Source organism: Choloepus didactylus, chromosome 21, assembly GCF_015220235.1.
Source record: "Choloepus didactylus isolate mChoDid1 chromosome 21, mChoDid1.pri, whole genome shotgun sequence".
Taxonomy (NCBI): domain Eukaryota; kingdom Metazoa; phylum Chordata; class Mammalia; order Pilosa; family Megalonychidae; genus Choloepus; species Choloepus didactylus.
In genome coordinates this window covers 17,343,302-17,573,059 of record NC_051327.1, presented here as the reverse complement: position 1 = coordinate 17,573,059, position 229,758 = coordinate 17,343,302, and the positions used below count along the sequence as shown (strand labels likewise).

The window sequence follows — 229,758 nt, the reverse complement described above, 5'->3', positions numbered from 1 at the left end:
GGGGATGGGGGACATGGTCCCAGAGCTGGGACATGCGAACTGGGCATGTGCACTTGTGCCCCATTGCCCTGGGTCTGGGGCCACAGGAAAACGGTTAAGAAGAAAGGGGAGAGGAGTCGGGCAAGATGGCGGCATAGAGAGGAGTGGAAGCTAAGTAGTCCCCCGGAACAACTACAAAAAACCAGAAACAACTAGTAAATAATCCAGAATAACTGCGGGGGGACAAACGAGACCATCCATTCATCATACACCAACCTGAATTGGGAGGAATGCCCGAGAACACAGCATAAAATCTGTAAGTAAAACCTGCGGAACCAGGTCGGGAGACCCCCTCCCCCATAGCCCGAGCTGCAGAGCCTCATGGTGCCAGAGAGAAGCTCTCCCCAGCAAGCGAATACAGCTCAGCTGAGCTCCAACTGGGGTTTTAAGTAGCGAGTGTGAACTGCTCACTACAGGTACGCAGCCCCAAGAAACAGACAGAGGCTTTGGGTGAGGACTGACCTTGGAGAGCCTTGGACTGGGTCTGAAGGGGACTATCTGATTCTTTTTCGGCTCAGTGGAGAAAGCCCCAGTCATTTTCAGTTTTCAGGGCTGTGAAGCGGAGAAGGGTGGAGACAGCACAGAGAGCGAGACCATTGAAATGTTAATGACCTCCACCTGAGGGGTCTGTCTTCTCTAGGAGGAAAGGGGTGGGGCCCTTTCGATTCACAACCAGACCCCAGAGCCTGGGGGAACTCGGCCATACCTCCTCACACCAGTCAAGAATTATAGGCTAACAGGCGTCACCTGCTGGGCAGAAAAGCACAGTGACCCGAGGCATCAAAGGGTGGAGCAATTTTCTAAGACACACCTGCAGGGAAACCAGATACTGAATATTTCTTCCCTCTGGGACCTGAGCCTGTTCTGGTCTGAGAAAACCCGATTTGGATAACCAAGGAAACCATGCCTAGACAACAGAAAATTACAACCTACACAAAGAAAAACAAAGCTATGGCCCAGTCAAAGGAACAAACGTACACTTCAACTGAGATACGGGAATTTAAACAACTAATGCTAAATCAATTCAAAAAGTTTAGAGAAGATATTGCAAAAGAGATAGAGGCTGTAAAGGAAGAACTGGACATGTATACGGCAGAAATCAAAAGTTCAAAAAACCTACTAGTAGAATCTATGGAAATGAAAGGCACAACACAAGAGATGAAAGACACAATGGAAACATACAACAGCAGATCTCAAGAGGCAGAAAAAAACACTCAGGAACTGGAGAACAAAACACCCGAAAGCCTACACGCAAAGGAGCAGATGGAGAAAAGAATGAAAGAATATGAGCAATGTCTCCGGGAACTCAAGGATGAAACAAAGTACAATAATGTACGTATCATTGGTGTCCCAGAAGGAGAAGAGAAGGGAAAGGGGGCAGAAGCAATAATAGAGGAAATAATGAAAATTTCCCATCTCTTATGAAAGACATAAAATTATAGATCCAAGAAGCGCAGCGTACCCCAAACAGAAGAGATATGAAGAGGCCTACGCCAAGACACTTAATAATCAGATTACCAAATGTCAAAGACAAAGAGAGAATCCTGAAAGCAGCAAGAGAAAAGCAATCCATTACATACAAAGGAAGCTTAATAAGACTATGTGCGGATCTCTCAGCAGAAACCATGGAGGCAAGAAGGAAGTGGTGTGATATATTTAAGATACTGAAAGAGAAAAACCACCAACCAAGAATCCTGTATCCAGCAAAGCTGTCCTTCAAATATGAGGGAGAGCCCAAAATATTTTCTGACAAACAGACAATGAGAGACTTTGTGAACAAGACACCTGCCCTACAGGAAATACTAAAGGGAGCACTACAGAGTGATAGAAGACAGGAGTCTGTGGTTTGGAACACAATTTTGGGAGATGGTAGCACAACAATGTAAGTACACTGAACAAAGGTAACTATGAATACGGTTGAGAGAGAAAGATGGGGAGCATGTGAGACACCACAAGAAAGGAGGAAAGATAACGACTGGGACTGTGTAACTTGGTGAAATCTAGAGTATTCAACAATTGTGATAAAATGTACAAATATGTTCTTTTACAAGGGAGAACAAGCAAATGTCAACCTGCAAGGTGTTAAAAATGGGGAGGCATTGGGGGAGGGATGCAATCAGCATAAACTAGAGAATGTAACTAATAGAATCATTGTATTATGCTTCCTTTAATGTAACAAAGGTGATATACCAAGGTGAATGCAGATAAGAGGGGGGGATAGGGGAGGCATGTTAGACACTTGACATTGGTGGTATTGTCTGATTCTTTATTCTACTTTGATTTAAGGTTATTTTTCCTTTTGCTGCTTCCTAGCTGTCATTTTTTTTGTTTCCTCTTTCTTTTGCCTCTCTACCTTCGACTCTCCCTCCTGCCTTGTGGAAGAAATGTAGATGCTCTTGCTTAGTATGAGCAGAATGTTCAATTAGGATGAACTTAAATGTTTGGAAATAAACAGGGGTGTTGGTAGCAAGATGTGAGAATAACTAACAGCGCCGAATGGTGTGTGAATGAGGTGGAAAGGGGAAGCTCAGAGTCATATATGTCACCAGAAGGAAGTTGGAGGTCAAAAGATGGGAATGTATAAAACTGAATCCTATGGTGGGCAATGTCCATGATCATCTGTACAAATACTAGAAATCACTTCATGAACCAGAACAAATGTATGACAATACAATTAGAAGTTAATGATAGAGGGGCATATAGGGAAGAACTATATACCTATTACAAACTATATACTACAGTTAGTAGTATTTCAACATTTTTTCATAAACAGTAACAAATGTACTAAATCAATACTAGGAGTCAACAATTGAGGGGGTTGGTTAGGGATAGGGGAGGTTTAGAGTTTCCTTTTCTTTTTTTCTTTTTTCATCTTTCACTTTATTTCTTGTCTGGAGTAATGAAAAGTTTCTAAAAATTGAATAAAAATTATGTGTGATGGATGCACAGCTGTATGAGGGTACCCAGGGGCAAGTGATTGTACACTTTGGATCTTTGGATAATTGTATGGTATCTGAACAATCTCAATAAAAATGGAAAAAAAAAACAAAAAAAAACAAAAAAAAAAAAAAAGAAGAAAGGGGAAAATTCTGCCAGGAAAACAGGAAACAGGAAAGCCCTGTCCAGCCTCCCAGCAGCTGTGTGTGTTGGGAGAGGAAGGAGGGGGTGCCGGAGGGTCCCCGCAGGCCTCCGTCTGAGGAGAGAGAGGCCAGGGGAGGATCTGTTACACCCCAAAACCAGAAGGGTGTACACCTCCCAGGGAAGGACCCCCTCCTCTTGCCACAGGAGGCAAGATTGGAGTTTCCTGTTTTGGTACAGAGCAGAGGAGCTCAGGCTGAGCCCCGAGTCTGTAGGAGGGACAGGGGACCTTGCACCCTCCCTGCCTGCCCCAGGGATCAGGTGCTCCTTCCCCTAGTAGCCAGGGAGGGAGCTGAGGATGAGGGTTTGAGGCTTTCAGGCTGGGGGTCCCTCCCTCCTTTGTCCAGGCCTGCTGCCTGCCCCTTCCGGCAAGCTGCCCAGCGGCACCTTGTTCCTTTCTCTCTGTCTCCCTCTAGTGTCTTCCTGCCGCCAACACACCTTTGCCTTTGGTCCCAGCAACTTCCTCGGGCTAGATGCAGCTCACATTCAGCTTTCTCGTTTGCTCCCTCACTTAGTCATTCAACAAACATTTCAAGGGTGCCTGTACTGGGGATGCAGAGACCAAGAAGACACGGCCTAGTCCCCAGAAGCACACAGCTCTGGGGGATATGGTGGACATGCCAACAAAGAAATCACTGGAACAGGAGTTTGGGATCCTAAAAGCAGGAACAGACCCAGGGCAGGAGGAACCCAGAGGAGGGAGTGGCCACTGCAGCTGGGGATCAGGAAGGCTGCATGGAGGAGGCTGTCTTTGAGCTCGGCCTTGAATGATGAGTGGAGGTAGAGAGGGTGCCCAGGGCAAGGGTCAGCTGGGCTGGGATATACTGGGATGTAGAGGCAGTGCCGGGAGATGAGGTTGGAGGGCCAGCAGGAGTAGGGGAAAGGGTGTCCAATTCCAAGCGGAGTCATTTGGAAGGCCTTCGGAGGCCCATGAGCGGTGGATGTGGTTACACGATGGAGGCTCCACGGGGCCAGGAGTTCTGTTTCATCAATTTAATATTGTGTCCCCAGAGCCAGGAACTGTGCCTGGCATGTGGCAGATGCTCAAGACATATTTGTGGAAAGAGTGAGCAAATAGTCAGATTTGCATTTTAGAAATAGCAAGATGGGCTGGAGAGGGCAGGCCGGGGAGGGGGCGGGGGTTGTAGGATCCTGGGGAGAGGTGGGAGGTGTGTGGGCTTTGGGGAAGGGAGGAGGTGCTCTGGGGGTGTCCTGGCTCTGGGGTATGGATGAGGAGACTGGGCAGTGAGAGAGTGGAATGGGGGAAGGAGGAGGTATGGCACCAGGGCTGACAGGCCCAGGATGGCCTTGGTGTGAGACGAGTGGATCTTTATGAAAACCTCTGGGCGTGTTGCACTTGGAGGAGGGGGCATCTTCAGAACAGGGCCAGGCTGATGCTTTCTCTGTAGCCCCAACCCCTTGCCCAAGGCCCAGAGTTGCTGAACTTGAACAAAGGGTTGAAGAGAACACCAGTGATTCTTTGAACAGCTTCCTCAGATCATAAACAGCTGTTGGCCAAGGGCCACCTTGGGTGTCCCTTCCAGTTGAGGAGGGGGTGGGAGGAACTGGGATGGCTTCAGGAACATGGCTCCCCTGCTCCCCACTGGGAGTGGGGAAAGGACCTCAGCTGTGTCAGTACCCAGCAGGGTGGCCCAGGGTTCCTAACTGTGGGTCCCTAAGAGACTCCAGAGTGCCTGTGAGAGCTGTAACTACATGCCAACTTGTGGGCATTCTTTCAGAGAAGGGCTCTCAGCCTTCATCAGCTTCTCAAAGGGCCCTCAACTCAAACAAGGTTAAAATCCATCCCCCCCACCCCACCTACCCCCACACATCCAAATCATCCCTTTCCAGTCCCAAACTAATCCTAGCCAGGGCCCAGCACACAGTGTTTTGCTTAGCGGCCACTTATTGAATATTCACTGTCAAGATAAACTTTCATTTAAACATCCCCATGTGTCACCCAGCAGGGAAGTGGGGGAACCAGGCTCCACACCCTGGTGCTGACAACCACTCTGGAACATTCCATCATCTGGCGAGGGTCTTCCACGTGTTGGGCCCTAGGCCTCCTCCCTTCTGTCCCGTTCCCCATGTGCTGCTAGAGCTCGGCTGTGTGGGGGTCGGGTGGGTGTGGGGGTGCTTGAAACCCACGGAGCTTCCAGATGGGGTCCCTGATTTCCCCACACACACCCAGATCACAGGAAGGCCCTACAGACTCATGCTTGGAGACAGTGGGGTGGACCTGCCAGGGCCTGGTTCCTGGGAGCCAGCCCATCTCTCTGGGGTTCTGAGGAGTCGGCGCCCAGGACCCCAGGCTGCCCTCTCCACACCCCCCAGGTGCCCAAGTCCAGACGCCTCGTCACCACCTGCCATCCGGGCACCAAGTGTTTTATTAGAGTCCAATTTTTATCCGCACCGCGGAGAAAGAGGGGAGGGGAACCAGAGAGCGGGGGAACCCAGCCCAGACCCAGACCCCTCTCCCGCCAGAGCCCAGGGCATCTGCCCTGTTGGGCTGAGGAAGACTTTGTGAGATCCCTGAGGGCCCCAGGAGGAGGGGGCAGGGAGCAGCAGCAGAGGACTGGGGCACTGCTTCCCCATTGGCACCCCAGGCAGAGGCCCTCAGTCCAGATCCTACCCTTCCTTCACCTCTTCCCTGGGGAGCCTTGGCTGACCACCTCCCCCCTGGACCCTGAAGAGGAGATGCTCCGGGGCAGACCCCCAGCACACCTTTTCCCTGCCAGTGACTCAGTGGCCATCTGGCCCATGCTGCCCTCCTCTCCAGCAGGAGCCGGCAGTGCTGCCTGTCTCCCTCCCCTCCCACAATCCTCACTCCCAGGCTCCTCCTCCGTCCATCCCTCCCTTCTTCCGCCTCCTGACCTGAACCCCTTTTGGCCTCAGGGTCAGATGCAGCTGGGGTTCTGTATCCCCACCCCTAGTCTCATAGAAGGTCTGGCTGGTGTGGCCTTGGCCCAGGGCAGATGGTGAGGGCTCCCTGGCCCCTCAGGCTGGAACTTAGGGGTGCACCTAGTCTGGGAACTCCTTGGCCAGGGGAGGGCTTTGGGGAGGCTATGGGGGTCTGCCCCCAGCCCTCCGCCTGGCAGGGTCCTCCTGCAGCCATCTCAGAAGGAAACAGCTCCCCAGCCTGGGTGGTGATGCACCAAATGTCAGGCCATTCTTCCCTCTGTCTAACTTAGATCTTGCTTGCTGTACCACCTCTTTGTCTGCCCAGTGATGTAGAGGAGTGAGGCCCTGGAGAGTGGGGAGGGGAGGCTCCCAGGTCTGACACCTCCAGGGGTGTCCCTGGGCACACTGAGCTGAGGTGAAGTGACACAGCAGAGCTGGGACCCCAGCTCTGACAGGTGGTGGTCCCCAGCCTGGTGAGTAGCATCAAGCAGGAAGGGGGCAGGGTGATCCCTGTGTTTGCAACGGCTCTTTGTTCCCTGGTCGCAGTGGGTGGGCAGGAGGTGGGGGTGGACACCCTCTCGAAGCAGCAGAATCCAACTCCTCCGTGTGTGTTGGGCACCCACCTTCAAGGTCTTGCCTGGTGCCACCTGCCCGTGTGCTGGCCCAGGATGCTCTTTGTAGCAGTGGGGGTGCAGCCCCCTCCCAAGGTCCAGGGGCCTGGCCTCTTGCCTCTTCCTGGGCCGGGGGCACCAAGTTGGGTCTGTCTGGGCTCAGAAGCCCCCACTCTCGGAGCTGCTCCGGCTGTGGTAGCTGGGACTGGGGGTCCGGGAGGGGCTGCGTGTGCGGCTGCGGGTCCCACGACTGCGGCTGCTGTAGCTTCCGTGGCTGGGGCTGGGGCTGGGGCTGCGGCTGGGGCTGCGGCTTGAGTAGTCGCTGCTTAAGCAGCTGGAGGAGGAGGAGGGGCTGGGCCGGTAGTAGGGGATTGGGCGCTTGCGGGCGCTGTCAGGAAGAAAAAGCAGATTACAGGCCATTCAGGGGACCCTCACACAGGCCCCGAGCCCCATTCCAGCAGTGGCCAGGGCTTTCCTGCCTCAGTTTCCCCTGTGCCCTGGATTTGGAGAGTCCCCGCCCCCCAACAGGATTCGACAGCTGTCACTTGCCAGTTCCATGGTGATCATTTTAAGTTTTTTTTCTCACCTGTCTGCGGGGAAAGGAGAACAAGTCTGTGCCTGACCCAAGCAGGTGCTCAATAAATATTCGTTGAATGAAGGAAACTATTAAATATGGACAACTCAGATCAACCAGGCAAAGCAGTGGCTCCTCTGCATGCAAGCATTTGTGGATCCAGCCCTGCTCTGCTTGAGGCTAAGGGGGAAGCTTCTTGGTTCTCCACGGGATCAAGGATTTTGTTTTTCTCAGGACACCAGAAGGGAACAAGGAGGAGACGTCTGGCCTCTGCTGCCCATGCCCAAGCCCCAGCCCAGGCCTGCTGGCCGCCACTCCTCACTCAGCTCCCTCCCGCCGCCCGGAGTTAGTCTGAAGCCAGGAGGCTGTGACCCGAGGAAAGAAAAGAGAGTGGTTAGGGGGGCAGCGGTGCCCCCATCACGTGGGGTTAATTCTGAGAAAGAAAACAGGCGTTAGTGGGAGGAGGAGGCCGCCCGGGAGAGGGGCTGAGTTGGGTGCCAGCTGGAAGGTGTGGGGGGGCTGGCCACCTTAGGACCCCCAGCCTATGGCCGTGACCTGTCTGGGGGGTATCCCAAGCCTGATGGTCTGGCCTCTAGCTCTGGGGTGGGGTTAGGGAGAAGAGGCAATGCCATCTCCTCCTTGGCGATCTGTATCACCAAGGACGAGGAAGGGCTAGTTGGAGAATCACACGATATTGCAGCTGAAAAGATGCTGTTGTACAGATGTGGCAGCTGACACCCAGAGAAGCTCCCCGGTCTCCCAAGGCTGCCTAGTAAGGCTATGGCAGAGCTGGGCTCAGAAAAGTTTGCCCGTGGCCCTCTACCCCATGCCAGGGATCTAGGGCTTCAGGGTGATTACCTTGCCTGGAGACCCAGGCCTAGACCCTCCAGGCCTGGCAGAGAAGCACTGATCATGGCTTCTGCCGCACCAGGCCTCCCTCAGCACCACCCCATTCTACTGTGTGTGTGGAGGGGGGTAGTGGGAGGAGCTGGTTCCCCTGACAGCTGCCCAGAACCCAGACTGCTGGTGCCTCCTCCTCCAGAATCCCCCGGGGGGCTAGGAGGTGAGCAGTGAGGTTAGAGAGAGAAGGAGAGGCAGACAGACAGACAGCTGAACAGAGCCCAACCAGCTCACATGGGCATCTCCCTGGCAACCTGGGGAGAGGGGTCCACCTGGCCCCCAGGCTGGCCACAGGCCACTCAGCAGGCTGGACCTTGAGCTGAAGGAGAAAAGGAGACATCATTGCTGGGAGCTGGTGTGGTGAGGGAGGGGGAAGCTCCAGAAAAGATGGCTGGAATCTTCCAGAGCTGAACTCCAGGCTGGCTGGAGCCCACGCAGACCGAAGTGCAGAGTGCCCTGCCCTCCGTGAGCCTGCAGGTCCCCAAGGTGGACCCTCCCCTGCACGAGGCCTTCTCCCCTCCATGAACCTCCACAGCTGCCATCACTAAAGGCTCCCCTCCCCTTCTCTGAGTGCCCTCCCACTTCTGATCCCCTTACCCTCCTGACGCCTCCAGCTCCGAGCCCCTGCCCTCAAAAGGCCCTCAGGTCCTCACCAGGCCCTCTTCCCTTCGCTGAACCCCCATCTGCTCTCCTCTGGCGCCCTCCCCATTCCTTTTACCGAGCCTTATCCCCACGCCAACCCTCCCAGCCCCCTCACCCCCACCCCCCGCTACAGATTCAGTCGGTTCTCCGAGGAGGATCCTGGGATCCTGGAAATCCTCACCCCTCTGAGGACCCCAGTTCGCTGTCTGGCGCTGCCTACCTGGTGATACGCCGCGGCTCCATGAAGCTGGGGGAGTCCCGGCGCCGCTTGCGGATGGGCGAGTAGCTGCGGGAGCGGCGCCGGGCTCGGGAAGCGTCGGCCTCGGCGTGCCTCGCGCGGCCCTCGCTGTCCTTGTCCCTGCGGGGCCGGGTCCGAGGTGAGCGATGTCGCCTGGCGGCAGCTCCCAGCCCTTCAGCTGGGCGGGCGGCCTGGACCCGTTCGGCGCTCGCCCCGATCACTGCCCCGCCCCCTTGGTAATTGACCCCGCCCACTAGGCCATCGCCCCGCCCACTCCCCCGCCCCTCGCCAGAGGCCCCGCCCACTAGGTCCTCGGCCACTGCCCCGCCCCGTCGGCCCGCGGCCCCGCCCGCTCGGCCGGCCACGGGGATTCCCTGCACCTGCCCGGGGGACCCCGGCCCCGCAGCTGCGCTGGTGCGCGGCGCACACTTACCGGCCGAGGGCTTTCTTGGGCGACGGCGAGCGGCTGGGGCTGCGGGCCCTCTTCTCCGGGGAGCGCGAGCGGGATTTGGAGGGCGAGCGGCTGGAGCTCCACGACCGCGGGTGGGCGCCGGGGCTGCGCGACGAGCTCTTCCCTTCCGGGCCGCCGTGCCGGCCGTGCGGCCCCGGGGACGGGGAGGTGCTGGCGGGCCGGGCGCGTGGAGGCCGCTCCTTCGCCCTGGAAGAAGAGGCCAAGAGGAGGAAGGTCAAGGCAGGGGGAAGCGCGTTCAGGGAAGGGAGGGGCACAGTGAGGAGGAGGAAACGGGGGCCCCGCTACCGTGTAAGCAAAGGGGAGCGGACAGAGTCGGGGGTGTGTGAGGGGAGAGTCAAAGGGGCTCAGTGGGGGGGGGCTCGGTGAGGAGAGGGCTCCGCGGAGGGGGAGGAGGCTCTGGCGGGGAGAGATCAGTGAGGAGAATTGACAGCAGGACGGGGAGGGGTCAGTGAGTGGGAGGGGATCAGTGAGGGGGCCCTCAATGAGTGGTGAAGGGTCTTTGGGGAGGGGAGAGATAAACAGTGAAGGGGTCTCAGTGAGTGGGGAGGGGTCCCTGGGGAGGAGGTAGAGGATCGGCGATGGGGGCCTCGGCGCGGGGGCCCGGAGGCCCGGCTCACTGGGGCTGAGGCCGCTCACCGTTTGCCGTGGCCGCCGTGGCCTCGCTCGGTGCCGGGCTCGGGCCCGGGGCCCGGGGCGCCGCCGCCCGAGTCGCTGCTGGAGCGGGCCCTGCTGAGCGAGCGCGACGAGCCCCGGGGCGGCGCGGGCCGGGCGCGCCGGCGGCCCCTACGGCGGGGCGCGGACGCCGATGACCGCGAGCGCCGCCGCCGTCGCCGCCGCCGCCGCCGCTTGGCCGGCCCGCCCGCGGCGCGGCCTCCCCGGCCCTGGGACGACGGCGCCGAGCGCGGGCCGGGGCTCTCCTTGCCCCGCGCGGGCGGCGTGGGTGCGGCGGCCTCCGGCTTGTCCCGGGCCCTGGGCGAGGGCGAGCTGGGCTTCTGACGGGGAGAGAGGCAGAGAGGGCACGGAGGGGTGGAGAGGGAGACGGAGAGAGAGACAGGGAGAGAGAGAGGACGGAGGAGACAGATGCAGAGAGAAGTGGGAAAGGCAGAAAAAATAGAGATTGAGAATCAAGAGGAGAAAGAGAGAGAGGGATAGAGACAGAGTCAAAGAGGATCCAGAGATGACCATGGGAGAGAGGAAAGAGCCGGGGTGAGAGCCAGAGAAGTTAGAGGCAGAGAAAAGAAATGGAGGTGGGAAGGAGACAGGGCGACGGAAAGGAGAGAGGAAGACAGAGGACAGGCAAGAGGGAGAGTGGGGGTGAGAGAGCGGGCGGGCGGGGGTGGGGGGAGAGAGGGAGAGGGGGCTTTCACCAGGCCCAGGACTGGGGCTGCCAGTCCCGGAGCATCGCACACACGGTCCCCCACGCCTGCCCTGCCTCTGCCTCTCCTGAGTGTCCACCTCTGGCTTCAACAGTGCAGCTCATGCAAGGTTCTCGGCATGCAAAACACAAGAGGGACGGGGTGGGGGGAAGGGCGGAGGGCGGGTGGGCGCTGGAAAGGAGGGGGCACCAGGTCGGGCACCGGGGCTGGCATTGCCCCCTGGGGGGGTGCTGACGATTCCCGGCAGAGAGAAGAGAGAGGGCAGGCGCCGGGAGGCCGGGCCAGGGCCAGCCCAGCAGGCCAGGCCCCCCAGCGCGTGGGGTGGGCGAGGGGATGGAGGGGGGCACACGGCACACAGATGGGGGTGGGGTGGGGGCAGGGCGGGACAACGGAACTCAAAACTGAACCGAAGAAAGGCAGGAAAAACAGAAATAAAAAACAAAATCCACAAATGTCATTAGATACTGAAATCAAAAACAATGTCTGATCTCCTGGGGGAACTGACATTTTTCTGTTAATATTTTTCTTTCTTTGTTTTCCGGCCCTGCAGAGAGCTGTGGAGCTGTCAGTAGCACCCAACTGTCTTTCTGTTTCTCTCTTTTCTTTTTCTTTTTCTTTTTTTTTTTTTTAAAGTTCTGATTTTTAAGTCCCTCTTGGTCAACGTCCACTTACCAATAAAGTGGCACTTCCTCCTTTAGTAGGTAAGGTGTGTAAGAGAAGGGAAAAGTGTGGTAGCATAAGTTCATCATTAGATTCACAAAAATGCAAGAGAGATAGAGAGAGAGAGAGAAAAACGCAACCACCCCATTCTAGGCCTCAGAGGAGGCCATGCCAACTCTGGAGGAAGGACTGGCAGCGCCTCAGGCCTGAGCAGCCACCAACGTGGTGACCACTAGATAGAAATGTCAAATGTTTTTCCAAAAATGGAGTTAGGACACAAGGATTGGGATACAGAAAACCAGAAAGGTCACCTGGTACCGTTCAAAGGGCCCTGGCTGGGAACCAGGGGTCTGAGCCTGCCACTACCTCACTAAGTGACCCTGGCCAAGTCACTTCCCCGTTCTGAGCCTCAGTTTCCCCATCCACAAATGAGAGTGTTGGACTTGGCTTCCTGAAGTCGAATATTCTAGGATTCTCTCCCTGCCCCTGAGCACCCTCTCCCGCCGCAGCTCCCCCCAGACCTGACCCCTGCTCCTCTCCATAGGCCTCCATCTGGTAACAGTTGATAGTGCTTGTCTCACTTTTCTGTTTATAGGCCAGCTCTTCAACCCCAACTTGACTTTCAGTACCTCCAGGTTAGATTTGTTGTTGGATTCAGCTCTGTAACCTCAGTTTCTACTGTTTCTATCACAGAACTTTCCTGTTGCTGGGAAGGGAAAAATGTCCTTCCAAGGACAAGAGCTAAGCCAGGGAGTCCTAGAAGAGGGTCTGGGTGGGTCTGACCAAGCTCTTGGAAAGCTCCTTGGATTATGGGACAAAACGAGCTGTCACCCCCTCGGGGCACCTTGCTGCCAGGTGCTTCCTGGGTGCTTCCTTCAGGGGGCAGGCTAGTGCTGACTCCACGAGCCTGGATCAAGCCTGGGCAGGAAGGTAGAGCCGGGAGCTCAGCCCCATTGGTGGAAAGGCACAGCCAGCTTGTGATTGGTGGCTGAAGCAGCCAATGAACACCAGCCCCAGCACTGAGAGCAGCTGCCCAAAGCCAATGGGACCAAGAACACCTCTCCCGGGAGAGTCTGGTTCTTCATTTGGGGCAGAGGCAGGCATAAGTGGTTGAGTGGGTATTACCTGGAATTGAGGTCCCCTAGTCCTCTCCCCCTGACTCTCCTGATCACCAGTTCACCCTTCTCCCACCCTAGGCTAGGAGAGATGGAGAGCAGGTTGTTCAGCTATGGCCCTTCTGAGATAGCAGTTCCAACAGGCATCACCAGGAAACCCTCGGTCCCCCAAAGCATGGCCCCTCCACCCTAGTAGATGGTGAGCGCTTACAACTCCCAAACTCCAGCTCTAGGTTCTGTCATTCAGTATCCTCATCCCTCCAAGGGAGGCAAATGAGAAAGAGATCTCCAGGATCCTTGAATTTCCAGTTTCTGCCTTATGCCCTGGGTTGTCAAAGGATATAGAATGAACAGACACGGTGGGGGAAGGGGAGCCTGGGGAGCCAGCACATAGCACCCTGTCACCCAAGTAGTTGCTGTACCCTTCCTTCCTTCAAGTCTTTGCTTGCTTCTTTTTTATCAGGGGAGGCAGCAAGATAAGTGGGCAGAGTGCTGAACTTGGGAGTCAGGACCCAGATGTTAATCCTGACTCCAGCCCAGAATCTGGGTCTCTTTTTCCCATTGTCTCTGGCTGGGAGTGAGATGGGAGGGTTAGGAACAAAAATGGTCTGGGAGGAGGATGCTCCCCCCATCATGTTGCTGCCCCCAACCATTCAGGTCCAAGACTCCAACATTCTGGGCTTCAGGTCTCCTGTACTGACCAGGACACTGCCTACCTGGCACATCCTGAAGTCCGAGCTCTCCCCACCCCTTCCCTCTCTCTCTTCCTTGCTTCGTCAACTGTTCCACCACAGCCCAAGGTGATAGTAAGTGGCAGTATGGAATCACTGAGCTCGGCCCTGATGCTGGTTGGCTGTGGGACCTTAGGTGACCTAACTCTGGGGGCCTCAGTTTCCCCATTGGGAAAATGGGAATAACTGGGTCTTTGAGGGTGGGCCTGTATAGGGGTTGGGAGGTTTTCATGGGTCCCCTCATAGACCAATAGGTCAGAACAGGGTCAAGTGGAGCAGGAAGGTCTGGGGTCCCATGGAGCCCCCCCCCCCACATGCTAGGATAGAAAGGATGAGAGGAAGGTGCTGCTGGGTAGGGTGGCAGATGGAGCTTTCCTTTGAAGGGGATGGGAACTTGTAGGGCCAATTTCACTTCCTTATCTCCCCATCCCTTCAGAACCCCAGAGAAAGGGTCACCATGAGCCTGCCACCAGGGAAAAGCCTTGTCCTCAGCTTGGCTGGGTGTCATTCTTCCCAGGAATCAAGGGAAGATCCAAGCCCAGAATCCATGGGATTTCATAACTGGACATGACTGTGGTGGTCAGAGACCACCAAATCTCTCCTCCAAGAAGCCCACTCTTCATAGCATGTGATCCTGCTTCTCTTGCCTGGAACATCCCCTCCCACCCCCAACTCACAGCCGGGCTAATGCCTATTATGCTCATAGCCCCACTAACCTCAGTGCAGTGGTTGCCTCCTCCAGGAAGCCTCTCCTTACTGCCAGGCTGAGTTAGGTGTGCTCTCTAGGATCCCCCAGAACCCTGTGCTCCTTCATTCAGTATGGAGCTCCCCAAGTTCTACATCTGAGATTTCCACTTCTTGTCATTGGAGTGATCTTTCTAGGTCCTCCAGCCTGGGAGATGGGGGCTGCCTCTCTCCTCGCATGGACAGGGCCTGGCACAGAGGAGGGGCTCTGCAAATGCCTGCTTAGTGAATGTGTGTGTGAATGAAGGGACCTCATCTGCCTCTGAGCCCTGCTCACAGGAGCCCCTCTGAGACTTGGTACCACTTGCTGCCTGACATTTTCCCCCTTTGCTCATGTAAAAATTGTTGAGGGTCAAGGGTAAAAGGCAACAGAAGAGAGTGGCAACGGATGGTGTGCTCACCAGCTCCTGGTACTCGTAAGGACAAGGACAAGTAACCATCTTTCTGGGATCCTTTACCCTTGCTTCCCCCCAGGGCTCAGACCACCCCCCCTCTAGTTCAGCATTCGAGGACCCTACTTCTGGCTCCTTGGTCAAATCAGATTCTCCTTAAGGGTGAGGCCTCCCCGCCTCCCATCAGTGGGACAGTCTCCCTCTGAAGAACGACCCTGGTCTGCCCTCCCAGCACCTCCCAGGGTTGAGAAGAATGTTCTGGGGGTGGGTGAGCACCCCAGGACTTGCCCCTAGGGTAACCCCTGGTGTGGGGAGGTGAGGATGAAGAGCTGAGCCTTTCCTCTGCAAAGCTGAGAACCCAGCTCCCGGAGGCCTCATGCGGGTTTGGATGACAAACTTCCATAGCCACTCCCAGACAGGGCAGGAACAGTTTCAAGGGGTAGGGACGGTGAGGTGCGGTCCCCGAGGGCCCTACCCCTGACACTGAGGGCAGTGTGGCTGGATGAGCACTGAGCTAGGGGTCCCAAGTGCCAGGACCTGAGCCTGGTCCTGCCCCAACAGCTTGGGGGACCCTAGCCCCTACTGACTGTCCCTTCTGAACCATTCTGCACCAAAGGACTATATGAAGCTGCTCAAATTCAGAAGACAGGAAGGGCACTGGGGGACTGAGGGAGCTCCTGTCTGGACTGGGTGTGGGGGGAGAGCTCAGAGCCCTAAGTCCCAGGCAGGGGGGCGGTGAGCTGAGTCCACTGCAGCCCCCAAATCACCCCACAAAGACTTTGCTGAGTAGGCTGTGTAGCATCTGATCCTGGCCAGCTCACTCCCAGAGTTAAACTACCATCATGGAGCAGTGATTTGGCCCTGGCACCAGCTGCTGCCTTAGAGCCCTGCCATGGGCTCCCTACAGCTCTGTCCTCCTGCCAGGGAAGAAAGAACCCATGAAAGCCCAGGGCTCAGCTTGTCCCAGAAGGCCCCTGGGGATGAGACAGGGGGCTCTTTTCTTGTGCCTGACCTCATCCAGAACTTTCTCCGGGCTCTTGGGCCTGGCACAGGCCTCTTCCACCACTGCCTACTGCCCAAAGGGGCCCTGTGAGGGCCAGTGGGATGACCGAAGCTGGCAGGGGCGGGGGGCAAGGGGGCTTAGCAGCTACTCCAGACAACAGAAATCAAATTGGCTCAACCGCGGCATACAGTTCAGGAAGGACACATGAAAGTTGGAACGCTAAATCACACAGAAATGCATTCAGACAACAAAATGAGAAAGAGAGGGAGAGAGGGAGGATGGGGAAGGGGTGGCGAGGAAGAAAGAGGAGCAGGGAAGTGGAAAGGAGAGAAGAACCAGAAGAGTTGTCGGGAAAGGCAAGAAAACCAAATAACAAACCAGGAAACACAGCTTTGCAGCTCATTTGGAGAAAATGCAAGTTACAAATGAGTAGTCACTAAAATAAAGAAAGAAAGGGGAAGGGGATAAAACCAACCAGAGTGAGACTGAGAGAAAGAGAGAGAAAGAAAACCACATTCAAACCAAGCAGAGTGGCAGGGCTTATCTGGAGATGGGAGCGAGCGAGCGCGCAGCTGAGCCGGGCGATACCTACCTTCTCAGTGGTCAGGGACAGGAATGCAATAATAAAAAAGAAAAGAAGGTCTCCGCATTGGGAATGCAGAATGGGGACAAGACAGTGACTCTAAACTGCACTCCCCTCGGAGCCGGCGGGTGGGCAGCCAGTGCAGCTTTCCCTGGCGTCCCAGGCATGGGAGGGGGCTCTCGCCCAGCCATTTCAGTTTGCCTTTTTTCTTCTTTTTAACCACAGGCTCCAATAGCCAACTTTCCTTAATTCTTTAAACAACAGAAAACCTTCCAAGGGCATGCAGGAAGCAGCTGATGGAAGCAGAACCACAGGGTGGGCTAACGAGGGGCTGGCAGCGAGGGGGGAGGCCCATGTCAGGGGAGGGGGATGGAGAAGGGAGAGAGAGCGCCAGAGAGACAGAAAGAAATAGTCAGGGAGAGAGGGAGAAGGAGAAACAGAAAGACAGACACAAAGGCAGGAGGAGAGAGAGAATGTAGACCCAGACAGAAAGAAGAGAGAAAAGCTGTTTAAACGAGGCCAGAGTGGACGGATGGGGTGAAAGGGGAACTGTGTATTTAAAAGGGAAGGCAACCACAGGTTCAGTTTGGAGGACTAACCCCGTCTCAACTCAACCCCGGTTCCCATTCCCACTCCCCTGGAGTCAACATCATTCTCAGCAAAATTCATCCTTCTTGTCTCCTGGCTTTGCCCTGGGAAACAAGGAAGGCATCCAGAAAGAAATGTCAAGGTGTCCCCTCTTGTTCTGACTCCCCCGCTCCTTCCCTGGGGGTGGGCAGGGGGGCAGGCCTGGGATGAGGCAGGCCAGGGGGTGCCGTGGGCATCTCTCCTGGGGCTTGCCCTGCGCTGCTTATTATGGGATAAAATTTGAGCCCAAGGCCGAGACCCGAGAAAGCCCTGGGAGCCTGGCTCTGGCACGGGCCTTTTCTGCCATTCTCACAAAATAGTGTCACCTCCGAGGGACAGTTCTGATCCTAGGGACAGCTGGGGCCAGGACAGGTGGCCTCGTGCCTCAGACTGTGACCTCTGCACATCCTTTCTGGCCAGTGTGCTGGGCCTTGGGGTGGGGGCAAGGCTAGCACCAGTCTGTGCTGCTGGGGCCTGGAGGGAGGCCAGAGGAGGCACAGAGGAGATTGGAGAGGACTGGTCACCTGACACTTCCTGTTCAGCATCCCGTTTTTCCACCCCAAACTGACCTTGATCAACTCTCCTCCCTCTCCGTGCCGCATTATTTCCCCCATAGGTTTATGATCTGTGCAGGCTGAGGTTTCTCTGAATTGCTGAATCAGCCATCGTACAGAGTGGGCTTGACAACACGGGGCCCACCCATGCCCCAGCCTTTCCGTGTGGACAGGCCCCGGCGCCACGGAGTTGTGAGAGCTGGGAGCATGCCAGAGACCTCTGGAGGGGTGCATCAGCATCCACCTCCCAAATCCTCCTGCCCCTGCTCAGGGCTCCTGGGGGATGCCTGCTGTTCACCACCCTCTCCATCTTGGGTGTGGCTGGGGGTCTTGAGGTCAGAGGGTCAGGGCCTGCTTTTGGATCTACCTCTAAATAGCTGTGTGACCTTGAGCCCTTCACTTGACCTCTCTGTGCTGCAGACCTCTCTGAGCGGCAGGACCCAGAAAGTCCTCTGGGGTTCAGTCTGGCCTGGGATGGGACAATAAAGAGATGTGTTGAAGACCATCACTCCGCTGACCTCAGTCTCAACACCAGGATGGCACCCTTCTTTTGTCTGGAGAGTCTGGCTTTGAGGCCCTCCCCTAGCTGAACCCAATCTGCTGCCTTCAACCCTCTCCACCTGGTGAGCTGGGGCTGACCTGCTGGGCAGCCTACCCCCATCCCACCCAGATGCCTGGGTCCTTCTCATCCATGTCATAGTAGGCTCCCAAGAAGTGCCCTGGGTGACGTGGGACAAGTCTCCTCCCCTCCTGGGTCTCAGCTTCTCTCCAAGGTTCATTTCAGAGGGGACTGGAAGCCCAGGTGGGCACCACTTTAGTTCATTTGAGGGCCGAGGCAGTCCCAGCATGCCCTGGGGTTGAGGAGCAGGCTGGTTGCTGCAGCTGATTTGGTGGGGGAGTCATTTCTTTTTAGAGTTACCTTCCCTTTTAAATTCTGATTATAATGGGGGGAAAAATGTATATAGAGATATGTATGTGATTAATGTTCACTTGAAATTCAAAAACCATCTCTGAATTTAGGAGGAAAGGTTCACTCCCACAGTAACACGCACAAAAGCAAAATTCTAGAACAACACAGAAGATAGAAAAAAAAAAACAAGATAGTTTGCATTTCTGTACATTACAAAAGGAAGAAAAAAATAAGAAACAGAAATACAAATAAAAACAAAATACCAGGAAAAGTTGTGTAAATTTCCCCACCCTCTTCCCTTGCTGGCTAAACAAGAAATGGAATCACAATATTACCACGTTTCAAATGGGAGGCTAAAAAACAAACAAAAACATAGACGGGGTTAAAAATTGTTGAGCTTTTCTTTTTGCGTTTGTTTCTCTCTCTTTTTTTTTTTTTTTAAAGATAGCGTCCAAGTATACCACCCCCAGGATTTTTTCCCAAAGACATTTATTGTTACTTAGACAAAGTCTTTGACACCCCCCCACCGCCCCTCTCACCTCCCTGGAGCTGAGCCAGAACTAGCCTCATTTGACAACTCAGAACGTCTTTGCAGGGGCTGGGGGGAGGCAGGGAGGCTGAAAGACTGAATGCTCTCGGGTCCCAGCTCTTCCAGGGCCCAAAGCTTGGGGTCAGGATGTGGGACCGATGCTTTGTGAAAGGAGTGACAAAGTACAGTCCCCTAGACAACTCCCCAGGGAAGTGCCGAAACGGAGTCCCACTCTGGGAGGGAGACAAGATTTGGGTGCTGCCGAGGCTTCCTTCCCAAGGCCGGAGGCTAAGGTCCCCATCCTTGCCTGCTTTCTCCTGGGGGTGTTGCCATCTGGTCTGCGCATGCCCGGGGTGCTGGGGAGGGGGTGTGGGGCTCAGCCTTCCAGGGGTGGGGGTGGGTGGAGAGCAGAAGTGGGAAGGGCCCTCCTTTGAGCCCTGGCTGGTGCTCTGTGCCTCTCAGGAGACCCCAAGAGGACAACGAAGCAGGAAGATGTGAGGGGGTGTTTGGGGTGTTGTGTTCCAAGTCTCTGGGCTCATGGGGGGGTGGAGGGGTGGGTGGGTGCTCCCTTTTGGGTTTGCCTTAGTCGGGCCATCATCTCTGGGGACAGAAGCCCGGCCCAACACCAGTCCCTGCAACTTCTGAGTGCCAGCTCCCACCCCCAAGACAGATCTGGGGCACTGGTGTGTGATCCACTCTGGGGAGCCCAGGAGCCTGGCACCCTGTCCATGTGGGGCAGCCTAGACACAAGTGATGTCCTTAAATAGAAATTAACCTTAGGACCGAGAGCCTTTTGCCAGCTGCCCTTGGCTTTCCCCTCTGGGGCCGTGAGGAAAGGTGTTTGAGAAAAGAAAGGGAGTGAAAGGAAACAGCCAAAAATCAAAATGAAACTGACCAACACGTACATGTTTGCTGCTGAGACCTCCCTGCTGAGGCTTCTGGGACAGTGTGCGGGTCTTGGGGGGAACCCACAAGCCTCCGCACCCCATGTCCCTGTGCCCCCCAAGAGTCCCCGCCAGCACTGCAGACCCCTCCCCCAACACACACACACCTAGGGCCTCATCCCTGTACTCTACCATCACAAGGAGATGTGGGCCCCCCTCGAGGCCTGGGGTGCCCCCCACCCTGGGCCGGCCCATCCAGCTGGGGAAAGGCCCAGAAGCTGTCTCCTCTGCCAGAGTCTACCATTCCCCAGGGTTGCGGGTATCCTGGAGGGATGGGTGGGGAGGGCTTTAGGGGCAGTTTGGGGGTGAAGTTTATGAAGGAGCAATGAGCTCAGGTGGGAGCAGGACCCCAAGGGGGTGCCTTAGGAGGGGTGAGCCGTGGGAAGTGGACCAAGCAGGTTTGAGATGTCTGTCCCAGTGCAAGCAGAGTCAGAGATGTCAGAGTCGGGGAAGGGCAGATTCTCCTTGGAGCCTGGGTTTAGAAATGCAGCTCTGTGGCAGCAAGGAGACTGGGACCGGGAGGAGGCAAAAAGAGGGGGAGGAGGCTCGTAAGGGGGTTGAGGCAGGGAGGAAGCTCAGAGAGGGGAGGGGTCTCAGAAGGGGGAAAGGGCTTGGTGAGGGGAGGGAGGCTCAGGGCCCAAGGGTCTCTTAAATCCTGTTCCTGACTGCACCCCTGCCAATGCCCTAGAAGCCCGCTCCCACCCAATACGCCTGGAGCGGGGGAAGGAGATCTTTGCTCCCCCCACACCCAGATCTGCTCCCAAATGGCTGAGGGCCCCGGTAGTCAACCCCTCTCCAGCCTTCAGTTTGCCAAGTTCAAGGGTGGCCCAAGCCTGCAGGCCCCCGTAGCCCTGACCCCTGTGGCACCGCGGGGCGGAGCACTCGCCGCCCCCTGCCCCTTCGGCGTCCCGACCCCTGACCCAGCACGGCGCAGCCGCCCGCGCAGCCCGGAACCCCTCCGCGACGCGAAGCGTACGTACATCGGGCGGGCTGTGCGCCGAGCCCGGGCGGCCCCCGTGCGCTCCGCTCCGCTGCCGGCTGCCGCCGTTCTGTTGGGGCGACCCCCATGCGCTGCCGCCGGACGGGGAAGGCGACCGGCTCCCGCTGGACCGCTGGCTGCCCGTCTTCCGCCCATCGTCTCGGTGCTTGGGGCTCAGCCTGGGGAGGGCAGGTACCGGGGACATAGGAGGGCCGCTTCTTCCGCAAGCGATTGCTCCCTGGCACGAGGGGACGGTACCCCCCCCCTCCGCCTTCCGCCGCACCGGGAAGCCCTTCCTTTTAGACAGAGCCAGGCCCAGAGCACCCAGGAAACAGGTGCCCAGAGGGAGCCAGCCCTCACACTACCTTGCTTGCCAGGTCAGGGCATCTGAGGCAAGTGAGGGCCCCTCCCCATTTCCTGGCCCCTTGCCCAGTTCCACGTGGGCACCAGCGCCCCCAGCCCTCGCAGGTGTTCAGTCTGCAAGCTTGCACCTGCCCGGCTCAGACTTGCCAAGCCCCCCCCCCAGTGGCCCCGGGCCTACCTGCTGGGTGATCTGGAATCACTGCAGTGGGAACAGAGCGAGGGGCTATGGGAGCTGCCACTGCTGTGGCGATGGGACCTCCGGCTGGGGGACTCAGCGTGCGGCCTGGCGCAGGGGGAGAGAAATCAGCCTGTCCCCATGTTCTGCCCACCGTGGGCCCCACTGTTGCCTGACCTCCCACGGACGTGGGGCCCAGCTGGGCCATAGGGGTCATTGGGACGCTTGGAAAAGCTGCCCTTTCCTCTACGCAGCCCCAGCCCCACGCAGGAGCTCACAGACCCCACTTGCCCTCCAGCTGGTGCTCTTGTGAAGCCACCCAAGGTGGCTCTATTTGCAGGGAGTCACATTTGTTATACAAAGGACTAAGCTGGGCTTTTCAGCCAAATGACCTTGAAAGAACCCAGGACCAGGAAGCAAGCCCTGGGTGCCACTTCTAGTTCTGCCACTGATGCACTGGGGGCTCCTGGCTTCCCCGCTGGGTCTCAACTTTTCCATCTGGGCAAGGCAGACACAATGAGCTATCTCTAAGTGTCCAGTTCTATGATCTAAAAGATCAGGTTTTTGCTGAGTGTGTTTGGGGGAAGGAAGGTGGATGGAGAGCTGGAGGTTGGGGAAGATGCTCACCTCTTCCTCTCTTTGTTCTTCTCTTTTCTTTTGCTCTTGGGGCTTCGAGATCTGCGGATAGCAGAGACCACACAGTGACCCCACGGCCCCAGCAGGGCAGAGGGGAGACGCGCGGCCCTTAGATCCTGGAGCCAGGCTGTGCCCAGGCTACAGAGCTGAGAGTTGTCCTTCTGTGGCTCCCAGCTGGCTCATTCCCATCCCAGCGCTCTGGTCCCTTTCACTCTGGCAAGCCTCATCCCTTCCTTCTCCTCTATGTCCTGACCCCTGGTCACCTCCTGCCCAGGCCCCAGCTACTGTCCTCTCTGGACACTAAGCCTTCCTAGCTCACAGAAGCCTTTCTGTCTGGCAGAAGCATCTGGGGTCTTGATGTTTCTGGCTTCCCAACCGGCACTTCCCTAGACACACCCCTTGCACACTGGACCTGCCATGTTGTCTGGAAAGTCTTGGGGTCCCCCATGTCAAGGCTGATTCGTGGGACAGGAAGGGTTTGCAAAGGATTGGTCTTCCCCTCCCCACTCCCAGTCTCCTCTGGGGAGGAGTCCTCATCTGGAGTGGGAGGATGGGGCAGGGCCCGGTCCCCCGAGCCTCTCATAGCCCCTCTCCCCCAGCACTGCTTCCTTCCAGCTTTGGTCCCCAAAGGGCAGCACTAGCCTCTGTCCACATCCTCCTTTGCCACCCCTCCGCGGGGCACTGCTCACCTGTGCCGTCTCTTCCTCCGGGACCCAGAATCCGACCTGTTGGACAATAAAGGGGTTCTCCTGAGCTCATCTGGGGTGGCCCACTCTTGCGCAGCCCTGGTCCAGGGCCCCACCGGAGTCAGAGGAAGCTCCCGGGGAAGGAGTGGAGGCGTGAGGCTACCTGTCTCGGCGGTGCTTCTTCACACTCTTCTTCTTCTTGCGCTGGGGTGAGGAGCTCCCGCAGCTGGGGACACAGAGGGGGTGGGCCCTGGTGAGGTGGGGGTGCAGGAGGGGAGGGCAGCTGGGAATGGTTCGGGAAGCCTGGGGGCCAGGGCCACTGGAGCTAGAAAGGGGATTCCAGGCCTTTCCTTCCATTGTGCGGAAGGGAAGGGAGGCCCCCCAGGGTAGGGAGGGTCCCCGAGGGGGGTGGTTGATGGAGCTGGCCAGGGTTGCCCCCCTAGTCACCCTTCCAGCCCCCTTGGCATTGGACCTGAGGACTGTTTCAAACCCCAAGGCTAGAGGCTCCAGTGGTGGGATTTCTGGCATCTGGGGGATGGACTAGGAGCCCCTCCAGTCCCCCAACAGCGCCGCCCTGGGCTGCCTTCACTACTGACCTGCACTCGGAGTCCAGTCTCCTCTTTTTGCTGAGGGTGGACATCAGGGGAGAGAGGACAGACAGACAGATGGAGGAGGTTAGTTGGGGTCCCAGAGCCTTGCCAGGTTCTCCTCTCAGGACTGGGGAGAAGGGGCTTATAGAGATGGCTGAATCACAGCCAAACCCCAGGTAACGCACAGTTGTGGGTTCAAGATTAGGTGGTGGGGTGGGGGACGAGGACACTCAGAGCAGGTGGGTGATACCACAGGGTGGGGTCAGTGTGTCCAGTCCTGGGGGCAGATAAATGCAAATAAGGGCATTCCAGGAGGGGAGTGAGCTTGGTAGCAGGAGGAGGGGCTCAGTCAAGGGGGGAGGTGCAGGGGAGGGGAGTAGTGGGGGCCTCCGAGAGGAGGGGGAGGGCCTCAAGAAGAGGAGAGGGGTTCAGGGAGGGGCGGGGCTCGCAAATGTTGCCTTGCTGTCCCCCCCCCAAGGCAGAGGATGGACAGTAGGGGTGCAGGGAGGCCCAGCGCGCCCCTCCCGCGCCCCTCGGGCCCGCGGCGCCCCTCACCGGCTCCTGCGGTGGCCGCCTTTCTTTTTCTTTTTCTTCTTGGGAGGGGGCGACGCCGAGCTGCTGGACCAGTGCTTGGTCCTGGGGCGAGAAAGGGCCAGGGCGGGGGTGAGGGGCGCCCCGACAGCGCCGCGCCCACACCCCGCACCCCGTCCGCGGCGGGCGCTGACCTGTACCCCCGGTGCCCGCGGTAGCAGGCGGCCGGGCAGTCGCAGTCCACCGGGCCGTCGTCGTCGTCGAAGGGCGCGTACTCGAGGCCCGGCTCGGCGCCCTCGGTCAGCCGCGGGGTCTCCGCCACGCTGCCGGCGACAGGGACGCTCACCACCCGCTTTCCGCGCAGCGCCCTGGGGTGCCGGGGCCTGGCCAGGCTGCAGGACGCCCGGCATCCGGGGGGAGTGGGGGGTGGGGTGGGGTTCGTCGGGGTGGGGGGAGATGGCCGCGGAGATTTGGGTAACCCAACTGGGACCCCCAGCCCCAACCGTGCAAGATTTTGCAAAAGAGAAGAGCTCCACCCCTTCTAAGTTCTCACCGTCTTACGGAAGCACCTCCTTAATGAGGCCCTCCCTCTCTGAGCCCCCCCCACTCCCTCGCAGAGCCCCTTACCCCTCTCTTAGCCCCCCCCCTTCCTGAGCCACCTTCACAGATGTCCCTCCTTCCTCGACGGCCCTGGCTGAGCCTCCCTTCCTCCAGCCCCGCTGCCATCTCTGAAATATTCCCAGCTCCTCCTCGCCCTCCCCGCGCAGCCCCCGGAGGCCCGGCTGCTCTCCTCGCGGCCGCCTGGATGTCCTCATCAATCACTGCCTGTGGCGGCGCGGGCCGCGGGGCTCTGCCCGCCTCTCCCTGCTCCCCATCCGACTCGCCGCACTCTCCCCTCCACCCAGCGGGGACCGCCGGCGGCCTGCTCCTGGCTCAGGAGCCCTAGCCATCCTCCACCACAGATGTTTGCTTCCTACCTGTGCTTCCCACAGTGAATCTTTCTTCCTAAAGGCAGCTGGGCTGGAGACAGGAGCGTGAGCCCTGAAGCCAGGCAGACACACCCTCCTCATGCCCTGTCCCCAGAGGCTCTGTGACCTGGGGCTGTCTTGCCCCCTCTCTGAGCCTCTTCTTGGAGCTGCTGGGAGAATTTGCTGGGGGAATGGGTGCTGGGCAGCTCCTTCTGACCCACCTCCCTCCCTTCCTCCCCTTCCTTTTATCTCTTTTAAATTCTTTACCTTGAAATACTTTCAAGTACAAAATAATACAAACCCATATGGAGAACTCCAACACACCTCCAGCCCTCCAGACACCAGATCCACCAACCTCAACATCTTGGCACATCCACTCATCACTCCATGCATCTATCCATCCATCCACCAATTCATTTTCCAAACACTGACGTGTAAGCTTGTATACATCCTACTCCTCGAACACCTAATAATTCCATATACATTTCCTAAGAACAAGGATATTCACTTACATAACCACCTTAAGTGCAGTTTCAAGTTCAAGAAATTTAACATTAATATAAAGCACACAGTCTATATTTCAAAGTTTTCATATGTCCCAATAATGTCCCTTTGAGTCTTTTTTCTTTCCTTGCTAGATCCTGTCCAGGATCAAATATTGCATTTAATTGCCATTGTCTCTTTAGTAGCTTTTTTTTTTTTTTAATTATGGGAACATATATATAACATAAACTTTCCCATCCCAACCATTCCCAAGCTGTCCCCATCACCACTTTCCATTACTAAAACTTTCCCATCTCCCCAAACAGAAAACCTATACCCCTTATGCAATAACTCCCTAATTCCCCTGACCCCAGGCCCCTGGCAATCTGTACCAGAATTTCTGTCTCTATGAGCTTGCATATTCTCCTATATTTTCTTTGTAGTTACCACAGGGCTTAAATTAACATCCTAATTCTGTAACAATCTCATTCGTTTTGATACCAACTTAAGCTTCTTTCTTTTTTATTGAAGAGGCCGAGAAGTGACCCTCCCAACGCCAGTTCACCAGTTCCGGGGTCATGGTTTCTGGGGGGGGGGTAGTGGGGGCTTCCCCTCCCATTTGTCATTCCCTGCTGGCTCCCGCTGTGGGCGTCCCAGATGAAGGCTCAGCCTGGCTTCAGGAGAACCACCCTTGCTCCTGTTTGCTGATCACCTGGCCCGTCCCTTCCCTGCCCAGAGCAGGGAGGCCGGGGCTCGGACGGTGCAGCATGAAGGACACGAGCTTTTGATTCACACAGACAGGTCTGAATCCAGGCATGACCCTGCTCACCGCTCCTGGAGGTCCTTATCTAGGCAGCGAGGACAAGGAGAGGATTAAGATCTCGTTTATGAAGCCCTGGACACTTGGCCTGGCCCGGGACTTCTTTCCCACAAGTGGGAGCCGTGACAGATCCCTGCTCTTCTGGGGAGAAGAGGGGCTGCAATGCAGGGAGAGACACAGGAGGGGAGGCTGACCACTGCTACAGGGGAAAGGATTTTCAGGGACAAATTTCCATCAGGGAACCTACGAATTGGATTTTTGAAGGCTGATTTTGTAAAAAAAGAGAAGAGAAGAGAAGAAAAGCTCACATATGATAAGGTTAGCTTGCCTTGAGGCCATTCAAAAAACTGTCATTTAATTCACAAACACCAACCTGGCCCTGACAGCCTTGAAATCTGAGGTGATGGAGGAGAGAGCCAAAAAACCCTACTTCCCTTCATGGAACTCCTATACTCTTCCCCCACGCTCCTCTTCTTGAAGCTGTTGGCCTCCTACCTCTTGTCCCTGTCCCAGAAATCTCCAACTCCCTCAGCCTGCCCAGCCCTCCACCCTCCCGGGGCCCATCACCCCCTACGCAGCCCTCCAGCCACCCAAAGTCCTGACGCACCAAACACAGCCTTCAACATAATGTACGGACACCTCAAATAATGTGTGGGGGAGCCAGTGGGAGAAGGAGGGAGCCGTAGTTTATCCTGACACGGGATTGATGACAATTGTTTACCAAATAAAATATCTCAGTTTGGGCATTGCCTTCTGCAGGAATCCTTTTTTAAAAGAAAAAAAAAAAAAATACTGTATTAACATAACATTTTCCATTTTAGCCACTTTCAAATATACAATTCAATGGTGTTAATCCCATGCACAAGGCTGTGCTCCCGTCACCAACACCAACGTGCAGGAACCCTTTCTTGCCTTCTAAGGTCCCAGGTGGGTGAGCCACAGAGCGCAGGCGCTGGCCGAGGCTCCTCCCCTCACTGGATTCCCCCTCACTGCTCCTCCTCCCCATACTACCTCTTCCTTATCCCGCTGACTGTCCCTCTTGTGATCTCTTTCCTTACCCCGGGGAACAGGACCCCTTACCCCACTCCTTTCTTCCTAGGGCCTCACTCCCTTTCCTATCCCTGCCTGGGATCTTATCTGCTGGGAGCACTGAAAGACGGGACAGGAGCAGCAGGCTCTGGGAGAGGTACAAGGTCTCCGAACCTTCTGGTAAAACTTGTCCTGGATGTTCCAGGGAAATAAACAGGCCCAGACTGGGGCCTCCTTTGCTAGTTTTGTGCTCCTGCTACCACTTTATCTGCCTTGTGGGCTCTGCCAGGGCCAGACCCTGCGTTCTCTGTCTCCCTTCCTGGAAGGTAATATCATGAACAATAATGTTCTCGAATGTTCAAATAGCTCTCCACAGTTTACAAAGCCCATTCATAGCCATTTCCTGGTTTGCAGAAATTGCCAACCCCCACCCCCTCCATTTTATAGACAAGAAAATCCAAACCCAGAGACTGGGACTTTTCAGCAAAGCATGTTAAAGAATTCGAGTGTCACCAGGACAGCCCTCGAATGTGCTGGCCTTCCCTGCTGTAGATGTGTGTAAAGGTAGGTCTTTGAGCTCAGCCATCCCCTCCCTACTTTAGAGGTTCAGTTTTGGGGGAGAGGGGACCGTGTGGAGTTCTAGATTTGTCTAACGTTCTATGCTCTAAGTTCACGCTTGTTATCTGGTTGACTGCTCACCGCCTGCCTGGGCAGTGGGCAGGCAGGTGGTCTTCCCCTCTGACAGACGGCCAACTGGGCCCCTCGGAGCTGAGCACGGTCTGCCCCAGAGGGTCCAACAGTGCTCCAAGGTTGAAGGCCAAGTGCCACCGGGGACAGGAGGGCTGGATGGGCAGCCATGGGCAGTGCTCTGACCTGGGTGAAGCCGTCCATCACGCACGCGTCCTCATGCCAGCAGTTTTGGCTAATTAACTGCTTCTGTTTTCCATTAGCCAAGCATAATGGCCAACTGACAGATGAATGAGCCCAGAGAGAAGAGGGAGAGGATTCCAGGCAAGAGGCTGCCCTCTTTGCTCACCCAGGCAGGCAGCCTGCGGTACCTGCTGGGGCGGGGAGCACTCGGAATGGGGGTGAATCTGGCCTGAAGCCCCTCCTCTAGCTCCTCACGATGCAGGACAAAAACGTGACACAGGTGCATGTTATACCCGCCACTAACCTGGAGCCAGGTACTGTTCTATGCACTTTACCTGTATTTATCCCAGTGAATGCTCCAGCAAGCCTCTGACCATCATGCATATTCCATTTGTATAGCTGATGTAACAAGGCATAGAGAGGTCAAGCGATTGGCCTGGGGTCATACTAGGGATAAAATTAGATGTGGAGAAAACCAAAAGACCACAAGGAGATGCACCAAATGGTTCACTGTGTTTGTGACAGGAAGTAGTTTATGAATGCCATTTTCTATAAACCCTTTCTGCCAGACGTTTTATTTTACTGCATATAAAAACAATTTTTCTTAAAGGTTGTGTATTGGACCAAAAAAAAAAAAAAAAGAACTGAGAGCAGCCATGAGAAGAAAAGAGAAAACATTGTACATGTTCCAAAGAGGAGAGCGGTTTATCCCAGGGAGCTCAGCGGCATGTTTTAGAGGCAGCCTCAAATGACGAGGCAAAGGGCTAGAGAGTTTCAGGCTGAGGACCCAGCCCGAGCAAAGGTGTGGAGGTCGGAATGTTCTGGATATAACTGGGAACAGCAAGCAGGGCAGGCTGGATGCTGTGCGTGCAGAGAGTGGGAAGACAGGCCGAATCCGGGATGTGGAGAGCCTTGACCGCCAGGCAAAGGCGTCTGGGATTTATCTCATGGGCGGTGGGGAGCCACAGAAGGTTTCTCTCCACAGCCGACCCAGTTCCAAAGACACATCCTGTCCTTCCTCAATGTCTCTGAAACCTCAGTCCTCCTCCTCCTCACTTCTCTCTCCCAGATTAGAGCAGCAGCCACCCCCACTGTGCTCCCTGCAGTTTGGCCCCTTTGAGCCACCTTCCAAAGGGAATGTCCCCAACGCCTGCTGTTCACCTTATACCTCCTTCCAGGAAACTTCACTGGATGTGGGAACTCTGCATTTGAGGAAGGTTTTATTTTGTAAACCTACAGCTTCTCTAATAAAAAATTAAAAAAACAACTTCACTGGCTCCCAGCATCTGTGGGATCAAGTCCAAACACTGCAGCAGTGGGACACTCTGTGGGGTCTACTCACCAAGCGACTATCACTCAAACCAGGTCGTTAAGGCACAAGGATGGTCCCTGGGGTACAAAAAGTTCTGGAAGTGACCCTGCCCCTTCCTGGGTGGGAGGCCGCATGGACTTTTACAGTCCATAGGGTCAGGGGGCAGGGGTTTAAAATTAATAGAACCCTCAGTCTGGGTCTGGCTTTGTCGTATCATCCTAGGAAGAGACTGAATTTCTCCTTGTCTCGAACTCCCAGTCTGTGAGTGGAAGATCCGATCAGGGTCAGGAACTGAGGCTTTGTGGGGAGAACTGGGCAAGCTGCACTGTTCTGTTCTAGGCACCAGGGGTACAGCAATAAACAAAAGCAGTCAAGATCCCTTTCCTCACACAGCCGGCAGCCTAGTGGGATTCCAGGAGCCCGCTAGGTCTTCTCTCCTATACCTGCTTCCAGAATGTCTATCAAGTTGCCAGGTCAGTTCTCCCTGTCCTGACTTCCAAAGAACCCTTCCCAACTGACAGCCCTGGTCTGTCCCAATCTCTTCCTCCAGGGAACATCCACGGGGCCTGAAGATTTAACAGTTGAGGTGGACACATTGCATCTTCTTGTCAGGAGTTGCCAGTAATTACTGGTTTCAGGTTGGAGGTCTGTCCGTCCACCTGGAGAGGAGGAATCACATCTTCCTCTCCCTACTTCCACCTCATGACACCAGCTTGGGACTGAGCACAGGCAATTTTGTTCTTCTGATGGAGATACTGCAATTTCTCCATGGCATATTTTCTAATGTGTTCTGGTTCTCAAATTCATAATTCATTCATTCAATTTCATTCATTCATTCATTCATTCATTTGAGGAAAGAGAGGATCAGGCCTAATGGAAAATATTTGGGAGTCATCCACTAGGAGGAAAGAGCCCGAGTTGGGGAATGGATGAAAGCTCCCAGGGAGAAGGGGGGCAGCAGATGTGGGGAGGAGACCTGGGGACAAGATAGAACCTTGGGGGGGGGGGAACCAATGTCTGGGAAATGGGCAGGAGAAGAGGAAACCACAGAAGCCACTAGAAGGGCAGGACACTCACAGAGAGCTGCCTCTTGGAAGTCAGGGGTAAGCAGTTTTCCAGAAGGGAGAGCACAATGGTGGCAAATGCCAGAGAGAGGCCAAGGCCCAAAGAAAACCCACGGGCTGGAGCCAGGAGGCCTCTGGTGGCCGAGTGTGACAGCCCGTGGGAGTCACGGGGGCAGAAGCCAGGCTGCGTGTGGGCTCAGGGAAGCAGAGACTGTGGATACGGCTCACGTTGTACAGAAACGCTGTTGTGAAAGGAAGGGAAAATGTGGGATGGTAGCTGGAGAGGAAAGCGGAATGGAGGGAGGGATCTTCTTTTTTAGGTCAGGAATTAGGTTAAGAGGAAGGAGCCAGGAAGAAGGAAGAAGCGAGGGCTTCAGGTGGAGGGGGGCAGCTATCACTGCAAAGGCCCAAGGAGACGGCGAGATAGGATGCAGAGAAGGCCCCGGGGCCCTCACGCTGGGGGAAAGAGGAGAGGGTGGGTAGTTTTCCAGAGGAGCTCAGAGGCTATTTGAGGGGACATGGGTAAGCAAAAGACCTCCTCGGTTTGGTAGATGGTGCAGCAGCAGCCGAGAGAACCACGTTGTCAGGAGGTTGCGGACAGAGCGTTAGGGCCAGCTCTGCTCCTGTGGGAACTGGCAGGGGCCTCAACGAGGGGACACGGTGCAGCAGGTGCCGAGGTGCTGTGAGCTCCGGGAGGCTCGAGAGGAATTGGTGGTGGGGTCACCTCACCTCGGGTCCAGAGGGGAGGAGAGCGCAGGCCCACTGACCACCCACGAGCCTCCCCCACAAGCCTGAGGCTGCCCCTGACCCTGCTTTGGCTCCTGCTCCAGGGGGTTAAGTGGGGAACGGTGGGGAGTCCTCGGTACCCCCCAACATCACAGAAGATCTGCAGAGAGGGGTCAGCTATTCCCACCTTGCTGCTTGCCCTTAAGATGACAGCAACAGGAAATCACTCAGAAGGCACGGCCATCGGTTTATTTTTGGGTAAGGAGAGGTGGACAGGAATTTAGGGCCCCAGCAAGATAATCCCCCCTAACTCCCACCCCAGCACCAAAATCCTGCCCTCAAACGCACAGGAAGTCAGCGCCCGGTGGAGAAATTTAGGTTTTGGAAGGGGATGGCCCATCAGAGTGGACTCCATGTGGCTTCCCAAGTGTACCCTCTGCCCTGAAACAATTGCAGCGTGCTCCTTTTATTGCTTGGTTGGGAGAGGTTCATAGTTCTCCTCTAACCTGAGACAAAATCTACTTCCCTATAACTTCCCCTTTGGCCCAAAGTCCACCGTAGGTCCACTGCCCACCAGTGCTCCCCATGTCCTGCTAAAGGCTGTAGGGAAGTGACCCCAGCAGAGCTCAGGCTCTCTTTACCTGCCAAGCCTTTGGCCAAGGAGTGATGGCATTTGGTGTGGTGGCTCCTACTTTGCAGAGCATGTGCCAACTCTGGAGCCCATTTCCCAGGTGCTAATAACTGGGGCACCAAGGGCTTGTCTGGGGTCACAGCCAGCCGGTGACAATGTGGGGGTCTGACATTCCCGAAGTCTCCTGATTTGCAGCCCAGCGTTTCCTGAGCTGAGCTCTGCTCTGCCTCCCCTGTGCCTCCCGCTCTGAGCCACAGATAGGACCAGGGGAAGGCAGGGGAGACCCTCGGTGATGCTCAGGTGCTCAGCTGCCCCTGCCCCGTGGGCCAGGCCAGGCCAGAGCTTCCAGTGGGCAGGGTCCATGCCCTGTCCTCCTCCTCTCCCTCACCACCCCAAGCACCCAAGCGAGGGCTGGGAAAGGCCCCTCTGGCACCCAGCTGCTGCCTGAGCCTGCACACTCCCTTCCCCCCACCCTCAGAAAGGGGAGCACTCACATGTGGCCTCCAGGTCGATCCTCCCTGGTGATGACTCCCTCCTTCTCCATCAGCATCTGCCGGAAAGTCCCAACCTTCTGCCGAATGTCCTCCTCCGAGTACCTGCCGTGGCACACAGAGGGTGAGGCCTTCTGTCCTGACTCTGATTCCCTCCCTGCCTTCCCCCATTCAATCCATCCCCAGCCCTCAGTCACAGTGGATATTCCAGCTCGCAATAACTCGGTCAAAGTCACAGAACCAAGCAAAGCTCTTGGCACTGAGGAAGCCAAGACTTAACCCATTTTGCACCAAATCAGCCAAGCAACCAACTTTTCAACCAACTGAACAACCGACCAACCGACCGACCAACCCATCAACCAACCAACCAACCAAACATACAAACAAGTAAAAGGAAGAGTTGTTCCCAGAGGAGGGGCGTCTACCCAAGGTGAAGCTGTGACCTCCCTCCTGGCCATCTCCCGTCCCCAGGAAAGGCCTCCCTCCCACATCCATTTTAGGGGAAACATGAGAATCCTGGCCTGGTCTTGACATGTGCATAGCTTTTTTTGCCTTCCTGGTCATTGACATCTGACCTTCAGCCTTGGAGGTATATAAAGCATCCCCACCTCCGCAAGATCAAGGCTTGCCCAGGGTCTCAGTGGCAGATCCATCACTTCTTTCTGTCGTTGACTTGGCTTGGTGTGGGGGTTGGATGATATCTGTGCCGGTTTGAATGTATTATGGCCCCCAAATGCCATTATCTTTGATGTAATCTTGTGTGGGCAGACCTACCAGTGTTAAATAGATTGTAATTCTTTGAGTGTTTCCATGGAATGTGCCCCACCCAGCTGTGGGTGATGGCTCTGATGAGATAATTTCCATGGAGGTGTGGCCCCACCCATTCAGGGTGGGCCTTGATCAGTGGAGCCATATAAATGGGCTGACAAACAGAAGGAACTCCAGTGCAGCTGAGAGTGACATTTTGAAGAGGAGCTACAGCCAAGAGAGACACTTTGAAGAGTACCCAGGAGCTGAGAAAGGAGCTGCAGATGAGAGACAGTTTGAAGATGGCTATTGAAAGCAGACTCTTGCTCCGGAGAAGCTAAGAGAAGACAAACACCCCAAGAGCAACTGAGAGACATTTTTGAGGAACTGCAGCCTAGAGAGGAATGTCCTGGGAGAAAGCCACTTTGAAACCAGAACTTTGGAGCAGACACCAGCCATGTGCCTTCCCACCTAACAGGGGTTTTCCAGACACCATTGACCATCCTCAAGTGATGGTACCCAATTGCTAATGTGTTACCTTGGACACTTTATGGCCTTAAGACTGTAACTGTGTAACCAAATAAACCCCCTTTATAAAAGCCAATCCATCTCTGGTGTTTTGCATCCTGGCAGCATTAGCAAACTAGAACAACATCCCAGGCTTGTTCCTGACCTCCCGACTCCCCTCTTCCTCCCTGAGCCCAGTCTCAGGCTAGGGAGCAAAGTCCTGAATTGTCACCCCTATTCCCACACCATGGGGTCTGTCCCCTCCCACTGCACCCCTGTGACAGCTGCTGCCTGGCTCTCCCAGCCCATCCCACATCTCCCCTTCCGTCCCGCCTCCCTCCTGCCCCTCCAGGGTCTGTGCTCAACCAGCCCCTTGTCCCAGCTCAGTGAAGATACCCAGGGGCCATAACTGAACGAATCTTGGGGTCTCAGACCTCCCTACTCCACTTCCTGGGCTTCAGGCCATTGTCTTTGTCAGAGACATGGTGGCATAACAGGGAAGGGAGCCCTGACTCGTCTGTGTCATCTGCTCACCATCCACGATCTGTCCCCAGAGCAGGCCCAGCCCTCCCCACCCGGCCTGTCCCTGGAAATGGTACCTTGCTTCCTCCCAGGGATCCATCACTTTCCTCCCCCTCTCCCCCCTCTCATCCTCCCTTCTTTTCAACAAGCATTCACAGATTGACCCAGCCTTTCCGGAAGGCAGTTGGCAATTCTTTTGAAAAGCCCTAGGAAAGGAACACATCCTTCATCTCGTAAATTAACTTCAAGGTTGACTCTATGGAAATAATTATGGTTAAGCACAAAGATTTGACTCACTGGATGTTTACAGCAGACTGAGTACCCCCGACCAAGTTAGGTGCCAGTGTTTGTGTTTCCATAGCAACTGGTGCCTCCTGGATCCTGACGGGGAGCTCATGCTCTAGTGATTCTGTGTTGACTCGTCTGTACCCTGCACTGGCCCGGGAGTGACCTAGGAGCAGAGGCTTTGTCTTCCTGGTTCACTGTGGCATCCCCAGCGCCGGCACAAGGCCTGCCTCACAAATTTTTGATAAATGAGTGAGTGGTGATGAGCGGCACTGAGGAATTTGAAGGTTGCACTTTCATTTTGGAACGATGGCCCTGGTGACTATGTGGCTGGAGGAGGGGGCCCTGCATTAGGCCACTTCAAAGGCTCAGGCAGGAGATGGTGGCATCAAAACCAGACAGTGGCCCTGAGGATGGAGGGGAGAAATCGACTTAAGAACAAGTCCCATCTGGGACTGGGGACCGACTGAGTATGTGTGTGGGAGATTGGATGGGGAGTGCCACCCACTCTTAAACTAGGTGTCTCCATGGCTACCTCTGACCCCAGCTAAGGTTCTGACCCACTGTGGATACCGGTTCCTGTGTAGCCCACTATGGGGAGAACTGGGTCCTGGCCCAGCAGGGAGGAGGAACCCATCTCCTCCAACCCTCCATCTCCACCACAGTGGGTGCACAGAGGAGTGACGCCCCAACTCATCTTCTCAGGAGATGGGCTTGCCATTGTCACCAGCACAGCGGGTGGGGGATGAGAGGCATTACTATTCCCATTTTGCAGATGAGAAACAGAACAGAGAGAGGAGAGCTCAAAGCCACCAGCCCAGCCAGGACCAGAGCCATGTCCTGGACACCTCGACATGTCCTCACAGAAAGGTGTGTGACAAGATGGGCAGGATGGGGGGGATGCTTAGGGCTGGAGTGGAAGCACCCCATCACACAGCTTGGGGGACCCTTCCCCTGCCCTCTGCTGTGATTACAGGGTGCCTGCAGTAGCTCCCCGGAAAGTGACTCCAAATGCGGCCTCAATCACCGTGAATTGGCTGGCCATCCATCGACATTAAGGAGAGGGATTGCTTTTTAATAGGGCCAAAAGAATGTGTGTTCCTGTGACTGGCGCGAATATCTGCCAAATGCCTAAGAACCTGGTAAAAAAACGCAAATGAACCAGTGTTCCTAGAAATGGATATTAATGACTCAATGTTGCAAGACAGCAAGGGTCCCTGGTGTTTATGGAGCACATCCTGGGGCCCGGCAGGGGGCTGGGCAGCCCTCTTCTTGTCTTAATTCTTGGAAACCGGACCCTCAGAACAACTTTTAGGCAGGGATCGCTGTGCCTGTCTTGCAGGTGAGTAAACCACAGCTTGCCCAAGGTCATGGGCTGGATTGATAGGCTTTGAAGGGGCTGTGAAGGAGACGGGGAGATGACTTTAGGGGAGGCTCAAGTCTAAGGACCACCCCAAGGGCTTGGCTGGGGGCAGGGGTCCTGGCTGATCTCCTGGTGCTTCCCAGAGTGGCAGCGGTCCTCATTGCCCAGGGTCTGACACCGAACGCCATCACTCTCAACCCGTCTGCCTTCACCGCTAATGATCCCCACTTGAGCAGTGAGGGGCTGGGGGCTCAAGGAGGGGGCTTAGTGAGAGGAGGGGCTCAGTGAAGGAGGGGTCATGGGGGTTCAGTGGAAGGATGGGGAAGTTCAGTGAAGAGGAGGGGGCTTGGTGAGGGAGAGGGGCTCAGGAAGGGGAGGACTTCAATGAGGGGGTGGGGCTCTGGGAGGGGGAGGGGCAGTCTCCAAGATTAAAGTGCAGAAGGCTGGTCCTTATCTGTCCCTGTCATCTCTCCTTCCCTAACCCCGCCCACCTGCCCCCAGGCCCCACCCTCCGGGAGTCTGCCAGCTCAGCAGGATTTGCAGGTCTAATTAAGGCCCACACTCCACGCCCCGCCTCCCACTCAACCCCGCCCCTTGGGATCTCATTTCCGCTTCCCACATCCTCGGCTCATCAAACAGGATTTCGTCGCCAGCTGGAGGCCTCCTTTCTGTCTGCAGCATCCTCCCATCTATGAACCCCTATCCTCAGGAAGCCTTCCCACTGCCACCTGGTCCTCGCTGGGAGGTGACACCAAGTATCTGTTCTCCCTTCTTCTCCCCTGTCTGAGGCCCTGGCTTCCTGCCGGCCCTCAGCAAGTGGCTGGTGGTCTCTGTCTGGGCCTCAGTGTCCTTCTGGATGGCACAGGGAGGTGGCCCATTTCTTGGCTGCCTCCTGGGTATCCCAGGAGGCCTGGATGGACAAACAAGGGTCTGGTTTCGGGGGACTGCTTTGCAGAGGAGGGGACCTGCAGGTCTGGCCGTATCTGGCCCAGATGTAGCTCCAGGCCTCAATCCCCCCACTTTGACTCCCTTGGCAGCCAGCCCCCTAATTTCATAGCACTCAGGGCAGATACCAAAGGGAGCTCCTGGGACCACCAGCTTTCCTTGGAGCTGCACAAACAGGGAACCATTTATTCTCTGTTTCTTTGCCTCCAGCTTCAGGTGTGGGGGCTGTCCTGTCTCCACTAGACTGGGTGGGGGGGACTCCCTAAACCCTCACTGACGGATGGATGAACTGATTGTTGGTGTCCTCCCACACCCTGTCCTTCCCAGCCTGACAAACTCCTACTTATCCTTCAAGGCCCATCCTAATATCTTCTCTGGGAGCCCTTCCCTGGCCCCTCTCAGAACCTCTCCTCCGAGCTCCTGAAGCACTTGGCCCTCTCCTGTCCTATGACTGGTTTTAAATCTGCCTCCTGGTGGAGTTGGTCAAGAACATGCCTGTTTCCCTTCTTAGACTGGGGAGTGTGTGTGTGTGTGTGTGTGTGTGTGTGTGTGTGTGTGTGTGGTGGCGGGGGGAGGTCTTTGAGGACAGGGAATGACAGGCACTTGCCCAGCACAGTGCCTGGCACACTTGTGTGCCCCTGAGTCGGGTTCCTAGCTAACAGGGTAAAAGCTGAGCCGGCTTCTGCGTGGCAGCCCGGATCCCTGTGCTGAAACTGCAGACAGTCTTTGCTTTACAGTCAGAGCCCACTGGCAGTTCCGGGCAGCTCCATCCACCCATTTTATAGAAAGCCAAACCGAGGCCTCGAGTTCTCACTGATCTTCACATTCCTCTCTCTCCCGCTAGACTAGGCGCTTCTGGAGGGCAGGGACAGCGTTCCTTTGGACTCTGTAAATCCGAGACCCAGATCAGAGCTTGACATAGAGCAGGCGTTCAAAGACGGCTTATTGAGTGAGTACACTAATAAATGAAAGGGGAGCTGGGCTTGCACTGGCTCCACCCCGACTGGCGCACACCCAGGCCACCTGCCCGGGACGCTGCTCCGGGCCCGAACCAGGGCCGCCACCCAGCCCTCGGCTCCGGCTCCGCCCACCCCGCCCAACGCCCGTTGGCTCCGCCCTCGCCCCGCTAGCCCCGCCCTCCGGGTACGCCCCCCCGACCCCTACCCTCCGCTCCGCCCTCGACCCGAGCCCCACCCCTCGACCCCCGCCCTGGGCCCCGGCTCGGGCCTGAGCCCCGCCTGGCCTGGGCCTGTAGCCCGTTCCCCGCCGCCGCCAGCGCCCCGCGGCCGGCTCACCCCTGCTCCTCCATCATCTCCTGCAGCTCCATGCACTTGAGCTCCACGCGCCGCTTGCGCTCGTGGTCCAGGATCTCGCGGTGCGCGCGCTTCGCCAGCGCCGGCTCCGCGGCGCGCATCTCCTCGTCCGTCCGCGGCCAGGTCCCCGAGGAGGCGCCCGGCTGCGGGAAGCCGTTGGCGGCGTCGGGCGGGGACGGCATGCCGGCCGCCCCGTTGTTCACCGTGGAGGACATGGCGGCTGGCTCCGGAGCCGCTGCCTCGGCCGCCGGCCCTGCGGGACAGAGGGGAGGCGGGATGGTCACTTCTCGGCCACCTGCTAAGCTCCTTTCTGCGCCCGGTTAATCCTGGAGATTTAAGGGTCCACTCAGAGTGCTAATCCGCTTCGCCTCATGCTGGAGAGGGGTGCAGGCGGCGGGTTTGCACGTTTGGGTCACACCTCAGGGCATGAGAAGGGATTGGACGCTGGGCTTTCTCACCTGTAAGGTGGGCGGATGCAGGCCTGGCTAGATGGCGTCTAAGGGCCCTTGGCTTGGAATCGTGGTGTCTCAAGGGACCGTAGCATCTACCTGGGGCAACCTTCTCTGCATTGCACCAGCACCCGATGTACCCCCACCCAGCCCCTGCCTGCACACCTCACCAACTCCCTGCTCAACCCAGTTGGCCTTGGGGACTCTGTTTTATCCTTGTTTTTCTTCGGGATCACCTTAAACCTCGCTCCCCTTGCCGTCCCACCCATTGTCCTGGCTCTGGCCTGTGGGATCACAGACCACCTGTGCACCCTCCTCGACCATCTGGTGCCCGGGCAGCCCTGCAGAGCTGGGAAAATGGCCCTTCTCCAGGAGCAACTCCATTCCCACCCCAGATGTCGTTTTCAGTTCCTACTTTGATCTGGCCAGCTCCTCCAGAGCCAACATTCCAGGAGGGGTCTGCCCCGGTGGAAGCCCACTGGACTGTCCCCTCCTTTGTCTTTTCCTTTGTTCTCGAAACACTGCTTCAGATGATGTGGCACTGGCTTTAGCTTCACAGGCAGCAGCTCCCCGCTGCGGGCTCTTGGTGGGGTGGGGGTCAGCATGGCTTGGGAGGTAAGACACCCCAGCTATGTGCATGCTAGGCCCCAAGCAGAGGAGCAGACAGGCACAGGCACCCCCCCCCCCAACCCGGCCAAGGATCTCCATCTTATCAGTGGGGAGGCACCTCTTGAGCTATTTCTATTTCCTTTCTCCCAGGCTCTGCTGGTTGCTAAGCAACAGGGAGGCCTCATTCCCAGGGAGTGGGACGGGAAGGAGGGAAGGGGTGGAGGGAGGCAGGGAGAGAAGAAGGAATAGGGCATATCTGGGCCTGTATGGGCCATCCCTGTAACTACCCCCCCCCCATACACATCCCCTACTGGCCTCAGAGATAGGGGTGGGGTGGGTATTCAGAGCCACAGAGATTGAAAGGCAAAGAAGGGCTATGAGAGGCACAAGAGGCTCTGAAGGGGACAGAGTGGTGGGGGTGAGAGTGGTGATAGAACATAAACTCCTTCCACATGTCCATCCCCCAGAGTCCCAAGTCCCTAGGTTGTAGGCTGGGCTCCTCCACCCCTTGCTGTGTGACCCTGAGGAAGTCAGTGGCCTTCTCTGAACCTCTGATCCCCACCTCTGACTGAGAGCATCATTTAGACTCTTCAGGAGAGGGGGTGGCAGCTCCTGGAGGTTTCCAGACAAAAGCTGCCCTTCTCACCCACCTCTCTCAGAATTTCCTTCACCCCCAAACCCTGCTGGCCCATCACCTAGTCCAGACTTGCCCCCCAGCTCCACTGGAGCTTTTCCTGGGAGGCTCCATAGCATCATTCACTCACCTTGCCCCAAACAAGCCCTTCTCCCCACCCACCTCAGCCACTGTGCCTGGCTCCTGGGTGACCCCCTCCATCTGTTGGTTACCTCAGCCAGAGGCTCATATGGAGTTTGGAGACCCCTCTTGACCCAGCCACTTACATCTCACTTGTCAAGTTTGACCCTTTGTCCCCTTCTTCTCATCTTTGCTCACCTGTCCACTTCCTCCACTCCCCTGCTATTACCTTAACCCAAGTTCCGTCCCCTCCGTTTCCCCTGCTGCAGCATCCTGCCTGGCCTCCCTGCCTTCAGAACTCTTTCCGTCCATCCTCCATCAGCAACTTTGGAGATAAGTCCAGGAGCAAATCAGGCCATGCCAGGCCCTGACTGACAGCCTCTAGTGGCTTTCCATCACCTTGCCTTAAAATGGTGACAGGGCCCTGCCTCCCAGGCTGTCCTCACCCCCCCACCACATCCCGCCTCACATGCTTTCTCCATCTCTCCTGCCTCCAGGCCTTTGCACTTGCTTCTTCCTTTCTCTGGGATCCTCTCTACCTGACTCGTGCTTGTCTTCCAAGTCTCTGTGCTTAGGCATCACTGTCTTCTGGAAGACTCGCCTCACCCCTCTGGCTGGTGCTACCCTCCCAGAGCTCTTCCTACTTATACTGTCACTGCAGGTTTGCAGATCTGGCTCCCCAGGACTGAAAGCAGTTTAGATTTCAATTCCTGGTACTGGCCACGTGCCTACCACACGCGGAGCCCAATGCATGCTGATTGAACAAATGAAGGAAGGGGGATGGAGGTCCTTAATACAGCCATTCACACTCTGCCTTATGCAATCTAACCAACTGCATCCCTTGCTACACCCCATCCTGCAATCAACGTCCAGACCCTCAGCCTTGGTCAGCATTCTCTAGACATGCCTTCCCACTCTCCTGTGCCTTTGCCCCTGCGGTTCCCCTTTGCTGGGATTGTTCCCCCTCTTCTCCACTATCCTCAGGGCCCAGCCCAAATGTCACCTTCTCTGGGAAGCCTTCCCCTCTTCAGGGGGAAGGATGAGTCATTCTCTCCTCCTGTTCCCACAGCTTTTGCCCAGTCTCTTTGCTATGCCATTCACGTGCTGGGGTTCAGTCTGTTTGCATATTTGTCTCCCCCTCTAGACTGTGAGTGCTTTGAGGGGAGGGGACCATTCCTTCATCTCTGGCTCCCCAGAGCATCTAGCAATTTGGGTAGAAAATGCCAAGGCCCCAGCAGGGGTCCCTGGAGGCACATCCTTCGAGAAGCTGCTTTGGATGTCTTCTCTCTGACCTGGGCAAGACTCTCCATCCTAGAACTCGGCTGAGCTCCTTGAGGGCAGGGGAGGGGGAGCTGGCAGGAGCAGCTCTGAATGCACTCAGATCTCCAGACCCTGAGAAACTCTCTCTAGCACTGGAAGAAAGCCTGGGAGGACTGCTAGGCTGCTGAAAGTTCTCCCTTAGAAACAACTGAGGAGGAAAGGAGAAGGGTGTGAAGATAGGAGGGGGCAGCTGCAGCCTGGATTTTCGCTAGAACAGATGGTGGATCTGAGCAACTTCACCTGGTGAGCTGGAGGGGAGCCAGGCAGGACTCTGAGTCAGGTTATTAAAAGGATGACGTCTGAGTTCCTAATAAGGAGTCATTGCACACTAACTTAACCCCCTTCCTTCCAAGTCAGGGTTGCTGGGCCAGCAGACCAGGGGGCTGCCATAGTCACGAGGTCTCTCAGTGAGGCATCTGACATTATCTTTTATGAAATCCTTATGAGATTTCATAAGAAGGAGATATTGTGCTGGTAGGTACTAATATTCTATATAGTTGCAATCGCTTGATTGACCTATGTTCAAAGGGAGCTGATTAATGAATGGGTCAATGTCATATTAGATGGAGGTATTTAGTGGAGGCTCATGATGCTCTGTCCTCAGCCATGTCCAGTCCAATATGTTTGCCATCGACTGGATGGGAACATTGACAGCCTGATGATCGGATTCACCTAGGACATGACCTGGGAGGGCTCATAAATGTAGTCAGGATCCAAATGGACTCAAAAGACTGGAAAAATGGAAGGAATTTAAGAAGGCAAAACAGGATAGAGAGTAATGCGGTATGCTGATGCTGGGTCCTAAACTAACTTTCTAAAGTTGGAATGGGGTAGACATAGTTTATTTAACAACAGCGTATTTAGAAAGGATTTAGGGATTTTAAATAGTCACAGACTCAATTTGAGTCAACATCATGATGTGGTGGCCAAAAAGTTCATGTCATCTTAGGTTGCATCAACAAAAATACAATTTCTAGAATGGGGAGGTGAAAAGAATATATAGGTGGCTAGAATTCCTTATCTTCAAATACTTGAAGGACTGTAGAGGATTTAAGCCAAACTTGGCTCAATCTGCTGGAAAGCTTTCTAAAAGTGGAGGGCTCTAGTTAGGGTTGCCAGATTTAGCATATAAAAATACAGGACACCCAGTTAAATTTGAATTTCATGGAATATTTGGGATATACTTAGAGTAAAATCCTATTGTTTTTCTGAAATTCAAATTTAGATGGTCATCCCATAGGCCATTCTGTATTTTATATGTCAAACCTACCTGGGCCCCACCCCAGACCAACTGAATCAAAATCTCGGAAGGTGAGTGTTCTAATGTTCGGGTGATTCTGGTACAGCCCATCTGTGGCTCAGCAATTGGGAGTGAGTGGTCTAGAGTGGTGGTTGCCAAATTTTATTGAGAATAAGAATCACCTGGAGGGCTTGTTAGGACACAACAGGGTCCCACCCCCAGAGTTTCTGATTCAGTAGGTTTGGAATGGGGCCTGAGAATTTTCATATCTAACAAGTTCCCAAGTGATGCTGGTGCTGCTGGTCCTTGGACCACACTTTGAGGAGCTAGGATCCAGCCAATCTGAGTGGCTCCAGGAAACAAAGCCAGGACTCCTGCAGGGAAGTCAGCTAGAGTTGATTTCAGTCTAAGAAAGAAATTTTTTTGTAAACAACCAACTTTTAAAGAGCCAAGCAGTTCATCCATGATGAGTGAGCTCCTTGTTATAGGAGCTGTTCAAACAGGAGATGGACACTGTATTTACTCATTCAAGCAATAGTCACCCAGCATCTACTCTGAGCTCCATCTTATGAAAGGCTGGGGACGTGGTGCTCACAGGCTTCTTTGGTTGACCAACACATCCAAAGCAGTGCTGGGTATTGAAAGATAACTGGAGAAACTAAGGAAATCCAGAAGTGTCTGCTGCCCTGCCTGGTTGGTCAAGACAGGCTTCCCAGTGGGGGTGGGAGGAGGGTGGAATAGGAGGTAGGGAGACCGGAACGGGTGGAGTCTAGACCAGGCTGAAAGAGATAAATGGGAAGATTTGGCAGGATTTGTGACTGATTGGATGTGGGGTGGGGAAGGTATCTTGGATGGCACTGGCTTGGGTGACCAGATGGATGGTGTGGCCATTTACTATGATGAGGAACATGGAGGGCAAAGTTCTTCATTGGGGGAGGCTTGAGGGGGAGGGGCCTGTGGGGGACAGACTGGCAAATATGGAGTGTAGAGCCATAACCCTAACCCAACCCCAACCCTAACTTGCTGTGGTCCTTGGGATAGTGACATGCAACTCTTTGGAGGTAGAGCAGCAGACAGGAAGTCTTTTGTCTACCACAGATTGACCTAAGCTGGTCCCTGCCTTCCTTTGATCCCTGGTTTCTCCACTCAACAATGAGGGAGCCCGTCTCAATGACTCCACAGGTCCTTTCCTGCTCTTGAAGTCTGACTTTAAGGCTTGAATCATGTTCCCTACAAAGACACAAGTCCTAACCTTTGGTTCTGTGGATGTGGTCTTATTTGTAAATAGGATCTTTGAAGACCTTTTTAGTTAAGGTGAGGCTAAACCAAAGCATGGCGGGCTTAATCCAGTGTGCCTGGAGTCCTCATAAGTAGAGGTTATTTGGACACAGCAGTAGGAGACAGATGGGGAGAAAGAAGGCCATGCAACACAGGGAAAGATTGAGTAATGGATTGCCAGCAAGCCACCACCAGAATGCTACAGACATCAGAGAAATCATGATCATGCTAACATCTTTATTTTGGACTTCTTGCCTTCAAAGCAGAGACAATAAATTCCAGTTGTTTAAGCAGCCACCTGGTCTGTGGTACATCAGCCCTGGAAAACTAGGATACCTGGGCAACCCTGGCTCCATGTGCTCACCACCATACCTCCAGCCCACCCTCTTCTTGCTGATGTAGCCAGGGGCCAGTGCCATACCAGGTCAGGTCCCAAGAGCAAGTACAGATGCTGGAGCCAACCAAACCCAAATGCAGACTGTCATGAAGCTCTAATTTGATGCCTGCTGATGGGAGCACCCCCTCTTCTGCCAGTCAGGAAGTGGTCAAAGGGCCAGAGCCCTGATTTCCAAGCTGCACTGCTGGGTCCCTGGGCTAGTTCCCCTCCCCCAGGCCAAAACTGGGTCCCCTGGGCAGGCCTGGATGCAGACAGGATGGAGCATAGACTGGCTGCTGGTGCCTGCCCGTCCAGCCCTGCTGGTGGAGAGTAACTGAAGGTGAAACAGCCCGTCTGTACTGTGGGGTCTAGTCTGTTTCAGAAACTCAGCTGCTGATGGGCATGGAGGCTTCTCAGCTAATGAGATAATCACTTACTAGGGGTTCAGAGGGGGAGAATGCTAAGGTCAGTGGTGGCCTAGCTGGGTCTGTATGGGAGTAGTAGGCTGTAGTAAGCAGTGGATCATATCAGGGTCTGAGGGGGAGACCCAGCCTTGCCTGGGGAGCCCTAGTATGAGGGAGAGACAGGGCTGTGCCCTTTGGTAACTCATGAGCTGAGTGGTCTTGGGCATGTAACTTAAACTCTGTCTGCCTCCTTACCTATAAAATGGAATAATAACAGCACCTTCTTTACAGGTTTGTTATAAAGAACAAATGCCTGTGAGATGCTAGCACTGAGTGCGTGGCATGCAATGAAGATCTCATAAATGGTACTGATGAACATTATTATTACTCGTCAGTAGCAACCCATCTTGTTTTGGACATGGTAAGTGTGAGGAGTCCCTAGACATAAAGGTGGAGATGATCATGGGTCTGGAGCTCAGGAGGGTGACATTGGAGCCCTTATTTGGGAGTTGTTGTGATATGGCTGGAGAAGACTGAAACCAGAGAGTGAGCAGGATGGTTGATTGTCTGGGGAGAGTGCAGGTAGAGAGGGAGAGGGCAGAGGTTGGAGCCCAGGCAGGAGATGGGGTAAGGAATGAACATCACTCAGAAGAGCTTGCTGGAATGACCCGGGCCACTTCCTCCAACGTCAGGCTTCCAGCACCACGGACAGCGCCCACGATCCCAGACCCGGGAACCACCTTTGCTCCCGGGGCTTGGAAGCCACTCTTGCCCAAGGGCAGCACCCCTTTCCCTGGGTGCTTCTTCCCCTGCCTCTGCCTGCCAGACATCCACCTCCCCAGCAAAAATGCTGGGATTCAGGTCCTCTACACCCCTCAAAGCTACAGATTCCCACAGCTTCAACTAAGTTCTCCATCTGTGGTCACACACAGTTTAGCCACCTCCTTGCACTAAGGTCTTTCTGCCATCTTCCAGTAAAGGGGGTAGTTAGTAGACAGGAGCCCTGGATTTGGAGTCAGAAGACTTGAGCTTGAATCCTGGCTCGACCATCTCTGCCTGGTGACCAGGGCAAAACTTTAAACCTCCCCGAGCCTCTATTTTCTCATCTGCAGAATGGAAACAAAATTCCATTGCCTTGGGGGGGGTTGTAATAATTCATTTTTTTGTTCATTCAGTGACCAGCTTGTCATGAAGACAGAACCTGACACACCCTGGAGATGGGGAGCAAACCAGAGACCAGGAAGTTCTACCTTTGCCTGGGATGGTCTGGGAAGGCTTCACAAAGGGAATGATGTTTGAAATGGCCTTTTGAAAGGTGAGTCTTCTCCAGCTAAGGGAGTGGGGTGTTGACAGGGGACAGCACAGGCTCCTGGCAAGGGCACATCAGGGTCCAGGAACCTTGGACTAAGAGCTACAGGATGGAAAGGGAAGCATGATGTCATAAGCTGTGATCCTGTGGAAGTGGGGGCCGGGGCCTAAGACCACACCATCTGAAGAAAAAGCCCAGTGGGGGCAGAGGGGGTGGGGAGGGGCACAGCTCCTCCCGAATTTCCTGGAGGAAAAAAATTCTTTGTAACTGTCAGAAACATGACAGAACTGACAAACACACATAAAACCAAGTGCTTAGGTTGTGAAACTAAGCCCAAATCTTTGTAAAAATGAGTGTGCAACAGTAGTGGTGTATCAAGACATTTTTATCAAGCTGGAAAAGAAAAACCATCTCTATCTTGTCCATGGAATCTAGCTGTGCCCCCACAGTGCCCTGACATGGAGGCCAGGCCACCCCCACGACACTGACGTGTTTTCTGGAGCACTAGGGAGAAGGGGGTGTTTTCCTCCTGCCAACCTCTGCCTTCTCCATGGGTACCCTTCTCTGGAACTTGGTCTGCTAGCATTTGCATGAGTGGAGAGGGCCCAAAGGTAATCAAGCAGTGGCCATAACAAACTGGAAACCCTCCCTTGTGCTTTCTGCCCAAGAGGGTGGAGCTGGGGAGTGAGGGCCACAGGCCTGGGAGATACCCTCTGAGCTCTAGGTGGGAGTGAGCCACTTGTTCATGGTGTAGCTCTTGATGAGTGGCTATTCTGGGCCCCACAAGAGGGCAAGAGAGAAAGGAAGCACAGACGGATGGTTAAAAGAAGCACAGAAGAAGATGGTTGGTTACAGAAGCATGGGTGGATGGCTATAATGCAGCAAGACATGTGCTGTGATAGGGGATGAGTGGCAGAAGCACCTAACTGAGCTGGGATGTGTGGGGAGAAGCATGGCTGGAGGCCTTCCTGGAGGAAGGATCTTGAAGCATAAGTAGGAGTTGGTGGTTCAAATATCCTGGGCAGAGAGTGTGGGGCAAGTGGAGGGAAGGAAGTGCACCAGGAAAGGAGCAGGGGCCAGGCCACAGAGGGCCTTGCAGTTCAGGCGGAGGAGCAGGGAAGGGTGTTGAGTGGGCAATAGGGAGCCAGTGAAGAGTGTTGAGCTGGAGAGGTCATGGTCAGGTTTACATTTTGGCCCCTGTGCTTTGGAGAGAGTTCCGACCCCAAAGGACAGCCCAGTCCCCGTTAAACAAGAAGGACCTGTGCTGATCTGTAAGTGGCGTAGTGCTCTACCCATCTGGGTTCAAATTTTGGGTTCAAATCTCTTACTAAGTGGCTTAATCTCTGTTCAGTTTCCTCAGCTGTAAAATGGAGTTAAGGTGAGTAGCATCCTCTCGGGGTGGTTGCGAGGAATAAACAACATGCGTACAATGCATTTCCTGGTGCTTAGTAAGTTCTATGTCTGAGTTATTATCTGATATTAGCTGAGTTATTAGTGTTATTAGCTGTTATTATCCATAACAATGTTTATCCATAAACAATGCCAACCAGTCTAAACCACAACAGGCAGGGAGCGAGACCGGTAGAAAATATAGACCAGTATAAATCAGAACAGATTGGGTAGATCAAGTACTATTCTAAATCAGTGCACACTTGTAAGACAGATGGGCCAATCAGGTTGCTTTCCACCAATACAAGCCCACATGGCCCAGTATAGACCAGTGGCCACTGCAGGAAGGATCCTGGTGGAAGGCAGGTGGGCAGGCCGGCAGGGAAAGGGTTACCAGAGTGAGCCCCTCCCCGCCTCCTTGGAGGCTCTCTCTCGGGAGATGCTGGCGCTGCTGTTTGTTACCCAACCCTGGAGAAGATGCTGCAGGGGGGAGGGAGAACCGCTGAAAGCCTTCCTTTCAATTATTCAGCAGCTGGAGCTTCCTGCTGCCCCTGTTGGAGCCTGGGGAAGGCTTTGGCCAGAGCCCCCAGGCAGGGGCTGTGTGTTGATGGTGGTGGTGGGGGGTGGTGCAGAACAGTGCTGAGCTGAGACCAGAGCCCTTATGGTCTGTCCCCTGCCTCCCCAGCCATGCCCTGACAGGGCTTGAGGCCAGTCCCTTCCCCGCAGTCCCAGTCTGTGCTGTGGAATGGGGCCAGCTGGGGCTGGGGATGTTCCCAGAGCCAAATGGGCTGTCCAGGGCAGGCCAGGCAGGGAGGGCAAGTCTGCTGCCCGCAGGAGAAAGCCCAGACAACCTGGTCCCTGACCCCACCCATCCTGTGCTCTCTGTGGCACCCAAGAACACACTGGCCCATGCTGTTCCTTGTGCCTGGAATGCCCTTCCCCCTCCATTCATCCTAGAAGACCCAGCTCGAGCATCGCCTCCTCTGTGAAGCCTTCCCTGACCTCCCCTGGGTGCCGCGCCTCTACTCTGCTCCCAGAGCCTGGCCCTCTGATTACTGCTCTCAGCCCTCAGCTCACTCAATCACCACTGAAGTCTGCAAGGGCAGCGACTGGGCTGCACCCATCTTAGTGTCCCTGGTGCCCAACACAGGGCTTGGCACCAGGCAGCCGCCTGTGATGTTTGTCGAGCTCCAGCCTGAGTTTGTGCTGACAGGGAGCTCACTACTTGTTTCGTACCACCACCACCTCCGGGGCTCCTCAGTGGGAAAGAGCCTCGATTCCTTCTCTCAGTGTGCTCAGACTATGTGTGTATGTCGGCATCTGCATGGGCCACACTGTCAAATTGTCCACACTTCGTGAACCCTGGATTCCAGCTGCCTTGAACACATGAAGAAAGGACTTGTCTGGCACCCAGGCACCCACCCATCAGCCAGGGCACCTGTTCCTGCTGATTCTGATTTGGTTCCCAGAGTGGAGTGTCTGGGTGGCAGGTTTCAGGGAAAAGGAGGCCGCAGCTACCTGCTCCCTCTAGAGGTGTGCACGGTACAGGCAAGGCAGCTCAGGTGAGATCACGGTGGACAAAGGTAGCCCAGGACAGGTCACACCGAAACTTGGAAATATACAGCCCCAGCCAAAGCATGAGTTCTGAACCCACAGACCAGTGTGGACCAGTGGCATAGACGAGCAGCACAAATCAGAACAGGCAATCGTGGTCATTCAACCCAGGAGACAGACCTGTACAGGTAACAGACAAAGCAAGTAACATCTTAATCTCCCCTGCCCTGTGCTCTAGTGGAACAAAGGAAACCTGCCCGCTCTGCTCCCCTTCAGGGTCTCCAGGGGCCTTCAGGGAGGCTGCAGCCTTCGGAGATAGGGGATAGCAGCTTCAGCTTAACCTGAGAAAGGACTTTCTCATGATGGAGCTGTCACTGATGGGACAGGCTGCCTGGGGGGTGGGATCACTTCCTGGGGTGGCTGCAAACTAGATGGCCTTCAGGAGTGTCCTGGGGATCCACCTGCGTGGCAGGACACCGTGCTCTCTGCGGACCGTCCCAGGCTGGCCTCCGGGGCTGACCCTCAGTAACACTGGCAGAGCCCTGACACTCCTTCCGGTATCAGGAAGGGCAGGATGGGCCAGCAGCTGTATGACCCGGTCCCTTTTCCTCTGTGGGCCTCAATTTCCCCACCTGGACTGGGAGTCAGGGGCCTGCATGCTGGTGGGGTCAGGAAACGATTGGGTTCTAATCCCCTGACAGTCCAAGACTGAAAGGAAACAAAGTTAGGGCAGTGATATGCATCTCCTGCAACTGTCATCAGGAAGGGTGTGTGCTGGACAGACAGACAGCCCCTTCCTCCCAATGGGGAGGGTGACGTGAAAAGCCAAACAGCTGCCTCCACTGCCTCCACAATCTCAGGATGGAAAATTCCCTTTATTGACTCAGCTCTAATCAGGCAGGCTGCCCCGGGCATTCCCCCCAGGTTTCTGCTGGGCTGGGTGAGATCAAAGAGAGAACCGGGGCTGGGGGCTGGAGCTTCGCCCGCCATTCCCACCCATCCAGAGGCGCCTCTGGTTGCTAGGCAACAGTCTCTACTCTCCCCGTCCCTCCTCCCCCAGAGGCTGCAGCACTGGGCAGGAAAGGGGGAGCGAGCGACCCCATATTCATTCTCTGCATCGCCACATCTCCCCTTACCAAGCCGTGAGCCCCTTCTTCCCCAGAAGAGCTGCCCAAGGCTGGGAGATCAATCCTCCCTCCCAAATGTATCCCTTTCCTCCCCCTACATTTGTATTCACCCCCAGAATACTCTAAATTCACACCTCCCTGCCCCAGCAAGCCCTCTCTCGGGAAAACGGGTCTGGAATTCAGCACTGAGGAAACTGAGGCTGGAGAGGGCAAGGCACCCTCAGGGAGTCCACAGAAAGGTCAAGACAAGGCTCCTGGCTCCCAGCCCGGCCCTGGGACTAAACGTAGGACTTAATCTCCAGGGAACGGCGCTGAAGACAAATTCGCACTCCCGTTTTTGAGTGGGTTGGCTTTTCTTTCTCTTTTTTTTTTGCCCCCCCAAAACGTAGGCTGCATTTCATAGTAGTTTTTTTTTTTTTTTCCAAGTGCTATAATTTCAAACTGTAAGTTGTGTTTTTAAACAGCTCTAAAAATGTACTGTGGGTTTTGGGGGCTGTAATTGACTAAATAATGCAAATCTGATCATTTTATCACAGTTTAATGGTTTGCATATTTTATCTCCCCTATCCTGCTCATCCTTCCTTGTGCTTCAGCCCAGCAGTGGTTCTGTGGTGACCTACTTAGATCACGACTTATTTAGGATTTTGAAGCCTCTCCCCCTCCGATGTCTTTCCAGCCCTTGGGGCTGGAGGAAGGAAAGTGTCTTGCTCTTCCCCCCGGGGTCTCTCTCGTTAAACTTTTTATTTTTGATACAATGAAGGGAGAGGAAGAGATGAGTTCCCTAAAGTGAGGGGAGCTGGCACTCGGGAGTTCAAGGGCCCAGGGCTGCCCCGGGGGTGGACACTGTCCCTCGGTGGCATCCTGGTGGCCACTGCCTGCCAGCCGCTCGCCCCACGCTCCACAGCACCCCACAGCACCCTGGCTCTTCTCCCAAACCCCCAGCCCACCACCACACACTTCAACTCGGAAAGGCACGACTTTTCAGGGTCCTTGACAAATGGCAACAGATTAATGTCAATTAATCTGATTATCCTAAATAGTTAATTAAGCAGTTAATTAGCAACATCATTGACAGTAACCTCCGGCTCTGGGTAGGAGGCAGCAAGGGTGAGGGTGGGGGTCCCCTCTACTCAGGGAAGGGGGATCCCCCCCTTAAGGTCAGACTGGAAGTGGGGCTGCTCCTATAGCAGTGGCCTCTCTGAGTAATGCCCCTCCCCCGGCCCTGGAACCTTTGTCAGGATCTCGGGGGACACCCGCCCCCACCCCAGCTGCTGCCCCACCTCCTGGTCCAGGTTTGAGAAGATCTGATTTCTGTGGGAGGGTCTGAAGCTCCAGGGCAGGAGGGGGAAAAGGGCCTCCTGTCTGGGGAGCTGCTCCACCCTAAAACCCAGAGAGGAGTCCCCACCTCCGTGGCACCCACCTCCGCCCCTCCACTGCCTCCAGACCAAGCACCCCACAGCCTGCACCCCGCAGCCTACTCCCCCTGCCAGAGCCAGGGGCTCCCCGGAGCTGCAGAGCAGCCCTGGTAGGGAGTCACCATCCCTAAGCCCATCCTACAGATGAGGGAACCCAGCACATCTTACATGCCAGGCCCTGAGCAGGCACTGGGGTTCTGCAACAAGGAGTATACAGAGGCCCTGCCCCCCAAGGGCTCCCGTCTGGGGCAGCACAGAAGAGTGCTGGGGCTGAACTTCCACTCTTGCTAGCTGGATGACCTTGGCAAAGGTATTCACCTCTCTGGGCTTCGGCTTCCTCAGCCGTAACTTGGCTACTTCTAGGATCCTTGGGAGGACTGAATGAGTTACCACCTAGGAAGGGCGTAGGGCCATGCCTGGTACGTGGTAAATGCCAAACAAGGCTTCACAACCAGAGAGAAGAGAGTGCAAAGGGGGCCACAGAAGAAACAGCTCCAGGCACTTGTGGGACACCAGGAGACAGCTTGGAACAAGGCCTCACAGAGATGACATTTGAGCTGAGCTCTGAAGGTCAAGGAGGAAGAAGAGGAGGGGAAAGTGTTCCCAGGCCAAGGGAACAGCTCGTGTGACGCCAACAAGGCACAGGTTCTCAACAGTCACCTGGGGGCTTTAAAACTGCAGATTCCAGGCCCCACACCCAGCTTCCAAAGCAGTCGTTTTGGGTGGGTGCTAGAGGTCTGCTTTTCATGGACTGTTCTGGAAATACTGAGGCAGGAGCTCTGCACCTTGAGACAGTGGCTGCAGTGCTTCTAGGTGGCCCACGTTGGGAGGTGCCACGCCACAGTACGACATGAAAACTCCCCGTGGGTCCCCCGTTCTCTCCATCTGTCCATAGCACGCTCGCCCTTCCAGGTGACCTTCCTGCCACGGCTCCGGCCGTGCGCTTACCTGAAGGGGATGTTTCTTGGGTTCTCTGCTGCTTACAAGAGAAAGCCAGACTCCCTTGCCTGGCACTCAAGGCCCCTGCACCCTGACTCTCCAGCCACACTATTCCCCAAGGGCCTGGTGTGTTCTCCTCCTCCGCATCTCAGCTCATGCTGTTGCCTCTGCCAGAAATGCCCTTCCCTTTTCCTCCCCTGGCAAACTTGAACTCATCCTTTACCTCCATCTGCAAAGCCTGCCCCAAAGCCAGGCAGGCAGGTGGCCCCTCCCCACTCCATGAGTGCCTTGGCCACCCTGGGGTGCTCCCCCATAACCCATCTTCCATCCAAAGACATTCACCAGCTTGCCAGCCTTGCCTCCCCCACAAGACCCAGACTGAGGGCTGCTCAGATGCAAGGACTTTCTCCCGTGCCTAGGGCAGAGCTCAGGATGACATGATAACTGAGCTTTTAAGTTCAGAGGAGCTGCTGAGCTGATGTGCAATGAATAAATGAATGAGCAAACGAGTGCCCACTTGCTGTGTTCTGAGGTCTGAGGAGCAGGGGACAGAGGAAGAGAGAATGCAAGAGGCAGAGAGGAGAGAGAGAGGTTCCGAGGAAAATAAAAGGTAGACCAAGAAGCCTGGGCCAGATGGGGCCAGACAGGGAGGACGGACAGGACTGCCCAAGTGGCCCTGCCCAGTGCCCCAGTGTCCCTTCCTCGCCACTCTGATGCCCTGTTGGGGGAAAGGGGCAGCTTGGCTTCTCAGCCATCCCTGAAGCCCCCATCCCCAACCTGGGGCTTGGGGTCTGATAACGTGGGTTGTGCCATCAGCTGGGGAAGGTGGGGGGCAGGTGTCCCCAGCTCTTGTTCTGCCTCTGCCCCAGGGGTCTTCCTTCTCCCCTGGGTGAGCCTAGACTAGAGCACACACCCCGGTCAAATCCCCCAGAGGTGCCTCTCAGGCACTTGTCCCCTCCATACCAGTGAACACGGCAGCTCCCTCCCGGTCCTGTCTGCACCTTGGTCTCTCTCTCTCCTGCCTCTCCCCGAGTGAGGGCTTCTGAAGGTGCAAATCTGACAACTTCACTACCTTGCTTTAAAGCCTTCCATGGCTCCCCTTGCTTTCCACAGAAATTCCCAGCTCTTACGATGGTTTTCAAGGTTCTTGAACAGTCACCTGGGAGCTTTCTCTTTCCCGGGCACACCCTCTGTGCTACGGCTCCTCTAGACAACTCGTGATCCCCTTAATTCATCCAGGACTCAACATACTCTGGCCTGAGCCCATGCTGCTCTCTGGAATGCCATTCCTCTGTCTTCTCTGACTGGCTCCTTCCCTGTCATTCTTCAAGATGCAACTTAAGTGTCACCTCTCCGGGATGCCTCCTCTGGCTGCCCCCATCACTGTGACATCTCTGGGTTCTAGTACAACCTTAATAGTCATCATTGTCAGTTCCCCCAACTGCTTTCCTTTCCCACCAGCCTGGGAGCTCCTCAAGGTCAGGGACAGTGTCTGGTTCACCTCTGTGTCCCTGGTGCTCATACCATGCCCAGAAAATAGTAGGCACTCAATAAATGCTGACCGTATGATCTCACACACTCAAATGGTGATGGGCACCTCTCGGGAGTGCACTGGGTTTCACCCTTGTGAAGGCACTTTTGCACCTATCATCTGAGTCACTTCTTTTTTCACACGTGGAGGCAGGTATGAATGTGCCCATTTTACAGGAGAGGAAACAGACCTGATAGACCTGAGAGTGGAGGTTGGGATATTGGAGCCCAATATCCCAAGGGCTCTTCCTCCTGAAGCCTTGTTGGACCCTGGTTCTCACCCTCCCCGGGGATGTGTGACCCTCTCCTGCCCCACTCTCAGCAGCTTTGGCCACAACCTCCCTTGGTCCCTGAGAGAAGGAGTTGCCAAGGGAGCAGGCAGACCCCAGCCTCTGGCTGACCCTGTCCTGGGCCCCAAACCATCCTCTCCATGGGAAACCCACAGTGGAGGGTGTACTGCAGGAGGGCAGGAGCGCAGGGAGGCTGTCTCCAAGCTCCCACTGGCTCCCTGGGAGGAGCTTCATCCAGGCCCAGCCTTTATATGGCCATTAAAGGTATGTTTTTTGAAGATTTTAAAGACATTAGAGAATACTCATGGTAGAGGTTGAAAAATAGAATACCATCTACCCCTAACAATGAGGACTCCTGTCGTTTAACTCTATCTATGAGTGCATGGAAAAAAGCCTGGAAGGAAATATTCCACCAGGTCAACAGTATTGTCTCAGGATGGTGGGATTATAGATGATTTTTATTTTCTCCTTGATTTCTATATTTCCCAAGTCTTGCACAATGAGGATGTGCCATTCTTAAAATCAAAACAATTTGATAAAACTTACTTTTACCTCTCTCCATTCTGGAGAGTTCTGGGGAATGAGACCAGGTTGATGGTGGGGATGGGGCTCAGTAAGGGGAGGGGTCTCACTGCCAGAGCAGGCAGGCCAAGAACTCCCTGGCCAGTGAGCCACCTGGACCCCGGGGTCCAGTTCACGGGGCCCAGGCCCCCTCAGAGCCCTCCAAGTCTCCAGCCGGATGCCGAGGGAGCCGTGGCACTGCCTGCCAGATCCAGCTGGCACAGTAGCCTCTGCAGCAGGCAGGAGGCCAGGGTGGGGGCGGCAGGAGGCTGGGGCCGAGGCCAGCCGAGTGCTGAGGAAGCAGCACCACAGACGGATGGGCTGGTGGCTTTTGGCTCCTGGGGGATCCCTGCGGGTTGGGGGCTGCTCTGGAGCCAAGGAGCACATGGTCAGTGAGGCCTTTCTCCCAGGCTGACAGTCAGCTGGGGCAGCCTGGACCTGGACCACCGGCCATGCCCCCTGGAGCCCCACACTGCATGGCAGGTTCTCCAGGACATGGGACTGACACGGCTTGGCCTCTTGGGGCCAGAAGGAGGTGAAGGAGCAGGAGCCCAGAATTGTTGACCACATGGACCTAAGCTGGTCCGACAGAGTGGTCTGGTGGGGAACACCTTGGGCCCCTGAAGCAGGTGGCTTGGGTTACACTCTGTGACCTCCCCATCTTACAGCCCTCTGTTTGGGTCTCCCACCCTCTCACTGATCTTTCTATCCCCTCCCCAAGCACCCCATCTCTCTGACCTCCTCCTCTTCATTGAACTCACTTCTCCCTTTTATCCCCTCTTCCTCACTGAATCCCCCATCTTCAAACTCTTCTCCCACTCATCGAATGCCCTCCCCTTCTCTGAGCCCCCACTACCTGAGTCCTTCCCCTTCACCGAGCCTTCCACCCCCCCCAACAAGTCCCTTTCACTGAGCCAAGTTGTTAGAATGGAGAAGGAGCCTCTCAGCCACTGCCTTCCTGGCCACCCCTCCTGCTTGGCCTGGACTAGCAGCCACCCTGACCCAGCCCTCTGCAGACCCGGCATCTTCTCTTTAGAACATCAGTTGCAAAATCTTTTCCCTTCCCAAGACTGCATGAATAAGCTTCAACCACCATGTCCCTGTTGCTTCCCTGTATACTGAACTTGTGCATGTGGGTTCTGGGTCCTCCTTGGCTTGGAGCAACTCTGGGAGGGGGCAGAGGGCATCTTCAGGCCCTGCAGCCCACCTCACTCCCTGCGCCGGGTGGACCTAATCATGGCTCACCCAAAATGTCCTGGGATCTTCACGTGAGACTCTGGGCCTCTCCAAGCTATATTTTCCCCTCTTCACTTTAGACCCCAAGTCTGTAGATGGGAGAGAGGGAAAGGTGCATTTTAAATCTCAGCTTGAATCCCTGGAGGTGGCTTCTACCTCTGCCTATGGCATCGCAAGGCAATCCAACATACAGAAATTTTAGAGGGACAGAAATGTTAAAATCTTGGGGCTAGCAAGGCCCTTAAAAGTCATCTAGTCACATCCCATCCTTTTATGGTTGAGGACACTAAGGCCCTGAGATGGGAAGGAAGCTGCCCAAGAGGTCACACAGTGAACTAGGGTCAGAGGTGGGTCCAGAGAGAAGGTCCTTGGACTCCTGTCTCAGAACACTTCCATTGCCTCCACTGTTTGTCTCCCCCCACCCTACCCCTGTCCTTGCCCACAGTGCCCTGATGGATCCCATTGCTCAGGAGGACCTGGAGAACTGAGGAGAGAGTGGTGGTGTGGCGATCCTGGGCCCCTGAGGCAGGTGGCTTGGGTTACACTCTGTGACCTTGGGAAAGTCATGTCACACTTCTGGGCCTCGTTTTGCAGCTCTGTCAAAGGGAGACTGTGGCCCCTTTGGCACAAGGTGATGCGAGGATGAGTGAGATCATGTGTGTGAAGTGACAGGCCCATGGCAGAGACTTGGGTGTGTGTGGGTGTTGAGGCAGAGGCTGGCCTCTTTTCATCTCCTCATTGGCACCCCTGACTGGCTGCTGGGACAGGAGGAGCTACGATTTTGTTCCTGGGGGCAGTAAGAAGTGGGCAGAGGAGGAGAAAAGTCTGGAGCTGAGGCTCCCCTAGCAGTTCTGGCAGCTGCTTATGACCACGGCCCCATCTCAGAGGTGGGATCTAACCACTCAGGAAAGAATATGCAGGCACCAGCTTCTTGCTGAGGTCAGCAAGAGGCTGGCAGGCAGAGGAGGTGAGAAGTGGGTGCGGCAGTGAGCAGATGGGCCAGCCAGACCCAGACTTCCCCACTGGCAGGTGTGACAGTGGCAGGGGTGGGCTGGGGTGGGACCTCGACCCCCCCAGCTGGTCAGTTCAGAGCACAGTCCACCTCCAAATATCCCAGTGACCTTGGAGAAGTCACCTCTTCACCTTGCTGCTCACCCCCACCCTTAGGCTTCAGGCTCCCCACCTGTAAAACTGGCATCATGAATCAAGAAACTGGCATTCAACTGGGCCTTGACATCAAGAAGCTGGGACAGGTGAGCAGTGCCACTCCTGTCCCAGAGAAGACAGCCAGGATGGCTTCATGACCTTGGAAAATTCACTCACGCCTCGTTTTTTTGGCTGTGAAATAAGGGCAATGATGCCTTCCCTGTGAAGATTTTGTGAGTATTAACTCACTGCAGTATTGAACCTAGCATGGAGCCCGCACGAGGCCCTCAACCAAATGTCCACCTCCTCTGAGAAGAGAAAAACGAACTTCAAACAATGCTGGGAACTTTCCTACCTTTATCCAGCTCCTCAAGAAATTCTTGCTCATGTTGTCTTTACTAACACTCACCTAGCACTTCACAGTTTAAAAGCAGTTTACCAACAATTATTGAGATTATTTCTTTCGACACCTTACGAAGGAGATATTGTTAACACTATATCTGTTTTACAGATTGGGAAACAGGCCCAGAAAGGTTAAATGGTTTACCCAAGGTCACACAGACTGGATTTGAACCCATGTCTCTCTGACTTCAGAGTCCACAACTCCTTACCCACCTGCCCCCATCTCTTAAAATCCAATCAACTCTTTACTCATTCTTCAAGAATACTTCCTCTATCCCTCACGGCAGAGTGGGGTGGGGCATAAAGTTAAAGAAACAAAAAGCTGGTATGGTGTGGGAGCAATTTCTTAGCCATCTTCATCTTATTTTTGGCTGGGGAAGAATCTGACATAGACTGGGGCCATGACCTTAAGATGGCCCCTGGACAGAGAGACTATCCAACCCATGTCCCATTCTCCATCAAAGTCCCTGCCTTGTCTCAACACAGGACAAAAGGTCCAGCCCAGCCCCATGATGCCGGTGAGGGACGTAGGTCTTAAAGGAGGGAGAAGCTCTGGCTGGGAAAGCACAGGCACTGGCGCCCCAAGTCAGACCTGGATGCCCTTCTCTTGCCCCCTCCCAAATCCATCCCCACAACGGACCTGTGACCTGCTGCCAGGAGCAGGGACTGCAGGAGGCTCCAGCACTGTCTGGGCAGGAGCCCTGGGAAGGAGGGGGAGGAGGATGCAAAGCAGAGGCTGTGTCTCTTCTCTCATCTCTCCCCTCTAGCAGGAATTCACCCTGGGGCTGGGCCCACTCTGAGCTCCAGAAACTCTCCCTGGGCATCCAGAGAGGCTACACAGGACCCCCTCCCAAAACTCCTAGTGGCTATTTTCTCTCTGTATGTTCCGTCCTTCTCCCAGTATGAAAGTGAATGCCATCCTGTGTGAGACCCAATTTTCACTGCTGGCTTCTGCTTCCCCAGGGCCATTTGGGCAGCTGTGAAAGGGGCCACAGGGTCCCCCAAGCTGGCACCCCGTGCTGGACAGAGGCCTGGCTTCAGTGGGGAACGCCTCCCCCTCTCCTAGCGACCAGCACCCCTACTGCCCTGCATTGCCTCTCCCTTCCCTGGGGAGTGGGTCTTTCTCAGTTGGGGGAGGGCAGTTGTACCGTGGTCAGCACCCCGCCTGGCCTCCTTCTGGGCCCAGCCATGGTCATTTATGCCCAATGGAATCCTGCCCCGACCCCGCAGGCTTCTCACTTTCTCCATCCCTCTCAGTGAAATGAACAACGTTCCTCACTTGTGTTCCCCGGTGCTTCGCACCCCAGAACAGACACTCCACAGTCTCCCAACGCCCTCCCTCTGCTCCGACTAGGGAGGCCCCAGGTTCAAAACCCAGCCCCAGCCCTTTTGGGAGATGCCCCCGCCCCAGCAGGGGCTCTCACCTCCCCTCTGGCCGCCGCGCTCCGCCGGGCGCTGGAGCCGGGCCCTTCGGCCCCGACTGTCCGGGCCGCCTCCTCGGCTCGGCTCGGCCGGGCAGCTCTGCGGGCGCCGCGGCCCCGCGCCCTGCGTCTCCCCGCGGGCGCCGCCGCCGATTGCTGAAATGCTGGACAGCGCACCGCCACCGAGGCGGCCTCCCGGGCGGCCCGCCGGCCAGAGCGTCCCGGTGCCCACAGCGCCCCCGCCGGCCTGGAGGGGCACCCGCAGCGGAGGCCGGACACCGCGGGGCGGCGAGGGACTCGGGTTCCGCCCTTGAGGTGGGGCTCCCGGCAAGCCCGGCCGGCGCTCCGGGCGAGGGCGGCTGCTAACGGGGAACGGAGAGTGGCACTCGGGAGGGGTGCTCGCCAGGGCGCTGTCCGCGCGGCCGGCAGCCGGCTGGAGGACGCCCCCACGACGCCCCTTTTATCTGCTTTCTGGGGGCACCTCCCGTGGGGAGAGGATTTTGCGAATGGAATCGCTGGGCTCGCGGTGCTGCTGGGTTGGGTGTCTGCAGCCCTGAGTTCAAGTCACGCCTTGGTTTCACTCTCCGGGCAACTTGGGCGGCTTCTCGGTCCTGCCGCTGTCTTCCCACTTTCCTCCACCCGACAGCGAGGGGCCGAGTGGAGGAAAATCAGGGCTGGGGGTCGCGCTCCGGAAGGGGTGTGGGGAGTCCAGAGACCTTTGCCTGGTGGAAATCAGGAACGACGAGGCCCCTGCTTCGAGCCCACCAGGGTTGTCTCATCCGCTGCAAGAAAATGCCAAACTGGCCAGGGCAGAGCGGGGGCCCGGGTGAGGCAGGAGAGGCCCCTGGGGCGCAAATTTTAAGGAGACATTTGCCTGCCACTGAAAGTCACCCCGGGCCTTGTTGTGCACGTGTGTGTCTGTGTGTACGTGTCCACTTGTATTTATGTGTACCGTGTGGGTCTTTGTGTCCTTTGGAGCCTGTGTCTGTGCCTGCCCTTCCCCCCATCTCTCCCTCCCCCCAGTTTTCCTCACCTTCCGGTGTCTTTGGAGTGGGTGTTGGGTTGGGGATGGGAGGCGGTGGCTGGGTTCCCTCCACCACAGGCCCAGCCCGATTTGCAGAACAAAGGTTGGGGGGAGGCGGGGAGGGACAGGCATGGGCTACAGCTGCTGCCACCATTACGGCCGCCCCGGAGCCCCTGGGGCAAGTCCACGGTCGGTCTTCTGCCTTCTGGCAGCATGAATATTTCATCTGCTGGGGCCTTGGGCCAGCCGAGCACCCTTCTGCTGGTTCCCCCTTCCCGGGAGGGGCTGCTCCCTCTGCCTGGCTGTACCTCCAAGGCAGAGCAGGGAGGCAGATCTGGGAGAGGGCAGCTCTCCCCTTGCTTTGGAAGCCAAGGCTGGGTGTGTGGAAGGGGGCTGGGAAGAAGGCCAGAGAAGGTGCCGCAGCTCCGAGTGAAGCCCATTCTTTTAAACGAAGATCACGTTTGCTTTATGAAACCTCACCACATTGAGGTGAGGCGTAGTCTGGGCCTCCTGCCTGGGAACTGGTGCCCCAGCTGGGTTACACCTCCTCCTGCCCTCCCCTCAGCTGTTTCTGCATCCCCACCACCTCCCCCACCCTAGCTTTCATAGTAGGAGCTGCTGCAGGGGAGAAGGGGAGCGGTTCCTGCTGAAAGCTGGCTGCCAGCAGCCTTCCCGAGCAGTCTGGGCCCCCCTCTCCCACCAGGCTCAGGATGGGGAGCCCAGGAAGCCTGGGCAGCTTCTCATTCCCACCCTTTGCACTTTCCCTGGCTCATAGGAATAGACACTTGCCTTGGTTTCCATACCCAGCTTGCTAATTTCCCAGAAAAGTCTCCTTCCCTTGTGTTATTCATTTCAGCAAATGGCATCACCATCTGTGCAGGTTTTTCTCTGTTTGTCCCTTTGGGTCCATTCTCCATCCTTCCCTACCCTGCTGTGGGCTTTGGGAGGCTGACCCCCATGGACCGATTACCTAGGTTCCCTTGCACTTGGCTAATGGTTGGCTTCATCCAGCGGGAGGCATCTCCAGGAGAATGAAGAGTGGGAAGAGAGAGGTTAAACACTTATTCCCTTGCTGAGTTACTCTGCAGCTCTGGTCTAGAGGCCCCTCTTCCAGGGCTCCAGTTCTTTTTGCCAAGCCCTGGCAACCAGTTTCCTCCCTCGGGCCCTTCAGGCCTAGGGCCTGGTAACAGCTTCTCACGCTTAACTTTGGGTGCGTCTCTGTCCTTGTTGGTCCATTCTCAGATCCCTGCCCACACCTCTGTGCAGAGTCCCTTCATCAGGCGCCCCTCAGTTTAACCTTTGGAGGGTGCCATCTACTTCTACTTCATTCCGGCTCCCTGACCCATACACGTGCCCTCCCCCAAGTCCAGTCCTTAAATCAGAGCTCTGGGAATCTTTGGGCCCTCCAGTTCTCACTTACATGTCTGGGGCCTTGCTGGGGGTGACTGCAGGGCTGGGCTCAGCTGGACATCTCTCCCTCCCAAGCAGTCTCAGGCCTCTCCATGTGGGGTAGAGGTGCCTTCTCACACGGTGCCTCAGGAATTTAAGAGCAAGTGTGCCAAGAGAGAGGAAGTAGAAGTTGTCACTCTCTTAAGGCCTAGGCTCAGAAACTGCCATTTTCCATGGATCAAAGTAATCAGTGAGCCTAACCCATTTGAAATAGTGCTTCCCCACCAATGTTCAAAGACAGGGGCTTAGTTCCTGCCTCTTGATTGGAGGAAGGTCACAGAATTGGTGGCCATCTTCAATCCAATATAGCTACTGTCTAAGTTTGCCAGGGCTGCTATGACAAATACCACTCACTGGTTGCTTAAACAACAGGAATTTGTCTCATGGTTTTGGAGGCTTGAAGTCCAACATCAAGGTCTTGGCAGGGCTGGCTTTCTCCTGAAGTCTGTAGTGTTCTGGCAATCTTGTCACGTGGTGCTCTCTCTCTCCTGTGTTTGCTCTGGTTTCTGCTGACTTCAGGCTTCTACCTCCATGTCTAAATTCCTTTGCTTCTAAGGACTTCAGCCATAAGGACTTCATTCAGTCGGGGCCACACCTTAACTAATAGTAGCATCTTCAAAGGTCCTATTTAAAAATGGGTTCACACCTACAGGGACCTGGATTAATACTTGAACAGGTCTTTTGTGGGGGCCATGATTCAATCCCCAACACACTCTTTGAGGTCATACCAGAACTGGACATGTTGAACAACCAGTTCTGTGACCCTCATCTGCCCTAGTGCCCGTCCACTCCTCACTCCCTGGGCTGTTCCTTTGCCCAGCGTCCCCATAGCCCAGCCACCATGGGCTCAGATGCTATCAACCCCATCCTCACCCCACTGGCACTCACCGGGAATCTTCCTCCACCTTCCTTCCTGAGCTGTACGCTGACATTTTAGTGGGACACATGGGTGTGCCATGAAGGATAGCAGGATTCAAGTGGGAGTGGCCAGCAGGCATTTGCTGAAAATACTGAACCCAGCACACAGTAGGTGTTTAATTATTGCTCGACCCTGTTCTTACTGGAGAGGAAAGCCAGACATGGAAGACAGAGATAGTCCCTTGAACCTCAACTACAGGGGACTTTGTTCAAGTTGAGGACATGAGATGACAGTCTGAGGCCACCTGGATGTGTTGACCCTGCAATGAGCAAAAAAACAAGGAAATACCTGGTACATTCCTGGATGGCTGTCGATCTGGGAGCATGAAGGCATTGCCATTCTCCTCCCTGGGCAGGGGAGATGGGGGATGGGCCAAGGAGTCTAAAGTGTCCTCTAAGACTGATTAGGGTGGTATACCTGGAGGGACCATCTTGAGCTGGGCCCCAAAGGTGGGGAGGATGTGGCTGACCCAGTGGGAGGAGTGGGGACCAGAGTCAGACCCAGGCCCTCTGCCCAGATTTGCTGCCTTAATGGCCGTGCAGACTTGAAAACATGATGACATCTTCGCTGAGCTTGTTCTCCTCGTCTTTGAAATGGGGCTGATGATATCTGCCTCTTAGGTTGTTACACAGCCCTGGCGGGCGCTGGTTTTCTAATCATATGAATCGTCCATGGTAACGGCCTGGTGGGAACTGGTGATGCCGGTGGTGAGAAATCAGTGAGGTCCCCATGCCTTTTATCTGGAGAAAGACAAAACCTGGGCCTCTGCGTCCCTCCCCTGTCCCGGTACGGTACCTTGACCATCCACTCTTTGCCCCTGGCCCAATCAGTCAGTATTTCCCCTGCCGTGGTCTCCCCTCCCCTCTCCCTCCCCTGTCTCCCTGCAGCCCCACAGTGCCCAGCACCTTGCCAGGTATAGAGGTGTTCAGGCATCTATGGACCACACCGCCTCCTTCTCTTTGTGCCGCTCTGCCCAACCCTCCCTGGGCCTCTCCTCTCCATATCCTCTTTCCCTCCCCTCCTCCCAGCACATCACTCTCTGCAAAGCCTGGGAAATTGAAGAGTCCCTTGTGTCAGACCAGCAAGGCTGACCTTGAAGCAGGTCTTTAATAAAAAATGAGCAGAGGTGGCAGCCTCCCCCGCTCACCCCCGGCGCGCCCTCCTCCCTCTGCCAGCATCCTCCTCTCCTCTCCTTTGCTCGTAAATGCACTGTAAGGGGCCTGCTCCGGGCGTTGCCTTCCTTAGGGTCCTTTGGAAGGGTGTAGATTGCTGGGATGTGGGAGAGTGAGGGCAGGTTGCTTTTGTGGAAATGGGGTAGAAGGGGTGGGAGCTGCACTCTGAGGCGGTGGGCCCTGCCTGCTTCTGCCCTGGAGCTCTGCATGGGCGTCCTACCTCCAGCTCTGCTGCTCCAAGTCTCAGAACTGTCCCAGTGATTCAGCCCCCACCCTGGCCGAGGCCATCCTGGCTGGCGGGGGCAGGGGAGCTGTGATGAGCACCTCAGGCCTTACCCAGGTCCCCTCTCAGACTGGGCCCAGGAGTGATGGTGACCACGCCAGCTTTGAGCCCTGCTGTTTGCTTGTGACCGGGCTTCTGCCACTTTATCTCCAACCCTCTGAGGATTGCGGAGTGTCGTGTTTGCCCACAGCCACCCAGTCGGTCAATGACTGACCCAAGGCCAAGCCTGCCCCAAACCACAGGCCTCGGAGCTGGGCACAGTCTGTGTCCCATGGGTTCCCTGAGGCTGGAACCCACCCAGGCCCCGGAAAGTGGGCCCTGTTGGGTGGACTGACCTCCCAGGGACAGTTGCTAATTTCTTGGCTCCTTAGTACACCCTCCTCTTTCTCTGGAGTTCTTGGGACCCCAGGGTCTGAAGTCCCATGAGGTGTCCTCTCAGTGGGTGTGTGACCCTGGCTGGCCCAGCTACTCTGCCTGGGTCCTTAGACCTTGAATGGGTCTTACAGGTGTCTAGGAAGTGTAGAGATATGGATGGATGTGTGTGCACAGATGAGTGGATATAGCGTATATACAAAGCCGATGGAATAACTGAGTGAATGAATAAATTAATGAACCAACCTGTAAATAAACGAATGAATGAATGAGAAGTCATGTAAATGAATAAGTAAAAGAGGCCCTGAGTTAGGGAGTTCTGCCCACTAGGCAAGCTTCTGTGTCCTCTCTGTGTGCTCCTGGCCCTTGCAGCCCACGGTGACAGAAGTGTCCACCAAACGTCCCTGCTCCCTTCTAGGGCACACAGTGGTCACTGGGACTACATCTCCCAGCATCCCTTATGTGTAGAAGGATTCATGTGACTTAATCTCACCAATAGATAGCCACTGTCCATGTGGCGCAATTGATTGGTGCATTTTGGTTGTAAACTGAAAGGTTGGTGGTTCAAGCTCGCCCAGAGACAGGTGTATTTAGATTAAATTCAAGGGATCATTTGAAAATAATCATCACCAATGGAATGTGAGCAGAGGTGACATCTTTCTGGAAGAGGCACCCAGGAAGCTAGTGAATGTGAGAAGCCACCGAAATTTTGGAGTTTATTTGTTACAGCAGCTGGTGTTACCCTAACTTACACACCCACAGAAGGCAGGTGTGTGTCCAGGCAGCGGGGCCCCATAGGCTTAAGCCGAGGGCCAGTCAGGAGCTTCCTCCTTTGCCTGTCCAGTCGGAGGCACAGACGGCCTCACCTCCCAGCCTCTCACCTCTCACGGTGAGGGAGGAGTTAATGGTGCTCCTGGGTCGGGGTAGGGATTCGGGTGTTGGGATTAAAAATGACCATCAGCAAAAAGTTGTATGTAATGGTGCCTAAGAGTCTCCCCGAGTACCTCTTTGTTGCTCAGATGTGGCCCTCTCTCTCTCTAACTGAGCCATCTCGACAGGTGAACTCGCTGCCCTCCCCCCTACGTGGGACCCAACTCCCAGGGGTGTAAATCTCCCTGGCAACGCAGAGTATGACTCCCGGGGATGAATGTGGACCCGGCATCGTGGGACTGAGAGTATCTTCTTGACCAAAAGGGGGATGCAAAATGAGACGAAATGGTTTCAGTGGCTGAGAGATTTCAAATGGAGTCGAGAGGTCACTCTGGTGGACATTCTTATGCACTATATAGATAACACCTCTTAGGTTTTAATGTATTGGAATAGCTAGAAGTAAATACCTGAAACTACCAAACTCCAACCCAGCAGTCTGGACTCCTGAAGACAATTATATAATAATGTAGATTACAAGGGGTGACGGTGTGATTGTGAAGACCTTGTGGATCACACCCCCTTTATCTAGTGTATGGATGAGTAGAAAAATGGGAATAAAAACTAAAGGACAAATGGGGTGGGATGGGGGGATGATTTGGGTGTTCTTTTTTCACTTTTATTTTTTATTCTTGTTCTGGTTCTTTCTGATGTAAGGAAAATATTCAGAGATAAATTGTGGTGATGAACGCGTAACTATGTTATCATACTGTGGACAGTGGATTGTATATCATGGATGATTGTACGATGTATGAATGTATTTCAATAAAACTGAATTAAAAAAAAATGACAATCAGCAAAACTGATCTAGGGGTTAGAGGTCAGGCTCGTGGCCACCCTTGGGCAGTTGTGACTAGAAAGGAACAAGGGGACCCGATCATGTTCTGTTCCTTGATCTGGATTTGGTTACATGCATGTCTTCGATTTGTAAAAATTAATTGTGCTGCATGTTGTGATTTGTACACTTTCCATGTATGTATTGTTCTTCAATAAATTATGTTTTCCGATGTCCAGGAGAGGAAGGTTTGGTGAGGAGAGGAAAGGGTGGGAGAGGACAGGATGGAAACAAGGAGGGGGTGGGTGGCACAGAGGACAGAGGGCAGCCCTGCATCTTCACTCATCGTGTGACCTGCGCACACCCTCTCCCACTCCACTTTCCCTGGCAGGTCACCGTGGCCATCACCCAGCTGCCCATCGTGCCTCCATCCCACACTGGACCCCTATGGAGGGACAGGACCAGGGAGCATCCAGGATGTCCCACTGGGCACCTGCCCTGCCTGGGGACCCCACCCCTGAGGAGGGTGCGGGAGCGCTCTCCTCGGAGGCCTGGAGCACCACACCTGCTCCGTGTGTGCCCACCTGGGACAGGGCCGGCGGCAGCGATGTCAGCTGAGGCCGCCTGGGAGGAGGTGACCCAGTTCCGTCTCCAGCACCCGCCTGCCAACAGAATGAATGCCAGTCTCCTGAGCTCACCTCACACAAGCACACACACACACACACACACACACACACACACACAACACACACATATCTGGTATGGGCCTCACATGCTCCACACATGCCCCCCACACACTCGGTACATATACCATATCCACCCAGCCACACACACACACGTCCCCAAACACATCCACGCCTCTGACAGCTGTGACAACCAGACCTCAACCACGTGCACATCACACAGCTTGCTACATACCCCGCACACACACACGTCCACACTCCCACTTGTGCAAACATGTACAAACACACTCCCTGGCATGTCAGGCCCTGGGTCAGAGATGGTGGGAGGCCTGCCCGTGGAAGGAGCACACCCACCAGAATCCCCCGAGGGTCCCTCCCTGGGGTTCTGGCGGGGTCCCCCATCTCCCGGGAGGCCTGCCCTGGCTGTCCAGGGGCCCAAGAAAAGCCACCTCAAGTTTCAGGGACCACTTTTCTGTGTAGGGACAGATAATGCATATCCAGGCCGTGTGTACAAAGTGTATGTAGCAGGGATCTGAGCCCCAGTGAGCTGCAGGGAGGCTGGGGGCAGGCCTGACAGGAGCCCCTGGCCAGCCCAGTGTCCAGCTGCCCGCTCTGGGCTGTGGATGGGGGACATGGAGAGCTCTGGGGTTCCTGGAACACCGGAAAGGGCCTGCATGTGTGTACATGCACACACACACACACACACACACAAACAACGTGGTGACTCCATTTAATCTCACGTTCTCAACAAATGGCAGCAGGGCCTCCCTGCCCCCTCCTCCACCCCTTTTAATTGCTCCTCCAGGGACCCCCGAGAGGCAAGCCAGAGCCTAGGGCAGCCCTGCCCTTTTGTTCCGCCTGTGGCTGCCCCCACAAACCCCTGGCTCTTTATCTCTGGTCCCCCATGTGGCGGGGTCCTGGGACTCTGCTGCCTGCTGCCACCCAGCCTGCACCCACCCCCCTGCAGCCTCTACCCACAGACCCAAAAGTCCTGGCCCAGTAACACCCTGACCACCAAGTGAGGAAAATCTCCAAGGACAGTTGGCACTTATTGAGTGCCTACTGTGTGCTCTGTACTTCATGTATTTCATCTTCTCATCTTCTCAGTCTGTGAATGGGCAATTTCTTCTCCATTTTACTGGTGAGGAAGCTGAGGTTTGAGAGGTTAAGTAGCTTGCTCAAACCTCCACAGCAAAAGGGTGGCGGAGGGTGGAGGGCTGCAGTCTGGAGTGAGGTGACCTCCTGTTGGGCCTCAGTGGCCTCATCTTCCATGATGTCCTCCTGGAGCACTCAAGACCCCTCTGATCTCTTCCTTCTGGAAGGTTCTGTTGCACTGAGAAACATGGAGTCAAATTTATAATGCACCTTGTTGTCCCTGAAACTTCAGTAACTCAAGCTCCATCTCCACATTTCTGCCTCAGGGAGGATGCCCTGGGTGGCAATTTACTTTCACCCTTTCTTTAAATCTACTCCTGTTTGTTCTTAGCCTTGTTCTAAGCAATGCTGCCTGGACGTGGAGGGCTTGACATGCTGGCTTCTAACTTTTCTGATACATGGGGTAATAAATGTGCCTAAATCATGTGGGTACCTCTTGGGGAGGCCAGGCCTGGCCCCCGGTAACCCTGGCCTTGACCTCTGCCTGGGCCCCTGGACTCTCCAGCATGCTCTCGGTGCCCCTCCCGTCCCTGGGCTTCTCCTGTGGCCTCTCCCAGAGTGGCTGGGACCGTCCCACCCCTTCAAAGGCCAGGCCTGGGCCCTGCTGCCTTCCTTGGTGGGAAGCCCCCTGGGGTGGGGCTGCCTGGGTCCCACCCACCAGCTACCTGCCTCATGACCTTGGGTCAGGGGCCACTCCCAGCCCCAGTGTGCTGCTGTTCTCCATCTCACCCATGAGCCCCTAGGCCCACTGACCCAGAGGGGCAGTCGCAGCTGACGTGGGGTACCTTGAGGGGTAGCTGTGGGATGGCCGATGTGGGAGGTTCTGGATGAGACCGAGAGGCTCTGCAAGGCAAGTGTGGGCCTTGCTAGGGCTGCTCCTGGGAGCAGCAGCCTGGGCCTTCGTGGAGGCCGAGTGGATGGCAGCAGGGCCCGAGGGTTGCCCCATCCCTCCTCTGCTTAAGCGAGATGAGACCTCCCTTCCACTGAGCCCAGCCCGTGGAGCTTCCAGTCTCTGCTGGTGGTGGCACAGTGCCCGCCCCCGACACACGCACAGAGTCAGAGTCACCCCCCAGCCAGGGAAAGAAGCATTTTCAATACCCCCACCAGGCCCCCACCAGCCCCCCCTCCCAGCCTGGAGGGGAGTTGGCCTGGCCACCTGCCTGTCCTCGGCCTGGTGCAGCTCTCCCTCCGGGTGGGAGAACATGAAAACCAGCAGAAGCCCAGGGGGGAGAGGGCTGGTGGGGGGGCCGCGAGGTGGGGTGCACCTTGGAGCCTTGACTTAGAGAGGAAAGGCTTCCAGTGGGAGAGCGGGCTCAGGGCAGGTGGATGGCACCGCCTGGGTTTGGCTTTTCCTAAGGGGGTCTGGGCCAGCTGGGGGCTCCCAGGCAGGTGGGGAGGGGGCTGGTGGGAGCAGGAAGGAGGGGTGGCTGGGGTTGCCTACCAGAGCTGAGGACAACCATTTACCTTTTCTGGCCAGGGTCATATGGGCTGGGGAGGATATGAAAAGGAATCACCAGCTCTAAAATGGGGAAAAGGCTGTGTAGTGATCTGACCCACAGAGAGACAGACAGACACACAGGGTGAGAGCAGGGAACAGGGAGGTGCTTCTCTCTCAAGTGTCCAAGTGCCAGTGGGCTGTGGGAGGGGCTGTGACTTCCTTGGTGCTCACCAGCCCCTGTTAAAAGGGATTGCCCTCTGGGGCATGGGGCGTGGGTTCCTCTGCTCACCCACCGGGCACTGATATTGGGGCTCCAGGCCCTGCTTGCAAACCTGGGAGCCGCTTTCCACCCCCCTCCCTGGATTTGCTCCCACTTCCATTATGCCTGTCTGAAGGCGGCTGCCCCCTTCCTCCTGGGTGAGCAGAGCCAGGTTCTGCTGCTCGGGTATGCCAACCCTCACTGCCTGCCCACCAGCCAGCCTGCCCTGGGCGCTGGTTTGCAGCACCAGCCTCTTGCTCCCTCTCCAGGCAATTTGCAAGAACTACAGAGGAGGCTTGGTCTGCCAGTGGGCCAAGTTCAGTCTCTCCTAATAGAAATCAAGGCCATTCTGGGTTGAGCTGTTTCATTCTCTCTGCTTTAGCCGAGAGGACTCAATACCATACTCGGCTTATAATTACCTGACTTGGCTATGGCTGCCCAGGACTTAAATGGCAGCTTCTTTGCAGGACCAAATGCTCCGCCATCTAATTACCTTCCCAGCAGTTACCCCACTGCCTGCACACCAGCCTTCCCTCTGCTTGCTAAAGACTGGGCAAAGGCCGCAGCCACCTCATTATAGTCACTGACACCACGTACTCAATCCCTGGTTTTTGATTCCTCACTAAGGGAGGCTGCAGAAGGCAGGGATGGCGGCCCAGTCTGCTGACGGTGAGGTGTATAATTGGAGCTTGAAAGCAGGGGCACAGTAGGTTTAACAAGCTGGTAACTAACTGGCTGATGACTTCTGGGTAGTGGCAATGGAGCTGGGAGAGGTGCTCTTCTCCCTCCAGGTCTCCCTCTTCCCTCCCCTCCTCTCCCACTCACGGCCACCCCATTTCCGACCCTTAGCCCTTCTACTGAGTGTCCTCTGCCTCCATGGCTTTCCCACCCTTGAGTGTGCTCTGCAGAGCTGCAACACAGGGCCTGGGAGCTGGTTAGAAAGGCAGAAGCGTGGGTCCACCCTGGGTCCTGAGTGGTAATTGGCATTTTAAGGGGACTCCACCCCCCCACCCCCCAAGAAAGTTTGAAAGGCCCTGTCTGAGGAGCATAGCACCTGCTCAGCACCCCAAATGCCACCCACAGAATGAGGTCCAAACTCTTAAGCCTGGCATTCAATTCTCCACACTGGCCTCATTCCCCTTGCCATGTGCCCGATGCAGTGAGTGGAACACTTAGCCATTCCTCAAACGTCTTGCTCCTCTCTCTCTAAGGCCAGCCTGCCCCTGCGGCCACCTGAAGTGTCCATCCCACCGTCCCTGCCGCTGCTGGCTGAAATCCTCCCCGGCCTGCAGGGACATCCAGCTTAAATGCCCAAATCTGCTCCTCCCCCCTTCTGGGCATCCTCCCTGGTCCTTGCCTCTGAGATATCCAGAAGTCACCTTGTCCTCTCCTGGGGTCCTACAGAAGGTGTCTTGCTGTTTCTCCTGTAGTCGATCTGTCTGTAAGCAGTGGATAGGAACAGGCTTCTGCAGGGAAAAGGGCTCTGGGATGGCTGTGTTTCCAACATGCTGTGGCACACCCACACTTGGTGTAACCTGGAAGGGCCTGGTACCATGTCAGGTTCTGGGCACTCCCTCTGGGACTGCTCAGTCATCTGAGGGGAGGGGCCGGGAACCTGCCTCGGGAGGTTCTTGAGTGGGAGCTGCTTGCTGCCAAGGGAGCTGAGCACTGGGCCAAGACACAGCCGAGGACTCATTTGCACTGGCTCCAGCCTGTCAGGGTGACAATTGCACCCCAAATGGAGTGAGCGTAGTGCTTTGCGCGCAGCACCATCATGAGGAAATGGCTCAAAAGTACTGTGACGTTTAGAGCCATGTAGTGAGAAACCAACCCGATTACCCAACAGTGGAGTAAATTATAGGTAGTACACTAACCCTAAGGATTATCCAGCCACTGAAAGTGACACAAGAAAAGTGAGACCTACGGTGAAAGCAGCAGATGTGGTAGCTGATCTCCAAGGCTGGCCCCCAGCACAACTCTCCAGCTGGTGTTCCCGCCTCGCGGGGTTCCTTCCCACAATGCACCTGGGCTTGCCCAGCGACCTGCTTTAACAGACGACGTGGCAGAAGCACGAATCAACCCCCAGAACAGAACAGACTGGCTACTGTTTGAAGCAACCAAGATGGGGGTGGTTTGTCACAGTAATAGTGAGAGTAGGATAGAAACAGTACACGAAGCATAATTTCAATTTATGAAATATACAAAATCAAGAGAACAAACACTCACATACAATCAGTGATTTTTTTTCCCTGCTTTATTTTTTGGCTACTTTTTAGGCTGTATACAATGAGCATGTATCAACATATATTTTGATAAAATCCATTTCAGTTTTAATGAATTCTTGAGTTAAAAAAAGGAATTGTGGGTAAAGGAGTTTCCATTCCCTGGGCATACCCCCCACCCCCACCTGCCCTTTCCCCCTACAATGGAAGGTCATCACCTGTTGCCAGAAAATTCCTTCCCACCCAGAGCTCTGTTTATACTTCAGCTTCCCCACACCTCAATCCCTGTTAGGATAAATGCAATCAGGACACAGTCCTTTCTTAGGCAACTGATGAAAATGGGAAACCACCTCCTTTTTACAAGGGTGGCCAGTGCTGTGGCTGCAGACTTGCTGCAGCAGCTGGCGCTCTGGTCAACCCCACAACACTGCCCCGTGCCCTCCTTACAACTCCTGCTACGGGTTGTCACCATCGTTGAGTGCCAGAGCTTGGTCAGACGATGACATTCAGAGGGGCACTGAGGTCGGCCAAGGAGGCACAGTGAAGGCAGTACAGTTGACTTAACCAGATAATTCAACCCAGAATTAGGGACAGAAAACGGCATTAGCCACTGAGAAATTATCACTGAGGGAGAAACGACGCTGCAGGGAATCAGGTCCCGGAGGCTTGAACTGACCGTTCTTTCAATTTACACCCTGAGGGAAGCAAGGGTGCAGAAAGGAGGGTTGACTCTCTTATCCCGTTCATTTTAATTAGACTTTTTTCTGAAGCTATTGATGAAACCATCACGCTTCTATCTAACAGAAATAATATCTAGTTCTGATTTGTAATGCAAACAGGTGACACTCTGAAGCCAGCTCTAACGGAAAAAAAAAGCACATTTTTATAGGGGAACTTGAAAAAGAAAATCAAAGTCTGCTTTTATTTGCACCAATAGTCCAGCCCACAATTTGGAAGGAATGATAATGTTAATTCAATAAACATTATCGAAGCGAATTAAAAATAACAAGGGTATGTGAAATGGCTTTCCCGTGATGTGTAATAAATAAGGAAACTGATTACTCTTCAAAGGTACTCTCATTTCATGTTCTTTACAAACTCTTCTCCTTTCTTGATTGAAGCATTCAGCTCAGGAATGGCAGAAGCAATCATCTTCTCTTCAAAAGGGCTGATTTTGCCAATGCCCAGGTTCTTCTCCATGCCTTTTTTCTGAGAGGGAAGGTGGTGAAACATTAAAATGAAGTTTCTGTGAATGACTTTGTTACAGAAAACCCAACCTGTGGCTTCATCAGCTCTGCCTAATTCTCTGCACCAGTGGGCTCTGGGCAGCCGCTGAGAGCCCCAGGCTGGGGCCCGGGCGCTATTATTTACTATCTGGGCACCTTGGACAAATTACTTAAATTTCAAGTTTGTTTTCTTTAAAATGAGTAGACTAGCCACCTCAGAGGAGTAGAAGACTCAGCACCGACACAGCACAGAAAGTACTTGATAATGAGCTACACCTGATATTATTCTCCCTGGCACAGAGCATGTTTTTGGATCCTAGTCTTTTCCACAAGTTGGTAAAGGACTCAAAAAGGAAACATTTTAATATTCACCTGAATCAAACGGAATTAAATAGGTACATGACTGCATTATAACAACAACAACAAACAACAGATGTCTCATTGCCACTTTCTTCACCTCCCCAAACTGTGAACTGTCTCTGCTGCCACAATAGCCTGACTCAGCTCGAATGCCCTGGGTCCCACCACTCTGCGCAGGACTGTGCTGAGCTAGTTACTGAATGAGATGGTTCCGGGTCTGTCTCTCCACCACAAGAGCACCCTGGGCCTGGGGCTGTGACTTATGGCTCCCTGAACATCAGGGTGTCTATGGGAAGGCCACTGAGTCGCATACTGCTTCCTTCTGGGCATGAGATAAAGGCAACCACACACTTGCCAGATTCCAACAGCTGCCCATACACAGAAAAGGAGTTTCTGTTCACTGAAGACTTGGCCATGCCAGACAGCCCAAAACAGGATGAGCCCAGCAATATAATGAGATGGGCTCAGTCCTCGATGCTGCATTTGAAAACCAGTGGGGAACCAGGAATGTCTGAACTTGAAGGTATGACAGCTGTCCAACACGTCAGGGCCTCCTTTGAAGAGGAATCAGACTTTGTAGTCCCTGAATTCAGAACAAGAACACTGGGTAAAAGCTAGTGGGAAACAGCATTCAGGTTTGAATAGGGAAACCTTGAGCTGGAAGGAGTGCCTCATCAGAACACACACTCAGGCAGACACTGACAGCCATGGTCAAATGCAGGTGAATGGGACTTGTGTGCTGGGAGGTTCAGACAGGTTGAGGTAAGAGTCTTACTTCTTTGAGGCGCTTCCATCCTTGAAAACCCAAGCACAAGCCAGGCAGTGATAGTGATATGCAGTTACTGCACAAAGGAAATCTGAATCACGGTGCAAATGGACAGGGAAAAGCTCCTGAATCTTAGATACCTTTCCCTTCCTTTGTCAAAAGAACCAATCTCCAGGATACATACCCCCAGCAGTAATGGTGTGGAGAAATAGGGACAGTCCGTTTCTTGTGACTTCACGAAGGAACATTCAACAACACCTTCCTTTCCATTCATTGCGTCCACCAGAGAAAAGACGAACCGGGCACCAGCATAGGCCATGGACAGGGTGGCAGAGCCTAGGAGGACACAGGCAAGAATTTAGGGCAGAATCCCTTATTTTTACATGTCCACAAATGGTACTGAATCAGCTCTGCCAATCAAAAAACCCACCCCCACTCCACAAAGCAAGGAGAGCTGCCTTCTTATCCAACACGTGTGAGTGAAACACAGAAAAACCCACCGGCTCCCGCTTTTGCCTTGACCACCTCTGTGCCTGCCTCCTGGATCCGCCCGATGAGTGTGGTCAGCTGGTCCTGGGGAAAGTCCACTTTGGGAGTGCACTGAAAGCCAAAGAGGACAATCATCTGAGCAGACTCTGGCTTGGCCGTGAATTTAAAGTCTCTCTGTCGCCACCCCCCATTCCAGTGTTCTCGTCACTTGTTCCCCAGTGAATCCCTCCCAGCACCACTACCCTCAAAACCAAGACCTTTGCTTATAGACAAACTAAAAAGACAAACCAACTTTGTTGGGAGGTTTACTGAATCCTCTATTCATTTTTTTTAAAATTCAGTTTTACTGAAATATATTCACATACCATACAATCATCCATGGTATACAATCAACTGTTCACAGTATGATCATATAGTTATGCATTCATCACCACAATCTATTTCTGAACATTTTCCTTACATCAGAAAGAATAAGAATAGAAAATAAAAGTAAAAAAAGAACACCCAAACCATCCCCCCATCCCACCCTATTTGTCATTTAGTTTTTGTCCCCATTTTCTACTCATCCATCCATACACTAGATAAAGGAAGTGTGAGCCACAAGCTTTTTACAATCACACTGTCACCCCTTGTAATCTACATTATTATACAGTCATCTTCAGGAGTCCAGACTACTGGTTGGAGTTTGGTAGTTTCAGGTATTTACTTCTAGCTATTCCAATACATTAAAACTTAAGAGGCATTATCTATATAGTGCATAAGAATGTCCACCAGAGTGACCTCTCAACTCCATTTAAAATCTCTCAGCCACTGAAATTATTTCGTCTCATTTTGCATCCCCCTTTGGTCAAGAAGATATTCTCAATCCCAAGATGCCGGGTCCAGATTCATCCCCAGGAGTCACATCCTGCGTTGCCAAGGAGATTTACACCCCTGGGAGTTGGGTCCACATAGGGGGGAGGGCAGCGAGTTCACCTGCTGAGGTGGCTCAGTTAGAGAGAGAGAGAGAGAGGGCCACATCTGAGCAACAAAGAGGTACTCAGGCGGAGACTCTTAGGCACAATTATATGCAAGCTTAGCCTCTCCTCTGCAGTAACAAACCTAATAAGGGCAAGTCCCACGACAGAGGGCTTGGCACATCAAACCACCAGACCCAATCTTTGTGACATCAACACCAGCCCAGGTGAGGAAGTCCAACACTTCTGCACCTTCTCCCAGCTCCTTGGGGGGGTGGGGGTGGGTTGTAAATATTTATTTTTTTCTCTGCCCAAATTACTTTGGGATGTGTCACTATTTCACTCTAACCTATACTAACCTATCGTATCTCACTTCCTATTCAAAGTTCCACGTAATTGTGGTGTTTGAACAAACCGATTGTAGAGTTATACTGTTTAGAAAATATAGATCCTGCACCAAATAAACATCTGTTCCCTTGGTCTCACATGGAAGTTGAAGTTTTAAAACACAGTTTTGACCTTTACTCTTTGGCCCGGTTTGCCCTAGTCTTAACCAGATCTGCTTCATTCATATCACTAATTGAAGTCTGGGCTCTTTTTTGGCTTTTTTTTTTAACAGTTGCTGTATGCGCTAATACTGACATTCATATCTGCTGAGCTCTAGCTTGGAGTTTCAGGTGTCTCAGAGATATGCATTGTTCCAGAGACCAATCAGGTTATACACTAAGGGATCAGCATCTCAAAGTTTAGAGATAGGCCTTACAATTCAGGAATAGAGTTGACTGCTGTAAGAGCTTACAATCTGGGGACCATGACAATAATCATTTTCACGTTAGGCTACGTTCTAAGATTCAATTCTGAGTTTACACCTCTATTCATTTTTGAAGAACCTTTTTACTTTGCAAGAATACTTGTTTTATAGACAGTCCACCAATTTTTAAGATGTTCTCATAAGAATACCACAAAAATGCTGTGGTGTCCTCTGTGCATTCTGACATGGACGTGGGGTTCTGACATGGATGTGGGGTGTCTCATTCCCAGTGACATTCACTGGTCATTCTCATCCTTCAGCACACCTGCTCTGGCCTGACCAACACCCCAGCAGCGTGTCTAGCAGTGGTTTGTGCTGGAGCTGACAGCCCTGAGCGCCTCCTGACCGTCCTCACCCCCTGGGCCGTGAACTCCTGCGATGCTGGAGCCTGACCACAACCCCATAGGCCTCAGCAAGAAATTTTCACAACAGACAGGCTGGGGTTGCACCCACCCCAGGAGGCCTTTCAAAAACCGGCGGATGGTGGATCTGTTTCCATCTGTCAGTCTCAAAGCAGAACCTATTAAAGGTGCTCAAGACCCTGAGGCCTCTGTAACGTAATGCACGTACCTGAGAGATCAGGGGGATGATGGTCTTCCCAGCATGGCCGCCAATGACAGGAACGTTGACTCGGGCTGGATCCAAACCCTGATCAAAGCAGGAAGCGTCAGTGATTTTTGGCAAGCTCTTTGGGTATAAAACATGTTATCTCCACCCAAAGCACCAAATACTGGAAAACTCCATAGTAGCTCAGAACAAAACTAAGAAAGTATAGAAGAGACCCTGTCCAACCCTGCCCAGCACAGCCCAGCCAAGGGCTCACACCAGGCTGCATCCATGTGCAGAGGACTGATTGGCTGAGCAGTGAGGCTACTACAGGGCTCTTCCCTTATGGCGAGCTGCAGACTGCCTCCTTGGAGGTTCCCCCATTGGCCCAATGCCTTCCAGAGCCGGAGGATAACCAGAGCAAGTGTCATTCCCTAGGCACAAGTTCAGACCCCAATCTCCTGTACTTGGCCACAGACCGACAGTCACAGCCCCATTCCCTGGTTTGAGAATGTGCGAACGGCTTCGGGAAACCCAGGGGTGAGAAGTCTGGCAACTCAGTGACTGGACAGAAGCAACAAAACTAGCAGGGCTTGCAGAAGAAGCCAATTCATTTATTTAAGAACCGGGGGTACAATGCTCCCAGTTATCTGTGAACCTGGTATTTCTTAAGAAACGAACAAAAAAGGAAATCTGGTGGGAATCATGGGACGGAGGTGGGCAGCTCCCCAAATGATGCAGCCTTCCCCAAACCCCATGAGTGCTGAACAGACCAGCCCAATGTTAGGAGACCAAACTTTACCTAGCAAAGGTACAACTAGCCTCAAATGGGGCAGGCAGCCAAAGAATTAAGGTATTTCAGTCCAGTCACCTTTACCAGGGCTTCTATACCAAGGCCCGTGCTGGCTACCACGGACAGGGGAATGATCCGGTACAGCCCCTGCTTTTCTTTTTTTTTTTTTCTGGTAAAACAACAGGCATTTATTAACTCATGGCTTTGAGTCCGGGAAAACGTCCAAATCAAGGTAGCATCAAGATAATGTTTTCACCCCCAAGACTGGCATTCTGGGGCTGGCTGCCAGCGATCCTGGGTCCTTAGCCTGTCACATTGCAATGCTCATGGAGGTCTTTTCTGGCCTCTCCCTTCTCTTGTAGGTTCAGTTGGATTTCAGTTTGATTGCTCTCTATGTGGCTTTCTGTCTGTCTGAATTCCACTGTTCATAAAAGACTCCAGTAATAGGATTAAGACCCATCCTGGTTGGCTACACCTTTTTAACTGAAGCCAACTCATCAAAAAGTCCTCCTTATGAGTCCATACCCACAGGAATGCACAGCCCCTGCTTCTGAGAAGCCTGTCAAGTCTTCAGCTCCTCTGGCAGGGGCTAAGATCCTCTTTCCCCACGCTTCCTACAGGAAAGCATCTAGGCCAGGACACTGCTAATAGAACTTTTCTGCAACAATACAGCAGACACACATAATTATTGAGTATCTGAGATGTGGCTAGTGTGACAGAGGGCATGGATTATGGATTTAATTTTAATTAAATAGCCACATGTGGCTAGTGGCTACTGATATGCAGCACAGGAGCAGGGCCTGGAGGGAATGTGTGCTCTGGCCACTGCCGGAGCCCCAGGAACCCCAGCTCCCAGTTTCAAGGCGATCACCCGCACTCAAAGCAAGTAAATTCATGTTCTCCTTACCTCCAGGGCCCACCACACTGTGTGCACACCTGCACTGAACTGGTTATTGAATTAAATAGTTCTGGGTCTGTCTTCCCGCTACAGCAAGCCACCAAGGATTTTTGTGACCCCAACACCTACAAGGTAGCCTGTTACAGAGGCCCGCATGTATGTGTTCTGTCTGAATGAAAGTGGGGCTCTGTCTGAAAGCAGGTCTGTCTGGCGCACAGGGGAGGGAAAAGAAGGCAACTGGGCCCATGTGCACATATCAGTAAGCCATGTGTGTGACAGTTATCTACCTAGGGATGTGGTCTGGCAGTCCAGAAAGAGAAAAAAATCAGGCAACTGGCAAGACCAGACTATCTAAGGAAAGCTATGACAGATAGAACAATTCTGGCATCCTATGATTTCTTGAGCTTTTCTAAGTTCTTTGTTGGCTAATTTGATCAGCCTTTGTCTAGTAACTAGCAGGTACCAGTTTTGGGGGACAATGAAAACAGAGATGGCTTGGGGGAGGGGAGGACAATCCAAGCCCAGACACTGAAAAACACGGGGAAAGCAAGGTGGAGCTGTGGCAGCCTGAACCCTTCATGCTACCAGGGAAAAGGACAAGGCACAGGGTAAGCAGAGCCAAAGCAGAGGCTGGCTAAAGCACATACCTACAAGGGCTAGTAGGATGGATTCCCTGAGAGAACCTCAGAGCTGCCATCCACCAAGGGCAAGCCAGAAAAACATTCACAACTACCAAGTGACAAGCAGCCTCTAAGTGTCCTTCTATGTTAAGTGTCTTCTATGTCTGTAAATAAGCAAGGCTGGGGGGGAAGGGGAGCTGAAGAAGTTCAGAAAGGTAACTCCCAGAGATACCTGATGCAGCCCTTACCTTCAGTTCTGCAACAAAAGTGTTGGCTCTGACAATGTCCAGAGTTGTCACACCAAAGATTTTATTGGGGTTGTATACTCCATGTTTCTTGTAAACTTCTGCCGTGATTGGGATGGTGGAGTTAACCTAGCAAATCCAAGAGACAGGAATAATTTGCCCTTCATTCTGAGAGCAGAGACAAGCAACAAGAAATCTTTTTGCCAGACTACTGACAAGTCCTAAGTGGCCAAATGTGGGTACTTTGCTTATAGGCAGGGCAGGAGTGGCCGCAGTGGGTGGCCTCCTTCTCCCCCGTGTAAACAAAGCAACTCTTTACTGCGGCGCGTGCTTGCCTCACAGCCTCGGAACACAGAGTTCACAGGCACCCCTGCTCCACCCGAGGCTTGCGCCTGAACGGCCATCACCGCTAACCACAGCACAGTGGTTCGAAGCTCAGATGACCTAGGGTCAAACCCCAGCTCTGTCACTCTGTGTTGTCACCTAGGACTTGGCTTCTCTAGCTTTTCAATGGGAGGTAAGTAGCTCCCGAGGCTGTTGGGAAGATTAAATGGTTTAATATTCAGAAAGTGCTTAATACAGTACCTGGTACACAGAAAGAATGTAATGAAAACAAAGCAAGGTTTATGTTGGGCACCAGTTAGTTCGCTCCCTAACAAAAGAAACGGCTGCTATCTCCTTTCATCCAGCCGCTCTGAAGAAGAGCAAACTAGTTCAGGAGAGAGGACCCTCTCCTCAGGGAAGCACCAACTCCAGGCATTTACCAGCTGCCACATCCCTCAGTCAGCATGACTGTCCCTGCCCTTTCAGGTCCTTGTACTCAGACCGGGAAAATACCAGAATCCAGATTTGACCGGGAGGAGGAACAGAGAGGGCCACTATTAAAAGCACCCAAGGCTCTGCTAAGCCAGGCCGGGGACCCGCAGCTGGCCTTGTTCAGTGAGGAGCCAGCACTTGGGGTCTGTGTTGAGTGAGCAGGGCCCGGGGAGGCTGTGTGTCTATAAGATTATGTGTGCAAATATGAGGAGAAAGGGGATGATGGGGAACTAGAAATTGCAAACCAGAAAAAGGTGTTACTAGGTTACAATGTCTTGGTAGAGAGCAGCCTCAAGAATGAATTAATTTCCAGGGAGGAAAACTAAGATACAGAGAGGGGAAATGATTTGTCATACAAAAGCACAAAGTTAGCTGGTGGAAGAACTAGGTTAAAACATTTACTTCATGCCCAAAGGAATCTATTTTATTTGTAATTGAAAAAAATTTTTTCCCGCAGAGAAAAAATGAATTTATTCAAAAAAATGAAGAAGAGGGAACACTCCTTAACACATTCTATGAGGCCAACATCACCCTCATGCCAAAGCCAGATAAAGATACCACAAGAAAAGAAAATTACAAACCAGTATCTCTTAAGAATATAGATGCAAAAGTCCTCAACAAAATATTACCAAACTGAATGTAACTGCACATTAAAAGAATTATATACCATGATCCACTACTAGGATTTATCCCAGGTATGCAAGGGTAGTTCAACAGAAGAAAATCAATTAATATAATATAGCACATTAACAGAATAAAGGGAAAAAGAAACACATGATCACCTCAACTGATACAGAAAAAAGGCACCTGACAAAATCCAGCGCTTCTTTTTTTTTAATGCAATTTTATTGAGATATATTAAGCCCAAAGGACTCTACAAAATTAACTTAAGGACCTCTTAGCTTGTCCAACTCACCCCCATTTTGCATGTTAACCTACTGCTCTTACTACCAGCACCTTAGCATACTTCTGCTGATGCGCCTTCAGCACAGCCTTGGCAGCTGACCTGCCTGTGGAGCGATAAGTGGGCCAGGCCCTGTGGCACTCACCGGATTTGCAATGATGCAGACCATGGCTTCAGGGCAATGCTGGGCACAGGCTGCGGTCAGGGTGGCCACAATTGTGGCGTTGGTGTTGAACAGGTCATCTCGCGTCATGCCTGGGAACGGTCCAATTTGAGATGTTCACACAAAACACAATGGATTTCCAAATATGTGCCAAGTGCTGTGTGTTAGGTGTTACAGGATATTCAAACATCAACAAAGACAGGGCCTCCGTTTTCAAGTAAAACAATCAAGTGTAACAAGTGCCAAAACAGAAGTTATGTGTGTGGTGGGAGGCAGTGGGGAGGCAATCAGGAAGGTGACATCTGAGGAGGATCACCAAGGATTAAGTAAGACTTCTCAAGGAGGGGATGTCTTAGGAATGATGAGCCTCGGTGGGGAAAACCCAGCAGACACATGAAGGGCTTTAAGAGCCAGGCCAACAGAGAGTTTTGAATTGTATCCCACAGACAAGGGAGAGCCTTTGAAAATTTTCTGCAGCAGGGAGATGGGATAAAATCCATTTTTAAAGGAAAACCACTCGCCTCACCTGACTGGTAGGGAGATGCTGGGACAGGCTTTCAGACACACACCTGGTTTCCTTGGGACTCCTGCCGGAATAACCACCACATCGCAGCCTTTCAAGCAGTCTGGCAGCTGTTCTGGTCCGAGGTAGCCTATGAGAAAAAGCCCATTAGAGCAATCCCCCCTTCCATGATCCAGAGATGCTACCACTTTCTTGGGGAGGAAGTCTGGGAAGACTGCCCCTATCGGGGCTTGATGCCAACCAAAGGCCTCAGGAGGGGCCAGAAGGCCCAACTGGAAAGTGGCTTCCTTTAGTTGACAACCTCTGCCCCGTGAGGCTGACAGAACACTCCCCTTTCATCTGCTTTCCTCCAACCTCTTCTTGCCCAGGCCCGTGTTAAAGAATGGATTAGTACACCCCCAGGTCCTGAACTAGATTCTGTTTTCACAAAACCAAACCAAGGTATTTGCTTTTCTTTTTCCTGCTCACAGGCACTTGCAAATCAATCACAATCTCCAATTAGGGCTGTTAATTCTACTTCACAACGACCCCAGTAAGAATTCCATCTTCAGAAGGCGCACTGAAAGCCAAGAAAAAGTCCTGTGCTGATAAACAAGGATTTTGACGTGTATTTTCAAAAACTTCAAGGAAATTTGCTCCAATGTCCAAAATCTGCTTTAATGTTTGATTTCTTCCTTCCTGCCGGAGCTCAAAAGAAAAATGAGCAAATTTAGAACTATAGGAGGTGCATAAACATACATATGACATGATAGCCAACCTCCTGAGTTGTTTAAATGAGTCTTCAACTGGCAATGAGGCCCTATGTTTCACTTATCAAACAGGGTATTATTATGCGTTGCTGGTAGAGAAAGAAATCAGTATGATCTTGCTGGACAGCAATTTGGTATGCTATTTAAAAAAGCTTTAAAATATTCATACCTACTAATTCTATTTCTAGGACTCTATTCTCAGAGACAAGATGGAAAGATGATGATGTTTATTACAACTTATATTTCTAGAAGAGCAAAACAGGAAACAGTACAATGGTCAGTAACATGGGTGTAATAAATAAGTAATAAATTATAATACAGCTTTCAAAATGATTTTACCAAGACTTTGGTGACACAGGGAAATGCTTACATAATATGAAGGTAAAACAAGCAGGGCCTATAATTATGAATGATTTCTAGGATACCTATATGTACCTAACAGCACAGACCCTACCCTTCTGTGAAAAGGAAGGTTTTCCTAGGGAGACCATGCTTTGGAGAGGCTAGCGAAAGTGACCCTGGAGGTGGAGGCTGGCACACTGTACTAAGACAGCCTGCAGGACTCCACGGGACAGCAATTCTGACTGTCCCAAAATCCCTGCAAAAGGTTCCAGGTGGTTCCCTCTTCTCCATTGTCATGACTTCTCAAATTAGAAAATATAGAACAAAAAATTGGAATGGTAGACGACCTTTATTTTTCCTGAAAAGACACTGTTAATCAGCTAAAATTTTATAGATCCAAGTCTACAAAGGTGAACTCATTTGTGAAATTTAATCCTAAAATTAACACGGAAGCCCCAAGTCTCTAAATACCTCATTTTATTTAAGCAGCCTACTCCAAAACTTGGATCCCGGCCTAGTGGAGAGAAGAGACGCAGAGCCTACACCCGTGTGCCCAGTACCTTTCACAGTTGCTCTGGTCTCGACATGGCTCAGATCGGCGGCCACTCCGGGCGTGTGAGCGATGTCGTAGAGGGTGAGGCGGCTCACCAAGGGGCTGTTCTTCAGGAGGAGAGAAAGAGGCTGCCCGATTCCTCCGGAAGCCCCCAGCACAGCTACTTTAGCATGGCTCTAAAAAGAGGCACAGAGAAAGGACTCGATATCAAAAGGTTCCATGTGGTATCATATAAAAAACACTGCCCCAAGCCTCTCTGACAGCAGTGGTATGGAAGGCAGATACGATCGTTTTCTTTCTACCAGTTCAAAGGTCTGTTTCACTCAGAAGTTTTGAGGCTGGCCTCAGGAAACGGGGGAGAGGTTGTGTCTATAGATTTTGGGATGGGCATGCAAAGAGACTACAGAGCCTCAAAAACATCTACAAGGCCAGAGCTAGAACTGGCATCAGCTTATTAGCCAAAAGACTTGACTTTTAATAACTATTTTAATAACTAAGTATGTCTACCAACTGGTCATTACCTAATCCTATTCATTATTTATTTTTAAAACAGCTTTATTAAGACATTTTACATACTATACAAGTCACCCATTTAAACTGAACAATTCATACTTTTTTAAGCATATCTAGAGTTGTGTACCCATCACAACAATCAATTTTTGAACCTTATCATTATTTCAAAAGACACCCTGCAGCCCTTAGCCATCACCCCTCTGTGTCCCCATCTCCAGGTGATCACTAACCTAGTTTCTGTCCTTAATAGAGTTGCCCATTCTGGACACAGAAATAGAATCACATACTGTGGCCTTTTGTGACTGGTTTCTTTCACTTAGCATGATGATTTCAAGGCTCATGCATGTTGTGGTGTGTATTAGAATGCCATTCCTTTTTATGGCTGAATAATATTCCATACTATGGCTGGACCACATTTTATTTATCCATTCACCTGTGGTTGGACATTTGGGTTGTTTCCACTTTGGAGCTATTCTGAATAAGGTGCTATGAACATTCATGTATGAATGTCTGTATAGATGTGTTTTTGTTGATCTTGGGTCTCTATCTAGGAGTGGAATTGCCAGATCATATGGTAACCTGTTTAACCTTTTGAGGAAGTGCCCAGGTTCTGACAGTCTCACTCATTGTCAGATCTTCATCTATCAGTTTTAGGTGACCAACTCTCAAATTCCAGGGATGCCCAAGTTCCAATTCCTCATTTCCAGTTCTGGACAAGTTTCACTGGTCTCACAAACCCAACTGTCTGAAATCACCCTCTCCACCCCTTCCCGCCCCTGTTCCCTAACAGCACCTGGGTTCTCACAAATTCAAACCTTTGGAACCATCTTCTGCCTTTTCCTTCTACCTTAACAAAGACACCCAGTCAGGACACAAAGGATCTGGCGTCTTAAACATTATTTCCAACCTGCTCCCTGCTCCCCATTCACATTTCATTACCTAGTTTAGTTCCTCAGCTCCACCTCTAAATCATCCTTCCTAAAAGTCAAAGTTTTAATCATTTCACTCCTTGCTTCCAAAGCTCCTCACGCCCACAGCACTCAGCCTGGCCTCCGAGGCCGATGGGGCAGTGGCCCCAAAGTGAGGAGCACAAGACAGTCCCACTGGGATACAGGATGAAAATGTTAATGTTTTATCTTACAATAAAGAGTTAAACTCTACCAATAAAGATGGACTCTGGTGTCCTCACTGAGGTCCTTGTGAGCATCAGTCCTGAATCATAAGATGAACACACAGGGCGGCAGGGAGATGACTTCCCCACTCACTTCTTTGCTTTTCTTTGTGTTGAGGTGATATTATTGTTTGTTGATTACAAGATGTCATCAATGTAGCTGATTTTTATAAAAACAATCCTTAAGCAGTGCAATCTATATGATGTTTTGTAATGAAATGAAAATCTGTATTACAGAGGTTAGCTCATGATCTCTTTGAGCTGTCTTCCAAACCTGTTCACCTCTTATGGGTTGTGGAATGGCTATGTGTAGCATATTGCTTAGCAACTGTTTGGAAATTGATATATTGTTTATACCACTTCCCTCATTTAGAATTTTGTTTTATAGTGTAAATATGCCAGTTTGTTTTTAAATTTCAATTTTTGTGTTATAATGTATGTCAGCACCATAATACATATAAGTAGAAATAAATATACTGGGGCTGTGTGCTCAAAACATTTTTACTGTTAAGGATTCAGGATCAAAAGTCTGGAGACCAACATACCATTTGGCTCAAGGTATCTTTCTTATTCAACTGCCTTCTGAACATCTCCACTCCTATGTCTAAACAGGCACTTTAAACCCAACACATCCAAAACTGACCTCCTGATATCCTTTCCCCAAACTACTCTCTTCCAGTAGCCTTTCCCATCTCAGCAAATGATATCTCCAAAGCCCAAAACCTTGGTGTCATCCATGACTTCTTTTTCTGTTACTCCTCATCCAATCATCCATGAGCAAGTCCTGTGCGCTTTACCACCAAAATATGTTCAGAATTCAGCTGCCTCTTACCACCTCCGAACCACAGCTATTCTGTTAAAATGGGACTAAGCTGAAGTCATTCTTCTGCTCCAAACCCTCCAATGGCTGCCCGTCTCAGAGCAAAAGCCAAAGTCCTTACAAGGCCTGCTCCTATCTTGACCCCACTGTCCTCTCTGGACTCCTTACTGTTTTCAAACATTCCAGGCAGGCACCCCACTCAAGGCTACCCAGTTGCTGCTCTCCTGCCTGGAATAACTTGGTTATGATTTGATCTCTGCTGCCTTCAAGGCTCTACTTAAATGCCACCTTCTGGATGAGGCCACCCCTGGCTGATCTAAAATGGCAACCCTCCTCCCCAACAAACCCAACTCCCCTTCCCTGCTTATTTTTATCTTTTGTGCTTATCACTATCTAAGGCACTTTGTAATGGGGGAGACAGACATTAAGAGAACTAAGTAAATCTATAGTAAATTTCACAGAGTTCTGTTTATTCTTGTATTTCCCGTGTCTAGCCCCATAAATATATTGAATAAGAAGGTGCCACGGAAATTCATCTCCGCCTACCCCAAGTTTTCTCATTTCTGGCCCAAATCAAGCACCTAGAATTGTTCTTGGCAGGCAAGGATACCAAATGTACTGACTTGTACATTTACTTTTCAAATGAATAGATTAAGCAGGAAACAGAACTGAAGGGCAGAAGCTAAATGCTAAGAGATTTGGAATTGCCTCCCTTTGGGTGCAGTACTTAAAAGGCAACACTGGTGTCTCCTGGGTTGTCAAAACTTTGGATGTATCAAAATCACTTGGGGCACTTCGAAAAACTACAAGGGCCCAAGTTCTATCCTCCTTCAAAGAGCTTGGGCCTCTGTTCTGAACACACCAAAGTTCGAGAATCACTGTCCCAGACGAAGATGGCTAAAAATAGCTTAACTTTAAGTAGTTCACGGCTACTGTCAAGCACTTTCATAACACCCGGGTCCAGGGCCCAGTTCTCCCACAGCGAGAAGCCTTCAAAGGCGCCCTTTTGCCCGTTAAGTGGAAGCAGAGTCTTCACAGAGGGAAACCTTGGTGATCCAAAACCCACTGACAGTGGTAAGGAGAGCTGAATTTTAATCCTCTGCCCAAATCATTGCATAACCTGGACGGAGTCACCTGACCTCGGTGCCTGAGTCTCTGTACTCTGGACCTAATGATACACACAGTTTCTTTTACTCGCACACAACCCATACGCACGCTGCAAGGAGAATGAGACTTGTCATGCCAAAGCACCGTGGAAAGCTGCATTAAAAACCTAAGTCTCTTCCGGCTCCAGAACCTTAGCGGCTCAACCTTGAAGGAGTGCAGCCGAAGGGCAGGCCCTCTGAACGGGATCGGCTAAGAGTCTGGCGCGGGGCCCTGGAGCTGGCCTGCCTTCCTCCGCCGCCCCTCCGCCCGGTGTCAGGGCCAGTCAAGGGCACCACAGCTTCCGGCCAGTGCCCGGCGGCCCCGGGGGCCAGGCCGGCCCGGGCGCCAGGGCTGCTCCCGAGCCAGGGGCGCACGTGGCGCCCGGGCCGGGGACCTCCGTCCCTCACCTGGGCCGAGGTGCTGAAGCCGCGGCGGAGGGCGACGCCGACAGGCCGGGCGAGGGCGGAGAGCATGGCTGCGCGGGCGGGTGCGGGCTGGCGGGAAGGCGGCAGGCAGCGGAGACTTGACTCCAACGACCTCCACACGGCACTGGGACTGCGTTCCCGCGGCGCCTGTCCTCGCGAGACCGTCCCGGCTTCCGGCCCCGCCCTGCAGCCCAGATCTCGCGATAATGGGTCAATTCTGGGGAGACTCGGAAGGCGGCTGAGAGGGGGGCTCAGGGCCACCCCCGCGAGGTGGGCGCGTGTTTCGCAGCTGGGTCTTAACGCGCGTTAGGTTCTGAGCGGCCGGTGGGGAGAGGCGGTCGGCGTGGGAGGGCGAGTTCGCATCTGAGGGGTGGAAGAGGACGGGCTTTGGGTTTGGAGAACCTTAGAGGAGCCGTTGTCCAGGTGGGGCCCCAGGCAGAGGCTCTGACCCGGAGACCGGCCAAGGTCGCGCCGCAGGTCAGGCGGAGTGGGTCGCGGACCCGAACCCCAGGCTTCAGCCAAACCCATCCCTCCCGGCCCTGAAGGCGGGAGAGGGACTCTGAGCTCCGGAAAGGAAGGGGGGTGAGGTGAGGGGAGGTCTGAGCGACCCGGGGGTAGAGTGGGGGGATGTGGGTCCACCCAAAGAGTTCACTCACGGGCACCCACTTGCTCCCACGCACACATCCAGTCCATCCGCCGGTGCCGTCTGCACGAGAACTTGCATTACAGGTTACGAAGCTTTAGGGACACTACTATGGATAATGGCTAGCACCGACTTAGCACCAGGCACGGTTCTAGGAGCTTTACAGGACAAGTCTTATGTTACAGATGGGGAAACGGGTGTAGAGATGATAACTTGTCCCACGATCGAGTCAGTACCTCAGTCTTTCCAGGGATGCGGTGAACATGCTCACATTGTTTCTGCTTTCCCGGTGAAGAAACTATGCCTGAGGTTAGCAGTGGATTTGTTCACAGTTTACCCAAATGGAAAAAAAAGATAAGGTTCCTGCTTACAGAGAGTTTATCGTTTAAACTCATAAATTAAATTCAAAGCTTCACTTTATTCCTACTGTTTTCTGGGCACACAGAGATTTCTCAGACATAGTCCTTGCCCTCAAGAAGTTCACAGTCCAGTGGGGCAGATGGATGTACCACAGGTTGTGGCTTTGGTTAGAGGAATGTACAAATCCATGGGGCTGAGGACCAGGAGGGAGATGAATGGTTCTGCCAGGGACAGTGGTTGGGAAAACAGAAGTGAAAAATAACATTTAGCCCAAGTGCTAAAGAACGTAGCAATATGGGGGAGTTCATGTCAGCTGGCTTATTCTTTCCTCCCTCTCTTCCTTCTACTTGTTTACTGAGCCATGACAGTGTGCCAGTCCAGTCTTGGTACTGGGTATTCAACTGTGAACAAGATCCACACATTTCCTGCCTTCAAGGAGCTCAGAGCCTAGTGGGGGAGACAAGGAAAATACCAAGAAGCGTGATAAGGGCAATAATAGAGAATTATCAAATGCTGTGAGAACACAGGGGAGGTGCATCTAAGCTAGAATTGGGGTGATCTGAGTGAATCATTGAAGCTGAAACACAGGAAGAGTAGGAGTTACTCAGCATGGCCATTCACTTCCAGAAGAGGCAGCGATCCTTTGCCTGGAAATGGGAGAAGAGTTTGTAAAGGAGAGGCACTAGTAGCTGGGCCTTTAACAATAAAAGGCAAGTGTTTAGAAAGGGGAACAGAGGGGAAAACCTGGAAGTAGGAAGGTATAGTCCTGTGTTCAGGGACAGTAAATAGGTCATTTCTGTTGGAGGATAAGCAGCGACCTTTATCTTATCACTATGTTTTCTGGTAATTTTTTACCCCTTTATCTTGCCACTAGAACTGAGAGCTCCTTGGGGCCATTTATTGTGTCTGATTCATCTCGGTGTCTTCTTGTGTAGTACATGACCCAGGCAAGAGTGGATCTCAGTGAATTTTGGGAGAGTCAGATGGTTTTAGATGAAGTTGGAAGAAGCAAGTTGGAAAACCAGACAGTATAGGGCCTGTGAATATTAGCTGAGAAGATTGTATTTTATTCTTTTGGATGCATGTTGCTATCAAAGGCTTTTATGACACCTCCAGAACTGTGTTTGAGGGAAGATTAGTTGGCAAGCTAAAGATTCTAGGGGGAAAAGATAGAGGGCAAAGGAGATTAAGAGACGATTATATGAGATGATAAAAGCCTGAATTATGGTGGTGGCCATAGAAATAGGATGGGGCCACTGAGGGAGCAGTCTCAAGGGAAGAATGGATAAGAGTTTGTATCCATCTGGGTTTAAGGAATGAATGAAAGGGATGCAGAAAATTAGGCAGAGAGAAGTGTGTTTGTGTGTGTGAGCATGTACAGGAAGAGGGAAGTCAGGGTTTGGGTGGAAGGAGCTGGCTGGATAAAAAATAAAGAGCTGATTAGATGGGCTGAATTGGAAGTGGTGGTGAGTTGTGCTTACAGAAATATCAGTGGACAGATGATGAATTATTCCAAGGGGAAATTTGGGACTGGGACTCAGGAGAGAGGCCAGGGCTGCAGTCATCCCTATCAAGGGGATGGTTGAGGGCATGAAGAGATAAACTAGAATCACAGACTCTCGGGCCCACTCTGGGGCTGGATCCCCTCCCACCCCTCCCACTCATTCAGTCCTGGTCAGCATTGCCACTGACAAGGAAATCACTACCTCCCAAGTCCTCTGCTCAACCTAAACAAGTAGACTGTTAGAAAAGCCTTCCTCATATTCAGCTCATATATGCTTCCCTCTAAATCCTCAGATTCTCAGTAACAGTCTTAACAGCTGCTGTGTATCAGGCACTGACTCCATACCAGGCCCTCTGCTCAGGGTTTTGCTGAACAAGCGGGGTGCAGTCATAAAACAGCTTTTATGTTTTCATCCCTACTATTCCTTTAAGTCCTTGCCTGCCCTCGAGTTACGTCTTGTCACCAGAGCAGCCTTATTTCAGTAGCCCAAATGTCCAGTTCATGCTGATATTCAAACAGGGAACTTAGTTTAAAGTTAAAGCTTCTCCCTTCCCCTACTCAGGCTTGCTTTAGGCTCCTATATTTGGGGAGGAGAGTGTGGTTGTCTTCTCTATTTTTTCCTTTTTACTTCTCCCCACCCCCACCCGCACCCCATGCTGGCTGTGACCAGACCCATCGGGTGTTGGTGGAGAGGAATTGTAACAGTAGAGATAAGGGGCAGGAAAGGTCTCACCTGACTTTGCTTTGTCACCTAGGGTTAGTATCCTTTGAGCTTGATGGGCTATCTATAGCTGACCCTCCTGGGCACTGCTTTTGTGGGCTCTTCACCCACTTTCTCTTCTCTTACTCTTTTTTTTTTTTTTTTTTTTCATTTTTATTGAGATTGTTCAGATAACATACAATTATCCAAAGATCCAAAGTGTACAATCACTTGCCCCTGGGTACCCTCATACAGCTGTGCATCCATCACACTTAATTTTTGTTCAATTTTTAGAAACTTTTCATTACTCCAGACAAGAAATAAAGTGAAAGATGAAAAAAGAAAAAAAGAAAAGGAAACTCTAATCCTCCCCTATCCCTAACCAACCCCCCTCAATTGCTGACTCGTAGTATTGATATAGTACATTTGTTACTGTTTATGAAAAAATGTTGAAATACTACTAATTGTAGTATATAGTTTGCAATAGGTATATAGTTCTTCCCTATATGCCCCTCTATTATTAACTTCTAATTGTATTGTCATACATTTGTTCTGGTTCATGGAAGCGATTTCTAGTATTTGTACAGTTGATCATGGACATTGCCCACCATAGGATTCAGTTTTATACATTCCCATCTTTTGACCTCCAACTTTCCTTCTGGTGACATATATGACTCTGAGCTTCCCCTTTCCACCTCATTCCCACACCATTCGGCGCTGTTAGTTATTCTCACGTCTTGCTACCAACACCCCTGTTCATTTCCAAACATTTAAGTTCATCCTAATTGAACATTCTGCTCATACTAAGCAACCACTCCCCATTCCTAAGCCTCGTCCTCTATCTTGGTACCTTATATTTCATGTCTATGAGTTTACATATTATGAGTTTACATATTATAATTAGTTCCTATCAGTGAGAACCTGCAATAATTGTCCTTATGTGTTTGGCTTATTTCATTCAGTATATTGCCCTCGAGGTTTTGTCATCAACCCATTTTTTTTTTTAATATGGTTTTGTTCACCATACATTCCATCCCAAGTAAATAATCATGGTTCTCTGCATGGTCATACATTTATGTGTTCACCACCTTCACCACTATCTATATAAGGGCATCTACATTTCTTCCACAAGGCAGGAGGGAGAGTCAAAGAAGGTAGAGAGGCAAAAGAAAGAGGAAAAAAAAAAATGACAGCTAGGAAGCAGCAAAAGGAAAAATAACCTTAAATCAAAGTAGAATAAAGAATCAGACAATACCATCAATGTCAAGTGTCTAACATGCCTCCCCTATCCCCACCTCTTATCTGCATTCACCTTGGTATATCACCTTTGTTACATTAAAGGAAGCATAATACAATGATTCTATTAGTTACAGTCTCTAGTTTATGCTGATTGCATCCCTCCCCCAATGCCTCCCCATTTTTAACACTTTGCAAGGTTGACATTTGCTTGTTCTCCCTCGTAAAAGAACATATTTGTACATTTTATCACAATTGTTGAATACTCTCGATTTTACCAAGTTACACAGTCCCAGTCTTTATCTTTCCTCCTTTCTTGTGGTGTCTCACATGCTCCCCACCTTCCTCTCTCAACCATATTCATAGTTACCTTTGTTCAGTGTACTTACATTGTTGTGCTACCATCTCCCAAAATTGTGTTCCAAACCACGCACTCCTGTCTTCTATCACCCTGTAGTGCTCCCTTTAGTATTTCCTGTAGGGCAGGTGTCTTGTTCACAGTGTCTCATTGTCTGTTTGTCAGAAAATATTTTGAGCTCTCCCTCATATTTGAAGGACAGCTTTGCTGGATATAGGATTCTTGGTTGGCGGTTTTTCTCTTTCAGTATCTTAAATATATCACACCACTTCCTTCTTGCCTCCATGGTTTCTGCTGAGAGATCTGCATATAGTCTTATTAAGCTTCCTTTGTATGTAATGGATCGCTTTCGACCCTCCGGCTTTCCAAGGTCAGTCGTCACCCAAAGGCTCTGTCTGTTTTTTGGGGATTCGTACCTGTAGTGAGCAGTTCACACTTGCTACTTAAAACCCCAATTGGAGCTCAGCTGAGCTACATTTGCTTGCTGGGAGAGAGCTTCCCTCTGGCACCAAGAGGCTTTGCAGCTTGGGCTATGGGGGAGGGGGTCTCATGACTTGGATCCGCAGGTTTTACTTACAGATTTTATGCTGTGATCTTGGGCATTCCTCCCAATTCAGGTTGGTGTATGATGAGTGGATGGTCTCGTTTGTCCCCCCGCAGTTATTCTGGATTATTTACTAGTTGTTTCTGTTTTTTTGTAGTTGTTCCAGGGGGACTACTCAGCTTCCACTCCTCTCTATGCCGCCATCTTGCCCCGCCTCCTAGTCTCTTCTCTTACTCTTGACCTAGGTGACTCCCCCTCAGTCTTGCTGCTTTCACCTCGCTTTTCAGCTCGTGGTTTCCAGCGTTTCCTCCCCCCAGCCAGGTGATGTCCTTTGGTCTTTTGTCTCTGTAGGTGGCAGACTCCCTATAAGATGGCTTTTAGTTGGCCCCCTTTCCTGCCTGGACCAGGAAACACTTGTGCATCCTTTGCTCCAAGAAATTCTGGGGGTGCGGGCCATTTTACATGCAGCTGCTGCTCCTTGCCCTGCCAATAGGGAGCCAGCCTCAGAGTTCCAGGCCTGGGCCCATCGCCAGGCTTTGTGCTCACACAAGCATCAGAGATCACAGGCCAAGCTCTTCCTGGGGCTTTCTCCTAGTTTCATGATTTGTTTCAAGAAAGCGGAGACCTGGGAATTTTTGAAAGAGAGAAAGATGCTGTGCCAGTTTGAATGTATTATGTCCCCCCAAATGCCATTATCTTTGATAATGCCTTGTGTGGGCAGATATATTAGTGTTGATTAGACTGTAATTCTTTGAGTGTTTCCATGGAGATGTGACCCACCCAACTGTAGATGATAACTCTGATCGGATAATTTCCATGGAGGTGTGGCCCTGCCCATTCAGTGTGGGCCTTGATTAGTTTACTAGAGCACTGTATAGGCTCAGACAGAAGGAGTGAACTTACTGCAGCCAAGAGGGACACTTTGAAGAACGCACAGGAGCTGAGAGAGGAGCTGCAACTTACAGAGACATTTTGAAGATGGCCGTTGAAAGCAGTTTTGCTGACGCTTTGGAGGTACTAGCCTACAGTTTGCCCCAAGAAGCTGCAGCCTAGAGAGGAATGTCCTGGGAGAAAGCCATTTTGAAACCAGAACTCTGGAGCAGATGCCAGCCACATGCTAACAGAGGTTTTCTGGATGCCGTTGGCCATCCTCATCCTGCTTCAGGCCTGCTCCGGGCTGAGTGGCTGAGGGGGCCGCTTCCAAAGCCCCTAGTTCAGCCACACTTCTGGCCTTTGCAGTTCGGGCCAGGCCATCTCAGGGAAGTTGGAAGAACCTTTCCTAATGGTGGGTGTCCAGAGCAGCACTGTGCAGGGACAAGGCTGTGCTGACAGAGAGAGTAAATGGCTACCCAGAGGGGTGAATTCATAGGAAGATCATCTCTCTCTCTCACCCGAGCAAGCTGGATCCCCAAAAGGTACACACTGACCACCTTTCACATCCCCTTATTTGCAAGAACTGTCGCCTTCAATGCACTGAAGCAGCTCAATGTCTTAAGAAACCCAGGCGCTATGCTGTGCTAGAAGGGTTCAAAGCAGGATGTTTTACCCCTGCAATACAACTATACTATTTTGAACAGACCAGAAAAATGAGACTTGGTAGAAATAATCAGTACAAAGAAAACTCATAGCAGCAGAAACTATACTCTGTAAAATTTGATATTTTAAATATTGAATTAAGGAATCAAATCTTTAAAATTTGTATGGAAAAGACTCGATCTTGGGAAAAATAACTTCGGCTAAACAAAATTGGAAGTGAGAAAAATGGGACTCAGTTAACTGAAATATAGAAAATCAATTAAGGGCATTAAATTGACTTAATAGAATTTGCTTTTGGCAGAAACTCATCAATGTTAGTTTATTTGTGATTTTAATGCTTTTAATGTATATGCACAATATCAAAATATTCTTAGGGACAAAATGGTGGAACCAAGAACATGTTCAGCTCCCCAGAGTTCCCAGCAGCACTGCAAGGCTTGGTTACTATTGCTCGGTCCTTGACCCACCTCGGCTGGCAGTGCTCCTGTCTCAGCTCACAGGGGCCGTGTCCTCTCTCAGAACTGTGCTCTTAGGTTCAGGGACTGCTCCCATCACTCTGTCACTTTATCTGCAGGTTAGGTGCCATTCTTGCTTGACCAGGGAGCCTGCACCTTTGGGAAGGAGGAGAGTTGGAAGGAGGAGATCCCTGCGGCTGGGTTCTTGACCCCAGGCTGTGTGAGGCAGCTTCATCAGAGAAAATCTCTTGGCTTGTCAATGAGGAGAGGGAGGTTGTAAAAGGGGAAAGCAGGTGTGAACTGAGGATGGGACAAGCCCTAAACCTGGATGGATTAGGAACCAGTTTTTAGGTTGGTTTAAAGATGTTGTAGGACTAGACACAACCCATCCTCTCTCTCTGATACTGCCTCCAAATGGCCTGGGGACAGGACTTTCAGAGGCAGAGGACCCAGGCCCTGACTGGCAGAGTGGTTGGGGCAGTGCTAGGAGGAATCTACACATAGAAAAAGTATGATAGCAGGTCAAGGTGGCCTCCATTGGTGAAGGCAGCATCGGTAACTAACATAATGTATTCATTCACCCGGTGTTTATTGAGCACTGCTTTGCATCAGGTAAATCCTGGGCTTGGGGGGAGGATACAGCAGTGAAGGAGACAGACACCTACCTGCCCCATGAGCCACACATTCCAGGGGGAGGAGTTGGACAATAAGCAAGTGAATGAATGAGCAGGATAATTTCAGATAAGGGTTAGTGCTGTGAAGACAAAGAAATAGGTGATGATGTAGTGATGGGGTTGGGGAGGGGAGCTCACCCAGAATGACTCTGGGGGCAACCATACCCAGATCTGGGAGAACAGGGTGCCAGGCAGAGGAACAAGAGCCAAGGCCTTAAAAGAGGAATGAGCTTGAAATGATCGATTTGCAGAAGGAAGATGAATGAGGCTGGACAGTAGCACATGAGGGGGGATGTAGTGCCAGATGAAAACAGGCCAGACCTCAAATGGGGATCAGACCACACTGGAGGAGTTTGGACTTTATTTTCAGTGCAGTGGGAAACCTTGAGGCCATTAAGCAGAGGATAGACATGATCATGCCTGTATTTTAAAAAGATCACCCTGGCTACCATTTGAAGATTCAACTGTAGGGAGAAAGCAGGAAGCAGGAAGTCCAGTTGGGAAGTATTGCATCTTCGGGAGAGAGATGATAGTATCTTGGCCTCAGATGGTAGCCCTGGAGATGGAGAGACACAGGTGGATTTGGAAGCTATGTAGGTGGTAGAGCTCGTAGGTTGGATATGGGGGGTGAGGGAAAGAGGAAGCAGGGATTTGGGCTTGAGTAACTAGGTAGATGATGATGTCATTTATTGAGATGGAAAAGACTAAAAGATGAACAAGGTATTGGAGGTGTGTGCACCTGTGAATTAAAAGTTCTGTTTTGGCCACTTTATAGTTGAGATGCCCACCAGACATCTAAGTAGAATTGGGAGCTCAGTGGAGAGGTCAAGATGGGATAGAATTGGGGAGTCATTGGCATATAAGTGGTGTTCAAGGGATTAGATGAATTGCATGGACTCTGGGACCTACAGTCGTGGCTCTCAACAGGGATGGGGTAGGGTAGGGTGATTTTGCCTGCTACTCACCGGGAGTCATTTGGCAATGCCTGGAGACATCTTTGGTTGTTACAGCCGGCGGAGGGAGGAGTACCCAAGGACACTGCTGAACATCCTACAATGCACAAGTCAGTCCCCAGCAACGAAGAATTACCCTGCCCCAAATGTCAGTAGTGCCAAGGCTGGGTGTTCTAGTTTGCTAATTCTCTGGAATGCAAAACACCAGACATGGATTGGCTTTTATAAAAGGGGGTTTATTTAGTTACAAAGTTACAAAGTTTAAGGCCATAAAGCATCCATCAACAAAGGGTACCTTCACTGGAGGATGGCCAATGATGTCCGGAAAATCTCTGTTAGCTGAGAAGGCACGTGGCTGGCATCTGCTCCAAAGTTCTGGTTTCAAAATGGCTTTCTCCCAGGACAGTTCCTCTCTAGGCTGCAGTTCCTCAAAAATGTCACTCTTAGTTGCTCTTGGGGTGTTTGTCCTCTCTTAGCTTCTCTGGAGCAACAGTCTGCTTTCAATGGCCATCTTCAAACTGTCTCTCATCTGCAGCTCCTGTGCTTTCTTCAAAGTGTCCCTCTTGGCTGTAGCTCCTCTTCAAAATGTCACTCACAGCTGCACTGAGTTCCCTCTGCCCGTCAGCTCATTTATATGGCTCCACTGATCAAGTCCCACCCTGAATGAGTGGGGTCACGCCTCCATGGAAATATCTCATCAGAGTTATCACCTACAGTTGGGCGGGGCACATTTCCATGCAAATCTAATCAGCACCAAAATGTCTGCCCCACAAGACTGCATCAAAGAATATGGCTTTTTCTGGGGGACATAATACATTCAAACTGGCACATTGGGAAACCCTGTCCTAGCTTGAGGGTGTAGATCGAGAAGAAATGAGAGGACTTAGCCCAGGGACATTCTTACATTAAGAGGTAGAACCTCCAGCAAAGAAAACTGGGCAGGAACAGTCTGGGAAGTGGGATAGAAACCCGGGGACTGTGGAGTCCTGGAAGTGAAAGGTGTTTGGGAAGGAGGAATGGTCGCCTGTATTGAAGGCTGCTAAGAGGCTGAAACGTTTGAGCACCAAGAGAAGTGACTATTGGATTGGGTAAGATGGATGTTGTTAAAACCCTGATAAAAACCAAAGTTTCTTGGTTTGTGGGGTTAGAAGGTCCAGGGGAGAAGGTTGCTCAATAGCCAGCACTTACTGAGCATTTCCCTCCTGTGGGCCCCTGCTTGAAATGCCTGACACGTAAATTTAATTCATCCACACACAACAGGTAGGCATTATTATCCTTGTTTTACAGAAGTGGCAATATTATTCTTGCTCCATTTTACAGATGTGGAAACTGAGGCACAGAGAAGCTAATTACTCCCCAAGGTTAGGTAGCTAATAGTAAGTGGCAGAGCTAGAGAGTTTGCCTTCAGACTCGGCATCTTTAACTGCATTATTGGAGGCGAGGAAGTGGAGGTTATGACTAAACCCAGTCCTTTTGAGAAGTTTTGCTGTAAAGGAGAACAGAGATAGGTAAAAAAGGTGTTAGTGTGCTGATAGGAATGATTCATGTAGAGGGCAAAGTTGACGATGTTGGAGGAGAGGCTGAGAACCATAGTTAGGGAGTCCCTGAGAAGGTGAGAGGGATCCAGGGCCCAAGTCAAGGGGTTGGCCTTTCCTGGGAGCAACGTACTGGTAACTCTGAACTGGAATCCACCCGTTTTGAGCAGGGTAGCCCCTGGACTCAACTTCTCCCCCACCTTCTCCCTCCAGAGGCCCTGATCTGCTGCTCCTTGTAGCCCCCCTGCTAAAAGGTGGTCTCCCTGCAGGAAGCTGCTGCACAAATGCAGCCCTTCTCCACCAGCATCAGTGTGTCCATGGGGCCTCTCAGGAGCCAAAGACCAGGCAGGCTGAGGCAGTCTTGTCAATAACCCCTGGCTGGATGGGGAAGTCTCGTCAATACCTCCATCAGTGATTCTTGACCCTTCATTGACGTTGTGATCCTTTATGCGTCTCGTAAGGGGACTTGAATCAGCCTCTCGAGTGTCTTCACTCGTCACTCTCCTTACTTCTAGCTGCAACCATGCCAGGCACCTTCTGTGGTGCATGAATTTTTTTTCTTTCTTCACTTTTCATTGTAGTTGTATATGTATATATATACAACTCACAATTTTCCATTTTAACCACTTTCAAGTGTACAATTCAGTGATATTAATTACACTCACAATATGGTGCTACCATCACCAACATCCATTACTCCAGCTTTTTCTTCACCTCAAGCAGACACTGCACCTATGAAGCAATCACTCTTCCTTCTCCTCACCTTCTGGCCCCTGGTAATCTCTAATCTACTATCTGACTCTTTGAATTTGCTTATTCTGGGTATTTCATATGATGATGATACAAAATTTGTCCTTTTGTGTGTCTGGCTTATTTCATCAACATGAAGTCTTCAAAGTTCATCCATGTTGTAGTATGTATCAGAACTTCATTCCTTTTTATGGCTGAATGATTACTCCATTGCGTGTGTATACCACATGTTTATATTCATTCATCAGTTGATGGACACTTGGGTTGCTTCCACCTTTTGGCTGCTGTGAATAATGCTACTATGAACATTAGCATACAAATATTTGTTTGAGTCCATGCTTTCAATTCTTTGGGGTATATACCAAGAAGCGAGATTGCTGGGTCATATGTTAATTCTATGTACATCTTTCTGAGGACCTCTTAAATGCTGAGCTTTTTTCTGACCTGGGCCTCTTCTGGAAAGAAAGTTCTTACCGTCTTCACCCTCTCTCCCTTCTCAGCCTAGCCTCCTGCCTCAGAATCCTCAGCCCTTCTCTGAGTTGAAGGGCTAGATGAGGACCTCCTGTTAGCTACTCCCGTGGCTAGACTCTTACTCTTTTAAAGTGCTCTTCCAACTTGTAATTTTTTGGGTCCAAAATCTGCATTCCAGGCTAGAATGGAAACTTCAAGAGGGTAGCTCTTGTTTACCATTTATTTTCAGTGCCTGGTATATAGTAGGTGCTCAGTAATTATTTGACAAATGAACAAATGGATTGGTGACTATTTTACATCTCTGTTATTTGTATGACTCAAATATGTTGTATTCAATATTTTATTCTCTTTTGCAAACATTTCATTACAAATGTTTGATCATTCAAATTATTTTCATCTTGCTTTGAAGGTATGTTAAGAGATTTTAATTCAATCTCTTACTTTGTGGCAGTTCATCTAAAATAGAAAGGAGTGTAGTAAGCTTGTGCATTCTTGATTTCTTCCCAGTAGGATGGCTGAATTGGTTTTTTGTGAACCAACAGAGCTTTACAATATCTTGAATCAAGTCTCAAAACTATCCAGATTAGCTGAACCCAACTATCTTTGTTTATTGGGTAAGTGCTTTTTTTTTTTCTTTAAGTGATGATTGTTGTGGGCAGTGTCCTTCAAGCATTATTTTGGACTAATTAACAGTCTTATTGGGGGAAATGAATGACTTTAGAAAACTGTTACATTCACTAGGCACAGTTCAAAATAACTGTAATATGACTTGGAAATCATCCCAGATTAAATCGAGAAGGAAAGTTCCTGTAAGACTTGTGTTCTGAGTCCTCTTTCTGTTTTTAGTGAAATATTTTAAATATGTAAGAATATAACAAACATATGGTAGTATTAATAAAATTAATATACTCACCATTTGGATTTAACATAGTTACACAGTTGCAACCCAGTCCTCTTTTGTACCCATTCTCGATCCCATTTTTTCCCTCTCCAAAGATAGCTGCTTCAGTATTTTTAAACTTTACTATAACCTGATTTTTTTGCTTAAAATTATTTTATCCCCATGTCTGCATGTGAAGATCTAATTTATTTATTTTAACTGCTAGGAGGAATATGTAGCCATTATTGACTAGTCCTTCAAGATTTTCTTGTCTCTATTTAGCCCCGAGCATGTCCATATCAGTTTTAGAATCAGTGTATCAATTTATACAAAAAAAAACTTTTGAAATTTTGATTGGAATTGTATTGAATCTAAATAAATAAGTTAGGGGATAACTGACATTGACATCTTTACAATATAGAGGCTTCCAATCCATGAACATAGTGTGTATTCCATTTAATATGATTTCTTTAATTTCTCTCAAAAAATGGTTTATTAATTCTCTGCCTAGAGGTCTTAGATTTATTCCTAGGTAGTTGATAGTTTTTGATGCTATTATAAATGTTATCTTTTTGTTTGTCATTAGTATATAGAAATATAATTAATTTTATATATTGACTTGTGTGTAGCAACCTTTCTAAACTCTCTTCTAATAATATTTTTGTATATTACTTTGAATTTTCTATGTACAAATCATATAATCCGTAAGTAATGGCAATTTTATTACTTTCCAATTCTTATGCTTTTTGTTTATTTTTCTTGCCTTATTGCACTGGGGAGGATCTCTAGTACATTACTGAATAGAAGCCGTGAGAGTGAACCTCTTATCTATTTCCAGATCTCAAAGGGAAAGACTGCAACATTTTATCATTAAGCAGCATGGTAATTAAAAAAAAAAGATATATAGTTTTAAAAAACTAGATACCCTTTATTAATTGGAGTAAGCAAATTCCCTTCCCTTCTATTCCTCGTTTGATTGTATATATTTATATTCATATTTATATTTGTATTCATACTTACAAATGAATGTTAAATTTTATCATTGAGGTCAACCAGATGTCTCAAATTGGGCTGCAGTCCATGCAAGGATAGGTTTACTTCTGGTTGACCCTTTATCCCAACCCAAAGCAGGGTTAGTCCCAGACTCCCCACCCTTGGAGGGTTCTGGACCTTGGCTTTTGTCCTTTTATCCCTGAAGGCTGTGAAATGTGAAGCTCTGTTTCTCAGCCACCCGTTTTGGATGAGAACTTGCCTTCAGGATGAAGGAGTGACCTTGCGTGTCTACTCCTCCTCTCTAAATTCTTGTCCTCTCCCACATCTTGTCTTGGTAATCCCTCACTATTTTGTTAGCTCCTTAAGGCATTTAAGATTTTGGAAGCATTTAATCCAACTTTCTAGTTGTCTGTAGAGGGAGGAGTGATCTGAGTCACCAGTTTCTATACTTAAGCCAATATCTTCTCCCATTCTTTGGCTTGTCTTTTAACTTTGACTATGGTAATTTGCTTTTTTATTTTTTCCATTTCAACTTTGTTGACATAAAGTTCTTTATAGTTTTATCCTATGATTTCAAAAAATTTCTACCAAATTTTATTTATGCCCTTTTTATTTATTATGTTTATTTATAATTTTTTCTTAATCAGTTTTGCCAGAGGTTTATTTCCATTAGCTTTTTATAAATTCAAAACATTGTTGATATCCTTTATTGTCTTTTTTCTCATTAATTTTTATTCTTTATTAATTTCTTCTATTTTCTTTGTGTTTATTTTTATAACTGCTTAAGATGAATACTTAGCTCATAAATATTCAATGTATCTAATATATATATTTTTCTAATGCATTTCAGGTTATACATTTTCTATAAAATGCCACTTTTGCTGCATTCTGAAAGTAGTTTTGATATGAAGAGCTTTTACTTGTATTCAGTTGTAATTACCTTTTTTTTTTTTTTTCCAATTTGGTTTCTTTTCTGAGCCAAGAATTCTTTAGAAATATGTTGTTGTTGTCATTATTATTTTGTTTTTCAAAAGCGTGGATTGTTTTTGGAGATCTTTTTATTGTAGATTTCTAATTGTATGCATTGGGGTCAGAAAATGTCTGTATGATACAGATTCTTTGGTATTTATTGAAATTTTCTTTTTGGTCCAGTTTTGCAAATTTTCCACATGTGTTTAAAAAGTTTTTTAGTTTTAATTCTGTATATGTCCATTGGCTCAAGGTTGTTTATTGTGTGGTTTAAACCTGTAGGCACAGTGGTTTTTGGCTACTTCATCTTTCACTTTATGAGAGACAGAAGTTAAAATCAATCTCTATGGTAGAATATTAGTTAATTCACTTTTGTCATTTTGTCAATTTTTACTTTGAGCCTGTGTGGTTGGGTTCATCTGATTCAGGATTTTTATACCTTTCTGACAATTTGTTACTTTTACCATTAAGTAATAGTTCTCTTTATCCTTGATAATGCTTTTTGCCTTAAAGTCTATTTTGTCTGACCTCAGTAATTTGCCACACCAACTTTATTTTTGATCAGCATTTTCTGTTATTTTTTTCCCTTCACATTCACTCCATCTGTATAATTTGTTTTAGGCATGCCCCTTGTGAACCAGATGTAGCCTGATTTCTAAAAATTAATCTAAGTATTTGTCTTTTTATAGTCAAGTTTACATCATTTACAACCATTTGATTACTGATCTATTTGGACTTACTTTCTGATTTCTACTGGATCATTTGAATTTTTGTTATTCCTTTATTCCTTTTTGTTTCCTGTACTGATTTGGAAATAGCAATTTTACTTTTATTGAATACTGTCCTCTTCCATTCTCTCTTCCTTCCTTCTGTCCTTCGTGTCTCTTGAGTTCTCATTCATATTTTCCATCTTTCTATCAGTTGGTTTGCATTCTGAATGACATCGCTTATTTCCAGTTCTTGGTAAGTGAATTCTTTGGTTTGTTGCATCTGCTAACTCTCTAGTGGGAGTTAATTTCCTTGTGTGGTTTTTAATTTTTGTTTGTGAATTCATCTCTCTACGGGAGTAGCGAAACCCCCCAGGGAGGTTTTTGTGATTGTTCCTGACAAAGCCCCCCATTTTTCAATGGTCCTGAACCAGTTTCTGCACACAAAGCAGGCCTCATTTCAGTTTCTTGTGGGTGATTTATTTTTTTAAACCCACTACCCAAGACTGGTGGGTAGAAATTTTTTAGTCCTTGTTTCTACAGGCTTTAGGTGTTAGGATTTATTCACGAGGCTCCATTCCTGTCTCACGCTCCTTCCACCTTGTGAAGGTGCAACACCACACCTTCAGTCCTCCTGTGGGCTTAGAACCTCAGCTTCCAAATTCTGGAGTCTAAGTTCGAGTGGAAAATTCCACAGGTCATTTAGTGTGAGCTCTCTCTGGCTTGAATTTCTCTCTCTTTTTTTGAACCTCAGAGAAAACCTGTGCTAAATCAAGGACACAAAATCTCACTACCCCTTAAAGGGATGTGTGATATGGGTATGGTGGGGTAGGGGGACTCGTGTCGTGGGCATTCCAGAGAAACCACACACATTGAGTTTTAAACTGACAGCAGCTAGCACCTAACTGCCAAACAAATACATGTGGCTGATGATACAAGTACTCTAAGTAGTTTGGTCACGTGCTCTGTTGCAAATGCAATTATTAAATACTTTTCCTTTTCAGATGTTCGTAACAAATGGGAGTATGATGAAAGCCATGTGATCACGGCCCGACGAGTGAAGCAGGTTTACTGGCAGAGTCAGAATCTGGGGAGGGCTGGCTCCCTTCAGGAGGGTGGGAAAGAACGGGAGATCTTATCCTGGATCCAGGAGACAGTGCCAACTTTTGGGGACTGTGGGCAGCTCCCTGTCCATCCACCATGGCAGCCTTCCATGCTGCTTCCATGCTCCCCCTAAGCTGTCCCTCCCCCACCAATCACAGTCAACAGTTTCATCCAAGAAATATTGATTTAATTCCTCTAGGTGCCAGGCACCATTCCAGGCCCTGGGGATACACAGAATACAAGATGCCTTAGTTCACCGTCCCTGCCCTCACAGAGCTTCTATTCTAGTTACAGAAAAGACAGTAAACAATAGAGATATTTACTATAACCCGAAGATGGAAGCCCTGCCCGGCCTTTCCCTTCCTTTCCCTTCTCATTTTCCTTTCCCTATTCCAACAACTGTTTAAAAAGCCAACCCTGCATGAGGTCATCACATCTCCCCTCCCCGCAGTGGGGCCCCTGTCTCCATCCCCACAGAGGCCTGGCAGCCTACACCCAGGATCCATCTCTAACCTCTGCTGTCCTGACCACATGCTCTGCCCTCGACTTCAAGGTTCTCTCTTACTTTCCTGGTTTCTTCTCCATCTCTTTGGTCCAACTTCATTCCCTCTGTCTACTGCCCAAAGGAAGCCACTGGACTGCCCATGGGCTCCTTCAAGTCTCTCAATATACTTTCTCGCTCAGAGATTTCACCTAAACTTACAGCTTCAGCCATCCACATCCAGTGAGCTGTTCTGTCAGTTTTACTCCTGAACTTTGTCTTGCAAAACTCCTCCCTCTTCCCCATTACCCACTGTGCTGATATGCACCCCATCTCTGACCCTTTTCCCACATATAACTTGGCAGGGAGCATGGGCCCTGGCTCAAGAATTTTTCCAGATTATGCTTGCCCCCTGACCCCTCCTCCCCCTTCCCCATCCATCATTAGCTACTGTTTTCTCCTTGGCTTTTCAGTTCTCTGAATCTGTACTCTAATGCCCATTTCAGGCCCTTCTCTGCTTTTTTTTTTTTTTTTTAATTTTTTTTTTTTTTTATTAAATTCAGTTTTATTGAAAGACATTCACACACCATACAATCATCCATGATATACAATCCACTGTCCACAGTATGATAACATAGTTATGCGTTCATCACCACAATCTATCTCTGAACATTTTCCTTACATCAGAAAGAACCAGAACAAGAATAAAAAATAAAAGTGAAAAAAGAACACCCAAATCACCCCCCATCCCACCCCATTTGTTCTTTAGTTTTTATCCCCATTCCTCTACTCATCCATACACTAGATAAAGGGGGTGTGATCCACAAGGTCTTCACAATCACACTGTCACCCCTTCTAATCTACATTATTATATAATTGTCTTCAGGAATCCAGACTGCTGGGTTGGAGTTTGGTAGTTTCAGGTATTTACTTCTAGCTATTCCAATACATTAAAGCCTAAGAGGTGTTATCTATATATGCATAAGAATGTCCACCAGAGTGACCTCTCGACTCCATTTGGAATCTCTCAGCCACTGAAACCATTTCGTCTCATTTTGCATCCCCCTTTTGGTCAAGAAGATACTCTCAGTCCCATGATGCCGGGTCCACATTCATCCCTGGGAGTCATACTCTGCGTTGCCAGGGAGATTTACACCCCTGGGAGTCAGGTCCCACGTAGTTGGGAGGGCAGTGAGTTCACCTGTCGAGATGGCTCAGTTAGAGAGAGAGAGGGCCACATCTGAGCAACAAAGAGGTACTCAGGGGGAGACTCTTAGGCACCATTACATACAACTTTAGACTCTCCTTTGTGGTAATGAGCTTCATAAGGGCAAGTCCCATGCTTGAGGGCTCAGCACATCAAACCGCCAGTCCCAATGTTTGTGACAACATCAACACCAGCCCAGGTGAGGATGTCCAACACATCCGCACCTTCCCCCAGATCCTTGGGGCTGGGGAGGGGGAGGCTGTAAATATATTTTTTATATCTGCCCAAATTACTCTAGGATGTGTCACTATTTCACTCCAGCCTATACTAACCTACCGTATCTCACTTCCTATTCAAAGTTCCATGCAATTGTGGTGTTTGAACAAATCGACTGTCCTTCTCTGCTTTTTGCAATCTATTCAGACCCCCTTCACAGATACGTGGGCTTCAGCCTCCAACTTAACTCTGAAATCTGTGTATCCCTTTGATTTCTGGCAGCACCCCCAGCTCTGAAGAAGCAGCATTCTCTGTGACCTGCCCAGCCCCTCAGAGCCCCTCAGCCAGATTGCCTTTGCTGCCAGCTGATTGCAGATCTTTGGGGAACCCCCAACCCTGGCAGGATACAAAGTCTCCTGGTGTTCAAGGCCTTCTCAGATCTGGTTCCACCTCCCTCTCCAGCTTCATGTCCCAGCACATTTCCACTCTCACCTGACATTTCAGCCCTGCTGAACTACCATGTTTCCTTGATGCTAGGATGCTCATAATTCCTCCCTATTTTAACCATTCTGAGACTGGAATACATCCTACAATTGATTTGCACTTTTAATGTGATAGTGTCTTTTTCCCCAAAAGCTGCTGTGGTGGGCATCTGTTTTTCTGTCCAGCACTCCCCCTTTTTTTTAATTCACTTTTATTGAGATATATTCACATACCATACAGTCATCCAAAGTGTACAATCAATTGTTCACAGTACCATCATACAGTTGTGCATTCATCACCCCAATCTATTTTTTGAACATTTTCCTTGTACCAGAAAAAGTGAAAATAAGAATAAAAAATAAGAGTAAAGAAGAACACCCAAAACACCTCCCACCCTATTTTTCATTTTGTTTTTTGTCCCCATTTTTCTACTCATCCATCCATACACTGGATAAAGGGAGTGTGATCCACAGGGTTTTCACAATCACACTGTCACCTCTTATAAGCTACATTGTTATACAATCGTCTTCAAGAGTCAAGGCTACTGGGTTGGAGTTTGGTAGTTTCAGGTATTTACTTCTAGCTATTCCAATACATTAAAACCTAAGATGTATTATCTATACAGTGGGTAAGAGTAACCTCTCAACTCCATTTGGAATCTCTCAGCCACTGAAGTTTTATTTTATTTCATTTTGTATCCCCCTTTTGGTCAAGAAGATGTTCTGAATCCCACGATGTTGGGTCCAGATTCATCCCCGGGAGTCATATCCTGCATTGCCAGGGAGACTTACACCCCTGGGAGTCAGATCCCACCTAGGAGAGAGGGCAATGAGTTCACCCACTGAGTTGGCTTAGCTAGAGAGAGAGGGCCACATCTGAGCAACAAAGAGATACTCAGGGGGAGACTCTTAGGCACAATTATCAGCAGGTTTAGCCTCTCCTTTGTAGCCAGCACCCCACTTTTTTTTGGGGGGGGACTCTTTCTCCTCCTGCTCAAACCAAGGGCTTCTAGTGGTGCTTCCTAAAATAGCACCCAGAACCCTGGTCACAGTGGTTGGCCATAGGCCTGGGACAAAGATAGTCCATCAGATATGGAATTAGGGAAGGGCGTCTCTTTCCAGTCTGGTGGTGGAGTTTGGAAGACGAGGGCTGAGCATTGCTGGTGGCAGGAGTCAAGCTTCCTGAACTGCTGGTTCAGGTTGTCCTGGGAGCCAGTTGCACCCCTGCACTGCCTGAAGTATTGTTAAAGGATAGTAAATCCTTCCTTTTTTGTACACTTCTGATTGTCACAGTTAATACTTTGGTGATGCATCTTCCAGTCGATGGTGTCTTAAAATCTCGAAAGTACGATACCTGTGGTCCCCTGAGAGTATCACTCTCTTGAGCTTCCAGACCTTTGCTCTATGAGCACAGGGATATGTCTGCTGTGCTCACCACTGTCTTCCAGATGTTTAGGGTCATCCCTAGCATCTAGAGTGTGCTCAGTACATATTTGTCAACTAAAATCAATGAATGGCAGCTGTTCCTTTGCCTGGAACACTCTCCCAACTTTTGTCCATCTGGCAAATTTCCACTCGACCATAGAGTCTCATTTCAAATGGCTCCTGCTCTGAGCAGCCTTTCTGAGTCCTCCAGGCTGACTTGGGCTTCTCTTATTTCTTTTTTGTAGTCACTGTTTTCCAAAGCTTAGTACAGTTCAGGCTCAAAGTACGTACTCAGCGAATGTTCACTGAGTAAATGAATGGGTACCCAGCCACGTCTCCCTTGCTCTCCCAGCTGCCCCCTGCCCCTATGGGCCGCCCACAGCTTGACACTTTGTCCATGTTCTTCTCCATTCCTGCATTGCCCTTTTCCTCATTATCGCCTGTCCAAATCTGCTCATCCCCCAAGTGCCCTCTAATTGGCATCTTCTTGAAGTTCCTCCTAATTCCTTGAGACAAATATGATTTCTCCCCTTTGAATCCCAGAGAACCTCCTTGGACTGTGCCTCCACAGTCCTCGCTTACTCTGCCTGGTAGTAGAAGGTTTGCCCTTGTCCTGTTGCCCTGGTGGAGCCTCCAGTAGTGCCTCTCTGTGTCAGCCAGACGAGGTTGCAGGGATGGAGGACTGTGTGGTCTGAATCGTGGGTAATGGGGGTCTAAAGGCAACATAGTGCAGAGTCTCAGCTCCCAGAGCTCTGGAACATTCTTTAGGGTCTCAGGCATGTCTAGTGCTCTCACATCTCCTCCCTTCCTTAGCAGCTGGCATCTGCTACTTCTGCCCTGGCAAACCACTATTATGGTGACTCTACCTCTCCTCAATCTCCTACTCACTAAGTCCTCTCTACCTCATGGCTTCTCCTTGCTCATTTGTTCATTTAGCCATCTGTTTCAGATGCCCACCACGTGCCAGGCACTATTCTAGAAGCTTGGGATACACCCATAAACCCAAAGGACAAAACTCCCTGCTCTCGCAGAGCTTACATTTGAGCTGGCAGTCTCCTCATTACAACTGTTGGCTCATGTCATCTATTCATCCCAGCCTTCTGCTTACTGCCCGCTTTATGGGGGGTTTTGGATTTGGCCCTCACTGCCAACCACTCTCTCCAAGAGAGAGGATGTCAATGACTCAGGTGGCCATTGTTCGTCTGACAACGCTCCCAACCTGGAGCACCCTGCAGGCTGTGGTTCAGTCAAGTGACCAGCTGGTCTATGGCCAGGCCTGCATCTCTGGTCCAGTCATCTGTGACCAGCTGTTCTCAGCAGGGGATGCAGTTGTGGAAGATACTTTGAATTTAACAGACTCTCCAGTCTACCCTCTGAGGGCTTCCCTGCCTCATGTGTCCAGTCAGGGGAAAGAGCCCGGCCCTGGCTCCAAGCTCTTCCCCTTGTTGATGGGCAGGGAACTCTTGCTGAACTGAACCTACCCACCAATGGGCCTCTCTTGTGGTTTCCTTAGAAGGGGAGCGAATATCTTATCCCAGAATCGGTGGATCTGGAGTGTGTGAAATACTGTGTCGTCTATGACAGGAACACCAGTACCCTGGGGGTGATCTTTGAAGAAGACGATGATGAGAAGTCTGACAAGGATGGACGAGGTGGGTTTTTACAATAGCAGCAAGAATAATAGCTGACAGTAATTGAACCCTTACCAGGTGCCAGGTGGCATGCCAACTGCACCCCCTGGGTCATTTCCTGCGATCTGCTGAACAACCCCATGAGGAAGGTGATGTCAAGGACTGTAAGGGTCTGAGATTTTACCCTCCTTGGAGGCTAACAAGTTACCCTTCCCGGCTCCATGGATGCTGGCAGAGCTATGAGACCCCTAGGTCAGAGACAAAGGACTTCGTTACTCAGAGCAATGAAAGTAGCCAGAGTATCAGCATTTTCCTGTACTGGTTCCCCAAGCCCCATGACGAGGGCCAGGTGGCACCTGTGCAGGCAGTGGGTTGCATTATCGGAGAACCCTGGGGCTGGGGAGCCCATGTTTTTTATAATAGGCAGAGAACCTGCCTGCCCTTGGCTCTGGAGGGAGAGACTCACTCTCTTCCAAGGCTATGTGTTATACAAATTTCCTTGAAAAGGTAGTCCGCAACCAAGGCAGTCAGTGCCTCTGCTCACAGGACATGTAGAGATGTAAGAGACCATGGAGAATTGTCTCTTAACGGTTAACATTACTCCGTTTTATAAATTGGTACTGAGAGGTGAGGTAACTCAACCAAGGTGCCACCACTAGTCAATTAGTTATCTATTGCTGTGTCACTGTTGCCCCAGAGCAGCTCAAAAGCAACACACATTTATTATCTCACAGCTTTCAGGAGCAGCTTAGCTGGTGGCTGTGGCTCAGGTCCTCCTGAGGTTGTAGCCAGGATGTCTGCCAGGGCTGCTGCCCTCTAGGGGCTGCACAGGACCTGGATGATCGGCTTCCAAGGGGCTCATTGACAGGGCTATTGTCAGGAGGCCCCCGTTGCCAGCTTTGGGCAGGAGGTCTCAGTTCCTCGCCATATAGACCTCTCCAGAGGGCTGCTTGAATAGCCTCACAGCATGGCAGCTGGCATCCTCCAGAGCACGTGGCCGAGGGGGAGAGTGAGAGGGCAAGGGGGAAGCCATCATGCCTTTTATGATCTAGTCTCGGAACATGCTGCCCCTTCTGCCACACTTGACCATCAGAAGCATGCCTACTGGGCACACTGGTTATAACATCCCAGGCCGAGTGGAGCACAGCTCTAGGGAATGAGTTGCCTAGAGGAATTAGCTTCATTCCTTGAAGGGAGGCGTTTCAAAGAATTTGTGGACACATTTTTAACCCCCCACACCCCTAAAAGTGGTGGGGTCAGGATTCAAACCCAGGTGGTTTATGCTCTGCCCTATCTCCAGAGCCCGGATGGTGATCCAGTGCAGTCACCAGCCCCAAGGCAGAAGCAGCCAACACGGTCAGTTCTATTCTGGGCTCCTGCTGGCTCTGCTGCACTCTCCACTGAGCACCTGGTTTGGGCTGACCTCCCTCGACTTGGCTAGGGGCCTCTGCTAACTGTGGCTCCTTGGCTAGTATGTGTGCGCAGAGTTTCTCAGTGGGTTCCTGAGGGTGTTCACATCTACTGCCACCAGGTGGCGCCAGGTTGCCACCTAGAATAAGATTAGTCTTCCAGGAGGTCCTTGGCTGGAAATTGTCCCTTCTGCCCTGGGCCCACCCGTCTGGCTCAGGTCTGCAATCCTAGGATTGTAGGCGGGGCCCTGAAACCCGAGAAACAGTGGGCAACAAAGATACCTTTCTAGACCTTTATTTATTTATTTTTTATTATTATTATTTTTTAATCTTCATTTTATTGAGATATATTCACATACCACGCAGTCATACAAAACAAATCGTACATTCGATTGTTCACAGTACCATTACATAGTTGTACATTCATCACCTAAATCAATCCCTGACACCTTCATTAGCACACACACAAAAATAATAAGAATAATAATTAAAGTGAAAAAGAGCAATTGAAGTAAAAAAGAACACTGGGTACCTTTGTCTGTCTGTTTGTTTGTTTCCTTCCCCTATTTTTCTACTCATCCATCCATAAACTAGACAAAGTGGAGTGTGGTCCTTATGGCTTTCCCAATCCCATTGTTACCCCTCATAAGCTACATTTTTATACAATTGTCTTTGAGATTCATGGGTTCTGGGTTGTAGTTTGATAGTTTCAGGTATCCACCACCAGCTACCCCAATTCTTCAGAACCTAAAAAGGGTTGTCTAAATTGTGCATAAGAGTGCCCACCAGAGTGACCTCTCGGCTCCTTTTGGAATCTCTCTGCTACTGAAGCTTATTTCATTTCCTTTCACATCCCCCTTTTGGTCAAGAAGATGTTCTCCGTCCCACGATGCCAGGTCTACATTCCTCCCCGGGAGTCATATTCCACGTTGCCAGGGAGATTCACTCCCCTGGGTGTCTGATCCCACGTAGGGTGGAGGGCAGTGATTTCACCTTTCAAGTTGGCTTAGCTAGAGAGAGGGCCACATCTGAGCAACAAAGAGGCAGACCTTTATTTTTATAACTGACCCCACTAATGTTATGGAGCCCCTATTCTCACTCAGTTGGAAACCACAACCACAAAAAAACTACAAACACAATGACAACAACAACACCCCCCCCCACCATACACACACAACTTGCCCACTCAAGGAGACTTACTCTTCTCATTTAAAATGGTATCTTCTGAGGAAACACAAGTTCTTTTGGATAAAAGGGCATTTCAAGGTTTCTCTCACTCCTCCCTTCTTTCCTCTGGTCCCTGCCTCCCTCTCCACCAAGGAGATCTGGGCAAAGGGCAGCGCCTTCAGCGGGGTGTTGGTATACGTCCAGCCCTTTTCTGCTGGCCTCCTGGTGAGGTGCAGCTCAGTTGGCGTTGACTTTGGTCATTGGCCTCTGTCCTTGCTGTGCCTGCAGCCAGCACACCTGTGACGAGTGTAGTTCATGAGCAGCTGTCCCCGTCCTGGCCGAGCACGGAGATTGCTCATGGGGAACTCAGCCATGGGACCCCACATGGGCTTTTGCAGGTGCTGCTGATCCCCAGGACCCTGCCTCATCTTGCCTCAGTTTCCAGCTTTAGGCTACCCTCTCCCCCACCTCTGTCATGGGCACTCAGGACTCCCAGTGGGAATGGCCGCAAGCTCTTTCTAGCCTTCCCCTTAGTGGGTGTGTTCCCGCCTCCTTAGCACCACTGAAGCAGAAATTCACAGTGATGCCTGTGCTGGGTCTCTTCTTAGGAACCCAGGAGATGTCGTCCCTTGTCTTGACTTCTGAGACTTCTCCAAGCTCCTTTTAGCACTCAAGGACATTCTCCTCCTTTCATAAAAGATGTTAAATCATCCTTCCTCACAACGATATGGATTATTGACCCCCAAACTGGGCCCTTGACATGTGAAGAGACGCTTTGGGAATCTGGGATTGACTGTTGCCTGGCAAAGGTTCCAAAATAACTTAAAGCTCCCAGCTCAGCAGTGACCCCCTGTTCCAGGTGATAACACTCCTCACCCTAAAATAGTGGGTGCCCCAATTCAAAGTGTGGGGTACTTTGACTCATATCAGTGGAGAATTTAGGATTCAGGGGATAAAAATTAAGGAGTTTAATATTTAAAAAATATTAGCCCCATTACATCCTTCCACTAGAAAACCTCTACTTCCCAGCAATGGATGGTTGTCACTAGTGATGTTTTCATCTCTTTCTGCTGGAGTCTCTAATTGTCCCCTGGACACCATCCTGCCACCAGCACTGACCCCATCATCCCTGGGTGTGACTAAACCTCCAGTGGGTCTTGTGACATCAGTGGGGAGCAGCTGTCGGGCCTAAAGGCCGCTGGAAATGTGGACTGGGCCTCGCTCCCAGTTCCCTGGGGCCTTCTCACCCACCAGTCATTACCCCGCCTCTTGCCCCAGAGGGAGACAGGGGACAAGAGGCCCAGTGGCTGGACACTCTGGCTTCTGAGCCATGCCCTTGGGGGCAGGGGTTGGGGCTTGACCCCTGTCCTGCCAACTTCCGGTTCTGTCCCAGTCTGGCTACAGACTCTAGGTTCTTCTTCCAAAACCAGTCTCTCCCTACAGGTCCCAGGCCGCTGATGTCCTCAACCATCCCTGCGGGAATTGGCCTTCTTTCCCTGAATGAAGGTTCAATATAAAAGTCAAGGCCCAGGCCCTTCTGTTTCACCCTTTAGCCAGTTTATGGCATCTGCCACATGTTTCTCTTTCTGGGTCAGATCCTGGCCTTTGGGTTTTGTGGCTTAGCCTTAATTATGCCAACTTCCTGCCACCTGTATCTAACTTGCATACAGTCAGATAGTGACTTTGCAGATCAAGTAAGGCATTTAAGATTGAATTGATGTCAAAACCACAGTGAGCTTGGGATGATCATAATAACAGGTGTTGACGAGGACATGGAGAAACGGGAGCCCTCACATGCAGCTGGTGGGAATGTGAAATGGTGCAGCCACTTTGGAAAACAGTTTGGTGTAAGGTAGTTTGGTTCGAAAGGCAGGCAACGAAGCCAAATGGCAGGCAAAAATAAAGTGTAATAAGAGAAGCCTCAGGGAGGCCCCAACCAGCAGAAAGGGTCTGCTTGGAGGGAAAACCCTGCATTGGGTGAAGGGATTTCTTTGTAGGGCTTTCTCCTAATCAGGGGGTTACACAGGGTCTTGGAAATGTAAGGTATGTGAGCTTTGGCCAATAGGGGATTATACATCATTTATCTTACAGCTTGCCAATGCCTGGTTTGTAGATTCAAGTAGGAGAGGTGGGGAAGAGGGGAGCAGGGGTGAGTCTGGAACAGGAGAAGTGATGCAAAATGGGGGGAGGGGAGGAGGCAGGGATGGGCTTGAAGAAAGGAAGCCCACCAAAACGGGGGAAGGGAGGGAGCAGTAGTGCAGTCCGGCTTCACAAAGAGAGAAATGGGGGAAGGGCCCAGGGCCCAGACCTAACATTTGGCAGTTCCTCAAAAGGCTGAATATGACCCAGCAATTCTACCCTAGGTATATGCCCAAAAGAAACTGTCCACATAAAAACTTACACGTGCATGTTCATAGCAGCATTATTTGTAATAGCCCCCAAGTGGCAACAACCCGGATGTTCAGCAACCGATGAATGGATAAACAGAATGCAGTCTCTCTGAACAATGGAAGATTATTTGGCCATAAAAAGCAATGAGGTCCTGGTATTTGCTACGACATGGATGAACCTCAAAAACATTATGATAAGTGGAGGAAGCCAGTCACAAAAGGCTACGTATTGTATGATTCCACTTATATGATACATTCAGAATAAGCAAATCCAGAGAGACAGAAAGTAGGTCAGTGGTTGTCTAGGGCTCTGGGGTGGTAGTGAGGAGTTGAGGGAAATGGGGAGCGATTGCTAATGGGTATGGGGTTTCTTTGTGGGGTGATGAAAACATTCTAAAATTGACTGTGGCAATGGTTGCCCGCCTTGTGAATAAACTGAAGAGCACCGAATTTGACAATTTAAATGGGCGAATTGAATGGCATGTGAACTATATCTCAATAAAGCTGACAGATACTCATTGTTAACACAGTGATATTTGCTTCGGTTTCTTAAATATTCATTTTTCAGACTAAGTTGGCCATCCGCTCCCAGGTTTAGACCAATGGTGAGCACAAGGGAACATTCATCTCTTTGGTCTCTACTCTTAGTGCCGGTATTTGGAGATGCCGTCGAGTGTGGCAAAGTCCTGTCTCACTTCACCCGCCACCCCGTCTACATCTTACGAGGGGGCTACGAGCGCTTCTCGACCATGTACCACTTCTTCAGGACCCAGAAGATCATCTGGATGCCCCAGGTAAGGCGGAGTGCCGAGCATCGGTGGGCTCGGGTATGAAGCCTGGGCCTGGGGACTGAGGGTTGGGGAGCAGAAGAGGAGAAGGAGACAGAGGACATGGGGAAGAGGCAGGAGATGGAGGCGGCTGAGGAGCCTAGGCTGGGGAAGTGAACTCAGGGTAGCCGGGAGGCTCAGTTCATTGTGATGAGTTCATGGTTGGCCTGTCTTCAGGCAAAGGCCAGTGTGGTTTAAAAGCTGGGGGCCCACCCAGAGGGCCTCCTTGCTGGTGGGCTGACCCCAAAGTCAGGGAGGTCATAACTCAAGGCCACCTCTCCATTCTTAGCCATCTGGTCCCACAAACCCTGGCAGGACCCAAGGGATACACAGAAGACAGGATGAGATAACAGCCCCTCCCCCCAAGGAGTTCTTTGTCTAGGAAGGGGAGCAAAGGTTGTAAAAAGAGTGTGACCAAAGGACCAGAGAAGGGGACTCAGCTCCCTGGAAGGACAAGGACAATATGCGAAGAAGAAACCTGGCCAAGGGCTTCGGAGTCCAGCACCAGGGACCGGGATTTGCAGGCTGGGGCTGGTCCCGGAGGGTACTGTGTGTGTATCTGGTTTGTTGAAGAGTCTGACCACAATGGGATATGAACCTGAAATGTTTTCATTTTTTTCCCAACAATTGCTTTCCTCTGGTCTCCCTTTTCCTGCCCTTTTGGCAACCCTTTGGGCAGATTCTTTACTTTTCTGACCACTTTTGGTCCAGTCATATTTGGACCCTGATTTAAACAAACAAATTGAAAACAAGCAAATATTTATAAGACCATCGGGGAAATGTAAACATTAACTGGATAGCTGATGATATGAAGGAATTATCGTTTTTTTTTAGGTTGTGATGACATTATTATGGTTACGGTGAAATGATATGGTGCCTGGAATTTTCTTCAGAACAGTCTGGGGTGGGCTGGGGAGTCAGTGAAATCTATTTGGCCATGAGTTGATCATGTTTGAAGCTGGATGACGGATGCAGGGGTTCATTGTACTATTTTTGAAATTTTTTATAATTTGAAAAAAGCGAGTAAAAACAATCAGTCCTGTGTAAGAAAGGCCAATTAAAAATTCCAGCCTCAAATCTGAATCAAGTCTCCTCTCTTCCCAACCCCAGAGCTGGGGAGCCTTTGGTTGTGGGGGACTTGGAGTGGGGAGGGGTGTGGGGTTGCTGCAGCCCCTGCCCACCCCACTGACTTGGCAGCTCCAGCTGGCCTCATGTGAAAAGCAGGTGCTAGTTCAAACCAGTTCATACATGTTTCCAAATCCAGGGTATACACGTCCAGCTCTCCATAGGACTTCCTCCTGCTTCCCCTGCATGTAACAGCACTAGGAGTCTGCGGCTGACAGAGGTGCAGCCAGTCTCCCCTCCAGCCAGGCATCCCACCTGGCTCCTAGGAATTTTCTAGGCACACCCCTCCCTGGCTCCACAGGGTGGGGAGGGAGTAGTTTCTTCTCTGCAAACATGCTGCTGATAATTCCCTCTTTCTGTCTCCCTTTTAAAAGCTTTAGTAAGGGTAACTGACAGGTGATGGACTGGGCATATTTAAACTGCACACTTTGGTGACTTTTGTATCCACCCGTGCCTAGCTCCCAGTCTTTCCCAAAGGACTTCCCAAGGAGTATTGATGGGGAAGGGTGGACCCTTGTCAGATCATATTGGAAAACATGAGGTTATACAGTTAATAGATTTCTTTACTCAGGACTTCTTAAAGCCCTGGCTAATGCACACTGTGAGTTTCTGAGAGAAAGGTATCACTTGTACTTGGTTCTCCAGACCCTTTTTTCACAGTGCATCATGAGAAACCAGTGTTTCTTATAACACACTTTGGCAAATGTAGAAATAATCCTCCTCTTTGTTTCTTTCATTTTCAAAGAAACCAAATTTGTGTGTTAGGAATTTGGACCTGAGTTCAGGAAGCTTCCGTTGAAGCAGGTGTCCTGATTTCTCTACCCCTCTATACATTCAAACCCTTCTTCAGAATTCATTTTCTATTAGCAAGCAAGGTCTGTGTGAATCGTTCCTTTGTTTTGTTTTTAAAAAGGTGTTTACATTCAGGTGGTGCCAAGCAGAATGAAAGGGCATCCCTCCCCAGCCTGCCCCACTACGGGCTGGACCTGCCCTGGGTTTGGGCAGTTCTGGACCACAGGGGCCTCATCTCCAGCCCCTGGGCACCCCACCAGGTACAAACGGACACCTGGAGAGATGTGGGTCCGTCCGTCACCACCAGCCCTCCATCTCCTCATGCAAATTGCCGTTTGCCAGTCTCTGAAAGCACAAATCTCAGGCTAAGTCACTGTCCTGGGACTGCCTTTCTGAGCTTGTTTGCTGAGACCCATTTCAGGAGACAAAGAAAAACTCTTCCCTGGGGAATGTTCTCACAGCAGCCTTTCTCCTTCCCCACCGCAGGAACTGGATGCTTTTCAACCATATCCTGTTGAGATAATGCCAGGCAAAATCTACTTGGGCAATTTCAACCAAGCCTGCGACCCTAAGGTCCAGAAAGATTTGAAAATCAAAGCACATGTCAATGTCTCCATGGAGACAGGACCCTTGTAAGTAAGAGAGATACTATTGGTCTGCTTTTTTAGATTAAGAATAATTTCTTTCTACAAGATTGCTGGTGACATGCATTTATATCATTAGGGGAGCTTAAAGTTGAAAGGGCTCCTAGAAGTCAGCACACCCTGCAGTATGGAGGGTCAGCTTTATGTCTTCCTGGACTGCATCGGTTTCTGGCGAGGCCTTGGCATCCTCCACCCCTGACTGAGACCTCATACTTGCCCTTTGAATCTGACCAGTAGTAATGCTTTCCGGGTATTTAACATCATGGCACAAAGGATCCCATTCTGCCCCACTTTGCCTGTCTCCAGCCCTCTGAGAAATGACCCCCCATACTGCAGATCTTCTCTGGTGAGGGGGAGACACACACACATGCATAAAAACATGCACATGCACACTCATACTCGTCAGTGTTCAGTGCATGGGAAGCCTCGCACAGCCTTGCTTGCCAACCTCTGTCTACCCAGCTGTGTCCCGTCATGATCACCAAGGCCCAGCACTGTTCAAAGCAAGGGAGAATTTATGGAAATAATGCAAGAATTTGGTAAGAGATCTAGTAGCAAAAAATGCCATAGAAAATTGAGAAATTTGATTTATTGACATAAAAAAAATCAGCTCGCAGAAGAGAAAAGATCCAATTTACAATAGCAAGGAAAAATAAGATTCCTAGGCACAACCTTATCAAGAAATAAACAGGCCTATGTAATGAAAAGTTCAAAATTTTAATAAGGGAGATAAAATAATATAAGAATAATGGGAAATATATATTTTTTCTGGATGGGAAGCCTAATATTGACATGTCAGTTCTCTATGAACTAATTTATAAGTTCAAAAATGTCTCAATCAAAGAGTGAATGGAATTTTTCATGTGTGAGGAACTAGACAATTTGATATTAAAGATCATCTAATGAAAGCAGAATGGTGGTGTGGGGAGGCGGGGAATGGGGAGTTATTGCCTAACAAGTATGAGTTTTTGTGTGAGAAATGAAATGTTCTGGAAATAGTGTCGAAAGTTACGCAATATTGTTAATGTACTCAATGTCACAAAATTGTTCACTTAAAAATGGCTAAAGTTATTTTTATGTTTTGTATATTTTACCAAAAAAATGTTTTGAAAAAATTCATCTAGAAAACTAAATAGTTTGTGATGAATGAGGACTAGGTGATTCAGACCAAACTTCTAATAAGAACAACTAGAAAAGCTGGATCAGATATAAAGATTTCTTCTGCCTTATGGCTCAGAAAGCAGACAAAACAGTGAATAATTAGTGGGCCAATATCTGGGAGAAGGAGGACACCTAGAGAGGTGACACCAGAACTTGGGGCTGTTTTTCCACTAAGGGTGTCTGCTGATATGGAAATGGCAATGAAAGGCTGAGAAACTGAGCAGAATTTTTGATAGCTTTACAGAGATACAGGGACAAAAATGGGAGGTCAAGGATTCCAGCAAATCTCCTATGTTTTAAATTGGAATACCTTAGAAGTAACAGTAGATCAGATGATCACCAGCCTTCATGGGTACTGAAACCCAGTATGGTGGTTTGGAACTGTATTACCCCAGAAAAACATATTCTTAAAGTTAACCCATTCCTGTGGTATGAACCCATAGTAAGTGGGATCTTTTGATGAGGCTATTTCAGTTAAACTGTGACCCACCTCAATCAGGATGGGTTTTATCCTACTAACGGAGTCCTTTATAAGAGAATGACATTCAGACCAAGAGGGAAAGAAAGCCACAGAAGCAAGAAGCTGACATCAACAAAACCCAGAAAAGATAGGAGAGATCAGCAGACACCACCATGTGCCTGGCCATGTGACAGAGGAACCAAGGCTTGCCAGAGGCAGTCTTTGGGAAGAAAGCATCATCTTGATGATGCCTTGATATGGACATTCTCCCAGTCTCAAAACCATGAGTGAATACATTCCCATTGTTTAACCCTACCCATTTCATGGTATTTGCTTTGAGCAGTCTAGGAAACTAAAATACCTAGACTCAAGTCATTTCAGTCCCAATTCAGGTGATCCTAAGCTGCTAATGTCTGTAGCTGTCTGCTAGACACAATCATACATCTTTTCTAAGGAAAATATCATTCTAGGACTCAAACTTTTCTAAAATTTTATATATACAATATGTGGCACTCAATAAAAAATAATCAGTCATATAAGAAGATAAGCCAACATGATCAATAATCAAGAGAAACACAGGAAATAGGAACAGATGCACAGGGGGTCCAGATAAAGGAGTTATCAGATACAGCCTTTAACTTAATATGATGGCTAGGTTCAAAGACATAAAAGTGACAACTGAGCACATTAGCAGAGAACTGGAATTTACAAAAAAAAAAAAAAAAAAAAAAAAAGAATCAAATGGAAATTGTAGAGCTGAAAAATACAATAACCAAAATTAAGAAAACAATGAATGGGCTTAATGTAAGTGATATAGTTGAAGAAAGAACTAGTGAACTATAAGTTAGGTCAGAAAAAACTATTCTGAATGCAGCATAGAGGGACAAACAATTATAAAATAAAGAGTGCAAGGAACTATAGGGAGGTGTCTATCATACATGTAGTTGGAGTCCCAGAAAGAGAGGAGAGAAAGAATGGGACAGAGGTCATATGTGAAAAGATAATGGTTGAGAATTTTTCAAAATTGATGAGGTATACTGAGCCATAGAAAGAAGAAGCATTATGAATTCCCAGCAAGATAAATCTAAAGGAACCACAAGTAAGCACACAGGAAGAAAGAACATCTTAAAAGTGGCAAAGAAGAAAGATTACTTTCAAAGGACACCAATTAGACTGGCAGCTACTCCTCAAAAGAAATCATTGAAAGTAGAAGAAAACGGAACATATCTTTGTGGTTGGTAGCCTTTAAGTTAACTCCCATCTCCTGGTATTCACGCCCTGTGTAGTCCCCTCCGACTGATGGTGAGCTGGGTTTCCTGATATGCTTCTGATGAATAGAATAAAGTGTAAGTGACGGGCTATCAGTTCGGAAATTAGATTACAAAAAGATCATGGCTTCTGTCTTGCTTGCTCTCTCTCACTCCCGTGCTCAGGAAGGCAGCTACCATGTTGTCGGCTGCCCTATGGAGAGGTTCACATGGCAGGGAACTGGGAGAGGCCTCTAGCCAACAGCTAGTGAGGAGTGAAGATCCTTAGTCAAACAGACTGCAAAGAACTGAATCCTGCCAACAACCATGTGAGTTATTCTAGAAGCAGCTCCTTTCCAACTAAGCTTTCAGATGAGACCAGGTGTTCTGGTTTGCTAATGCTGCCATTTTGCAAAATACCAGAAATGGATTGGCTTTTATAAAGGGGGTTTATTTGGTTACCAAGTTACAGTCTTAAGGCCATAAAGTGTCCAAGATAAGGCATCAACAATAGGGTACCTTCACTGAAGGATGGCCAATGGCATCTGGAAAACCTCGGAGAACTGGGAAGGCATGTGGCTGGTGTCTGCCTGCTCCCAGGTTGCATTTCAAAATGGCATTCTTCAAAATGTCCATGTCAGCTTTCAACAGCCATCTTTAAAATGTGTCCCTCCACTGCTGCTAGCAGTGAGCTCCTTCTGTCTGAGCTTTTTATAGGGCTCCAGTGAACTAATAAAGGCCCACACTGAATGGGTGGGGCCACATCTCCATGGAAACATTCAATCAGAGGTCACACCCTAACCAAAGGTGTCACTCACCCTTGGGTGGGTCACATCTCCATGGAAACAACCTAATTCCAATATCCCACAAGATTGGATTAAAAGATCATGGCTTTTTCTTGGGGGACATAATATATCCAAACCAGCACACCAGGTGAGACCTGGTGAACTGCTTGATTATAACATGAGAGATTTTGAGCCAGAGGTTCCCAGCTACCCAGATTTCTGATCCACAGAAACAGAGAAATAATGTTTGTTGTTTTAAAGTCATTTTTTTTAATATTCTGTTATGCAGCAATAAATAACTAATACAGTCTTAAAGCAATGAAAGAAAATAACTGCCAACCCATACTTTTGTACCCAGAGAATATATCCTTCAAGAATGTAAGTGAGAAGAACTTCCATTTCTGGAGTAACAGGGACTAGATTTACAATCCCACCTTAAACAACTAAAACACTGGACAAAACATCTAAACTAAGGGTTTTCAGATAATGGCTAACAGACAGCATAGGATAGTGATTCCTGAGAGAAGGAAAAAACAAAACAAAACCAAGGAGACCCCACAATTGATCTAGCGTGTTGCCTGGAGAGAGTTTACAGTCACAGCACAGGAAGGGTGACTCAAACAGATCTTGTCATTCTTCCTGCGTTGAGGATGAAAAGTTGAGAATTCAGATAAGTCACGTTGGCTAGAATTTGCAGGAGAGATCTGACCGGAGAAGAAAGAGCTGCACGTAAAGAAAGAATTCTGGACATCTGCAGAGGGTTTCCATTGTGTCTTCAGCTGAGTACTTACAAATGCATGCATGTGAGGAAATTACTCAAGGTTGAGGGAAGAACCAATACAAAGGAATGGGCAGTACAATCCCCAAAGCTTACATAAGGCTGGGATAAGTTTATGTTTAATTCAGAGCAGAAAAACTCATAACAGGATGTCAAGAAGAGTATTAAGAAGTATATTGCCTCGATTTCATAAAAGAATGTTCTTATTCATGGGAAGCGTATATGTGAATTATAGTGTTTGTTCAAGGGTGTGAGCAGCTAGCTCTCATATGTTCAGAAGACGGAGCAATAGATGATGGGTGATAGGGAGGGAGGGAAAAAATAGCAATGTGACAGCATGTTAAAGTTGGTGGATTGGGTTATCGGGGGAAGAGGGCCAGGGTATGATGGAATTCTGTGTATGGGGTTAGTATTGTTTTTGCAACTGTTCCTATAACTTTGAATTTATTTCAAAAAAAAAAAAAAAAAAAGAAGTATATTGCCTCAATAGTAAGGAAAAATTAGCCCCAGGGGCTAAAAATCTGGTCTCTTCTAATAAAGCTTAAAAGAAAATCTCAAAAAGGATCAACCTATTTCTGTGTCACTTGACTGTGCATCTCAGAACAAATATCAAGTATATACTAAAAAATATGAAAATATCTAGCAGGCAACACAGCAATAAAAAATTACCAATAAAAAACTACCAGGTAAGCTAAACATAGAGTTACCATATGACCCAGCAGTTCCTCTGCTAGATATATGCTCAAGAGAATTGAAGACATTTGTCCACACAAAAATTATACATGTAGGTTCATAGCAGCATAGCACCAAAGTGGAAGCAACCCAAATATCCATTAACTGGTGAATGAATAAACAAAATGTGGTATATGCATACAATGGAATATTATTCAGCAATAAAAAGTAACAAAGTATTGATATATGCTACAACACAGATGAACCTCAGAAACATGCAATGACAATATTCTGGTTGTGATATTATACTATAGTTTTGCAAATTGGGGAAAACTGGACAAAGTAAATACAAGGAATCTCTCTGTTATACCTTACAACTCTGTGTGAATCTTCTCAATAAAAATTTTAATTAAAAATAAGAGAAACTAGAAAGATAAGCAATTTTATACCAATAAATTTGATATTTTAGATGACAGGAACAAATTCCTTGAAAGACTCAAGCTACCAAAGCTCACTTAATAAGAAATACAGACTCTAAATAGCCCCATATCCATGAAAGAAATTGAATTTGTAGTTAAAAACTCTTCTACAAAGAAAACTTCAGGCCCATATGACTTTCCTAGTAGATTCTGCTAAACTTTTTTTTTTTTAATCTTCATTTTATTGAGATATATTCATATACCACGCAGTCATACAAAACAAATTGTACTTTCGATTGTTCACAGTACCATTACATAGTTGTACATTCATCACCCAAATCAATCCCTGACACCTTCATTAGCACACACACAAGAATAACAAGAATAATAATCAAAGTGAAAAAGAGCAATTGAAGCAAAAAAGAACACTGGGTACCTTTGTCTGCTTGTTTCCTTCCCCTATTTTTCTACTCATCCATCCATAAACTAGACAAAGGGGAGTGTGGTCCTTATGGCTTTCCCAATCCCCTTGTCACCCCTCATAAACTACATTTTTATACAACTGTCTTCGAGATTCATGGGTTCTGGGTTGTAGTTTGATAGTTTCAGGTATCCACCACCAGCTACCCCAATTCTTTAGAACCTAAAAAGGGTTGTCTAAAGTGTGTGTAAGAGTGCCCACCAGAGTGACCTCTCGGCTCCTTTTGGATTCTCTCTGCCACTGAAGCTTATTTCATTTCCTTTCACATCCCCCTTTTGGTCAAGAAGATGTTCTCCGTCCCACGATGCCAGGTCTACATTCCTCCCCCGGGAGTCATATTCCACGTTGCCAGGGAGATTCACTCCCCTGGGTGTCTGATCCCACGTAGGGGGGAGGGCAGTGATTTCACCTTTCAAGTTGGCTTAGCTAGAGAGACAGGGCCACATCTGAGCAACAGAGAGGCATTCGGGAGGAGGCTCTTAGGCACAACCATAGGGAGGCCTAGCCTCTCCTTTTCTGCTAAACTTTTTTTTTTTTTTTTTTTAAATCATGATTTTATTGAGATATATTCACATACCACGCAGTCATACAAAACAAATCGTACTTTCGATTGTTTACAGTACCATTACATAGTTGTACATTCATCACCTAAATCAATCCCTGACACCTTCATTAGCACACACACAAAAATAACAAGAATAATAATTAGAGTGAAAAAGAGCAATTGAAGTAAAAAAGAACACTGGGTACCTTTGTCTGTTTGTTTCCTTCCCCTATTTTTCTACTCATCCATCCATAAACTAGACAAAGTGGAGTGTGGTCCTTATGGCTTTCCCAATCCCATTGTCACTCCTCATAAGCTACATTTTTATACAACTGTCTTCGAGATTCATGGGTTCTGGGTTGTAGTTTGATAGTTTCAGGTATCCACCACCAGCTACCCCAATTCTTTAGAACCTAAAAAGGGTTGTCTAAAGTGTGCGTAAGAGTGCCCTCCAGAGTGACCTCTCGGCTCGTTTTGGAATCTCTCTGCCACTGAAGCTTATTTCATTTCCTTTCACATCCCCCTTTTGGTCAAGAAGATGTTCTCCGTCCCACGATGCCGGGTCTACATTCCTCCCCGGCAGTCATATTCTACGTTGCCAGGGAGATTCACTCCCCTGGGTGTCTGATCCCACGTAGGGGGGAGGGCAGTGATTTCACCTTTCAAGTTGGCTTAGCCAGAGAGACAGGGCCACATCTGAGCAACAAAGAGGCATTCGGGAGGAGGCTCTTAGGCACAACCATAGGGAGGCCTAGCCTCTCCTTTTCTGCTAAACTTTTAATTCTACACAAACTCTTCCAGAAAATAAAAGAGGAGCAAATTCTTCCCAATTCATTCTATGAGGCCAGGATTATTCTGATATCCAAAACTGAGAAAAACTTTACAAAAAAGGAAAACTACAGATCATTCTCCTCATATCACAGGTGCAAAAATTCCTAACAAAATTTTAGCAAATTATAGCCAAAAACATATAAATGACCAAATGTGTCTATTTCAGGCATGCCAGGTTGATTTAATATTAGCATATCAATCAATTGTAATCAATCAACCTTTGTAATTGACCATATTAACAGACTAAAAAGGAAAAATTTCCTCTCAGTATATGCACAAAAAAGCATTTGAAAAAATCTAACATTCATTCATGATAAAAACTCTCAGCAAACTAGATGTAGAAGGGAACTTCCTCAATCAGATAAAAGGCATCTATAAAAAACCTACAGCTAACAGCAAGCATACTTAATGGTGAAATCCTGGATGTTTTAGCCCTAAAATGAGGAAAAAGCAAATAAGTAGTTTCTCACCACTTCTGCTCAACTTTGTAGTGAGCATTCTGCCAGCATGCAGTACAGCAAGAAAAATAAATAAAAGGCATATGGATTGGAGAGGAAGAGGAGAAAATGACTTTGCTTTTTTGGTTTTGTTTTGTTTTTATGTTGCAATAGAGTGAAATAGACAGGTTAAATCCTCAGGCTTCAGTGCCTGAGGTCTGTCACTTAGCTGCCCATTGCTTGTTTTTGTTGTTGTTTATTGGGAAATATGACATACCTACAGAAAAGTGCACAGAACATGAAAGTGCAGCTTCCCAAATTAATGTAAGTGAATCCCTATGTGACCACCACCTGATCAGAAGTAAAAATGTCTTTATTCAAAGATAGCTTTACAGGTTATATATAAAATCTGAAGGACTTTATAGAAACTACTAGAACTATTAGGTGGGTTTAGCAAGGTTGCAGGATATAAGGTCAATATACAAAATTGAATTTTAAGTCTGTGTACTAGCAATGACTATTTGAAACTGAAATTTTAAAATGGCTCATAGACCTAAATGTCAGAGCTAAAATTATGAAATGTCTAGAAGAAAATAAAGGAAAACATCTTAGTGATTTTGGGTTTGGCAAAGATTTCTTAAATAGGACACAAAAGCATGAACTCTAAAGTAAAAAAAAATTAATAAATTGTACTTTATCAGAACAAAACACTTTTGCTCTTCAAAAGACAGTTATGTAATTATAATATGTAAACTCACAGACATAAAATATAGAATATAGGTTATCAGGAAATAGAATGATGCTAAAGAATGGGGAGCAGTTGCTTAATATGTGCAGAATGTTTAACTAGGTTGAACTTAAATGTTTGGAAATGGACAGAGGTGATGGTAGCACGTTACTGTGAGAATGATTAACAGTGCTGAATGCTGTGTGAATGTGGAGGAAAGGGGAAGTTTAGAGTCATGTATGTCACCAGAAGGAAAGTTGGAGGTTACAACATGGGAATATATAAATAACACAATGAATCTTGTGGTGGACAATGTCTGTGATTAACTGTACAAAATAGAAAAAAGTTCTTTCATGAACTAGAACAAATGCATGACACTATTACAAGGAGATAATAATAGAGGGGTATATGGGGAAAATGTACCTATTGCAAACTATGGACTGTAGTTAACAGTAATATTTTAATATTCTTTCAACAGTAACAAATGTACCACACCAATACTATGGGTCAATAATAGGAGGTTTGGGGGTATGGGAGGATTTGGGTTTTCTTTTTTTGTTTTTATTTCTTTTCTGGAGTAATGAAAATGTTCTAAGGTTGATAGTGGGGATGTATGCACAACTATGTGATGATACTGTGAGCCAGTGATTGTATACTTCGGGTGGTTTGTATGGTGTGTGAACATAACTCAATAAAATTGCATTAAAAAAAGACAGTTATGAAAATGATAAGGCAAGCCACAGACCAGGAAAAAATATTCCCAAGATATATAAACAATAAAGTACTTGTATCTGGAATATTTAAAGAACTCTTATAACTCAGTAATAAAGTAAGCAATGGCAAAAGATGAACAGACATGTCATCAAAGAAGATATATGGACAGCAAGTAAGCCTATGAAAAGATACTTGACATTATTAGTTGTTAGGGAAATACAAACTAAAACCACAATGAGATACTATCACATTCCCACTAGAATGGCTGACCTTAAAAATTAAAAAGCCTGACCATACCAAGTGTTGTCAAGGATTGGAACAACTGGAACTTTCATACACTGATATAATCATTTTGGAAAACAGTTTGGCAATTTCTTAAAATGCTAAACATATACTTAACATACAAGCCAGCTATCCCACTCTAGGCATTTACCAAGAGAAATGAAAGCACATGTACACACAGAGACTTGTACATGAATTTTTATAGCTGCTTTATTTATAACAGCCCCAATCTGGAAATATCCCAAATGCCCTTCCACAAGTGAAAGGATAAACAATTGTGGTATATCCACATAATGAAATAGCACTGAGCGATAAAATGGGACAGACCACTGATCCACGCATCTCAGGATGCGTCTCAGAATAATTATGCTGCGCAAAAGAAGCCAGACCAAAATATTCCATTTAAATAAAACTATAGAAAATGCAAATGGATCTATAGTGACAGAAGGCAAATCAGTGGTGGTTTGAGGACGTGGGTTGGAGAGGGAGGAATGGATTACCAAGGAAACTTTTGTGGATGATGGACATGTTGACTATCTTGATTGTGGTGTTGGTTCCCCGGAAAATGCATCAAATTGTACATTTAAACATGTTCCTGTTATTGAACATCAATGAAGGAGATATACACACATTCAAAAAACTGAAAGGACACAAAACCAGCAGATGCACGTTAAAGGAAGTGCTAAAGTGTGTCCTTCGAGGCAAAGGAAAACGATCCCAGATGAAGTGTGAGAAGAAAGAAGAGCAACTAGAAGGGTAAATATGAGGACAGATATAAATAAATTCTGACAGCTTCTTAGACTCAGCCTAATTACTTTGAGATTTATCCATGTTGTAGCATGTATCAGTAATTTGTTCCCTTTTATGGCTGAGCAGGATCCCATCACATGAATATATCATGATTAGTTTATCCATTCACCTGTGATGCATGTTGGGATTGTTTCTAGTTTTTGCTGTTACAAATATAGCTACTGTGAACATTTGTATACACGTGTTTGTGTGAACATATCTTTTATTTCTTTTGGGTAAAGGCTTAGGGATGGAAAGATGGGGTCCTATGCAGTAAATGAACTCTCTAGGGTGAAAAAAATCCCTGATTTGTATAATTTCCTGATTCCCCCGGTGTATATTCACCCCGCATAGCTGATAATGGGCTTGCAATTTTTCTGAAAATTTAAATCAGCTCTTGTGAGCCAGGACATGCTGACTCCAACACACCTCTAGTCCCCTGATAGGTATATGTTTAACTTGTCAGGACACTGCCATTCCAGAGGTGTTGTACAATTCCACATTCTCAACTGCAGTTGCTCCACATTCTCACCAACATTTGGTGTGGACCATCTTTCTAAATTTTAGCCATGCTTGTGGGTATGTAGTGCTATCTCGTTGTGACTACAACGATCAATGATGCTGAGTATCTTTTCATGTGCTGAGTTGCCGTTGGTATGTCTTTGTTTAAAAGGGGTGCACTGAGATATAGTTCACATACCATATCACTCACCCATTTAAAGTGTGCAATTCAGTGGGTTTTGGTAAATCTACAGAGTTGTACCAACCGTCTCCACAATCAACTTTAGAACATTTCATCACCCCCATTAGTGTCACTCCCCATTTCCCTTCAACCTCCCCAGTTCCTGGCAACCACTAATCTATTTTTGTCTCTATGGATTTGCCTATTTGGCACATTTCATATAAATGGAATGACATAGTATTGTGGTCATTTGTGTCTGCTTTCCTTCATTTAGCATAATGTTTTCAAGGTTCATCTTGTTGTAGCATGTATCAGAATTTCATTCCTTTTTATGGCCACATCATACTCCATTGTATGACTATAATACTTCGTTCATCCATTCATCCATTGAGGGACACTTGGGTGGTTTCCACCTTTTGGCTATTCAGGTACCAGTTTCTGTGTGGACATTTGTTTTCATTTCTCTGGGAGTGGAACAGCTGGGGCTCTGTTTAACTTTCTGAGAACTGCCAAACTGTTTTCCCGATAACTGATGAAGTAGAGGATACATGCATGGCCCTGTTTCTTCACTTCCTTTAGGCCCCTGCTCCATGTCATTTCCTCAGTAAAGCCTTCCTTGACCGCCCGATCTGAAATATCAACTCCACAACTCTCCAAAAGTCTGAATTGCTGACTCCGTGTATTATAACATGCTCATTCTCCAACATCATTAAATATTCTCTTCTATCCTTATTTTGTTATCTATACTATCTTCTAGGAAAGTACCAGGTCCTGGTTAAAAAAATGGCATATTTATTGAGCACTTACTATAGGCCAAGCGGATTGTTAGGTGCTTAACACAGATGAATTTGCTTAATCCACACAGCACACCTATGGGGTAGGTGCTTTTTTCTGAGTGCGGGTCAGTCACTTGCCCATACCTCCCGGATGCCAGCCCAGCATCCTTCTCTGGGCCTGTGGCTTTGGGTGAGGGACACCAAGATGGGGCTGTGTGTGAGCCTGCCCAACCACCTGTGCTTTCCTTCTGTTTAGTTTCCTAGGTGACGCCGACAAGCTTCTTCACATCCAGGTGGAAGATACACTAGATGCCAGTATTTCTCCCTTTTTTCGCCATCTCTGCCACTTTATTGGTAAGGAGCGTCCTCTGACAAGGCAGCATCTGGCTGGTGCCAGATGGCCAAGAGGCTGCTCCACTCGCCGGTTCCTGATCGCGTCTCCCAGTGCTCCGGGGCAAAAGGCAGGGCCCAGCGTATACCCGGCCACATGTGGACTCCGGGGCGAGCCCGGCCTCTCAAGAGCCCTCGGCCACAGGGGCAGCCCTGGTGTCAGCTTGGGAGCACAGGGCCAAGAAGGAGCACCAGTGTGGGGCGAGAGCCAAGTTCTGGCCCTGGCTGGACTGCTGTGCCCTTTTGGGCTTAGCCAAGCCCCAAGCACACTGTGCCCGTTTGTCTGTCCTGAAGCAAAGGAGTTGGCCAACCTGAGGCCTACATTCATGGTGGCCTGCTCTGAGCTGGGCTCCGGGGACCCAGCAGCAAATCCCACTGCGCCCCTGTCTTCGTGTCTGGTCAGGGGGTGGGGTTGGAAAGAAGACCCCAAAGCCCTTCCAGTTCTGACTCCTGTGATCCTAAATGTGTGCCCCAGTCCGCTTGCCGTGCGTGGGCAGTGCCTGGCAGTTCTTTAACTTATCAAAGGTGATGTTTTCTGCCATTCCCGGGCTCAGGACTACCAAGGGACAGCAAGATCCCTGGAGAGAGCAAGGCCGAGTCGGATCAGAGGCCCCACCCCATCACTGCCTGCCTGGCCTCAACGCATCCCCCAGCCTGCGCACTGCAGGGGGGCTGGAGAACGGCGTTGGGGCCCAAATGCCCAGGGTCTTATGGGCCTCACTGGCCCAAGAGGTCACACTATCACTTGACTGGTTGAAGCTTTGTAGGGCCTGAGTGTGAGACTTGTCACATGTCCCACCATGGGGTGGCAGAGCCCCATGGCACAAGAGACCCTATCTCTGGCTCCACCTGACTGCGCAGGTCTGGGCCAGTCCTTAACGGCTCTGTGCCTCAGTCTCCTGTATGCAATGAGACAAGTTGGCCTTAATCATCTGTGAGTCCTCCTCCAGCACTGATGGCCTGTGATTTTTGTGCTGGGTCGGTTTAGCTTTGGTTCTTTTGGTTACCAGAGCAGCCTGAGAATGCCAGCTTGGGTTTCCTTCCCATACCTCCCTGGGCAAGCCTCACAGCCTTGGGGGCATTACTAAGCGTGACTGCAGCTGTGTTTACGTGCCTGGCACTGGGAGGTGGGTAGGTGGACTGTTACTTCACACGAGGAAGATGGGCCTTGGAGAAACTAGCCCGACTCCCATGGGCAGTGGGTGGCAGAGCTGGGACTGGCACCCAGACCACCTGGCTGCAGGGGCTGCACTCTTACCACACACTACACTGCCTCCGACGTGTTCAGGTGCCGTTGGGGGGTGGTCCTGGGAGGCCAGCTGGCGGCAGAGCTTCCTGGGCGAGAAGTCTTCGCACGTGGATGCCAACTACTTGTGATTTTCTCGAACCGCCAGCTAGGTATGAGGACCCCCATTCACCAGACAGTGAAATGGTGTCCCAGCGCTGTCCGACGGTGCACCCAGGCACGGTGTGCTGGTTCCAAACTCGCTCTTGGCCCCTGGACCCCCAGAGGCCAGTCACCTCATGGCCAGCCTGGGCCATGGGGAAGAGGGCCACGCACGACCCACCCGCCCTTCCTTCCTTCCACAGACATTCACCTTGAGCTGGGCTCTGTCGTCCTGGTCTTCTCCAAACTGGGCATCAGTCGCAGCTGTGCCGCCCTCCTGGCCTACCTCATGCACCGGAATGGGCAGACCTTGAAGGTACGTTGTCCCAGGCCAGGCTGGGCCCACAGCCTCCCCCAGGGACCAGGAGGAGCAGGGCAGCGGCACTGCCTGGGGACCCTCGGGGGTGGGCAAGGGAGGGGTCACAGAGGGCAGCTCCAGATCTATGGCTTTACCTGCCCACCACCCCTGAGGGCTGGTCCCAACGTTCCAGGTAGGGCCTGAGGCCGTGACGCTGCCCTGCCCCGCTGGGTCTGGAGCTGGGCAGAGCTGGGCACACAGGGCAGGCCCTGAGACTGGCAAGGCTGCAGCCGGTAGCGCCGCCTGTGTGTCCCCTGCTGCTGTCAGTCCGTCCACCAGCATTTGTTCAGGGTCCTCCAAGGGAGCTGACATCTGACAGCTGCTTGGAGTCCCAGAAGTGTGCGCTGGTGGGCTCTCCGTGGGCACACACTCCAACAGTTTTTTTTTTTTTCAATAATTTACTTAAGATATTCCAAAAACTTTTTTCACATTCAGAATCTCTTGTGATTTTTCTGACTCAGAGTCATTGATGTTTGTTTTCCCACAGCATGTTGTTCTATGTTATCAACAGCTTGGTGATGAGCATTTCATTAAATCCAAGAATCGTTCACAAAGTGCGAGGAGAACAGGGCCCCGAGATGGTGGAAGCCGGGCCCTGAGCCCGTGGGGATCCAGGGCTCCTGACTGCCTGTGCAGTGCTTTCTACTGCCGCACAAGGCAATGACAGGGATACTGGAGGGATGGCAGCCTCGTCTCTTCCATAGCTGGTTCACGGTTTTGGAGGGCATGGGTAGGCCCTGGAAACCCCCCACCTTTGTTTTAGGGGAAGGGAGAGCTGAGTGTCTGGTGGTTTTGGATGCTGACGCGCACACTCTGGGCTGAGGGTCTGAGGTCAAGGGCTGGCCTGTGTGCAGGCTTGGGTGCAGGATCTGAGGGCATTGAGTCGGAGGTGCGAGGCCCAAATCCCTGTTCTCACACCCTATCCAAGTGCATTTTTGGGGGTTCTTGTGCTGAGGTCACTGCCTGCTCGAGGAGTATTTTGGTGGGTCTCGGGAGCAGGGTCGAGGCTAATAATCTTGGGAGGGGGTGCTGTGCCACGTGCCTATTGAGATGCCCGTCCAGCCTCCTCCCCAGGAATCAGCTTTGTCCTTGGAGGGGCCTCTTCACAGACCCGGTGAGCTGGTGTGTGGAGGACGTGGGAGCTGTAGAAGCTTCTTCTCAACTGGCCTTGAGCTCCCCTGGAGGACAAGTGGGCCCAGTCCAGTGACTGGCCTGGGTCTTACTGGATGACCTTTGCCAAGTCCCTGTCCTGCTGTGTCACCGGCTTCCTCTGCATTCACAGAGGTGACGAGGACACGTGGTGACGAGGCACCCATCAGAAGCAGGCGTTGGCAGTTCCCCAGCCTTACAAGCAAACTGCATCCTCTCTCTGGCCATGTCAAGAGCAGAGGTCACCGGTGACTTGCCAGAGGCATCTGGGCGAGGAGTGGCATCCCCTGGCTGCCTGCCCCCCCGGTGCCCTGACCTGTACTGACCCCTGCCGGGAGACGCACAGCTTGCCTGCTACTCAGGCTTGGGCCATCCTGGTCAATGGGTAGACAGGCTCTCCAGCTCCCAAGCTCCAGGCAGTTCTGCTTTCGGGAAGAACCCTGGCGCTCCCTTGCTGGAGCAGTACTCTTTGTCTTACCTGCAGAGATCCAGTTGCTGGGCACGCTGCCCAGAGGTGCCATCTAGGTCACTCTTGGCCATAAGAGCTGTGTAGCCCATGGGTCTGTGCGGCAGGCAGGGTGCTGCCGTCACCCTTCTGGGTCCTTTATGAGCTGAGTGAGTCTTGGGTGGCGGGGTTAGCTTTTCCTGCTCCCACTGTCACAGCTTGGCCTGGGCTCAGCTGTCAGCCAGAGAGGCATCATCTGTGAGGACATGGGGGTCGGGCTACCCCCTTGGTGCGCCTGCTATTGTCATCTCAGCTGTGACAAAGGAGCCCAAAGGACTGGCAAGGAAGGGTGTGGGCTGCTCACAGACCCAGCTCAACCTCCCAGCCTGGCTGAGTTGTAGTTCCCCCCAACCCCACCCAAGGAGGGTGAGGAGTCAAGGAGTGAGTTGGGAAAAAGCTGGAAAGCTCTGGGGTCTGCTGGCACCCAGAGCCACCCATTACCCCTGCCCTGGGCTTTCAAAACTGTGGTGCAGAAAGCTAAAAATCTGGCTCCCAGGGTTGTGGCATCGCAGAGCCAGCAAACCTTGAAGAAATTATTTCAGTGCCTTGAAGCTGCTGGGAGTCGCTTTGACCCTTAAAGAACTGCAGAGAAAAGAATACCTGTAATATCTCTCTATATGACACCTCTCATATTAGCTAAAGGTGATGGCGTGCACGCTATGTGTCAGGACACTCTTTATGCCCCAGGAGCACTGGTGCTTTTACTGTCCCTAAAATAATGAGGCCTGTGATCTGAGGCCTCATGGATGCAGAGGCAGAGCTGGGGCTTGAGGCAACCTGGCCCTGCTGAGAGTCTGGGCGTTAACGAGGTCAGGGTCCTCATTCATTCTTCTACATATGGATCTCCAGGTCTCCCAGCACCATTTATTGGAGAGACTATTCTGTCCCAGTAGAGTGGACTTGGCAGCCTTGTCAAATATCATTTGGCCATAGATGTGAGGGTCTATTTCTGAAAGCTCAATTTGATCCCAGTGGTCAGTATATCTGTCTTCATGCCAGTACCATACTGTTTTGACCACTGTAGCTTTGTAGTATGCTTTAAAGTCAGGAAGTGTGAGTCCTCCAATTTCATTTTTCTTTTTCAGGTTGTTTTTAGATATTTTGAGACCCTTACCCTTCCAAACAAATTTGATAATTGGCTTTTCCATTTCCATAAAGTAGGCTGTTGGAATTTTGATTGGGATTGAGTTGAATCTGTAAACCAATTTGGGGAGAACTGACATCTTAACAATATTTATTCTTCTAATCCAGGAACATGGAATGTCTTTCCATTTATTTAGGTCTTCTTTGATTTCTTTTAGCAATGTTTTGTAGTTTTCTGTGTATAAGTCCTTTACATCCTTGGTTACATTTGTTCTTAGATATTTGATTCTTTTTATTGCTATTGTAAATGGAATTTTTTTTCTTTATTTTCTCCTCAGATTGCTCATTACCTGGTGTATAGAAACACTACTAATTATTGCATATTGATCTAATGTGCTGTCACTTTGCCAGACTCATTTATTAGCTCTAGTACCTTTGATATAGATTTTTCAGTACTTTCTATATATAGGATCATGTTATCTGCAAATAGTGAAAGTTTTACTTCTTCCTTTCCAACTTGGATGCCCTTAATTTCTTTTTCTTGCCTAATTGCTCTAGCTAGAACTTCTAGCATAATGTTGAGTAACGGTGGTGACAGTGGGCATCCTTGTCTTGTTCCAGATCTTGGAGGGAAAACTTTCAGTCTTTCACCACTGAGTACAATGTTAGCTCTTTTTTTTCCATATATGCCTTTAATCATGTTGAGGAAGTTTCCTTTTATTCTGACTTTTGACTTGGGATGCTGGATTTTGCTTCTCTCTTGTGGCTTTCAGAATTCTCCTGTTCTTTGGCATTTGACAATTTGATTATAACATGGCACAGTGTGGGTCTATCTGAGTTTATCCTGTTTGGAGTTCATTGAGCATCTTGGATGTGTATATTCATGTCTTTCATCAAATTGGGGAAGTTTTCAGTCATTATTTCTTTGAATATTTTTCTCTGCTCCTTTCTTCTCCTTCTGGGCCTCCCATCATGCATATATTATTATGCTTGATGGTGTCCCAAGGGTTGCTCAGGTTCTGTTCACTTTTCTTCATTCTTCCCTGTTTATTCTCCTCAGACTGGACAATTTCAACTGCTTTTTCTTCAGGTTCACTGAGTCTTCAGCCAGCTGCAATCTGCTGTTGAACCTCTCTAGGGATTTTTCATTTCTGTCACTGTGGCCTTCAGCTGTTTGGTTCCTTTTCATAATTTCCATCTCTATTGATATTCTTTTTGTGTCCATCTGTTGTTTTCCTGTTTTCCTTTAGCTCTTTGAGCATATTTAGGACCATTTTTTAAAAAGTCTTTTCTGGAACATCCCATGTCTGCTTCTCCTCATGGATGGTTTCTCCTGCTCTAGTCTCCTTTGCCTGGGCCATCACTTTCTGTTTCTTTGTATGTTTTGTAATCTCTTGTTGGAAATTGGACATTTTGATATTTTAGTGTGTTATGGCCAGCATTTAGACCCTGAGGCATCTGTTCCTTAAGCTTGTATCCAGCTAGTGCTATGACAGAGCTTTCCTTGAATGCCAGGAGCCAACAAAACAAAACAGAAGGAAAAAACAAAACACCTTCCCCAGTCTTTGCAGATTGACCTGGAAAGGGTGTGTATGTGTTGGGGGCGGCAGGGGGATGTTCTGACCTGGCCAGGACTTAGCCTTACCACTGTACAACTCTGCACCCGAATCACTTTTGCTTTTCTGTTTTCTTCTGTCCTCGGTCCAGATGGAGATCAGCTGGTCACCTTCTTTTATATGATAATCCTTGCACTTTAGGATAATTGCCTGAAAAGAAGTACTCTCCAATTCTTCCTTCTTCAGAGAACTTACCCACAGTTCTCTTCCCCTTTCCATTAACTCATCCATTGACAGTGTGCTCCAGGCCTGGCCATAATGCTTTGCCACCCACAGGGAGGTTTCAAGTATATTAGTCACTGTCCCCATATGCTGAAGGACAGGTGCAGCATGGCTTGCACCAAGCAGCCAGCTCCCAGGACTCCGTGCCACATTGATTAACCCCAGGCTGCTGCTGTTTCTGCATCCAGCCCTTCAGCCAAGTTGCTGGTCCCTGGGCAAGGGCCTCCTGTCTCTTGGATCTGGGTCCCACCTACACAACTTGATGTCTGCTTTCTCTGCTTGTGTCCACAGAGGTCCTGGGTGTACCTCAAGCGGTGCAAAAACAACATGTGTCCAAATCAGGGCTTTGTGAACCAGCTGCTGCTTTGGGAGAAGATTGTCCTTGGAGACACTGTCACAGACATCTTGGATTCACTCTACTGATCTTCTCCAAGGTCCAGTGATGGATCCTGAAGACCTTCCCCACCGGGGGCTTCTTGTGGTAGTGGGCCAGGGTGTGTAACCGGGTTGGTCTGGAAGGAGAAGGCCTTTGCCGCTTGAAGCCTGTGTCAGCCTCCTGCAGTGGTTCTTTCCGGGTTCCTTGCTCACCCCACAAAGCAGGTGCATTCTGCTCAGGCTCCCCGAGAACCCTCCTCTTTGGGCATCGTGGACCACACCACGCCCTTCTGAGGCAGCCTCTGGAAGGGCATCTGGTGGCTGGAGCAGCTGCCCCATACCTCCACCCCTGCCCCATGATGTGGTCCCTTCGGAGCCCTGGCTGGGGGCTTCCCTGCCATGTGTTGGTCCACAGGGGCCCTCACCAGGAGGGTGTCACAATGCCCAGCCATGGGCGGAGACCCAGTCCCAGAGATGCCAGGCCCAGCCTTGGCCCAGCCCTGGCTCCACAGCTCCCCGAGAGGCTCCTGGCTTGAGGCACATCCTGGCCTCATCCCCAGCCCAGCACTCCTCAGTGCATCCCAGGGCACCCCACTGCCCACACCTTGATCACATGATACAGATTTCACTTCCTTGCTCCCTATCACTTCTACCTGGCTGCCAAAAGAGATTCCCACCCTTCCCATCCCCACACCCAGGTTCCTAGAAATTCCTCCAGACTTACAGGGAGTTGTGTTCCTAAAGCACTTCCCCAGCACCAGCAGCACCCACAGAGCAGCCTGGGGGTCAGGGGTGACAGCACATACACAGGGACTGGTGGGGAATTTAGATAGTCCATCCATGAGGTTCACCGAGCAAACCTACCCTGCCACCTGGGTGGGGCTGGGGGCCTAGAGATGAACGCCACTGAGCCTCCTAGGGCTCTCTCTGTAGAGGGGTAGGGGGCTGGGGGGGATGTCCTCCCAGGTCAAGGCTCCAGGGACGGGTGGGTTTTTTTGGGGGGGCGGAGGGGAAGGGGAGAGAGCTTTTCAGGCAGGGTCTGATCTGGAAAAGAGCCTGGAATGGCTGCAGAGCAAAGGCTTGTGAGGGACCCCCTGGGAGGCAGAGGAGAGCCATTGGAAAGTCATAAGGGACATGATGGGGAATACCATGAGTTTTAGGAGGGACCGTCTGGTGGCTGCCTGTGTGAAGGGACAGGAGAAGGTGGGCCTGGGGACACAGAGATCCAAGCGAGATAACAGGCCTGCAGTCCCCTCCCGCAGAGGAAGGGTTTGCAGCTCCCTGGGCCTTGCTTACCTTCCAGCGTGACGCGCCCGGCTCGGCCCGCGGAGCCCAGGCGAGGGGCAGCCGCGCGCCAGCCGCAGTCGCCGGCGGTCGCCCAGGAAGCACGTGGTCCCGCCCCACCCTCGGGCCCGCTCCTGCCCCGCCCCCAGCCCGGATTGGCGCGGGCGAGGGGCGGAGCCAGCGCCCTCAGAGCCCCTGTCCCCCTTCCCATTGGTGGTCGCGGCGGGGCGAGCCCGGAAGCGGCCGGGGGCGGTGGCTGAGGCGGCGGAGGCGGAGGCGCCTCTGGCCCGCCGGGGTTGCGGCGCCGTCCTCTGCTTCGCGCTCCTCTAGCCGGCGGCCCCGCAGCCATGCATCCCCCGCCCCCGGGCCCGCTGGGCGACTGCTTGCGGGACTGGGAGGATCTGCAGCAGGACTTCCAGGGCATCCAGGTGAGCGCTGCCGCGGGCGCCCGCTGACCTCGAGCCACTTCTCTCTGGCTCGGGGTCAGGGGTCGGGCAGACCCGGTTCAGGAATCGGGGAGCTCGGGGTCAGGGGTCGGGGGCCGTGGCGTCGCTCGCGAGGGCGGGGAGGCCCCGGGGCCCCGTGTCGGCCGTTGGACCCTCCTGACGGGGCGGCCGGGACCCCACTGAGCCGGGCCGACCTCGGTCCTCCCGGGGGCAGCCCCAGGCCCCGCCGGCCCCGGCCCTCCGCACCCGCCCGGTGCCCTCCTAAGACCGCGGCCATCTGGGTCAGGGCGGCCCGGCCCGTCCTGGGTCCTTTACTCAACTCACATGCCTCGGGCGCCTACCCGGCGCCGGTGGGAGCCGCGATCAGCGCCGTCCCGCCTTCGGGTAGCCCGGGGCCGAGGGCTGCGGAGGGGCTGCCCGGGAGCCGCCGGCCCGGCCCGGTCGGTGGCGTTTGGGTGGCGTGCCCGGCATGAATGGGGGGCGGGGCCGTGCCAGGCCGAGGGACCAGCGCCCACCGAGGCCTTTAGAAGTGGGAGGGGGCTTGACAGGCCGACGTGGCTGCAGCAAAGAGTGAGGGGAGAAGTGAGCGGGGCCAGGCGGGGACAGTGTCTCAGACCAGGGGGACCCCTGGGGGGAATGGTCAGCTCGTGCCCCTGTAGGCCACTGTGGCTGTTTTATGGGGAGGCCAGGGAAGAGGAGGTGGCCCACCCTGTCCAGACTGGAGGGAGGTCCCGGTTCAGCATGGACAGAGATGGGATGGTGGGGTCCAAGGGGAAGGAGTAGATTCCAGGCCTGAATGGGCGTGGGTGGCCCCTCCTGGGCCTGAGAAACAAGGCCCAGACAGGCCAGCTGGTGAGTTGGTTAGGCCTTTGCCCCTCCGGGATGGGTTCTAGCTCCTTCCTGTCTGCCCCCTGGCCCTGCCAAGCCTACAGCCACTAGTGCTTCCCTCCAATCCCGAGGGACCCAGGCTCCCAATCTGGCCCTCAGCCCCTGCCTAGCTGTCTTCACATTGCCCCTTGCCCAATCTCCAGGCTGCTCCTTCTCGGGGCTCACCCACCAGGGCAAAGTGCTCTGCAAAGCTTCGGGCCAAAGGTGGTGGGGGAGGTAGAGGGACTGGCCATATAGCCAGCAGGAAGTCCCGGGGCCAAAGCCTGGTGACCTTTAACCTGGGAGGACGAAGTTGGGAGTGCCTGAGCTCAAGGCATCTTGGATAAGCCCCACTCCCACTGTGCTTGCAGGCTGGGTTGGTGGGAGGGTCTGAGAGGCCAGTGGGTGGCTTCAGGCACCCTGCCTGGTCTAGGAGATGAACCTGTGGGTCCAGAATCCAGACCCCAGGTGGGACACAGAGACCCCATCCAGGGGTGGAACAGCTAGTAGGTGGACTGAGATGAGGAAAATCTTCAGGACTCAGCCCGTTGCCTGGGAGGGGTGCTGTGGGCACCTCTTGGCTTGCAGGAAGAAACCCCTATTCTGCCTGCCCTGGGTAGAGGTCCCGGTGTGGGCACAGCAGGTTCTGTCTTCTTTCCTGCTAACATCCTCCCAAGGAACCTGGGGAGTTCATACTCCTCCTGCCCGGCAGACGCTGGCTCAGTGGCCCCCAACCAGGTTGAGTCTTCCCCTGTCCTGGTCCCCAGGAGACCCACCGGCTGTACCGCCTGAAGCTGGAGGAGCTGACTAAGCTGCAGAACAACTGTACTAGCTCCATCACTCGGCAGAAGAAGCGGCTCCAGGAGCTCGCCCTTGTCCTTAAGAAGTTAGCACCCCTCTCTCCCCCCACCTCAGGCTGAGGGTTGGGTGCCTGACCTGGGGGTGGGAGAGCTGGAGCTGACTCCTGGAGGGCCCTGGGCTTGGCTTCTTGCCTCTTTGGGCTTGTTTGCCCTTCTGCCCAGCAGGTGTGGGGCCACGAGGGCAGCAGAGCCAAGCCCCCCACTCTGACCCGCGTGCCCCCCACCTGCAGATGCAGACACTCCCTCCCGTCAGGGGCCGAGGAGGCCGCGCAGGAGCTTGAGAACCAGATCAAAGAGCGCCAGGGCCTCTTCTTTGACATGGAGGCCTATTTGCCCAAGAAGAATGGGTGAGTCCCCCTGCCACCCCCCCAGCTCAGTTTACTGTAGGAGAAAGGCCTGAAGCCAGGCAGTCACACATGTTCTCTGGACCCACTCTGGACTGAGCGATCAGGTGCAGGCCTGACCTTGGGCGGACAGCCTGAGTGACAGCGACAGTTGACGGTGATGGGTGACTTGTGGGGAAAGCACTGGCCATGGCGGGAGTACAGCAAGGGGCATCTCACTCAGCTTGGGAGGTTGGAGAAAGCTTCCCGGGGCAGGTGATGCCTGAGTTGAACCCTAGAGGATAAAGAGGAGTTAGCCAGGCACATACAGGAAGGAAGGGGACAGCAGGTTCCCTCAAAGGCAGGGAGCAAAAAGCCTTAAGAGCTCCAAGTGGCCAGAGCCCAGGGTGGGCACTGAGACCGAGGGGAGCCAGGCTGCAGAGCTCCTGTTTGACTCGGTAGGTGGGGGGAGTGACAAGGTCAGATGTGCATGTAGAAAGCTCAGCTGCCCTCCCCAAGGAGGACAGCTGAGCAAACCCATCAAGCAGTGGCAGCTGGGAGAGACGTGTCCCCGAAGGCAGGGGCAGGAATGGTCGCAGTCTCCGATCAGGTGGCCCAGGGAGTTAAAGGTGACAAGTAAGGGGAAGTGCTTCCCAGGAGTCAGGGGTGGCCTTGGAGGGAAGCATTCCGTGGAATGGTGCTGGCGGAGGTTGGTATCGAGGAGGAACAGTGAGCTGAGGGGCCATACTGAGGCAGCTCCCTTCAGAAACTTGGCTGGGAACCGAGGGTGGGGAATCAGCAACTGGAGGGGCCTGAGGACCAAGGGGCAGCTCTTGGTGCATGTGGTCCTTTATTTTGAGCTGGGAAAGACTTGGCCACATCTCCCTGCTGAGAGGGAAGGGCCAGCAGAGGGGGCAATGAGGGTTGGTGGGAATCCCCCAGAGAGGCAGGAAGGGGGCATTCAGAGGACAAGGCCAGTGCTGGGCATGGGCACTTCTCTGGGTGGTGGGAGGTGGTGTCAAGGCGAGGGTGAAGGCTGGGGAGGCAGGCGGAGGGAAGTGCCAGTGGCCAGGCTGTGTGGTGAGAGGATGAGAGAGATTTGCAGGTTTGAAGGGAATGGGCTCGGGAGGCAGGGGCAGGGATGCGAGGCAGCCTGTCGGGCAGTGGCGGCTGGAGGCTGGGCCCTGTGCCGCTTGGGGCGGGAGGCGGGGAGCCCAGGCCTTGGCACCTCTCTGGTCTGCGTTTGCATCCCAGCCCTGCTCCACGGTCTCTTTGCAGCCTTGGACAAGCTCCTTAACCCCTCTGAGCCTCAGCATCCGGTGGCTTGAGTGTGGGCAAGTGCCCGGGTGCTGGGTGATAAGTGCAGCTGCTTAGTGAGTGACCGTGGCTGTCCTCTCACCTCTTGGGGTTCCTCTGGCAGAGAAGGGCAAGGCAAGCTTAGCTGGGGGTGGGGTGGGGGTGGGGTGGTGATGCACGGGGCCTGGAAGTGAAGGGAATTGGCAGGACCAGGGCTGGAGTGAAAGAGGGCTTGGGGGCTCTGCTGGCCTGGGAGACCAGGGTCCACAAAAGGGAAGGGTCTGCGAGGGGGTCCACATGGTGGGAGAAGGTGGGGCGTTCGGCGTCAGAGCTTCGAGGGGCGGCTTTGAGGGGCGGCTGTTCTGAGTAGGGACGAGGCCTGGCGTGTGGCCGTGGGTGTGGCTCGCCAGAGTGGACTCAGGGCCGAAGACTCGTGGAGTCGAGGTAGCCAGGACCTGCGTGTGGGGGAGATGTGTCCACTGCCTGGGCCCGCAGGGGCGATGCAGGATAGGCAACAGCTTCTGGTGGGTGTGAGAGCCAGGCTTCCTTTAAGGCCCTGAGGTGGGAGAGCTTCGGGGAAGATGGAGAGAGCGAGGGGAGGTTGGTTCCCCCGGGTCAGGATTCGAGGTGGGCAGGGAGAAAGGCTGGGCATCAAGTTTCCCTGGGGAGTTGGCCCACCAAGGTCACAGGAGGAGACAGAGGAGGTGGGGGTGGTGACCCAGAGCCCGGCCAGCACACTGGGGGCTTCTCTGTCAAATCCAGGCCCCCTGCCACCAGGTCTCCTTCTCCCCTAGGTTGTACCTGAGCCTAGTTCTGGGTAACGTCAACGTGACACTCCTGAGCAAGCAGGCTAAGTAATTTGTCGTGGGCTGGGTGTCAACCTTCTCTTCCCCCTCCTGGGCCCTTCACCTGCTGCCCTAGCTGCTCCCGGGGGCCCTGCCTTGGGGTTCGGGGACTGCCCCCCCTCTGCTTTGGGCCCTCAACCTCCCCGCCTGTCCCCTCAGGTTCGCCTACAAAGACGAGTACGAGAAGTTCAAGCTCTACCTCACCATCATCCTCATCCTCATCTCCTTCACCTGCCGCTTCCTCCTCAATTCCAGGTGGGTGCCTGCTGCCGGGGCCGGACTGGCCCCCTCCAGGCTCACTCTGGCACCAACCCTCTGTCCCCGCCTCCCCAGGGTGACAGACGCTGCCTTCAACTTCCTGCTGGTCTGGTATTACTGCACCCTGACCATCCGGGAGAGCATCCTCATCAGCAACGGCTCTCGGTGAGCGGGATGGCAGGGCCTGGCCCTCACCTGGCTCCTGTGTGGGCTGGGGTGTGTGGGTGGGGGTGCTGGAGCCCCTTTAGGAAGTGGGGGCCCTCTGTGAAGCTGGGGTGCTGCTTTCTTCCCCCTCCGGCCCCTCTCCCCGCCCCGGGGATGAGGGGACAGGAGGAGTGACACGGCCTCCCGATCCAGGATCAAAGGCTGGTGGGTTTTCCATCACTATGTGTCCACCTTCTTGTCAGGCGTGATGCTGACCTGGTGAGTGGCCTGGGCCTTGGCTGGCGGGGGCCGGGCCGGGGCGGGAGATGGCCTCCCTGAGCTCCCCGCACCTCACTCTGCTTTCTCCCTTAGGCCTGATGGCCTCATGTACCAGAAGTTCCGGAACCAGTTCCTGTCCTTCTCCATGTACCAAAGTGAGTGCCTCTGAGGTCTCTTCTTGGCTCTGGGCTCACCCATGGGTAGGGGCAGGGCAAGGATGCCAGGCCAGGCCTGTTGCTAAGGCCCCCTCGTCCCCCCAGGCTTCGTGCAGTTCCTCCAGTACTACTACCAGAGCGGCTGTCTGTACCGCCTGCGGGCCCTGGGGGAGAGGCACACCATGGACCTCACCGTGGGTGAGTCGGGCTTGGCGCCCCCACCCTGGACCCTGCCAGGGGAGCTGGGAAGGCAGGCACTCCCCTTCCCTGCCTGCCTGTGTCTGGGTGCTGGCATCCATCTCGGTCCCAGTTATTCTGTGCCCTGACCCTCTCTCCCGCAGAGGGCTTCCAGTCCTGGATGTGGCGTGGCCTCACCTTCCTGCTGCCCTTCCTTTTCTTTGGACAAGTAAGTTGTATCCATGTGTCCCCAGCTAGCTGTTTGTCCATCCCTTGCTCTGGCTTTGGGTGAAGGTCGCGCCTCCCTCCCTCCCCCCTAGTTCTGGCAGCTCTACAACGCGCTGACGCTGTTTAGCCTGGCCCAGGACCCGCAGTGTAAGGAGTGGCAGGTGAGTGGGGGTTGGCAGGGGTTGAGAGGCAGCTGGGCAGCCCCAGCCCTAGCCTCAGCCCTGGACCTAACCCCGATCCCCCTCTCCCTCCAGGTGCTTATGTGTGGCCTCCCCTTCCTCCTCCTCTTCCTCGGCAATTTCTTCACCACCCTGCGGGTTGTACACCAGAAGTTCCACAGTCAGTGGCATGGGAGCAAGAAGGAATGAGGCTGGGGCAGCCCCCCACAGCAACTCCCAGCCCCAAGGGGGCTTCCTTAAATCCCAAGTGTGGTTGGAGGGGGTCGGAGGCGTCCCTCATGTGGGAGGGTCTCTTCTGCTCTCCCCTGGGTGTTGTGGGCTCTGTGGGCCCTGAAGGCTGTGCTGGAGAGGAAGATGGGGGCCTGTGGGCCAGCCCCCGCAGGGAGCCAGGGGCAGCGGACCTCAATAAAGAAGAGAGGCACCCAGTGGCTTGAGCTGTGTGTTCTCCTGAGAGTGAGGCAGGGCCTTGGCCTGCTCTGTGCCCCCAGAGACTGCACAGGTGCCCTGGGCTCCCCCGGGGGGCCAAAGAAACCTCCACTGCTGGTCTCACTGGGCTGAGCTAAGTAGATCCAGGAGGAAGCCCCAGAGCTGCTCAAACAATCTCAGGCAAATACAGAAAACAGAATTTTATTCCAAGGGCCAGAGGTTATTTAAAATTATTTACACTCATTGAAAATCATGTGGAGGGGCCCCTCCATGGCAACCACCGGGGCCTGAGGCGTCCAGAGAGTGCAGGCCCCGCGGCCCTGGGCCATGTGCCCTGGGGCTGGGCTGCCTGAGGATGGCCGAGCTGGCCCGGCTGTGTGGACTGAGAAGGGCACATCTCGGCCTGGAGGAGTCTGAACTGGGCCTCCTGTGGCAAGGCCCGGCCGAAGCCCCCCAGGAGCCTGGAAGAGAGGAAAGTGATTACACGGGCAGGGAGCCTGTAGGGGGCGAGGGGCAGGTAGGCCAGCAGCTCCTAGCTCCACACGTCCAGGGAGTAGCGGCCCTTGGTCATCAGCTTCTTGATGTAGTCCACGGCCTGGGCGTGCTCCATGGCCCCCAGCTCAGCCACGATGTCGCAGAAGGTGTTCTGCACGTCTCGGGCCATGTTCCGAGCATCCCTGGGGGCAGGAAGAAGGTGGCACTGGGGGCTGGGGAAGGGGCCACCCCCACGAAGCGGCCGGGCCTGGCTCCCGCCCCTCTCGCTAGCCCCCCACTCACCCACACACGTAGATGTGGGCGCCTCCCTCGTGGATCAGTTTCCACAGGTGCTCCTTGTCTCTCTTCAGTAAATGCTGCACGTAAACCTGCGCGGGAGGGCGACGGGAGACGGAGGGCCAAGTCGCCGGGGCTCCGCCCTGCCCATCACCCAGCCCCGCCTCCTGTCCATCCACCGACGCCCGCCCCCGCTCATCAGCCTGGCCCCGCCCCCGCCCATCACCGAGGCCCGCCCCCGCCTATCAGCCTGGCCCCGCCTCCTGCCCGCCCACCGAGGCCCCGCCTCCTGTCCATCCCCAGAGGCCCGCCCCGGCCCTGGCCCACCTTGTGAGGCTGCTCGCGGGAGAAGGCCACGTTGAGCTGGGTGAGGGCGCCGTCCTTGTGGAACCCGGCCAGCTCCTCGCGGTACAGGTAGTCCTCGTCGGACCGGCGGCAGCCGTAGTACAGCAGCGTCTCCGCCACCTCCTTGCCTGGGGCAGTAGCGGGCCGGGTGAGTGCGGGTCGCGGGCCGTCGCCGCCCGCGCCCCCCACCTGCCGGGGCCCGGCGCTCACCTTGCTTCTGCAACCAGGCCCGCTCCTGGATGAAACCGATAAAGGGGGCCACCCCAGTGCCGGGGCCCACCATGATGACAGGCGTGGTGGGCTTGAAGGGTAGGCGGAACTGGGACTTGCGCACGAACATTGGCACCAGGGCCCGGCGGCCGTTCTCCCCCGCCGGCTCCTTTGCCCGCAGCCAGCTGGTGGCCACGCCCTTGTTGATGCGGCCGGATTTGGTCTCATACTCCACGGCCACGGCACAGATGTGCACGGCGTTGGGGTGCACCTGGTGGGGGGCAGCAGTGAGCAGAGCAGCGTGCCCCTTCCTGAGCAAGCCGAGGCCACTTTCCTCTCCCAGGTGGCCCAGCCTGCCACCCCAAGCCGAGTGGGTGCCTGCTTCGTGCTGCCCAAACCCCTTCAAAGGCCCCCTCCCAGCAACTGTCCGGGCTGGCTCTCTGCTGGAGAAAAGTTAGCATCTTACTCCAGGCCAGCCCTGCTGATGCCCCGGGCCCGGCACCAGGGGGGCAGCACTGGGGCCTGCAGCACTCCCACCTTGGAGGATGAGGCAATGGAGTAGTAGCGGGCCTGCAGCCGAGGCAGCAGCTCACACAGGTGGTCGATGGGGGGCCGCAGGGACGGGTAGTCCTGCAGGATGGCCAGGATGTGCCTCCGGGCCTCCACCACCCAGCTCAGGTACAGCTCCTGGGGGAAGAGGCCCAGAACACGTGGGGTGAGGGGACTGGAGAAGGGCCCGGGGGAGGCCTCGGGTTGCTTCCCAGAGCTGCAGCACAGGGCCAAGGTGGTACCCCCGGGTGCTGGCAGGGCCGCAGGCCTACCTTGCCCTCGCCCGAGGATGAGGCCATCTTGCGCAGGTGCTCCTGCTCGGTGGGCTCTGAGGCATACTGGGCCAGCTCGTAGAGCACGTTGGTGCGGGGTGGGTTGGTGATGTCCAGGTAGTAGGTGAGTGCCGTGCGGTAGGTGGTGGGGCAGGGGAACGGGTGCTTCTTGTTGGACTCCTCTGCAGTGGGGGAAGGCAGGAACTGGGGTGAGGGGCCACCGCCGAAGGGGTGGGGACTGAGCCTCAGGTCCGCTCTCCAGAAAGCAGTGGCTACAGGTGCTTCCTTGGTCCTGGGCCAAGCCTCAGGCCAGACCTCGTCTGAGTCCTGCCTGCCCGTGTACTGGGCCTGTCCCCGTGTGGGCACCAGGCTCACGGTTGGGCAATGCCCATATTGGTGCTTCTGCCTGGCCCAGGAGGACCCAGTGCTGGGCTCAGGGCCAAGAACCAGCTCTACCATATAGGTGGGTGACCAGGGACAAGCCACTCCCTGAGCCTCTTTGTCCCTGTGCTCAGAGGAACCATCGAAGGACTGCTAGAGGGCTGCCAGGGACCCTGGAGAGGGCCTGGGCCAGGCCAGGGGCTCTGTGTTTAGGCTGGGGCCTATTTGTTGGAGGACTTTGACCTTTTAATTGAAGTGTAATATACACAGAATGTACTAGTCATATATGTGTAGCTTGAGGAGTTTTTGCAAACTCCACATCTCTGTGTGCACAGCAGCCTGGAGCCCTCCTGGGCCAGGCCCAGAAATCAGCACTCTGGCCTCTCAAAACCTCACACTGCGGGTGTGAGTGTGTCCTTTGTAAAGCCACACGTCTGCTGGGGGGTTATCTGGGCCTCTGCTGCCCTCTCTCTGAGCAGCTTGCAGGTTCTCCTGGGGGTGGTGGTGAGTGAGCACCACGCCCCCCCCCCCCCAAGTCCTGCCTCTGACTGCACACAGGACATGCCCCCTACAGAGCGGGACATGCCCGCACACCCACTGGCTTCAGTGGCTGGCCGGCAGTTTTTGGTATGAAGTAGCCCTTTTTGTGCTGTTCCTTCCTCTCAAGGGCTGATTCTGGAACTGTTGAGAAGGAACAGTGGAGGCTCACTAAGGACGAGGGCAAACGGGCAGGTGAGGGTGGACCTGGGCTGGAGCTAGGTGCTCAGCGGGTGGTGGGTGCTGGAGCTGGGCCGCAAGTCGGTGGATAATTAGGGAGTGGGGGTGGGTCCTAGCGAGTAGCTCAGGCTGGGCAGCCCCGCAGGCCCTGGGCAAGGCCAGCATGTGTTTAGTGCTTCTTGGCCCTCTCAGCATCCTTGAGTGGACCGGGAAGGGCCGTCAGGAGTGCTGAACCCAACCCCCACATTCTACAGGGGAGGAAATGGAGGCCCTGAAAGCAGGGGAGACCAGCCAGGACCCACAGCACTCAGTCCCTGGGGAGCCAGATTGGAAACCAGGGCTCTGGCCTCTCTGTCCACTCTTGCCCAGTAGGAGACGGAGGCTGGTGGGCAGCTGGGGCTGGCTCTGACTGGGCATTGGGCAATCTCTGATGAGCACTCCTCCCTCCGTGAAGGGTAACCCCAAGAAGAGGGCCAGATCCTCCAGCCTCTTGCATCTCATCTGAGTTTGCTCCAGAACCTGAGAGAGAGCCTCCCAAGGGCTTCAGGCCACAGTAGGAGCTCTGTCTTCGGGCCTCGCCAAGACAGGGGAGAGGAGGGTGGCCTGGATTCCGAGACTCACCATCGAGATTTTTCAGGGACATGATGATGTCCAGGTCAGCACCCAGGATCTCCCCGAGCTGGTTGACGAGGGTAGAGTCATTGGCTGGGTAAACAGCAACGTGGTCCCCAGATTCATACCTGGAGGAAGCAGCGAGGCACAGCAAGGCTCAGCAGGTGGAACGGAAGGCCAGGGGCAGCGGAGGGTGTGGGGGCAGCCAGTACCTGATTTTGGAATCTGAGATGTCTAATTCCAGGTGCATGAGGTGCCGCTCAGTCCCCTGGTTCAGTTTCCGGTTGGTGGTAACTTCAGCCAAGAATGGATTTTTGGCATCAAAGGGGCTGGGTGGGGGGAGAGAAGCTCAGTGATTGGCTAGGTCTTGGATCTGAATCTCCCCACCCACAAGGGACCCTTTTGAAGTCAAAATCTGGGAAACCTGAGTGTTGTTCTGGGGCTCCCTGGGCTTCCAAGGCCCAAGAGGAAACCTCACCAAGGGCTCTCCCAGGCTGAGCAAAACCAGGGCTCTCAGCAACCCTACTGAGTGGGCAGATATGGAAACTGAGGCTGGCCTCTGAAACACCTGTGCGATCCTCCCCACTCTCCCTCCCTGGTGGGATGAGTACAAGTGGAGAAGGCCTCAGAAGACGGACCCACAGGGTGGAGGGTGCCTGGGTCCCTCGGCAACGGTGGGGAGTTGGACGGGTGTTGGACTGTACCATGACCAAGACAGATTTTTACTCTGTAGAGTCACTGAAATGTTGGGGTGCCTTGTTACAGCAGGGCTTCAGCAGGGCTGCCCAGAGCAGGGCGGCCGGCCTTGGATCTCAGTGGTTCCGGAAGGACTATCCTGGGCCGGCTCCTGCAGCCAGCGGTGGGCAGGTCGGGGCCCAAGAGAGGAACAAACACTGAGGGAGGTTTTAAGGGAATGAGCTCTTTGGCCAAAGACCAACTTAGACCCAGAGCCTACCTCGCTGCGTCCGTCTAGGGGCCGGTGAGCATGCCTCCCCTGCCCGAGAACATTTACAAAGCCAATTAAGGACAAACTGAGCCGGTGCTGGTCTCTCGAAGGCTGAGCCCCGGGCCAGAGAGCACCACCTGGGCTCAGGGTGGGGTCCTGAGGGACTGGGCACGGGCCGCCGTCCTGTTCTCTTGGGTAGTTCCCTCCGTCTCTGAGTTCATGCCTGCCTTCTGGGCACTGGAGATGAAAATGGGGGTGTGGCCAACTCTGCACCCCTCCTGGACAAGGGGCGAGGGGAGGAAGTCCCACACTGTGGAGGCTGTGCATGAAGCCCTGTGGGGGTAGGCAGGGGGCTGCCAGCTGTCTGCCATCCCCAGCTGCCTGAGCCGCTGCCTCTACTCACGGCTTCTGGTTCTCGTAGCTCTTCAGGCGGCCTATCTCGCCCGTGTACAGTTTGGCCACGTCCATGTCTTTGTGGAGCACGAGCTCGTACTGGCGAATGCTGGAAGGGGGAGAGTGGGGGTGAGGCCGGGCGCAGGGAGGCCGCGGGGGTCAGTGCCGAGAGAGGAGGGAGGTCAAAGGACAAAGGAGAGACTGTGGGCTGGGGCCGGCCAGGGGCTGAGGGGTCCAGGTGGGATGTGAGCAGAGGCGAGGAGAGAGGGGGAGGCAGGAGAGGGCAGGGAGAGGGAGCTCATGCAGAGCTGCCTGCAGTTAGGGTTGGGGGGAGCTGGGGCAGGGCTGGGCGGGCCTGGGGCTCCAGGCTGGGAAGCGAACTTCAAGGTGATTCCGTGAGAAGTTACCTGTCACTGTCAGGTTAACACCCAAGGTCCTCTGTGTGGGACCAAAGCTTGGGTGGCCTCTCTCCTCATTGCACCCCCACTGCTGCCCCCCCCAGGCCAGGTCTCTCCTTAGGGGTGCCTCCCCTCAGGCCTCACCCCAATCCACAGGGACATGCTCACCTGGACTCCTCTCCAGTGGCTTCCACTCCAAAGTGCTCGCACACTGCTGGCCAGAACTGCTCTCTCCACGTGATGAAATCCTCCTCCAAGCTAGGGGGAGGGCAGAGAGGGGCCAGCCCTCAGGTGAGCCAGATCCCGGCAGCTGGCCCAGGTGACAGTCTGGCCCCAGACATCACGGGCTCAGGCCCCAGGAGGGGTGCCAGGCAGCCTCCCCTCCCTACCCCCGCCACCCAGAGCTGCAGGGCTCCTTTCACTCTGGTCCACCCAGTGATACAGTAGACGACGGCATCAGGGATGATCTAAAGGAGGGTCTGTGCTTATCATGGAAGGAATGTGCTCTCTGAGCTGGACGCTGGGAGAGGCAGGAAAGCCAAGACGGTCCATGGGGCAGGACTGTGGTGGGGGGAGCTCCTTGTCACTTTATTCCAGAGAGTACCTGGCCATGGCTTTGCTGCCCCCTCTCATCCCACAGCCAGCTCCCTAAACCGTGGCTCCCTAAACCGAAGTGTGGAGGCTCCAGGGAGGGGGCTGAGTGTGCAGACTGGGCCTGGGGCACTCACTTCGCGTCGTCGTCTCCCATTCCCAGCTCGAAGATCCGCTGGGCACCCAGTTGCTCCAGCCGCTTGTCCACGTACTTGCCCATGGCATTGAAGTGCTCGTAGGTCTTGTTCCCGAGGCCAAACACCTGTGTGGATGGAGGGGCTGTCTCAGGCCTGGGGATGGGTGGGTTTCCCCCCAGCGCTCAGCCTCGTGTGGCCAAGTCTTGGACAACCTGTCACACGCCCTGGTCTTTAGTCTCCAACCACCAGTACCCCTGGAGCAAACCGGGGCTGGGGAAACCGGAGGCAAAGCACTTAGTCACTGGGGTCCCAGGGCAGCTTCCCCCAGGGCTCCCCACCCACGAGCTCCTTGCTAGGCTAGCTGGGAGCCTCCCTGTCTCCACACCTCTGCCTGCCCTGGCTGATCAGAACAAGGCAGTGAGCTGCAGGAATTCTTTTGGGACATGAGGGTCTGGAGGCCTAGGAGAGGCACCGCAGGCCACCAAGAGCCTACAGGAAGCCACTGGGGAAAGCCGGGTGACTCACCGCATACTTGACCCCAGAGAGGTCCACATCTGTCTCCTGGAGCCAGTCATAGAAGTCCTGGGCGTTGTCGGTGGGGTCGCCCTCACCGTAGGTTGCCATGCAGAAAATTGCCAGGGAGTTGTCTATCTCTGGCAGGCTATTCAGGTCAGCCTGGAGACAAGGGCAGGGACCGCGTGCTGAGCGGCTTCAGGTCAGGTCTGCACCAGGCAGGGGGTGAGGACTACTGAGGGCTGGCCCTGCCCTCTGGCGGCTCATAGCCAGGTTTGCTCAGGGAACTGTGGGATGAGAGTGAGGGGCCACTCCCTGTGCCCGGAAGGTGCCACGAGGGGGCAGGAGGGCTTCAAGGCAGGCCAGTGGGAAGGACACAGGGTGGCCTTGGCTGTCACTAAAACACGAACCAATTGTTCGTCCAACTTGAAAGCCCATGGCTGGAGATGGATGAGTGGGGAGCCTGTCACCAAGACCCCGAAGGTGGGGATGATGGGCTTGGTTTGGGACATGGAGTGGTGGCAGCTGGTGACTCAGGAGGGAGCTGGTTGTGAGGGACGGGACTTGCCACACCTTGGTGGAGTGGAGGGAGTGGCTTCCCTGAAGTTAGCCCAGTTAGCCCAGTGATAGCCTCTACTGGGGGGAAGTGGAAAGGCAGATCCCTGGGGAACTCTCCCCCAGACCCCTTGCCCCTGCCTCCCTCCCCTGACCCCCTTTCACCACTGCCCCCACCTGGAGCCGGTGGCCTGACTGTTACACCCCTGGCCCCTGACCCAGAAGCAGCAAGTGGGCTGTCGGAGTTTCCTGCACTTTGGAGGGCCCTGGCCATGTGAGGGAGGGACAGGGGCACCCAGACCCGGTGGAGAAGGAACATGGCCAGCCTGGGGGCAGGAGGGAGCAAGCCTGACCCCCACGGCCCTCAGAGGCAAGGCTGAGGGGCTGGCTGGGGCCAGGTTGCAGCAGGGACCAGGACATCAGGACTCAGTCGGGCAGCGGCCCTGGGTGGGAAGGAGCTGGCCGAGAAGAGCTGACAGGAGAAGCAGAGGAGGGGAGGACTCCGGCAGCTCCCAGCTGAGGTCCTTCCCTGGGTTCTCAGGCTCTCCGGGCCTCGCCATGCTGCATGTGGCCTCTGCCCACCCTCTTTGGCCGGACACATCAGTGAGAGCCTCCTTCCCGACAGGAGGGTTCTCGGAGCCCATCCAGCCCACTGCCCTCCCTGGCAGACGGGAAAGGCCCCGACCCCAGGTTTCTGCCCTGCAACCTGGTGCTCTTGCACTGCATTCTGGGGCAGGGGAGAGGGCCCAGAGCTCCCCACCTGATCTTCTGAGACCCTGTACTTCTTTGGGCCCCACCTGACCCATTCAGGGCCCGAGGCAGCCCCTGTGAGACCCTGCAGCCTGGAGCACCCAGCGCTGAGTGTGGGATCCCCGGGAGCAGACACCCAGGTGCACCCCTCGGGTCCCGCTGGGCCTGGCCCAGGGGTTCTCAGGGTCCTTAGCCTGGGCACTGCCTGCCTGCTGGAACCAGTGAGAAGAGAACCCATCCCCGTGACCCCTATGGCTATGTCAGCCCTTCAGGCCTCTCCCATGGGCCAGAGGCGAGTCCCTGCAGGGGCAAGCTGGGAGGGAGGCACGGGCTGGTGCTCACCAGGTCGTACTCCTCGGGGTCGGCTGCCATGCCCCGCATCCCATAGCGGTGTGCGTCCTTGGACAAGCGGTTGGCAAATTCCTCAGCGGTGCCCGTCTGGGAGCCATAGAACACAACGATGTTCCTCCCCTAGAAGGCCGGACACGGGGTTTAGCGTGGGGCCTGCGCCCCAGCCGGCCTCCAGGGACCAGCGTCTCAGCACCGCGGCCGGGCCACCGCGGCCACCGGGACTTGCACATGTGAGGCTGCTCAGGAGCACGCTTTGGACATGTTTTAATGACACAGGAAATCCCAACTGGAAAATGGGCTGATGATTTAAATAAAAAATTTACAAAAAAAGAGAGAAGGAAATGCCACTTCAGTATATAAAAATCTGCTTAAGTGCATTCATAAGAAAAATGCAAATTAAGATGACAATGAGATAACGGTTTCTTTCTTTTACACAGAAAACTGGCAACAATCCAAGTGTTTGATAACCCACCGCTGGTAAGGCCGTGGGAAACAAGGTTTTGTCTACACTGCCACTGAGAGTGTGCCCCGGCCTAGCCCCTAGGAGGGCAATTTGGCAGCATCCTTCACAATTACAAACGCATAAACTTTTTGATCTGACAATTCCACTTTGGGGATTTTATTGTGTAGACAGATCAGCAAATGTGCAAATGGATCTCCATATCCACACAGCAGTGCTTTTGAGAGCAAAAGAGGAGAAATATCCCAAGTGCCCAGCAGCAGGGCAGTGTTGAACTTATTTAAAAACACAAAACAAAAACCAAATTATGGTACATCAGATAGTCATATAATGGAAAAACCATGCAGCTACAGTAAAGAATGAGGAAGGTATCTCTGCACTGTGTGGAAAGATCGCCAAGACGTATTCGGTTAAAAAACAAAACAATATCTTTATCAGCATATGTAATCTGCCAAAATTTGTGTTTTAAAAAAGTGTGACATAATATAACACAATATATTTGTTTGTATTTGCAAGTGCGTAAGGAAGCTCTGGAAGGCCAGAGAGAGGATTAGGGGTGCTGGTTGTACATGGGAACTGGGAATGGGTGATGGGTGGGGGTGTTTTTTACTGAATGATTTACATTTTGGATTTTAACTCTGTGACTATAGTACCTGTTGATAAAATTAAGTACTTAAGTAAACACAAACGAACAGAGATTAAAATAGTAGCTGTGCCGTGAACATGGTGAGATGTGCAGCTGCCGTGGACGGAGCCTGCGATGGAAGGGAGAAGAATGGGTGACATTCTGAGTTAGAGGGAGTGTCCATTTTTATAATTTGGTTTGTTCAAGAAATAAACATTCAAAAAGCAAGGGAAAACATCAGTGCAGGGCTTTGGTTAGACCAGAATGCCACCTAAGGGGGCCGGGCCTGGGTTCTGGCTCTCACTCACCCACCCGCCCTCTCCTGGCCAGGGGACTCCTCGTGTCCCTGAAGCTGGCCTCTGCGGGACGCCCCTGCATGCTCACCAGGGCCAAGACTCACTGCGAAGCGCCCAGAGACAAAACTCACCGTCTTCTTCATCTTTTCCACGAAGCTGCTCTCTTTGACAGAGGAGGTCCTGGAAGACAGAAGTGCCCCGTGGGTATGGGTGCAGGGGCTCTAGCGGGATGTCCAGGGGACACTCCAGCTCTGCCCCCGGCCACTCACCAGTGGCTCAGCCAGCAGCTGGCCCCTGGTCCAGGAGGAGGGCTGCAGGAGGCAGGATTGGAGCACCCAGGGCTCTGGGCTCCTGGGCCGGCTCAGATTCGCCATTTGACCTACAATCAACCCAAACTCTCTCACAATGCCAACACCTTGCAAAGACAACACCTCCTACTCCCGGATAGATGCAAACCCTGAAGCAAAGAAGAGCCAAGGTCTTCTGTCTCCTTCCCTCATCGGCCTTTTCTCACTTCGATCTTCCTCCTCCTGCAACTTCTGCCTCACACAGTCCCCAGGAGTCTCTTAAATACAATTCTGACCCTGCTCCACTCAATCCCACCACGCCGTTCCACAAACCCCAGGGACTGCTGATTGACACCCCATCCACCCAGACCATTCTCACTCCACCTTCCACCCTGACAAAGACCACCTCCCCTTTCCCTGCACTGGGGCCTAATCTAAGCAGCCCCTTCTCCGTGGTCCCCGGCACTTGCTCCCACTCTGAGCTGGTCCAGCCAGTGACACTGCCCAGCAGAACACGGTCCTCTGAGGCCTGGCGCTGACCTGGTCGTCTGGCCACTCTCCACTCCCAGCTGCCAGCCTCTCCCTCGCCATTTCCTGTCCCTTTTCCTCTCTCTTGCCCTTGCCCCCGGCCTGCAGTGCCATCTAAGGAACCACCAGGGATTCTCAGGGTGAATGAGGTAACCCTGGTCTAAGACAGTCAGGTGGGAAAATGTACCTTCCTCGGGATGGTAGATCCTAGGATGTGTGACACACAGACAGTCTGCATCAAGTGCCAAGTCTGAACACTAAAATACCTTTGATCCCAACTAAAACTCCATCATTAAGGGAATGAAAAACAAGCCACAGCAAGAGAGAAATTTGCAATGTACACATATCTGACAAAGGACTTGTACTGAGAATATAAGAAATTCTCATGAATCAATCAGAAAAAGATAATTCAACAGAAAAAAAAAATAGTCAAAAGCCTTGAACAGGCACTTTATTAAATAAAGTACCTAAATAACCAAAAAAAAAAAAAAAAAAAGAAAAAAAGAAAGAAAGAAAAGAAAAAAATCATCTGAAAAGGTGCTTGATGTTATTAGTTACCAGAGAAATACAAATTAAAAACATGAGATATACGTACATCCATGCAAGTAGCTAAAATGAACGACTGACAATATCATGCACAGGTGAAGACGTGCAGAATTCCCACTGCTGCCAGTGGAAGAGGAATAGGGCTCAACTGCTTTTTGGCAGTATCTTCTAGAAATGAACTGACAGCTGGCCTTCTCTACATGCCCACCATTTGCTTCCTCAGCAAATTGTTTTCACAGAGTGGATAAAGTTATCCCAATTTCCAATTTAGACCAGGCCAGGCCAGAGGCTGCATCTTTAAAGAAACGAGACTAGGCCATGCAAGGAGTCAGAGCTGGGCAGAGGGAAGGGGCCTGGAGGGGGCTGTGTCTGGGGTGGGCAGGGAATGGAAGGGGGATGGTGGGCACAGGGAGGGCACAGAGGCTTGACTATTCTCCCCCATCAGGGCTCTCTTGGGGCCTCCGGAGCTCCCCATCCTCCCTTCTGCCTCCAGCTGCAGCAGGGAGTCCAGGTGCTTAGTGTCAGGGCCCATGACCTCACCACCAGCCAGACAGCCTCACCCGGCTCCCACTGTTGGGGTGCGCCCGCTGGCGGAGACGACCAGGGCACTGCGGACTCTGGGGGGAGGGACTGGGGTCGCAGGGAAACTACATGAGATCACAGACGTGAAAGCCCCTGCACAAGTCAGGCCCACCCTGAGGGTGTGACTCTGGGTACCCACTCATAGGTGTGTCACCTGAGGCCTGATTACACCGCCCATCACGGTGACATGGCTGGAGACACGGCCAGTGAGTGGGCAGCAAGGATGTAGCCTGGGTCTGAACCCAAGGTTTTTGCTCTTGCCACCATACCCTACAGCCTCCTATGCACAGAAAAGTGTAGTAAAATAAAGGAATTAAAAAGTGGAGCACCAAGATAAAAACACATTCATGACAATGATGCAAAAGTGACGTCTCTTGAGGCTGAAGGCCTGGAGTTGCTGCAAAAGTTTACAGAACGTGAAGGTTTCTTTCAAGGATGCTTCTGCAAAGCTGTTTGAACATCTAATTTTATAAACATAAACATAAATATATCAGAAGCTTCATATTTAGGTACATGCTAGTTTTTTCCACTAGTGCCAAGGCCATTAGTAGCTCCATGGCCAAAGCTATTTTCAGGGACTCGGTATTAAATGATGTTGCACAAAGAGTCCCCACGGGATGCAGGGCCTGTGCCCGACTTGGCCACTGCGGCTTCTTCTCCCCTGGCCCCAGGGGGCCCGAGGGCTTCCAGCTAGACAGGACAGCGGCTCCACCAAGGTCAGGAGGAGGCAGTTAGGAGCCAGCTGCTCGGACGTCCCCACCTAGCGATGTCCTGGCTGCCCAGGAACGCAGAGCAGACCCTCCACCCCAGACACCCCATCACCCAGCATTCCCCAGGCAGCTGCCCACCCACCCCAACATGAGCAGGACCAGGCCTGCCGCCCTTCTCTGTCCACTCTCGGCAACAAGCTGCACTGAAATGGGTCTTGGTCTGGGACCTGGCAGCCCACACGGCCAAGTTCAGTCCCCGCCCACCCACAAAGAGCTGCGACTTTGCTCCCCCTTGGCCTAGAGGCTTTGCACGCTGGAGGCACAGACCCAGGGGCAGCCACGGACCTCGGGAACACAAGCCAGGGAAGAGGCCTGCAGAGGCCCTGGAAGCTGGCACTGGGCCGTGGGGGCAGGGAGGCCTGGGGCTCTGGTTCCCGGACCATGGTCTAGAAATGGGAGAGGCGTGCTCCGAGTCTGTTTGTCCCCTTGGGCATTGGGCGCCCACTCCATGAAGAGAGCACACCAGATGGCCAGGACAGGACCCACCAAAATGCAGGCCCCAAGTGCCCGGATGCTGGGTCTTGGGTGCTACTGCCCAGGATTGCAGGCCTGAAACCTCAGCCTCTCTGCACTCTTGCTCCCAGGTCTCCCCCTTCTCTCTTGCTTTCTGTTCTCACCTGCACCATGTGCTGCACCACCACATTCCTACGTGAGCTTAACTGATCTTCACTGATCTTCCTCCAAAATGCCCTGCCTGCTGCCACCAAATCCACATTCCCAAATCACGTTTCCCCATCCCTTCCCTATTCAAAACCTGCTATGGCAGGAAAGACACCAAAATGCTCACTGTGTATACTGGGTGTTGGGATTATGCATGGGGCATTTCCCAAATTTTTTTTATAGTGGGCTTCTGTCACTTCTGCAGTCAGGGGAAAAACATGTAAGTATGTGTATTGATATATGTGTGTGTGCATGTGTGTGTCTCTCCACACACACACACCCCTTCTCTGTCTCCTCTGTTCCTGGCAACCAAAACCTAGCCATGCTTTCTTGCTCCACCCTCAGCTTCCGCCCTGGCAAGGCCTCTGCCCCAGAAGAGGGCTCCTCCTTACTGCAGTGCCACCAAGCCCGGCTCCACTTGTCACCACCCTGTACAAACCCTTTTTCCTTCAAAGCCCTGGCCAGTTACCTGCTTTGCCAGCTGAGGTGGCCCCTCCCCTAAAAATCCCCAGTCCCCCCAGTGTTTTCTTATTTGAAGGCCCCCACTCAAGACCCTGGTCTCCAGATGACAAGGACAAGGTCTCTGATTTCTAATTCCCAGTATCCATTTTCTCTGAACATCAAAGTAACCGTCTCCAGACTTCTGGGAACACTCCGACCCTCCACGCTGTCTCAGGGACACCCAGTGGGGACCCCTGGTTCCATCTGCAGGGCTCCCCGGCTTCCTGGCAGGAAACTCTTGGAACCAAAGTGCCCACGGCCCACAGAGCAGTCTGGCACCCTCCAAGCCTTTACTGGGACTTTATTTTTTCACTTTCTTTTTTCAGTGCAGATGGGACAGGTGTACAGGGAGGGCCTAACTCACTTCATGGAATACTCTGCCACCATTACGGCGATGGCTACGTATGCTTTCACCACAGACTACAACGCGAAGCATCTGTTGAAACACTAGCAGGAGCCGCCCTCCAAGATGAACCATTACACGAAAAACCAAGGTGCACGACGAAGTGTTCTACCATTGTGTGCCTTTTGAATTTTGATCCTTGAGAATATATTACCTTCTAAACATAAATCAAATCTAAATTTAAACTTACGGCTATGAAAACGATCAGCAACCTAGGCAAATGTTTCTGATGGAATGTTACGAGAAAAAGCAGGTACAAAACAAAATGCAATTTCTACATTTTTACGAAATGTTCAGAATAGGCAAATCCACAGAGACAGAGAGTAGATTAGTGGGCGCCAGGGGCTGGGGGGAGGGGAGGCTGGGGGGAGGGGAGGCTGGGGAGTAGCTGCGAACGTGTACGGGGTTACTTTTTAGGAGGATGAAAATGTTTTGGAATCAGATAGCGTCAAAGTCTGCACAACATGATGAATGTACTAAAAGCCAATGAATTGTACACTTTAAATGGTGAAAACGGTGAATTTTATGTTGTATGAATTTTATCTCAACAAAACAAAACAAAACAAAAAAACAACCCAAATTAAGTGCATTTGGTTGACATTTAAAGGGCCAGGTTTTAGTTTTTGGAAAATTCACTTATGCAGAACTCTTCTTTCTCAATTTCTCAACCGTGGCCAATTCATTGTGTATAGCTTGCCCACAGCAGAAACCATGGTCAAAATGGAAAATGGCAACGCAAAGCCAGGCACAAAACAAGCTAGTTGTGCCATCGAGGTGATAAACACATCTTCCCTCACACTCAGACTCTTTCAGGGTATAATGCACAACTGACAGGAGGGAAAAATGAACAAGTGTCCCTAAAAACTGAATGCACATGGCAATTATTCATAGAAAAACGGCCTGAAGGGAAACACTAGCATTTTGAGAGGACACTGAAGGATTAAGATAATGTGAGATGGTTTCCATCATTTTCCAACTTTTTATGTTTTCACATGATTTTTATACTTCAAAATATATTTTATAATTAAAAAAAATGGTGAGGCAACAATGCAAACATCCAAAAATAGGGGATCGGGTTACTCAGGTTACAAATACAGCCATGCGATGCACACTGTTCGTCTGTTAAACAGAAGGTAGATAATGATCTACTGATGTGGAAAGATGTTCTAATATATTGTTAAGCGGGCAAAGCAGGTTACAACCTGGAACGGATGACGTGATTCCACTCTATTTAAAAGGAAGAGTCCAGAAGGATATACAAGAAGATGCTAAGACTTGTTCCCTCCTGATCTGGGGGATTATGAGTCTTTTTTGTTTTCTTCTCTTTTTGGCTAATTTCAATTTCCCAACCCCCACCCCCAAATCCCTTTTTTTCCTACGAGCGTGTAATGCTTTTGTAATAAGAAAATAAAAAGAATTACTTTTATTTTAAGAAATACCATGTGTGAATAGAGAGAAATTGAGATTATTTTGATTTTGAAGGCTCTGGTAAGGACAATTAGAACAGCTAAGCCCTGAGTTACAAGACCCATGTCAGAAGAGACATTATAAAGAAGAGCAAGGAGGCCCGGCCCGGAACCTGCCTTGCACACAGGCCCAGCCGAGAACCTGCCTCGCACACAGGCCCTGCCCAGCTTCCCAACCTCGCACACAGGCCTGGCCCTCAACCCACCTCACACACAGGCCCGGCCCGGCTCCCCCACCTCACACACAGGCCCGGCCCGGCTCCCCCATCTCACACATAGGCTGGGCCTGTCTCCCCCACCTTGCACACAGGCCTGTCTCCCCTGCCTCGCACACAGGCCCTGCCCAGCTTCCCAACCTCACACACAGGCCCGGCCCTCAACCCACCTCACACACAGGCCCGGCCCGGCTCCCCCATCTCACACATAGGCCGGGCCTGTCTCCCCTGTCTCGCACCCAGGCCTGTCTCCCCTGCCTCGCACCCAGGCCTGGCCCAGAACCTGCCTGACACACAGGCCCGGCCCGGCTCCCCCACCTCACACACAGGCCCGGCCCAAACCGCCTGGCACACAGGCCCAGCTCCGCCTTCCCAGCTCTCTTGGCCTCATGCACCCTTGCCCTCTCCCTCTGGCCTGTGAACACACTATTTTTCCTCTAACCCTTGCCCAGGAACTTCATATGTCCCCTCAGAGCACCTTGCGTGGTGCAAAGGTCAGCTGTCACCATCTTCAAGGTGACACACACATCCCTTGAGGCACTTTCCTCCCTGTGTTCTAATTGCTTAATTTGCGCTTGACTTTAATCACTGGTGGGGGGGGGCATCAGTGGATTTCTTAGTAATTAACCCCATGCCTGACACTCATCACGTGGCCTCTTACCCACGTCTCGGGCAGCTGGTCCTGAGTCCTCTGCCTGGCACGGCCTTTGGGCTCCTCTGCCCACCTTTGAGAGGGCCTGACACCAGCTGGAGGGCCAACTCCTGTCTCTTTTCAAAGGACAGACATTTCCATAGAAGCTTCTTTGCCAAGAAGGTGGGTTTGGAGCCTTACTGAACGCAGGGACAGGCAAACCCCACTGCCCAGCGAGTGCCAGGCTGCTCTGCCCACGTGCCCAGGCAACAGGTGCCGGGCAGCGGGCAACCAGAGCGAGGAGCCGCTGCCTTCAAAGGGCCTCTCCCAGGTCGGGAACAACAGGCCGCGGGGAGAATCACAGCAGGTTGGAGGAGCCACATGGCAGGAGAGACGCAGGTTCAAAGCCTGGTTCTGCCACCAAACAGGCCCGGGACTGGGCAAGCCATGGCCCTCACTGGGCTACAGGTTCCTCTGACTTCAGACCCACCACCTTGACTGCCGCAGCCTCTCTTGGTGCCTTGCACAGTCCCCAGAACTCGGTGAACACCCAGGGAGAAAAGCGTGTCTGTCGGGACTGCTCTGTGACTTCAGGCACCCAGCTGCCAAGGTGGCGCCTGCTAAGACCACATGGGTGCATCAGACAGCTTGGGCCACAGGGAGTCCACTGGAGGCTGGAGAAACCCAGAAGGGCTTCTTGGAAGACCTGGGCTCTATTCTCAGAGACAGAGAAGGGGTCCCAGGAGGGAAAGCCACAGACACCAGGCTGCCAGGAGCCTGGGGAGAAAGGCCATGCAGCCAGTGGTGAGGTCCGTGCTGGCAGCCCAGGGGAGCAGTGGAGAGGAGGGTCTGCCTCAGTCTGGCCTCCAGCCCTGTTTGCACAAAGCGGGTGCGCTGTAGGCTGCTGGATCTGGGGGAGCGGAGGAGAGCCCTCCAGGCAGGTCTGGTGGAACCTAAGTGGATGGGCAAGGTGTGCCGGGCCCTCCCTCCACCCTGGGCCAGGGATGCTCTCTGGGACTGACCTTCTCAGGGTGGGCTCCTCCCGCAGAGATGAGTACGTGCACCCCATGGTTGTCACTCCCAACTCCAGTACTTAGGCAAGAAGGAAGGTTACAGCTCTCTCCAGTGAACCGGCAGGGAGCCAGCTGACGATGGAAGGTCCGGCTCTGTCCATCCTTTACTCAGTGCTAGCAGGGCCATGGTGGACCAGGCCTCTGAACTCAGAAAGTGCTACTGGACCACACGAAGTCCTCTCGGCATCCCCTCCAAGCCCGTGCCTGCATCTGTCCCCACTCGCCTGAGAGCACAGCAACATCTGGCAGCTCCAGCCGGGAGGAATCAGGACTTAAGACTGGAACCTCCCATGATGCCCTGCGGTCCCCCCCCCCCCCCCCCCCCCCCCGTATGGACCGAGGGAAGGAGGAAACCTCTCCAACCCCACTCGGGTCTCCTTGGTAACTGTTTATATCAGAGCCCTTTCTCCACACACCCTCCCCCTTCCCCATGCTTTAGAGAAAGGAGGACGGCATGCGGGCTGAGCGCAGCTCTTCTGTCACCAGAGAGCAGTTGTGCAGGTTGCTGTGTGGGGCTGTTTCTCCACGGAGAAAGCCCGTGTTGATCTGGCTGCCAGGGTGCCCCGGGAGCACGTAAAATTAGATCTGGTCCCACACAAAACAGAGCCCAAGACACCAGGGCAATGCTACAGCCCCTTCTAGCCCAGGACACCGGGGAGCACACGTCTTGCCACAAAATAAACACATCTTAACCTCCCATCACACGCCGGCGAGGAACCTTTGCTTTACAGAGCGTCCCTTCACAGGCACCCAAGAATAAAAAGTCCACCAAAGAGCCTGAGCCTCCAGGCCTCCAGAACACATCCCAGAAGGTTCCAATTAGGGCCCTATGCTCCTAATTGGGAGCAGGAGCCTCTCTGGTTCTGGCTTCAGAAGTCAACTGCAGTCCACCATGTGGGGAAAACTAAAGGGAGGGTGCATGAAAGAACTGAGTCACTTGGACACAGATGAAGCAAAGTGTCCCGGGGGTGATTCACTTTGTTTCCAGTCCCAAGCAACACTGAGAAGGATTTCTGAAAACTGCAACTCAAATTTAATTTGCTGCACAGTGGAAATGATTTCTTCTGGGGCTTTCCCTCGCCCTCAGCCTCAGATGGGGAAGTGGCTGGGAACGGCTAGAGCCCAGCGCCTGGCAACCAAGTTCTCCGGGCTCCAGGACAATAGGCCCCCAAGGTCAGAGAGGAGGGTAAGAGCCGAGACACGGTTCCGTGGTGGGGACCGGCTGGTTGGGACGGGAGGGCATGCCTGCTTCGGAAGCGTGCCCTCAAAGGGAGATGGCTTCTCACATGCTGGGACCCCAGATTCCTCTCCCATGGGCAAAGCAGTCACACAGCCTGTGGCAGAAGGCTAGTGGCACGAAAGACCTGCCTTTGATGAAAACAATGTGGTTTGCAGGAGCCTGAATAAACAAACAGCTCCGTTTTGGATTGAATCGTGTCCCCCACAAAGACGTGTTCAAGTCCTAACTCCCAGGCCCGTGCGTGTGAACCCATTTATGAAGAGGGTTATTGAAGGTTCTATTAAGATGAGGCCAAAGGAAATCAGGGTGGGCCTTCACCCCAAACGACAGGAGTCCTTAGAAGGAGAAGCTATCTGGACAGTCAGGAGGAGACAGACGGGGAGACAGGGAGACAGATTGCCATGGGAGGAGTGAAGACTGGAGAGCCCCCACCAGGACGCTGCAGACATCACAGAAAGTGGAGTTCTGCCGACACCTCAATTTTGGACTTCTAGCCTCCAAAACTGAGAGACAAGAAAATCCTGTTGTTTTAGCCAGTTAGTCTGGGGGTTTTGTTGCAGGAGCCCTGGCAGACGGAGACAGCTCTCTGCCACCGCAGGGCCCCTCTGGGGCCAAGAACCTCCTGAGAATGCAGGTGGTGTGGGGGCAGCTGCACTCTAAGAGGCTGGCCTTTGGCAGGTGAGGGACTGGAGCGTGTGAGAGGTCACAGGTCAAAGACAAAAAAGGGAGAGGGAGCTATTTACTGAGGGCCTGTTGTAAGCCAGCGACCAGTCAAGGAGCCTGATTTTCTTTCGTTTCACCCTGACCGCCTGTGCAGTAGATAGGCCTTTCTGTCCCCACTCTCCAGATAAGGCGAGTGAGACTCTGAGGGTGAAGGGACTGGCTCAGGAAAGGCCTGAGTGGTAATTCAACGCCAGGCCTGGGGTGTCCCAAGCCCAGGGTTTCGTGCTGGCTCCCACCCTGCACACCCATCTTCCCACCCCGGGTGGGTCAGGGAAGTCCCCAGGACCCTGTGGTGTGTCCCTGGGCAGGGCAGAGGGTACTGACCTGTTCAGAGAGCCCTTCCCAAGCTTCCTAGATCCCTGACATTTAGGGTGCTCTAAGGCTTCGCTCCTGGCCCCCACCCATACATCCTCCCGCACATACTGACAAACATGCCGCCTGGGACCACATGGGTGAGTCCACGCAGGCCAGACAGGCCGCCCTTGGCCAGGGGTCGGCCATGTCAGCTCAGCCCGGGCAGATCTCTGGCCTCTCTTCTGAGACTTAAAGATCACTTAGCAGGGACTCAGCCAGTTGGGAGCTGGCTAAAGTTACCACTGTTTTCCAGGTGAGAGAAAAGAGACTGAGGTCAAAGGAATTACTCCGAGGTCATTCAGCCCATCAGCAACCGGGAGTAAAAGCAACATCCTCTGACACGAAGATGACGTGACTCTTGCCGACGACGTGACCTGAGTGTGATCCAAGGAAAGAAGGAAGAGACAGGTGGGAGAGGAGAGCGACAGGAGTGAGAGCGAAGGTGTGGGAAAAGGACAGGGGCTGCAGGATTCCATTTGCCGAAAGAACTGGAACATGCAGGAGATGGAAAGTGGCGTGGAGCTCACCGGGGCGGGGGCGAGGGGGAATGGGGAGATTTTGCATAATGGCGCAGGGTCTCTGTTTAGGGGGATGGAAAAGTTTCGGTGATGAATGGCGGTGAGGGTAGCATAAGGTTGTGAATGTGATCATTGCCACTGAACTGTAAGCTTGCAAGTGGTTGAGATGGGAAAGTTTCTGTCATATATAGGTTACCACAATTAATAGCAAAATGAGAGACTGCAGAGACAAACATGCAACACATGATACAGGACTGGATCTAATAATGGAGGAGAAAAGGCCCAAAAGGACATTATTGGGATCTATGAAAAAAATCAGAATATAGATAGAACACTTTATATTAAATTATATTTATATAATTTATTATATATCATGTATATTTATATTAAATTTCTTAAACTTGTGTTACACAAGTAAATATCCTTGTTCTTAAGGAAATAGAAGTATTAAGAAGTATTAAGTGGTAAAGGAACATGATGTACTCTCAAATGTTTAGAAAACAGATGATGGATGGATGGATGGAAGGAAAGGAAGAAAGGAAGGAAGGGAGGAAAAATGTGGCAAAATGTTGTAAGTTGATAACTCTGGGTATCGGGTAGGGGGTATATTGGAGTTCTCTTTATTATTTTTGTATTATATTTCCAACTTTTCTGTAAATTTGAAATTATTTCAAAATAAAAAGATTTTTAAAAAGAAAGAGTAAAGGTGTGGGAAAGCGAACCCCTGAATTGAAATCCCAGCTCTAACTCTAATTAACCATGTGACCTTGAGCAAGTTATTCGACCTCTCCTTGAGTCAGCTTTGCCATTTATACAATGAATAAGAACAACCCCTTCACTGGGCTGTGAGGATCAGAGAATTATGTAAATCAAGTGTGGCACCAAATTCTTGGCGTGAGCGTTTGAAAACCCTCTGACCCGTGCCCGTCTCGCCCTCCTCCCATCTTCCCACCGTCACTTGCGCTCTCATCAATCCCTTCGGGTCAGCCATCAGTTCCCGTCCATCAAATCTGCTCTTCAAGGAGCCACCCTCAGGCCCCTGCCCTCCCACAAAGTCTTGCCCTACTTCCCTGCTAGTTTTAGATAAAATGCACACCCCACAGAAGGCCCCCCAAGGCAGCCCCCCGAGGCCCCCTGAGTCCCATCTCCCAGCCCCTCTCTCCTGCCTCAACTCCTACCTTGACCCCTGACTGCCCCTGGTGACCTCCACCTGGGGTCTCCCAAGAGGCACCCTTCTCAGGGCAGGCCCCGCTTTTCCTTGCCTCTGAGCGTTTGCACAGGCAGCTCCTTCCTTCTGGAAGCCCTTCCCAGCTTCCTGCTCATCTCCTGGACTCAGTGCCGGGGCAGCTCGTCTCCGACCTCACCCCTTGTCTGTTCCCCCCGCACTCAGCCCAGGGACCCCGCTCATCTCCCCCAGCAGCACTCGAGCCCCTCGAGGACCTTCTGCTTTATTCTCTCTGTGCTCCTGGTGCCTGGAAATGGATCCACCGGCACCAAGTCCCCAGAGACGCCGAGTGAGCTCACGAGGGTGACTGGTGTTCAGCCCTTCTCTGCTTTTCCCACATGGGCCACACTCAGTTTCAGGCACTAGCCAGAACAGCAAGAACAACCCCAAGCTTATTAGGGGACAGGAGGGGAAGCAAAGGCAGGTGAGATTCCTCTCAGGGGGCAGCAGCAGAAAACCCAGTCCTATGCTTGCAGAGGTGACATCAATATCCTCAGCCGATTTTCTAGCCATTTCCACTGATAGCGGCTTCGGGCACTGTCCATTCTTTACGTCCACAGAGGCTTTCTTTTACGTGTTTTCCGCTTTGCAAAAGTCATTTGTGTTTCTATTTTCACATTCAGCAGAGCCACGGACCTTTCTATAGAAAAAGTGACCCTGAACTGGAAGCAGCAAGAGCCGTAGCTCACTTTCCATCTGCCAGCACTCAAAAGATAGAACTGACATAAATGATGACCTGTGGCCTTGACTCCTGGCTTTCCTGTGTGCTGTCACAAGCAAGCCCCAAAATAAAAGCCACTTCGGAAAATGAGCTCTTTTGTGGCTTTTCAAAAGCAATCCTCAGTGGGACACAATCAGCAAAATCCAGACTGTGGGAAACACCATGGGACAAATGATCTGGTTTCTTTAACAAAAATACTACAAGGGAAAAACTGGGATGGAAGGAAAACTTATGAATTAAAAGAGACATAACCTTATGTGAAGTAAAAGAAACCAGCTCCATTTGCATGACATTTTGAAAAGACAGCTATAGGCACAGAGTAAGATCAGTGGTTGCCAGGGGCTGGGGTATAGGGAGAAAAATGACAGCAAAGGGACATGGGGGAACTTTCCGGAGTGATGGAAATGTTCTGTATCTTGATTATGATATGATTACACAACTGTATACACCTATCAAGACTTGTCACACTTTTCACCAAAAAAAGGTGACTTTCACTGCACGTAAATTATACCTTAATATACCCGACCCCCCAAAAGAAAGACGAGACTTAGAAGATATATGAATCGATTGCAATGTGTGGGTCTTCTTTGGATCCTGAATTACAAACAAAACCAAAACAAACAAAAACAATTGTTATAGAAACCAACTCATTTATCCATCAGAGAACTATGAATAAATGATGACTAGAAATCTTAATGATACCAAAAAAATTACAGTTGACATTCAGGAGTGTGAGGATGGTATTGTGGTTATGATTTAAGGGGCGTCCTTGAATCTTAGAGGCCAGGAGAGAAGCAGAGGGGCGTGTGTGTGTCAGGGGTGGGGGCGTCCACAGCGACATGATGCAGTGGAGGAGGAAGCGGTGGTGGTCAGGGCTGGCTGGGTGGCAGACGGGCAACCCTGCGGCCTCGGCGGGTTGTGTGGCATGGTGAACGGAGCCCGTCCCATCCGAAAGGGAGGCTGCCGCTCAGAGCAGCCCTTGTGGGCAGGCACCAGTGTGGGCCCGCTATGGCAGATGCTCTGATTTTTTTCAAAAGAAGCCATACCTCTGGGTTTTCATGTGAAACTGCCAGACTTTTTAATGTTCTAATTAAAAAGAAATAAACAGCAGGCCACAGTTTGCCCTACAGGCAGCCAGACAGACAGACTGAGCCTGCATTAATTACCCAGTCATTTTCTGAGTATCTTCACTGTGACAAGCCCTGAGCCAAGCTGGGATCTGGACAGGATGGGGCCACCAACTCCGCCCCACGGGAGGCAGAAGTATAAACAAATTCCAATCCAAGAAGAGGAGCAGCCCCTGTAGAGCGTTGTAACACACGCACGAGCAGAGAGCTACAGGGTACAGGGGGACCCCCCAGGGGCCTTGGAGTCGTGGCGCAACCATGATTCCGGTGGGCTCCCTTAGATCAGGAGCTGCCCTAGCCTGGAGGGCTCAGTCTGGAGCCCAGTGAATGTGGCTGAGTTAGTGGGACAGGATCCGAATGAGCCACTTCTTTTTTAAGAGAACTTGCTGCTTGTAACTGCTCCTCTTTAACAAGTCTTTAATTGCTTTTAAAAACAGTTCAAAAGTCTGCACCTGGGGAGTCGGGCAAGATGGCGGCATAGAGAGGAGTGGAAGCTAAGTAGTCCCCCTGGAACAACTACAAAAAACCAGAAACAACTAGTAAATAATCCAGAATAACTGCGGGGGGACAAACGAGACCATCCACTCATCATACACCAACCTGAATTGGGAGGAATGCCTGAGAACACAGCATAAAATCTGTAAGTAAAACCTGGGGAACCAGGTTGGGGGACCCCCTCCCCCATAGCCTGAGCTGCAGAGCTGCGTGGTACCAGAGAGAAGCTCTCTCCCAGCAAGCGAATACAGCTCAGCTGAGCTCCAACTGGGGTTTTAAGTAGCGAGTGTGAACTGCTCACTACAGGTACGCAGCCCCAAAAACAGACAGACGCTTTGGGTGATGACTGACCTGGGAGAGCCTGAGGGTCGCCTTGGACTCGGTCTGAAGGGGACTATCTGTTTCTTTTTTGGCTCAGTGGAGAAAGCCCCAGTCATTTTCAGTTTCCAGGGCTGTGACTCGGGGAAGGGCGGAGACAGCACAAGCAGAGAGCAAGACCATTGAAATGCTAATGACCTCCGCCTGGGGGGTCTGTCTTCTCTAGGAGGAAAGGGGTGGGGCCCTTTCCATTCAGAACCAGACCCCAGAGCCTGGGGGAACACGGCCATACCTCCTCACACCAGTCAAGAATTATAGGCTAACAGGCCTCACCTGCTGGGCAGAAAAGCACAGTGACCTGAGGCATCAAAGGGTGGAGCAATTTTCTAAGACACACCTGCAGGGAAACCAGATACTGAATATTTCTTCCCTCTGGGACCTGAGCCTGTTCTGGTCTGAGAAAACCCGATTTGGATAACCAAGGAAACCATGCCTAGACAACAGAAAATTACAACCTACACTAAGAAAAACAAAGTTATGGCCCAGTCAAAGGAACAAACGTACACTTCAACTGAGATACAGGAATTTAAACAACTAATGCTAAATCAAATCAAAAAGTTTAGAGAAGATATTGCAAAAGAGATAGAGGCTGTAAAGGAAGCACTGGGCATGTATACGGCAGAAATCAAAAGTTCAAAAAACCTACTAGTAGAATCTATGGACATGAAAGACACAACACAAGAGATGAAAGACACAATGGAAACATAACAACAGCAGATCTCAAGAGGCAGAAGAAAACACTCAGGAACTGGAGAACAAAACACCTGAAAGCCTACACGCAAAGGAGCAGATGGAGAAAAGAATGAAAAAATATGAGCAACGTCTCCGGGAACTCAAGGACGAAACAAAGTACAATAATGTACGTATCATTGGTGTCCCAGAAGGAGAAGAGAAGGGAAAGGAGGCAGAAGCAATAATAGAGAAAATAATTAATGAAAACTTCCCATCTCTTATGAAAGACATAAAATTACAGATCCAAGAAGCGCAGCATACTCCAAACAGAAGAGATATGAATAGGCCTATGCCAAGACACTTAATAATCAGATTATCAAATGTCAAAGACAAAGAGAGAATCCTGAAAGCAGCAAGAGAAAAGCTATCCATTACATACAAAGGAAGCTTAATAAGACTATGTGCGGATCTCTCAGCAGAAACCATGGAGGCAAGAAGGAAGTGGTGTGATATATTTAAGATACTGAAAGAGAAAAACCACCAACCAAGAATCCTGTATCCAGCAAAGCTGTCCTTCAAATATGAGGGAGAGCTCAAAATATTTTCTGACAAACAGACAATGGGAGACTTTGTGAACAAGATACCTGCCCTACAGGAAATACTAAAGGGAGCACTACAGGGTGATAGAAGACAGGAGTGTGTGGTTTGGAACACAATTTGGGGAGATGGTAGCACAACAATGTAAGTACACTGAACAAAGGTAACTATGAATATGGTTGAGAGAGAAAGATGGGGAGCATGTGAGACACCACAAGAAAGGAGGAAAGATAACGACTGGGACTGTGTAACTTGGTGAAATCTAGAGTATTCAACAATTGTGATAAAATGTACAAATATATTCTTTTATGAGGGAGAACAAGCAAATGTCAACCTTGCAAGGTGTTAAAAATGGGGAGGCATTGGGGGAGGGATGCAATCAGCATGAACTAGAGACTGTAACTAATAGAATCATTGTATTATGCTTCCTTTAATGTAACAAAGGTGATACACCAAGGTGAATGCAGATAGGGGGGGGATAGGGGAGGCATGTTAGACACTTGACATTGGTGGTATTGTCTGATTCTTTATTCTACTTTGATTTAAGGTTATTTTTTCCTTTTGCTGCTTCCTAGCTGTCATTTTTTTGTTTCCTCTTTCTTTTGCCTCTCTACCTTCTTTGACTCTCCCTCCTGCCTTGTGGAAGGAATGTAGATGCTCTTGCTTAGTATGAGCAGAATGTTCAATTAGGATGAACTTAAATGTTTGGAAATGAACAGGGGTGTTGGTAGCAAGATGCGAGAATAACTAACAGCGCCGAATGGTGTGTGAATGAGGTGGAAAGGGGAAGCTCAGAGTCATATATGTCACCAGAAGGAAAGCTGGAGGTCAAAAGATGGAAATGTATAAAACTGAATCCTATGGTGGGCAATGTCCATGATCAACTGTACAAATACTAGAAATCACTTCATGAACCAGAACAAATGTATGACAATACAATTAGAAGTTAATAATAGCGGGGCATATAGGGAAGAACTATATACCTATTACAAACTATATACTACAGTTAGTAGTATTTCAACATTTTTTCATAAACAGTAACAAACGTACTATATCAATACTAGGAGTCAACAATTGAGGGGGGTTGGTTAGGGATAGGGGAGGTTTAGAGTTTCCTTTTCTTTTTTCATCTTTCACTTTATTTCCTGTCTGGAGTAATGAAAAGTTTCTAAAAATTGAACAAAAATTAAGTGTGATGGATGCACAGCTGTATGAGGGTACCCAGGGGCAAGTGATTGTACACTTTGGATCTTTGGATAATTGTATGGTATCTGAACAATCTCAATAAAAATGGAAAAATAAATAAATAAAAAAATAAATTCTCTAATAAAAGTATGATTAAATAGAAAGAAAAAAAAAAAAAAGTCTGCACCTGGCGGTGGGGGGGCGGATAAAATCACACTCATGGATTGAAAGGCTCCTTATTGTAAAGATATTAACTTTCCCCCAGATTATTTCATAGGTTCAGTCCAATTCCAACTAAAATCCCAACAAATTTTTGTTTGTGGGCTGTGTTTTTTTTTCTTTGTTGGTGGGGGGGGGGAGTTGTTTTAGTGGCAATTGACAAGCTGATTCTAAAATTCAGATGGAAATGTCAAGGTCCAAAATACCCCAAGGCAATCTTAAAAGAGATGAACAAAGCTGAAGGACTAGGCTATCAGATGTCAAGAGAAACAGGACAACATAGGTAACTTATCTTGTTTCAGAAAGCGGTGCTGTCTCAACTGGATACCCATAAGGAAAAAAAAAAGGAATCTTGAACCCTATTCTCACAAAATGCACCAAAATCAATTGCAGGTAAACTGCAGCTCTAAATATTAAAGTTAAAACAATAAAGCTTTTAGAATAAAACAAAAGAACATCGTTCTGATCTTGGGATAAATAAAGCATTAATCATGAAGAAAAAGGTTGATAAATTGGACTAAATTTAACTCAGGAACTTCTGATCATCAAAAGACACCATTAAGAGAAGAAAAAGGCAAGCTGCAGAGGGGAGAAGATATTTGCAATACACTTATCTAAAAAGGACTCATATCGAGAATATAAAGAACTCTGATAAATCAATAAGAAGGCAGATAACCCAATAGGAAAACGGGCAAAAGACTTGCACAGGAGCTTCACCTCTTCCCTATCCCACCTCCCCTCCCCGCAGGCCGCGTCATCTCTCACTGACCACTTCCTGTACCCCTGCCCCCTGACTCCCCTCCAGCCCACCCTCCATACCTGGCCATTTTAAAACTGGGTCTGATCACATCACTTCTCTACAGAACACGACCCACACTCCCAAGGGTGCACGTGGGGCCCTTTCCAACCTCATTTTCCACATCCTCTGATCCACCCACCCTAAACACATGCCCTCACGCCCACCAGGCTGGGCCCTGCCACTCAACACAGCCCTTCTCACCTCTCTGCCGAAATACACCGTCTCAGCCATCAAAATCCTACTCGCCTCAAATGTCACCTCCTCTCAAGCCTACCCCAACCCCAAGTCAGAATCCACCACTTTTTCCTGAGCTTCCCTGATTCTTTTCACACGTTTATATGTCAGCTCCGCACATTCCAGATCAATCTATTCATGTGAGTGCCCTTCCCGTGAGACCTGAAGGTGGAGGGTAGGGGGGTAGTGGAGGGCTCCCTTTTATTGATCATTTCGTCACAAGGGCCTGGCACAAAGTCCCTAAACTTGTAAGTGCAGTGGCTTTGGGCAAACTCCTCAATCACTGGAGCCTCAGTTTCTTCATCTGCACAATGGAGTAACAATGCCTGCCTTGAAGGACTCTTGTGAGATTGGAAACGATGTTAATAATAAAGAGAAAATAATAATACATAACATCTGAGGGCTCCTCATGCACCAGGAACTGGGCAAACTGCTCTCCAATGGATTACCCCATTGAATTTTCACGTTATCACGTCCAATTTACAGCTGAGGACACCGCCTTAGAAAGATGAAGTACCTTGGCCAATGTCACATGGCTAAGACAAGACAGACAGGATTCAACCCTTAGTCCCTCAACTTTAGGGCTCAGAACTTAACCACTGCACTATAAATCCTTCCCCCGGCTAGAGAGCAGGCATTCATGTGATATAAAGAGGGATGAGGAAAGGGTTTTTCAATTACAATATTATGATTTTGAGGTGGAAAACAGTTTCAACATCCTGGCAAAGAAAAACCATTTGAAAAAAGTGCTTCAGGGCTGAACAGCTCTCCCAGCCCAGGAGTTTTTAATTCAAGCTCATCTTGCAAAGCCAGCGAGGTGGCAGGGAATAAATGAGTCATGATAAGAGTGCCACCTCCCTCCTCCATGCCCTCATTCAGGGCCACAGATGAGGACCTGGGGGGCTGGGTCTGCTAGTCCACTGGTGCTAGTGACCAATGGACGCTGGTCTCCTCGACTTGAGACCACACTTTTTCACCAAGACCCACTGCCCCACAACAGGAGTGCCCCCTGTGTCAGCCCCGGCCGGGACAGGCTGAGTGCCAGCCCGCCTGCCCTCCCTACCTCTGCCCTCTGCTCGCCAAGTCCTCTCAGCTTGGAGGCCGTGGCTCCACCGTCAAGGACCTGCTCGACACCACCTCACACTGGAACCCTTCCTGATCCCCCCCTCCAGAGGGAATTCCTTCTTTCTTAGAGCCCCTGGGGCCCACGTCTCCTGACCTGGCCCTGCACAGTGGCCCAGCTCCCACATCGCATGGTCTCCCTGGGCTGAGAGGGATAAGACCACCACCCCGCCTTACCCACAATCCCACAGCAAAGAGGCCCCGTCTAGACGATGCTCATTAGAGCATTCCATAAACTATTTCTCAAAGTACCTTGCAAGGCCCTCACTTCTCAGCTTCTCAAGGAGCCTTTCTGGGGCTCAGCCCAGTGCTTGCACAAAATATATTCTGCCACAAACACTAAACCAGGCTCCATGCTAGACGAGTTCACGAACATTACCTCATTGAATCCACATGGGGTCCCTGGGAAATTGGGATTATGATGAAGAAACTGAGGCGGAGCGAGGGTGAGGGCCTTGCCCAGGGTTTGCACTGCACTAGAGTATAAGCTTCAGGAGGACAAGGACTTCTCTTCTACTCACTGCCGTAGCCATGAACCTTAGCAAAGAGCCTGGGACAGGGCAGGGCCTTGGTGAATATTTGCTGTATGAATGATGATGAAGGTAAGGTTGAACTCAGGGTTTTAAAAATTTAAACTTGCTGCCTTGTCCCTGGTAGCAGACTTGTATTCTGTGAATATCTGCCTCAATGTTTGAAGATTGCAACTTTTTTAGGAGAAGATATTGTGAGACCCAAACTGGAGTAGGGAATGAAACGATTTGATGGAAACCTGAATGCTCTGTCCTGCCCAGCCAGGGAGCTGTGGATTGGCACCCCTCCTTCCCCCAGTCTGCACCCCAAGGCAGGGCTCTGCCCCTGGAATGCTCACAGAACAGGACCTGGCCTGGCACATCCCCATTCCAACCTGACTACAAGCTTCTGGAATCTGATCCTGGAGTGAAACACAGCCAGGAGTAAATGCAAGAAAATTACTCTGGCTGCAGGACTCTAAAGTTTTGAAAATGGTTTTCCCATGTGGTGCATGCAAACCAATCCTGGGGAGACAGTGGTGTGGTCACTTAGACACAGCTTCACTGTCATTTCTTTATACCCACATACCATCTGTACTATTATTCCCGGAGTATTTTTCTTTAATTTACTTTTCTACTTAAACCTATTCTTAAAAGAAAGCTTAAAAAATTCAATAAAATTAAAACAAAACAATGTAAGTGAAGTCAAGCTTGACACTGTCACTCCCCCAGGCTTGGAGCTTAAGGTTGCGTCTTCATTTCAAAAGGGAAATGAGCAAGTGTTAGGTTTTCAAAGACATCTCACCACTACCTGAGACTGTCCTTGTCAGCAACCTGAGAGTAACTTACACTGGAAAAGGGGTAACTGCCTTGCTATGTGATTCTATGCAGAAAGAATTGCTATGATCCCATCGGTTTATGAGATGGAAAGATCACTGGGCTTGGGGTCAAATAAAAATGGGGTTCCCGCTCTAGCTCTGACATCGGGGGTCTGCTGACCTTGGGCAGCTCCTATAACATCTCCGAGCCTTGGGTCCTTAATTGTAAAGTGGTGTTGTCTATGTTGAATGGTTCCTGTGACGTTCAAATAAGAAAAGAGGTATAAAAGGACCTCAAGAACTCTAAAATGCTGTGTAAACATAAGGGATTATTATGGTAGATTTGAAGCACAGTCCACCAAGAAGGCAAAACCCAAGACTCGACCCCAAACGTGGCAGGGCTCCTTGCCTCTCCCCGCTGGCTCGCCTCTGTGAGCTAAGGGGCCCGGTGCAGGAGCACCGCTTGGAACTGTGGGAGAGGAAGGCCCAGGAGGAGACGCAGCAGCACTTACGTGACTTGAATTTTGGTGAACTCAGGGATTTCTTCTTTTTTCTTTCTAAAGAGGAACCAATAGGTTAGGAGACCCACGATGAGTGAAAACAGAACTACGTCCATCATGCTGAAAAGAGACACTTCTTCAGCCACTGCCTCAGATGTGGTGGCGCCGGTATCTGCGCTGGAGTCCGCCATGTTGATCATGAAACTGTCGGGAGGGAGAAAGAACAGACATGGTCAGGGTACAACAGGTGGCAACTCGTCAGCCCCTGAGGCCGGCAACCCACCCGCAAGCTTCTGCCTGGACTTCATGTCCAGATGCTACAGAAAACAGGCAAAACCATGGACAGGAGGTGCTAGCTCAGCAAGAACCACCTGCAGCCTTGATCCAGAACTAACACGGCCAACAGGCCCAACGGCATCAGCAGCAGCCCAGGGTACAGCCTGGGTACGGGCTAAGGCTGCAGCCAGGATGGGGATCACTGCAGACTGAGTGAAAGGATGCCTGGACAGACACCCTGGACCGTACAGCATCCTCCAGCCCCACAAGGACAGAGCAGAAGGGTTGGTGTCACACGAGAGAGGGGGACGCTTCACAGCAAGCTCTTTTCCCAACTGTTCAGGCAAGGGTTAACTCGGTAGGCTGCTGTGCTGGTTTGGATGTATTATGTCTCCCCAAATGCCATGTTCTTTAATGAAATCTTGTGGGGGCAGATGTATTAGTGTTGATTAGGTTGGAACCTATTGATTGAGTGCTTCTGTGGAGATGTGGGTGAGACCTCTGATTAGATAATTTCCATGGAGGTGATACCCCACCCATTCAGGGTGGGTCTTAGTTAAATCACTGGAGTCCTATCAAAAGAGTTCACAGACAGAAGGAGCTCAGAGCAGCTGCAGCCAAGAGAGACATTTTGGAGACAGCCTTTGTAAGCAGACTTTTGCTGGCACTTTGCCCTGGAGAAGCTAAGAGAGGACAAAACACTCCAACAGCACAGGAGCTGAGAGAGGAGCTGGAGCACAACCCAGATCAGCAGACGCCAGCCACGTGCCGTCCCAGCTAACAGAGGTTTTCCAGACACCATTGGCCTTCCTTTGATGAAGGTATACTTGTGTTGATGCCTTAATTTAGACATTTTCATGGCCTTCAGACTGTAAATTTGTAACCAAATAAACCCCCTTTTTAAAAGCCAATCCATTTCTGGTATTTTGCATAACGGCAGCATCAGCAAACTGGAACACCGGGGTTGCCCGAAACACCGCACATTCCCAAAGTCTTCTGGATTGGCCCTTGACCAGCTTCTGGGAGATAACCTCTGAGCCCTTGGAATATCCTGCTGATACGAGTGTCACTGTTTACCTGAGGACTTGGGTCACACTAAGTAGTTTATGCTAATAAAGTGATTTACAGTGAACACCCAGTTTTTGTATATCTAGGGCTTTGGACCATGCGCATCTGTTTGACTCTGGGGTGCTCCATGCCCCGGGGACTGACCTCCCACACGACCTGGGCACCAAGGCTGAGGTGCGCGTCCCTGGTTGGCAACACCTAGTATGTGTTGTCACGCATCACTGCTGGGAGAATTAGGCACTGTCCATGCAATCCCACTAGGAGAGGACAACTGGAAGCTCACGCCTGGTTTCTCCTGGACTCCCTTTGCTGATTTTAATTTGTATCTTTTTGCTGTAATAAACTATAACCGTAAGTCTAACACCTTTTCTGAGTTCTGTGAGTCTTTCTGGTGAGGACCCCTGACACACCAACCTAGTTCTGTGGAAAGATGATCATTCCACCTTTGAACCTGGCACGTAGGAAGATGTGCTGTGAACCAACAAAGGCCAGGGTGAGAATACCCGAAACCTCCGCAGCACACTGCCGCCACTTAACCACAGGCTGGGCTCAGCTCGGGAGTCTGAATCATTCCATTTTGCAATCAGTGCTGTTGCCAAGTGGGTTGCATTCACCACAGTCATGACTCCAATACTCAGTAAGGAATGCCTTAGTCATATCTCAGCAACTTGGGCAACGTGAGGTTCCTTCAGATCTGACTTCCCACTGCCTCTGGGAACCACAGGCCTGGCCCTGGGCGTCCAGGGCACTCTAGCGCCTGAGGATGTCTAAGGACCCTTGGGTCTCAGTCCTGCCATTCTGCAGCCTTCTGGGAATGGGCCATTCCAGCCTGCATCTAGGACTCGCTTTCTTACTAATCTGAGGTGCTTTTCTAATGGCTGAGTTTCTGAGTGTGGCAGATTGAATTATGTACCCCAGGGAGAAAAATGTTCTTAAATTAATCCCATTCCTGTGGGTGTGAACCATTGTAAATAGGACTTTTGAAGATGTTATTTTTTAGTAAAGTTGTGGCCAACTGAATCAAGATGGGTTTTAATCCTATATCTGGAAGACTTATAAAGAAAAAAGCCACGGGGAAGAGTGCAAAGCCGGAATTCAACAGAATGTGGAGGAGAAAGGAAAGGGCACTGCCATGTGACGGGAAAGCCAAGGAACCCAAGGATTGCCAGCCAGCCAGAACGCTGACCATGGGAGGAAACCAGCCTGCCAGCCTCCGAAGCTGTGGGCCAATAAATTCCTGTTGTTTAAGCCAACCCGTTGTGCAGTATTTGTCACAGTAGCCAGGAAACTAAGACACTGAGATAATCTCAATATATCCTTTCTAATATCCAACATTAAAGGCAAATTTTATTCCAGTGCTCATAGAGAAAGCTATTTATATTTAAGAATTAGCATATAAACACATTTAATATTTATTCCGTGTCGGTCATGCCTTTCTGTCCAACTCTGTCAGTGTTGTTTGTCAAGCCCACAAGCCTTCTGTCATGCTCTCACAAAACCACACAGAGGGACGCTTTCAGGACCTGCTTTCATGGATTCTGGAAGGACGTGTCCAACAGATCATGATGCAACAGACATTCAGAGGCTGACTGGCCCTTCCTCCCTTCTACCTCACCTCCCTTCTCTCTTACTTCTTATTTTACAGAGGGGGAAACTGATGCCCATGAAGCTAAATGACTATTTCTTAACACATATCCAAGTTGGCTGCACAACTCAGAAGAGAAGGCTCATTCCCTGCAGGTGTTTTCTACAGTGATGGGGTGGTGGAGCCAAGGAAATTGGGCACGCCTTCCACATTCATACACACACCTTCTTTCTAATAACATTTGGTTCGAGCCTCCCAGACCACTGCAATAGACCCCTGACTGACCATTCTCCACACAGCAGCCAGAGGGATCCTCTTAAAAACAAAGTTAGAGCATGTCACTCCCTACCCAAGACCCTCGAATGGCTTCACATCATCCTTAGTACAAAATCTGAAGTCCTTCCTTACATGGTCTACAAAGCCCTATGTCCTGGACATGGCTCCCACCCATATAAGTAGGAAGAGTTAGTTGTACACGCGTGTTTCTCCCCAGCTTGACGTGGGCTCCTTGAGGGAAAGAACTGTATCCCAGGAACCTCTGTATCTGGCACATGGTAGGAAAGGAAGGACTGGCAGACTGGCAAAAAGGGAGTCCACCTTGGGGGAAAGACCTTAACCCTGTGCTTCTCACACTGGGATTGACAGCAGCTCTCCTGGGGCGGAAGCCATGAACAGACTGAAGTTCCTGAAACCATTATTTCCAGAGGGCAGGCAACATAAATACCCACTGATCTCTCCAGCCTCACTCTTAGCTACACCCTGCTCTGCATATCAAGATTCCTCCTCCAGAGCCTTTCCATGTGCCTGGAATGTCCTCCTCTATTTACTTCCTACTCATTCTTCAGACCTCAGCGCAACTCTCTCCTCCGTGGGTTACATTTCCCAGTCCAGTGCTTGGCACTTAATCCTGTGCTTATTAACTATTCTGGAATGAATGAATGTAATAATGAATATATGATGACACACAGAATATAAAATCTGCATGAATCGATAAGGTGAAGCGTGCAGGTTTAAAAGAAACTTTGTGCTTATACTACGTTTATTTGGCCATCCTTCAGGACGGAGGTTCCTGCACTTTCTCAGTCCGTGGAGTTCTTGGTATCTCAGTAATTTTTTCACGGCCTCCCTAGGCCAAAAGAAATACTGAATAATCCCATTTGTAAAATAGTTAAGTCCAACAACCACTGAAAACCCAGCTTTGTAAAGATACAAAGTCACAAAAAGGAATGTCACAAAAAGGAATGTAGCACGATCTGATGTTGAAACCGTGAACCACTTCAAGCCAGGACTTCACAAGGAATTTCAAAGATGTCCACTTTCCTTTGAAAATGAGGCACCTCCGCGAGTTTGCTGTGGTACCACGAGGCACCAAGAGCCTATGATACGAAACCAATCTCTTCTGACGTTTGAAGTATTTTGATGGAAAAATTGTTGACATGCTGCCTGACCAGAAGTTCTTCTCCTCTCCTCTGGGTGACGGCAAGAGCATCCGGTGTCGGTCTGAGGTCCCTGCATGGCACTCCAACGAGACTTTGGGAGGCCCGAGTGATCTTTCTGCCCTGGAAGGGTCTTGATCCTGAGTCATTTATTCTTTCCATTTTCAGGGGAGAGGAGGAACACATGACAATGCAGAGCTCATGGGGCCAAATGCAACATTTACCAACAACAGGAAAAAAAAAAAAAAAGGAAATGACAAAACAGACAAGGGCAGCCTCTTGCCACATCCCTGCCACCAGAGGCTTGGGCAAAGCCTGACCATTAGAAGGCCCTGATCTCCTCATCTATAAAATTAGGCATAGAAAAAGGGTCAAGCCGAAGACCAGCCAAGAAGGCTGGTCTGCCCACCACTTCCCTCCACCCCAAATAGAGAAGATCTGATTTGATCTTTAATTGCCAGTTAGGTCTCTACATAAAAGTTTCCATTTTTATTATAAAATACAACATAAATATTAAAAAGGGCAGAACTATATATACGTATAGTTCGATGAAAATTCCTCCTAAATTTAAACAGCTGGCCAGTTCCCACTGATGTTGTGGGATGTAAGGAGGCAGCTCTGGTCCAGATGTCCAAGTCAGAAGGGAGCCAGCACAGCTGCTGAGCAGGGTGGACAAATCACTGGCCACTCAGAGCCTGGGGGCACTGATTGGAGCTTGGAAATGAGGCCAGAACATAAGGGCCTTTCTTCCATCCGACGGTTTACAACACTGGAACATCAAGTCCTCCTCCAGGAAGTATTTGTGGTTGCCTTTACCATATGCATTTCTAATCAATTCCAGCACTGACACCAGAGTGATGTCAGTCACTCGCAACAGCAACAAGGAAGGAAGGATGGAGAAAGCAAGCAATTTAGCCGACCGCTTCAGCTTGCAAATCACCCCGCAACAGTCACTGTCAACTCGCAGCAGCTGAGACAAGGATCTGGCATCTATCCCCCAAGCTGCAGGGGGAACAGGGTCAGCTGAGGTTCACAAACCTCTGTTGAGGCCTAATGGCTTCAAGAAGAGGGAAAATCCTCCAGGAAACAAGCCCTACTCTTTCCCAATAGCTCAACCTACAGAGGCTGAGCAGTGCCCAGAACAGCAACTTGAACAGATTCCTCTATAGCTACAGTGTCCATAAAATTTATCACCCAAGCCATGACATTTTTGGTGTGGATTTCTTTGGGTTTATCCTGTTTGGGATTCATTCAGCTTTTTGTATCTGCAGGTTTACAGCTTTTGTCAAATTTGGGAAATTTTCAGCCATTATTTCTTTGAAAAATTTTTCAACTCCACCCTCTTTCTCCTCTCCTCCAAGGACTCCTATGACACGAATGTTAGATCTTTTATTAGTTCCACAAGTCCCCGAGTCTCTGTTCATTTTTTTCCGATCTATTTCCTCTCTGTTGTTCTATCTTCAAGTTCACTGATTCTTTCCTCTGTCCTCTCCATTCTGCTGTGGAGCCCATCCATTGAGTTTTTATTTTGGCTACTGTATTTTTCAGTTCCAAAATTTAGTTCTTCTTTAGATCTTACATATCTTGTATAATCCCAACATCTATATCATCTTGATGTTGGCATCTATTGACTGTCTTCTCTCACTCAAGTTGATATCTTCCGGATTCTTGGAATGATGATTTTTTTTTTTTTATTAAATTCAGTTTTATTGAAATACATTCACACACCATACAATCATCCATGGTATACAATCCACTGTCCACAGTATGATAACATAGTTATGCGTTCATCACCACAATCTATCTCTGAACCTTTTCCTTACATCAGAAAGAACCAGAACAAGAATAAAAAATAAAAGTGAAAAAAGAACACCCAAATCATCCCCCCATCCCACCCCATTTGTCCTTTAGTTTTATCCCCATTTTTCTACTCATCCATACACTAGATAAAGGGGGTGTGATCCACAAGGTCTTCACAATCACACTGTCACCCCTTGTAATCTACATTATTATATAATTGTCTTCAGGGGTCCAGACTGCTGGGTTGGAGTTTGGTAGTTTCAGGTATTTACTTCTAGCTATTCCAGGCATGATGATATTTTACTGTATCCTGGACACTGTAGGCATTACATTACAAGACTCTGGATGTAATTTAAATCTCCTGAATTAGCAGGTCTCCTCTGTCACCTTACTTTTGGGGCGGGTGGTGCTAACTCACTGCTGCCAAGTGGTAGTAGAAGCTCAGGTTCCTCGTTCGGCCTCTGCTGTTACCCCAAAGTGGGGGTGCCTCATTACTGCTGCTCCCTACCAGGTCTCAGTCAACACACTCTGTCTGGGACAGGATGGATGTCTCTCTACCTCTCCCTCCATGGCTCCCACCAACACCTTAGGGTGGTAGTGACAAAAGTCCAGGCTCTCCCAGTGGTCTCCAGTGATACCACAAGGAGGAAGGAGCTTGTTACCACTGGGTGGGGGTGAAAGTCCAAGCTCCCCACTCAGCCTTCTCTGTCACTACCCTGGTGGTGGTGTTGTGTGTGTGTGTGTGTGGGGGGGGGGGGGTTCAGTTATTCCAAGATATTTGGCTGGAATGGGAATAAGGCAATTATCATCTGAAAGTTTTTCGTCTTGCTAGGTTGCTGTTTTCCTGGCCTTGTTGTTAGGGAGAGCAGGCTTTTTTTTTCCCGTCTGCATGCTGGCATTTCCAGGTTAGTGACTTCTCTAGCACCTGGTCCAGGATATATGAGACAAAAAGATAACCTAAGGAACTCACCACCATGTGAGAAGGGCCAGGAGCCCTGTATGCAGTCTAAGGTCTTTGGACTGGGCAGCTAATGATGACCAAGTGAAGGTGTGGTGTGATTAGGAATGTGCCTTATGGAGGTGACCCTGGCAAGCAGAAGGAGACCCAAGTACAATGGCACCTGTACCCACAATATCAACAGTCAAGGATCCTTGACGAAGGAATCCTGGAGAATATTCTCAGAGCCAACACACCACAAAAGATGCCAGATATCCCCCAGGCTAACTGCCTTTCCCCCATATAACAGGGCTACCAGGTGTGATGTGGAGACACATGAGTTGCATCATGTCTGCTGTAATGATGGAAAAGAGGAAAGGCAGCCACTAAAGCAGGAAGCTGGTCTGTGAAAGCATGACTCGGCGAGAAGCAGGCAGAAGATGAGCTAGCATCACTCAGCACAAATGCAGCTGACAAAGCCCCAAAGGGGCTGACACGAGAACTGCAGCTGGTTTCATGGAGAGCCATGCACACTTGTTTCTATCAGCATCTCTGGGGCCTTGGCCACCCTGTCCAAACTCCTAGTAGAGTAAACCCATAGCTCCCCTAAACCCTTTGCAACATGCCCCAGGACATTCTGTGGATATAATTTAGTAATACTATTACATTAAAAGTTAGCACAGTGCAATTTATGGGTACAAAATACTTCACAAGAGTTCCTACTGGCTCATCCTCCTGACCACCCCTTTTGCCTTGACTCATCTTGAATAAAAAATACAGAAAAGAGAAACACAGAAAGGCCAGAGGATTGCCTTAGTTTATTCAAATTTGGAGCACACCGGTTTTGAAGTCTGCTTCTGCCTCTAATGAATCTGCAAGAATAAGGGGTGTCTGGTAAAGACACACAGAGGCAACCAGAACAACCCCCCCCCCCCAATGCCAGGCCTGTTACAGTTCACATGGCACTTTCAGGGCATTTACCTGTCACTGCACACCTGCAGCACAGAACGTGCTACTCTCCTTTTACAGAAATGGGAATGGGATGGGCTGAAGCCAATACAGCCTCTCAAATGCTGATGTGCACTAAGAGGTCATTAGGAGATTTACAACTGGGCTCTACACTTAGCATCAAAGACAGGCTGGAACATAATCAGAAAGACTACCCAGGATGGAGGGGTCCCCAAACACACCACATGAGAAACAGTAAAGGAACTGGAGAGGTTTACCCTAAAGAAAAGAAGATTCAGGGGCAGCCAATCCCTTCTTTGGGTAATCAGAAAACTGAAAGAAGAGAGGCCCCAGAGAGCAGAAGTAGGGCCTGGTAATGGGGGACAGATTTATGCATTTTCAGATGTGCCTGAAAATAGAATGAGCTGACGTGAGCTGTGGGTCCCCATCCCAGGAGATGTGTCAACAGCCACTTGACCACTGGCAGCAAAATAGAAGGGGTTTGAGCCGTGGCCGGGTAATCTGGGCTTGAGGACAGAGAAAGTGCCTGCCACCCCAGGGGCCTGGGACACAGAGTGACCAAATTAAAGTTCATTAAACTGAGTTGGCTAATCAGTGGCAATGACAGGGGAAAAATCCAGGACCCCGACCTGAGTTAATACTGATTCCGGATCTTCTCCCACCCTTCGAAACACACACACACACACACACACACACACACACCAGAGTTCTAGTTACACAAGAACTCTTGTTCGTGTTATACAAGAGCTACAAAAAGAGAAGGCAGACAATGGACACAGAGAAACATGATCGATGGCTTATTCCAAGAACTCAAGAAAGACGTGGAGAAACAGGAACTTCTGAGAAAGGCAGGAGGGGATAAGTATGCTTTCAGTTAAAAAACAGGTCCCAAGAACAGTCTGCTTAACAGAGCTGGGTTTTTAGCTTTTACAAGGAGATTTTTTTTTTTTTTAATTTTTATTAGAACAGTTGTAGGTTTACAGAAACATCATGCAGAAGTAGTGTTCCCATATACCCCTTCTCACATGCAGTTTTCCCTATTATCAACATTTTGCATTAGTGTGGTACCTTTGTTCCAATTCATGAAACAATATTATTATAATTATGCTCTTAATTTTAGTGCACAGTTTCTTTTTCATCATGTTGTACAGTTCCATGGGTTTGTGTGTGTGTGTGCGTATGCATGTGTGGTGACTTACACAACCTAAAAATTCCCCTTTTTTTCCTTTTTGAATATACAGTTCAGTGGTGCTAATTACATACACAAAGTTGTGCCTCCATCCCCATCAAGCACAGCCAAAACTTTTCCATCACTCCCATCAGAATCTCCACACCAATTAAACATTAACATCCCATTCCTCTCCCCCATTTGGCCCCTGGTGAGCTGTATTCTGACTTCATGCATAAGCTTATTCTGCGTATTTCACGTAAGTGAGATCATACAGTATTTGTCCCTTTGTGTCTGGCTTATTTCACTCAGCATAATGCCCTCAAGGCTCATCCATGTTGTCGCATGGATCAGAACTCCATTCCTTTTTACAGCTGCATAATATTCCATTGTGTGTCTCTTTGTTTAACCATTCATCTCTTGGTGGACCTAGGGGTTGCTTCCACCACTTGGCTATTGTGAATAATGCTGTTAGGAACACTGGTGTGCAAATGTCTGTTCCAGTCCCCGCTTTCAATTCTTTTGGGTACATACTTAGAAGTGGGATTGCCACGTCAATGTTTTCCACAGTGGGTGTATCATTTTACATTCCCAACAACAATGGACAAGGGTGCCTATTTCTCCACATCCTCTCCAGCCCTTGCTATTTTCTATTCTTTTAATAGTAGCCATTCTAGTTGAGTGGGAGCTGGTATTCAAATGGCCTTTTTGAAAAATGTCAAGATCATGAAAGACAAAGACTAAGTAACTGTCCCAGATCAAAGGAAAGTTAAGAGTGGTTACCATGAAATGCAACGTGTGATCTTGGACCAAGAAAAAAGAAAAAGTATTTTCTTTTACTATAAAAGCCATTAGTGGCAAAATCTGAATAAACTCTAGGACTAGACAATTTGGTATATCAATGTTAATTTCCTGGTGTTGATCGTTATACTACGGTTATATACGAAAATGCCCTTGTGTTTAGAAAACACACACTGAAGTACTTAGGGGTAAAGGAGCATCATATCTGCAACTTATTCTCAAGCAGTTCAGGAAAAATAATATTTAAACATGTAGATATACATACATAGAGAATGATAGAGCGAATGTGGGAACATACTAACATTTGGAGAAAATGGGTGAAGGGGATTCAAAAATTCTTTGAACTGTTAGTCCAGCCTATGAATACTAAGCCATTAACTGGATATTTTCACTATTAAATAATACCATAAAAACATAAAGATTAACATCTTTGCAACATTAATCTTTGTGCACCTCTGATTATTTCTTTAGGATACAGTTTCTGAATCTATCTTAGAAAAAAAACTTTAAAATTATTTATTGGAGAAGTTGTAGGTTTACAGAAAAATCATGCAGAAAACAGAATTCTCTCCTCTATTATTAATACCTGTGCCAGTTTGAATGTATTATGTCCCCCAAATGCCATTATCTTTGATGCAATCTTGTGGAGCAGACATTTTAGTGCTGATTAGATTGGAATTCTTTGAGAGTTTCCATGGAATGTGCCCCACCCAACTGTAGGTGATAACTCTGATGAGATATTTCCATGGAGGTGTGGCCCACCCTGAATGGGTGAGCCATATAAATGAGCTGAGGGGCAGAGGGAACGCAGTGCAGCTGTGAGTGACGTTTTGAAGCGCTTGCTACAGCCAAGAGGGAAACTTTGAAGAAAGCATCAAGTGCAACTAAGAGTGACCTTTTTGAGGAAGTGCAGCCTAGAGAGGAATGTCCTGGGAGAAAGCCATTTTGAAACCAGAACTTTGGAGCAGACGCCAGCCACGTGCCTTCCCAGCTAACAGAGGTTTTCCGGACACCATTGGCCATCCTCCAGTGAAGGTACCCGACTGCTGATGTGTTACATTGGACACTTTATGGCCTTAAGACTGTAACTGTGTGACCAAATAAACCCCCTTTATAAAAGCCAATCCATTTCTGGTGTTTTGCATTCTGGCAGCATTAGCAAACTAGAACAATACCTTACGTTTGGTACATTGATGAAAGACTAGTATTATAACGTACTATTAATAGTCCATGGTTTACATTAGGGTTCGCTGTTTAAGTTAATTTTTTTTTTTAATTTTTATTCTTGTAATATACATACAACCTAAAATTTCTCCTTTTAATGACATTCAAATATATAATTCAGTGCTGTTAATTACTTTCACAATGTTGTGCTTTGAATCAAACGGATTCGCTATTTTTAACTTGACTTTCTGTCAAATTATTTTTCAAAAGGCAATTTGTTTTCCACATTTCTCTACAGTTCTCCCTCTGCAAGACACACTGCTGCCCTGGAGAGGGGAGCGGGCCCCACAGGGCACTAAGCTCACAGAGGCCTGTGTGGGAAAATGGAGTAAAACTAAACGCCGGAAGCAGTAAGGACTCGACGGCGGCCATGACACCTGCAGGCAAGAAGGAAGCACAAAGAGAGGAAACCAGAGGGACAGAAGTGCAGGCCAGACAGGCCCTCTCGGTGACGGGGACATTTCCCAGTACAAGACATTCTTTCTGACAAGTGGGAAAGGTGTGCGGTGGGAGGTGCTGACCCCAGGTCATAAACACGCCAGCGTGAGGACACACGCCTTCCCCCTAGGCCCCACCTCCAGCTGCCAGGAGGGACCTGCTCTAAGTGCCCTCGAGCCCTCCTCCCCGTGAGGGCTGGAGTGGAGAGTCTGAAGGCAGGTCACATGGAAAGTAAGAATCCAAGTCCTGGGAAAGCACATTTCAATAACCATTTACGCACGGCTTGTGTTTGCCAGCAACAGATCACATGTTTAAACTGCTTGAGTCAACACAACATTTACACATACGCAACCCTGAATCTTAATTGCTGAGCCTCAGTTTCTTCATCTATAAAATGGGGATACTACTACTTTCCTCAAGGGATTATTACCTGATAAGTGACAGCTGCTTCAAGAAAGTCTTGTTAACTGTTACTTTGGTTTGTGTCTTATCCGACGGGTGCTCGAGCTAGGAGAACGCAGAGAAATGGCAGAATACTTCAGCTCAGCTCCCTAGAGGCCAATCTAGGGGACCCCATCCTCCTCCAAAGTTCCTGCATTGCCTTAAGAGTTTAGAGAAATAGTTGCCTTGTAAAGCTCTGGCAAAAGCCAGCCTGTTCTGAGGTGAAAGTAAGGATCTGCAGTGTGAGGGCCGGAGCCCTCGAAGTCTGTGCAGTCCTGCCTTTCAGGCAACTGAACTACCAGGTTTTGCACAGATTTGCCCCAGGCTGAGCTGGAACTAGAGGGTCCATCGCCCCTCCCTCAACCACGGACCCCCTGGCTAACAGGAAGCATGGGAAGCTAGATCTATGTCTATCATAGATCTAGCCTCAATCTATGTCTCAGTCAGGTCACTTCAGAGCTGATGCCATACGAACCCCCCACCCCTCACCCCCCAAACTTCTGTTAGGGCTAAAGAACAATGCATGGAGAAGGGCAGAGAAGAGGTGCTCAGGCAGTGTGAGATGACTCTAAAAGTCACAACAGCCCTTCTAGTCCTTCAGAACACATAGGTGAAGACTTTGAACTCCTGCCAAATCCCACAAGCACTCTGCCCCAATTTTTTGACCATCAGTAGACAATGTTTGCCCAGTCTTGCAAACTTTCACCTAGCTAGAGTGGAAAAATGATGGCACCTTTATCCAAACTCAACTGTTTGGTCTGGAAAAAGTAGCCTGCACTTGTTCCAAACCATTCTGGTAGGAAAACAAAACAAAGCAAGCAAGCAAACAAAAACCTCCCTATCCTCTATTTATTCCTTCACAAGGACAGTATTATGCCAAAATTTTCACATATGCCCAATTTAGTGTCCTCTAAAGAAAGGGAGTAACTGCTTTTCTATCATCTGTTTACTCTGGAATGCCTGCATTTCAGCTATATCAAAGGAAACCAAGGTTACTTTCCAAAAAATACTATTTGAAATCCTACTAAAATCATGATTTTCCTAGCTAGAAACGGTTTCACAGAGGAGGACCCATGCATCAAGGGGAACAAAATCAGCCCATCCCTCTTTGTTTCTGGGTAGCCCATTTGATTACAAAGCAGTGTAAGTACAAAAACTGAGGCAGAGGGTCACGGTGAAACTCCTGGGACTCAGGGGAGCGTTCAAAGAACCAGCTTTGGGTATTGGTTTTACCACTACCTTCTTGCCAAGCCTTAATCAACAGGAAGGGCTATTAATCCTTGTTTGCCTTTTGCACAAGCGATGCTTACAGAAATATTCTGCAAAGTATTGAAGGAATATTGATGGTGATGTTGAAGTTGACTGTCTAAAGTAAAAGTGCCTCAAGAAGGAACGCTCCATTCACATCAAGAGCAGCCGTCTTCTACATCCTTGGTGTATGCCATGGGCCCAGCACCGCAACCAGCTAGGTGAGGGGGGTAGACAAACTAAGTCCCACGGAATGTCCTCTGCCCTTCTGGGAGAAAGAGGCCAGGCAAACATTTACTTCCGTTCCAAAATGATCAGTACAGATGGAGAGTACTAGCCCAGAGTTGGGTGAGTCTTCCATGAGCCAAAGTGGCTGGAAAGGGCTTCCTGATAGATGGGGCCATGGAATGGCAGTTGACAGGGAGATGGGAGAACTGAACATACAAATTCATATCAAATTGCAAGGGACCCCAAAGAGCCAAAACAATCTTGAAAAAGAAGAACAAAGTTGAAGGACTTATACTTTCTAATCTCAAAACTTATTACAAAGCTACTGTAATCAAAACAGTGTGGTCTTGGCATAAGGGTAGAAGCGTAGATTAATGGAATAGAATTGAAAGTCCAGAAATAAACCCACAGCATTAAAAAGAAAAACTAGTTCAAATTTTGCTCTGCCACTTATAGTTGAGTAACTTTGGGTGAATCTCAACCTCCCTCAGCCACTTTCCTGTCTAAAATGGAGAATCATCATCATCAATAAGCTATACCTTTTTGTATATATGTTATATTTCACAATAAGGAAATAACTGAAACTATGGTACTATAACTCAAAGCAACTTTGGAATTCCTATATAGCCACTTGTTAAATCATACTTTGAAAGATATTACCTTTTTGTATATATATTATATTTCATAATAACGAAATCACTGAAACTGTGGAACTGTAACCTATAATATTCTTGGAAACTTGCTCTCTATGTATTAAATTGCACTTGGAAAGTTATCACTTCTATGCATATATCATATATTTGACTATATATATATAAAAGCAGTGTTACCTAGCACACAGATCTTTCTCCAATAAAAGAAACCAGGGCTCCTTGGAGAAATGGTTGAGTTTCCAGGGTTGGGGGCACGGAAACTGAAAAGATGAGCCTGGAAAATCTTGTGGTGCTGCAAATTAAGGAAATGCTCAGAAAGATGGAATTGTTGAAAGAAAACAGGTGCCAATTTGAAGGCGTTCCTCATGGCTAAAGCTAGAAAAATTCAAGTAACTAAACAAAAAACGATAATATTGGATTGGAGGGGATATTTTGTCTCCGAGGTTATTTTTTGATTGTGGTAAAATACACATAACATAAAATTTACCATTTTAACCAGCTAATTGTTCTAACCCAAAAGTCATTAACTCTCTGAATTTCAGCAAGGCAATTAACCTGAGAAGAAGACTTATTACTGATCATTTAGTTCAATCTATCCAAGAGCTCCAATTCTATGACATACAAGCGATTTTGTAGGTGCTTTTGTCCAGACTGTAACTCTTAAATGTTTAATAGATTATGCAAACAATATATGCCTATGGCTAAAAATAAATATTTTAGCCCATCTTGGTGGGTGTATAGCAGTATCTTATTGTGGGTGGGTGGTTTGCGAAATTCACATAACATAAATTCATATAACCATTTCAAAGTATACAAAACAGTGGCATTTAGTGCATTTACAATGTTGTGCAACCACCACCTCTCTCTAGTTTCCAAACTGTATGGACACTGCAGAAGAACACCCCATACCCATAAAGTAATCACTCCCCAGTCTCCCCACCCTTCCTATTCTTTGGCAAACATTAATCTGCTTTCTGTCTCTATAGATTTGACTGTTTTCTAGACATTTCATATTAAAAGAATCATACGATGTGTAACCTTTTGTGCCTGCCTTCTTTCACTTAATGTTTTCAAGGTTCATTCATGTGGTAGCACGTATCAGAACTTCATTCCTTTTCATAGATGCATAATATTCCATTGTTTGGCTATACCACATTTTGTTAATTTATTAGTTGATGGACATCTGCGTTGTTTCCACTTTTGGGCTATTAAGAATAATGCTGCTGTGAACATTCTTTACCTTTTGTTTGAAAGCCTCTTTTTAACTCTTTTGGGTATGTACCTAAGAGTGGATTTGTCAGGTCATATGGTGTGCTGGTTTGGATGTATTGTGTCTCCCAAAACGCCATTATATTTGATGCAGTCTTGTGTGGGCAGGAAATGTATTGGTGATGATTGGGTTGGAGACTTTTGAGTGGATGTTTCTGTGGAGATGTGATCACTCATCCATGGGCAAGATCTTTCACTGGATAATTTCCATTGAACTGTGGCCCCGCCCACTCAGCATGAGCCTTGATTAGTTTACTAGAGCACTATGTAAGCTCAGGCAGAAGGAGCGAGCTTGCTACAGGTAAGAGGGACAGTTTGAAGAATGCACAGGAGCTGAGAGAGGAGCTGCAGATGAGAGACAGTTTGAAGACAGGTATTGAAAGCAGGCTCTTGCTCCGGAGAAGCCAAGAGAGGACAAATGCCCCAAGAGCAACGGAGAGTCTCATTTTGAGGAGGAGCTGTGGCCTAGCGAGGAATGTCCTGGGAGAAAGCCAATTTGAAACCAGAACTTGGAGCCACGTGCCTTCCCAACTAACAGAGGTTTTCCGGTTGCCATTGGCCATCCTCCAGTGAAGGTACCTGATTGTTGATGACTTACCTTGGACATTTTATGGCCTTAAGACTGTAACTGTGTAACCAAATAAACCTCTTTTATAAAAGCTAATCCATTTCTGGTGTTTTGCAAAAGGGCAGCATTAGCAAACTAGAACCTATGGTAATTGTATGTTTACCTTTTTGAGGAACAGCCAAATTATTTCCCACAGTGGTTGTACCATTTTACAGTTCCACCAGCAATGCACAAGGCTTCCAATTTCTCCACATCCTCACCAAAACTTATTTCCATTTTTCTTATAAAGGCCATCCTACTGCAGGTGAAGTGGCATCTCATTTTGGTTTTGATTTGCATTTCCCTAGTGGGTAATAATGCTGAATATCTTTTCATGTGTCTGTTGTCTCTGTTTGTATATTTTCTTTGGAGAAATGTCTATTCAAGTCCCTTGCCCATTTAAGAAATCTTTTTGTTGCTGAGGTGTAAGAGTTCTTTATACATTCTGGATGTTAGACTCTTATCACATACATGATTTGAAAATATTTTCCCCAAGTCTGTGGGTTATCTTTTCACTCTCTTCTTAGTGTGCTTTGATGCCCAAGGGTTGTTAATTTTGATGAAGTCCAATATATCTATTTTTCTTTGGTGGCTTGTGCTTTTGGTGTCACATCTAAAAACCTATTGTCAAATGAAGATTTATTCCTATGTTATCTTCTCAAAGTTCCATAGTTTTAGCTCTTACATGTATGTCTTTGATCCACTTCAAGTTAACTTTTGTATATAATGTGAGGTAGGGATACAAAGTCATTCTTTTGCATGAGAATAGCCAGTTGTCCAGGCAGCATTTGTTTTGAAAGACTATTCTTTTCCCATTGAATGGCCTTGGCACCCTTGTCAAAAATCAACTGACAGTAGATATATGGGTTTATTTCTGGACTCTCAATTCTATTGCATTAATCAATGCTTCTACCCTTATGCCAAGACCACACTGTTTTGATTACAGTAGCTTTGTAATAAGTTTTGAAATTAGAAAGTGTAAGTCCTCCAACTTTGTTCTTCTTTTTCAAGATTGTTTTGGCTCTTTCGAGTCCCTTGCAATCTGATATGAATTTTAGGATCAGCTTTTCCATTTCCACAAATAAGGCTGTTGGGATTTTGGTAGGGACTATGTTGAATGTACAGCTCACTTCGGGGGAGTATTGCCATCTTAACAATATTAAGTCTTCCAATCCAGGAACATAGGACGTCTTTCCATTTATTCAGGTCTTTAATTTCTTTCAACAATGTTTTGAAGTTTTCTGTGTACAAGTCTTTCATCTCTATGGTTAAATTTATTCCTACATATTTTCTTTTTTTTGATGCTATTTTAAATGGAATTGTTTTCTTAATCTCCTTTCAGGATTGTTCATTGCTAGAGAGGTATTGGATTTTAACCATAGAATAAAATAAATATCCTCCCATCCATACAGATATAAATAAATAATTGAATAAATAAATAAACAGGAGAGAGGAGCAGCTCTTTCTCACAGTGGAATTCCAATCAATAAATGTAGAAAGGAAAGAGGGAAATAGAGAACTGCCATTAGACCAATACTGCAGTAGTAACTGTTGCAAATAAGACCCACCATGCATGTGCTAAAATTAGTGGGCAAAATTCCTGGGAGAAACAGGATTCGCATAGTCTCAAGGTCTGTCCCCAGATACTTATTAACTACAGAGGGCAAAATAGTGACTTGACTGTGGAGAAACCTGGCAGACAGCAACCTAATCAAGAGATCAGGGTAAACCTCATTAGTAAAAAGACTTATTGATGACATCTGGAACCCCTGGATATGAGGCACTAAGAACACACCGTTTCTGTGGTGTTCTTGCCACAAATGCATAACCCCAGGCCAGTCACAAGGAAACGTCAGACAAATCCAAACTGAAGGACAATCTACAAAATAACTGACCAATCTTCTTCAGAAGTCTCAAGTTTATGAAAGACCAGGAAAAACGAAGGAACTGTCTGAGAAGATGTGGCAGCCAAATGCCAGGGGGGGTCCTGGGTAGGATCCTGGAACAGAAAAGGGACAGCAGTGGAAAAACTGGTGGAATCCATTTTAATTCTCTGGTATAATGTGGTAGGTTGAATTCTGTACCCCAATAAACACATGTTCTTAACCTTAATCTGCATTCCTGGGGGGGGGGGTAAACCCATCATAAACAGGACCTCTTGAAGATGCCATCTTAGAAAGTGTGGCCCAACTGAATGATGGGGTCTCAGTCTGGATTAGTGGAGGCCTTATAAGGAGAAGGCCAAGGGGAGAAGTCAGCGGGACCCTGAAAGAAAAAGGAGAGGGCATGGCCATGTGATGGGAGACAGAAATAAGAAACCCCAAAGATTGCTGGCAGCCAGGACTAGAACGCCACAGATCTCTGGGGAGAAAGCAAGCATTCCTGGGATCCTGATTTCTGACTTCCAGCCTCAAAACTGTGAGCCAATAAATTCCTGTTATTCAAGCCAATCCACTGTGTGGTATTTGACAGAGCAGCCTGGCAAACTAAGACATACAGTTAATAGTATCGTACTAAGGTTAATTTCTTGGTTTTAATAATTTTTAGATGGTTAGATAAGACGTTAGTTAAAATCAGGAGAAGGGAGTATAGGAACTCTATACTATTTTTTGCAATTCTTCTGTAATTCTAAAATTATTTCAAATTTAAAAGAAAAAAAAAAAAGAATGTGGGAACCTAAATAGGATCCTGGAAAAGAAAAAACTGGACAAGAACAGAAAAAACTAGTGAAATTCACACAAGAGATGTAGTTTGGTTCAGGCCTGCTGACCAAGCCTGTGCGGAGTTCGTAAATTAAGTTTTCCCGGAAGACAGCCAAGCTCATTCACTTACAAATTGTCTGCGGTTGTCTTCTTGCTAAAACAAAAGCACTGAGTAGTTGCAACAGACACCATAGGGGCCAAAAACCTAAAATACTTACTCTCTGGCCCTTTGCAGAAAAAGCTGTCAACCTCTGGTTTAATTAATAATCTTGTACTAATGTTGATTTCCTGTTCTTGAGAATTGTATTAGGATTTTGTAAGAGATTAACATTAGGAGAAGCAGGGTAAGAGATATAAAGAAACTCTGTACCATTTTTGCAACTTTTCTCTAAGTTTAAAATTGGTAAAAAGTAAAAAGTTAAAAAAACAAGAACCCAGCTGCATCTTTATTGTGAGCCCTTCTTACCAGCTTCCCAGACACACTTTACACCATCCTGCCTGTTTTTGCTTTACTGTTCTCCCTCCCCAAAATGTTCTTCCCCTTCTGAGCCATCAAAGCTCCACCTTCAAGGATTTTCAAGGATTAACTCGTGCCACCTCCTCCATGAAGCCTCCCCTCCTATCTCACACTCACACCCAGTTATGGCACTGGGATCAGAGTCACCTGCTTCCCTGTCTACTTCCTCACCCAATTATGAGCTGCCCAGCAGCAGACTTATGCCCTATTCATCTTTGTATCGCTAACAAGTGATGAATAAACATCTGAGGACCTGGATTTCTCAAAAATGCTAAGGAACAAGGGTTAATACCTCTGCCTCCCAAAAAACAAGCCTTCAGAATTGTAGAAGCGAGAAAGCCTGCCTGGCCAGCTACAGCGCTGGGTTTCCTGCCTGCTTAGAGAAATGTTATTTCACAGGCGCAGATTCAGAGACCTAAGGGCCAAGCACACTCTCTAAGGTCCCACTGATAGCAACTGGCGGAGGGAGACTGAAGGACCCAGCAAGACCCTCTCTGACCATGTCCTGTTGCAACCCTATCACGTGCTACACACACACACACAAGGAAGGGGGTGGCACACGCCCGGCTCATGGTGGTCCCAGGTGGTTCTCCTGTTGCGTTTCAACCAGGGCAGCGAGGACCGGGCGGCCACATCAGGGGTCTGGGCAGCAGCTGCACACACACAGCGGGTCTGGGGCAGGGCATTGCTCTGTCCAAAAAGCAGCTTCAGACCAGCTCTTGCCACAAGCTGACAGGAAGCAGTAACACTGATGGAAGATGTGCGCATCCTCTTCTTCCCTAGACAGTCCAGATTTTGTCACGGGATCAGCTCGATGGCATTGTTTGGACACCCCCCAGCTTTGCTTGCATTTCATTCCGACATTGGGTCATTGCCATACGTTTAAAGGATGGTCATCTAGGTGATCTGCGGCTGTGTATTCAGGCCATGTTTTTAAGTTCTAGAATCTGGTGAGTGCAGTTACTAAAAACTCACAACAACATAAATAAATTTGTAATAATTAGACTATCTTTGCTTCTGTCACAGAGGAATGTCTTGCGGTTTCTATAAAAGCATCCACAATTATTAAACCCTTTACAAGACTGCCCATCAGCACCAAGCCATGAGCTGAATAGAACTTTTTATTGTCCCGACCAGGTTCTCTCGTAAAACAAAATCCTTTGGTGCTGGTCTGATAATAATGCCCATTACTCGGGGTAAGGACAGGAGGTCACATCGGGTACTCAGATAATGCTCCATCTCGCAGACACTGCCCAGAGAGCTGCACGCTTGGCTGCAGCCAACTGGGACAAGCTTGGGTTACGGGAACCGCTGCTCCACTGCATCTGTTGGGGCTCCCTGTTGGAAAAGACATCTGCTGTGGCAAGGGGTGCAGCCTGCAGGAGGGGCTGGGGGGTACATTTCTCCAGGCCGCAGCACTGGGAAAAGGTGGGAAAAGGCTCTGGGTGCCTGACCCTGACCCTGTGAGGCTGATGCATAACTATGCCAAGTCCACTGCAGGGAAGGTGACTCTCCTGGGCTCCCAACCTCCCGGAGGTGACTCAGGAAGCTTTTTTCTCATGACTCCACCATCCCAATGTATGACTTCCAGATAGATGGTTGGAGGACCCAGCCCCAGCTCTTACGTGCTTCAGTCCAGAAGTCACACACATCTCTTCCTTGCACAGCCCATCAGCCGAAATGAACTTCAAGAGGGCTAAGAAATGTGGGCAGCACACAGAGTGAGCAGCAAATGTGTCTGCTGCATGTGTACAGGACTTGCTGAAGGTGAAGGACAGCCAGTGGCAGAACTGGTGGGAGTCTGGTTACTCAAGGACTCATCACCACTGTGTGACTGTGAAAACCTTGTGGCTCGCACTCCCCTTATCTAGCACATGGAGAGATGAGTAGAAAAATAGGGACTAAAATTAGATGAAGAATAGGGTGGGATGGAGGGGATGGAAAGAGTTAGGGGTTCTTTTTTGCTTTTATTTTTATTTTGGAGTAAGGAAGAGGTTGAAAAATTGATTCTGGTGATGAATGCACAACCGTATGATGGTGCTTTGAATAATTCATTGTACACTGTGGATGACTGTAGGGTGTGTGAATATATCTCAATTAAACTGTATTAAAAAAAGTAAATGAACAATGGGAGGAGGAGGGGAATGGGATTTTGGGATGTTCTTTTTTATTTTCATTTTTATTTTATTTTTTGGAGTAATGAAAATGTTCAAAGTTTGTGGTAATAAAGCACAACTATATGACGATACTGTGAAACACTGATTGTACACTTTGTATGTTATGTGGTTATATCTCAATAAAATTGCAAAAAAAAAAAAGCTCATCACCTATAAACCTGATTTTTTTATTGAGATATAACTCATGTGCCATAAAATTCCACATCTTAAAGTGTACAGTTCGGTGGTTTTTAGTATATTCATACAGTTGTGCAACCATCACCACTAATTCCAGAACATATTCATCACCCCAGAATGAAATCCCATTCCCATTGGCAGTAACTCCTCATTCCTGATTTCTTAATAGTGGACAGAGTAAATTGTCTAAGAATGTCTTCTCCTCTTTGCTCTGGACATCAGGAAACTGAACCAAATCTGCAGAGCCTCTGGCAGCTCAATACTACCCTTATCCATAGGTTCTCTCCCTCTCATTTTCTATTTGCCGTGACTCCTCATCTATTTACTTTTTCTAAATAAATACTAATTGTTATAACAATTAACGTGTATTAAGGACTCACGCTATGATATTCTAGTATTCCATTTAATCCTTATAACAACCCTGAGATAATGGCGTTGTAGTTATCACAGAGGCTAAAATCTCTTGTCCAAAGTCAGGGACCTAGCGCAATATCCCTCATAAACATAGATGCAAAAATCCTCAACGAAATACTAGCAAACTGCCTCTAATAGCACATTAAAAGAATTATCCACCATGACCAAGTGGGATTTATCCCAGGTACACAAGGGTGGGTCAGCACAAGAAAATCAATTAATGTAACCCAACACATTGACAGAATGAAGCAAAGCCAGGGAACTGACAAGTGGTAGAACCAGGATTCAAACCCAGTCTAGCTGGAACCATCCATCTGCTGGCCCTTAAAAACTTTTCTAGAACAAGGCAGTGACAGAGGCTGCTTCATTTAATGACCTGGGGTTCATTTTGCAGTTTCACATGCTGGCAGCACCATCGGGTGACAGCACTGCACAACATTCAGTACTCCCTGGGGATGGCATGGATATGGTAGAGGCTGTGTCTGGCGAGGGCTGACTTTCATCTTGGTGCCCCTTGTGTGCGTCGGGCTCAGCATGACACAGGTGCTCACTAGATGTTTGCTAAATGACTGAAGGAACAGATCTCCTAGACCAGAGCCATCTGCCCACACTTCGTGGTGCTACACTGGCCCAAATGTCTGTGGGAGCATTTGCACAGAACCAGCGCTGCTTTCTGAGAACTCCCGGCTCTGTCTCTAACAGCAGTTATTGCAAACTGCCCCAGTGTGCCAGGTCCCAACCAAGTGTTCCTAAAAACTAAAGAATATCCCGAGCTCCATCTTGCTCCTCCTGCTGTTCAGACTGTGTATGCAATTTCTCACCCAGTTTGTTTCTTCCAGATTAGAAGTCTTTCACAACAAACTTCACCTCACCAGAGGCTACACTCCTGCAGGTATTTGGCTGAAGGGCCGAACCAGCCACCGTCAATACTACAGCCAGAGACTTCCTGCTCCCATAAGTAGGGCCTGCAACCCACTGACAGCTTGAAGCAGCTACAGAAGACAGACCATCAGCCCAGATTCCCTTAAGATTAAGGGAGCTAGAAATCCCCAAGGGGGAAACTGAGGCAGGGTTAACTTAGGGCAGTGGCTGGCTGATAAGCAAAGGGCAAATTCCAAGCAGTCAGGCCATGAGAAAGACATCTCTTAGAATAGCAATAAACAGCACCTGGGGGCAACGTACCCCACCTGAGTGAGTCATCCATGACCAAGTATCAACTGAGGATGAAAAAAAGGGGAGGGAAGTAAAATAGTTAATAAAAATTACAAAAGGAACAAAAACCTATAAAAGCAGATTGCCCCCACAGTGCTGGGGCCTCTTGCCTCTCAGCTCTTGTTTCTTGTGAGTGTGCCCGCAAGTCCTCTTACATGTGTTCTTAATAAACTTTCTACCTGCTTACTCAAAAAAAAAGAAAAAAAAAAAAAAAAAAGGAAGCCGTAGTCACTCATTCATTTATTCATCCATTCAATATTTATCGAGAGCTCACCTTACGCCTGGCACTGTTCTTATGCAACAAACTTACATGTCAACAACAGAGACGTTCCCTGTTCTCACGAATTCATTCTATTCCAACCATACTGCCATCAAGGAGAAGTAGAATTAGACTTTATTATAAGTCACTTCCATATCCTTTATGGAATATTCATATCCATTAAGGAAGTCAAGAGAGAAGAAATAAAACTCAAAACAATAAGATGGTGAGAGGCATCATAATTTCTTATGTGAAGGAAGGGTGATAAAAGCAGGGCTTAAAGGGGGACGCAAAATGAGACGAAATAGTTTCAGTGGCTGAGAGATTCCAAATGGAGTCGAGAGGTCACTCTGGTGGACATTCTTATGCACTATATAGATAACACCTCTTAGGCTTTAATGTATTGGAATAGCTAGAAGTAAATACCTGAAACTACCAAACTCCAACCCAGCAGTCTGGACTCCTGAAGACAATTATATAATAATGTAGATTACAAGGGGTGACAGTGTGATTGTGAAGACCCTGTGGATCACACCCCCTTTAGCTAGTGTATGGATGAGTGGAAGAATGGGGATAAAAACTAAAGGACAAATGGGATGGGATGGGGGCATGATTTGGGTGTTCTTTCTTCACTTTTATTTTTTATTCTTGTTCTGGTTCTTTCTGATGTAAGGAAAATGTTCAGAGATAGATTGTGGTGATGAACGCATAACTATGTTATCATACTGTGGACAGTGGATTGTATACCATGGATGATTGTATGGTATGTGAATGTATTTCAATAAAACTGAATTTAAAAAAAAAAAAAAAAAAAAAAAAAGCAGGGCTTAAAGACGATCTCACCATGGTACCACGGACCGATCTTGGGGTGCGATGGGGAGTAGGGAGGAATTACCTTACCGACTCAGGGAGGCCACTTAGGGGGCTGGTGCAGCAGGAAATGACAAGGGGCTCCACTGAGAGTAGGAAGAGATTGAAAGACTAAAAACTGACAGGACGTGGTGGTAGAAAAAGACCCGGAATGAAGAAGAGGCAAAAGGCAATGGTGTCTTGTGCTTAGGAGCTTCAGGGCCAGGAGGGTGATGAGGGCACTGATCAGGCTGGAACCCTTGCTGGGGGATGCTTCAGGTAGGTGTTGCTAAATGCCCTTATGGAGTTTGCAAATTACATTACAGAACGGACTGTGTCTAACGCCCACGTATTATGGTGTGGTTTCATTAACCGCAAGGGTTCTAAAACCCTTACCCAAAAACCACTAAACGCTCTTCTCCACAAGACCACAAATCCCTGACAGAAAACTTTCCAACGACTGGAATGCATCTCAACCTACCCCACCCCTGAAAGAATCTAGGCATAATTGGCTAATACCTTCTCCTGTGTATTCAGGAACCACCATCCCAGTTTGTAGAGCTGAAAACCGACCCGGAGTGACCTATAGATATGGAGTCATCTCATCTTCATTCAGGGAAGGTCACCATGAGTTCATGTGTCCCTACACAGTCCTGCAACCTTTGTACAGACCCAACGCAATGACGAGGTACACTCGCAAGGATCAAAGTATCGCAAGATCACCACGCTCTACGGGCACTTGCATAAGCACCAAAGCAGGAGCTGATGTGGAAGGCTGAGCTCTGCAATCAGGGTAGGATGGGAAGGGCCACAGGAAAAAGTACCCAAGATAAAACCAGGGAGATAATAACAACAACAACAAAAAGACTAAACACGTTTCACAAATTTCACCTAGAAGTAAGTTACGCGAGTTCCACATTACAAGACACACCCCACAGCGTCCACCCTCCTTCTTGTTATCACAGCCAGGTGGACAAGGCCAACTTCTTCCATTCCATTGTCCTGGCACCATATAGCTCCTGAAGACTTGAGTTCTCTGAGAACAGGCTCCAGCTGACAGTGCCACAGCTTGGCCCATCTTTAAATTCTAATTTAGCCTCGAAACATGATTTTCTGGGAAGGGATGTGTGTGATTGTCTCAAAGCAGATTGGGAAGATTCGCTATTCCAGCACCCCAATTAAAGGACAATTCTTGGTTCATATCGTAGTCTACCCCGACCCAAGTCACCTCTTTAGAAGTAAAATAAGCCCTCCACATCAGTAATTTTCTCTATAAACCCCCAAAAGGAAGCACCAGGTCCTCCAAGTGCTCTATTCACAATGTAGCCAAGCATTAACGAGTTGCCACACCAACAGCATCAGGCACACTGGTGGCTAGGGAGTTTGGCTCCATTGGATCCAACCAACAGGAACCACCAGCTTGCCAAGAAACACATTTTGCCCCATGGGACACCTCCACCACCTTCTCACACACACACACACACACACACACACACGCTAATCCCAACAGGTACACAACTGATGTAAACGTCTCACGTGGGAAGGGTTAGAGAAGAAAATTACTTCTAAGATGCAGTGCTCTAAAACAGCATGGTTATAAATTTAGGTGCAGTTAAGACTCCCAAATGATTGCTAATTCACCCAGACAGAAGGACACGTGGCAGTTAGAAAGTCTGAATGCTCAATACAAGAAAACACTGTTCTGTGCTAGCCCTATTTAAAAGCCTTCCCATCACTTAGCAGGGCTCACAAGGACCTTTAGAGACCCCCACATCTGCTGCTCAGCCTCATGCACCCGGCACCCTCTACACCCCAGAGGTAATATGTCTTTGTGGGCTCCAAGAACTCCTAACCATCCTCCAAGACCCAACCCAAATGTCACCTCTTCTGTGGAGCCTGGCCTGACTATTCTCCATAAAGGCAGCCCCCTCTAGAGTGTTCACCAGCACACTATTACAGTAGCACCTGCCAGGCTGGGCAGGAATAACATGCAGCTTACATGCATTTTCTCAAGAATGAACTCAGCACCCTCTGCCTTCATTGCTTATTTTTATGTTTGCCTTCCTCACCATCAGAGTTCTCTCTCGGGTGCCTGAACCAAGACTTAAACACAGAAGCCCCCTCACCGCAGCAGAGTTCATTAATAGCAAAAAGCTGGAAATGACACAAACTGTCTTCAATGATACTGGTTACTGGAATACTCTGCAATTTTTAAAAAGAATGAGGTTTAAAAAAAAAACAATGAGGTAGATCTTCACATTGTGAAACAGAAAGCTATAAGACATCCAAGTTAAGTAACAAAAAGCAAGCTTCAGTAAGACTAGTATCATCTTAGATATGTTAAAAATCTAAATAACTGAAAATAATTATAAATAATAAATATTTAAATAGAAATGTTGTGATATGAAAAGCAAAACATCTGGATATTATACACTACACACCACTAATGGCAATTTTGTCTCAGTTTAAGGTTACGAAGGACTTTCACTGTCTATATTGCATTTTCCTTTAACAGTTTATTATAGTTTTTCTTAATATTTTTGTAAGCAGAAAAAATATTTTTACAAAAAGAAAATAGACACTTCTCCACTTCGCTTTCTTCTAATTTTAAAATTTAAATGAACATGTTAGAAGTTAAGCTTATCTTAGGTTAGTTGTCTTTTTCTTACTCCCTTGTTATGGTCTCTTTGAAATGTTCTTTTATTGTATGTTTGTTTTCTTTTTAACTTTTTTTTCATACAGTTGATTTAAAAAAGAAGGGAAAGTTAAAAAAAAAAAAAAAGAAAAACAAGGAAAAAAAAAAGATGTAGTACCCCCTTGAGGAGCCTGTGGAGAATGCAGGGGTATTCGCCTACCCCACCTCGATGGTTGCTAACATGACCACAGACATAGGGGACTGGTGGTTTGATGGGTTGAGCCCTCTACCATAAGTTTTACCCTTGGGAAGACGGTTGCTGCAAAGGAGAGGCTAGGCCTCCCTATGGTTGTGCCTAAGAGCCTCCTCCCGAATGCCTCTTTGTTGCTCAGATGTGGCCCTCTCTCTCTGGCTAAGCCAACTTGAAAGGTGAAATCACTGCCCTCCCCCCTACGTGGGATCAGACACCCAGGGGAGTGAATCTCCCTGGCAACGTGGAATATGACTCCCGGGGAGGAATGTAGACCCGGCATCGTGGGACGGAGAACATCTTCTTGACCAAAGGGGGGATGTGAAAGGAAATGAAATAAGCTTCAGTGGCAGAGAGAGTCCAAAAGGAGCCGAGAGGTCACTCTGGTGGGCACTGTTACGCACACTTTAGACAACCCTTTTTAGGTTCCAAAGAATTGGGGTAGCTGGTGGTGGATACCTGAAACTATCAAACTACAACCCAGAACCCATGAATCTCGAAGACAGCTGTATAAAAATGTAGCTTATGAGGGGTGACAATGGGATTGGGAAAGCCATAAGGACCACACTCCACTTTGTCTAGTTTATGGATGGATGAGTAGAAAAATAGGGGAAGGAAACAAACAGACAAAGGTACCCAGTGTTCTTTTTTACTTCAATTGCTCTTTTTCACTCTAATTATTATTCTTGTTATTTTTGTGTGTGTGCTAATGAAGGTGTCAAGGATTGATTTAGGTGATGAATGTACAACTATGTAATGGTACTGTAAACAATCGAAAGTACGATTTGTTTTGTATGACTGCGTGGTATGTGACTATATCTCAATAAAATGAAGATAAAAAAAACTCAGTGAAATATAATAAGAAATTTGGTTACTTTAAAAAGTTGGGTTATATGTAATTTTTACTTTTTCTCATTGAAACTTTTATATGTTTTCCAAATTTTATTCAAGGAGCATATATTTGTGTTGTAATCAGAAAATAAACAATAAACATTATTTTTACTGTTATCTCTAAAAAAAAAAATTAGTATTGTTGATATTCTACCTTTGCATCATGCTCTTAAATGGCTTGGCATGGCACCATTACCAATGTTATCTGTATTTGAAATTTTGATATTTTGTTCACCATGGACTTTGTGCATTACTTTTGATTTTTTAAAACCTTGCATTCAAATACTATTTCCTGAGTTTTTTGGTGCCCCTTAAATTTGGGGCCCAAGGCAAATGCCTCACTATCCTTCCCTGCTTTAAAACCTGAAGCACACTTTTTCACTTTAATTATTATTCTGGTTATTTTTGTGCGTGTGGTAATGAGGGTGTTGGGGATTGATTTTGGTGATGAATGTACAACTATGTAACAGTACTGTGAACAATCAAATGTATGATTTGTTTTATATGACTGTGTGGTATGTGAATATATCTCAATAAAATGAATATTAAAAAAAAAAATTTAAATGAATCTGATCTTTAACAAAGTCAAATCCCCAAGCTCTAAGCTGAGGTCTAGGGATCTGGGGTGACTTGTCAAAAGACAAAGAGTGCCAGAACCAGAGCTTGAATTCAGGGTCACTGCCTCTCAACCCAGTGCTCTGCTAGCAACCTGCTGCTGGCCTCTCTGCAATCATGGAAGGTCCTATAATTCTATAAGCTTGCATTAGAAAAAAAAACTCCTTAAAAGCCAAATTCTTATTAGCTGTCCTATAAGTTTAACAAGTAGATATGCTAGATTTCCCAAGCAGTTTTGCTTTCAAATATTCTATCTCCAAGGTATACATGGACGTATCTAACTGAGATCCTGATTTTCAAGGGGTTAAGAGAAGATCAACCCCAAGTCGGTGGCAGGAGTTTACATCTCAGGTTTTTCAGCTGACACCCCCTGTGACTGTTTGCAAACTCAGATGACCCAAGGGTGTTGGCGGCAGTAGATGCTGCTGTTTACAGGTGCCAAAGTACAGCCCTTGGGTCAGTTTTATTTCAAACCGACTGATTATTTTTTCAAGTGCTAGAGGTGAAGAATTTTGGAGAGCTGTTATGACTACTCTGAAGTTTTCAACAACACAACACAACTGAAGGCTAATATTCCATCCTCTGAAGCGCAGACCCATTCTGGACACTTTAGACAATTAAGCTGTCTGCCCAGTGAAACCATTTCCCATATATGATGGTCCAAAAGTCATGAGAGGCTCAAGAGTTGGCCAGTCTTTCAAAAGGAAAATAAGAGGGACACAAATAAAATAATGTGGATGCCTTCTGGGTTCACTGCTTTACTAACTGGGCTTTTTTGGACTGTTTTCCTACTCAACCCAAAGCCACAACCACTCAAAGGGGATTTGTGTAGGTTGAACTTAATGAGTGGTTAATGAACCGCTGCCTTTTCCAAGAACAGGAGGGAACAAAGAATTACAGCATCCTATAGTGAGGACAACGAATCTCAGAGAGGCTAGATAAGTTCTTAACTTACAGGCAGCAGCGTTACCGTTCTCAGTGTCACTCTAAAAGACCCTCTCTTTTGATCTTCAGAACCTCAGCCTTGTGGGGGCAGCAGGTAGGCTGTAGGCTGTGGTGTACAGTACCTGTGCTACTGAGGAGGAAACAGAGGGTCAAAGGAGCGAAGATTCCAACCCGGGACCACCCACTCCAGTCCAGTCTCCCTTTGTGCAAGCACAATGCCCTGGCTGGGAAGGGAGCTTTATGGGTATAAGAGTGGGGGTGGCCACTGTCACTGAAATGGACCCATATCCCTCAGTATTGACCATCAACTTGCACAATGGTGACTTGGCTTGAGAACGGAAAAGCAAAAAGCTGAAATCTGGTTCCCCCAAGCCCCGCCGCCCGGGAGACCTCGACCTCTTATCCAGCTACTCCCACATGCCAGGGGAACCACGGCGGCTGCCCAGCAGGGCCGGGCAAGGGAGCGTCGCAGCGGCCGCCCAGGCGCCTGCCCGAGGAATGCGGCCGGCTTTTTGGATCCCTGAGCCCTCGATCTGAGCCCACCTGAGCAGCAGGCTCACATTACGGTTCTATCCGCATTCATCGAGTGCCTCCTACATGATTACCTCCAGTAATTTTCTGCCCCACCAGGCGCATCGTTCAGCCGGGGAAACTGAGGCTCGGAACGGAAAAGTGGCTCAGCCGGAGGGTGGCGGCGCAGGGACTGGAGCCCGACCCCTCTGACACCGAGACCGGACCCGCGGCCCCCAAGGACCTGCCGGACGCCCTCGGCCCCGGCAGTGGAAACGATGACCCTCCTGCCGTCCCGAAGGGCCAGCGTGAGAGCAAGGGCCACCCGGAGAAGGGTCGGCTTCCGTGCTAGCCCCGAGGGAAGCGACGCGGCCCGAAAGCCCGCCTCCAGCGCTCAGGACCAGGGCGGCCGAGGCGGAGAGAGGGCGCCCGGCCCGGGAGTCCCGGTGTCCGCCCCACCCCGGCACCTCGATCTCGCCAACCCCGCGCCGGCGATCACGTTCACTCACCGCGGGCGGCCGGGGCTGCTCTCTCGGGCACCTGAGCCGGACGCAGGCCCGCACCACTGAGGCGCTACCACCGCCCGCTCCGCCCGCGGGGGTGGGAGCGTGGCCGCGCGCGCGCGCGCTCCGAGGCTGGCCTCCCTCTCTCCCCCCCTGCGAATCTCTGCTCTTGGTACGGCCCGGCCCGGCCACGCCCCTTCTGCGTCCGCGCCAGGCGCCTCGTCCCGGGCCAGTGGCGGCGGCGGGGTAAAGTGCTCCCGCCCCCGGCCATGTCTTGCCCTTGGCCGCCCACCCTCCCGCTTACCTGTTCTCGCGGCAGCTTCCCCTCGACGGCCCTGTTTTGCTACTGGTTTAAGTGCCGGCCTGCTTGAAGGGGCGGGAGGTGACCTTGCCGGGGTGAGGATCGGGCCGAAGAGGCCGGGAGGAGGAGGGGAGAGGGTGCCTCGGGCTTGAAAAGTGGCTGCCGTGGTGGGGGTAGGAATGCCACGTTATGGGTTATGAGGATTCCGTGGTATGAGCCGCGTGTGATAGCAAGTGCTCTAGAAATGTCAGCCGGTGCCATTACCTGATTATCACAGGCTCTGTTGCGAATCTTCTTTGGAACAGAGGGCAACTCACTTCTCTCAGAGGCCACCCTCCACCGGTAAAAACGGGGCCAACCAACAGGCAGCCAAATTGAAAATAGTGGAGCCCTGTATGAAGAGGGGAGCTTTACCCTGGCCCCAGCGTTAGGCTTCCTGGGTCCTGGAACCAGCCTCTCCAACAGGTCTCATGAGTGCCTGTTAAGGGACTGAACATGTAAGTCCTGTACTGAGACCTCAGGAGAACCCAGATCTCTGATACGTGGTCCCACCTTTCCCACACACTGTTGTTCAACTGACTCCTTACCACCCACTCCCCCTTCTGTGAGCCAGAACTTTGGGTTCCCTGTCTCTGCTAATAATAGCATTAGTGTGGCAGAAAACAGGTGCCTTACTTCTTTTGCTTTGTCCCATCAAGCCAGTAATTGAGTCCCGTGGATTCTATCTCCAGGACCTTCCCTCCTCACCTTTCCAGCTGCCCCTGCCCTAGTTCAGGTCCACCTGGCTTCGCCTTTCACTTGGATGATCTCAGTAGCTTCCTGTCTGTGCATGCCACCGCCAGTTTCTCCTACACCCAGTGCCCAGGGAAGGTTCTCTTCTTTCCTCGTGTGCTGCCCTTATCACTGCGTTGCCTTCCTGCCCCATTACCACCTCAAAAGCATCCTCATCCTCAGTAGCTAGCTGGGAAAAAAAACAAGGTACCTGGAGACACGCCTCACACCTAAAAGATTGAGAATTCAGCTACACAAAAAGAAAAACTTGCTGTCTGTCAACACCTTACAGGTAAAGCCAAAAGACAAATGGCAACGAGGGAACTGAGATCTGCAACTCATCATAGTCAATTTCCTTAAGAGATAAAGAGCCCCTACTAATTAATAAGGAAAAAAAAACCTAATAAGTGAACATAAATGGGCAAATTATATGAATCGTCAGTTCACACAAAAAGAAATCCAAGTGGCTCTTAACCATATGAAAACTTTCACACATAAATGCAAATTAAAACTTCACCAAGATACCATTTTTCACCTATGACAAAATAAAACAGTTTGATGACACACTGTTGGTGGAGCTGTGGGGAAATAGGCACTGTCATTCACTGTTGCTACATCATACATTGATACCATCCAGCTCTAAAAAAGAAGACAAACGAGGAAGCTCAGTGCCGGTACAGAATGATGTCTTGAGATAAATTGATAAGAGCAGAATGCAAGGTGCAAAGTGATAGGTATAGGATACAACTATTGGTGTTTTTCAAAACAAATTGGTGTGGAAGGAAGTGGGAGAAGAATGTGCATACTGTTTACACATATTTGCTTGTATATGCATGAAATATCCCTGGAATGTGTTAAAAAAAAAAAAAGTAGGAACCATCCGTTGTCTCCAGAGAGAACTGAGAGAATCAAGACCAAAGGTTAAAGGAGGCTTTACTGTATACTCTTTGTAGCTTTCAAATTTTGTAATTTCTTAATGTCTTATCTATTCTAAGTCGAGTGCCTAAATACTTTTTTAACATCTAAACAATCTTGTCACTGGCCAAAGAACCAACTCCTTTACTGGTGTCCAATATTTAAAAAATAGTGACTATTAACTTCATTTTTTAAAAAAATCAGAATTATGCATGTGCAGTGTTGCAGACAACGGTTTCCCACCAACTCCCCTCCTTTTCTCCTCACCTGCCCTACCCAGAAGGAATAACTCCTCATCCCCTTTAGCACTTTCTTCTGATCGTTATCTCCAGGCTGATAAATAAATGCTTTCAGGGGTGGCTATTGTCCTACACCTGATATTTCCAACGTTTTCTATACGAGGTAGGTCACTTAAACCACAGCCTGCCTCCCCTGCCCCCACCCTTCCAACATAATTATTTCTAGGTCGACTTTAGTGCCTCTGTTAGTAAACTTTATCATTTAATAGCCTTGGGCCTTTATTTCAGGATCCCTCAACTGTAGGCAATACCCTTGGCATTCTGAGATGAGGCTCTCAGCATCCTTGCCCTCTCTGCTTGCCCCTGACCCTGACCTCTACATCGTCTGAAACTATTATTATCCAGCCTGATAACATTTACATTCTAAACGTGTTTTCTTTCTTGGCTTTGTCTGTAGATGGGGCCTAAAAAAGTGGAGACACCCATCAGTGCTGGCATTGCCGAGACACCGGACACGGTGTACAGGCTGGACACAGTGTGCAGGCCGTACAGGGGTGTTTCTAGGCAGCTTGTCCTCTTCCTGGAGGTGCAAATCGCCTTTTTTTTTTTTCAGCTCAGTTTAAAAGAAACAGATCCTCAGTCTCTCCAAGGACCTGGTGCTTTCAAGCTTTTCCTGCTGTCAAGGATGGAGGCAGAATTTCTGTCTGGGTTTCTGTTCTCAGTCCGGGTGCACAGAGTTTGTGGACTGAGTGGATCTCCTTAGCTGGAATGCAAGGGCATTCAAATCTGCCCCCCACCTATCTTTCCAGCTTGATCTTCAGACCTCTCCTCCACAATTCTACATTCCAGCAAAACTGGACAGATCCCCAGAGCTATCAGGAATGTCGTTCTTCTGCACGTTTCTATGCCCATATCCTACCCCTGCTCCCACCTGCAGAAAGCCTCCTTGGCCCTGCAGTGATGGTACTGTCTGGCCCAATGAGGCTCAGAGTGCTTCCTCCCTTAAATCCTGTCCCAGGAGTCTTGGCAGCTCTGCTTGTCTGTAGCCCCTCCTGGGCACCTCTGTGTTAGCAGCCTCCTTTGTTTGCCTGCCACTGGAAGTCCTGGCAAACGCAGGCAATAGGAAGCATTTGCTGGATGAACCCACAGAGAATTCAGGAAGGACGGGCTGGAGTTAAAGAGCTTGGGCCTGGGTGAAAGGGAGCAGGGGTCATAGAGGCAGGGTGCCCCAGGCTGGATGGGCTGGGGTACAGGGCCTAGGCTTGTGAGAGGGAGCAATGGGGCTGAACTGCCACCAGCCCTAGTCCTTGCAGGAAAAGGACTTAGTGGCTTGTCAAAGGCCCTGCTTTTTTGAGTTTTTTGGGCTATCTCCACTGAACAGAATGGAAGGAGAGGTTTGTGCAGGTGTGGATGCATTCGCAACTCCTTGGGAAGGGCTGAAACTCTAAGGGAGAGATGGGGGTCACCGGAAGGAGGCCTTTCCCAGCTGCAGGCGGTCTGGCCCCACAGCCCCCCTCAAAGGCTGTCCTAAGAATGTGAACAACCTGAGAACTGGGACACCTACAACAGACAGAAAGCTCAGGGGCTGGAAACTGTTCCTAAGGCAAAGCATCTTCTCTCAGGAAAGAAGCTTTAAAGGATGTGGCATTCCACGAAGACAAGTACTTTCTGATCTCTATGACCTCTCAAAGCCTTTTCTTGTTCTGCCATAGAACCAAAAGTTCTGAGCACTTGCTATGGGATGGAGGGGAGGAGCTGACTATCATATATTGACCACAGACTAGATCCCAAACACCATACTAAAAATTCTACTTGTTATTGTAAATCATCTCCCAAAAGTATACATGATTATCCCCATTTGACAGATGAGTAAACTGAGGCACAGAGAGGTGAAGAGATCTGTCCAGAGGTTCCACAATTGGTAAGGAGAAAGCCAAGATTTGAACCAAGGGTCCCTGCCTTACCCCCCAAGGAGCCTCTCTTTCCAAGCAAGTAGGGAGGATCCCTTCCAACAGTAGGATAAGTAGGGGTTGGGGGAGTTATCCTCAGGGCTCCCGCCTGGAATGCTGGGGTTGGGTGGAAAGTCTAAACTGCGTGACAAGGCCTGGCCCCCATCAAGTGCTCAGTAAATGCTTGTGGAGTGCGTCCAGATCCTTCCCAGTCCACTCCCACCCTGGGGGGCACACAGCCCAGCCCTGCACACTCCCACTCATGGCAGCCCCTTGTGGCTGAGAGCACCAGCCTGGGCCCCTCAGGGGTCCCTGGGCTAGTGGCCTGACTCCTCCCTTCTCCTTCACAGGCACACAGAGGCTTCAAGAATCCCCAAGGTCGGACCGTGCAACCCTCTGTGTTGGGCAGGAACTCCCTCCAAGCATGCCCGAAGGGGGCTGTCCTGCCTCTCCTATGCAGAAAATGAGGATTCCAGATTAGCTGGGCAATCAGAGAAGTGAGTTGACATTCCCCACTGGTGCTGGAGGGCGTGGTGGATAGACTGATGTGGGCCTGTCACGCTGGCTCTCTGACACTATGGCTGCAACGCTACCACTGCCACTCCAGTCCCTTTGCTTTAAGCATTGCCCACGCCATTTCCCTTGGAGGGTTTGAGAGAGTTCAGGGTGAGCTGGAAAGACTTCCTGCCACCACAGGACTATGATGACCCTGTTTCAGGGGCAAGGCAATCACAGAAGTGCAGAGGCACAGAATCTTTATCTGGAGATCAAAGGCCAAATTCCTCTGCGCTAACCAGATGTGTGGCCTTGGGTGAGTCTCTTTATTTCCTTTCCTGGATTAAAAAAAATCAGTTTCCTTATCTCAGATTGGGGGTAAGAAGCCTGTCCCTTCTCCTTTCTTCCTTCTCGGGGCTGTTCTGAGGCCCATTATGGTCAAGGGATGGCTGTGGGAGCTCTGCTCAGGGCGTAAGGCAGGTACCCAGGTGAGGCTTTATTGTCAGAAGAGGAGAGGACGGGGGAGTCTGAAGATATCCAAGTTCCTGGCCAAACCCTGTGCCTGACTGTGAGCCTGGAAGGGTGCTGAGCTTTGTGAAGCTCTGTGATAGGCTCGTGGTCTCACTCCCTTTTATACAGATGAGGAAACCGAGGCAGGGAAATGGAGCAGCCCCATCTGACGGATGCACTCCAGAGCCTGTTCTTTCTCCACAGGTGGGATGCTTCTCTGCCAAAATTTGCAAAGGGGCCCTGACCTGACAGTTCCCTTCTGACGTCAGGTGAGCTGGCAACACCCTGTTCAAAGCCTCCTGGCTTAGGCCTCCTGGCTGCTCTTGAGCCAGATCCTGATGAAACTCACTAAGCCCGACGTGTGTGGTCCTGATGGCCTGGGGTGAGCTGGCGGCCGGCCGGGCAGGGGCAGCTGTGGATCTGCCATCTGTAGACAGTGCTGTGGGGCCTGGATAATTCCCTTTGGTTCCCAGGGACAAGCCAGGGGGCTGGCCCTGGAAGCCACTGAAACCCGGAGACTTTTCCAGCAGAGGCCTCTGATGTCCCAAAGGGCATCAGAATCACCCCAGCAGCTTGTTAAAACTGCTAAGTCCTAGGGCATCCCTGCCACTCCAGCCACTAGATCTGAATCTCCAGAGGCAAGGCAGAAATTGAAAGTTTAAATAAGCTTCACTCTTCACGCTCAAATTGGAGAAGCACAGCCTGAGCAGGTTAACTTGGCCCGAACTGGGAGTGGGGTTGGGGTGTCCAAAGTGTGACAGGGATGGATCCAAACATGCAAACAGATGAAGGGAGCGAGCTTGCTGTGAAGATGTGACCGGCCCAGCTCCCGAAGGCATTTAAAAAAAGGTCCCCAGACCTTCCTCCCTGCCTCCCTGTCACCCTCACACCCCAAAGTTCTAACCGTGTCCAGAGTTCAATTACAAAAGAGGCAGCCCTGGCACGGAGGAACAAAGGTGGCCTTTGGCAACAGCAGATCAGGTTTCCAATCCCGGCTCCACCGAGGCCCAGCCAGCCAGCTGTGTGACCTTGGATGTGTCCTGTGGGCTTTGGAAGTCCGCTAGTACCCCCAAGGTGGGGTTTGGGTGAGGACTCCACGGGTTAATGTATGGAAATTGCCCGGAACATAATGGTGCCCAGGATCGTGGATCCTTCCCTCTTTCCCAATCCCTGCAGCCCCACCCCCTGCTTCTCTTTGTTCTTCTGTTATGTAATCTAAGTTTCAACTCTGAGTGCTCGCCTGAGCCAGGGCAAGTGGCTGAGGAAATGGGAGGGTATCCAGGGGACACCGCACCCTCCCTTCCTGTGCACGTGCTGCTGTCCCAGACCTTTGCTCTCTGTCCCAGTACTGCCAGGAGTCCCGGAAGTACGGTCCCCACATCCACAGGCTGCTGCCGGCTGTTGCCATAGCAACCAGAACACAGCGACCACTCTCGGAAAGAGGCTTCCATTACCTGATGGTTTCAAGCGGCACTTACTAAGAGCACCGAGCACGAGCACGTGCCGGGCGCCGAGCAGTCACTTAGCAGGAATGAGGGTGGATGGGAACCTGTCCCTGGCCCAGAGTGGCTGGCGATCTCCTGGCCAACTCACGCTCCTGCATCTGCTAGTTCAGGGTTTTTCTAAGGGTGGTCGTCTCCGAACCAGCAGCATCAGCATCACCTGGGGATTTGTTCAAAATGCCGTAAATTTCAGGGCCTTCCTCACATCCACTGAGAAACTCTGGATGTGGAGCCCTGAGTCTGTGCTTTAACCAGCCCTCCAGGTGATGCTGATGCAGGCTGAAGTTGGAGGGCCACACGTCTGAATTAAACCTCACACAATCCCGAGAGATGGTTACTATCGTTCCCATTTTACATATGAGGAAACTGACGCTCAGAAACCTGGAAAGGATCCGCTCGAAACCCTCTCCCTACCCTGCTCCAGTGTGCAGGCTCGCCGACAGTTTACCATGGGGGTGGCCTCCCAGGCCCCTCCCAGGGCCAGATTCCACCTTTGTATCACCTGTGAAGAGGTGCCAAGCAAACACTGTTCTCCCCACACCCCCGGAGGTATCTTGCACTGCACCCAGCAGGGTCAAGGGCTGAGTGGGGACCAAAATGAGGCATCCCCAGCTCACCCTGCCCTTAGCGTAGTGATGCCTGCAGGGGTGGTAGTGATGCCTGGGAGTACAGTCGGGACCAGCATCCCCAGTGACAGCCACCTGCCTCTGCAGGCCAGTGCTGGGGGGACAGGTACGGACCAGGCCAAATGTGGGGGTGCTGAGCTGACATAATGCTCCCTGAGCCAAGGCCATCCCAGGCCTCCAGGCCCCTTTGTGTCCAAACCCCAACCCTGAGACCCGCTCTCCCATGCTCACTTGCAAGCTAGGTTGGTCTCCTTCAATGCTTCTGCCCCCGCAGACTCTCAAGGTCCCAATTTACACAACCTCTGCCTGAGCCCTCCTCCCCCAACCTGCAGTCACCTCTTCAGTATCGAATGGCTTCCAGCTTCTTTGTGCATGCATCCCGTGACTGGGAGTCTTTTCAAGCAGCCCGTTCATCTCTGAAATCTCTGAAAGCATCCCTTTGAATGAGCTGAAATACATCTCTGGGCAAGTTCCACCTTTTACAATAGGGGTTAGGCTCACTAATCCCCCTTTAATGGAGATTACGGGATTATTTTTAGAGTATGATATGAAGTAAGAATACCTATGCCATCCATTTCCCCAGAATCTGCTCACCCTCCTTTCCAGATAAACAAAACAAGTAGATCATAGCAGCTCATTTTCTCTAAGGAGAGTAGGAACAAGTCCGGGGAGGGAGTAGGGAGTGGAGGAGAGAGGGAGGTGGAGGGAAAGACTCACAGCCCCACATTGGGGCCCCGCATCCATGCCACGCACTCCCCAAGAGACCCTGGCAGGATGGAGCAGGCTTGGTGGGGCCCAACGCATTTTGGGGGCCCCTTCAAGAAAAAGGAGATAATATTACAAACATGATTCTCTAGAACTGGTTTCATTTTGCTGAATAAAGTCATGGGTAGATGGGTTTTATTGACAGAAAGTTAAAACTCATACTGTTTTCAGTTATAATGGAGCGTCTCCCTTGGAAGAGGCCCCAGCAAATGGGGATCCTGGCGCTTAAGAGGTTTAAGCCCCTATCTGGGCCTCAGTGTCCTCATCTGTAAAATGGGCATGGCCCTACCCACTTCCCAAGGTTGGCTTGAGGATTAAATGAAGGAGAAAATATCTGCCAAGACGTTCTTGTATTCTCTAAGCTTTAGGGATAAATTCTTGGGGTCTGGATATGAGAGAAGAGTAGGCCAACTGGTTGCTTTTAAGACTAGGGGCAGGAAGAGAAAGGAAGGGCTTTGCATTTTAATAGTCTGTAGGTGGAAGCCCTAAGCAAAAGCTTGGCAAGAGATCTGTGACCCCAGGGGCCAGACGACAATGAAACCACCCGTCGCCAATAGCTATTTTGAGCTTTTCAGGATTATTTTTCTCAAGACCCTCTCCAAAGCGGCCCTTGATGTGTTTCTGGAAGCCCACCTTTGGCTTCTGAGAGACTTTTCACCCCAGAAGCAGTTCTCAGGGATGAGTGAGAAACCCTCTGCTTCTGGGGAGTCTGTGTCCCATGAGGAAGGAAACCTGATCGGGCCTCTCATCCAGATTTTCAGGGACGATTACAGGATTATTTTAATTATTTTGGCAACCTTGGCTCTGCCAAGTCCACCAAGAGAAAACAATGATGCCATAGCTCGTGAAAGAAAAAACAACCCTGATCTCAAACCCCAGAACATGTTTTTCAAGAAGGATTAGTCTTTGGCATGGAAGGAAGGAGCCATATAACCCCTTCCCTGCCTTGGGGTGCCCAGTCTGCAGGTGACTGTCCACATTCTCACTCTTAAGGGGGTGTCTCCTTTGCTGAGGTCCTCCTCCTCCCCCTCCAGAGAGCACCCCTGCCTCGGGGTCCCCAGTTCTAGAAGGCTGCTCATGGCCACCCCATGGAGATTCAGGATCTCAGTCTCCCAGACTGCAGGCAGTGCCCCCTCCATCACTTAGGGTCCACTCATGGATGAGACTCAATCTCGCCCCCACCCCGTCCTGGGTCGTGCAGAGCAGTGGCTTCCAAACCTCAAGGGCGCTATGCCAGAGAGCCCACTCCGCAGGCCAAGGGCACCTCTGGTGACACTCCTGTGGGTAGTCCAGGAAGCTCAGCGCTCGAGAGCTCCGAGTGGGCCTCCAGGGACTCAGCCTTACCCCCACAGCTGGGCTCTTGGCAGTGATCCCTGGCCTTGACAGGCCTGCCTCTGTGCCTCCCCAGCTGTGCAGCCTTGAGCACGCCACCCCACTTCCCCCAGCCACCCCCAACCCAACCACCACTGTGCAAGGAATTGGAAAATTATCCAAAGTCACCAGCCTTTGGCTTGGGCGCTCAGGGCTGGAAAATGGAAATGGCCGCAGGATGGGACTAGCATGGGGGTGGGAGGGGTGGAGGACAGAGGAGTGAGGGGCACCAACATCTGGACCCACCTCACACCTAAAGCAGAGAACATCAGCGTGGGGAGAACTTTAAAGATCATCACACCCAATCTCCCAGTTTTACAGCAGAGAAAACCCAGTCCAGAGAGGTTGAAACTCTTGCCCAACGTCACACAGCGAATCAGTGGCAGAGCTGGGATTAGAGTCCTGGGTTAGGCACCCCCATCGGAGACTTCTTCCACTCTACCACCCAGGCCTGGGCACCGGTGGGGAGATGGGACCCACATTAGCAACTTCCCCACCACCTGCCCCCACCCCCAGACTGGGACTGTCACCCTCCTGTCCCCACCTCAGGTGGCCTTTCCACTGACCTGCCAGGTGTGGGCAGCCTGCTGTCTGCCTCCCCCGCCGAACCAGGCTGCCCTCGCTGGGCAAGGTGGGGCAGGGCCAGAAGACTGCTGCCTGCTGGGGCCTCTGGCCCTCCACCCCTCCACCTCGCCCTGTCCCCGTGCTGCGGAGGCACCCACCTCGGCAGCTGGAGGTGCGTCGCCCTGGGCAGGGCCGGCCAGCTGTGGCAGGTGCTGTGCTGAGAGCCGTCCAGTGCTCCAGGGCTGGAGGCTACAGCAGCCCTTTATGGGGCAGGGAGGCGTGGTGTGAGGGATTAGGGGCGTAGCCCTTGCTGTTTGTCTCTGAGAAGTTCCCCCACCCTGAGTCCGGCTGCCAGGCACTAAAGGCAGCTGCTGAGGCCGGAGCTGGTTCCAGAGCTGCGGGCACCCTGGCCGAGGCTTTCACCCCTCACAGAAAAGCGCTGAAACCCCATCGGGTCAAGCTCTGGCTTCCCAGTGGCTGGGCAGGACCTAGGGGAGAGAGGCCTATTTGGGACCTGTCAGTCCTCCCTGGGGAACTCAGACCCCTGTGCCCGGAGCAGGGGCTGCTGGGGCCAGACAGGCCTGACCACGGCCACTTACCCTGGCCACCTCTGAGCCTCAGTTTCTCCACAGCTAAAATAAAATAATCTCACTTCGTAGGACCCGGCATGAAAGAGGCCCTCAATAACTGAATGAATGAGTGAGGGGGTGAATGAATGAATGAATGAACAGAAAAGTGACTAAGATGGGGAGGCGTCTGGAAATCAGTCCAAATATACTTTAGCAACCTCATTTCCCCGCTCCTTAACTGCTCACCTTGCCTGATCTAGACAAACCCATCGTCTTTTCTGCTTCCCACCTGCACCCCCAGGTGGACATGGCCCCCCATCTTGGCTCTCACTGTTTGCCGGGGACTTCCTCCCAGTCTGGCTTTCCACTCCCATCAGCCACTGCAGCCAGAGGATGAGGCCCCACCCCACTCTCCTGGATGGTGATTGGTTTACAGTAGGCATGTGACCCAGTTCTGGCCAATGAAATAGGAGGGGCCTCTGCTGGGAGGCTGCCGGGAAAGGGTTAGAGATGCACTAGAAGGGATGGCTGTTTCCTGCTTCTGGCTATTGTCGGGTCCAGTTGTGACCCCCTGGAACCCGGTCACTCCTTTTGCGGCCACGAGGGGAACCGGCCTGAAGTTGAGGCTCACACCAAGGACTGCAGAGCTGGGGATCCCTGAGCTGGCCACCTGCCCCGCTCCTGCACTCCTGGGTGTGGGAGACAATGACTGTCGTCACCCTCAGATTGAGTTAGGGTTCTGTTCCTGGCACCTGAATGTTTGTTTCCTACCTGATCTTTCCCCCAGCAGAAGTGCGTGTGTCCAGCCCCGGGTCTTGTCCGAGGACCCCAGGATGAGCCAGTGTCCATCCCTGCCCTGGGCAGGCTCGTAGTTCTGAACTGAGGGACCAGAAGAAGACTACAATTAGTGAGGAGGTCTGGGGAGGGACAGACCGACTGTTCTGGACAGTCCGAGAAGGGCCCTGGGAGGTGTGGAGTTTTCAGGGCTGAGTCCCAGGCAGAGCTAACAATGTGGGTGGGGAAGTGTAGCTTGCTTGGGGCACATCTGGGGAGGCTGAAATTAGACCCATGGGAGAGTGGTGGGCAGGGTGTTGGGGGTGGGGTGGGGGTGCTGGAGAGGCAGGAGGAGGCCAGGCAAGGGGTCTTGAGTGTCTCACCAAGGAGTCTGGTCTGTGAGACCATAAAACCACTGAAGGTTTTCTGCAATGTTTACATTTTAGAGCAGGGGAGCCTTGGGGTTCCCCTGGGTAGGGGCAGTGGGGGACGAGTGGGGCGTTGGAGAGAGAGGCACTGCTGAGGGTCAGTGACCAAGGGGGAGAATGACAGTGAAGGAGGAGGAGGGAAGTGTGTTGGCCAGGTCTCTGGCTTGTGCGGGAAGAGGGATGGGTGTCACTTCTTAGAGAGGCTGACTGATGGCTAGTGAGCCTCCAGGATGGCTGTTGACGATCCTGTCTCCTGATTGATCTGTGCGACTGCTAGAGATGTGACTTCCAACACTGGGTCATAAAAGCCATTGTCACTCTCTCTCAGCTCCCCAGCTCTGGGAAAAGCCAGCTACCATGATGTGAGGACACTCAAGCTGCCTTTTGGAGAGGCCCGTGTGGTGTGGATCAGGGGCCTCCCACCCAGAGCCATGAGAGTGAGCCATCCTGGAGGTGGGTCCTTCAGCCCCCATCAAGACTTCAGATGCCCCAGCTGACATCTTGGCTGTGACCTCATGAGAGGCCCAGAGCCAGCACCACCCAGCGAAGCTGCTCCCGAATTTCTGACCGCCGGCAACCATGAGATCATCCGTGCTTATTGTTTTAAGCTGCTAGGTTTGGGGATGTTTGTTACGCAGCAATAGATAATGAATACAGGTACCTAGACCGGCAAGCTCTTACTCTCCTGCCTATGCTTTCTCCAGTGAGGGATGATGACAGTAGTGATGGTGATCTGGTTCCAGGCTCTCGGTGGATCCACAGCTGGGTACATGGTGGGTCCTCAGGTCCGCTTGGATGTCCTGATGGACGGACAGCTGAGGGACAAAGGCTGCGGAGTCCAGCCACGGGTCCCTGTGCTGACTGTACTACTGCAGCCTCCCAGCCATGTGGACCTCCCCAGCTGTGGCACAGGGTAGGGGAATGGGGGTGGTTGGGGGCTGTGACCCTGGGGACCTCTCCACAGCCAGGCAGGTTGAGGATTAACAGTTGTCCTGGCATTTATGGTGTCCTTGCGAGGGCAGCCTGGGTCAGGTAGCACCCCCTTCATCAGGCTCCCTTTGAGGAGCCTGGCTTTCCTCTCCTTTCCTGGGGCTAATGTCCAGGCCTAGGAGCACTCGAGGGCAGGGAAGCAGTAAACATTGCAGCCTTTAAAAACTGGGTATGAAGTGGAGTGAGAGAAGGAGCTGAGGAGCTGTGGAGGTGCTGGAGGAAGCCAACCTCAAGCTCCAGGCCCCCAATAACAGAGCCCCTCACTCTGAACCAGGCTGTGGGCTGTGGAAAGGAGACCTCTGAGAACCTGGGAGCCAGCAAGGGAAACAGACGCATACCTGACAGCCTGCTGGGCAAGGCAAGGCCATTGCCGGCTGCGTGAGAGGGCCCCGGATTGGAACAGACACCAGCCCATCAGATCTTCCAGCCAATAGGCCAGTGGGGGATGGTCTCCATCCTTGCCTCTGCCGATGTTCATGAAGGGCCAGGCCTCCATCCTGCCATTCCTGAAATTCTGATCCCTTTGCTCTCAACACCTCCACAGACTCCACCAGCCCTCTTGGTGTTGGCTGCCATTCTCAGTGGTGCTTGTCACCAGCTAGAAAGCTAGCCGGGCCTTCGGAGTCGTTCCACCCTGTCACCCAAGCTTTGATCCCTGCCCTCAGGGAGCACACCATCAGGTAGGGGAGAGAGACTTGCAACCAAATCAATTACAATATTATTTGTTAAGGGCTGGGGTATCAGGGAGGCACTCAGCTGCAAGCAACAGAAAACCGAACCAACAATGGCTTAACTTAAGGGCATCATTTTTCTCAAAAAAACCCAAGAAGTCCAAAGTATGTTCAGCAACTGGTATTGGTTCAGCAGCTCTATAGTTTCAGGGCCAACTTCTCTGTGATTTCCTTGGCTTTTCCCTCATCGTCTCAAGGTGTCTGCCATGGCTCCAGACATCATATCTGTGTTCCAGACAATAGAGGGAGGAAGGTAAAAGTTTTCCAACCTTCCCTCCACCACAGCAAATTTCTACTCATGTCTCAATGGGCAGAACTGGGTCATATGGTCACCTCTAACTGCAAAGGAGACTATAAAAGTAGACCATAGGATTATCGTGGTTGGATCAGACCAATTCCAATCCATTGCTGGGGTGGAACAATGCTACCCCAAAGAAAATCAGAGTTCTTTCATCAAAGGAGAGGGGAGTGGCCTTTGGGCAGGACCAGTTGTGTCTGCCACATGCTCCAACAGAGATTTGTGCAATGCATTACGGGAACACTGAGGATGCAGCGACACCCTCTACCTGAGGGTTAGTGGTCAGGGAAGGCTTCGTGGAGGAGGTGGCTTTTGAGCTGAGGCTTAACAGATGATTGAGCATTTTCCAGGAGGGGAAGGGGCAAGGGAATTACAGGCTGGAAGGACAGCATTGGCTGTGGCCAGGGGTCACAATGGTGTGATATCTGAGAATGGATCATTGTATTAGTCACGGTTCTCTAGGGAAACAGAATCCACAGGAGATACCTGTAAATAGTATGAGATTTAATAAAAGTGTCTCATGCAACTGTGAGGATGCACGAGTCCAAATTCCATAGGGCAGGCTGCAAGCTGGCATTCTGATGAAGGTCTTCGATGAATTCCCCAGGAGAGGCTGACTGGCTGAAGTAGAGACTAAAGTTCTCTCTTCTGACTGCTGTAATCATCACCTCCCCCTTAAAAGCCTTCAACTGATTGGATTAAACGTCTCTCATTGTGGAAGACTCTCCCCTCAGCCGGCGGCAGATGTAATCAGCCATAGTTGCAATCAACATACTGATGATTCAAGTCTAAGAAATGTCCTCGCAGCAACAGATAGGCCAGTGCTTGCTTGACCAGACGGCTGGGCACCATCACCTTGCCAAGTTGACACACGAACCCAACCATCACACACCTGAAGGGCCTTGGGGGCTGTTTCAGTTTGCTAAAACTGATGAAATGCAATATACCAGAAATGGGTTGTTGTTAAAATAGGGATTTATTAACTTACAATTTACAGTTCTTAGGCCATGAAAATGTCCAAATTAAGGCATCAACAGGACAATACCTTCTCTGAAGACTGGTTACTGGTGAGCTTGGGCTCTTCTGTCAGATAGCGAGACACATGGTGACATCTGCTGGTCCTTCTCTCCTGGGTTTCATTACTTACAGCTTCTGGCTTCAGTGGCTTCTCTCTTTTAGCTCTTGTCTCCCTTAGCTTCTCTGTGAGCTTTTTTTCTATGAGATTCTCTTAATTTCATCTCTTTTTTCTGGGTATCCTTTATCCTCTTTTAAACAAGGACTCCAGTAGGAGGATTAAGACCCACCTTGAATGAGGTGGTTCACATCTCAATTGAAATAATCTCATCAAAAGTTCCCACCTACAATAGATCTGTATCTATAGGAATGGATTAAAAGAAGATGGCGTTTCCTGGGGGTACATGTAGCCTCCAAACCACCACAGGGGCCACACAAAGAAGTTTGTGCATGACCCCGAGAACATTTTCCCTCTCCACATCTTACTCGACTTCTCAGCAGCATTTGGCGTCTTTGGCGGCCCCACTTCTTTTGACTTGTGCCATCAACCACCTCTGGTTCTTGTCTCATCTCTTGCTCTGTCCCTGCTCAGGGTCCTTTGCAAATTCCATCTCCTCTGCCTGCAGGGCCAAGCCAGGCTCCCCTGTTTATGGAGTGGCCCATCTGTCCCTCTCCTCTCTGGCACTCACCGCAGTCGGTAGTTAGACATTCATTTGTGTGGCTGTTTGATGACTGTCTCTCTCCACTCTGGCCTGTAAGTGGCTTGTGTGTACCCCAGTATCCTTCACTGAGCACAGTGCCTTGTGCAAAACATTGTTTGAATGAATTAAAGAAAGAGGAGCAGTGTATGTATAGTCTTGGGGGGCAAAGGAGGAAGGGAGATGAAGGCCTTGTTCTCGAGGGGCCCCCTTCCTGGGTGCACAGCTTGCTAGCTGCACCTGTTGGCTCCAACCACTGACAGGAATATCCTCAGAGACCCGGTGATTTCCGGTAAAGTACCCTCTCACCAGAGGAGAGTGGCATCCTGCTGCTTTGCTTGCCCCAGAGCAGAGATCCAGACCCCTGGGGATCCCCTGCCCCCGTCCCTCTACTTACCCTCCAAGAGGCCTCAGGGAAGCACAGCCCTCGAAGGGTGGGGACTCTGGGGAGGAGAGCAGATGGGGTGGCTCCAGGGAGTGATCAGGATGGTAAGGAATAGACTGGCATTTTCTATTCTGGAGAAGCGCCCATTTTATAGATGAGGACCAGCTAGACTGTCATCTGCCCAAGTTCTGCCCAAGTTCTCAAGAGAGTTAATGGCTATCTAGACTCTAGGGTGGCACTTCTAGAACTTTCACATGTATGCTAATCACCTGGGGATCTCCTTAGCAAGTGGATTCTGATTCTCGGGTCTGGGGTGGTCCTAAGGCTATCCATTTCTCCCAGGCGATGCTGTTAGTCCAGGGACCACACTTTGAGGAGTGAGGTCTAGACCAGACCCCCCAGGGACTCGGGAGGGGAGAAATCACTGCGGGCTGTTAGCCAGGAGTGATCAGAGAAGGCTTCCTGGAGGAGGGGGCCTGGCTCCAGGGCCTGAAAGTGGGGCAGGACGTGGAGAGAGCCCGGAAGCCTTCACGTGGGGAAATTGCTCACGCGGGAGACACCGGGGAAGGAGGCTGGCTCGCTGGAGGAGAGCATTTGACTACGGGGCCAGTGCCGGAGAATGTGAGCAAGGCAGGCGGGGCCCTGGATGTCGGCAGAGAGGCCTTGAGGTGTGTGGGGAGCTGGGCTCAGGTCCAAACTGATCTGGGTTCAAATCCAACGCCCCCAGCCAGGTGAGCTCTGGGAAGTCACTTTCTTTGGGCCCCAATGTCCTCATCTTTGGATTGGGAATACGATCATCACATTTATGCCAGGTGCTGTTCAAATCTGTAAGTTCCGGCATACGCATTGGGGGTGAGAAGTGGGGTGATATTTCGGGAGATCAGCCCAGCTGGGGGCCACGTGAAGGCAGGTCCTCACCTTGGACCCTGCTGCTCAGTTGACATCCAGGGTGGGCAAAGGGGCAGTGGGGCTGCACCCAGGTCATCTCTGGTGTATGGGGGAGGGGGCTGCTGGCCAAGCCTGGGGCCCTGGGCCAAGGGGGTGAGGGGATGGGAGAGTGGCATGGACAGGACTGTCCCATCTCTGCCTGGCAGCCAGACCCCCCAACCCCCTCAATGAAGGGAGCTGCATTCTCTTGGGGGCCTCAGTCCAAGCCATCTTTTGCCTCTCACATTTTTCCCAACACCAGGGGTAGAGAATGCCAGAATGCCAGGCCCAGAAGGGCCCTGTGTGCCTCAGATTCAGCAACGGGGACCTCACCATCTCCCAAGGCAGCCTCTGCATCTCCAAATGGCCCCCACTGTGGTCCCCGGCCGGCCCACTGAGGTGGGCAGCACCATCTCCAGTTTGCAGGAGAGTAAACAGGCTGGGAGGCTGAGTGTCTTGCACAAGGTCACACGCTAAGGGGCTCTCCCAAGCCCCATGCCTCTCAGGTCAGTGTCCTCTCCACCCAGGGCAGGCTGCACCCCTGTGCTCCACACCCCCACACCCCACGCTCGGCCATCCCAGGCCCCACCCTCTCCTCCTCCCAGCAGAAGGCAATCGGGGGGAGGCCCGTGACCTGCCCCAGTAGCAGACCCTCGTCTACACACTCCACGGCCACAGTAGCACCTATGCAGATGTCCCCGTCATCCTCCCACCCCCACACAGGCACACACACCTCATGTGCTCACACATACACAGCCCACCGTGCGCACACGCACACACAGGCAGACCTGCCTGTGTGGGTTTGAATCTTACGTACCCCAGTGTGCCAGTTTGAATGTATTATGTCTCCCAAAACGCCATTATCTTTGATGCAATTTTGTGTGGACAGACGTATTAGTGTTGATTAGATTGTAATTCTTTGAGTGTTTCCATGGCGATGCGACCCACCCAACTGTAGGTGATAACTCTGGTTAGATAATTTCCGTGGAGGTGTGGCCCCGCCCATTCAGTATGGGCCTTGATCAGTGTACTGGAGCACTATATAAGCTCAGACAGAAGGAGCGAGCTTGCTACAACCAAGAGAGACACTTTGAAAAACGCACAGGAGCTGAGAGAAGAGCTGCAGATTACAGAGACATTTTGGAGACGGCTGTTGAAAGCAGACTTTTGCTCTGGAGAAGCTAAGAGAGGACAAAACACCCCAAGAGCAACTAAGAGTGACATTTTTGAGGAGCTGCAGCCTAGAGAGGAACATCGTGGGAGAAAGCCATTTTGAAACCAGAACTTTGGAGCAGACAACAGCCACGTGCCTTCCCAGCTAACAGAGGTTTTCCAGATTCCACTGGGCATCCTCCAGTGAGGGTACCCAATTGTTGATGCCTTTTCTTGGACACCCAGAAAAGTCCATGTTCTTTTAATCTACTTTTGTGGGGGCAGACCTACTGTGGGTGGGACCTTTTGGTTAGGTTGTTTCCATGGAGATGAGACCCTGCCCATTCAAGATGGGTCTTGATCCCCTTATTGGAGTCCTCTATGAAGGATAAAAGGCAGAGGAATTTAAGAGTGAGCTCAGAGAAGCTAAGATGTATAATCCAGAGCTTTTGCCCCCGGGAGAAGCAAGGAGGACCCACAGGAGCTGAGAGAGCTGTTCTGAAATCAGAAGCCTGGCAATCAGCAGGCATTGCCATGTGCCTTCCCATGTGACAGAGGGATTCCAGATACCAGTGTCTTCTCCTCCGAGAAGGTATCTTCCTCTTGATGCCTTAATTTGGACACTCTCATGGCCTTAGAACTGTAAATTTATAAGCTAATAAATCCCCATTGTAAAAGCCTACTCTTTTCTGGTATATTGCATTCTGGCAGCTTCAGCAAACTGAAACAGTCCCCAGTAATTGCAGCGCTGTCAGTGCCCAGGGTGAGAGTTTGAATGGAGGCCCTTGCACAATATGACAAAATATTTAAAAGTTATAAATCAAAGTGACATCTTGTTCCAGTTTGCTAATGCTGCCCGTTATGCAAAATGCCAGAAATGAATTGGCTTTTATAAAGGGGGTTTATTTGGTTACAAAGTTACGGTCTTAAGACCATAAAAGTGTCCAAGCTAAGGTATCAACAAGTGTACTTTCACCAAAGGAAGGTCAATGGCGTCCAGAAAACGTCTGTTAGCTGGGAAGGCACGTGGGTGGCATCTGCTGATCCCAGATTGCGTTCCAGCTTCTGTCTCGGCTCCCATGCCTTCTTTTTTTTTTTTTTTTTTAATCATCATTTTATTGAGATATATTCACATACCATGCAGTCATACAAAACAAATTGTACTTTCGATTGTTTACAGTACCATTACATAGTTGTACATTCATCACCTAAATCAACCCCTGACACCTTCATTAGCACACACACAAAAATAACAAGAATAATAATTAGAGTGAAAAAGAGCAATTGAAGTAAAAAAGAACACTAGGTACCTTTGTCTGTTTGTTTGCTTCCCCTACTTTTCTACACATCGATCCATAAACTAGACAAAGTGGAGTTTGGTCCTTATGGCATTCCCAATCCCACTGTCACCCCTCATAAGCTACATTTTTATACAACTGTCTTCGAGATTCATGGGTTCTGGGTTGTAGTTTAATAGTTTCAGGTATCCACCACCAGCTACCCCAATTCTTTAGAACCTAAAAAAGGTTGTCTAAAGTGTGCGTAAGAGTGCCCACCAGAGTGATCTCTCGGCTCGTTTTGGAATCTCTCTGCCACTGAAGCTTATTTCATTTCCTTTCACATCCCCCTTTTGGTCAAGAAGATGTTCTCCATCCCACGATGCCGGGTCTACATTCCTCCCCGGGAGTCATATTCCACGTTGCCAGGGAGATTCACTTCCCTGGGTGTCTGATCCCACGTAGGGGGGAGGGCAGTGATTTCACCTTTCAAGTTGGCTTAGCCAGAGAGAGAGGGCCACATCTGAGCAACAAAGAGGCATTCAGGAGGAGACTCTTAGGCACAAATACAGGGAGGCCTAGCCTCTCCTTTGCAGCAACTGTCTTCCCAAGGGTGAAACTTATGGTAGAGGGCTCAACCCATCAAACCACCAGTCCCCTATGTCTGTGGTCATGTTAGCAACCATGGAGGTGGGGTAGGCGAATACCCCTGCATTCTCCACAGGCTCCTCAAGGGGGCACTACATCGTTTTTTTTTTTTTTTTTTTTTCCTTGTTTGTCTTTTTTCTTTTTTTTTTTTTTAACTTTCCCTTCTTTTTTCAAATCAACTTTATGAAAAAAAAAGTTAAAAAGAAAACAAACATACAATAAAAGAACATTTCAAAGAGACCATAGCAAGGGAGTAAGAAAAAGACAACTAACCTAAGATAACTGCTTAACTTCCAACATGTTCCTACTTTACCCCAAGAAAGTTACATACTATAGCAACATTTCAGTGAACTTGTTCCTACTACATCCATCAGAAATTAACAGACCATAGTCATTTCTGGGCATCCCCAGAACGTTAAATAGCTTATCTGTTCTTCTTGGATTATTGTTCCCCCTTCCTTAATTGCTCTCTACTGCTAGATCCCCTACATTCTACATTATAAACCATTTGTTTTACATTTTTTCAAAGTTCACATTAGTGGTAGCATATAATATTTCTCTTTTTGTGCCTGGCTTATTTCGCTCAGCATTATGTCTTCAAGGTTCATCCATGTTGTCATATGTTTCACCAGATCGTTCCTTCTTACTGCCGCGTAGTATTCCATCGTGTGTATATACCACATTTTATTTATCCACTCATCTGTTGATGGACATTTGGGTTGTTTCCATCTCTTGGCAATTGTGAATAATGCTGCTATGAACATTGGCGTGCAGATATCTGTTCGTGTCACTGCTTTCCGATCTTCCGGGTATATCCCGAGAAGTGCAATCGCTGGATCGAATGGTAGCTCTATCTCTAGTTTTCTAAGGAACTGCCAGACTGACTTCCAGAGTGGCTGAACCATTATACAGTCCCACCAACAATGAATAAGAGTTCCAATTTCTCCACATCCCCTCCAGCATTTGTAGTTTCCTGTTTGTTTAATGGCAGCCATTCTAACCGGTGTTAGATGGTATCTCATTGTGGTCTTAATTTGCATCTCTCTAATAGCTAGTGAAGCTGAACATTTTTTCATGTGTTTCTTGGCCATTTGTATTTCCTCTTCAGAGAACTGTCTTTTCATATCTTTTGCCCATTTTATAATTGGGCTGTCTGTACTATTGTCATTGAGTTGTAGGATTTCTTTGTATATGCAAGATATCAGTCTTTTGTCAGATACATGGTTTCCAAAAATTTTTTCCCATTGAGTTGGCTGCCTCTTTACCTTTCTGAGAAATTCCTTTGAGGTGCAGAAACTTCTAAGCTTGAGGAGTTCCCATTTATCTATTTTCTCTTTTGTTGCTTGTGCTTTGGGTGTAAAGTCTAGGAAGTGGCCTCCTAATACAAGGTCTTGAAGATGTTTTCCTACATTATCTTCTAGGAGTTTAATGGTACTTTCTTTTATATTGAGATCTTTGGTCCATTTTGAGTTAATTTTTGTGTAGGGGGTGAGGTAGGGGTCCTCTTTCATTCTTTTGGATATGGATATCCAACTCTCCCAGCCCCATTTGTTGAAAAGACCATTATGGCTCAGTTCGGTGACTTTGGGGGCCTTATCAAAGATCAGTCGGCCATAGATCTGAGGGTCTATCCCTGAATTCTCAATTCGATTCCATTGATCTATATGTCTATCTTTGTGCCAGTACCATGCTGTTTTGGCAACTGTGGCTTTATAATAAGCTTCAAAGTCAGGGAGTGTAAGTCCTCCCACTTCGTTTTTCTTTTTTAAAGTGTCTTTAGCAATTCGAGGCATCTTCCCTTTCCAAATAAATTTGATAACTAGCTTTTCCAAGTCTGCAAAGTAGGTTGTTGGAATTTTGATTGGGATTGCATTGAATCTGTAGATGAGTTTGGGTAGAATTGACATCTTAATGACATTTAGCCTTCCTATCCATGAACATGGAATATTTTTCCATCTTTTAAGGTCCCCTTCTATTTCTTTTAGTAGAGTTATGTAGTTTTCTTTGTATAGGTCTTTTACATCTTTGGTTAAGTTTATTCCTAGGTACTTGATTTTTTTAGTTGCTATTGAAAATGGTATCTTTTTCTTGAGTGTCTCTTCAGTTTGTTCATTTCTAGCATATAGAAACATTACTGACTTATGTGCATTAATCTTGTATCCCGCTACTTTGCTAAATTTGTTTATTAGCTCTAGTAGGTGTATCGTTGATTTCTCAGGGTTTTCTAGATATAAGATCATATCATCTGCAAACAATGACAGTTTTACTTCTTCTTTTCCAATTTGGATGCCTTTTATTTCTTTGTCTTGCCGGATTGCCCTGGCTAGCACTTCCAGCACAATGTTGAATAACAGTGGTGACAGTGGGCATCCTTGTCTTGTTCCTGATCTTAGAGGGAAGGCTTTCAGTCTCTCACCATTGAGTACTATGCTGGCTGTGGGTTTTTCATATATGCTCTTTATCATGTTGAGGAAGTTTCCTTCAATTCCTACCTTTTGAAGTGTTTTTATCAAAAACGGATGTTGGATTTTGTCAAATGCTTTTTCCGCATCTATTGAGATGATCAATTGATTTTTCCCTTTCGAGTTTTTAATGTGTTGTAATACATTGATTGTTTTTCTTATGTTGAACCATCCTTGCATGCCTGGAATGAACCCCACTTGGTCATGGTGTATGATTTTTTTAATGTGTCTTTGGATTCGATTTGCAAGTATTTTGTTGAGGATTTTTGCATCTATATTCATTAGGGAGATTGGCCGGTAGTTTTCCTTTTTTGTAGCATCTTTGCCTGGTTTTGGTATTAGATTGATGTTAGCTTCATAAAATGAATTAGGTAGTGTTCCATTTTTTTCAATGTTTTGAAAGAGTTTGAGTAAGATTGGTGTCAGTTCTTTCTGGAAAGTTTGGTAGAATTCCCCTGTGAAGCCATCTGGCCCTGGGCATTTATTTGTGGGAAGATTTTTGATGACTGATTGGATCTCTTTGCTTGTGATGGGTTGGTTGAGGTCTTCTATTTCTTCTCTGGTCAGTCTAGGTTGTTCATATGTTTCCAGGAAATTGTCCATTTCTTCTACATTATCCAGTTTGTTGCCATACAGTTGTTCATAATATCCTCTTATAATTTTTTTAATTTCTTCAGGATCTGCAGTTATGTCACCTTTTTCATTCATTATTTTGTTTATATGGGTCTTCTCTCTTTTTGATTTTGTCAGTCTAGCTAGGGGCTTGTCAATCTTGTTGATCTTCTCAAAGAACCAACTTTTGGTGATATTTATCCTTTCTATTGTTTTTTTGTTCTCTATGTCATTTATTTCTGCTTTAATCCTTGTTATTTCTTTTCTTGTACTTGGTTTAGGATTGGTTTGCTGTTCATTTTCTAGCTTCTTCAGTTGATCCATTAGTTCTTTGATTTTGGCTCTTTCTTCCTTTTTAATATATGCGTTTAGTGCTATAAATTTCCCCCTTAGCACTGCTTTTGCTGCATCCCATAGGTTTTGGTATGTTGTGTTCTCATTTTCATTCGTTTCTATATATTTAGCAATTTCTCTTGCTATTTCTTCTTTAACCCACTGATTGTTTAGGAGTGTGTTGTTTAACCTCCAGGTATTTGTGAATTTTCTAAGTCTCTGATGGTTATTGACTTCTAATTGTATTCCATTGTGGTCAGAGAATGTGCTTTGAATAATTTCAATCTTTTTAAATTTATTGAGGCTTGTTTTATGTCCCAGCATATGATCTATTCTGGAGAAAGTTCCGTGAGCACTAGAAAAGTATGTGTATCCTGTTGATTTGGGATGTAATGTCCTGTAGATGTCTGTTAAATCTAATTCATTTATCAGATTGTTTAGGTTTTCAATTTCCTTATTGGTCTTCTGTCTGGTTGATCTATCTATAGGAGAGAGTGATGTGTTGAAGTCTCCCACAATTATTGTGGAAACATCAATTGCTTCCTTTAGTTTTGCCAAAGTTTCTCTCATGTATTTTGTGGCACCTTGATTGGGTGCATAGACATTTACGATTGTTATTTCTTCTTGCTGAATTGCCCCTTTTATTAGTATGTAGTGGCCTTCTTTGTCTCTCAAAACATCCCTGCATTTGAAGTCTATTTTATCTGAGATTAATATTGCTACACCTGCTTTCTTTTGGCTGTAGCTTGCATGAAATATTTTTTTCCATCCTTTCACTTTCAGTTTCTTTGTGTCCCTGTGTCTAAGATGAGTCTCTTGTATGCAACATATTGATGGTTCATTTTTTTTGATCCATTCTGCGAATCTATATCTTTTAATTGGGGAGTTTAAT

The 229,758-nt window shown here is 50.3% G+C and overlaps 5 protein-coding genes and 1 long non-coding RNA gene across 23 annotated transcripts; 3 read left to right on the top strand and 3 right to left on the bottom strand.

The window, feature by feature from the left end:
- Window positions 1-5,546: 5,546 nt before the first annotated feature.
- SRRM3 (serine/arginine repetitive matrix 3) lies at window positions 5,547-58,578 on the bottom strand. Of its 2 annotated transcripts, XM_037815316.1 has the most exons (16): window positions 58,472-58,578; window positions 37,702-37,972; window positions 32,041-32,142; window positions 23,838-23,966; window positions 23,668-23,748; window positions 23,119-23,148; window positions 22,686-22,748; window positions 22,526-22,561; window positions 21,828-21,878; window positions 21,204-21,308; window positions 20,664-20,841; window positions 10,152-10,507; window positions 9,477-9,701; window positions 9,026-9,163; window positions 8,398-8,482; window positions 5,547-7,077 (listed from the first exon to the last, which is right to left on the bottom strand). In XM_037815316.1, the coding sequence occupies exons 2-16, from the start codon at window positions 37,932-37,934 to the stop codon at window positions 6,562-6,564; spliced, it is 2,328 nt and encodes a 775-aa protein (XP_037671244.1). In that variant the 5' UTR covers window positions 37,935-37,972; window positions 58,472-58,578; the 3' UTR covers window positions 5,547-6,561. The 2 variants fall into 2 exon arrangements, with proteins under 2 accessions (XP_037671244.1, XP_037671245.1); XM_037815317.1 differs by lacking the exon at window positions 8,398-8,482 and having other exon boundaries at window positions 6,701-7,077.
- Window positions 58,579-71,160: 12,582 nt separating this feature from the next.
- Window positions 71,161-87,130, bottom strand: MDH2 (malate dehydrogenase 2). Its single transcript, XM_037814414.1, has 9 exons — window positions 86,964-87,130; window positions 82,914-83,082; window positions 81,309-81,392; window positions 80,722-80,831; window positions 78,860-78,985; window positions 76,325-76,402; window positions 73,999-74,098; window positions 73,683-73,834; window positions 71,161-72,355 (listed from the first exon to the last, which is right to left on the bottom strand). The coding sequence occupies exons 1-9, from the start codon at window positions 87,027-87,029 to the stop codon at window positions 72,224-72,226; spliced, it is 1,017 nt and encodes a 338-aa protein (XP_037670342.1). The 5' UTR covers window positions 87,030-87,130; the 3' UTR covers window positions 71,161-72,223.
- On the top strand, window positions 86,711-137,383 carry STYXL1 (serine/threonine/tyrosine interacting like 1). 10 transcript variants are annotated; one of them, XR_005213555.1, is made up of 10 exons: window positions 87,154-87,251; window positions 99,208-99,314; window positions 103,254-103,315; window positions 108,678-108,816; window positions 114,410-114,555; window positions 116,992-117,137; window positions 129,191-129,288; window positions 130,915-131,027; window positions 135,936-136,138; window positions 137,323-137,383. XR_005213555.1 is itself a non-coding variant. In XM_037814405.1 (10 exons), exons 6-10 carry the CDS (start codon window positions 114,511-114,513, stop codon window positions 136,065-136,067), a joined length of 534 nt encoding a protein of 177 aa, XP_037670333.1. In that variant the 5' UTR covers window positions 87,235-87,251; window positions 99,211-99,314; window positions 102,464-102,505; window positions 103,254-103,315; window positions 108,749-108,816; window positions 114,410-114,510; the 3' UTR covers window positions 136,068-136,190. The 10 variants fall into 10 exon arrangements, 9 of the variants coding, with proteins under 9 accessions (XP_037670331.1, XP_037670330.1, XP_037670329.1 ...); XM_037814405.1 differs by lacking the exon at window positions 137,323-137,383 and adding an exon at window positions 102,464-102,505 and having other exon boundaries at window positions 87,235-87,251; window positions 99,211-99,314; window positions 108,749-108,816; window positions 135,936-136,190; XM_037814406.1 differs by lacking the exon at window positions 137,323-137,383 and adding an exon at window positions 102,464-102,505 and having other exon boundaries at window positions 87,235-87,251; window positions 108,749-108,816; window positions 135,936-136,190.
- A 141-nt stretch (window positions 137,384-137,524) lies between these two features.
- On the top strand, window positions 137,525-143,689 carry TMEM120A (transmembrane protein 120A). 3 transcript variants are annotated; one of them, XM_037814411.1, is made up of 12 exons: window positions 137,525-137,731; window positions 139,384-139,502; window positions 139,707-139,823; window positions 141,890-141,949; window positions 142,100-142,195; window positions 142,274-142,363; window positions 142,556-142,621; window positions 142,715-142,776; window positions 142,882-142,974; window positions 143,118-143,182; window positions 143,274-143,342; window positions 143,436-143,689. In XM_037814411.1, exons 1-12 carry the CDS (start codon window positions 137,651-137,653, stop codon window positions 143,547-143,549), a joined length of 1,032 nt encoding a protein of 343 aa, XP_037670339.1. In that variant the 5' UTR covers window positions 137,525-137,650; the 3' UTR covers window positions 143,550-143,689. The 3 variants fall into 3 exon arrangements, with proteins under 3 accessions (XP_037670339.1, XP_037670340.1, XP_037670341.1); XM_037814412.1 differs by lacking the exon at window positions 141,890-141,949; XM_037814413.1 differs by lacking the exon at window positions 142,556-142,621.
- Window positions 143,690-143,971: 282 nt separating this feature from the next.
- Window positions 143,972-215,826, bottom strand: LOC119517569 (NADPH--cytochrome P450 reductase). Of its 5 annotated transcripts, none has more exons than XM_037814398.1 (16): window positions 215,727-215,826; window positions 174,769-174,960; window positions 153,790-153,838; window positions 152,269-152,397; window positions 150,634-150,783; window positions 150,109-150,233; window positions 149,549-149,638; window positions 148,993-149,091; window positions 147,856-147,972; window positions 147,653-147,771; window positions 145,934-146,115; window positions 145,650-145,799; window positions 145,113-145,383; window positions 144,885-145,030; window positions 144,564-144,649; window positions 143,972-144,463 (listed from the first exon to the last, which is right to left on the bottom strand). In XM_037814398.1, exons 2-16 carry the CDS (start codon window positions 174,954-174,956, stop codon window positions 144,319-144,321), a joined length of 2,046 nt encoding a protein of 681 aa, XP_037670326.1. In that variant the 5' UTR covers window positions 174,957-174,960; window positions 215,727-215,826; the 3' UTR covers window positions 143,972-144,318. The 5 variants fall into 5 exon arrangements, with proteins under 5 accessions (XP_037670326.1, XP_037670325.1, XP_037670327.1 ...); XM_037814397.1 differs by lacking the exon at window positions 215,727-215,826 and adding an exon at window positions 215,571-215,716; XM_037814399.1 differs by lacking the exon at window positions 215,727-215,826 and adding an exon at window positions 205,567-205,663.
- Window positions 205,811-218,077, top strand: LOC119517574. 2 transcript variants are annotated; one of them, XR_005213557.1, is made up of 4 exons: window positions 205,811-205,956; window positions 210,086-210,232; window positions 210,945-211,009; window positions 217,668-218,077. It is a non-coding gene; the product is annotated as an uncharacterized LOC119517574 (long non-coding RNA). The 2 variants fall into 2 exon arrangements; XR_005213556.1 differs by lacking the exon at window positions 217,668-218,077 and having other exon boundaries at window positions 210,945-211,172.
- The last annotated feature ends 11,681 nt before the right edge of the window (window positions 218,078-229,758 follow it).

Bases quoted from the DNA above. Each gene is read 5' to 3' on its own strand.
- TMEM120A (XM_037814411.1), top strand. From the start codon at position 137,651: ATGCATCCCCCGCCCCCGGGCCCGCTGGGCGACTGCTTGCGGGACTGG. The intron at 141,950-142,099 runs GTAATTTGTCGT...CTGTCCCCTCAG, and splicing joins CTCCTGAGCAAGCAGGCTAA to GTTCGCCTACAAAGACGAGT. The intron at 142,364-142,555 runs GTGAGCGGGATG...CTCCCGATCCAG, and splicing joins CTCATCAGCAACGGCTCTCG to GATCAAAGGCTGGTGGGTTT.
- LOC119517569 (XM_037814398.1), bottom strand. From the start codon at position 174,956: ATGATCAACATGGCGGACTCCAGCGCAGATACCGGCGCCACCACATCT. The intron at 145,800-145,933 runs GTAGGCCTGCGG...CTCTTCCCCCAG, and splicing joins CATCCTCGGGCGAGGGCAAG to GAGCTGTACCTGAGCTGGGT. The intron at 145,031-145,112 runs GTGAGCGCCGGG...CTACTGCCCCAG, and splicing joins GGCCTGGTTGCAGAAGCAAG to GCAAGGAGGTGGCGGAGACG.
- SRRM3 (XM_037815316.1), bottom strand. From the start codon at position 37,934: ATGTCCTCCACGGTGAACAACGGGGCGGCCGGCATGCCGTCCCCGCCC. The intron at 20,842-21,203 runs GTAGGCCCGGGG...TGCCCTCCCCAG, and splicing joins GATTCCAGATCACCCAGCAG to GCTGAGCCCCAAGCACCGAG. The intron at 8,483-9,025 runs GTAGGCAGCGCC...TTTCTCCTTCAG, and splicing joins GAGCCGCGGCGTATCACCAG to CTCAAGGTCCAGCCTGCTGA.
- MDH2 (XM_037814414.1), bottom strand. From the start codon at position 87,029: ATGCTCTCCGCCCTCGCCCGGCCTGTCGGCGTCGCCCTCCGCCGCGGC. The intron at 76,403-78,859 runs GTAAGGGCTGCA...TGCTTTGATCAG, and splicing joins CTTTTGTTGCAGAACTGAAG to GGTTTGGATCCAGCCCGAGT. The intron at 74,099-76,324 runs GTACGTGCATTA...TTTGGCTTTCAG, and splicing joins TCATCCCCCTGATCTCTCAG to TGCACTCCCAAAGTGGACTT.
- STYXL1 (XM_037814402.1), top strand. From the start codon at position 99,212: ATGGCTGAATTGGTTTTTTGTGAACCAACAGAGCTTTACAATATCTTG. The intron at 99,315-103,253 runs GTAAGTGCTTTT...TTTCCTTTTCAG, and splicing joins CAACTATCTTTGTTTATTGG to ATGTTCGTAACAAATGGGAG. The intron at 103,316-108,677 runs GTTTACTGGCAG...TGGTTTCCTTAG, and splicing joins CGGCCCGACGAGTGAAGCAG to AAGGGGAGCGAATATCTTAT.